The 251144-nt window shown below is 36.3% G+C and overlaps 33 protein-coding genes and 2 pseudogenes across 55 annotated transcripts in view; 21 read left to right on the top strand and 14 right to left on the bottom strand.

Moving 5' to 3' along the window:
* The first annotated feature begins 3692 nt into the window (after positions 1 to 3692).
* On the top strand, positions 3693 to 6101 carry LOC125186087 (putative late blight resistance protein homolog R1A-10). The gene is made up of 2 exons (XM_048082402.1): positions 3693 to 5678; positions 5863 to 6101. The coding sequence occupies exons 1-2, from the start codon at positions 3833 to 3835 to the stop codon at positions 5889 to 5891; spliced, it is 1875 nt and encodes a 624-aa protein (XP_047938359.1). The 5' UTR covers positions 3693 to 3832; the 3' UTR covers positions 5892 to 6101.
* Positions 6102 to 6803: 702 nt separating this feature from the next.
* Positions 6804 to 10066, bottom strand: LOC125188573 (WD repeat-containing protein LWD1-like). Of its 9 annotated transcripts, XR_007170756.1 has the most exons (4): positions 8840 to 10066; positions 7271 to 8148; positions 7043 to 7093; positions 6804 to 6945 (listed from the first exon to the last, which is right to left on the bottom strand). XR_007170756.1 is itself a non-coding variant. In XM_048085507.1 (2 exons), the coding sequence occupies exons 1-2, from the start codon at positions 9884 to 9886 to the stop codon at positions 8315 to 8317; spliced, it is 1053 nt and encodes a 350-aa protein (XP_047941464.1). In that variant the 5' UTR covers positions 9887 to 10065; the 3' UTR covers positions 6804 to 8314. The 9 variants fall into 9 exon arrangements, 1 of the variants encoding a protein (XP_047941464.1); XR_007170750.1 differs by having other exon boundaries at positions 7043 to 8148; XR_007170752.1 differs by having other exon boundaries at positions 6804 to 7093; positions 7242 to 8148.
* A 5901-nt stretch (positions 10067 to 15967) lies between these two features.
* Positions 15968 to 19347, top strand: LOC125189081 (CSC1-like protein ERD4). The gene is made up of 6 exons (XM_048086274.1): positions 15968 to 16487; positions 16700 to 16848; positions 16941 to 17216; positions 17321 to 18165; positions 18352 to 18607; positions 18716 to 19347. Exons 1-6 carry the CDS (start codon positions 16217 to 16219, stop codon positions 19094 to 19096), a joined length of 2178 nt encoding a protein of 725 aa, XP_047942231.1. The 5' UTR covers positions 15968 to 16216; the 3' UTR covers positions 19097 to 19347.
* A 2436-nt stretch (positions 19348 to 21783) lies between these two features.
* LOC125186573 (phospholipase A1-Igamma1, chloroplastic) lies at positions 21784 to 23408 on the top strand. Its single transcript, XM_048082955.1, has one exon. It carries the CDS (start codon positions 21803 to 21805, stop codon positions 23321 to 23323), a length of 1521 nt encoding a protein of 506 aa, XP_047938912.1. The 5' UTR covers positions 21784 to 21802; the 3' UTR covers positions 23324 to 23408.
* A 9116-nt stretch (positions 23409 to 32524) lies between these two features.
* Positions 32525 to 34313, top strand: LOC125187762 (tyrosine decarboxylase-like). Its single transcript, XM_048084393.1, has one exon. The coding sequence runs from the start codon at positions 32630 to 32632 to the stop codon at positions 34151 to 34153; it is 1524 nt and encodes a 507-aa protein (XP_047940350.1). The 5' UTR covers positions 32525 to 32629; the 3' UTR covers positions 34154 to 34313.
* Positions 34314 to 45377: 11064 nt separating this feature from the next.
* Positions 45378 to 47065, top strand: LOC125186894 (tyrosine decarboxylase-like). Its single transcript, XM_048083380.1, has one exon. The coding sequence runs from the start codon at positions 45476 to 45478 to the stop codon at positions 46997 to 46999; it is 1524 nt and encodes a 507-aa protein (XP_047939337.1). The 5' UTR covers positions 45378 to 45475; the 3' UTR covers positions 47000 to 47065.
* Positions 47066 to 57995: 10930 nt separating this feature from the next.
* LOC125189214 (pentatricopeptide repeat-containing protein At4g01570-like) lies at positions 57996 to 62474 on the bottom strand. Of its 3 annotated transcripts, XM_048086494.1 has the most exons (3): positions 62244 to 62474; positions 61549 to 61715; positions 57996 to 60750 (listed from the first exon to the last, which is right to left on the bottom strand). In XM_048086494.1, the coding sequence occupies exon 3, from the start codon at positions 60646 to 60648 to the stop codon at positions 58174 to 58176; it is 2475 nt and encodes an 824-aa protein (XP_047942451.1). In that variant the 5' UTR covers positions 60649 to 60750; positions 61549 to 61715; positions 62244 to 62474; the 3' UTR covers positions 57996 to 58173. The 3 variants fall into 3 exon arrangements, with proteins under 3 accessions (XP_047942451.1, XP_047942449.1, XP_047942452.1); XM_048086492.1 differs by lacking the exon at positions 61549 to 61715; XM_048086495.1 differs by lacking the exons at positions 61549 to 61715; positions 62244 to 62474 and adding an exon at positions 62107 to 62164.
* Positions 62475 to 62544: 70 nt separating this feature from the next.
* Positions 62545 to 67174, top strand: LOC125189213 (annotated as a pseudogene).
* A 13-nt stretch (positions 67175 to 67187) lies between these two features.
* Positions 67188 to 68544, bottom strand: LOC125189215. Its single transcript, XM_048086496.1, has 2 exons — positions 68291 to 68544; positions 67188 to 68220 (listed from the first exon to the last, which is right to left on the bottom strand). The coding sequence occupies exons 1-2, from the start codon at positions 68373 to 68375 to the stop codon at positions 67415 to 67417; spliced, it is 891 nt and encodes a 296-aa protein (XP_047942453.1). The 5' UTR covers positions 68376 to 68544; the 3' UTR covers positions 67188 to 67414.
* A 920-nt stretch (positions 68545 to 69464) lies between these two features.
* On the top strand, positions 69465 to 71705 carry LOC125190730 (putative F-box/LRR-repeat protein 23). Its single transcript, XM_048088106.1, has 2 exons — positions 69465 to 69855; positions 70955 to 71705. The coding sequence occupies exons 1-2, from the start codon at positions 69497 to 69499 to the stop codon at positions 71586 to 71588; spliced, it is 993 nt and encodes a 330-aa protein (XP_047944063.1). The 5' UTR covers positions 69465 to 69496; the 3' UTR covers positions 71589 to 71705.
* A 2212-nt stretch (positions 71706 to 73917) lies between these two features.
* On the top strand, positions 73918 to 76154 carry LOC125186474 (putative F-box/LRR-repeat protein 23). Its single transcript, XM_048082845.1, has 2 exons — positions 73918 to 74332; positions 75484 to 76154. The coding sequence occupies exons 1-2, from the start codon at positions 73989 to 73991 to the stop codon at positions 75995 to 75997; spliced, it is 858 nt and encodes a 285-aa protein (XP_047938802.1). The 5' UTR covers positions 73918 to 73988; the 3' UTR covers positions 75998 to 76154.
* Positions 76155 to 84393: 8239 nt separating this feature from the next.
* LOC125187381 (putative F-box/LRR-repeat protein 23) lies at positions 84394 to 86399 on the top strand. Its single transcript, XM_048083964.1, has 3 exons — positions 84394 to 84487; positions 84568 to 84956; positions 85687 to 86399. Exons 2-3 carry the CDS (start codon positions 84601 to 84603, stop codon positions 86303 to 86305), a joined length of 975 nt encoding a protein of 324 aa, XP_047939921.1. The 5' UTR covers positions 84394 to 84487; positions 84568 to 84600; the 3' UTR covers positions 86306 to 86399.
* Positions 86400 to 87915: 1516 nt separating this feature from the next.
* Positions 87916 to 88434, top strand: LOC125187382 (putative lipid-binding protein AIR1). The gene has a single exon (XM_048083965.1). The coding sequence runs from the start codon at positions 87955 to 87957 to the stop codon at positions 88312 to 88314; it is 360 nt and encodes a 119-aa protein (XP_047939922.1). The 5' UTR covers positions 87916 to 87954; the 3' UTR covers positions 88315 to 88434.
* A 4153-nt stretch (positions 88435 to 92587) lies between these two features.
* Positions 92588 to 92947, top strand: LOC125187383 (putative lipid-binding protein AIR1B). The gene has a single exon (XM_048083967.1). The coding sequence runs from the start codon at positions 92588 to 92590 to the stop codon at positions 92945 to 92947; it is 360 nt and encodes a 119-aa protein (XP_047939924.1).
* A 7836-nt stretch (positions 92948 to 100783) lies between these two features.
* Positions 100784 to 101146, top strand: LOC125186226 (putative lipid-binding protein AIR1B). Its single transcript, XM_048082578.1, has one exon. It carries the CDS (start codon positions 100784 to 100786, stop codon positions 101144 to 101146), a length of 363 nt encoding a protein of 120 aa, XP_047938535.1.
* Positions 101147 to 102227: 1081 nt separating this feature from the next.
* Positions 102228 to 104108, top strand: LOC125188258 (putative F-box/LRR-repeat protein 21). The gene is made up of 2 exons (XM_048085026.1): positions 102228 to 102910; positions 103216 to 104108. The coding sequence occupies exons 1-2, from the start codon at positions 102228 to 102230 to the stop codon at positions 103817 to 103819; spliced, it is 1287 nt and encodes a 428-aa protein (XP_047940983.1). The 3' UTR covers positions 103820 to 104108.
* Positions 104109 to 104323: 215 nt separating this feature from the next.
* LOC125186817 (two-component response regulator 24-like) lies at positions 104324 to 105216 on the bottom strand. Its single transcript, XM_048083269.1, has 2 exons — positions 104746 to 105216; positions 104324 to 104615 (listed from the first exon to the last, which is right to left on the bottom strand). Exons 1-2 carry the CDS (start codon positions 104950 to 104952, stop codon positions 104436 to 104438), a joined length of 387 nt encoding a protein of 128 aa, XP_047939226.1. The 5' UTR covers positions 104953 to 105216; the 3' UTR covers positions 104324 to 104435.
* Positions 105217 to 108283: 3067 nt separating this feature from the next.
* On the bottom strand, positions 108284 to 109912 carry LOC125187146 (putative F-box/LRR-repeat protein 23). Its single transcript, XM_048083676.1, has 3 exons — positions 109646 to 109912; positions 108672 to 109298; positions 108284 to 108403 (listed from the first exon to the last, which is right to left on the bottom strand). The coding sequence occupies exons 1-2, from the start codon at positions 109864 to 109866 to the stop codon at positions 108695 to 108697; spliced, it is 825 nt and encodes a 274-aa protein (XP_047939633.1). The 5' UTR covers positions 109867 to 109912; the 3' UTR covers positions 108284 to 108403; positions 108672 to 108694.
* Positions 109913 to 111022: 1110 nt separating this feature from the next.
* LOC125187229 (F-box protein SKIP19-like) lies at positions 111023 to 113298 on the top strand. The gene is made up of 3 exons (XM_048083779.1): positions 111023 to 111482; positions 112335 to 113046; positions 113128 to 113298. The coding sequence occupies exons 1-2, from the start codon at positions 111109 to 111111 to the stop codon at positions 113032 to 113034; spliced, it is 1074 nt and encodes a 357-aa protein (XP_047939736.1). The 5' UTR covers positions 111023 to 111108; the 3' UTR covers positions 113035 to 113046; positions 113128 to 113298.
* A 7016-nt stretch (positions 113299 to 120314) lies between these two features.
* LOC125188609 (DNA damage-binding protein 1) lies at positions 120315 to 128434 on the top strand. Its single transcript, XM_048085554.1, has 19 exons — positions 120315 to 120575; positions 120667 to 120715; positions 121073 to 121132; positions 121257 to 121348; positions 121561 to 121612; positions 121698 to 121760; positions 121880 to 121929; positions 122723 to 122798; positions 123613 to 123822; positions 123899 to 124005; positions 124134 to 124242; positions 124797 to 124997; positions 125078 to 125293; positions 125745 to 125855; positions 125982 to 126257; positions 126356 to 126630; positions 126770 to 127121; positions 127297 to 127581; positions 127653 to 128434. The coding sequence occupies exons 1-19, from the start codon at positions 120472 to 120474 to the stop codon at positions 128232 to 128234; spliced, it is 3270 nt and encodes a 1089-aa protein (XP_047941511.1). The 5' UTR covers positions 120315 to 120471; the 3' UTR covers positions 128235 to 128434.
* A 597-nt stretch (positions 128435 to 129031) lies between these two features.
* LOC125186043 (cytosolic Fe-S cluster assembly factor NBP35-like) lies at positions 129032 to 131081 on the bottom strand. The gene is made up of 3 exons (XM_048082349.1): positions 130885 to 131081; positions 130712 to 130813; positions 129032 to 130102 (listed from the first exon to the last, which is right to left on the bottom strand). Exons 1-3 carry the CDS (start codon positions 130925 to 130927, stop codon positions 129168 to 129170), a joined length of 1080 nt encoding a protein of 359 aa, XP_047938306.1. The 5' UTR covers positions 130928 to 131081; the 3' UTR covers positions 129032 to 129167.
* Positions 131082 to 134861: 3780 nt separating this feature from the next.
* LOC125188961 (ABC transporter C family member 2-like) lies at positions 134862 to 148707 on the top strand. Of its 3 annotated transcripts, none has more exons than XM_048086090.1 (28): positions 134862 to 135081; positions 135587 to 136033; positions 136729 to 136907; positions 137574 to 137613; positions 138037 to 138193; positions 138285 to 138399; positions 138500 to 138580; positions 138714 to 138738; positions 139422 to 139478; positions 139629 to 139694; positions 140191 to 140265; positions 140805 to 140912; positions 141505 to 141639; positions 142225 to 142331; positions 142421 to 142514; positions 142735 to 142902; positions 143328 to 143468; positions 143739 to 143939; positions 144085 to 144183; positions 144290 to 144442; positions 144708 to 145090; positions 145474 to 145657; positions 145827 to 146150; positions 146348 to 147104; positions 147221 to 147342; positions 147444 to 147689; positions 147777 to 148191; positions 148267 to 148707. In XM_048086090.1, the coding sequence occupies exons 2-28, from the start codon at positions 135701 to 135703 to the stop codon at positions 148362 to 148364; spliced, it is 4863 nt and encodes a 1620-aa protein (XP_047942047.1). In that variant the 5' UTR covers positions 134862 to 135081; positions 135587 to 135700; the 3' UTR covers positions 148365 to 148707. The 3 variants fall into 3 exon arrangements, with proteins under 3 accessions (XP_047942047.1, XP_047942049.1, XP_047942048.1); XM_048086092.1 differs by lacking the exon at positions 134862 to 135081 and adding an exon at positions 135194 to 135211; XM_048086091.1 differs by lacking the exon at positions 134862 to 135081 and adding an exon at positions 135272 to 135388.
* Positions 148708 to 149611: 904 nt separating this feature from the next.
* Positions 149612 to 157995, top strand: LOC125187948 (ABC transporter C family member 12-like). The gene is made up of 28 exons (XM_048084630.1): positions 149612 to 149765; positions 150215 to 150582; positions 150699 to 150877; positions 150961 to 151000; positions 151100 to 151250; positions 151348 to 151462; positions 151552 to 151632; positions 151748 to 151772; positions 151866 to 151922; positions 152026 to 152091; positions 152163 to 152237; positions 152342 to 152449; positions 152622 to 152756; positions 152897 to 153003; positions 153102 to 153195; positions 153340 to 153507; positions 153637 to 153777; positions 153869 to 154069; positions 154148 to 154246; positions 154333 to 154485; positions 154572 to 154960; positions 155040 to 155220; positions 155307 to 155630; positions 155710 to 156466; positions 156555 to 156676; positions 156771 to 157016; positions 157100 to 157508; positions 157613 to 157995. Exons 2-28 carry the CDS (start codon positions 150247 to 150249, stop codon positions 157702 to 157704), a joined length of 4851 nt encoding a protein of 1616 aa, XP_047940587.1. The 5' UTR covers positions 149612 to 149765; positions 150215 to 150246; the 3' UTR covers positions 157705 to 157995.
* A 1037-nt stretch (positions 157996 to 159032) lies between these two features.
* Positions 159033 to 167773, top strand: LOC125187949 (ABC transporter C family member 12-like). Its single transcript, XM_048084631.1, has 28 exons — positions 159033 to 159198; positions 159806 to 160174; positions 160280 to 160458; positions 160583 to 160622; positions 160786 to 160936; positions 161040 to 161154; positions 161243 to 161323; positions 161473 to 161497; positions 161590 to 161646; positions 161787 to 161852; positions 161931 to 162005; positions 162102 to 162209; positions 162321 to 162455; positions 162571 to 162677; positions 162778 to 162871; positions 163140 to 163307; positions 163439 to 163579; positions 163680 to 163880; positions 163959 to 164057; positions 164137 to 164289; positions 164368 to 164756; positions 164828 to 165008; positions 165121 to 165444; positions 165511 to 166267; positions 166345 to 166466; positions 166556 to 166801; positions 166874 to 167282; positions 167390 to 167773. Exons 2-28 carry the CDS (start codon positions 159839 to 159841, stop codon positions 167479 to 167481), a joined length of 4851 nt encoding a protein of 1616 aa, XP_047940588.1. The 5' UTR covers positions 159033 to 159198; positions 159806 to 159838; the 3' UTR covers positions 167482 to 167773.
* LOC125187950 (protein ALTERED PHOSPHATE STARVATION RESPONSE 1-like) lies at positions 167684 to 171019 on the bottom strand. Of its 2 annotated transcripts, XM_048084633.1 has the most exons (6): positions 170766 to 171019; positions 169401 to 170281; positions 169122 to 169306; positions 168761 to 168981; positions 168345 to 168675; positions 167684 to 168243 (listed from the first exon to the last, which is right to left on the bottom strand). In XM_048084633.1, the coding sequence occupies exons 2-6, from the start codon at positions 170212 to 170214 to the stop codon at positions 167803 to 167805; spliced, it is 1992 nt and encodes a 663-aa protein (XP_047940590.1). In that variant the 5' UTR covers positions 170215 to 170281; positions 170766 to 171019; the 3' UTR covers positions 167684 to 167802. The 2 variants fall into 2 exon arrangements, with proteins under 2 accessions (XP_047940590.1, XP_047940589.1); XM_048084632.1 differs by lacking the exon at positions 170766 to 171019 and having other exon boundaries at positions 169401 to 170745.
* Positions 171020 to 175420: 4401 nt separating this feature from the next.
* Positions 175421 to 179141, top strand: LOC125186397 (BTB/POZ domain-containing protein At1g30440-like). Of its 2 annotated transcripts, XM_048082752.1 has the most exons (5): positions 175421 to 175526; positions 175827 to 176152; positions 176786 to 176855; positions 177069 to 178295; positions 178453 to 179141. In XM_048082752.1, exons 2-5 carry the CDS (start codon positions 176094 to 176096, stop codon positions 178984 to 178986), a joined length of 1890 nt encoding a protein of 629 aa, XP_047938709.1. In that variant the 5' UTR covers positions 175421 to 175526; positions 175827 to 176093; the 3' UTR covers positions 178987 to 179141. The 2 variants fall into 2 exon arrangements, with proteins under 2 accessions (XP_047938709.1, XP_047938708.1); XM_048082751.1 differs by lacking the exon at positions 175421 to 175526 and having other exon boundaries at positions 175562 to 176152.
* Positions 179142 to 180596: 1455 nt separating this feature from the next.
* LOC125188467 (187-kDa microtubule-associated protein AIR9) lies at positions 180597 to 193173 on the bottom strand. 4 transcript variants are annotated; one of them, XM_048085316.1, is made up of 40 exons: positions 193033 to 193173; positions 192868 to 192963; positions 192267 to 192354; positions 191147 to 192040; positions 190348 to 190419; positions 189880 to 189945; positions 189681 to 189752; positions 189534 to 189599; positions 189382 to 189444; positions 189243 to 189308; positions 188994 to 189093; positions 188619 to 188720; positions 188233 to 188465; positions 188042 to 188156; positions 187786 to 187906; positions 187501 to 187676; positions 187214 to 187349; positions 186877 to 186977; positions 186726 to 186773; positions 186138 to 186322; positions 185945 to 186062; positions 185719 to 185846; positions 185478 to 185646; positions 185105 to 185223; positions 184830 to 184998; positions 184430 to 184514; positions 184273 to 184346; positions 184076 to 184195; positions 183813 to 184008; positions 183607 to 183728; positions 183093 to 183300; positions 182913 to 182986; positions 182666 to 182804; positions 182303 to 182484; positions 182055 to 182210; positions 181753 to 181884; positions 181523 to 181581; positions 181348 to 181380; positions 181122 to 181253; positions 180597 to 180987 (listed from the first exon to the last, which is right to left on the bottom strand). In XM_048085316.1, the coding sequence occupies exons 4-40, from the start codon at positions 192011 to 192013 to the stop codon at positions 180811 to 180813; spliced, it is 5181 nt and encodes a 1726-aa protein (XP_047941273.1). In that variant the 5' UTR covers positions 192014 to 192040; positions 192267 to 192354; positions 192868 to 192963; positions 193033 to 193173; the 3' UTR covers positions 180597 to 180810. The 4 variants fall into 4 exon arrangements, with proteins under 4 accessions (XP_047941273.1, XP_047941274.1, XP_047941275.1 ...); XM_048085317.1 differs by having other exon boundaries at positions 191147 to 192030; XM_048085318.1 differs by having other exon boundaries at positions 192267 to 192349.
* Positions 193174 to 196341: 3168 nt separating this feature from the next.
* Positions 196342 to 203915, top strand: LOC125191409 (glutamine-dependent NAD(+) synthetase-like). Of its 3 annotated transcripts, XM_048088962.1 has the most exons (14): positions 196342 to 196449; positions 196631 to 196838; positions 197218 to 197523; positions 198035 to 198258; positions 198948 to 199051; positions 199236 to 199370; positions 200077 to 200245; positions 200947 to 201082; positions 201753 to 201891; positions 202058 to 202234; positions 202394 to 202561; positions 202829 to 202924; positions 203325 to 203453; positions 203544 to 203915. In XM_048088962.1, exons 2-14 carry the CDS (start codon positions 196645 to 196647, stop codon positions 203736 to 203738), a joined length of 2172 nt encoding a protein of 723 aa, XP_047944919.1. In that variant the 5' UTR covers positions 196342 to 196449; positions 196631 to 196644; the 3' UTR covers positions 203739 to 203915. The 3 variants fall into 3 exon arrangements, with proteins under 3 accessions (XP_047944919.1, XP_047944920.1, XP_047944918.1); XM_048088963.1 differs by lacking the exon at positions 196342 to 196449 and having other exon boundaries at positions 196492 to 196838; positions 199236 to 199295; XM_048088961.1 differs by lacking the exon at positions 196342 to 196449 and having other exon boundaries at positions 196492 to 196838.
* Positions 203916 to 205224: 1309 nt separating this feature from the next.
* Positions 205225 to 209988, bottom strand: LOC125191397 (outer envelope protein 80, chloroplastic). The gene is made up of 16 exons (XM_048088950.1): positions 209258 to 209988; positions 209073 to 209166; positions 208884 to 208966; positions 208659 to 208753; positions 208499 to 208568; positions 208107 to 208200; positions 207924 to 208008; positions 207795 to 207830; positions 207415 to 207568; positions 207206 to 207346; positions 206832 to 206902; positions 206463 to 206541; positions 206262 to 206377; positions 206013 to 206160; positions 205686 to 205755; positions 205225 to 205598 (listed from the first exon to the last, which is right to left on the bottom strand). Exons 1-16 carry the CDS (start codon positions 209861 to 209863, stop codon positions 205444 to 205446), a joined length of 2097 nt encoding a protein of 698 aa, XP_047944907.1. The 5' UTR covers positions 209864 to 209988; the 3' UTR covers positions 205225 to 205443.
* Positions 209989 to 211524: 1536 nt separating this feature from the next.
* LOC125188429 (serine/threonine-protein phosphatase 6 regulatory subunit 1-like) lies at positions 211525 to 219276 on the bottom strand. Its single transcript, XM_048085263.1, has 19 exons — positions 219000 to 219276; positions 218151 to 218254; positions 217557 to 217643; positions 217345 to 217420; positions 217153 to 217227; positions 216988 to 217041; positions 216358 to 216417; positions 216145 to 216261; positions 215605 to 215699; positions 215317 to 215519; positions 214983 to 215080; positions 214642 to 214745; positions 214397 to 214562; positions 214132 to 214254; positions 213713 to 213795; positions 213292 to 213433; positions 213129 to 213158; positions 212782 to 212852; positions 211525 to 212601 (listed from the first exon to the last, which is right to left on the bottom strand). The coding sequence occupies exons 1-19, from the start codon at positions 219036 to 219038 to the stop codon at positions 211995 to 211997; spliced, it is 2334 nt and encodes a 777-aa protein (XP_047941220.1). The 5' UTR covers positions 219039 to 219276; the 3' UTR covers positions 211525 to 211994.
* Positions 219277 to 220462: 1186 nt separating this feature from the next.
* On the bottom strand, positions 220463 to 221103 carry LOC125188257 (protein BZR1 homolog 4-like). The gene is made up of 2 exons (XM_048085025.1): positions 220945 to 221103; positions 220463 to 220783 (listed from the first exon to the last, which is right to left on the bottom strand). The coding sequence occupies exons 1-2, from the start codon at positions 221101 to 221103 to the stop codon at positions 220463 to 220465; spliced, it is 480 nt and encodes a 159-aa protein (XP_047940982.1).
* Positions 221104 to 221256: 153 nt separating this feature from the next.
* Positions 221257 to 223301, bottom strand: LOC125186980 (annotated as a pseudogene).
* Positions 223302 to 230151: 6850 nt separating this feature from the next.
* LOC125188869 (homeobox-leucine zipper protein ATHB-14) lies at positions 230152 to 236386 on the bottom strand. Its single transcript, XM_048085936.1, has 18 exons — positions 235336 to 236386; positions 234188 to 234347; positions 233966 to 234075; positions 233740 to 233830; positions 233562 to 233657; positions 233359 to 233472; positions 233162 to 233245; positions 232867 to 233022; positions 232670 to 232744; positions 232468 to 232574; positions 232155 to 232344; positions 231810 to 231998; positions 231644 to 231724; positions 231415 to 231549; positions 230991 to 231316; positions 230792 to 230903; positions 230554 to 230703; positions 230152 to 230475 (listed from the first exon to the last, which is right to left on the bottom strand). Exons 1-18 carry the CDS (start codon positions 235569 to 235571, stop codon positions 230329 to 230331), a joined length of 2559 nt encoding a protein of 852 aa, XP_047941893.1. The 5' UTR covers positions 235572 to 236386; the 3' UTR covers positions 230152 to 230328.
* Positions 236387 to 242138: 5752 nt separating this feature from the next.
* On the bottom strand, positions 242139 to 244317 carry LOC125186546 (nuclear transcription factor Y subunit A-7-like). 3 transcript variants are annotated; one of them, XM_048082928.1, is made up of 7 exons: positions 244166 to 244310; positions 243887 to 243975; positions 243721 to 243771; positions 243278 to 243423; positions 242847 to 242948; positions 242613 to 242777; positions 242139 to 242498 (listed from the first exon to the last, which is right to left on the bottom strand). In XM_048082928.1, exons 3-7 carry the CDS (start codon positions 243746 to 243748, stop codon positions 242310 to 242312), a joined length of 630 nt encoding a protein of 209 aa, XP_047938885.1. In that variant the 5' UTR covers positions 243749 to 243771; positions 243887 to 243975; positions 244166 to 244310; the 3' UTR covers positions 242139 to 242309. The 3 variants fall into 3 exon arrangements, with proteins under 3 accessions (XP_047938885.1, XP_047938884.1, XP_047938886.1); XM_048082927.1 differs by lacking the exon at positions 243887 to 243975 and having other exon boundaries at positions 244166 to 244317; XM_048082929.1 differs by lacking the exon at positions 243887 to 243975 and having other exon boundaries at positions 243284 to 243423; positions 244166 to 244316.
* Positions 244318 to 248778: 4461 nt separating this feature from the next.
* Positions 248779 to 251144, top strand: part of LOC125190288 (ADP-ribosylation factor GTPase-activating protein AGD12-like) — a 7573-nt gene continuing 5207 nt past the window's right edge. Inside the window, exons 1-8 of one of the 2 annotated variants that reach the window (XM_048087555.1) lie at positions 248779 to 249013; positions 249448 to 249497; positions 249811 to 249892; positions 250081 to 250156; positions 250245 to 250408; positions 250541 to 250676; positions 250787 to 250903; positions 251006 to 251101. In XM_048087555.1, the coding sequence (XP_047943512.1) occupies positions 249464 to 249497; positions 249811 to 249892; positions 250081 to 250156; positions 250245 to 250408; positions 250541 to 250676; positions 250787 to 250903; positions 251006 to 251101 (705 nt within the window). In that variant the 5' untranslated portion in view covers positions 248779 to 249013; positions 249448 to 249463. Of the gene's footprint in view, positions 249014 to 249078; positions 249276 to 249447; positions 249498 to 249810; positions 249893 to 250080; positions 250157 to 250244; positions 250409 to 250540; positions 250677 to 250786; positions 250904 to 251005; positions 251102 to 251144 lie in introns of those variants that run through there. The other variant, XM_048087556.1, reaches the window with a different exon arrangement.

The raw sequence follows: 251144 nt of genomic DNA, 5'->3' as shown, positions 1-251144 counted from the left end.
GCCGTTTGGCTCTTGCCAAGACTTTGCTATTTCTGGTGAAAAAACAAATGACAACAGTGGAGCAGTGGAGTTACATAGCTGCACATGAGGAACATCCAATTTTCAAAGTGGAGGATGAAGTTTCAGAGGTACAAATTAAAAAGCTTTTTACTCGTACCCATTTGAATGATTAATTTATCACACCACAATTGCGTTACTGGTTTTATTTCCCCCTAATTTTACTTATTTGCGTGATTTTAAAAATGAATCATTATTTTTTCTATTTACAAAATGTAAACCTTTTAATCATATATATATATAGACTTACAAAATGATCATATAGACTTAATTCAATATTTGGTTTGCATCATTATGCCAGATAACTCGACCTTATCAATCACACAGCTGAATGAGTGATAATACTAACGGCATGCTTGGTATGATGGAATGCAATGAAGGTGGAATGGAATGGAGGTTGGAATGAAATGTCAATTTCCTTGGATTTCCTTTCCATGTTCATTCATTCACTCATTCATTCCATCACATCAAGCAAATGAATAGAATGGAAGTAGGAATCACATTCCGTTCCACTATTCCATTCCATCATACCAAGAAGCCCCTAATATAGTAAGTATTTTTCTAGGAGGTGTTTGGTATAAGTGATAATAATCCAACTTAATAGATTATTTGGCTCACATGATTAGGCTAGTAATAGATATCTCGACCTCATTAAATCACCCAGTTGAATGATTATTTTATCACGTATTGATTGTTTAACCATCAATTAACTAAAATTAAAAATAAAAATACTCTCACAAAAAGTATTAGCTCAATTTTGTTCATTTTTGCATGATTGTAAAAATGAATAATTATTTAACTGGGTAAAATAGTTGAAAAGCGGGTCATTTTTGTAACTTGACTGAAAAATTCAAAGTCATAATTTATAATTAATCCCTTTTACATTACAAAGATTTTATAGCATGCTTTACGTTATATATGTGCTGCCTTTTCTAAACAATTCATAGCTAGCGTTTTCAATGCGCTTCTTATATCCTAGAATTTCCTGGAGTATATGATTGTGTACATGTTTATTAGAGTTATTTGCAATTTAATCCCTAATCTTTAATTGAGGCCATAGCAATTTAGACTTATTCCGTTTTTAGGAATATAAAAGCCAAAATTTAAAATTTGTGATATTGGACTCGAAATTGATCGAGGTCTTTTGAATCCCATAGTTAGAGTTGCCATTTTGTGTCATCAAATCCATCGTTGAATGTCCAAAAATAACCACTTTCGTTGTCCTTAAATCTGAACTATGTCGTCTCAAATCCTAGATCAGTTAACATCAAACACCCAATGTTTAAATTAATGACATCAAATACTTATTAAACTTCAGAAGCCCCAATCAATTTTAGATTTCAACATAATTACATGAATGACTAATTCTCAAATCCAATAACATGCAAAATTTAGATAAATCTAAATTGTAAAAAAAAAATATACTCCCTCTATCCCTAGAAAGTTGAATCGTTTATTTTTTTCACTCGTTTTGCAAAAATCATAATAAATATTTGAAGTGGATAAATAGTAGAATAAAAACGAGAATAATGTATAGATACTCCAATAATTTATTACGTAGAGAATATTCTTGGGACAAGGATTTGAAGAACTCTTGAAGAATATATTTTAATTGATTTTAATTGTTTTTGACATACATTCTACATATGTATTTATAGGACTCTAGATATAAATATACCAAGGAACTATACTCATTGAAACTCTACATTATAAATGTTATTCTCTTCTTAACATACTTGGGACTCACATGTTTTCCTCCCAACATACTTGAGACTCACATGTTCTCTTTCCAATACTCCCCCTCAAGTTAAGTATCGAGTTTTTCGACACTTAACTTGCACGATCTTCACTTTGATAAATAGTTTATACTCGTATTCAGGAGTTCTTCACTTTTCATTGATAGTTTATACTCGTATCATAGAGTTTCTTCAATTTATCATTGATAGTTTTTGCTCGTATCAAGGAGCCTTTTTTTTGTCATTGAAAGTTTAGACTCATTTCAAGGAGCTTTTTCAATTTTATGTTGACAGTTTTAACTCTTATCATAGAGCTCTTCAAATTTTGGTTGACAGATTTAACTCGTGTCAAGGAGCCATCTTATACAGTTTTAGCTCGTATCTGGGAGCCATCTTCATTCTTTTTTTTCTGACCAACAGTTTTTACTCATGTCGAGGAGTCCATTTCTTTTTTGAACTGAATTTAACTAGCAGTCTAAAAACATTCAATTTGGAAGGCCATTTTGACAGTTTTTGTGATTCCATGGATTATACCTATTTACACAAATACCTCGACGATTCCCGCTCGTTAATACATAGAGTCCAATAAGCATATCTTGGGTTGGTACGGAAATGAGATCTCCAATAGCTGGAGACAAAAGATTCATATGAGAAAACATATGTAAACGGGCCTCCGCTTGAGCCTCCAAAGATAAGGGTACATGAACAGCCATTTGATCCCCATCAAAATCTGCATTCTAACCCCATTTCAGCTCAAATACAACGAGCCCATTTCTTTCCAGCTCACCACTGACGACACTACCGGAAAGAAGCATCTCAAAATCGACAATCGGTGAACTGACCATGTCCTCTGCCGCTGAGACTCCTTTTCCTCCGTCTTCTTCTTGCTTTGTCGAAGAGACTCCTTTTTCTCTTGCTTCTTCTCGGCAACGGCGAGACTCCATCACGAGCTCCTAAACCACGCTTTCTCCTTCTTCGGCTGTGGGTGGAACTATCCGGCAGTAGTAGTCCTCTCCCCCTGAGCCAGATTCCACCTAATTCATCCATTTCACTGCCGTCTCTCTTCAGCCATATATTTCCACCGCCGCATCTAGGCCAGCCGGCGCAGCTGTTCGAAGACCCGAAGCTAAGCCCTCTCTCTTTGATGAGAGTTTGATTGGGGCTCTTAACTTTATTTTTTCAATCCTTTCATTCTCTCCTACTCTCTTGCCCTCGGTTTGAATGTGTCAATGTGAAACGATAGGTGGGAATGTAATACAGTAGAAAGATATATATATATTTTTTAATCTATAGAGACAGATTGATCCTAGGGATCGAACCTGCTCTGATACCATGTCGAAAAGTAAAATGCGAAAAATTAAAATTGAAGAACTCTTGAGACTACATTTTGATTGATTTTAATTGTTTTTGACATACATTTTACATAGGTAATTATAGGACTGTAGATATAAATATACCTAGGAACTATACTCATTGATACTCGACATTATAAATGTTATTCTCTTCCCAATATACGTGGGACTCGTATGTTTTCTTCCCAATATACTTGAGATTCACGTGTTCCCTTTCCAACACTTTTTTCATTGAGGTCCAAATTGCAAGTCATGTCAAAGATTGAACTTAATTTATAGATACTCCATTTTTATAATTGTAATAGTAATTGTTTTTGCTTGCATTCATTGTGTTGCTAGATGCATAAAATCAAAACTGAAATGGAGTCCTACAATTGGAATATGGATAACCAAAGAAGAAGTCTTGTCGTAACATTGATTTCACGATGGATGAATCTTTCTGCTGACGTGGCACTAATCAAGAAGGGAATTCATCCAAGAAGGTTTTTTTCTAAAATGGAAATCATATCACTTTGGGGGATGGCAGGCATTGGCAAAACTACTTATGCCAAAAAAATTATCCAAGATGAGGAAATATTTTCCAATTTTGATCATAGTGTTTGGATCGCTCTAGGACCAAATTATGAAGCAAAAGATATCTTAATAGATATTTTAGCACAAATATATCCTAGTGAAGATAAAATACAAATGAAAGAAGATGATGAGTTAGTCACAAAGTTATGTGAAGAATTATCTAGTAAGAGAATCTTGATTGTGATAGATGATTTATGGAGCAAAGAGCCCTTGCATCATTTGCAAACATTATTCCCTAACATCAAAGGAAAAGCTTTGGTGACTACTAGGTTGAGAGAAGTAACTCAATGGGGAGAAGATGATAATGCTTATAAAATTCGGTTACTAGATAAAGAAGAGAGTTGGTGTCTTCTTCGTCAAAATGTGTTTCTTGAGGGAGTGTGCCCGCCTGAGTTAGAGAAAGCCGGGCGAAAAATTGCAGAGGATTGTGATGGACTTCCACTCCTAATCCTCAAAGTAGCCAATCAATTACTCAAAGTGGATAAGGACACAAAGTTTTGGAACCTTGTAGCCTCAGGGAAAGAAACTTCTGTGTTTGCGATTGCACATGATGAAATATCCGAGGCATTACTTCCGAGCTACAAGAGATTGCCACAACATCTAAAAGCGTGCTTTCTCTACATGGGAGTTTTTCGTAAATCTTGTGACATCAGCGTATTCAAGGTCAATGATAAGTTGATTGCTGAGGATTTTCTTGAACATATTGTTTTCGAATGTTTAATCGAACTAGAGAGTGAGAGCTTGATTATGATCCAATCGAATGCCCTCGGTTCCCTCATAAAGAGTTGTCGCCTCCATTCTGTGTTTTGGCATCTATGCAACAGTGAAGCCGCGAAGAATGGGTTTTTTCACGCCATCAATAGTTATGGCGATTGTTTCGTGAAAAACATGGAGAGTCAACGCAGGTTATGCATTCGCAATAGTGCTTTGTTGGGCTTCAAGGATGTGCACGTCTCAATGGCGTCCGTTGCAAGTGCGCGTTCTTTTTTGTGTGTGAGTCCACCTCATCAATATCCGGTCCCTGTAAGTTTTGGCTTGAGGTTGCTTAGGGTTTTGGATGCCCTAGCAATCCGCCAATACCAGTTCCCAGTTGAAGTGGTTTCGCTACTTCAACTGAGATACCTTTCCCTGACCTATTACGGTAGCCTGCCTACATCAATATCCAGACTGTGGAAGCTTCAATACTTGATTGTGAACCGGTACATGAGCACCAACACATCTTCGCTTTTGCCGATGGAAATTTGGGATATGAAGGAATTGAGGCATCTTGAGATCATGAGTGGGCATATGCCTAACCCTCATTCTGGTGATGGTTTGCCAAAGCTCACAACACTTTGGGATGTGAGTGCTCGAAGCTGCACACGAGAGGTTCTTGAAATGATCCCAAATTTGAAAAGGTTAGGAATTCGAATTGAACTAGCCCCTGATGATGAAGGTGATTATGTCTTTGATCTCATGAATAATACTTCTCACCTTTCCGGACTAGAAACACTTAAATGTGTCATTGTAAATCCTCAATTCAGATCCAATGGGATTTCTCCTCCTCCACCAATGTTCCCATCAAGCCTCACAAACTTAACCTTGAGTGGTTTTGGATATCCTTGGGAATACATGAGTATCATTGGTAAATTGCCAATTGAAGTGCTCAAATTGAAAAGTTATGCATTTCGAGGTCCAGTATGGGAGATTAATGGACTTTATTTCAAGAACCTCAAATTTCTTTTAATTGAAGATACAGATTTGGTGCATTGGAAGATCAAAGTACCTAGTTTCACGAAATTTGAGTGTCTTAGCATTAGACATTGCTACAAACTGAAAGAGCTCCCTATTTTCTTAAATTTGAATAATAAAGTGGAGATAATAGATTGCAGCCCTTTCACTGTGAATTGGGCAGAGCAGATGAGGCTAAAAGTAGTGCCATACCAGTTGACAACCCAACTTTCTTGGATTGGTCCAAAAGGTTAGCAATTTGTTTTTTTTTTTTTGTTTGTATATATTTTAATCTTTTTAAAGTTATGTTAAATACCTTATTTTCACACTATTCGTGAGCATCTTTCTCATTTAGTCCATGTCAGCATAGTTTTTTTTGTTTTTTTTCCATTTAATTTGACTATACTATCCACTAAAATTTTCTCTTGTTCTAGTTAATGTTGCAGCTGCTCTGGAAGAATGAGAATTGAAGTGCTTGTTCAAAGTATAAGAAGTTTGCTTGATTTCAGTTGTTTGCATCAGGGGTACTAGGTTGTGTTTAGTTCATATAGTATGAAAGTTCTTGTATTCAACGGTCCTCATTGAGAAATTGAGTTTGTTTTGGCTTGTATAAATATTAACAACAGTTGTTCGAACAAAACTTGATTTTGTGTGCTTTTATGATATCTTGTGATACGAGTACTCCATTCGACCCATCACGACCGTAGAGCCACCCATTCCACCAGTCCTGATGGTTACCTCTCAACCACGCCGCCAAGTCTAATCCTTTTATTAGCATTATTATATGTTATTTCATTAGTTGTCCTGTATTGAGTCGAGCAAAACTATAAGTTCCATTTCGGCAGTCGAACCGCATAGAGTCTAGATCTTATAAATAGGGCAATTGTATTTGTATATCATTCAAGAAATACAATTTTAGTTGTCTATTTCTTCTTTATTCTCTAAAATTCTCTATATACCCAACTAGGGTTTCGAAACACCACAATTTTGTGACACACCTTGTGCAATGTCCTCACCCTCACCATCCCGTTATTGACATTGTTCTCCTACCCAATACGCGTTAGCATGTTAGGTATATGCTAGTAAAATGCATGCTTTAAGCTGCTTTGTATTTTGTAAAACTTTATTTCCCAAAGTTATTTTTGTCATATGGTTAGCTTTTTTTGTTGTTATTGACTATTTCAAGTAAATAATACAAACTCTAATTCACATATTTCTAGTATTCACCCCATTATCACTCTGCTTGTCTCATAGGTTCACTTAATCACTTGTCAGGGTAATAAATCAAGATCCGAATCCAAACACATTTCTAATGATATAATTATAATTTTGTTCGTGTTTGAAATCCAAGTATAGATACCAAACTCATAGTAGGTCGGTTCAAGTCATGCAACATTGATAAGGAATGGAAACAAAAAAGTCCCCAGCCCGTCATTGTATAAGTGTCTAACGGGTATATCTAGACTAGGGAATTTTTTCTCCGCTAAATGGGTAAATCTTGTGAGTAGTCCTTACAACTGGAACATCAACATATAAGTCAAACACAAAGAAATCAATCATAATTTTCTCAATTTCATGTAACAAGCTTCCACCAAACCAAACATCATCTTTTACCAAAGCTTATAGATGAATCTTCAGACATGAAGTATGAAGCTATTGCCAAGGCTGCATGTCAGGAACTAACAAGTAAAAACTAAAAATGGACCCAAATGTAGTTACAGATTTAAATTTGCAGATTCAATGGTAAGAGAACTGGTAAAGATAAAATGAAGAAATTGAAATAAAGATTCTCCTCCTTATAATAGACACATACCATGGCCATTATTCAAGGTAAAAACTAACCCGGTTGCTCGGATACACGATCCTTTGGCCATCAAATTGATCTCCCAACCATATGTAAATTGGAAAATCATTGCATATCACAGAATTATAACTGTATTAGACAAACTGGTATTCATCAGAATGATCTAAAGAATCAAATCAAACACAGCCCTCCAATTGATTTAAACATAGTGCTCTCCCTCTCTCTCTGGGTTGGGGGCAGACAAGAGGCTAGAGCATCTTAACATAACCTAAGAACATAACACAGAAAGATAGATAGGAAATACGTAAAATTTGTTAACAAGAATGGTTGTCTTTATATAGTTTTGGGCCTTTAGGTACTAGTAGAGCATAACCTGCCCATCTATGTTAAGAGTATCATGTAGGATTTCAAACCAACATTCCGGGGTCATCAGCCATTATAAGACAGGGAAGAGGCATAAGCATAAAAGACATCAGATGCAGAGAGAATTTTCAAGTCATCATATCTGTCTCAGGTATATTGTTTATTCAGATAAGAGTCCTTACGATTAAGGTCAAAATGACTAATTACGTTCACAAGTCACAACTAGCTAAAATACACACATAAGTAATAACACAGTGTGGACTTGCATACAAAGTTAAAGTAGAGAGCAGAGAGCAGCACGTAAGTCGGCGCTGTAGCTGCAGCACACAAATGAATTAATATGCTTACTCCCGCAAGGCAAAGTTCATTTGGAAACTAAACTAATTTTAATAAAATAAACAGTAGAGGCAGCAAGTGACTTACAACCCTGTTAATCCACCATCGTTTAACCGCAGACCACTGTTGCACTGCTTAATCTACAACACACTTTCTTCAACCTGCTGGACTCTTAAACGCCAAGCACTTTGAGTCGTTGAGCAAAACGTCATGACTCCTGACATAAACCGTCTGTCATCTTAGGCCCACAACAGGGGCTTGACTGGTGGAAGAACTGATGTTGTTACCACAAGCCAGTAGGTTCTAACTTAACGTCAGCTTTTGAGATTCTGTGAGGAAGTTCCTTAACTCACAGCTCTGATTGTCTCCTAATTTTTCGTCATTTATAGCTAACAAGAAATTCAAAAGGTTTTATCAAGCAAAATACCAAATAGTTGGAGTTGCTGAGAGCTTAACTGTGTAAAGCTGAGAGCTTTATAGTCATATTATGCAATAACACTATGTATTTATATATGGTGGGAGTTGATCAAGCGTGTAAAAATATAATAACGATGGGTAAATTAGGAGTTAATCCAGTAGAAAAACCATCATCATCATAACAAATCCGTTCAGGACAAGTAAATCATCAAGTGTTCTTTGAATTGAGGCGAAAATACAATCTTTCTAGTAAAGTAGGCAAAAAAACAAGCAAAGGAAGTAAATCATCATGAGTAACAAAGACCAAAAACAATAGAATTAAGCAGCTTCTCTTTTGTCAAATTAAACAATCAAGGAGTTGAAAGACTAAACAAAACTGAACAATGTTTGTATAAAATAAACCTTGTTCAAAACACTAGGTCAAGCTACCAACAATGGTCAGTAAAGCACCACTAATTCACAAACAGAATCATCATCTACTCTACTCATACCCTCAGAATCTGTAGCTTGTTCGAAAACGCAATCGCCACCCAATCCGGCTGCGAGGACGACCACTGCAGCTGCTCAATCTCCGCCCCGGCAGTGTACGCCAGAATCGGGTCCAATCCGCCCTCCACCGGCTGCCCCATCGACGAGAGGTCCCAAATCAACGCCTGCGAATCATCCCCCGCCGTGCAAATGTGGCAGGAGCTGTGCGGCGCCCACGCAATCGCATTCACACCGGCCTGATGCCGCTGCAGCTCCACCACCGGCAGCGTCGGGAAGCGAATATCCAGCACCACGACCTTGCTACTGTCCATTATGATCGTCGCCATGTATCTCGGATCCTGCTTGTTCCAGCCGAGCCGCACCAGCGGCGTGTCCGGCTCGGAGCTCTCGTAGATTATAGTCGAGTGCTCCTTGTCGCGGAGATCGAAAACCCTAACCGAGCCGTCGGCGGAGACGGAGGCGAAAACGCCAACGCCGCCCCAGGCGATGTCGTAGACCTCCTTATCGTGCGCGATCAGCTGCGTATCGACGACCTCCTTCTCGATGTCCCAGATCGTGCAGGTGGTGTCGATGCTGGAGGTCCCGATCCGGCGCGGCTCGGCCTCGTTCCAGTCGAAGGAGGTGAGCGGGCCGGAGAATTCGCTGTTGCGGTTGTTGTTGAGGAGGCTCTTGAGCTCGACGCGGCGGGCGGCGGAGGAGTCGGAGTCGGAGATCTGCCAGAGGCGGAGGAAATCGGAGGAGGAGGCGAGGAGATCGGGGCGGTGGCAGTCCTTGTCGGGGACGAAGATGAGCTTGGTAGGGGGGTAGGGGTGGTCGAAGGAGAGGGCGGAGTCGGAGCGGATCTCGCCGGTGGAGTCGTCGAGCTGGACGATTTCGACGCGGTTAGGGTACTGCTCGAGGAGGCTGGCGATGGCGAGGCGGTACTTCTTGTCCTTGCGGACGCTCCAGTTCATGGCGTAGATGTGCCAGGGGGCTTCGTAGGTGTAGATTTCGGAGCGGCGCTGCTGCTCGTCCGATCCGTCTTGGTTCGGATCGCTGCTCGCACCCATTTTCGGCGCGGATTTGGATATCTCTATCTATTTCTAGCTCTTCACTCTCTCTGACTGTGGATGGATGTTTCAGAAACGAATCCCACTGGAGAAGAAATGCCGCACGCGGGGGTTGTACCTTGACGTACTACTCCATTCCAGTCCACAGATAAATAATCCCGGCAGAAAAACCCAATTCGATTTTCATGTACCCATTTTTAGGTCAAGCCATTTTACAGTAACACCCTTATTTTCCTTATTTCGAAATATCCCGACCCTATCCTATGGTTAAATTAAACTAATATGAGATGGAAATGAGTAATCCTTCCGTCTCTCAAAATTCGTCACTTATTTTCATGTCCGTTCGTCTCAAAAAAATTGTTACTTTTTATTTTTACCATTTTTAGTAGTTGATCATATATTCCAGTAACTCATTCACACTCACGTGTTATTACTGTAAAACTAGTACTTCCTCCGTTCCATAGTAAAGGAGGCAAAACTTTTCGGCACGGAGATTAAGAAAAATTGTGTTAGTTGAGTTAAGTAAAGAGAGAATAAAGTGGAAAATAAAAAAGGTAGAGAGATAGAGATAGAAAAAAGTAAGAGAGAGTAAAGTAGGTGTAGAAAAATGTGTTGACTTTTACTAAAGAGAGAAATGACTCTATTACTATGGAACGGACGGAAATGGAAAAACGCCCCTATTACTATGGAATGGTGGGAGTATATAAAAAAGGAAGACCTACTTTTTCAAACCACTTTCTATTACATTTCTTAAAACTCGTGCCGAGTCAAAATGGTATGGTGACGAATTATTAGGAGCAGAGGGAGTATTAGATTACAATCAGATAAAATGTTTGTAGTTTACTCTCTTGAAAAATTTATTTAATAGAGTGATTCCACCTATAACTGCGCCGGAACCCTCCCAGAGTGGATCTCCTACACCACTTTCCCTACACTATTCCTAGTCCACATTCACAACTTAATAAAATAATCCAATCATCACTTAACCATCACTTATATGTTTTATGATTATTTTATTAAATTGTGAGAGTGTGGATTAGGAATGAAGTAGGGAAAGTGGAGTAGGAGATCCCTTCCGGAACCCTCCGGCCCACACCCCCGCAAGCGGCCGCTGCTGAAAATGAATTGAATATTGAGTTGTGGGCTTCTGGACTAATTTTAATGATCCTTTGGGCCACTAATAATATACTCACTTGGCCCAATTTACATTTAATTTGGAAGCCCAAATTTTACTTCCAATTTCACATCCTAAATCCTAGATGAGAATAGAATTGAGATTACCATTTCCGCCTTCTCCTATTTGATTCTACTTGAGGGCTTGTGAGATTTGAGTTTCCTATTTGATACCTGAATGGAGTACTTCTTGATAGCATAATTTCTACAGCTTGATTAATGGTTGATGGAGTATTTGATAGTAATAAAATTATTAAATGAGAGTATGAACAACAAGTAAGTCATTGTATAATTTCTTATTAGTTTGACTTGGCATAGTTTGATAGAATCACTTATATATACGTGTTGAATTTAATTCGGAAAGTTTAAATTGTGACCCGAGGCTATGGACCTATTGCTGATTATGATGTCCAAGTTAGGGATCATATTCAAAAATTAAAATATCTATCAAGGACCTTGCCAATCAAATGTCATGTTTTTTATGAAAACGGTAAGGATATTTTATGTAAACTTGTTTTTTATTAGTAGTGTGTTCTTAAATTTTTGTTGCAGCAACTCTGCGGTCCAAGATTTTGTCAATGAAGGATGACATTATGTTTAATGATAACACACTTTTCACCGATGCTCGATTGAGCAGTATAGGATGTTTTACCGTGTCGCGATAGTCATCTAGTGTTTGTAGTTGTACTAATGTCATGACTGTGTTCGCTCAATGCTTAAATTTTGTGGGAACACAATTGACTACATGTTGTCGTTTGTTTTAGGACACATTGCCTTGCGCCAGCAAAACTTAGGGCAATAGTAGTTGTGTGCACGCTTAGCTAGCACAAGGTCGTGCTTACGATTTAAGTGCTTCTAATGCATATGATTATGGTTAGTGTAAAACATGTGATTATTGTAGGTATTTACTGTATGATTTAAATGCTATTTTATGTAAGGTGACAAAACATGGACACTGCCAGCAATTTGACATTACTGGTCCGGACAAAACAGTTTTGTTCATGTTCCTGTTTTAACAAGAATTGCTGGGCCTATAGTTGGAGCCTTAATTTCTTGTTTATTAATTTATTTTATTTTTGGAAGTGGTCCAAAAAATTTTGATGGATGGCAAAGACACGTGGCAGGCTATTTGGTTGTCAGTAACTGCCGACAAGTTTGCAAATACCGGATGGATAAAATCGATAATTTATCGAGCTTTGTGGGGTCCACGATTATGTGTCGCTTTTCGCCAGCGCATATGAGCGGATTCATTTCTTAGGTGTCGGCAAAGTGGAATAGCTGTAAGTATTTTTATAAGCACTTTTTTTTTTCATTTCTTTGTGTTTATGGCCTTCACTTCATCAAGATATCATTTCTGGCGTATCAAGCATAAATATTGTATGATGGAGCATTGTTGGCAATTGAAACTAAAAAGTTATATTGGAATTATCTCACATGGTGTATAAAGAGAACTGAAATCAATATATAAGTCTTATGAGCCTCTCCTTTTATCACCAATTGGTTTTAGGATAGAATCTCTGGATTTCTTCCATGGTATCAGAGCGGGTCGCCAATTATGGGTCAAATTTAACTGACCCAGCAGTATATCTGGGCTGAAACCGGAAAAATAACAAACCCATCAGTATATCTGGGCTTAAAATTTGGGTCAGTGGTCCAACCGATCGGAAAAAAAATTGAGCCAATTGTCCAATCGATTAGAAAAAAATCCAACCCCTCCAAGGTGAACCTTGAAGGGTTTGAGGGAGGGTGTTGGCAATTGAAACTAAAAAAATATATTAGAACTATCCCACATCGGTGTACAAAGAGAACTGAAAATCACTATATAAGTCTCATGGGTCTCTCCTCCTATCACCAATTGATTTTTGGATGGAACTCATAGATTTCTATCAAGCATAAAATTAGATGTCGGTTTTAAAAATTGGATTGGTAACTGAATGAGCGAAGTTATTGGTTGATGGTTCATCTTCAAAGATATGTGATTATTGATCGAGTCAAAATAACATATATTTCCAATATACTTCCTCTCTTCCAAAAGTTTGTAATTTATTTTCATTTTTATTCTATCGGACGAAATTTTTTGTTTCACTTTTATTATTTGTGAAATATTATTTTTAGGAGTGTATTTTCCATTTTAATAATTCATTCTTACTCGCATTTTATTTATATAAAATTATTTAAAAATAGTAATAGTACTAACGTTTTACTAATTTTTCCACCTCACTCTATTTTTAAAAACTTGCGTCGGATTAAAACATAACAAATTTTATAAAATGGATGAAGTATCATACAGTATTATGGACCACTTAATAAAATTTAGTAAATAATAAACTGAAAAAACATTTTAAAACATAACTCTTTAGTCTTAGTAACATTATTTGTCTACGAGTTTATAGGTACAACTAAGTTCAAATACTACTAAATTATTTTATCAAAATGTCTTAGACATGAACAATAGTTAATAATCACAAAAGATGATATATAAGTTACTCCCTCCGTCCGCGAATAGGAGTTCCGTTTTTCCATTTGGGTCCGTCCACGAATAGGAGTTCCGGTTCATAATTACCATAAATGGTAAAGAGGCCCCACATTCCACCAACCCATTCCACTCACATATCATTTAAAACTAATATATACAAGTGGGACTCCTATTCTACTAACTTTCTTCCACTTACTTTTCTTAACATTTCTTAAAACCCGCACCAATAAGAAATGAGACTCCTATTGTTGGACGGAGGGAGTATTTGTTTGGTATTGTTATTATGATGGGATGATGGTTTGCGAAATGAATTCAAAATGTTGCGCAATAAAGAACAAGTAATAAGAACTTGTTCAATCGTTGGTCGATTTATGGTTGAATTGATCAATTTTTTCGTTTCACAGATGCTCATATATTTTGACAATTTGAATTTACAGATGTAAGACCGATTATTCAAACCTTGCTTGTACTTGTAGGTTTATACTTTATAGTTTATAGTTATACTATTATCAGATATCAAGTGGGACCCATATATGCAAATATTGGCATATGAGAATCATAGATATTTCTGATCAATGTGTGGACAATTAGGTTCCACGCATTATTGATTGTGGTGGAGTCTCACGACAGTTAGCTTAATCAATAAAAGGGGAAAATATCTATAGCTTATTAATATAATAATATGTTTACATAATGAATGCATGGTGTGAAATTAAATATGTTGTGCTAAATCAATAAAAGCATAAAGCAAGGCGACTTTGTGAAAAGCGAGGGCTACCAGCAATTTTAAAATAAAGAAAATCAATTTGATAGTAGTATATTAATAAAAAGAGTAAAAGTAACTTTGAATGCTTCGCAATTAAAAAAAAGATACTCCTAAAAAAACAAGTTGCGAGACATATTGATGGCGCATTTTAAATTAATCTACTTTATAATTACTTTTAGTAATCTAGTTTATTGCAAGATTAAAGCTAATCTTTTCTTTAATTAGACAACAAACTAGTACTAGGAGTAATATACTTGAAATTTTTTTAACGGGATTTTAGAAATTGATATTTAATAAAATAGACAAGCATATAGTAGAAAAATAGAATAAAAAATAAAAATGATTTTTTTTTTGTCAATAAAAGAGACTCCATTATTCAAGTAAAATGAAATAATCTAAAATGAATTGTGATTCAAGTCGTTTGAGACAGAGTATACTACTATGTTATTGGGTTATCCACTATAATTGCATGATTGCTAATTTAATAGGAGTATGCTTTATTACTTTACACCCAATAAAATTTTCATAATTTAGGTATCCCATTAAAATGCATAAAATAGTTAAACAACACACCGATAGAGTACTACACACGGTATGATATACTAATACACACACATGGGACACGTAATAATCAATTCCACGTACCTATCAATTTGGTGACCTCACTGAATAATGATTTGTCCACACTATTTCAAGATGTATCACATATAATAGTTGACATGGATTTTACATTTGAAGTCACTAGAGCATGATTATTTACATATACTCAATTTTCTTGCAACTCAATTTTCCTAATCTCTACCTTCATTAATTCTCATTCACACAATACTTACTAGTGCTACAGCCTACAGTGCTACTTTGGTAGTTATATATTCCATTGAGTTAGAACTCCATTAAATACTACTCTCTCCGTCCCACTTTAGGAGTCCTGGACTGGTTTACTACTTTTGGGTGTCCCATTTTAGGAGTCCCGATTGGAATATTCCATAATTGGTAATAGACCCCACATTCCATTCACATTTTATTATAAAACTAATATATAAAAGTAGGACCTACATTCTATTATCTTTTTTCACCAACTTTCCTTTATATTTCTTAAAATTCGTACCGAACTCAACCTGGACTCCTAAAGTGGGACAGAGGAAGTAATACTTAATACAGAGCGAGTCGTGTAGCTACAAAATATTCTATATCTACAAATTTTATGTTAGTACAGTATAAAATAATATCGAATTAATGCACCAATCTCAAATTATCATTTTATTCATTATATTGCTTTACATCACCATGGTCCAAGGAGGGATGTATGGTTAAATCGTAAACATCGACTCGATATAACATCGTAAATGATGATTAACAATCGATATTGGCCCAAAATCACTAGCAAAACCTTAGAAAATCGATGAAAATTCAACCGAAACCGTAAAAGGCCACCTATTCCGATTGAAACCGATCCGTAAAATTTACTTGTAGGGGCGATTATAATCTCACTCCCATGTAAAAATCTAGCAAAAAGGGTAGTTTAGTAAACTTAAGCATGAAGCTCTCAAAATATCCTCCTCACTTTGCTCCCTTTAAATCCGGCTTACCTTCACTAATCTCGCACACGCACTACACACAGTTTCCTTGTGTCGGAGAAAACCAGATAATAATAAAATAATAAAAAAGTAAAATCTCGAAAACGACAAAATATCATTCATCTGAAGCTCGTTCAAACCCTCGAATCCAGATTTCAGGAGCCTATTTCTTTACATGGCGGTAAAGAGAAAAAGAGAAATTGACAGAAACGCAATCAATTTGCAGATGAGATATTTTCCGCTTTGTTTCTTCTGCTATAAATAAAGCACCCACTATTGCCAACTGCCTCTCCCAACGGTTACTTCCTCTCAACGGCTTCTTCTTCAACTGAGCTGCCATGGATTTCAGCTCGTTCCTGACGTCGCTGGGGACGTCGTTTGTCATTTTCGTGGTGTTGATGCTCATCTTCACCTGGCTCTCCAGGAAACCGGGCAACCACGTCGTCTACTATCCGAATCGGATCATCAGAGGGCTGGAGCCCTACGACGGAATCCGCCTCTCCCGCAGCCCGTTCACTTGGATCAAGGAGGCTGTCTCCTCCACTGAGGCTGATGTCATCCGGCATTCCGGCGTCGATGCCGCCGTCTATTTCGTCTACCTCTCCACCGGTATCTCTCTCTCTCTCTCTCTCTACTGTATAAGCTGCATTAGTGTGGATTTGATCGAATTTTAGGTTTTTTTTTTCGTTTGAGCTAAATGTAGATTCAAATTAGGCTTATTGTTTGGTAGTTGGGGATGTAATTGCAGACTAGATCTATTTAATTTTGCAATTCTTTGTGAATTAGACTGATTGTGTTGAGTTTTATTGGATCTGGTGTAGCACTGGGAATACTGGTTTTGTCTGGTGTTATCCTTCTACCTGTGCTTCTTCCTGTTGCTTATACTGCTGAGATGACAATTTCTGCAAATGAAACCACTAGTGAAGGATCTTTCAATGAACTTGACAAGCTTTCCATGGCGCATATTGCAGTTAGTACTCTCCCTTTCCATTTACTGATGATCAATGTGTTGTGGAATGATGTGTGTGCTTAATAGCCTCTGAATTATGTTTGTGGCTGCAGCAAAAGAGCCACCGGCTATGGGCATTCGTTGCAGCTACATATTGGGTTTCTTTCGTCACGTATTACCTCTTGTGGCGCGCATACAAGCATGTTTCCAGTATGAGGGCCGAAGCCCTTATGTCGTCTGAAGTCAAGAACGAGCAGTTTGCTGTTCTTGTTCGGGACATTCCCCCTCTCCAAAACAGTCAAACCAGGAACGAACAGGTGGACTCGTATTTTAAGGCAATCTATCCAGATTCGTATTACAAGTCAATGGTGATCACGGACAACAAAGTGGTACTTACTTTGACTCTCTTTTGCATCTCTCCATCAATGTTTTGATTCATTTGCGTAGGTGTGTGTTCATATCACATATTGTAACTTGTCATCTTTTTGTTCAGCCCAACAAAATATTTGCGGAGTTGGAAGGATACAGAAAGAAGCTTGCGCGTTCAGAAGCCATATATGCCGGGTCTAAAGGGACTGCTACCCCTGAAGGAACGAGGCCGACTACAAAAACTGGCTTTATGGGGCTTGTAGGTGACAAGGTTGATGCAATAGAGTACTATAATGAGAAGATAAGGGAGTTGGTTCCGAAGTTAGAATCCGAGCAAAAGATTGCCATGAAAGACAAACAGCAACCTGCAGCTGTGATTTTCTTCAATAACAGGGTATCTGCAGCATCCGCTGCACAATGTCTGCATGATACAATGGTGGATAAATGGACCGCCATGGAAGCTCCTGAGGCCCGCCAGTTACTATGGGACAATCTTTCCAAGAATTTCTACGAGAGACTGATTCGGCAATACCTTGTCTATTTCATAGTGTTTCTCACCATCTTCTTTTACATGATACCAATTGGATTGATTTCAGCACTGACTACTTTAGATAACTTGAAGAAGTTGCTCCCTTTCTTAAAACCAGTGTTGGATCAGGCTACAGTCAGGACAGTCCTTGGGGCGTACTTGCCTCAGCTTGCTCTTATAATATTCTTGGCACTGTTGCCAAGTTTCTTGTTGTTCCTTTCCAAGGCCGAGGGCATACCTTCTCTGAGTCATGCAGAAAGGGCCGCCTCCGGGAAGTACTTCTATTTCTCGGTGCTGAACGTATTTATTGGTGTCACAGTTGGCCACACGCTTTTCGATTCGTTGAAAACTATTCAGGATGATCCAAACTCTATATTCGATGTACTAGCAGCAAGTCTTCCTGGAAGTGCTACATTCTTCTTGACTTTTGTAGCTTTGAAGTAAGAATCCTTTTCCTTTCTCAACTACTTGTGGTTTTGTTACTTGATTGTCATTACCTTAGTGACATAATCTCTTCTATGAGTTGGGCTGTTGTGTTGTAATCGAATTTCTACACCATGACAACATATCTTCATCTCGATTATTTGTAGACTGACTCCAATGTTCGACTGACTTTGTTCTTTCAGGTTCTTTGTCGGCTATGGGCTTGAGTTATCACGCATCATTCCTTTAATAATATATCATCTAAAGAAGAAGTATCTCTGCAAGACTGAAGATGAAGTGAAAGAAGCTTGGGCTCCGGGAGATCTTAAGTATGGGACTAGATTTCCTAATGACATGCTCATTCTTACAATCGTTCTCTGCTACGCTTGCATAGCTCCGATAATCCTTATATTCGGAGTGTTGTACTTTGGTTTGGGATGGCTCATTCTACGGAATCAGGTGATTCTCCTCATTCCTCATCCTGCATTTGCTTCTCGTTCTGGTTATATATATTTTCATGTTTACCCGACCCCTGACCCTGCATTTGCCTCTGGTTTCCATCAACAGGTGCTCAAAGTTTACGTGCCTGCATACGAGACCTACGGCCGGATGTGGCCCCACATGTACAACCGCATCGCAGCATCGTTGCTCTTGTATCAAGCCACAATGATCGGTTACTTCAGCGCAAAGCAGTTCATCTACAGCCCGGTTCTGATCCCACTTCCTATTTTGACCCTCCTCTTCATCTACTTATGCACGATGAAGTACTACCGCTTCTTCCAGGTGACAGCGCTGGACGTTGCCTGCCGGGAACTGAAGGACACTCCCAATTTGGAAGGTGTGCTCAGGTCGTACCTCGCACGTAGCCTGAGCGCGGAGAAGGGGACCGATGATGTTCAGTTCGTAAATGATTTGGTTCACGTTTCAAGACCGGGTTCTGTGGTTTGATGTTTTTATCATTTTGTGAATTTGTTTGATGTATGTTACATTTCTTAGGTTTTGTATTATGCTCCTTAGAGTTGTTCTAGCCTTTTGTTCATTGTTTCCACTAGGTTTGTTGTTGAGAAGCTGTGTAAAATGTAGTGCTAGAAAATTTGTTATTTATCGATTTCAGTCATTTCTCTGCCAGAATTTGGTGTGTATTTGTGATTGTGATTGTGGAATTTAGTGAAAAAAAATGTTCCCCTTTCTCCTGATTATTATGGTCTCAATTCTGAAATAACCTCTCTTTTTCTGTTTTGCAGAAATTAGCTATCCACATATTCCTTTATGAAAGTCTTTAAGGCTTAAGCCCGACATAAAAAGATTAAATTTTTAATTAGTTATTCAAAGGAATTATAATTAATAATAATTTTAAATAAAGTGCTTGAGTTGTATACAAGCTGTAGTTTGTTGCTCATCCAAAATTTGTGGGACACTGAACACCCATCTTTGAAAATTGAGCATCTTAACGTGTGTGGGGTTCGATTATTTTTCTCTTTTTCTTTTGAGTTGGCGAATTACTTTATTTATATAGGTGACAAATATTGATTTTCATTGTCTAAGACCCAATCTGTTTTTCAAAGTCCTTCAAACTAGAGCACCACTAGACTAATATGATTGACTAAAATTATACAGTAGTAATTTAATCCGTATAAATTCAAAATAATGTTTTAAATAAAATAAAATGGATTTGAGTTGCCTGAAGTGGAATAATGCATGCTTTTTCCCTAGGCCTGCCTAATTCGGTTCTCTGATTCTAGGGTACTTGAAATCGGAACCGGAACGGACCGAGTAATTGAGGAACGGGAACCGGTTTTTCAGTTCCAGTTCCGGTACCGGTTCTAATGTTCTTAAAAATTCCGGTTCTAGACCTGCTTAATTCGGTTCTCCGATTCTTGGGTACCCGGGATCGAAACAGGAACCGACCGAGTAATTGAGGAACTGGGAAACGGTTTTTCGGTTCCAGTTCCGGTACCGGTTCTAATGTTCTAAAAAATTTTGGTTCCGGTGTCACCCGGAATCGAATAATAAATCAATTTTAGAATTTATAAGATAATAATTAGTATCCCATTATCTTATAGGGGCTGTGTGCGCGCGTGTAACTTGATGTGTGTGTGTGTGTTTAATTTAAGGTGTTGTGTGTATGTGTTTAAGATGATGATGTGTGTGTAGTATTGATTTTAATTTTTAGGTGTTATACTTTTTTATTGAAATATTGTTTTTAGGTTATTGATTTGTATTTTTGTGTTTCTCTCAATTTTTAGGTACAAATTGAGATGTTGAATTATTCAAAAAAATTAAAATTAAAACTACAAATTAGATCCGGTTCGTAATCGGAATTGGCCGTGTAAGTACCTGTCAATTCCGATTCCAGAATTCGTGAAAATTTGTAACCGAATACTCGGTCAAACCGGACCAGATAGAACTGAAACTGGCCGGTTAAGCATGTCTACCTTTCCCTGTTTATTAGTTTGTCCTTGATTTAGCAGCTGAACTATTTGACTTTTGGCAGCAGAGGTTAGAAAGAGACGTATGACCGTTAAATATACATTTTCATTTTGGATTATTTATTTTACTATCAAAGTCGGAAATTTTTATGGATAGTGAGGAAAACGTTTATATTACGTAGTAAAAAAGTACAACACTCGACATGTATATTTATTTTAAGATTTTTTATTACGTTACGGGAGTTGGTCTACTTGCTTTCAGTATTCTATTATTGCTATATATGGTTTAATTATTTTATTGATGGCACCTAAAAATTTTAATTCAGCCAATCATAAGCATTTAACTTTAATTTTTACTTTATGCAGTAATTTAATTTCACACGATAAATTCAATAAGTTATCGATTTGGCCTAAAATCTTATCGGATTGGAAAAAAGGACTTCTATTTGAACGAATTGATCAATTTATATATACTCTCTCTGTCTGCGAATAAGAGTTTCGTTTTTCCATTTTGATCCATCTGTGAATAGGAGTCTCGGTTCATAATTACTATAAATGGTAAAGAGGCCTCACATTCCACTAACTCACCCCACTCACATACTCCCTCTGTCCGCGAATACGAGTTCCGTTTTTCCATTTTGGTCCGTCCGCGAATAGGAGTCCCGGTTCATAATTACCATAAATGGTAAAGAGACCCCACATTCCACTAACTCATTCCACTCACATATCATTTAAAACTAATATATATAAGTGGGACCCATATTCCACTAACTTTCTTCCATCCACTTTTCTTAAAACCCGTGCCGGAAACAAATAAGACTCCTATTCGCGGACAGAGGGAGTATCATTTAAAACTAATATATACGAGTGAGACTCATATTCCACTAACTTTCTTCAACCCATTTTTCTTAACATTTCTTAAAATCCGTGTCGGATAGAAATGAAACTCTTATTCGCGGACGGAGGGGGAGTATTCAACTGTTTTATTGAGTTCCTCATTTTTGGTCAGTTTCGTAGACGGAGCCCACGAGGGAGGAGGTGGGACCCAACCGCGTTGATTGGTCAAACCATCAAACGTTTAATGCATTATGGAATAGTACAGATTAGTTTATTTCAAATATTTTTCACAAGTCAAAAAAAAAAACCAATTAACAAATCCCACTCCTTATATATATACACAATCCCCATTTCTTCACTCTCAAAACCTCAAATTAGAAGAAAAAAGATGGCTACCACCAATTCATTTCTTCCCCACCACAACCACCTCCGCACCGCCCAAAATTCCCACCGCCCATCCCCCGCCGCCTTCGCCTCCTTCCAGGATTTCAAAATCGGCAAGGATCCGGCCTCAAAACGCGCCGTCAAGCTAGCGGAATCGATCTCGCACATGCTGAATCACCAGATCGAGAAGACGATCCAGAAATCGATCGAGACCTCGAACGCAAACGTCTCCAGCTTCAAGGAGAAGCACGACACCCCCACCACCTCCCCCAAGGAGAACATCTCCTCGATCTGGCGCGAGATCCACGGCTCCGGCGACTGGGACGGCCTCCTCGATCCCCTCCACCCCTGGCTCCGCCGCGAGATCGTCAAGTACGGCGAGTTCGCCCAGGCCAACTACGACGCCTTCGACTTCGATTTCTACTCCGAATACTACGGCAGCTGCCGCTACAGCCCCAGCCGCCTCTTCGACAAGCTCGGCCTCACCTCCCGCGGCTACTCCGTCACCAAATACATCTACGCCATGTCTCAGATCGATCTCCCCCAATGGCTCGAGACATCGCGATTGGTCAATTCGTGGAGCTCCGATTCCAATTGGATCGGATTCGTCGCCGTCAGCGACGACGCCGAATCGGATCGGATCGGCCGCCGCGACATCGTCGTGTCGTGGCGCGGCACGGTGGCGCCGGCGGAGTGGTACGACAATATGCAGCAGGACCTCGAGCCGATCGGCCAGGCCGACGCCAAGGTCGAGCATGGCTTCCTCAGCATCTACGCTTCAAAGTGTGATACCTCGAGGTACAACAAGTCAAGCGCCTCGGAACAAGTCATGACCGAAGTGAAAAGACTAATTAACCACTACAATAAATTAGGGCAAAAAGTAAGCCTAACCATCACGGGCCACAGCCTAGGCGGCGCATTGGGCCTACTAAACGCGTACGAGGCCGCGAAGAATTTCCCCACGCTGCCCATCAGCGTGGTCTCCTTCGCGGCCCCGCGCGTCGGGAACATCGCGTTCCGCGACGAGCTGTACCAAATGGGGGTAAAGACCCTCCGCGTGACACTAAAGCAGGACGTGGTGCCACGGATGCCCGGGATCGTGTTCAACGAGGGCTTGCAGCGGTTCGACGACATCACGGGCACGTTGGAGTGGGTGTACACGCACGTAGGGGTCGAGCTGAAGGTCGACGCCCGGTCGTCGCCGTACCTTAAGAAGGGATTGAATTTGATAGGGTTTCATATGTTAGAGACGTATCTGCATTTAGTGGACGGATACCACAGTAGTAATTCGGATTTTCGGGTCGATTCGAAGAGAGACGTGGCGTTGGTGAACAAGGATTGTGACATGCTAGTGGATGAATTGAGAATCCCACCTAATTGGTATCAATTGGCCAATAAAGGGTTGGTCCAAAACCAACATGGGAGATGGGTCAAACCCGAGAGAGATCCGGAAGATATACCATCACCGACCAACGAATCATATGCAAATAATATTAGTGTTGAATATAGTTCTAAATTGTTATGAGTTTGATTTAGTATTTGATTAGAAGTAGTATGATTTAGATAACTGAGTTTTGTATATGATGAAGGAATATATCTCAGTTGGTTTATGGAGTGGCTTAAACTTTTCACATTTATGTTTTTATACATATATATAGATGTTTTGATAAAAAAATAAGAGTAACTTGGTATATGAACCTTGAAAATTTAAAAGACTATTTGATGAATAGATAATATACTGTTTTGACATGTCCAAATGTAACATTCTATCGATCGACTAATTCGATCTGGTCCAAGTTACGTAAAATATCTTAAAATTTGATCAAATTTCGTTTCGTTCCGTGAATTTATAAATCATCTAGAAAAACTATGAGTTGAAGTTCAGATTTATTCTCCCTTGACAAAACAATGCAATTAACTACATGCAATATATTATTGATGTTTTTGGACCAAACAATAACTTTTTTTTTTCATGAATTTGATGGCATTATTTAACTCATTGACAGTGACATCAATTATGATCTTAATATGATTACTAAATAGATACTTGTGTGATAGCAGAATTAAACTTTGTGATTTTTTAGACGATTAGACTTTTAATCCATAACAATCAACATATATACACAAGTTATTCAAATTTATAGGGAGAAAAGCGAAGTTCTTTCTTGATGGCGAAATACTTGTTGAGCTACAAATTTAATCTCGGATACAATCATGCAAACCGAACATCCCCTTAATGTTTTGATGATTTTGGTAATATATTTGAACCTATTAATTACTAAATTGAAATCTATGAATTTGGACGGAAACTAATTTTTTTTGACTCACACCCTATTAGTAATTTTTTTGACTCTGATTTAGATTTATATTCACACGAAATAATATAAAACCGTACAAAATTTGAACAAAAAATCACATTGCTATATTTTTAGCGTTGTCCTTAATCCTATTTTTCCTGCGAATTTTTCGACTTTTTGTCTCTCTCTTGTGGGGTTTTTGACAAATATTTTGACAAATTTGGACGGAAATTGCATGCGACATCACACATTTATTAAGCCAACTAAGTTGTTGACTCTAAATTATATTGGGGCCCAAAACATGCAGTGTGTAGACTGTTTTCCTGATTTACTTTATTATTTCATTTAGCTTAAACTTTTATTTCCCAAAAATAGGTTTAAGTAATCAATAGTATGTTGCACAATGTGCCCATAAATTAATATTCATTTCACTTTACTTTGTCACTACCTCTTGTTAGAAATTCTTATCACCATTTTATGGTACATGCTTAAAATTATATACTACTCCCTCCGTACACCAAAATTTATCCCATTTTTTCATTTCCGTCCATCCTCCAAAATTTGTCCCATTTCACTCTTAGCATTTTTGATAGTGGACCTCATATTCCACTAACTCATTCCTATTCACATTTTACTATAAAACTAATATATATAAGTAGGACCCACAATCCACTAACTTTTTCAACTCACTTTCCATTACATTTCTTAAAACCCGTACCCGGTCAAACCGGGACGAATTTTCGTGGACGGAGGGAGTACGTCATATCAAACACTGATTCATAATTAAGTTACCTGTTGAACAATAAAGGGAAATTGGTCTCTAAAACCATGAACTTTGCTTAAAATTTGGTATTTCCCATGAACTTTGAAATTGGTATATAATATCACGAACTTTGCATTTTGTTTGGTATTTCCCACGGCATGTTTATTGCTATATTTGACTAACTTACGAGGCTTTTTTATCATACTTGACACAATTAAATCAACGTAGTTTTCAACGTAACTTTTTATGCTACATGTTATGAACTTAAAAAGTGGTTTCAAATATTATAAAACATATCAAGGTTGCCTATATTAAATAAGATTTTGATGAAAATATCTTATTTGAGTGAGTTTGGGAAATACCAAACAAAATGCAAAGTTCGTGATATTATATACCAATTTCAAAGTTCATGGGAAATACCAAATTTTAGGCAAAGTTCATAATTTTAGAGACCAATTTCCCAACAATAAATTACATGACAGCAGAAATACTTGTTACATAATCCATTTTATTAGTTTGATCGAATTCTACACGTGAATCCCTATTTTTGGTATTTTTGTGTGTCAGTTTAATGCACAAACAATTCTAGTTACAACTCTTCCATAGAGAAAGCTAATAAATCATTATAGAATTGTGTATATATATTTTTTACAAGAGTAAAAGTCAATTTTAGTCCTAAATATATGGTCAAAATATGAATTTAGTCTAAAATATTCACTTTTTGAAAAACAGGTCCATAACAAATGAAATCCTTGTCAGAGTGGTTTTTTTTTTTACGGTTCCGTCAAAAAACTAACGGTCATGCCACTGTGCAATTCGCTTTGGCCGTTAGTTTTTTGACGGAACCGTTAAAAAAAGGACTACTTCGTCAACATTTTCATTTGTTATGTACTTATGGATCTGTTTTTCAAAAAGTGAATATTTTTTTATCAAATTCATATTTTGGTTATATGTTTAGAATCAAAATTGACCTTTACTCTTATACCGTAACAAAAGAGTTCAGTTTTTACACTCTTTTTACTTTATAAAATTTGTGTAAATTATGGAAAACTGTTTTTTTCCAAGTTCATATTTTTGAAAATAAAAAAATTCGAGAGTTAGGATGATGAGTAGGTGGTATATTTTTTATGAAAACAAACAAAAATAATGGCTATTGTTGATGACGAAATACTTAGTTTTTTATATCCTTCCGACTCATCACAAGATTCACGTATATATATGATTTATATGTTTGATTTCGTGTACCCAATCTTCATCTTCATATAAATAATCCACGACAATGAACAATTATTATGTCTTCTGATTTAGTTATCTATCTAATAATAATTTCTTCACGTTCCCCTTCTCATAGTAAGGAAATACTATTAAAATGTCATTTTTAGTAATGACAACCCTATAAAACCCGATATCTATATATTCAAGAAATCCCATTTTTGTGATGATGAGAAATCGGTTGTAGTCTTGTAGATATGTCATGAACAAAGGTACAAAAGAACCAAATAACAAGTATTTCATTTACGTGATGATAATATTAAAAACTCATACATGTATTTCATTTACGTGCACACCAACTCCACAAGGACCACAATTCTCTAACTTTTAGTCCTTGTGACAGGAGTTAATTATAAATCTGGATTTGCTGAGGAATTTAAAGGAGAGAAGATTTGCAAGCTGAAGTGAACACTGTATGGGCTAAAACAGTCGTCTAGAGCTTGGTTTGGAAGGTTTACAGAGGTGATGAAGAAGTGTGGGTACAAGCAAAACAATTCTGATCACACACTGTTTCTAAAGAAGAGAGAAGGAAAAATCACATGTCTAATCATCTATGTAGATGATATGATCCTCACTGGTGATGACGAAGAGGAGATGGATCGACTAAAGAAGAGTTTATTCACAGAATTTGAAATGAAGGACTTAGGACTGGTGAAGTACTTTCTAGGTATAGAAGTGCTGAGATCGAAAAAATGGATCTTTATCAGTCAGAAGAAGTATGTTCTTGATTTACAGGCTGAAACGGGGCTACTGGAATGCAAGCCAGCTGACACTCCTATGGTTCAGAATCACGGTCTGCAGATAGTAGAAGGAGCTGAAGCTACTCACCGCACTCGATATCAGCGTCTGGTTGGGAAACTGATATACCTATCCCACACGGGACCTGTCATAGCTTATGCAGTTGGAGTAGTCAGTCAGTTCATGCATGCGCCTCAAGTAACTCAATGGGAAGCACCACTGAGGATCGTTCGATACTAAAGGGGACTGCGGGCCATGGAATTTTGTTCGAGAATTATGGACATTTGGAGATTCATGGGTTTACAGATGCTGACTGGGCAGGAAATTCAAATGACAGAAAATCAACTGCTGGTTATTTCACCTTTGTAGGAGGAAATCTTGTCACAGCGCGGAGCAAGAAACAAAAGGTGGTAACACTATCGAGCGCTGAAGTAGAGTTCCGAGGAATCAAGAGTGGATTGACAGAGATTTTATGGTTGAAGAAGTTGATGATAGAGCTGGATTTGAACTCACATAAATCGTGTAAGTTGTTTTGTGATAATAAGGCGGCAATTAACATATCTGAGAATCCAATCCAGCATGATCGTACTAAGCATGTCGAGGTGGATCGACATTTCATCAAGGACAACATAGAATCCAAGACGGTAGAACTTCCTTTTGTGAGGTCTGAAGACCTGAAGACCAGTTGGCGGGTATTCTTACAAAAGCCGTTGATGCTAGGAGCTTCCGTGAAGTATTGGGCAAGTTAAGAATGAGTGATCCCATTACTTAACTTGAGGGGAGCGTTGGAATGAATCAATTAAAAGAGAACAAGATTGATTGAGATCGCATAATTAAGGGAATTGATATATTTTCCTATTGTGTAATTAGAGCAAATCTTAACATGTATTATCCTTCTCTAAGCCTATTAAAAGGCGTGAATATTGTAATGACCAGTGAACAATTTTGAATGAATACCAAATCTTCTCAACAGGACGTTTTCTGAAGCCCAGCACCTTATTAGAGGGGTCGGCGGAAGGTGTTTGGTACCTGTGCGCGAGATAGTCTTCCCGTCGAGCAGCTTGGGGGTAGGGTTTCTTCATGCGCAGCCCACGGGAATCTTCCCGTCGGACTTTGTGTGAAAAGGTTTTATGGTTTGAGAAATCTATAACACAAACTTGTTATTCATTGATCGACAACCTATTTATAATACTAGAATATTACTATCATAATTTATCTAATAAGAAAACAATCTATGGGAAAAATATGATGAATCAAAAAATAAATAAATCCTGTGATGTAGGATCATATCAACACGCCAATCTTTTTATATTTTTGAATTTATAAGTGCGACTTTTATTTCATTTATAGTACTACATTGTATGCACACTATCACAATAAGGTTTCTTAATTTACAGACTATCATAATAAGGTTTATTATTGTTTCCGATTGTTGACTTGGCACCCCAAAACCTTCTGCGTAACTTAACTTCGTAAGATAAATTGTGTCGCAAATATAATTCATTATAAAAGTAGCAAAATACAATCATTATATTACTAGGTTTGAATTTTTCTCTGTCGATGAACTCCTATGGCCGCATAGGCCACATCAAAAAAAATAAAATTAGATAATAAAATATGATAACTTGGACTGAGTAATGAGAGCTAGAGACGAGTTCAATTCAAATTTACGTGACATACTAACAAATTAAATCGGCTAATTAATACTAAATTATCTCAAATTCAATAAAGTTTCTAAATATATTTTTAAAAAATAAGATCTCTTAAAGTTAACAAGTGATTAAGCAATACTACTATTTTAAAAATAAGATAATCTTTTACTTATTATTAGAGAAAGGTTATCAAATTTTAGATCATTTGAAGTTTAAGTCTATTAAAGAGCCTAAACAATATATGTATTACTTGTAAATAGGAGTATAATAATAAGAATAAAAGTAGATAACAAGTTAAAAGTTAAACCATAAACAATTTTAATTTTTATTATATTTTTAATTAATAATAGAAGAAATTGTAATTTACTTTTAAACTTTGACACAATAGAAGAATCTGTAATTTACTTCTAAATTTTGTCAAAGTCTCATATTACAAATTTGCAATGTCAAAAAAGTCTATTTTAATTTGTGTACTATCAATTACTTATACTTATAATATCTCAAATTCAATAAAGTTTCTAAATATATTTTTAAAAATAAGATCTGTCAAAGTTAACAAGTGCTTAAGCAATAGTACTAGTATACTTTATTCTCTCTACCTTTTTTCTTTTTCTTACTTTTTTATCTATTTATTTAACACACTCAACATTTATTTCTTAAACTCCGTGCCGAAAAGTTCCGCCTCAACTATGAGGGAACAGAGGGAGTAGATTATTAGTCTAATAATGAAACTTAGCTAATAATGTAATATTTTAGTAAAATAATGTAGCATAAAAGTGTAATAATGTAACTTGACTAATAATGTAGAATTTTAGTCTAATATGTAGTTTATCACAACCATCCAATCCAATGATCCATGAGTTGTGATCTGTTTGATGCTTAATTCTAAGGAGGTAGTAGGACCTTAACGTTCCCCATATATATATTTATGTTATTTATACTAAAATTTAAAAAGAATGATTGTATGAACAAGATTTGATTGTGGTGAAGTTTAATTGTTTTGGACTTTTTGAAGTAGTTGAACACTAGAATTATTTTTTTGAATATTTTGGATATAATAGATTTTTTTTCCGGTGTAACGGTATGTCATAACCTCCTTTTGGTTATTGTTAGTTGTGAGTCTTTAGTGTAGCTCAATAGTTTGTTGAACGCAGTTACTTGTATTCACTTCTCTACATATACTTCTTCTACTTGAATTAGTTAAAAATTCACGAGTGTATTCGTTCTGTCCAATTCACTGTTACTCCATTCTACTTTACTGTTACATTTTCTTTGCTTCACTGCAATTGTATTTCGTTCTTGCTACTCTTTGCTGATTTTGTAACACCATAACTTTTAGTCTTTGTTACAGGAGTTTGTTACAGGAGTTAATTACGTAAATGATTATTCTTAAATTGTAGTTCTAATAAAATTTGATTTCATGATTACCCTTTTGTCTAAGTTTAAAAATATTATAAATTTATAGCATCTATTTTTCTTTCTTCACTCAATAAATAATCAGTCATAACTTTTGATCTACTTAAATTGACGTATCTTCAATAAAGACGCAAAACACAAATTATATTGAACAAATAATGATTTTGGTATAAAATTATTCGGAAAATTGTGAGTCGGACTATTGTCTGAATAACGGAAACAGGTATCGACCGTATTATTAGTAGGGGAGTGATCAATTGCTAACTCATTATTTAATTGCTAACTATAACTAATTTAAGGCCACATGATTTTAAAAAACGTGTGGTCTATAATTTGCCACGTGTAATTTTCGTTTTTATTAATTAAATCGAAAAAAATTAAAAAAAAAAACGCCAAATTAGGGTTTTGGATGAAAATGTCAATATAGTGTTTCGAAAATATTAACACAATGCTTTGAGAATGTCAACACAAATTTAGGATTGACATTGTATATGCTTTATATTGACATATTATCTTAGCTGTATTGACATTAGCCTGTGTACGAAAAATATGAAAATTCTAGATTTTTTTTTCAAATTTTAACGTCGGAACACATGCATGTAGTATATCATTGGAATCCTTATAAAATTATCTTTAATTTGATACATGTTATATGAATTTAAAGTTTTGGGATTTCTTTTAAAAGTTAGTTATAACTAACTTGACATTAATACCCCAATTGATTTTTATTGGAATTAATCATATAGCCTTATTGATGTTTTTTGTTGATCGTATTGACGTTTTGTGGTTAATGATCTAGGCCTTTAATTTAAATATCTAATGACTATTATTGAGTTGTAGTTAGCAATTAAGCATTGAGTTAACAATATAACACTCTCCATTATTAGTATATTCAGATTTGGGCTTAAAAGTTAGCATAACAAAATTTGGGCTATAATTTTTAATAAGCACGTTTTAAACTTTAAGTCCAACTCAATTGCAAGACCCATCTCATTTCATGAAGTGATTTATTCTTGTTGTTTTGTACTCCCTCTGTCCCAAGAAAAAGTTGAGTCGTATTCCTTTTTAGTCCGTCCCAATAAAATTGAATCATTTCATTTTTAAAAAAAGACAAAACATCTAATCACTCTTACTTTATTTCATCATTTACTTTACTCTAAAATATTTCCTACTTTTTTCATCTCTCTTATTAATTTAATATAAATTCTTAATTTTCATGCCCAAAAATTTTGTATCAACTTTTATGGGATGGAGGTAGTTCTATGTCTTTACATAGTAGAATTAATATCAGAACCCTAAAGCTCATGTATTTGTGTTGGCTTAGTGATAATATCGTTAATACCAAGGCTAAAGGCTCATATATAAATCCACTATAATGCGACTTTTAACTTTTTTTTTATAAACAAAAACGTTTAAATTTCAATACTAAATAAACACAACTCAGAGGACAAATTGCAAGTTCTGTTTTAAAAATTTTTTGCCTCAAACATATACTTCCTCTGTCTTGCCGAAAACTTCTCTTGGACATGAAATTTAAAAAATAATATTAAAAAGTTAGGTGAATAGAGAATAAAATAAGAGAAAATATACAACAAATGAAATTATTAAAAGAGATATGCATGTGTATTTTAAAATTTAAAATTACTAAAGCAAATAATATAAACATGCATCATATTCTCTCCAGAAATCTCTAGCTCTTTCACGATATATTTTTATTTATCATGTGCCCGACTCAATGAATAATCAACACTCCCCTGCATTTATATATTTTAAATTTATTTTAAATTCTCGTATATAAAATATATATGCACGTTATTATTTCAAAATTTCAAACTCAAAATTTATAGCAATAAATACCTACTGAAGTAAATTATAATATTGACCCATGTATGCACTATTTGTCTATTTCCAATTCCAATGGCGACCTTCTTCACCAATCGCGTGTAAATTAAGCTAGTAGATTCAGGCTTAGTTGGTAAAATTTCACCATGTTTGGATTTAAGTATATCTAAAACTTATTGTCATATTTATTATACTACATTTTATTAATATTTTTGAATTTTAAAGTGCGACTTCGTTCCATTTATAGTTTGTTTACACACTACCACAATTAATGTTTCCGATTGTTGACTTGGCAGTTGTGAGTTGACACCCCAAAACCTTCTGTGTAACTTAACTTCCTAAGATAAAAAAAATTGTGTCGCAAATATAATTCATTATAAAAGTAGCAAAACACAATCATTATATTACTAGGTTTGATTTTTTCTCTGTCGATGAAATCCTATGGCCGCATAGGCCACATCAAAAAAATAAAACTAGATTAAAACATGATAACTTGGACTGAGTAAAGAGAGCTAGAGACGAGTTCAATTCAAATTTACGTGACATACTAACAAATTAACTCGGTTAATTAATTAAAATACAATGCAAAAAATTATATAATGCCGTCCAGCAACACACTCTATTATTAAAAAAAGTGAAATTTCAAATTAAATTAGATATCTCAACTTCCCCATCTACTACCATAACACGTCCACGACCTTTTCTTCACTCACTATGTATATATATGCATTAGCCATATTCCTTCCTTCATATACACAAACCATAAAAAAACACAATCCTCATTCATCTACCACTCCCAAATTATTCTTTCAATTTCTCAAGTTTGTAATTCAATTCCAAATTCTTATCTAATGACTAACATGTACAATCGGAAATCGAAAACCAGTGATATCGCCACAATGAAACCCCTAGACCCAGAGGAGTTCAGGAGACAAGGTCATCTAGTCGTTGACTTTCTCGCAGATTACTACAAGAACGTCGATAAGTACTCAGTCCGCAGCCAAGTTGAGCCGGGATACCTGAAGGACCGGCTACCTAACTCGGCCCCAAACGAACCGGAACCGATCGAACAAATCCTCCACGACGTTCAGAACGACATCGTCCCCGGTCTAACACACTGGCAGAGCCCTAACTACTTCGCCTACTTCCCCTCGAGCGGAAGCATCGCTGGATTCCTCGGGGAAATGCTGAGCACGGGATTCAACGTGGTCGGATTCAACTGGATGTCGTCTCCGGCCGCCACCGAGCTCGAGAGCATCGTGATGGACTGGCTCGGGAAGATGCTCCAGCTTCCGTCGGAGTTTCTCTTCTCCGGCGGCGGCGGCGGCGTGTTGCAGGGGACCACCTGCGAGGCCATACTCTGCACAATGGTCGCCGCCAGGGATCGAGTCCTGAAGAAGATTGGGAGAGAGAACATCAACAAATTGGTTGTGTACGGATCGGATCAGACGCACTCTGCTTTGCAGAAAGCAGCTCAGATTGCCGGAATCAACCCTAGCAATTTCCGCGCCGTGGCGACGTCGAGAGCCACCGAATTCGGGCTCACAGCAGAGGCATTTCGGGCTCAAGTCGAATCTGACGTGGAATCAGGCCTGGTTCCTCTGTTTCTGTGCGCAACGATCGGAACGACGTCGTCTACCGCAGTAGATCCGCTCGGCCCGCTCTGCTCTGTGGCGAAGGAGTTCAAAATTTGGGTGCACGTCGACGCCGCCTACGCCGGAAGTGCCTGCATCTGCCCGGAATACCGCCATTTCCTCGACGGCGTTGAAAACGCCGATTCCTTCAGCTTCAACGCGCACAAATGGTTTCTCACAACGCTCGATTGCTGCTGTCTGTGGGTGAAGGATCCAAGCGCGCTGGTGAAAGCGCTCTCGACATATCCGGAATATCTAAGAAACAAAGCTTCTGATGAGAAATCGGTGATCGATTACAAGGATTGGCAGATCACTCTGAGCCGTCGATTCAGATCTCTGAAACTATGGCTCGTGATCCGGAGCTACGGCGTCGCGAATCTGAGGAAATTTCTGCGGAGCCACATCAAAATGGCGAAGAATTTCGAAGGATTGATCGGAATGGACAAGCGATTCGAGGTGGTGGTGCCGAGAAACTTCGCCACCGTGTGCTTCCGCATTTCGCCGATCGAGATCAGCGGAAATCACCAGATCGTGTCAAAGGAGTTGGCGGCGAACAATATAAACGCGAAATTACTGGAAACGATAAACGAATCGGGGAAGATTTACATGACGCATGCGGTGATCGGAGGAGTTTATGTGATGCGGTTTGCCGTCGGAGCCACCTTGACGGAGAACAGACACGTCATCTTGGCTTGGAAAGTTGTTCAAGAACATGCAAACGCCCTCTTAAATTCCTCTTAAATTTTAGCATATTGGTTTATTTAATTTAATGTGCATTTTAATTTGTAGAAATGTAAGTCCTATTCATAATAAATTTTGGAAGGAAAATAATATTTTTGTTTTAAGATTCGTATTCAAAGAACTAGTGGGCTCAATCTTAGTTGGTATATTTGGTGGACCATTAACTTTGGGGTTTTCGATGGGCTTGAGAAAACTAGACATTTCTAAAGAAATCAATACTCAATAATTTAGAGATAAGAGTACTTTCAGAAATCAATACTCAATAATTTTTGATAGGTGCAGAAGAACATGTGACTTGAATTAGTTAAAGTTACATGCTTTATTTAATTATTAGTCCATTATTTTTGTAATTGTTTGGTGACTTGAATCACTGAATGTATCAATGTCGATCTAATATTCCTTACAAATTTCAGTAGTGGGAGAGAACAAATCTATGGGCTCACACTTCGAATTCTTGTTGTATATTATTCGTCACTGGTATCTACTCTCGCGTGATGCACGGTCCAATTAATTTTACGAAAACTAATTTAATATATCACTTTATCACTCGTATTTGAAAACTTAAAAAAAACTAAACTTGCGAAACTTAACATCTACAAAATATTTACAATAGGCATATATAGACTACATATGTATTTGTTCTAAAGTTTTCATCCTATTTTTTTCTCTTCTAGAATTCTCTACTTTTTCTCATATATTCTATTTATTCCTAAATATTTCTATTATAAATTATCTTCAAATTTTAATTTTAATTTTCAAAGGATTGATCGGAATGAACAAGCGATTCGAGGTGGTGGTGCCGAGAAACTTCGCCACCGTGTGCTTCCGCATTTCACCGATCGAGATCAGCGGAAATCACCAGATCGTGTCAAAGGAGGAGGCGGGGAACAATATAAACGCGAAATTACTGGAAACGATAAACGAATCGGGGAAGATTTACATGACGCATGCAGTGATCAGAGGGGTTATGTGATGCGGTTTGCCGTCGGAGCTACCTTGATGGAGAACAGACACGTCATCTTGGCTTGGAAAATTCTTCTTAAATTTTACTCCATATTGGTTTATTTAATTTAATGTGCATTTTAATTTGTAGAAATGTAAGTCCTATTCATAATTAATTTTGGAAGGAAAATAATATTTTTGTTTTAAGATTCTTATTCGAATAATAGTGGGCTCAATCTTAATTGGTATATTTGGTGGACCATTAACTTTGGGCTTTTCGGTGGGCTTGGCGAAACTAGACATTTTAAAACAAATCATTACTCAATGATTTAGAGATAAGTATAATGGAGTATTTCAAATATCAATACTCAATGATTGTTGATAGTGCAGGAGAACATGTGACTTGAACTAGTTAAAGTTACATACTGTATTTAATTATTAGTCCATTATTTTCATAATTGTTTGTAGTGACTTGAATCATTGAATGTATCAATGTCGATACAATATTCCTTACAAATTTCAGTAGTGGGAGAGAACAAATCTATGTGCTGATACTTCAAATTCTTCTTGTATATTATTTATCTTTCTATAGTACTAGCTTGCATGATCTTTTAATTAAAAAGTATTTTATGCATCATTAAGGGCTATTTATTTCAAATGGGATTTATATAGTCGAGACTGAATGACTGATATACATGTAATATTCGAAATAAAATCTAATACTCATAATATAAACATACGCGCAACATATATATAGTTGACTAATGCCGCACGTTCGTTTTCTAGAAAGGCTATAGATGTAATCGCAATAAATATTTTTAATATACATTAAAGAAATTATTTAATAGCAACCAGCTTCCAAAATGCTCACTTGGTTTGGGTGGCTCATTTATTTATAAAAATAACTAACTTGTTTTATAAACTACTGCATTATTGTTTTTGATGGATAGTTAATAGATGCGGAAAATAGTTTATAGAAAAATAGAATTTAATTTGTACAAAGAAATTTACTCATCTAACAGTAAATTTTGGTGGAAATGCTGTTCACCTTAAAATAACGCGTGGAAGCCTCCCAAGTCAAAATTAATTTGGCGTTGAATAAGCATTTCATATTAATTTAACTTGACCTAATCGAATTTACTCAAATGAAATAATTAAATAAGGTGAAATTACTTTTGACTGAGCCAAATTAAACGCGTTTGACTGTGTCATAGGTTGGAATGTTGATGCCGGTGCATTGCCTAGGCACGGACACGATTAGTTGGGTCTCGAACTTTTCCTTTTCAACGGAATCGGAAAAATTGACAAATACTAGGGTATCGAATAAACTTGAGAGTCGAGACCAGGTTTATTACTACACATAAACAACTCCGTACACCAACGTTGATGTATCGCACATCCCTCCCTTCTGTCCGGCTCCAATTATTGTGTATTTTGGAGTAGGAATATTTTCACAATATTAAGATACATATATATCACATATACATATATATAGACTATAGTACAGTGGAGTGTTATATTGCTAACTACAACTAAATATTAGCCATTAGATATTCAAATTAATGGCTTAGATCATTAATCCCTAAATGTCAATACTATCAACGGAAAACGTCAATAAGGCCATATGATTAATTCCAAAAAAAATCAATAGGAGTATTAATGTCAATTAACTACATGTTTATTTATAACTAACTTTTAAAAGAAATCCCAAAACTTTAAATTCATATAACGTATATCAAATTAAAGATGATTTCATAAGGATTCCAACAATATCATACATGCATATGTTCCGACGTTAAAATTTGAAAAAAAATTCAAATTTTTTTAATTTTTTCGTACAAGCAGAATTGTCAATATACTATATAAAATATGTCAATATAAAACATGTAGAATGTCAATATAAGCAATGGGTAACATTCTTAAAGCATTGTGTTGACATTCTCAAAGCATTGTGTTGATATTTTCGGAACACTATATTGACATTTTCATCCAAAACCATAATTTAGAGTTTTTTTTTTTATCTTTTTCGATTTAATTAATAAAAATGAAAATTACACGTGGCAAATTATAGACCACACGTTTTCTAAAATCCTATGGTCTTAAATTACTTGTAGTTAGCAATTAAATGATAAGTTAACAATTGATCACTCCCCCTATAGTACAACACTGAACACTTATATCATAATATCACGAATCATAAAATGTCTAATATGATTAATAAAAAACAATATCCATATGTACAGATTGATTGAATACATGAGGACTAATATATGTCTTCACAAAGACAACAATATTGACTCTAGGATAAAGGTCTTGCACAATTAATACATATAGGTCGTCGGAAACCTTTCAATATCAACTGTCTTAAAAGCGAAAAAGAAACATTTCCGTGCCCACATATGAGAAACAACTAAGGAGACCTCATAATCAATGGTTACATTTTATGTGGTACATATAGTAACAAATGGGACCTCGTAAACAATGACCATATTTAATATGGTATACATACCCATTGTATATTTGCAGCTATAGTTCATAATTTCACTCGTTTTCCTTTCCTTTCTTTCGTACAAAAATATCGAAATTGTTACACTTCTTTAGTAGTACTATTAAAATTTGACAATTAGTTATATATGCATTTACTATGATAATTAACAAGTGTCCTCAATCATCAATTACACTGTCTTACTACAAGAGATTGATATTCCTTTTTTATTGTCCCATTACAAGAATCAATTACATTTTCTAGTGAAAACAACACTTTCATTATCACTTTTCTTATTTTCTTTATTCTATTTTTACTTCTCTACTTAACTCGATAATTATTTTTTTTTTAATTTTGTGCAAAAAAAGAAAGAAGTTGATCACTTGTTGAGATAAATAGAATGTTTATTTTATACTACTAATAAAATATCAATGGTGAATTAATTGAATGTAGAACAAACTTATCAAATAATAAAAATTAAAAAGATAAATAATGATGGATAAACCGAACTGACAAAATGAGGGACTTGGATCCCCTGCTGTGGCAAAATGCATAGGAGGGGATGCTGTGCAAATCATATCGCTCCACTGATTTTTATTAAGTTAGATTATTTTCTTTTATGCATAAATGAGTGGCTTTGATCTACACAGCATCCCTGCTGTGCATTTTGCCACAGCAAGGGATCCAAGTCCCAAAATGAGACTGAAAATGGCAGATAGAGAGGTAGGTAGTTCATAAAACTTATGAAAACAGTTAATATTATGAAATAGATAAGTCTTAATCTTGATAAACATTAAATAAATACTTATATTAAAATAAATTGAATATGTATACATACATATATTAATTAGAAGTTGTATAATGAATAGCACTTCTTATTTTCTTGAGCACGTATCCTAAGATTCAAAAATAGCATACCATACAAGTGGACAAATATATTGGACAATTATGCTGCCCTAAATTTGTGTGAAGGAGACTGGATCCATTCTGCAATACTCCCCATCTCATTCTATCATTAATTTATATCTATTATTATCTCTGTGCCAAATCCAAATAAAATGCCGCAAACACCCTGAACAATTCAAGTTCCACCCCCTTGGGCCAAATTAAACGTGTTTGACCATGTTATGGAATGGAATGGATACATTTATATTGGAGTACATTTTATTATATAAGTTCCAAATACACCACGAAATGACATACAACATTGTGATCAAAATTTTCTTATCAATGCCTTTGGGCGAACTATCGAGCCATGTGAGAAGACATTAATTTAGTTGTTTCTGAAGCAAAAATGATATTTCATCTGTCTCACGATACTTGAGTTAGTTCTTTCTTGCACTCGCTTTGAAAAAATGATGTAATAAATAGTTAAAGTGGAGATAGAGTAAAGTAAAGACAAAATAAAGTGGAGTATTATTTTTCGAAAACGAGTGCAAAAAAGAAGTAACTCAAGTGACGTGGAATGAAGGGAGCAAATTTTTTCTAAGCAAATTTTCTATTTGGGACTGAAAACAGTGAAGTTTGAGTTCAAAATCTCTTGTTAACTACTCTCTATATTCCATAGTAGTAGAGTCATTTCATTTTTAACACTCATTTTGAAAAAATAAAGTGGTGAGTAATATAAGAGAGAGAATAATGTAGAAAATAATTAAAGTGGAGAATCATTTCATTTTCTTCTCTACATTATTCTCTCTCTTACTTTACTCTTTCTCCACTTTAAGTACTCTCTCTGTCCCTTTGTAGTTGAGTCGTATTCCTTTTTTGGTTGTCCTACTGTAGCCGAGTCATTTCTTATTTTGGTAAAAAACACTAACTTTTTCTTCTCTCTTACTTTATAATCTCTCTTATTTTATTCTCTCATCATCTATCTACTTTTTTCCTTCCCTACTTTATTCTTTCTTCACTTAAATAACTTTTAACACAATTTCTTAAATTCCATGCCGAAAAGAAACGCATCTACTACAGAGGAACAAAGGGAGTACCATTTTTTTAAAAAGTGCTACAAATGAAATGACTCTGCTATTGTGGAACAGAGAGAGCATGTTGTTTACAAGACAAAAGGAGCACTTTTTTTCTTCTTTCATGAAAATTAGCGATGTTACTCCCTTTGTCTTTCAAGATGTCCACCTTTCATTTCTCACTCTAGATGTCCATTTTCTACACTTTAAAATAAATATTTTTCTCCTCTTTTTTCATTAAAATATTAATTCATATTTTTACTCAAGTTAATCATATTCAATTATTCCATTTAAAATTCTGTGTTATTCAAGAACCATATTGAATTAAACTGAGTTTTGAGATAATGGCATCAGAAGACAATTTCTAAGCGGCTAAGTTTCGGTTGAAAATAATTAACCCTAAAGAATTTGTCGTACTTGTGTCACATCACGCACATTTAATTCATTTGCACATGCACACAAATAATTACTGCCTCCGTCTCCCATTAGGAGTCACAGTCACACTTTGACTGAGAACGAGTTTTAAGAAATGTAAAGAGAAGTTGGTTGAAAAAGTTAGTGGAATATGAGACCCAATTTTTTTATATTGTTTTATAATAAAATATGAGTGAATTGGGTTAGTGGAATGTGAGACCTACTTACTATTTATGGTAAAAATGAAGTGTGACTCTTAATTGAGAACGAACCAAAATGGAAAAGTGTGTCTTTTAATCGGGGACGGATGGAGTAATATCTAAACTCAAGTATATACTTCTGCTACCGGGACAAAAAGCATTAATTAACGTAATTTCTTTTCAAAAGAACATATACTGCACACACACCCAACTACAACTATCCCATGAGCAGGTTTATTGGTTATTAGAATCAAATTATTTAATTAGTTAACGCAAAATTGTGGGAAATAAAATATCAAGATTCCATCTGCTAAGACATTGTTATGCTCAATTATTCATCAAATCAAGAAGAAGATCTAGAGTATTAGTATTTTTACTGCCACGAGAGAGCCTCGATATTAATAGTCGTTAATCATGATATAGTTCTATCTTTCGCCAGTTGCTTGTTTCTATGCCAGCTATAAAATAATTTGTTCGCTTTTTAATTATATAAAGAAAAGTACGCCACAAAATGACATACGTACAACATTGTGATCAAGATTTTCTTATCAATGCCTTTGGGCGAACTTTCGAGCCATGTGAGAAAGACACTAATTTAGTTGTTTTTGAAGAAAAAAATTGATATTCTATCTGTCCTCTGTTACTTGAGTCATTTTTTTTTCACTCGTTTCAAAAAAATAATATAATAAATAGTTAAAATAGTATAGAGTAAACTAAAAATAGAATAAAGTGGAGTATTATTTTTCTAAAACGAGTGCAAAAAAAAAATAACTCAAGTGACGTGGGATGAAGGCAGCAAATTTTCTATTTGGGACCGAAAACAGTGAAGTTTGAATTCAAAATCTCTTGTTAACTACTCACTCCATTCCACAATAGTAGAGTCATTTCTTTTTCAGCACTCATTTTGAAAAAATAATTAAAGTGGAGAGTAAGACAAGAGAGAATAATGTAGAGAATAATTAAAGTGGAGAGTCATTTCATTTTGAGCACTCATTTCATTTTCTTCTCTACATTATTATATTCTCTCTCTTACTTTACATTTTCTCCAATTTAAATATCATTTTTCTAAAAAGTGCTACAAATGAAATGACTCTGCTACTGTGGAATGAAAGGAGTATGTAGTTTACAAGAAAAAAGGTGCACTTTTTTTCGTCTTTCATGAAAATTAGCGATGTACTCCAAGACAAAGATATCCACCTTTCATTTTTAGTTTGTCTCGGTCTAGATGTCCACTTTCTATACTTTAAAATAAATATTTCTCTCTTCTCTATCTATTAAAATATTCATTCACAACCTTTACTCTACCTAATCATATTCAACTATCCCACTTGGGTTCGATTGGTTGCCTTGAAACTATAGGTTAGTGGAATGTTTTCACCCATTTTCCTCTGTTTGGTTCACCTTTGGGAAAGGGTTGTTGACCCGGAAGATAAACCTGACCCGTCTCAATTTTTGGGATAGTAAACCAATTTTTTGAGCTATCTCTACCTCCCCTCCACCCCTGCGATTAGTTGTATCTATGGTTGCAATAATTAATGCTAAATTAGATTTTACCAACTTCTCCCTCATCCACTTCAGCAAAATTGCTTCAAACTGCTTCAATTGAGAGGGAGCCTAAATCTCACGCCCAATTAGGGCGAACAGAAATTGGGGCAAATACAGATTTGGGAAAGAAGAAACCACTCGCTGCTCGTTGTGCTCCCTTGACGAGGACGACGCGATAGGCTTCAAGCGTGTCTGATGCGGACTTGATTCGGAAGGTATCGATTTCTTCACAATCCTAATTACTTTTCGAACTAGGTTTGTTTTGGTGGAGGAATGAATACAATGTCTCAGATTTATGATGGGTTATCTCCATCCACAAAATTAGAGTATGATTTTGTTCTCCATTCACAAAATTCTTGTTATATGCTTTCGACCCATTAACAAATTAGAGCAAATGATTGATTTATTTTTTTATTAGTAGGTGTTTACGAAAATCACTATTTTTTAACTTTTGTGTTGAACTACAGATTTGTGACATCGATGAATGCATATGCTATTTACTCCATTTTTGCTATTTTTTTATGTTTTGCTTTGCATTGTTGAAGTGTCTTTGTGTATCTTTTGGAAGGAATTGTTGAGATGTTGATTTGTGGCAGTGATGAATGAATATGCTAATTACTTCATTTCTGCGTTGTTTTACTTATTGCGTTGCATTGTTGAATTGCAGGTTTGTGACATTGACACTGATTATGCAAATTACTTCATTCCAAATCATAGGATGCTTCGTCCCGGAAGAAAATGGCTGAATACATGTTAGTGTTAGAGGAAATTGTTCGTAATTACAAAATAAACTTGCTTCTTCTTCGCATCGTGGTTCCTTAATTAGAGGCAAATCCAAAAGGAAGGACGTGCTCGGGCCAATGTCAGTTATAGTTTGATAAACAAAAGGCCTAAACAAGTATGCCATATCAACATAATGGTTAGGCTTACAGACAGGGCATGCATTGATAATCTCAGAATGGACAGGAACACTTTTGGAAGGCTATGTCACCTATTTTTACCGCTAAATTAGGAATCTGAAATTTTGCCCCTATTTTACCGCTAAATTAGAGTTTAAAGGTAACATGGGGTTTACAAATTAATTCAAGGGACATAGTGGTCTTTTTGGTTGCATATTCTATTATTTTGTTATTTTAATAAAATCTAAGAAAATGTGGCTGCAGAATTCCTAAACTGCAACCAAACAATGAAAAGAGTTACTTATCTCTATCATGAAAAGTAGGAACGTATTATAAACTAGTGATAGTATTTGCTTTCTTACATTTTTCATAGTAGGCAACCAATCGAACCCTTAAAAATACAGAGTGTAATTCAAGAACGTGGCCAATTTAAATGAAACTGAATATGTAGTTTTGAGGTAACAATATCAGAAAACAATTTCTAAGCGGCTAATTAGTTTCGGTTGAAAATAATTAACACTAAAGAATTTGTCGTACTTGTGTCACATCACGCACATTTAATTCATTTGCACATGCACACTCCCTATGTTGATGTTGATGAAATAATTGATATCTAAACTAAAGTATATACTTCTGCTATCGGGACAAAAAGCATGAATTAACGAAATTTCTTTTCAAATTTCAAAAGAATATATACTGCACACACAGCAGCCAACTACATCTAGTCAACTACCATAAACAGGTTTATTGGTTATTAGAATCAAATTATTTAATTAGTTAATGCAAAATAGTGAGAAATAAAATACTATCAAGATTCCATCTACTGAGACATTGTTATGCTCAATTATTCATCAAATCAAGAAGTAGATCTAGAGCATTATTATTATTATTATTGTATTATTATTATTATTATTATTATTTTTACTGCCACGAGAGAGCCTCAATATTAGTAGTCGTTAAACATGTTTCTTGTTTCTATGCCAGCTATAAAATAATTTGTTTACTCTTTAATTATATAAAGAAAAGTACAGCTATACGAGATGCCCGCTGCTGCAAGTATCGGCCTCTTCTATTTGTTTCCTATCCTTCACGTTTTATTTTATAGTTCTGTTTCACTTCATTTCTTTCATAGTATTAATAATACTGGTTACATTAGTGGGCATGGTTTGGAAAAATATGAAGAATTATACCAAAAATTAGTATAATAGCGACTCCCAATTTTATAATATTTGTAGACTATTAATGGAATATATAATTTTATTTATTTACTATACTTATAGCATAAAATAAGATAAATAATGATGGGCGCATTAAAAATAGTGAGACAAATACTAGCGACAGAGAGGGTACATAAGACTTATAATGAGTACAATTAATATACAAAATACTAGATTTTAATCTTTACAAACATTAAAAAATCATACATATATCTAAGTGAATAGAAAATTAATTTTTCATTAATAAAAAGCATACATAGGGGTTAATTAATGATTCTTATCCCCTAGTTGAGGTTGCTCCCGGAAGTGCAACGAATTATGGTTAAGTTTTTGTTCTTACCCCAATTCGTCATGTATTTTTTTCTCTTAAATTTTTCCATGTTAAAATTTTGGTATGATTTTGCATTGTTTATTCTTTTTATTGTGTAGATTTGTATGCGCCATTTATAGCAATATGTACATCAAACTTTGTGCCCAATTGCCAATATAATACAGTATATAGCCATTTATAGCCGACTCTTGAACACTTACTATATGATAAGAAAAAATGTACTCCCTCCATCCCGAAATATACGAAGCATTTTTTTTGCACGAGATTTAAGAAATTGATATTTAAAGAGTCAAAATACAGTAAAGTATGAGAGAGAGAAAAATAGAGAAGTAAAAAAATACTCCCCCGTCCCATAAAGATTGTTCCATTTTTCCATTTATGTCTGTCCCACAAAATTTGTCTCATTTCACTTTTTATCATTTTTGGTAGTGGACCTCATATTCCACTAACTCATTTTTTTTTATAAAACTAGTACTCCCTCCGTCCCATAATAGATGTCGCACTTTTCATTTTAGTTTGTCCCACAAAAGATGTCACTTTTCATTTTTTGGAAAAAATATCTCTCACATTAATATAAATATACTATTTTCTCTCATCGCTCAACACACAAAACAACATCTCCTAAAATCTTGTGTCATTACCCAAGTGTGTCATCTATTATCAGACGGAGGGAGTATATAAAAGTAGGACTCACATTCATTAACCTTTTCGACTCATTTTTTATTACATTTCTTAAAACTCGTGTCCGGTCAAAATGAGACAATATTTGTGGGATGGAGGAAATAATAAAATATGTAGAGAATAAAGTAAAAGAGATGATTTTCATACTAAAAAGAGAAATGACTTACTTATAGCAGAACGTCCCAAAGAAAAATATGACTCACTTTGTCTCAGCACAACTAGCCATATACCCTTAAATCGTGTGAAGGAGAATGGATCCTTCCTACAATAACCCCACTACTCATTTTATCATTACATCCACTATTATTTTCTGAGCAAAATCCAAATTGAATACCAAATACCCTGACCCTGTGTGAACCTTGAACAGTTCTAAGTTCTACTCACAATTAAACATGCAAAAGAAATAAAAAAGAAAAAAGAAAAATAATTTATAAGACTAGTAATGCTGTCCAACAACCCCACTCGATTTTACGACCAAAAAGAAATCCTCAACTTGCCCTTCCCTCCTCTCTCTATTTCTATATATACCTACCATATTGTCTCTCATTCAATTCAGGAAACCCCCCAAATTTAATTTTTGGCTCGCGTTTCCAACTCCAAATTAGCTCACAAGGTGAAACTCTCATTTCCACAAAAATATCAAATTCATGGGCAGTTTACCCAATCAAAAACTTGACACCGGATTCTCCGGTGTCATCAAGCCCCTAGACCCTGAAGAATTCAGGAGACAGGGGCATCTAGTCATCGACTTTCTTGCGGATTACTACAAGAACGTCGATAAATACCCGGTTCGCAGCCAGGTCGAGCCGGGCTACCTGAAGAAGCGGTTACCCGAATCGGCTCCCTACGATGCGGAGCCGATCGAGAAAATCCTCGGGGACGTCCAGAACGACATCGTCCCCGGCATCACACACTGGCAGAGCCCTAACTACTTCGCCTACTTCCCCTCGAGCGGGAGCATTGCCGGATTCCTCGGGGAAATGCTGAGCACGGGATTCAACGTCGTCGGTTTCAACTGGATGTCGTCTCCGGCCGCCACCGAGCTCGAGAGCATCGTCATGGACTGGCTCGGGAAGATGCTCAAGCTTCCGTCGGAGTTTTTATTCTCCGGCGGCGGCGGCGGCGTGTTGCAGGGGACCACCTGCGAGGCCATACTCTGCACAATGGTCGCCGCCAGGGATCGAGTCCTGAAGAGGATTGGGAGGGAAAACATCAACAAATTGGTGGTTTACGGATCGGATCAGACGCATTCCGCGATCCAGAAAGCAGCTCAGATTGCCGGAATCAATCCGAGTAATTTTCGCGCCATAGCGACGTCTAAATCGAACGCATTCGGCCTCACAGCAGAGGCATTTCGGGCTCAAGTCGAATCTGACGTGGAATCGGGCCTGGTTCCTCTGTTTCTGTGCGCAACGATTGGAACGACGTCGTCTACCGCAGTAGATCCGCTCGGCCCGCTCTGCTCTGTGGCGAAGGAGTTCAACATTTGGGTGCACGTCGACGCCGCCTACGCCGGAAGCGCCTGCATCTGCCCGGAATACCGCCATTTCCTCGACGGCGTCGAAAACGCCGACTCATTCAGCTTCAACGCGCACAAATGGTTCCTCACAACGCTCGATTGCTGCTGTATGTGGGTGAAGGATCCGAGCGCGTTGGTAAAAGCTCTCTCGACTTATCCGGAATATCTAAGAAACAAAGCTTCCGATGAGAAATCGGTGATCGATTACAAGGATTGGCAGATCACTCTGAGCCGTCGATTCAGATCTCTGAAACTCTGGCTCGTGATCCGGAGCTACGGCGTGGCGAATCTGAGGAAATTTCTGCGGAGCCACATCAAAATGGCGAAGAATTTCGAAGGATTGATCGGAATGGATAAGCGATTCGAGGTGGTGGTGCCGAGAAACTTCGCCACCGTGTGCTTCCGCATTTCGCCGATCGAGATCAGCGGAAATCACCAAATCGTGTCGAAGGAGGAGGCGGCGAACAATATAAACGCGAAATTACTAGAAACGATAAACGAATCGGGGAAGATTTACATGACGCATGCGGTGATCGGAGGAGTTTATGTGATGCGGTTTGCCGTCGGAGCTACCTTGACGGAGAACAGACACGTCATCTTGGCTTGGAAAATCGTTCAAGAACATGCAAACGCGCTCTTGAACAGTTCCTGATTTTTGCTCATTTTTTTTTTCATTTTTATTTTTATTTCTTAACAATGAAATGTGCAATTCCGGTCATCTGTTTTTTTTTTTTTTTTTTTTTTTTTTTTTTTTTTTTTTTTTTTTTTTTTTTTTTGAATTTGAATAATATATATAATTAAAATTATATATTATCTTGTGTACATATATGTATTAATGGAGTATATGAAGTTAATATTTTTCAACTAAAAGTTGAAAAATAGTGGTTTTCTTACGAATTAACACTTGTGACGATGTTACAGTGAGTGATAATTTACATATGATTGGAATTAATTATAGATGAAGTGAGGCATACTACTCTATTAATTAATTACACTTTTAAATTTACGTGAATTAGGTGAGACATTGCAACACTGCTAGGCGTCATCCTGCTTAGAATTAGTCGTTACTTGTTCTCTTAAAAGGTCATGTTTATATTTTTTAAATGATGTTTAGGAGCTAAATCACTATCTGAACTATCAAATTACAGGAAATCCTTTGACTGGGTCCATCTAGGATAATTTATATATTTATTTATTATTGTTGGTTGCCAGAGAAGAACTGCTGTGCATGTTCTTGGTGTCAATGATATGATGGATTGTGTGAGATTTAATAAATATGGTGATGAGAATTCAACAAATAAATTTATGAGGGTAGCTAGCTATGAATGATTAATTCATGTATAATCGAGTGAGAGTTATACATACTACTTAATTAGATATAAATTTTAATGCTTATTTCCAAATTCCAACCATATATAGTCGTTATTTAATCCAGGAGTAGTTGATAGAGATATTATTTGAAGAATTGAACTGCACCACCAATAACACATAAATAGTTTGCAAATTCTTTCTTATTTTTGTTGTTTTTGGTGAGTGTCGTATTGTGGGTGGCAGCTGCCTCAGATGTATGCTTTCATCATGGTCGACAAAATAATATATACTTCCTCCGTACTAATAAATATAAAATATTTGATTTTAGTGTAAGATTTTATATAGTGTACTGTTTTGTAAATTAATAGAGAGAGAGAGAGTCAAAAATAGGCATAGTGTTGTTTCTATTTAACCCAAAAAAAAAAATGTTTCATTTTTAATAGGGCAGAGCCATTCAGAGAGTTATATACTACTACTATATAAGTATTTTTTAATAAAATAGGAGTATGTTTTAGGATAATCAAATTCTTACATCTGATCAGATTATATTATCCAGTTCTTTACTTATAATTTCTTATGAGCTTTTGTAGAATTTAGAAATGATTGTGTGTGTCTGTTTCCTAACCCGCATACAATATATGGATTAAGTGTAAGATGATAATATTATAACTTTTTCACGAAATTGTATTAGTTTAGAAACACTAATATATATGAGGTGGTCGAACCTACTTTCTATTTGGATTCTTTGTATTAATCAATTGAAAGAAAATCGAACTCGCTGGATCGAATATAATAAAAATTTATAACAAATATAATAAGTACTTACTAATTTTTTTTTGAAAATTAAGGTGAAAGTAACATCATTTTAAGCTTCATCGTGTAAATAATTAAGTTATACTCAACCCTTGAGACTATGGTGAAACTATTGACCATAGAGTCGACGACAACTTTAAATATCAAATTTAATATTATTTTTTTCATCCTATAAAGTTTGTTACATATTTTCATTTTCATCCATCTTATAAAATTTATCACGTTAATTTTATTTTTTTTATTTTTAATACTGGTCCTCATATTCTATTAACTCATTTAAAATTATATTTTTATTTTTATATAAAAGTAATATATAAAAATAAGACTTCTATAATTAATTTTTTTAAAAATGTAACAAACTTTGGAGAAATAAAAATAGTACGAATTTTTCTACTAAAATGAGTAACGATAACGAATCTTCATAGGGCAATGAAAAATGCACACGAGTCATGGAACATGTGCCCAAGTCCCCCCACGTATAGCAGTATATTTAATGAGAAGAAATCCAGATCGATCTTACTCTAAAATCGATTTATATTTCTATATAATCATTTACTCAATACTTGAATGTAAATTTTGTTAAAAAGTTGTTTTTTTGAGGATTTGTAATTGGCAATACATATAATATCAAATAATAATAAACTAAGTGCATAAAGCAAAAAAGTTGTACTATTTGGATTGGTTTTGGTATGATCAGCACACAATATTATCTATACATTCATCATGCTTAATTTTTTATTCAAATAAAATACTAATGCTTATATTTAGTGCGTAAATACGTAACGTTTGTGGATAAGTACGTCTAAAGGCTAAAACATGGATTAACGTTCCGTAGTTAACAAAGTTTATTGTAAATTCATATTATATCTGTAATTTCACATAAAAAAAGAAGTTAATGGAGTTGCCTAATGCAACATGGGATAAATACTACTACTCCGTATGATACATTTGATTGAGATATTTTTTATATATGATAATATTTCAATACTATGTTTGAATATATATTAAATACCTATAATTAATGTATATTCAATTATTTTGTAGGACGGAGTATTAAACTTAAATATACTTACTTAGTTAAAATTTATAATTCTATCTGTCCATAAAAAATAGCCCAATTTGTGAACGTCGCGAGTTTTAATGATACATTGGTAAAGTGTAAGAGAAGGAGAAAAGATAGGTAAAATAAGAGATATGAGAAAAAATGGATAAAGCACGAGAGACACAGAGGAGAAAAGATGAGTAAAGTATGAGAAATAAACTTTCATTTTAGAATTAGGACTACTTTTTGTAGACATCCCAAAATGATAAAACGAGACTATTTTTCGTGGATGGACAATGGAGTATTAATTATAGAGCACATGGCAAGGTCGCCTACAAAATTTCACAAATTATTACTCCCTCCGCCCCCTGAACAGTCTAACCATTTGGTTTAGTATAAGTTTTAATGTGTAATTGGTGAAGTAAGAGAGAGACAAAGAGTAGTGTAAGATTTAGTGGAGAGTGAGATCCACATCATTAGGAGTTTAGTGTAATGTATAAGTTGTAAATAAAATACTGTAGAGGTAATGTGTTGTTTAACTATTTTAAATTTAGAAATTTAGTAGCATTTTTTAAAAACAAACTAATAAAGAAATATCCCACAATAAGAGTCCTGTTTTGGCATTTCGCTCCGTCCCTCAATAAGAGTCATATTTCACCACATTCCACCAACTTATTCCACCCACATTTTGTTATAAAACTAATACTCCTTCTGTCCCACAAGAATATGCATTCTCTCCTTTTTAGTCCGTCCCACAAGAATATGCACTTTCTAATTTTAGAAAGTCTCTTCTCTCTAATGAGGTGGGACCCATTCTCCATAAACAATACTTTACTTACTTTTTCTCTCTACATCTCTCCTACTTTATCAATTTTACATTAAAATATGTGTCGTCCCGAAGTGCATATTCTTTGGGGACGGAGGGAGTATATTATAAGTGAGACCCAAATCCCACTAACTTATTCAACTCACTTTTCTTTGCATTTCTTAACCCGTGTTATAACTAAATAGGACTCTTATTTCGAGATGAAGAGAGTATAGTTCATACTTTTTAGAAGCGGAGTAATATTTGTGGACTCTCATTACTATAAATTAAATACCTAACTCCTTTTAAATTTTGAGGCGCAAATTAGTTTTGATGACGTCGTTAGTATATTTACGCGTGTGTGTGTAATTAATTAGACAAATAATCTTCAAAGTCAAATGTCACCAAACCCAAGCGTCCTATTTTATTAACGTTTTTTTTTGTTGCTTAGAGTGGTAATTTTATGTTACTATTTCGATAAGTTTTAAGTATCATTTGTTTTGAATAAATCCTTTTATTTGTATATTTCACATAACTAAATATTTTTTAACGAATTTACTAAATCAATTAACTATTCCGTTATTTAAATTTCACATATATCATCAATTATTTAGATGAAGTCCACGTCATGAATTGATCAGAAATTTGGAAAACAAATAAGCATTTTATTTCATTATCTCTCTTGCATTTTTTTCAAACTCATATTCATGTATGAGCTGATAATTAGAAAATTAAATTAAATAATACTATTATGAATTAATTTAATGGCGTCGAGAAGCTCAAGTGCATACAAAAAAAGGTGGTTGTTCAATTTGGAGAGAAATCTCGATGATATCAAGATTGACAATTTCGGAAAAAAGGAAAAACTAATAAAAGTAATACTAGTAAGTATTATGAATAACTTTTTCCATAACATACCTATAATATAAATTTAAAAGCCGTGTTACGATGAACTCGTACGCAAGATCTTTGACCTCAAGCATTTACCAATACCACTAGCTAGACTAACTCTCACACACACATTTCTCTTCTTGTCTTTGTAATTTCTTTCCAACCCTCTCACCCTTCAAATCTAGTGATTAGGACTCGAGCATTGTTATCGCGAAAAAGGCTGAAACGGCGTTGATTTGTTATCGCGAAAAAGGCTGAAACGGCGTTGATTTCAATCGTTTTTTTATAATTTAAAAATACATAATAGGAGTATAAAGTAGCTATTAAAACTAAAAAAATGTAAAATGACTTATCGAAACAAAAGGATTGTGTCTGCTCGTGTATTGATCACGAGGGCTTCTTTTAGTTGCTTAAGTTTAGGTAACTTTTCTCTTGTTGGTTTTGGGTTTGATGTTTCTAGGTTTACGTTCAGACTTGAGCATGTGTTTTCGCTAATAAAAAAACACGTGTTTTGCGGAAAGAAAATTTGTTTTCGTGGAAAGTTTCAATGGTTGTTCTTGACTCTAAAATTAAATAGTCAGCACAAAGATTTAACTCATAGACCAAGAGAAGTATGCAAATTCAGATAGTTAAAATAGTCAGCACAAAGATTTACCTCATACTCCGATATCGCTTGTCAATTTAGAGGACATCTAATCATCAGTATTTTTATATAATGAGGTTTATATGCTAACAACCTCACAAGAATATATTGTGGTATGAAAAGGACCACCAACTCGATGTTTGACTTTATCCTATAAATGTAATAAATGTCAGCATACTACGTGCCCATTACCTAATTTAAACCGAGAATATTCTTGATTTTCTTCACATAAATTATAAGTTACGAATGTTATAAATAACGTGTGATGTTCGCGTTGGAGTGCATTAAAATGCTAGCTTTTCTTAAATTTGCTAAACTTAAGTTTATATTGACATTTCAGTATCATTATGTTCATATTTTTAATACATTGCATTGATGAATTATCAAGTTAGCAACGGTCAAACCCCTGTTCGCATTTCACTCTGCTTTTATCTAAGTCAAGAGATGAAGATAAAGATAAAGGAAAGCCTAAATAAACAAAATTTCAATAACTAGCGTTAGTTGAGCTATATCCATACCCTTTTAGAAATCCATAGATATAAAAATTAAATTGTTTTGGAGTTTCGGTTGATAAAAAACAAGTGTTGAGAGTCGATAGTCTCAATCTTTTTTGGGGATGGCTCAACTAACTCGTGAATTAAAATGTAATTTTTGGAAAAAGTCGTGCTTGCCTAATCAAAATTCCAAACTAATTTTCGTCGAAGAAATATTCAAATTAATGTGTAATATACATATGGATATATTTGCATCGATGATGAGCGATGCAATACGTCTTAATACGTGGGCATAATTTCGATATTTAGCCACAAGAATAACTTGATTTTCAATTGTTAACCCTTTTTATATACGAATAGACTGAACCACTTTGTCACATTCTCATATTTACGATAAGATATTTAAAAAATATAAATGAAGATAAATCATGAATGGTGATGAAACGATATATTCGAGTTCAAAATCCACCAAAAATACTTTTTAAGTTGAGTGCACATATTTTTGTTAGTTAATTAGTGCCACTATGGCATATAAACTTGTATAGTCAATTACAAATTTAGGAAAGAGAGTACGTAGAGTCGGACATGGTGAATAAGGTTGTCGCAGATGTCTAGAAGATCTAGAGGTAATGCGGCGAAAAACTTTCATTTTATGATCTCTACAAATTTTTTTAGAGACGCGTGTGATCTCATTAATATTTAAAAGGTTAATAAAACCACAATAATATAGAAAGGTTTCTATAAAGAAAGATTTCTAAAAACTTGGGATTAAGAATTTTCATAGAGAAGAACTCGTAAACTCTCCTACATATTGTAACACTTTCAAAGATTTAAAGAAACTAAAATAATGATAAATACTTCGTCAATATTGCATTAAAAATAACATGCGTGACGCATTGCACTACGGTTGATAGGGAAATGACAAATCATTCACTTATTATTTATATATTGGAAAAGACTAATTCCTCTCGAATTAACCGAGCATAATTTCCAAGCAGTTGTACCCAATTATATTACTAGTAAACTACAATTTCGTTTAAATCTTTGTATACATAAATATATAAAATTAGCAACTGGGGATATAAATATATGAATTTTGTTATTGTTCTAAGTTTGGATTTACTTAAATATGAACGAGTAAACTCGATCCGTAGTACTTAATCAATCACCAACTCTTGGAAGTTTCTCTAGTCGTTGCCCCATTGATTTTGTTTTCATTATTTATTCTTTTTCATTTAGACTTTTGGCTCAATATTTGACTAAAGGATATGTAATGTTACAAAGATTTCGTCCCGATAGGGAATAGTATAAGCCAATTAAATGAAATTGTAGTTTTCATATGCCATATATCCGCAAAAATGAAACTTATAGGAGTATATGGGATTAGATACAGTGATGAAGGTTGTTGGCGGCAATGAGTTGCAGAAGAAGAATGAAGGGAAATCCAACCCCGGAGGATTAGAGTGGAATTGTCTCAATGTGGGATCTACGACAACTCAAGACTGAATTTAATGGAGTTTTTCAGTCCCATGTGGGCCAGCAATGTGGTCGGTTGAGCCCACAAAGTCCTCAACCCCAACTAGATTTTCAATTATGTAATCATGTTGTTGAGATGCGTTGAAAATCGATTAGTAAATGGACACGCACGTTCGCACCTATAGAGACAACATACAAGCAAAGACCGATAGTGTGGGGTCAAGCAAGTTTTACAGCCTCCGATTTCACATACACACCTACCTCCAAAGCACAATTTCGAAAACTTATGACCTAGCGTAGATGTTTGAGACGAAATGTAAAAAAAATGAGTCAAACATGCTTGTTTTATAAAGCAAGGTGTAAGTTGTCGTTCAATATCGTTATTTAATGTGCTAGCTGTTTAAAATATTGTCAAGATACATATCAATTTATCTTGAGTATATTTATAAGTTTGGACTTACGAGTTTCGATTTCTGAATCTGCAACTGAAAACAAGATTACTTGAATAAATATTTTATCCAAACCCCTGACTGTAAGTACACTACATGACCTTGTTAAAAATATGTTGTGGATTTGAATCTTATTAATATTCTTAATTTGGATATAAATTGCCAATAAAATAAAATGTCACGCGTGGAGTATTTACCCTAAGTCATGGCTACTCTACCAAACTCCCACAAAAATAATGACAATTAATTGCAGTGGAAACGTCACAATGCCTTTAGACTTTAAAGCTAATTCTATAGGGTAACAACTCTTTTGAGTAGGTTATTCATATACTCAACAATTACAAAAATAAACTATAGTCAATCAATTGGATTAAGAGACATAAAAAGTTCATCATCATTTGGGAGTTAAGATGTTCCTATTAATTTTGTTAGCACAACTACTAATTTCGAGGGACCATTTTCATTGACATGAATATATAACATTAAAATTTGGCAATATTCAATTAGCAGCTAAACTTGAAAGGTGACCTTATTTTCACATATACAAAACAATCACTGCGACGACAATGAAATCCTTTGGTAGAACCGTCGACAAATGTTGTCAAATCCAATTTCCATTAGAAATGTTTATAAGCAATTAGTCAATTCAATTTAAGTGATACACCAACTAGGTCAATATTAAGTTGGTGAATTGAATAAAATATGTAATTATTTTTGAAGTTGAAATATGGAATGATTCCCTTTCCAAGATGTTTCTGACTGAATATGTACCACTACCAACCTAAAATGCTTTGTATAATTTTTGACATTCTGTTTTAGTAATATAATCATAGCACCAAAATTCTCTCTTCAAGAAAGATAACAATGAATTTTTGTTCAATGATGGCATGATTTAAGCGTTCATATGTGTATGTTATATTCTTCATTACTCCATTATAAATTCTAATATATTATGTCTCTTAAATTCCGTTACAAATGCATACATATTCTAAAAATTAAAAATTGTGCTCTTACACTAGCTAGAATAACAAGATTTAATTATCATCATAGTAATCTTAAATAGTAGAGTACTACTTGGTTAGTTTCATAAGTCGATCTTCTTTTTCAATAGACAAATTAATATACTCATACAATAAATAATGGCGTACATGACAAGATGGATTATCGCGAAAAATACATTTTCATGAGAACAATGATATAGTATAAATTTAATGAAATTGTTATGAACTTCACTACATCCGAAAAGTATACTAATTTCTTGTTCCTAGTGGGATTTACCCTTCAATTCTTGCAGTTATTATAATCTTATAAAGCGGTGGAAATATATAATTATTAATTCTTTCTCACCCAATCTATGCTTAACACTTCATTTATATTAGCTCAGTTAATTAGTTCCACAAACCATCAACTCAAAAATTATGCACCATAATAATCTCAAATCTGAATAATCTAATATATCGACGTCGGCAAAATATCTTAGAAAAAGAACTCAATTAAATGAGTTGATTGTGTAATCATTAAAGAACCACCAGTAACAAGAAAAAGTTAATACATTGAAATCAACCCAAAAAGAAAAAATAAGTAATTAAGCACGTGATAACAGTTTCCATGTACACACGTGGCACGTGAGCAACTGGCATAACGAATAGTCAAACCACCACCAAACATTCTACTCCCTCCGTCCCACAAAAAAAAAAGTCACGCTTGTCGAACGACACGAGATTTTCAAAAGTTTTATTTTGTGTGTTAGGTGGAAAGAGAAAATAGAACATATATATTATTTTGAGAGAAAACTTTTTCTAAAATTTGAAATGTGACATCATTAATGGGATAAACTAAAAAAAAATGAGACATCTTTTATGGGAAGGATGAAGTATAATTCAGCTAAAACGGCTTAGTTCTGTAGTAGCTAGCGATAACTTTGCCCATCAGTACAACGAGGAAAAGAAAAACTACTTCCTCTATCCCATTAAAAATGAAACGTTTTCGTTTATAAGTTAATCCATTAAAAATGAAACATTTCCTAAAATTGAAAAAATACCATCTTTATCTTTTCTTCTCTCATACATTATTATCTTTTCAATAACTCACAAAACAACACTGCATAAAATCTCGTACCGAAAATCAAATGTTTCATATGATGAACAGAATATATATTTTGCGGATCCAGGCGGGCTCAGGGTCAACCAACCCCGTCACAGTTCTACAAGATCAGCTACAAAATTTCACCAAATACGGCCTTTGAAGCTCTCATCAATCCCACGTTGCACGTTTCCTAGTGGATTCAACAACCAGAGTATCGACCACAATACATATTTCTTAGCAATTCTCACTAGACTTGGGGTTCGATCGATTTTCAATGTTGGTATTAAGGACTGAGAAACTCCATTAAATTTAACCGTTGGAACTATCATCGGTCTCATAATGCAACCAACACCTTTACCTCAACTATTCAAGTTGGAATTTACTTCTTTATAGTTTCTAACATGTGTCTTAATATATTTACATAAATAGTTTTTCCTTTTTGGTACCAACCCACTTTGTAGTCATTCATCGTAATTTAAAGTACAATTCATGGAGAAGCAACCAAATGCATTTAACCACATTTATTCACTGATAACATTGTAACGTAATGACGTTTTATTAAAATAAAGAATCAAGATAATCGCATCTATGGAAGATAAAGTAAATAAAGCTAAAAAGTTATGTATTAGTACTATATAAGTTCAATTGTTTAATATAGTTTCTATTTGTTAGCATTATGCATGGGATAACCTAAATCACCTTTTCTCGTGCACTAGTTACAATCATCATGAAAAAGTGAGGATCGACTATTAAAATTACTTTGAAACATGTTTCAGTTGCTTCCTAAATCTATTTATTTATTCTCTATAAATAAAATTTATGATTAAATTTGCAAGTGCATTTGGTTTAGTGGACTAAGGCTGCTGAACTGGGATATGCTAAGTAAATATCCATTAGCGCACAATAATATATAAGTAGTATAAAATATTTTGAAAGGATAGTAATTAATTAGTATTTATCTATTGCAATTAGACCAAACTTCATTTTTTCCATTACCATTATGACTTTGCACATCATTGTCATACTTGAGTTCAAGTATGCACTTTGGTTGGATTAAACGCTAGATCCTTAACTATATAAACATGTTCACTGACTAATTACTTTAATTTCATCATATTTCTATATCCAATATTTTACCATAAAAGCACTTCTTTTAAGAATATAATCTAAAGAGTTTTTTTTTTTTTTTTTTTTTTTTTTCAGATTTGAACACATTTTCAAAATTAACATATAAGCACTGAATAGGAAAGGCCAAAAACAGGAATGTGTTCTAATCGTTGAAATGAAGTAAAACTTCGGGTGTAAAAATATAATTTTCCCTATGATTACATTATAATGATTTATTTTTGTTACAGTAAATCTCTAAATAGGTCCCAATCTAGTTGAGAAAAATTATAAAATGTGTTTGTGATAAAAGCGGGCCAATAGCCCATTAGTGGCACAATGGGTCACTAGATCAGCATATAATAATTAAAATTTTAATTAATTAATTAATCAGTGGTTAATTAGGGGTCTCTACAGTTTAATTATGATTATTAGAAATATTAACACTAAAATATACCAATAGTATTTCAACTTTGATTCCTGCATAATTATGTAGCTTGATTTATTAGGTTCGTTTCTGCAAAAAAAAAAAAAAAAAAAAAAAAAAGAGAATAACATCTCTCAACATGAACTCATTTGCCACTTTGATTCCTGCATACTTACATTTAACTCGTCTCGTTTCATGAATTTATGAGATAACTATAATCATTAAGGACTTGCATTGCATGAGCAAGCAACATTGACACTTTAAGGACTGAAAGAAGTTGAGATACTCAGCAAAGATCATCAGTTTCGGACCGTAGGATCGACGCCTTGTCGTACCTCCGTCTCTCTATTTCCTTTTCAAGAAAATCGAGACACGTATCTGTCACGTGATTAGGTGCACATCCAGCATCCAGCATCATCTTCAAGAACTCATACGCTTCCTTGAGCAGCCCGGCCTTGCTGTGCACCTCGATTAGGGTGTTGTAGGTGAACACATCCGGGTTTATCCCGCTGCTCTTCATCTGCTGGAACAGCTCGACCGCTTCACCAAACCGCCCAGCCTTCCCGAGGGCATTGATCAGGGTGTTGTACATGACAATGTCGAGGTACCCACCTTCATTGTTCAGCTTGTCAAGAACAGCCTTTGCAAGATCCGCCCTCCCCATCTTCCCGAGACCTTGGATCACCACGTTGTACGTTGCTATGTCCGATGGGGTGACCGCCTCCCCCATCGCGTGGAGGACTCCCCATGCTTCCTTGAAATACCCTTTCTTGACGAAGGAGCTCATGATGGAGTTGTAAGTGTAGCTACTTGGGTTCACGCGCATATTGGTCAGAATCTCGAACAATTTACACGCCAAACTCAGCTTCCCCTTGGCCAAGAAGATGGATAAGTAGGTATTCACCATGTCAACATCAAAAGAATCTTCACCCTTTGCCAAAACTCGAACTCCTCTCGACAGCGAGAAAGGTGGTGGACCACGGCTGCTGTCAGAGGCAAATTGATTTGCAAGTGAATCCATGTATGGAGAAGATGACCACTCATCCACTTCGTCACTGAACTGCTTGGCGTCGTCTGCACCTTCGCCATCCGGATTTGTCAGATGCAAAACTTCAGCTACATCACGTATGGAAGGAAACATTGGTGTATAGTCCCTCTTCTTGCTCTGTGGACTACTCATTGAAACTTCCATGGCTGATTTCCACTTGATAAGAGAAGGGACTAAATTCCCATCTCTAATATGCCTCAGGAGCCTCTCGATTGAATCCCACTGACCACGTCTGTAAAGCGCGATCACTAGTGAAGTTATAGTAACCAAATCAACTTTAAAGCCCCTCCCCTCCATCTCCTCAACCAGCTGCAATGCTTCCTCAACCCGGTTTTCCCGACATAGATGCAAAATGACAATGCTGTATGTAATTCCATCCACAAAACTATTACCCTTTCTTTTTAAGTCACAAAACATGGAATAAGCAGCTTCTTCTCTTCCGTTCTTGTACAAACCAGCTATAAGTATGTTATACGTCCAGCACGAGGCCCTCACACCATCATCATCTACCATTTTCTCAAACAGATTGCAGGCTTCCATCAACTTCCTTGACTTCATCAAACCATCAAGAAGGGAGTTGTAAACAACAGTACCTGCTCGTATGCCGTTGTACTGCATCTCACTAAAGATTCTCAACGCATCATTGATTCTATACGACTTGGCACAACCTTGGATCATAATCCGGTAAGTGAACTCGTCCGGCTCATGACCCGAGGAAGCCTTCAGCTCCTCCCACACAATAAGGGCATCCTTCACCTTCCCAAGCAAGCAAAGGACGTGTATGAGGCTGTTATACGTGCACAAATCAGGTTCAAATGGACCGTTCCTCTCCTTCATCTCTTTAAACAAACCCAACACAGAGCTCAACTCACCCCAACATCCTAATGCATGAATGCATATGTTGTAACCCCATATATCCATAGGATAAAGTTTCGTTTTTCGTAAATTACTATAAACTTGTCTGAATTCATCTCTCATGTCTGCCTTCTTGAGTCCCACAAGCACCTCATTACAAGCTATGGCATCGGGAATGACCACATTTTCACCATTTGCTGCGAGCAGTGCAGAATCCACAAGCTTCAATAATATCGATAATGCTATCGAAATCTGATTCTTCCTCATGAGTGCAACGAGAACAGGGCTATATACATCAGGGCTGAAACAGCTGGAACCAATCAATTCCCTCTCAACATAATCCAAAACTTCCAACGCGGAATCATACTTGCCAGCCCTGATGAACCCATCAAGAATCATCTTTAAAGTAACTGAATCCAGAGCCACCCCATCACGCCTCATTGTGGCCACAAGCTCAAGAATGTCATCATGATGATGGTGTGTCAAAAAACAGAGGACTTTGAAAACCTGTGAGTAGGTGCATGCCGAGTGTTTGTAGTTTTGCCTGTTGGAGCACCACCGGAAAAACTCCAACTTTCTTGACGAATCAAGAGAGCCGCGACGGAGCACTCGAAGCACACGCTCTTCTGATAAAGGGATGGCATCTCCTTTCTTCTCCAGCTCATGAATACCGCCAGGTTTCGAGAGAGTTTTGGCAATGGCAGCGTCGACCAGTAGGTCACCCAGTTCAGATACGCTTGCTGACTTAGCAGCTTTTTCTGCCACAGTCACGAATCTGACTCGTGGGGTGATTGGGAGGAGCGATGGAATAGAAGCGTGAAAATTTGTAATTGCTCTTGGTAACCCTCCAACGCGCATTATCCTTGGACAGTTAGCTTTTGTTAAATTGTAAATAGGGAGATGAGGCCAGAACAGTCCCTGATGTACCCATGCCCGAGGATTTCGCTGTTGGCATCAACACTGAAAAATCATGAATAAGAAGATCGTTAGAACATTCTAGTACTAAATTGCACATATATGCATCTAAATCTTCAATTTTGAGAAAAGCTTGAGGAAATATAAGTTTTGCGACAAAAAGCATTAAAAACATTATCATGGCAGCATAAGAATCACAATAACCAACACCATCCAAATCCAAGAGAGTTATACCCCTGCAACTGGAATCCGAACTTTTTGTCAATTAAGGAATGCAACAAAGATTCACACACTTATAATCCAAATCCCATGAACTTTCCAACTTTGAAAATAATGAATTTTGTGTCTACAGGACAGGAATGAAGCCTGAGGCAGTGTGCACTCAGTTGTCTTTCCTGTTAGTTACCTTGTGTACTAGTATCTTTTATGCCTATCTTTAAGATATTGCAGAAGAATTTTGATTTTTAAAACCAGAATGGGTTTATAGGCAACATTTTATCACTTAGAACAATGGGAGGAAATGCATTTCTGAAATTTTTGAGTCGATGTCTACATAAGACATTTTGTCAGCTGATCATTTCAAGATCAGCATCTTTTACGACTCCAGTATTTCTTTATCACTGGTTTAAACCCCACGAGAAATCCTAACCATCGTGACGCTCTGATAGACAGTGAATAATTTCAATAATTTATCAAAAATGTAAGTTAAGAAAGTCGAGATAACTAAACAAACATGATTGTAGTGAACAACATTCAACATCGAAACACACAGATAGAAACAATTAAGTTCCATACAATAAATGATGATTTGGAGAGGCATCTAGACTTTTGATGCTTAAATACCTAGTGATTCACTTCTTAATAAGCAGGGGAAGTTCGCTTGTGGAAAGAATGAAGAATAGAAAATGCATCGTGAATACCCAGCGAACCAGTTAAATACGCTGCCACCATCTTTGCCTTAGAGCGGCGTTGTATATAGGCATGAAAGGTTTAACTAGGGGTACCCGCACCTGAAAAATGCATTGATAACTACTCAGTTACCTGGCGCGGGTATCCGTAAGGCCGAACAGGCATTGACATTTTGACAAAAAGAGCAAACAACAAAAGAAGAATCCAACATCAACTGATAAACAAGCAAGTGAGGAACTTTATTCCGAAAAAAAGAGCGCAAAATGTGAACAAGATGCAAAACCTATCATCTGCTGTTAGCTTCTCATCATTCATATCATAGTTTTTGAATCAAATTTCAGACAAAGTCTCAACTTTAGCCATATTTGTTGATTCGATCATCACCAAGAACCACCCGCAAGCATACCATTCAAGTCTCATCAACATCTGTAATTTAATTTAGCCATTAGCAATTGTTTACTTTCTAATTCCCTATTTTGGAACCCTACTTACTCTTACATACACATGACATGAAGCAAATCATCTCTCGCAATTTGCAAATAAAGCATCATTGCAAGCAAAAGCAAATACCATAAAATCAGAAATGCTTCAATAGATAACAAATTCGAGAAATAAAGCAGGAGAGTTACCCAAAATCTGATTGGAAACAGCTACAGAAGCTGTTTTATTTCAGCGAATCAGCTTTCAATTCAGCTAAAACACCTAAAATTCTAAAATCAGAATACGAAATCAGAAAATGGAAGAGAGCCAGAGATGTATTGTGGCCCGAAAGAGAATGATAAAGAGAGAAGAGAGTCGGACTGTGTGAGTGTGAGAAGTCAAGAGAGCTGAAGGGTGAGAATGGCGAATTAGGTCATTATCAATGGCAGTATTTCATCTTAAATAAATTAAAGTTTAGTAAAATCACATTTTATTTATGGAATTTAGCGGCAGCGGGAAACTCCAATTATTCGAAATATTTAATTTCGCGCGGCTCAGCAAATCTCCAATTCGAAAACAAGCACAACTCACACAGAGAATCAGAAGAGCTTCGTGAAGAGGGAGAGTAATGGCGGATGCATCACATCTGGAGAGAATGGGAAGGGAGCTCAAGTGTCCTATATGGTAATGATTCTGTTCTCAAATGCAATTGTATTCCTTTCCCCTTTTTTTCAATTGCTGGAATTTCATATCATTAATTGATTAATTTGTCTGTCAAACAGTTTGAGTCTATTTAATTCAGCCGTTTCGCTCACCTGCAATCATGTCTTTTGCAAGTAAGCATTTTAGTGAAATGATTCGTATACGGTTTGTGTATTTAGGGCTGATTTCAACCCGTTTTTGCTGCCTATTATTTTGATGCAGTTTGTGTATCGAGAAATCCATGAAAGCAGCATCGAATTGTCCTGTTTGTAAAGTTCCATACAGGCGAAGAGGTATATATGTTTTTGCTATACACATAGATTACGAACTTGTGGAATTCATGACTTGTATATCGATTGCTTTCATTTTGTAATTTTTTTCATTTTCATTTCGCAGAAATTCGGCCTGCGCCTCATATGGATAATTTGGTTAGTGTTTACAAAAGCATGGAAGTAGCATCTGGAGTCAATATTTTTGTCACTCAAACTGAAGCATCAACTGGCCCTTCTGGTAATGATTGCTTTGTTGTGTGGTGTTTGACAATCCTCCATATTTTTCATTAGGCAAACAAACATGCTTTATAATTTATATGTTGTCTTGCCACAAACTCATTGTTTGCCACAATTATAATGTGTGTGCAGTCCAAAATAATGGCCAAATGAAACTAGAAGCTTCAGACATTGGGAATCAGAGACAGCATCGTAGGAGAGGATCAAAAAGTGCATCAGTTTTTCCCTCAAAGAAGAGGATTCAGATACAACCATATACAAGGACTGAAATGGAGCGAGAAAAGCTGAAGGATGGAGCTGCTGAAATCAACAGAAATGAAACTAAAAGCAGTCCTACTTTGCAAAATGACATGCCTTCTACATCTGAAAAGGGGGGAGCCAAGTTACCTCCTTTTTTCTGGTTGAGAGATGAAGAGGACATGGAGAAATCAACTCAGCAGACGGCTGACAGTCTGGTCATGTATACACCGCCAGAAGCTCCTTGCTTCAGCGACATCAAAGACTCGGATGATGGGGTTTGTTCTCCCCCAGATAAAGCTTCTAATGTCATTGATTATGAACTAATGCTACAGAATTTAGGATTATAGAGTTCATTAATTATTTCCTGAGTGATAATTGATGCAATTACTTTTCTTGGCAACACAATAATTTTAAATTTCATTTGTTTTTTTTATGCAGATAGGAGCTGGTAACTTATCGAACAATGCAAATTTCATTGATAGTGAAATGTTTGAATGGACTCAAAGGCCTTGCTCTCCTGAACTCTGTTCAAGTCCAACAATACAGGTGCATAACATTTTTTAATATTTCAACAATCCATTATTTACCATGTTTGATCTAATTATGTTGGTGTAGATTGAAGATCATACTGCTGAAGAGGATGTGGCCTTAAAAAGTGTAGAAGCGAACTCAACAGAAGCTGCTGTTCCAAAGAACGGATCTACTAGCACAGGAGGCAAGCGTACGAGGGAAGAAACCTCTGAAGGCAAATGCAGAATGAGAAATTCTAATAAGAAAGTCAACACAAATGAGCCTGAAAAAGACAAGAAAGCTAGAAGGATTTCTACGGTAACCACAGGCCGTGCAGAATTTGGCAATGTAATCTATCAAGATTTGCAAGAGGGCAATAAAGACACTCCATTGGTTATAAAAGGAAAATCCAGAAAAGGCAGAAAGGTCCTGGCCAGTGTTCTAGAGAAAAATGTTTTAACTTTATCTGATGAGGTAAAGCCTCCAGCAGACGACAAGGGTGAGGAGTTCACTCAAGTTTCAGCATCAGAAAATTGTGGAAAAAGCAATGAAGGGCGTACAAAGTTAAGGAAACATGGTGATGGTGATAAACACTCTAAGAAACCAACTCAGCTACCAAAATCTGGCAGTAAAGAAGAAACTGAAAAATCTGAAATTGGAAAAAAGTTCTTAGATACTGAACAAAACAAAGGGGGGTCAGTTTCCCAGATGCTTACTAATCTGCATTCACCAGGAATGCATGAAGAAATTTCGGATAGATGTGTCAAAAGAAAGTATGTAAATGTATGTAGAAAGGCACCAAGTTCTGGAAATACAGTTAAATTATCTGTTAAGAGCATGTGCAAGGACAACTATGATTCTAAAGCTTTAGGTGCTAATGAAAAGGATGCAACCAGAGATCAGTCTTTTGAAAGGGATCGATCAGACATAAAAACTCCATCAAAAGTTGATAAACTACCTTCCTCCCTTGGCGGGCATGCTTTGCTAAAATGTAATACATCTCCCAGTACAATTCATTGTGCTTTCTGCCAATCATCTGAAGAGTCTGAGGTACATCCCTTTTAAAATATAGCTTATGTTTTTTATTATTTATGCTACATATTAGTTGATTGTCCAAGAAAGGAATGATTTTGTGTATGTGGTTTATTACTGAAATTCAAAAGTTCAGGCTTCAGGGATCATGGTTCACTACGTCAGTGGGAAGTTGGTGATAGATGACGCAAGAAAGGATGCTATACATGTTCACAAGAAATGTGCAGAATGGTATGACATTTGCAACAATATCTGCACATTTTTCTAGCATGCCGACTTCGCTGGTGGTAGATTAATCAAATTTATCTAGTTTGCTTCATTATGTTGCTGTCACATGCTACTATCTACCTTTTTGTGCTTTATTAGGGTGGTCATCAAACAAATAGTATCAATTTTGTAATTTTCATTGTAATCTATAGCAAAATAAGTCTGTTCATCTTTTGTAGGGCACCTAATGTGTATTTTGAAGATGATACCGTTGTCAACCTTGACAATGAATTGTACAGAAGTCGAAGAATTAGGTGCAGTTGTTGTGGCATCAAGGGAGCGGCTCTCGGGTGTTATGATAAGAGTTGTCGCAAAAGCTTTCATGTTCCTTGTGCTACGTTGACTCCAGAATGTCGATGGGATTCTGTAAGTATAAACTAGCAGTTATTTCTGAACATGGAGAAAACACTGAGATTAATATTGTGGTTTTCAACACGTGACAGGAAAACTTTGTTATGCTATGTCCAATTCATAAATCATCTCAACTGCCAACTGATTTTCCTCAATCTCAATCAAGGAAGAAAAGTAAACTTTCTGCTGAAAGGTTTGTTGCACTTTCCAGCAATATTTACATGGACATTGTGCAGCTTCCAGATTGACAATTCATATTTTAGCATGGTTTATATCACGACTTTCTTTTCCATTTTTACTTCCTCCAGAAAGTCTTGCCTCCATCCACATAAAGTGAAAACGAATGAAGAATGCAAAGACAGATCACCCTTACAGTGGAAGTCCCAGAAGAGGTTCAAGAATTTGGTGTTCTGCTGTTCAGCTCTCACCAATACCGAGAAAGTAAATAAACCAGTAATTACTTTATTTAATATGCCGTGTGAAATAAGGAGATAATAATTTTATAAATCACCACTATGGTGTAAATTCAGGAAACTGTTGCTGAATTTGAGAACTTGTTTGGAGTAACAATTCTGAAGAACTAGGATCCGACTGTCACCCATGTAATAGCTTCGACAGATGAGAATGGCGTGTGCCGACGTACACTCAAATTTTTAATGGCTGTCTTGGAAGGAAAATGGGTTTTGAATGTTCAGTGTGAGTAATTTTCTATGTACAAATGAATTTGAATTGACTCCAAATTCTTTGTATGAAGTTATTTCAAATATTTCTATGTTCAAGCTTCAATCTATTTGTTTATATATTTCATGCCATTAATATGTTTCTACTGATTCAGGGATTAAAGCTTGCATTGAAGCTGGAGATATAGCTGATGAGGAACAGTTTGAGATCTCAGTCGACATTCATGGAATCAGGGATGGACCAAAGCTTGGAAGATTAAGACTTTTAAACAAGGTTAATCTTTGCTTCTGATGTAGATTCTTCACTGTTTCTTCTTTCGTAGTTATTCACATGATTTGATTCCCACTTCCTGTGATTTTGCAGCAACCAAAACTATTTGATGGTTACACATTCTTTTTCATGGGAGATTTTGCTCCTTCATACAGAGGATATCTTCACGATCTTGTGATTGCTGCTGGGGGAAAAGTTCTGAACAGGAAGCCCGTTGCAGGAGACCAGACAACTGCATCTAATGGAAGCTCCAAGACAACCTTCATCATTTACAGTGTCGAGCTTCCTCAACAGTGCAAGCCATCCAATGAAAGTTCAGTCATGGGCCAGAGACGTGCATGTGCAGAAGCTTTAGCCTCTTCTGCCGGAGCCATGGTAGCGAGCAATTCATGGATTATGAATTCTATTGCAGGTTGCAAACTGCAAACGGTTAGTAAATATAGTAAATAGTTGTGTCTCATCGCCTTTCCCACTTGTGATTGTGACAAAAATAGGTTTATTTATGCACCATCGTTGCCTCCATATTCCGTTGTGAACTTTGGTACACGATCATTATACATAAGAAAAAGTTGCAAAAACAGAATACAATCCTTGCCAAAAATGCAGTATCATATTCACATTGGTTACAGGTTCTTAGCCATGTATCTCTCTAGTTGCGAAAGCTACGTTCAAGAAGTCTCCTCTAAGGTAACCTTTTTCCACCTGTTTTACATCTCATAATGACACTGCTATTTATAGCAAAATCAAACAAAGCCAGTCCAAGTTCTGAGAGAACTGAAGAGAAACATCATAGTATTCCATCCCATCCTCTCCTTGTCCTAACTCGTTCCTTCTTCATCTTCTTCTTGTGCCACTTGAACTGTAGAGAACCCTTGTTGCATCTTATCATGCTTTTCAAGCATTGTCTGGAAACGCTCAAACATATTCTCCAAACTCTCCATATCTTCATCAACATCAACAGTGCGTTCCTGTAATCTCCTTACATTGCCACAGCTCGACTCAATCTTCTCCCTCATCTCATCTATCGTGCTACACAGCACCATGTTCTTCCCCCGTTCCTCATTGAGCCTCTCCTTCATTGTCTGGTACCCATCGTGCGACCTCACGAGCATCTCCCTAAGGAGCTTGTTCTGCTCTTCGAACTCCCTTCCCTGCGATTCTCCTCCCACACATTCCTGCACTTTCCTCACCAGCTTCTCATTCTGCGCCTTGAGGCCGTGCATGAGATCCTCCATCTCGGACAACTCATGCGCCTTCCTAGAGAGCTCAGCAGCCATGATCTCCTTCTCCTTCCCCAGGCTCGAGCACATGAGCTCGAGCCGCTTCCTGGCAGCAGTGCACGCGGTGAGCTCTCTCCTCAGCTTCTCCTTCTCATCCCCCGCAGCCTCGACCCTGCCCTTCTTGTCCTTAGGCGGCTGGCTGAGGCCGGTGTTGCAGCGGCGCAGGGTGGCTTTGGTGGTCTTATTGCCAAAGGACTGGCATTTTTGGATTCTTGTCTTGACAGTGTCCAAGATTGTGACCATGGTAGCCACCCTGAGCATCCTCCTGCTGTCGTGGCCTTTCCCGCAGGCGTCTTTGTGATCTTGGATAAGCTTTAGCAACAGCTTTATAGGCGCTGCTGCTCCTGCACCACACAAATACATCTCCATCAAATCAATCTAATTTATAGCGAGACAATATGTAAATTTTCTTACCATCTAAACTAGAATCATCGTGTTGCTGTTCGTCTATCATTTGGGGGATATCAGGTACTGAATTTGACCGATCCTGGTTTCTCATTTTCTCTATTTGAATACGAAAACGCGATAGGGTGATGAAGGAGAATGTGGTTTGACAAAAGAGATTATTTTTTGATTTTATCTTTTAGTGAAATGCAGTTAAAGAGCGCTTGGCATGCCAAGCCCTCTCGTTCTGTCCCTCTCCCTCTCTGTGACTCTCTTTCTTCTCTCTTCTTGTTTGTTATTTAATTGTCGGAAGGGAAGGGAGGAAGAGCGGTTGAATTGTTGGGTGGTTACTATTCCACGAAATTGTTGGGAGTGTGTATGTGGGAGGCTCTAATGGGTTGCACTTTTGCGTGGTTTTCATTTTTTTCAAATGAAATACAAAAATTATTGGCAAAACACATTCTTAGGTCATTATATTTTAGTCAAAATGTTCATTAGTTATTTATACAATTGTTTCGTTTTAATAGGTCCTTATACTTTTCACAATATTTTCATCAGGTCTTCGTACAATTTTTCGTCTTGGTAGGTCCTTATACTTTTATCATAACTTTCATTAGGTTCTAACCATATAATGTTTGTGCGTAGAATCAACACCTCTGTATATGCTTGATTAATGAAAAGTAAGCATGATTAGTCCAAGTTTTATCGATGCGATCATTTTTGGACCGAGTTTGGATCGGATTAATTGGATATCATATTAATATCAATTGACATCTAATATCATGGAACTTTCAAATAATATCACGAACTTTACCCGAGTTTATTATTTCTCGCCAATGAAAAAATTCCGACAAAATAAAATAATTTTTTTCGTAATTTCTCTATAACAACTTCGAGAGTTTCAAGATTTTCAATATTTGAGAATAGTTTTTCTTGAAGCACACCCTCCAAATTTGTTCTTCAATCTATTAATACAGCCAAAAAATTTTCATTGGTGAGAAATAACAAACTCGGGGTAAAGTTTGTGATATTATAATATTATTTGTCAATTTCAAAGTTCGTGGGTGTCAATATCCATATTATTATTATTATTATTATTATTATTATTATTATTATTATTATTATATACTAGATTATATTTTCAGTCGATATTAAAGTATAGATAAATCAAGCCTTTTGAATTCCATCCAATTCGCGCCTCATTTCATTTCACAACGGAACCCTAGAAAATCGAAAATGGAAGCAAAAGCCAAATCCAGCGAGCCGATAAGCGAAACTGAACCTCCGATTTCCACGGCCGCGCCGACGCCTCCGCCATGGATCGAGCTCCCCGATGAATTGACAGCGAATATCCTGCAAAGGCTGAGCGCCGAAGAGATACTGGAGACTGCGCAGGAAGTGTGTACTACATGGTGGAGAATCTCCAAGACTCTCCCCACGTGGCGCGTGCTTGAGTTGGATATTGATCGTTACGGCGGCAACGATTTTGAAATGTTTTACACCTGCGCAATTAATCGCAGCCAGGGAGAATTGACCGACCTGAACAGGACATATTGTACCAAATATGAGGATATGCTAGACTACGTAGTCGAGCGGTATAATTCCTTCCTTTGCTGGCATGATTCTCTGTTCTATGTGCTTTGATTTGTTCTAGCCCCAAATTGGATTACTTCTGCTTTATGTGAAAGTAATTTATCTGGTTTTTATTGAGGCTGGTGATTGATTTTTATTAATTTTGTTGATGCTGAGTTTTGTAGAGCTTCCGGAGATTGATTAATTTTAAATTTAATGTTGTAAGTGAAGTGATTTTAGAGGGATGATTAATGAGACTGCGAATGACTGAAAACTCAGTAATTACTTTTCCTTGATTGGAAAGAACTTGCAAGTATGTGAATGAAACTTTACTAATTAGTTGTGTATGATTTGAAATCCTTTGAGTGGGAAGAACTTGCAAGTATGTGCAAAATTAGCTTTGAGAAGTAGTGTTTGAACTAATTTTGGCTCGATTGATGACTAGTAAGGATTGTGTTTTCAATTTTTGAAGTAGTGACACGTGTACCAGACAGCCTTTGTAGAAAGTCATATCGATGGAGTACTAGAGTGTTGTGCTGCTAAACATTGGAAATTTGGTGGTGGAATTTTTATTTTCATCTTGTGAGGCAATGGATCTAGTTATAGGATGTGTTGTCCTATAATGAGAAAGGGCTATACTTGATCAATGATTTTCTTATTCATAGCACTTGTGTTTTTATGTTGTTTGATGAATATGTGAATAGTTTATGTGGCTAGTACAAATCTGTGATTGGTGCAGTTATGGGTTCTTATCCATAGCACTACTGTTTTGTTATGGTTTCTGCTTCCTCTATGCTCATATTCCTGGTTATTCATACAAAATGGCAGAGGTGAAGATTAGCCTTACAAAAAGCTCACCACTGTTTATGAGAAAATCCCAGATTGTGTACGATAGTATTATGCTCATTTTAGGATAAGTATTTAGTGTGTATCATGTGGTTATTCTGTAACAATACCGAATTTTGATATTCAGTTTATCATCTTGATCATTTGCTCTCAATGTGAACGCGTACAACCTTGATATAAGTTCTTTCTTGTAGAAGTTTCCTCTACTTTTTGAGTAGATATTCTTTCCCACTCTTTTCCCAGAATCACTTACCTGGTCTTATGCTCTTTTGACAGATCGAGCAAGCTTCTACGCCTTAAAATTGCGGAGTTTCCGGGAACTGATTTGCCTAAGGTAATAAAAAAACTTCAACTGTTGGAAGAGTTGCACCTTATCATGTCAATACTCACTCCCAAAGGATTTGCAACCATTGGCATCTCTTGCCCTGCGCTGAAATCGTTTACATATAAAGTATGTTGGGACTATCGTCTAGAATTTGAGGAATTTGAGGACACCGACGAGGACTCTTATGAGGACTCTGATGAGGACGCTTATGAGGCCTCCGAAGAAGAATTTGCTAATGAGCGCAATGATTATGGTGTAGCAATTGGAAAAAGCATGCCTAATTTACGCCATCTCCAACTTTGGGCAGTTAAGCTGACGAATGAGGGACTGGAAGCAATCCTCAATGGCTGCCCCCACCTCGAATCACTTGATCTCCGGCTATGCTTTGGTCTTGATCTGGAAGGGGCTTTGGGTAAAAGATGTTCTGAGCGTATAAAAGATCTGAGGCTCCCTTCTGATTGTACCCGTGATATCGGCCGCTCGTTCAAACCACCTGATGCTGATATTACATGGGAGGACTTGAAAGCAGACTACTTCAGTTATCCTGATTCTGATTCTGATCGTTTCAACTATTTCTGGCCTTGAAAATTTTGTGAGGCCTAAGATTTCAAGACAAGGGTCTTAATTTCTTTTGTATAAGTGTTGTGTTAGATTGGTGAACTTTGTTTTTACTAATGGAGCATGATGATTTTGCTGGTTCCAGAATTTTATGGCATTATATATTTGTCAACGTTTGCATTAAATTTATTATTCCCTCCGTCCTGGATAATTCGGGTCACTTTGACGGAGCATGGATTTTAAGAATTGTAATGAAAAGTGGGTTGAAAATGTGAGTAGGAATGAGTTAGTGAAATATAGGGTCCACTACCAAAAATAGTAAAAGTGAAATGGGACAAATTATGTGGGACGGACCGAAATAAAAAACTGGGACGAATTATCTGAGACGGAGGGAGTACTACTTATCATAGATTTTCAAGACATCTTAATAATTTGTGTTGATATACAAATCCAAGACATCTCGCAACACAACCACAATCACATCTACATTATGTAATCTAGTCATATTGCATCTATAACATGTCTGTGTTGATTCGTATTGTTAGGGCATCCGCAATGGTGCGGACGATGGGTTAACTACCGTCCGCGTATCGTCCGCGGACGATGCGCGGAGGATACCCATCGTCCGTCGCATCGTCCGCCACTGTGGACGACGCGGACGATGCGACACGTTTCCGTTTTTTTTTTAATTTTATTAAATTTTCAAAACCTATATATACCTCTCATTTTTCACTTCATTTTTCACTCTCTTCACTCTCAAATTCACACTACATTTTCTACATTTCAAGCAAAATGGATTCCGGAGATTACCCAAATCTGAATAGTCCGATGTTTGGTGGTGCACGATGGCCGGATACAGAACCCGACAAATACCGGCCATTCGACACCAACGCCGAGTACGATCCCGACTTCAGCACCGGCTCGTACGGGCTGTCCGACATGGAGCCTTTTCCCCACCGCCCCTCCGCCGCCGCCGCACCTCGCGGCCGGCCCGCCGCCGCCGCCGCGTCTGGGTCCGCTACTCCGCCACCAAGAAGAAGCGGACCAAGGCACGAGCCCAAAAGTTGTCTACAACGGAGGTGTGTGAAGAGTTCGCTCTAGGAAGGACGAACTACTCCGACCCCGAATCCATCGTCTTGACGAGATGTTGGATTGATGTTTCGAGGATCCGGTGTACGCCAACAACCAGAAGGTGATTGCGCATTGGGAGCGCATCGCTAAGAAATACAACGCGGCCAAGCCCGCGTACACGTACAAGCGCCGCAGAGAACAGCTCCGCAAGCACTGGGATAAAAAAAAGAAGTAGGTAAATTTGTTCGCGGGGGAGTACGAGAAGTCCGAGAGGGAGCAGGGCAGTGGCGAGAGTCTCGCGGATGTGCGGGACAAAGCGATGCAGTCGTACATTTCATTGTACGACGATTTCAAGCACTACCAGTCCTGGGCGCTCTTGAGGGACAAGCAGAAGTTCGTTGGTGGTGTGATTCCCCAATCGACGGCGGCGAGGAGGAGGGCGTCGAAGCGCACCTTCGCTGATTATACAAGTAGCGATAGCGGCGCGTCTCCAATGGACCTCAACAGTCCGGTGTTCGAGGATGAGAGTTCCGGCACACCGATGTCCTCCCGGCGTCCCCTTGGCGTCAAGGCTGCCAAGGGCAAGGGCAAGGCCACATCCACCTCCGCCACGCCGCCTGACTAGGCCCCGTCGCCGACCCCAAGTTCGACCTCGTCCGCGACTTTGACTGCGGCCCATACCTACGCGGATTTGGCGGTCTCCTCCGACTACAGGACGTTGTTGGATGCGCATACCGCCCTCATGCAGACGACCAACCCGGCTCAAATCGAAGGCATCCAGCGGATGATCGATGGCCTCATCTGCAAGTTGGGACTACTCTAGACTAGCCTCCTTTTTTTTGTATTTAGTGCTTTTTTTATTTCTCATTTTGTAACCTTTTCTTTTAGTTAAGTAAATTTAGAATTTCCCTTTAATTGTGTCGTTTTTATTTGTTTATTTTTATTTACATTTGTAAACATAAAAATATAAATACAAAATAGAAGTAAAATGTTTAGGGCGGGCTATAATCCGTCCCACTTTATGTGGAAAAGGGCGAAGGATAAAATGCTGATGTGACTGTGCCTAGGACAGATCTTAGGGCGTCGCATAGGACGCCCCATTATGGACGCTCAATTCTTTATAATTGAACATTATTGCATTTTTAAATAGCAAAGAATTGATTGCGCAACAAAGTATTTTAAACCACCATCACTTCGACATCTATCACCACCTTCAAGAATCAACAAATAACAACTGTTTAAATTTTAACACTAAACTAATGTATTTCTATTGACTAGACTATATTATCACCACCTTTAGAATTCCACCCAAATCGCGTCTCATTTCATTTCACAACGGAGCCCTAGAAATCGAACATGGAAGGAAAAGCAAAATTCAGCGAAATTGAACCTCCAATTTCCACTGCCGCGCCGACGCCTCCGCCATGGATCGACCTCCCCGATGCATTGACGGCGAATATCCTGCAAAGGCTGAGCGCTGAAGATATACTGGAGAGAGTGCAGGAAGTGTGCACTACATGGTGGAGAGTCTCCAAGAATCTTCCCACGTGGCGCGTGCTTGAGTTGGATATTCATCGTTACGGCGGCAGCCATTTTAAAAGGTTTTACACTCGCGCAGTTGATCGTAGTCAGGGAGAACTGACCGACCTAAAGGTATATTGTTATAGAAAGAAGGATTTGCTAGACTACGTAGTCAAGAGGTATAATTCCTTCCTTTGCTGCCATAATCCTCTGTTCTCTGTGTTTTAATTTGTCCTAGCACCAAATTCGATTGCTTCTGCTTTATGTGGCAGTAATTTAACTTTTTTTTATGGAGGCTGGTGATTGGTTTTTGTTAATTTTGTTGATGCTGAGTTTTGTAGAGCTTGCGGGAGATTGATTGATTTTTTTAGAGGGATGATTGATGAGATTGAGAATGACTGAAAACTCAGTAATTACTTTTCCTTGAATGGAAATAACTTGCAAGTATGTGAATGAAACTTTAGTATTTAGTTGTGTGTGATTTAAATATCCCTTGAATGGGAGAACTTGCGCAAAATTAGCTTTGAGAAGTAGTGTTTGAACTAATTTTGGGTCGATTAATGACTGTTTTCAATATTTGAAGTTGTGGTACGTGTAAGTGTAACAGACAGCCTTGGTAGAAAGTCGTATCGCTATACAAATCTGTGGCCAGTGCAGTTACGAGCTCATATGTGTAGCACTACTGTTTTGTTATGTTTTCTGCTTACTCTATGCTCATATTCATCTTGGTTATTGGTACAAAAACCTCACAACTGTTTCTGTGATAGTACTATGCTCATTTTAGGATAAGTGCTTGTGTGTATCATGTAGTTATTTGATAGAGTAAAGGCCGGCGGAAGTGAGGAGCACAAGAGGTGCTCTGGAAATTACTTAGGATAGATTACTCAATTGCTGAAAATTAAGAACACAATGGATATGGTAAATAAGAGGAAAATGGCTCGGCTTTATTTGATCGATATAAACGAACAGGTGAATGAAAAATAAATCCTCACCAGGAGGCCTGCGCTAGAACGCCCAAAAGATCGAGTTCCCAAGATGATTTCTCGTCTCTGGAGATCTCAATATTTATAGGCTTGACTCCTTCCTCTATTCAACTTCCCTGCTTTCGCGGTTGTACACCTTCCAACGCGTATCATTATTCTTTAACAATACTGAATTTTGATATTCTGTTTATCATCCTGATCATGTGCTCTCAATGTGAATGCTCTTTGTACAACCTTAATACACTTGGTGAATTAGTTCTTTCTTTTAGAAGTAACCTCTACTTTTTGGGTAGATATTTTTTCCCAGAATCACTTAACTGGTCTATTTCATTCTACTCTTTTGACAGATCGAGCAAGCTTCTACGCCTTACACTTGTGGATTGTAATTATAAGGCAACTGATTTGGCTAAGGCTATAAAAAAACTCCCACAGTTAGAAGAGCTGCACCTTATCATGTGGTCAGCGGTCAGTCCCGAAGAGGTTGCGAACATTGGCATCTCTTGCCCCACGTTGAAATCATTTCAATATATTAAATATTGGGATGAGGCTCGTCTACATGCAGAAAATCAATATTGGAATGAGGATCGTTCAGAATTTGAGGACGCTGATGAAGAGTATGGTGTAGCCATTGGAAAAAGCATGCCTAATTTACGCCATCTCCAACCTTGGGGACTTAAGATGACGAATGAGGGTCTGGAAGCAATCCTCAATGGCTGCCCCCACCTCGAATCACTTAATCTCCGGCAATGCCGCGGTCTTGTTCTGCAATGGGATTTAGTTAAAAGATGTAAGCGTATAAAAGATCTGAAGCTCCCTATTTACTGTACCAGTGATTTCAGTCGCCAAGTTCAAACCACCTGAATATGTTATTACATGGGAGGACTTGAAATCAGACTACTTCTGTGATTATGATTCTGATGGTTTCAACTATTTCTGATTTTGAAATTTTTTTTTGTGTTAAGTATTGTGTTAGATTCGGGAACTTTGTTTTTACTAATGGATCATGATGATTTTGCTAGTTCCAGTATATTTTTATGGCATTATATGTTTGTCAAGACATCTTAATAATTTGTGTACATTTTCGCAAATTTTTTATACCAAGGGTAACTGATGATTATGGTTTGGAGAATTACCAGAAATTTTATACAGCACCATTTCACTTTTCATCATGCCTATACACAATATCATGTTTCTAGCTATATAATTAAATAAATAATGACCAACAAAATAACAATCACAAAAGATAAACTTCGGGATTCTTTGCCAAAACATAACCAATATTGTACGAATCAAAAGGAAGCATAGTGTATCAAGTTTAGAAGTTACTTTGTGAGACATCAATTCTAATAACTAGCAGCAGCAGCAGCAGCATCATCATAAATTCTAGCTAGTAGCATCATCATCATCGTCATCATTAACATCAGGAGTGACTTGATTGTTGGGGTAGATTCTTTAGTTACTATGACTCCTGCAAAATTAATACACACAATAAACTTTCAAACGGCAATATACTTTGATATCCCCAAATCTCCACGGTTAATCCTACAAGTAAACAGTTGAAATTTGCAGCAAGTAGATGCAATCTTTCAAGAGATGCAATCTGGAAAACTAGTTACTCATTATGATTATTAAGATGCAATAAACAATTGTTTAGTACCATAGCACATAAGTTTCTTGGTAGATTAAAGCTTCAATCATCAGACCTTTAGCCTCGGGCATTACCGCACTACCACTAGGTCAACTCACACACAAGAAATTATCTCTTTATAGCTCATGACAAGTTGCTATTTAAGACCATACTAAGTTTCGTTTGCTCTGAAAATTTGGGGAAAAGCTTTGCAACATTTGCATCCTGTGTTCAAGAAACTCTATGCTTCAAATGACAAGACGAAACAAAACATATCGTGATGAGATCAGATAAGGGAGTGGTAAATCAAGTAATGGAGTAGCCTGAATATAGATATGGAGCAAACGAGGAGCAGAATATGTACCGTGGATATTCCAATCTGTTCATCCCTCAGTTTGATAATGAGGATGTGGAGCTGTCCCTGAAAGCTAGAACCCGCCAAGGGAAAACACCAGTTTCAAACCAGTACAACTTGTTCACTACGACAAAGCAAATAAAATACAATATAAACAGATCAGTTCATGACAAAAGCAACATAACCTAGAAAATATAGGTCGCTAATACATCGGCATGATTAAGTTTGAAAAGCTAAGCAAAATAAGTCACCAATTCTAGATCACTTATATTTTATTAGAAAATCAATATAAAAAGTGAGTCTCGCACTCCACTAACTTTTTCAACCAATTTTTCCTTACATTTCTTAAAACCTGTGTCCGATCAAATAGTGACAATTAAACAGAGACGGAAGGAGTATTTTGTGTGTTACATCCAATCCAGTCCAATCCATCCGTCGAATTAAATTTGCTTTTGTCCCATCCAATCCTCCGGGCATTTCTAAAAGAGTTAATTTTACCATAAAAAATATATTGCCATATAATATGAGTTATAACTTATATGTTCAAATGATAATTACATATTATATGTTAATTAATTGACAACTAAGACCATCTTATATGCCAATTAAAATCAAATTTGGACGGCTAAATTTTAAGATCTAACGCCTTCAAAATGCATATGTGACATTCCGTGTTTTTAAAAGCAAATCTATAATATACTAGCAAATTGAATATGTATTTATTGAACAGAAAGAATTTGCATATAGTATTATAAAAGGAGTCTGTATTTTATTTAAATGGATCTATAGATCTATTCCTCAATAATATAAATTAGTAGTATTACTATACACTACAAAAAAAAATGTCCAATAGCAAGCACATATTTCCAAAATGTCCAATAGCAAGCACATATTTCCAAGCATTACAAGTGCTCGGACATTTGCAACCATCCGAGCACCGATTATAAGTGAAATCCTTATTATACGTAGAATTAATTGCAAACTTTTTTATGCAATTGTTGACATGATATGTATTAATATTTAGATCTTAAAATAATTTATTATTGCGTATGTTCTATTTTATGATAATTAATCATGTTACTTATGTACTGCTCTATATTACTGAGTTATAAATATAAAGATTTTGTATATATTTAATTTATATACAGCTCTATATTAGACATAATTATGTCTAATTATTTCATGTAGTATCTGGGTAAATGGATGTAATCAATTGCTAACTAATTACCAAGTGTATATAATGTCAAGTATAATATATTTTAAATTTAAATAATTATTAATTAAATTAAAAGGGTATTAATGTCAAAATCCTATATGTAGTAATTATAACTAACTACTTTCTCTCTCCTCAAAATCATCTCAAATCTTTAAATTTACGTAACTCTCTCAATTTAAATTATTTTTTCGCAAAAAATATATCAAATTAAAGATAATTTAATAAGGATTTCAACGAGATCTCAATTGCATATGTTCCGACGATGTTCGGATGATGAAATTTGATAAATTATATTTCAATTTTACATGTTGATAAGCAGCTTTTATCAACAAATGCAACAAAAAATCTCAATATATTGTAGGCAAAATCTCAATATTATGCATGTCCAATCTCAATAAAAATGTGTTGATATTTTCGTGTCCTTGTATTGATATTCTAATGTCATATTGTTGATATTTGTAATACACAATGTTGATATAAAAAAACACTCACGAAAATTATTATATGATAACATAATGACGATATTACCCTTTTGTTGATATTTTGTCTACTATTTATTGAGCTTTGTGAGCTTTAATCTTATCCACTCATTTTAAAATCCAAGAGTAGAGATTTAGTCTTAATTTTATTTTAGGGTGTTATAATCATCAGAATAGGACCCTCTGGGTAAAAATATAAAATATAGAGTATTTATCATAGCACGACCCTATTTGCGCCTAGTGTCAATGACTTATGATGCTTTTTTAATAATTGCAATAAAAATATTCTAATCATGATAAACACGAGACTCAAATAAAATAATATACTTAATCGGTGTCAAGTTAATTAATTGGTATATTTTAGTTTTGGGTCATTTCAAGCTAGTTGAATTTGGCAAAATAATTGATTCTCTTTTCTCGTGTCCTTTTATATTTCAACTACTTCATTCTATCATTTTTCTTATTTTATTTTTTCTAAATTTAACTGACCTAACTTAACATCTTTTTTCGTGCTAAAATGAGTTGCCGAAGTTCACCCAGGACAGTAATAGTGATGTGATCAAATAAAAAATTCTAAATATTGTACAAACTTAAAATTATGATCTAGATCATTGAAAAATGTCAACAGATTACAAAAAAACATTAACAGTAAATGAAACTGTGTTGATACTGTGTTGACATTAAATCTTGAAATTTTACACTGTGTTGATATTGTATTGAAACTGTGTTGATGAGTTTTGAGCTTGTACAATATATAAATTTGCATTTTATCACTACCCGCTAGTAATATATATTGAAAAATGACCCACATTGTGATTTAATGTTTTTTTTCCTAATGTAGTTCTATAACAAATAAGAACTATATATAGATGAAGTTTATACTAGTGGTAGTCGTTCTTCTTCATCACATTCCGAATTTGTATCCGTCACTGCACCAACCGTTAGACATAGCAACATTACAATGTATTACTCCATCCATTCTGCAAAGTGGAGATGTTTTTTCGGCATACGATTTTAAAAATTATTAAGTGAATTAATTAAAGAAAGAATAAAATAGAAAATGAAAAAGATAGAGAGATGAAGAGGGAATAAAGTAAAACAATATATTCCACCTTACACAAATTTTGCCAATCGACTATTATTCTATTTTGTTTATACTGAATTTTCTATCATAATACTACAAGTCTACAACTTCATTTTTCATTGATCCTTTACAATAAAAACACACTGCCACCTTCCGTGTGTTAATATTGAAGTATTATCAAATTATAAAGATTCAACTACAAGCAATACGTGCCTGTATCACCAGCTAGGCAATGACAATTAAGCACCTATTTTTTGGCTATAAAATCTCCATTTCTTGCATCAAATTCACACACCCAAAATTCACCAACTAACTTCTTCTGCCAAATATTTTCACTTAAGAGGTATAATGGGTTCCAAAACCACAATACCTTTTGCTCTTTTCATAGTGCTAAACCTTTTATTTTTCACTCTGTCTAGTGCTTCTTTACCACTTGCTTGCATTGGTGATACCGAAAACCTTGGTCTTTGTATTAATTTGCTTGATGGATTACTTAATACCACAGTCGGAACTCCCCCAGTAACTCCATGTTGCTCCCTATTCGAACAGCTGGACGATCTTGAAGTGACCATATGCCTCTGCACCGCCCTCAAGACCAGCGTTTGGCGCAATCACCCCAATTTTCACACTTTTCTTAATATGCTTCTCGATGCTTGCTCCAGGAAGATTACATCTCACACCCTGCTGTGTGGCTAAATGATCAAATCAATGGCTTCCATTGATTTCTTGTTATTTAAGTTTCAATAATGTTTTGTAGGATTGTCATTTGTACCCCAATTATGGAAGTTGCATAGCACAATGCTCACTTGCAAAGCTGTGTGATAACTGCCTTTCTTGGGTTGGGGCAAGTTGTGTCAATTTCTATATTGTCTAAGGGATTGTGCATTTATTTCTCATGTATTTTATAACTGCCTTTTTTGAGGTGGTGCAAGTTGTGTCAATTTCTATATATGGAGTGCTATTGTCTAAGGGATTGTGCATTTATTTCTATGTACTTTATACACCGATATCGTGACTTAATTAGGATACAATGCAATCGATCTAAAATATAACACATCCGACCTTTTAAAAATAGCAACTTCTGAAAAAACATAGCTTTAATGTATAATTGGTAAAGCAAAAGATAAAAAAAAGAATAAAAAACAGATATAGTATTAGTGGATTGTGAGATTCACATCATTAGTGGTGTTTATGTTGATTAAAAGTTTCCTAAAGTAGAAATTGCATAATTTTAAAAGACCGGGTGGTTATTTTTAAAGGATGGTACTTATAGACCTTCAAACAAAGGTGGGCATGCAAACAACAAGATAAAAAACAAAATAAGTTTGAACAAACGAAATACTGTCGATTTATTGAGGGGGGCATTTTTATTTATTTAAATATTTACATTTTCTCACATATACCTTATGAAGTGCAAGTAGGTGTCGGGAGCCACGATTTTTCTCCCAGGAAGTTAGTTCAATGTATAAAACTAGGGTGTAACTCGTTTAAATTCAATGATAACTTTATATTTGACTAATTTATAAATATTTTTAAATTACACAAATTTGAGCACTTAAAATTAGTACTAGAAAAGTTCAACAGATATTAATCTTATTAATCATTTCAGCAGTATAAGCTTTAGATTTTAGATAAATAAGAAAAAAAAAAGTTGTATAAATTCGACATAGATTGTGGTATGAGGGTCTAGGCGAACGATGTCCTGAGCAATGCTCTTCTTCGACTCTATCACTTGTCTGGATCGAATTATCAATCCATTTGAATCTAATGATCATTGGGATTACCATGAATTGCAATTAAATTCTGGATATTTAATTTCGACATCTTTGATTTCTCATTTGATAGATAAGAAGTGTTAATTTGATACTCCTTTTGTACCACTTTAAGAATTCCGGTCACGTTTATCCACTCGTTTTATAAAAAAGATAATAAATAGTTAAAATAGAGAAAATGATAAAGTTAGCGAGATACTCTCTCTTACTTTACCAATTCTCTACTTTAACTGTTTATTACTCCTATCATTTAGTATTGTTGATAGAGCTACTATGCTTAAGGTTTAATATTCAGTTTGGGTTCGATTTTTTACTAAATTGAACTGGAAAAATTGAAATTCAAACCATAAAAATCGAATCGGGGAAGATATACATGCAAACAGACACGTCATCTTGGTTTGGAAAATCGTTTAAGAACATGCAGACGCGCTCTTGAACAGTTCCTGATTTTTGCTCCTTTTTTTCATTTTTTTTTTATTTTCTAAACAATGAAATGTGCAATTTCGTCATCTGTTTTTCTTTTTGTGAATTTCAATAATATATGTATAATTTTAATTATATATATCTTGTGTACATATAAGAGTATATGAAATTCATAACTTTCAACTAAAAGTTGAAAACATGAAATTGTGGTTTTCTTACGAATTAACACTTGTGACGATGTTACAGTGAGTTATAAATTTACATATGATTGGAATTAATTATAGATGAGGTGAAGCTTACTACTCCATTAGTTAATTAATTACACTTTCAAATTAATTACACTTGCAACACTGCTCGGCGTCATCATACATCATGCTTAGAATTAGTCGTTACTTGTTCTCTTAAAAGGTCATGTTTATATATTTTTTAAATGATGTTTAGGAGCTAAATCACTATCTGAATCAAATTACAGGAAATCCTTTGACTGGGTCCATCTACGTACGATAATTTATATATTTATTTATTATTATTAAAGGAAGAACTGTTGTGCACGTTCTTGGTGTGAATGATAATTGATAGAATGAAGTGTGAGATTTAATAAATATGGTGATGAGAAATCAACAAATAAATTTATGAGGCCGTAGCTAGCAAAAAAGTTTGAAGAGAATATTCGGGGGAGGGATGGAGTAAACAGCAGTGTGATACGATTGGATATATATTCTTAATTAAAAATAGCTAGGATAGAGAATGGTAGAAGAAAAGAAAATTAAAGAAAAAATCTGGATAAGATTTTGATGTGAGGGGCGCATTTCAACTCTTTAGATATGGAATATAATTTGATGAGATATTTAATGACTACAGTTAAAGTTTTTTTAAGATTTAAAATATATTAAAGGGTAATTTAGTAATTAAACAATATAATTAATAATAAAACCGGTTCGGTCCAATTAAAAAATAAAGGGTATTATGTACGTAGAATTGATGTACGTTTATATTTTCTCGTAGCTTTAAAAATACAACATCTACCCATATGTCATCATCTACTAATAAAACAAAACTAACAATGTTGTTTATTCCTTTAGTTATACACTAACTTTAAAATAGAATAAAGAACATGAAAAATATTGTTGACTTAAAGTCAATAGATGAACTTACACATTATTAAATTTAGATTTAGTTAATGTGATATAAAAATACAAGTTATATGTTTTATTTTTGCATATAATACATTTAGGATATCTTTAAAATACTTAAACAAAAATTTAAACAAAGCCCATCCTAGTCCGGGCCCATGTGGCAAGTGGGCCTGGGCCGTGCCGAGCTTAGCAAAATTAGAAAAAGCCCGGCCCAACCCGGACCGCCTCAGACATGGGCCTGGGCCGGGCCGGGCCGGGCCTCAATATAGGCTGGCCTCGACGGGCCCAGGCCGGGCAGGGCCGGCCCGGCCCACTTGACATATGTAACTATACTTACATTGCATTAAATATGTAAGAATCCTAAAATTTTGAAAAAGAATACCTAAGAAAAATTGGGATTTAGAATTCTGGAAAGTACTAACTTTCTTTGACTCTGGATTCTGATTAGTTTGATTAAAAACCAAAACAAACATAATATTTTACTACCTCCGTCCCTGAAAGTTTGACACAGTTTACCATTTCGGTTCGTCCCTCAAAGTTTGACACACTTCACTTTTTACCATTTTTGGTAGTGGACCCCATATTCCACTAACTCATTTCTACTCACATTTTATCATAAAACTAATACTTTAAAAGTAGGACCCACATCCCACCAGCTTTTTCAATTCACTTTTCATTACATTTCTTAAAACCGGTGTCGGATCAAAGTGTGTCAATATTTAAGGGACGGGAGGTAGTAAAATTTAAGAAATCAAAGTACTTTCCCATATAGAATCCTGACAACCAAAGATAACCTAAACTATATTTCTATGGACTAGACTATATTTTCAGTAGAGCTTTGATTTTTATGAATTTTGTGAAATTAAAAATTTCAATAACATTTTTTAATGTAATAGAATTAAACTAAATAGATAAATTGAAACGAACAATGCTAAAAGTATGTCAAACGAGAGTAGTGTTCACATAAAGAGCCCATATAAGATATGTAGCATATAATTCCTCAACTAAAATAAAAATTAAAAAAAGATACAATGACCAAATAAAAATAGCAGTCGATTAATGAGGACAGGAGTGAGTAAATTCTTTTGATTATCAAATTAAATGGACGTGCAATTCAAAAATGTAAAAAAATAAATTAAAAAAATACAACGGACACATGCAGATATCTCTCTGTATTCTCGAAGATAAATGATTAACCCTTCATAAGTTTTTTCTTCCGCGTCCCGATTACGGCGTCGTTTGGGAACCCTATTCGTGTGGTATTATGAAACTCTTTGATGGTTACATTTTTTTATTTATTGTTGTGTTCAAATTATTTGAATCAACATTATATATACAGTCATACGCACTTCTCCTCGATAGTAAAGTCGGCATGGGACGAAGAAAAAGGAGAAAGCTTCCGGCGCCGGCGGTGGTTACTTCATCCCCGGTCCCTCCGCCGGCGCCGTGGATCGATTTGCCCGATGATTTGACGGCGAATATCCTCCAACGGCTGGATCCTAAAGAGATATTCGAGAGTGCGCAGATAGTGTGCACCACGTGGCGGAGAGTCTGCAAGGATCCCGCCACGTGGCGCGTGCTTGATTTGAATTATCGATATTATGATTCCGCGCACCGCAAATTTGAGACCATTTGCCGTTGCGCGGTAGATCGCAGCCAGGGACAATTGGTCGAGTTAACGGTTACCGCTTTTGGAGAGGATAGGCTGCTAAACTACGTAGCCGACCGGTATATTCTTTCCTTTGCATTTGATAGTACTATTTATTTTGTTCTGTTACGAAATCTGGGTTGTGGGTTGTGGATGAAAAATTGGTATAGTAAGAAAGAGAATGAAAAAAAAATTGAATAAAGTTAGAGAGAGGAAGAGAAAAATTAGTGAAAGTAGTGGATTGTGGGTTTACATATATAAATAGAAAGATTCTAAAGTTTATATTTTTAAGAGACGTATGAAAATGGAAAGAGTTGTTATTTTTAAAATACGGAGGTAGTATATACTCTCTCCATCCACCACCGAAAATGTCTCGTTTTTCTTTTTAGTTTGTCCTGGTAACTCATTATTAAAAATAGAAATTTTTTTAATCTCTTTTAAGTTATTCTCTCCCCTTAACATACAAAATAAAACTGAATAAAATCTCGTTCTGCGCGCAAGGAAGCAGAGTACTTATTTTCTTGAATTGATGTGGTTGTATAGTTAATCTTGTATATCCTCTGGAATAAATATTGATCAATCTTTTCCTATGGTTATAGATCTATATATAAATTCGTTTATTGAGTTTGTTTATTCGAACATGCCTATCACAAGAAAAGGCTATATACTTGATCCGATATTTTCTTATTAATAGCACTTGTGTTTTTATCTTGTTGAATATGTTAACAAAGAATTTCATGTGGCTAAAGGAAATGGCTATTTCTGGTTTTTGTTATGTCTTCTACTTATTTTCTTCTACTCTTTTGATAGATCGAGTAAGCTTCGACGCCTTACACTTGTGGACTATGCTATATTCGGAGAATCTTTTGTCGAGGTGATGAAAAAACTGCCACAATTGGAAGAGTTGCACCTTATCGGGACTATATTCATTGGCCCCGAAGATATTGAAATAATTGGCATCTCTTGCCCCATGTTGAAATCGTTTACGTATAATGAACCCCGGCGTGTGACTCCAGATATCTTCGAAGATTTGTGGGATTATGATAACACTATCCCCAATGAGCTTGGTGTAGTAATTGGAAAAACCATGCCTAATTTGCGTTGTCTCCGAATTTTGGATCAGCGGATGAACAATAAGGGACTAGAAGCGATCCTCGATGGCTGCCCCCATCTTAAATCACTCGATCTTCGGCAATGCTCTGGCCTTGAACTGCAAGAATGGGATTGTCTAGGCAAAAGATGTTCTAAGCAAATGAAAGATTTGAGGCTCCCTTCTGACTCTACCATTGATTTGGATTGGCTTACCACCAATCCATTTGAATGTGATGATGTGGATTGGGATGAATTATTATCAAATTCTAGGATGGTCGACGTCTTTGATTTCAGCTATTGGAAGCAGAATAGTGATAGTGATAGTGATTATGATTAATTTTTTGAAGATTATAATGGTTAAAGTGCTAGGTCCTGAGATGTTAGGTTGATTAACAATGGTGCTACTTTACTTTTATGTTACTCATTTAAATTATGCAATTTGGTTAATTTCTAGCCATTGAGTTGAGATTTGAAAATGAAACATTAAATGTTGACATTTAATTTTTTGTACTCGCTCATTTGTGTATAAAACAATATAGGGGAGCACTAGAGTGCCCCCTTATTTAGAGTCACAACGTACATCCAATCTGGTGCTGCCATGTGGCACAAAACATGCAATATTTTAAACACAAAAATGCAATCTAGTTGTATATGCATTTTCGCAGATTGCATTTTAGTTGTATGTAAATTGCATTTTATAGTGTTGAGTTTTGCATTTTCACATAAATTGCATTTTTTATTGTTAAGTTTTGCATTTTCACATATAAAAATGCAATTCGTCTATATATAAAATGCAAATTAAACAGTCAATATAAAAAATGCAAAACTCAATGATAAAAAATGCAATATGCATATAACAAAAATGCAATCCGCCGAAATTCATTTATAGCTTCTACAAATGCGTATTGCATTTTTCTGTATACAATATTGCATTTTTCGTGCCATGTGGCAGCACGTGGTTGGATGTACGTTGTAACTTTAAAATTAGTTGTTATACTAGTACACCCCTATAAAACAATATATCATTTAGTTAATTATGTCCAAAATTACGTTGCTTTGTAAAATAGTAATGAAAAGAAAAGAAAGGAAAATAAAAATATTAATTCTTGTGAAATGGCTTCAAACATCACCAAAATATCTTATCAGACTTTGAATAAAATTTTGTCATTTAAATTAGACTAAAATCCATATTTGGTCATTTATAATTGTCTTAAAAAAAAATTGGTTTTACACCTTAGGTGTACCCTTCTATTGATGTTGCAGATCATTTCGGGATAACCGTTGGTCCTTCGTGCATATATATCAATAATTGAGCGTCGTGTATGGTCGGTTTTTTGACTTTTCTCAAATTTAGACTATATAGAAATTAAAGATCTAATAGATAAAACGATGTCATTGTTAATTCAGAAATAATACTACATCCGTCCCATATTATGAGTCACTCTAACTATAGAACGTATCAAAATAACAAAATGACACGACTACTATGGGACGGAGGAAGTACTCCATTTTATTTTCATTGAATTTACTATCAAAATACCAATGTGATTTAGCTCCAATTAATATCATTGACTTTTGGTGTTCTCTTCTAATGTAGTTTTATGATAGATGAAGTCTTTACTAGTAGTGGTCATGCTCCTCCATTTTTCCAATATGTATCTACCACTGCACTAACCACCTTACATAAATTTTGCCAACCGACTATTATTCTACTTTGTTTTTATTGAATTTACTATCATAATACTAATATGATTCAACTTCGTCCTTTTGTTTTTTTTCATTGACTTTACTATAAAAAATACTCGTGATAACTCCACCTTCCGTTTGTTTCAACTACAAGCACTACGTACTTATATCACCAGCTATGCAATGACAATTAAACATTTTTTTTTTTCGCTATAAAATCTCCATTTCTTGCATCAAATTCACACACCCAAAATTCACCAAGTACCTTCTTCTTCCAAAAAATATCACTTAAGAGGTATAATGGGTTCCAAAACCACAACACCTTTAGCCCTTTTCATGTTGCTAAACCTTTTATTTTTCACTCTGTCTAGTGCATCTACACCACTTACTCTGCACACGGACACTTGCCCTATTGATACCCTAAAACTTGGTATTTGTGCTAATTTGCTTGGTGGATTGATTGGTGCCATAATCGGAACTCCCCCGGTAAAACCATGTTGCTCCCTCATCGACGGGCTGGTCGATCTTGAGGCGGCCGTGTGCCTCTGCACCGCCCTCAAGGCCGACATTTTAGGCATCCACCTCGATGTTCCCATTTCTCTTAGTTTGCTGCTCAATGCTTGCTCCAAGAAGGTTCCATCGGGCTTCCAATGTGCCTAAATGATCAAATCAATGGCTTCCATTGATTTCTTGTTATTTAAGTTTCTACAATGTTTTGTTAGATTGTGATTTGTACCCTGATTATGGAAGTTGCACAATGTTAACTGCCTTTTTTTTTGAGTTGGTGCAAGTTGTGTCAATTTCTATATATGGAGTGCTATTGTCTAAGGGATTGTGCATTTATTTCTCAGGTACTTAATTAGCATACAATGCAATTGGTCTAAAATATAACACATCCGACCTTTAAAACTAGCAACTTTTGAAAAAAACCATAGGTTTTAATAGGGATGTCAATCGGACTAACCCGTTCGGGTTTTGATCAGCCCACTCGGGTTGCTGGGCTATTTGGGTGCGGGTTATTCGGGTTATGGATTTTTCAGGTCATAAATTTTCAATCCTAACCCTAACCCATTGGGTTTTGGGCTAACCCATAGGGCTATTCTTGCCTAAAAGCTTTCGAAAATAATCTCTCGTATCAAAATTTTCTTCTATAAAATGATTTTAAATTTTAGATACTTTTTTCTTTTTAGTATATAATCATATAAAATCTTCAAATTTTCATAGTTTTCTTCAATAATACTTCAAAAAAAGCCTTTCATCTCGATCAACTACAATATAAATTAAAGCATGTGTTCGTGTCGTTATTATGGCATTGCTTGTAACTAATTCTTTATGGAAATTAAAAATCATATCTTACATGAATCATTATTAAAATGATAAATATATTAAGATTTTGATGAGTTAGTTCTTAATTTTGTCTTGATTGGCTTTGGTGGTGGTAAGACACTAGTGGCAGATGATGGGACGATGCAATAATGAGTTGAGATAGAACTTGAAAGCTGATATTGTGGGATCGAGTGGAAAAGTGTAGAATAAAGATTGAATAAGACCAATGATTGTGTAGAATGAAGATTGGGGATTCAAAAATATGAAAAACTCCTAAAACTTAATATTTTATAATTAAAACTCACAACCCATCGGGCTGACCGCAACCCGTTCGGGCCAACCCATTTAACCCACCAACCCATTCGGGCCAACCCGTTTAGCCCGTTTTGTATTCGGGTAAAAAAATTATAGCCCTAACCCGCTCATATTATCGGGTTGTTCGGGCCGGCCCACGGGTTTCGGGTTGAATTGACATCCCTAGGTTTTAATGTACAATTGGTAAATAAAAGATTAGAAAGAGAAAAAATAGTAATAGTAAGTTTTAGTGGATTGTGAGACTCACATCATTAGTAGTGTTTATGTTGTTTAAAAGTTTAATAAAGTAGAAATTGCATAATTTTAAAAGACGGATGGTCATTTCTAAAGGACGGTACTTGTAAACGTTTAAACAAAAGATGGAACGCAAACAACAAGATATAAAAAACATAATAAGTTTGAACAAACGACATACTGTCGATTTCTTGGGGGATGCGTTTTATTTATTTAAATATTTACATTTTCTCAAATATAATGCACTCCTTATGAAGTGCAAATAGGTGTCGGGAGCCACGGTTTTTCTCTTAGGGAGTTCGATGTATAAAACAAGGGTGTGAGTCGTTTAAATTCGGTGATAATTTTATATTGGACTAATTTATAATTATTTTTATAATTACACAAATTCAAGCACTTAAATTAGTAGAAAAGTTCAAAAGATATTAATCTTATTAACCACTTTAACAGTATAAGCTTTAGATTTTAGATAAATAAGAAGAAAAAAAAAGTTGTATAAATTCGACATAGATTGTGGTATGAGGGTCTAGGCGAACGATGTTCTGAGCAATGCTCTTCTTCGACTCTATCACTTGTATGGATTGAATTATCAATCCATTTGAATCTGATGATGGTTGGGATTACCATGAATTACAATTAAATTCTGGATATTTCGACATCTTTGATTTCTCATTTGATAGATAAGAAGTGTTAATTTGATATATAGTAGTAATAATTTATCTTGATTTAGTATGCATGGTTGATAGAGCTATTATATATACTTAAGGGTCATGAATATTCAGTTTTTATTCGATTTTTTTCTAAATTGAACTGGAAAAATTGAAATTCAAACCATAAAATTCGATTCGAACCAAATAATCAAAATTATATAAATATACCTGAAAAAGCAAAATTCAACTACAAAATCCTAACCCGGAATTGCAAATATATCCAAAAAATCAAAAGTCCAAAAATTAATTTTCTATAAATAACACAACTAATATACTAGTATAATCTAAATATTAATACATTTATGGATATAAATCAACACATAGAGTTTCTTTAGGCATATGTAATATTACTAATATTAAGAAAAATTCAGTTTTTTCAATTTTTTTGTTTTCATAAATACAAACCGAACAAATGTCAAATTTCGGTTTGGTTCGAATTGAATATTCGATTTTTGGGTATTTTTTCTCACCCCAAAGAAAGGGATTGATTTTGGGTATTTTTCTCACCCCAAAGGAAGGGATTGATCCTAACCATTTGGTTAAGGTTAGACGAGTCCCATAACACTCGACCACACCCCCTGAATTGATTTTTGTGAAATATTTTGATAGTTAAGAGTATGACTAATTGATACGATCATAAGATCATTCTTTAGTTTAGATAAATAAGGAATTTACATATCTTTTTCCATATATTTATTAGTATTATAAATATGAGCTATTGTTATATTTTGGAATCAATCAATAAAATAATATATTTTAGCTTTTATCCTTATTTAGTTTTCTGTCAAGAATCCTATCTCCTATCTTCCTATAAAAGCATCAATTGATAAGGCAAGTAGAAAGATAGGAGAAAGTCGTGAGGAAAATGAGCATCGTCAATCAATCTATGACTAGAGTTGAGTTTGCAGAAAGAAAATAAACGATAAAAAAAGTAGGGCAAAATATGTTATATCATTGATTGATTCAAAATATAACAATTGACCCATATATATAATACTAATAACTAACTTAACAATAAAGAAAACAAAGATACGGAAAAGATATACAAATCCCTAATCTAAACTAAGTAATGTTCGTATCACTAATCCTTTTCTTGTAAATGATAAGGCCTAAGAGACCAGAGATTATACGCTTCCGTATAAGACTAGGTGGAACCGTGGAAATATTATGTTCCAAGAAAATCTCGCTTGCATGTTTGATATCTAAGGCTTAGAAAGATAGATAGATTGGAACGTAAATAGGTTGGGAGAGAGATAATTAAATTGCAGATATTTGTTGAGAAATTAAAGCCTTAAATAGGTTGGGAGAGAGATAATTAAATAGATAACGATAATTCATTGCAAATATTTGTTGGGAAATTAAAGATATAGAAATAATTAGAGATAGAGATAATTAAATGCTAGTATTATTATTGCAAATAATTAATTACAAATATTTCAATTCACAATATCTATCATAAAATTTATTCCATTTGTCCATAAAAATAGATATTTTGAAAAAATATATTAATTTAATGCAAAATTGGTAAAGCATGAAAGACAGAAATAAAAAAGTGATCGTAATATTATTTATGGAAAATGGGCTTCACTTCATAAGAAAAATTGATTAAAAAATAGAAGTGGACTAATTTTGTAAATGGGTGAGAATTAAAAAAGAAGATTATTTTATAGGACATATGAAGTAGGAGTACTAATTTTTCAACACATTAAACATAGTTTAATATAATTAAGAAAATGTAGTATAGTCTAAAATTAAAAAAATTTAGAACAAAAATAAAAAAAGGTAAAAAATTCGTATATTTGCGGGCTAATAACATGTCATACGAATTTGCCACTTTTCGCCATGTAGATTGCAATATGCCAAGTGGCAAGTGTACAAGATCAACTTTAATTTGGTCGGAATTGGTTATTAGGTCAAAAAAATAAGAATCAAAAATTCATTTTCATGGAATTTATTATCAAAATATTGGTAATATGATTCATTAAATTCATTCGTTTTCATTAAATTTACTATGTATTAAAATACAGGTAATAACTTCATATTCCGTTTGCTTTCATGGAATTTACTATTAAAATGTAGGTAATAACTCCACCTTCTGTTTGATTTCATTAAATTTACTAGTATTAAAATACTGGTAATAACTCCTACGTTTATTTACATTGAATTACTATCAAAATACTAGTAACAAGATTTTATTAAAACCAATAAATATTTATATCACCAGCAACTGACAATTAAGCATCTAAGTTTTTTGCCTATAAAAAACTTCATTTCCTGCATCAAACTTACACATCCAAAATTCACCAATTAACTTCTTTCAACCAAAACTTTTTATCCTAAGAGTGAAAATGGGTTCCAAGAGCACAACACCCTTTGCCCTTTTCCTAGTGCTAAACCTTTTATTTTTCACTCTTTCTAGTGCCTCTACACCACCTAAGCTAACTAAGGACACTTGCCCTATTGATACCCTAAAGCTTGGTGTTTGTGCTAATTTGCTCAGTGGATTACTTGGTCTCGTAATCGGAACACCCCCAGTAACTCCATGTTGCTCCCTCATCGATGGGCTGGTCGATCTTGAGGCGGCCACGTGCCTCTGCACCGCCCTCAAGGTCGACATTTTGGGCATCCACATCAATCTTCCCATTTCTCTTAGTTTGCTTCTCAATGCTTGCTCTAAGAAGGTTCCATCAGGCTTCCAATGTGCCTAAATGATCACACCATTGGCTTCCATTGATTTCTTGTGATTTAAATTTCTACAATGTTTTGCTAGATTGTGATTTGTACCCCCAATATGGAAGTTGAATGCTCACCTATGTGATAGAGAGTGAGATGCTAATTGTGACCCTTTTTGAGTTATAATACTAAATAATTTACTTTAATTTCAAGTTGTGACAATTTCTATATATTACTAGTCTAAGGCATTTGCATTAAGCATTTACTATATCTCATGTAGTACTTTGTATGACGATATCTTGACTTAATTATATAGGATAATACAACGTAATTGGTCTAAAATATATATACTACATCCTTTCTTTGAATTTGAAATGACACATTTATTTCTTGCATCAATTTTCGAATAAAGTAAGAGAGTGAAAGTGAAAAATATCAGAAATAGTGTTACCCACTTACACTAATTCCACATTAGTAGTGTTATGTTGTTCAAAAGTTTCTTAATGTAGAAATTGTATAATTTTAAAAAATTGAAAAAAAAAATGAAAATGGTTAGTACTACTATGATTTTATTAAAGGACGGAATTAGTATTCCATGACTTGATAATTCGTTGTTAAATATTTAAACAAAGGGTGGGCTCGCAAACAAACCAGATAAAATATAAAATAAGTTTGATCTAACTACTATATACTGTCTATTTATTAAAAAGGGGAGGTGTTTTTATTTATTTAAATAGATTTGTGTTAAAATGACAACAACTCTTAAAGTGACACCATGACACCACATATACAATAATATTATTAACGCTACACAACAATATTATAAACGCTACACAACAATCTATAGATTGTTGTATAGGTGTATTGGATATTGTTGGCCTTGCTTTATAAGGTGTTGCATATTGCTGGCCGTGTTTCTTACCTTTTTTTTTTGCCACATGACAGCTTATTATTTATCCACGTATACAAATGATTGGCTAGGAATGATGGTATGGTGTTATTTTAAGATGTGGTGGCACCATAACACTATCCTAAATATATACATTTCCTCAAATATAATGAACCCTTATGAAATCAAGTAGGTTCGGGAGCCACGATTTTCTTCCAGTGAGTTAATATAACTAGATTATCGTTTCTGAAAAATAATACTACTATGAGAATATTTCTCGTCACAAATATTTCATATTTTTGGTTCTCTCATTTTTCTAATTAAGGTACCGTCGTCAGATGGAAACAAATTAATTACAAAAAATGAGTAGATAGCAAAACTAATTTTACCGTTAAATTTCTCAATGTTGAACTTCGTCGACAACATTAAAACAAATCTTGGTTGAATTATTGTGCCTCTTGGTTCCTATTTGTAAGGATATAGAGTACAGAAGTGTAAGAGGAAATTCGTTTCATCGAAGAAGACGAAGTGCGGGTTTCGCTCATGGGTGATCAGCATGGGCGGACCCAAGTAAGAGGAGGGAGGGGCTAAAGCCCTCATTGATATTGTTTTTTTTTTTTAAATTTAATCAAGTTTAGTGTAAATTATAATGGAAAAGTCCCTACAAATAATCTAAATTATATAAAAGTACACTAAAATAAAATTTAAAAATTTCAGTCTCTATCGATAAATATTTCTGCGTCCACCACTGGTGATCAGTGACATATATATATTTTAGTAAAAATAATAAAAATAGAATGAAATATTTTATGATAAAGAATAAAAAATTAAAATATTTAATGATTGTCATCCCTTCATTTATCATTTATGTGCCAGAATAGAGAGAGTAAGTCCACTTAGGTTAGGGGGAATTGCCCCTCAGTTCTTACCAACCTCCAGTGTGTAATCGACATCTTGCTAGCTATAACTCGTTCGAATAAGAATCATTGATTCCCTCTGCTGTCAATTTTTTATTCATTCATGGCGCTCGGCCGGTGCTCCTTTCTCATCTCAAACCAGAACAACTCTGAACATTAGGGAAGATTAGGGAAGACCTGGATTGGTGATTTTATAAAAACATTTAATGATGGATGAATGGAGTTAAAAATTGCAGTACTTTAGAGAGAGATTATAATAGTATTCAGCATAACTCGATGGTTATTGATGGAGGAGATATGGGAATATAATTAAAATGAATGTATGCGTCCATTTCTAGAGAGACGGAGAGATTGGAATGAAATTAACGAGATGGAGATAGTAAGATTGGAATGTACATTAAATAGATTGAGAGTTAATTAAATTGGAGATAGACATAGAGATAGAGATAGTAAGATTGGAATGTAGTAAATAGATTGAGAGTAAATTAAATTGCAGATAGAGATAGTAAGATAGAAATGCAGTAAATAGATTGAGAGATAATTAAATTGCAGATATTTATTGAGAAATTAAAGTAAAACCTTAAGGTATAGATAGATTGGAATGAAAATAGATCGAGACCGAGATAGTAATTAATTGGTAGAGATAGATATAGGCATAGTTAGAGACTAGAGATAGTAATTCATTAGTGATATTAATTGAGAAAGTAAAGTCAAAGAAAAAAATCACAAATATTTTAATTCATAATATATCCTAAACTTTATTAAATTTTCAAAATATTTGACATTGTTTAATATAAATAAAAAGTTATTTATCGTCTAAACAACCTAAATCAAATTTTAGAAAATGGTAAAACTAGAGCAATTCAAAAAAACAAAAATTATTTTGATTGAAAATTTTCATTGAGAAAAAAATTAGAAATTCTCAATCATTTAAATGAGAAAACGAAACATTTAGGGAAATTTTGAAAATGTCGAAAGTTTGTATATTTACGTGCTAATAACATGTCATACAGATTTGTCACCTTTTGTCATGCACATTATAATATGTCAAGTATACTCCACATTAGTTTTAATTTGACTGAAAGTATTTATTGGAATTTTTTTTAACAAAATTCCAAAATAAGTTATTTGCATTCTTAAAATAAAAGTTTAGGGGAAAAACCAAAAAATGTTGAAAGTTTGTGTATTTACAGAAAAATTATCCTTAAAAATATATAGTAGTTTGTAAAATTATGTTGATTTTGTTGATGTGATTTTTTTGTGAAAATCCGTCTTATACATAGAATAAATTGATAACATTTTAAGCAAATGCCGATATAATGTGAATTTTTTGGGACTAAGTCTAATACTCCCTTTGTCTTAACTAAGTTGGGTCATATTCTTTTTTGGGATTAAGTATAGTCATTTACTCTTTTCATAAAAACAAAATATTTAATCATTCATGCTTATCTTTCTCACTTTATTTTCTTCTCCTACTTTTCATTACAATTTTTTAATCTGCGTGCCTAAAATTTTTTATTCAACTTAGTTATAAGGGAATGAGTACTCCCTCCATAGTTGAGATAAATCTTTTGACATGAAGATTAAGAAATTGTGTTAAAAAGTATGAGAGATGTACAAAGTAAGAAAAATAAAGAGAGAGTAAAGTAGATGGTGGAATAAAGTAAGTGTGATTGGATTTTTTATTTTTTGTTAAAAAAGGAAATGACTCAACTTAGTTCGGAAATCCCAAAAAGGAATATGACTCAATTTAGTTGGGATGTAGGGAGTATTATTTATGATAATTAATCATGTAAATGTACGGGCTTATACTATTCCTAAGTGGAATTTATTTAAAATAACTTATTTTTTTATATTTAAGAATTTCGTGTAGTTTGTGACTATAATATAAGTATAAAAATGAGGGTAATCAGTTGCTAGTTAGCGATATCAATCTAAGGTCAATTATTAGCTATTAAATTAGAAAATTTAATGATTGAAATAATGTCAATTAGATTATATTTTAAATTTTAAAAATTATTAAATAACGATTTTCTCTTTCCTCAAAATCCTCTTAAAAATCATCTTAAAAATTATATTTATATTTTAAATTATTAAAGGGTTTATGTATGGTATTTAAAACTAACGACTTTCTCTTTCCTCAAAATCATCTTAAAAATTTTAAATTTATGTAGTTGTCTCGATTTGGATTATTTTTTCGTTAAAAAATATAGTATCAAATTAAAGGTAATTATTCTAACAAAATCTCAATTGCATATATTCCGACGATGATCGGCTTCGCCCCACTCTAAGTGAACCATTTTCCTTTTTGGATGTCTCATTCTAAATGGCACATTTCTAAAAATAGAAACATCACTCTCTCTATTTTTTCACTCTCTCTTACTTTATTCTCTTCATTTAACTCACAAAACAACACAACATAAAATCATGTGCTAGAATAGAAATGTTTCACTTAGAGTGGGACGGATAGAGTAGTTTTTATTTAAATTTTCGTATAGGTTAATAAATGCATCAAAAAGTTTCAATAAGTACAATTCATGTACAATATCAATAACATTGTGTTGAAATTTTCGTTTTCATAATCATTGTGTCGATATTTGTAATACACTATGTTGATATTAGAAAAATCATGAAAATTATCATATTATGATATATTGACGATTTTACCTTTTTATTGACCTTTTATCTATTATTTATTGAAATCCATGAATTTTGATTTCATTCACTCATTTTAAGATCTAGTGGTGCAAGATTGATCTTAATTTTGAATTAGATCACTATATCCATTTTTAACATGACCTTATAAAAATTAGTGTAGCTATCTTAGCGCGACATATTTGCGATTAATGTTATTAACATACGATATTTTCGATAGTTGCAATAATAATATTCTAATTATGATAAACACGAGAGTCAAATAAGCAAACATATTCCATCTATTTTAAACTAATTGATTCGTATTTCTTTTTGAGGCATTTAAACTTAATTGACTGATTTCAGTTTTTGTCAAAATAAAATCAATTCTCTATTTTTATTTGCCGTACTACTTTATTCTTTCTTTCTTTTTTTTTCTCCAAATTTAACACACTTAGCATATTTTTCTTGCTAAAAAATTGCGTTACTTAACCGGGATGGAGCGAGTAATATATTAGAAATGACGCATCTTATTTTTTGGTGGTTTTTACAAATGGTCGTAGAAAGTGATAGTCATTCTATTTCCATACGCCAATCGCATGATATACATTTTGGCAAGCAATATATTGGAATGTATTATGATAGGGCCCTCGAGAATCCAAATCACGCCCAAGATCGCGTCCAAATCTCTCTCAATCTCCAAAGTATCTTTTAATAGTATTTGATTTGATTTTGCATATCTTTTTGTAATCTTTTTAAAATATTTTGCTTGCTTAGCAAGATAGGCTTTAGGGTTTAGAATTCTATAAATTATAGAAACTTCTATCATTTTGATCCATTGAGAATTAAGAAATAAAATACTTCTTTTCTCATTCTTGTTCCAAAACCCTAGAACTTCAACTAGGTATGTTTATCATATTTTCTGATCAATCTCTGTCGTACGCGTGCTCTTTTTGCCTCGATAGAACCTCACGTTCTATCAATTGGTGCTTCCATTGATTTACTCTTCCTCCATCCCTCAACCTCACTCACGGTTGTTTTCCATCTTCCTCAACCTCTCTAAAACCTCAAATCTCCAAGACCAAAAACTCACGCTCCACAATCCAATAGCCGAGCCTTACACCACAGTCCATACCAGCCAGGTCCCACCGCCATCGCTGTGGAGTCAGCGTCAGCCGGTCTCGCCGCCGTACATCAGTCACCACCCACGTTTCTCTGCATTGCACTCGCTGCTCAAGCATCTCCTCCGTTGCTGAGTCGTCGTCCAGATCTGGCAGCCCCGCCACAACAACTCTCTCAAATCTGGTACTCCTTCCATGGCTGCGACCACCGCCAAGCGCACAATGTCACCGCAACCACAAACATATTTCCTCAACGACATCGGTCGGATGTTGTTCGATATGAACATCCGATTCGCCAAGCAAGACGAGGAATTGTTGACACAAGAGCTTGAGTTGGAGGCCTTCGCACGACAACAAAATGTGTTCAACAAAAGAATTGAGGAAAACCTGGCCAAATTGGCTGCCATCTTTACGACGCAAAAGGAGCCGCCTGACCCACCAGCAGCTGCGACCACGACACGGGGATGGAAAATTCCGCCATCGCTCACGCAGGCACCTCTTGGCGTTGCACCTGAGGTCTTACCGCACCTTCGCTTCGATCCCCCTCGCTTTGACGGTGACAATGCTCGAGATTGGATTCATAAAATCCAAACCTACTACAATCATCAGTACATGCCGCTCCATGATCGTTTGTACCTGACGCAATACTTGTTTGATCATCCGGCATCAGAGTGGATGACGTATTGGGAGGAAAACAATAAAGGCAAAGGTTGGGACGATTTTTTAGTTGCTGTCAAACAGCGATTCGAGCCCGATTCACATAATGAGTACGTAGAATGTCTTCCAGCCCTACAGCAGACCTGCCAAACCTTGGTTGGCGTGCAAGGAGCCTCCCCTCGACCAACATATACATCCCGTGATGACCGCCAGCACGTCCACAACACGATGTCGCCGGTGCAGGTGCAGGATATTATCAGCACGGAGCCACCACCGCCGCTCATGGATCGAGAAAGTTTTGATGCAAATAGCAGGGACTCACCTCATGAAGCGAGAGCTTTTGTTCCTAATATTGTATTGGAGTCAGAAAATATTGTTGTGAAGGTTGGAGATGTTATTTTCAATGGCCCGGTTGATTCTGTACAACCAACTGAGATCATTGCTATGGAGAAAAATAATGACGTCGATTCCAGCAACGACGGTGGATTGAAGTGTGTGCCACGAACTAAACGAGGGTTTTCCGGTGATGCAGCGGGTCTTCTTGATCCATACTACACCGTTGCTTTTGCTTCTAATTATTATCAATTCTGTTCAATTATTGTTTGTGCACCTTGGTACTATTCAAGCAACAAATATGGGCACTTGGTTGAGTTTTTACTTGATGGCGTCGATAGCCGTGATACTCTTCAATTTAGTGGAGAAGAAGGAGTTCGCATATTTGATCCAGGAATATTTGAGTCGGATGAGATTGATGTTGTTATGAGCCCGAGAAGCCTTCATCGCGATAATTTACGGTTCTCATTTAGGGCAGATGCTGATTGGAGCTTACGAAGGCTTCGGCAGCGGCTTGGTGATTTCCGTGGACATACTATTGCAATTCAGATTTTCCACCTTGAGGACAAGGTGGATTTCAACCGGGGGAGAGTTGATAGGGCCCTCGAGAATCCAAATCACGCCCAAGATCGCGTCCAAATCTCTCTCAATCTCCAAAGTATCTTTTAATAGTATTTGATTTGATTTTGCATATCTTTTTGTAATCTTTTTAAAATATTTTGCTTGCTTAGCAAGATAGGCTTTAGGGTTTAGAATTCTATAAATTATAGAAACTTCTATCATTTTGATCCATTGAGAATTAAGAAATAAAATACTTCTTTTCTCATTCTTGTTCCAAAACCCTAGAACTTCAACTAGGTGTGTTTATCATATTTTCTGATCAATCTCTGTCGTACGCGTGCTCTTTTTGCCTCGATAGAACCTCACGTTCTATCATATTATTACTCTATTTGTTTTCATGGAATTTATCATCAAAATATTGGTAATAGGATTTAACTCAGCCATCCATTCGTTTTCATTGAGTTTAATAACTTCATATTCCGTTTGCTTTCATGGAAATTACTAATAACTCCACCCTTCTGTTTAATTTCATTAAATTTACTGGTATTAAAATACTGGTAATAACTCCTACGTACATTGAATTACTATCAAAATACTAGAAATATGATTTTATTACAAGCAATAAATATTTATATCACCAGCATGCAATGACAATTAAGCAATTTTTTTTTTTGCCTATAAAAACTTCATTTGCTGCATCAAATTTGCACATCCCAAAATTAACTTCTTCTACCAAAACTTTTTATCCTAAGAGTGAAAATGGCTTCCAAGAGCACTACACCCTTTGCTCTTTTCCTAGTGCTAAACCTTTTATTTTTCACTCTTTCTAGTGCCTCTACACCACCTAAGGTGACCAATGATACTTGCCCTATCGATATCCGTAAACTTGGTGTTTGCTCTGATTTGCTTGGTGCATTGATTGGTGTCATAATCGGGACTGATCCCCCGTTAACTCCGTGTTGCTCCCTCATCGACGGGCTGGTCGATCTTGAGGCGGCCGTGTGCCTCTGCGCCGCCCTCAAGGCCGACATTTTGGACAACCACCTCAGTCTTCCCATTTCTGTTAGTTTGCTTCTCAATGCTTGCTCCATGAAGGATCCATCAGGCTTCCAATGTGCCTAAATGATCAATTTCTAGTGATTTAAGTTTCTACAATGTTTTGTTGGATTGTGATTTGTACCCCAATTATGGATGTTGTGTACTGCTCACTTGCAAATCTTATAATAGTAACCCTTGTTGAGTTATACTAGTACTAAATAATTTGCTTTAAGTTCAACTTGTGATAATTTCTATATTTTATTTGTCTATGGCGCATTCATCATTTATTTCTCGTGTACGTTGTGTGACGATATCTTTAGTTAATTAGGATACAATGTAATTGGTCTGTAATGTAGTACTCCATGATAATTTCGTTGTAAATATTTAAACAAAAGGTGGGCTCGCAAACAACAAGATAATAAATATAGTGCAAAATTGCTAATAAGTTTGACTAAAATGAATATTAACGATCGATTTATTAAGAAGGGGGAGGTTTTTTTATTAACGATCGATTTATTAAGTTTGACTAAAATGACTAAAATTGCTAATAAGTTTGACTAAAATAAATATATAAATATTTACACTTCCTTAAAAATGCACTACTTATATAAAGGGCAAGTTAGTGTGGGGGTGCCACTACACTATTTTTCTTGGTGAGTCCAATTTACTAAAACTAGTGAATGAAAATTAGTAAATGAAATATTAGAATACCCACGTCGCTAATTCAAAGGGTGTGGTCGAGTGACATGAGACTCGTCCATTATTAATTAAATAGTCAGGGAATTGATCTCTGAGCAGCTTTAAATCGGAAAATAGTCACTAAGTTCGCCGATAGATATCTTTGATAATTTCCAATAAAAATATAAAAAAAATACACCCATCACTCCCCTTTTATGTTTACAATAAAATAGGAGCAAAAATGAATTACTAGTAAATAGTCTATTTATTAAAAATAGTAAATTGAAACCGGTTCCGCTATTCTACGCCCTCCAAACTCTCAACTTCCATATCTTATAGTATGATAGTATCTCTATAAATCAGGTAACCATTTAATCCGATTCTCTTGAATATTCTTATTTTCAGATATGATAGGATTTGTTCTATATAAATATAAATAGAGGCTTTGTATTTGCTATATCCAATTGCTACTCCCTTCCCTTCCACCATGTCCAATCTATTTCTTTCACCAATATTCATCCCACAACTAAGCAATGAACCCAATTTCCCAGTCACTATTCAGCAATATTTAGGTCCATACCCCCTCCCAATTGACCCTTTTATTATACCCCCTCTTTTTCCCCTTCAAACTAACCCCCCTTATAGTTACATCCCTCCTCATCCTTCTCTCCGCACCCATGCCTTCATCCACGCCTACATCAACCCTTCCCATTTCGACGGCAACCGCATCAACGAATACTTCGACTTCTCCGCCACTCCTCCCGACCAGCGCCTCGGCCTCCTCAGCCTCTTCATGCAGGGCCACCTCTCCCCGTGGATGTGGGCCGGCCCTCCCCGCTTCCGGATCCAAAACCTCGAGCCCTATGTGGTTGCTGCATCCTCGCCCCCATGGACTCAGCTTCCGGGAGATGTAACGGCCGATATTCTGCGGAGGCTGGGGGCTTCTGGGATGCTATTCACCGCGCAGCGCGTGTGCACCACGTGGTGGAAGGCTTGCAAGGATCCTGCATTGTGGCGAGTCATTGATTTCTCTGACCCTATTCAAGGGAAGTGGACCCACAAGTACACTGCCATGTGTCGCCACGCGGTGGATCGTAGCCGGGGACAATTGGTTGACCTCACCGTTCAGTATTTCGGCGACGACGCACTCATGGACTACATCGTTGATCGGTAAATATTTAAATCTGGTTTCATTCTACATCGTTGATCGATACATATTTAAATACTCAAGAATATGCAATTTGGGTTTGGCACAGGTTTTAATGTAAAATTGGTAAAATAAGAGAGATGTATAGAGAGAAAATGTAATTAAAAAATTATTAGTGAATTATTAGTGAAGAATGAGTCACACCTTCCCAAATTAGAAAGTGCATATTCTTGTGGAACGAATGGAATATAGTTTTATTTTTCTATTTATTTATTTTAAGATATTTCTCTCCGTGTAAAAACTAGTTTAATTTTTAATTGATTGACAGATCACCAAATCTCAAGCGGCTTAAACTTGGAGCTTGCTTTTCCATATCAAAATATTGTGTGACTAGAATAGCTCCAAAACTTGGCCATTTGGAAGAATTGCACCTTACTCTTAGACCGTGCATTGGCGTTGCCGACATTGAAGCTATTGGCTTTTCTTGCCCAATGTTGAAATCATTCTCGTGCAACGGATCTAAATACGAAGTTCCTACGTCGTTAAAAGGTGCTTCTGATGAGGCATACTATCGGAATATGTATGCTATCGCAATCAGCAGAAGCATGCCTGGTTTGCAGCATCTTCAGCTCTTTGCGCATTGGATTGGAAACGAAGGACTTGAAATGATCCTTGCCAGCTGTCCGCACCTCGAATCTCTTGACATCAGGCAATGTTTTGATCTCAATCTTGGAGGGTATTTGGGGGGAAGATGCCATCAGCGAATCAAACATCTTAAACTCCCTAACGACTCTGTTAGTGATGTACCGTGGCCTAATTGCGATGGTGGCGATCCGTTTAGTCCTTCTGCGCTCATGTTTGAATATTACGTGTATGACCATTATAAAGACAATGAAGATTATTTTGGACGTTACGAGGGAAACTTCAATTGATTTTGCACATTGGATTTTGGAAGTCGTTTGGTGGAGCGAAAATGTTAGTATTTTATTTTTAAGTTGATTTTATTTTATTGTTATTTTAATTTTTGATTTTAGTACTATATCTTTTTTTTTTTTTTTGTAAATTTCCTTCGCGTTTTGATACTCCTTTGAATAAGAAGTTAGGTACCAAGGTTTTTTTTCAATTCTGCGAATTCAATCTTGTAAGTCCATAGCTACCAATATACATAACGTAATTTGGTACTAAAGATTTCAAAGAAAAATTTACAATTTCATGTCACAAGTTGTGATTATATATAACGCATTTGATGATAAAATTTATATAGCTCGATGTTAAACGAGTATTCAAATCTTAAAACTAGTTTCGCGTGAAAGAATTAAATGAAAAAATAACACTTCCATTTGTCCCAATAAAAATAGTTTTAAAAATGATTAATTAATTTATTTTGATTAAATAAAATGAGTAATATGTACTACCAAATATAGATAATTTAGTTATAACCACGGCCCACAGGCAACAATTTCGTTGATTCTCATTTGTTCATTTTTGGGAAGTACAACTGTTTTAAGCACAAAAAGTTTAGTACAACAACAATAAAATTTTGGTTGTTCAAGATAGTTTCATTTCCAACTCGTCGAGGATTGTCCTGACTATCTTAGCGTTCAACGGCTTCTCCCAACAGCAATTCAACCCGGCGGCCTCGAACTCCACCTTCTCGGGTCCGTCACCACGGGAAGTCACCCCAACGATCATGCAGTCCACCCCCATTGCTCGCAACTCGCGAGTGGCCTGCACGTGCCACCATACCACTATATAAATACACTCCATAAAATAAACATATGTTTATGACCAATTTTGGCATTTACTCTATAAAAAAAAATTGAAAGATGGTAACATTAATTAAATTGACAATATCTACCTCGGGCCCATTCTTGACGGGCATCTCCATGTCCATGACAACAACATCAAAAGTATACCCCTCAAGGAACAACTTCAAAGCTTCCTCCCCATTGTTCACTACTTTTGTCTCGAGTCCGAAACTCGCCAACAACTTCTCCTCAACTTTACGGATCATTTGGTCGTCGTCCACCACAAGCGCGCTAAATTTTCGCTCTACCTTTTTCATTTTCTTTCAGAGTAAGCACAACATATGCATGTTTAATGTATATATAGAGAGAGAAAAGAGAGAGAAGAAGAAGAAGAAGAGATACTAATAGAACAACTTTTTGGAGAGTGATATGAAAGGTTACTTTATTGCCTTTGTTAGAATTTTTGCATGATGGATTTGGTTTAGGTGATATTTCTTCCATGGTAGATATATTTTGGTCGATCCAAGATTTTTTGGTGTGTAATTAGGAGATTTTGAATTCGTATGTAATGAATGGGGATTGGCATTCATCATGTTCAAGTGTCGAATGAATATCTGTGGAGTGGATTTGCAGTGTTTATTTGTGAAATCTGCCATTAATGGTTTAAACATTTTGTAGCTTTATGAAATCATGTGGTGTGATCCATTTTTCATATTGGGATTTTGCACGTTTTTCGAACAAATTCTTGTTATAGGTGAAATCACATCAATTTTGTTTCCTTTTTTCCTAACTGAGATAATGAAATTGTAAGTGATGATATTGGCCAAGAGTTTGGCAATGGGTTCAATTTAGGTGGATTTGTTTTGGGTCTTCATAAATAATACTCCATCCATTCACTATCAATAGTCTTAATAGTGGACACTATTAAATTTTAATATAGAATAAATAGTTGAAATATTATTAATCGTAAAATGGTGTCACCTTATTAGAGAAACTTAAAAAAAAATAGAAAGAGACTAACTTTTAGACATGCCAAAATGGAAAACCAATAGTGTTGATTGTGGATGCATGAAATATATAACTACAATTAGATAGCAATTTTTTAATTGCAATAAAACAAATTTCAATCATGAAAAATATATTGCTTATGAAGTTAAAAAAATACAAATAATATTTTATGATGCTATCTCAAATTTATTGTATTTCAATTAAAATCTACGCCAAGCCATATATGATCTCTGTGATGGATTTCGATACACTCCGTATTTCATATTTTGGTAAGATTAATATTTTGAGTATTTAATTATCCATATCACATAATTCGGGACATTTTTGTTCTAAGTTAAATAATTTGTAATACCAAATGTTAACGTGCAATTCCCATCTTAAATCACACGATAATGAAACACTCTAATTTTTAAGAGATTGTAAAGGTACCCTACTCAAGATTTCATTTATAGTAGTTCATCTCGTTCCCTGTAAATATGCTTATTGAAGTACTCTAATAAAAATAATCACATCATGTTTTATCCCTTAAAAATATATGTCTAATGAAATGCAACACGGATTCTACAAAACTCGTTGATTCATTGCTCGGTCGAACGCTTTGATCCTTTAACGGATCGAGGGCTGTTTCTGACTCGCAACTCGCTTCCTAAGCCTCTGCAAGTACCCCCTCATTCGTTCCTCCATTTTCGCTAAATTAAATTGTGACACCTCGTATATTTTCGTCGTCGTTTCCTTCATCCAATAGGCTTCCCAATCTTCACCGGGAGGCGCCTCTTCAAAAAGCCTGCCAGCTCTCTCCATATCTTCCTCGGCCTCAATGCATCTTTCCTTCAACAATTTACGCTGCGAGGAGAGAGCTTCTATCTCAGCTCTCGCAATCTCCTTCGTCAATCCATCGCTCATGTGGAGGTGTTCATTCATCAACTCTTCCAACTCTTCAATGCTAGTAGGGTTTTCTTTCACCTCCCCCTCCGTTTTTTCCTCCACCGTTGCTTCAGCTTCGACTTGATTATTTTTCATTACGTCCTCATTCATCATTCTCTCGTATTTCAGCAGTGTAGCCTCTGCATACTCCTCCGCGTCAGCCAGTTCGATTTGAGCCAGCATGTAGTCATCCTCGGCGAGCCTTTTCTGACGCTCAGCGTGTTGTGTCTTCTCCTTAGCCAGGCGATGGTTCGTCTGGAGGATTTTCATGGCGGCTACTATGTTTTCCTTCAATGGTCCGGCGGCTCGTTGGAGTTGTCTGTCCACCAACTCCATTAGTTCTTCAACTTGAAGTTTGGTTTTGTCCTTGTTACCTTTGTTGTGTTGTTGAGCATGGATTTCTACGGTTCCCTTTGATGATCCCGTTGGCTCCGTCATCAGCTTCTTCTCGTGACGAGGATCAGTCGTTGGTGATTTCGCCGGCTGGTTGTGGATGGAAGCTTGAGAGGTGATGGTTCTTTTTATGGACTTGGTAGACATGATGTTGGCTTTGGGAGTTAGAAAATTTGGAGTGAATTTTCTCTGTTTGGCTTTACTTTGCAGTGGATGGCTTTCCCCACTAAATTTTATAGACATGTCAAACTGAAAAAACAATGGTAGTGATTGAGGACGCATGAAATATAAATGTCAAATTTCATACGCAACTATTGAATTGCAAAAATCCAATTTTAAATCATGGAAAAAATTATATTGATTGTGACATTACAAACAAGGTGGTGCTATATGTTGTGATGCTATCGAGTATTTATTATATTTAGATTAAAATCCACGTCAACTCATATGTAATATTTGTGTGATCAGCTATTGGATTTTGATCTAGTATTTCACTTTTTGTTATTTTTAATGGTAAAATCAATATTTTGAATATTTATATGATGCATATATATTGAATGTTTTTGTTTAAATTAAAGTTGTATAGTTAATTTAGAATACAAGTGTCAACGTGCAATTCCCTTGTGTAATAATAATAATAATAATAATAATAATAATAATAATAATAATAATAATAATAATAATAATAATAATAATAATAATAATAATAATAATAATAATAATAATAATAAAAGTAGGACCCACAAAATCGTGGGTGTTTCCTTGGCAAAGATGCACCTGACTCGACCTCTCCCCTGTCCAGTACACCTTCCACCTCCGAGCCATGACCGACGACAAGCTCCACTTCAACGTCCCCGTGGTGTTCACCATCGGCCCCAACACTGACGACCGCGACAGCCTCCACAAGTACACCAAGCTCATGCTCTCCTCCAACGACGTGACCAAGCTGGTGGAGGGCGTGATCGAGGGCGAGACTAAGGCTGTCGCCGCCTACATGACCATGGTGATGGAGTACATCTTCAAGGGCACCAAGCAGCTCAAGCAAAAGCTCAACCAATCTCCACAACTAAACACTTGATATGCCTGCCTTATATATTTACCTTTTAATCTTATTAACACTTGTATGGAATTGTAATTGAAATCTTTAACACGAAATTAGGTATACATATATTGGTGTCTATGGACCTACAAGATTGAATTAGCAGAATCCAAAACAACCCAAATTTCTTGGCACCTTGCTTCTATTCAATATCAAAAACTACATTTATAAAAAGTTTTTCCCACTACATCTAAACCTCAAAAAAATAAGGAAATAAAATCTGCATAACATTAAAATAAAATTTTCGCTGCATCAACTCTAATGCACTCCCATATCAAACAACTTTCGATAGCCAAATTCATCATGCCCAAACTCTCTAATGACTCTGAATTCGATTCTTCTTTCTGTTTCACAGTTCAAATTCATCAACTGTCGATATTGCATAACGCAATCGTTATTATGGAAAAATGGCTAATTAGTAAAATTACTTTATTGTTATGCATTAAAAATATGTACTATATACTATATTGTTGTGCATTAAAAATATGTAGCTACAAAATCATGCTAATAGAGCCTATTAAATAAAGACATAAAGATGTATTGATAAAATATAAAATAGAATCAAAGCATAACCACGACTATATAAGCTAGAAATATATAGAAGAAAGATACCTTTACGTCTACCATGCTAAGAATCAATTGAAGTTGTTGGGGTAACGTCCATGATAATCTCCATATTCTTTATGATAGTCATACACGTAATATTCAACCATGGGGGTAGAAGGATCAAACGGATCGCCACCATAGCAATTAGGCCACGGTACATCACTGACGGAGTCGTTAGGGAGTTTAAGCTCTTTCATTCGCTGATGGCATCTTTCCCCCAAATCCCCTCGAAGATCGAGTTCAAAACATTGCCTGATGTCAAGAGATTCGAGGCGCGGACATCCGCCAAGGATCAATTCTAGTCCTTCATTTTCGATCCAATGTGCAAAGAGTTGAAGATGCTGCAGATTAGGCATGCTTTTACTGATTGCAAAAGCATACAGATTCCGATAGTATACGGGTAAATAAACACCTGTTAACAATGGCGGAAACCTGTACTTCAATCCGTTGCATGAGAATGATTTCAACATTGGGCAAGAATAGCCAATAGCTTCAATGTCGGCAGCACCAATGCCTGGTCTAAGAGTAAGGTGCAATTCTTCCAAATGGCCAAGTTTTGCAGCCATTCTAGTTGCACAATATCCTGATATGTAAAAGCAAGATCCAAGTTTAAGGCGTTTTAGATTTGGTGATCTGTCAATCAACAAAAGATTAGACATGGAGTGAGATAAAAAAGGTTATGTGATATAATCTGAGAGAAAATGGTTTTTCACCAAATATTCCCTCCTCCCACAATAAAAGTCACACTTTGCCATTATGGTCCGTCCCACAAGCAGAGTCACTTTAAATACTAAGTAGGTCTCACATTCCACTATCTCACTTCACTCACATTTCTTAAAACTCGTGCGACTCCTATTGTAGGACGGAGGGAGTACAATATACCATATAAACCAATCTCGAATTTAAAATCATAAAACAAAAAATGCCTCAAATTAAATAAACAGAAATGCCTTAAAATGAAACTAGGTTAAAATTTATACCGATCAACGATGTAGTTCATGAGTGCGTCGTCGCCGAAATACTGAATGGTGAGGTCGAGCAACCGTCCCTGGCTACGATCCACTGCGTGGCGGCACATGGCAATGTACTTGCGGGTGCATTTCCTTTCATTAGGGTCGGAGAAATTGATGACTCGCCACAAGGCGGGATCCTTGCAAGCCTTCCACCACGTGGTACACACGCGCTGCGCGATAAGCAGCATCCCCGCGGCCCCCAGCCGCCGCAGAATATCGGCCGTTACATCTCCCGGAAGCTCAGTCCATGGTGGTGAGGATGCGGCAACCGGAATATCGATGGGAATGCGGCGAGCTTGCATGAATAGGCTCAATGAGGAGTGGTGATGGAGGCGTGGATGGATATATAATTAAGGTTAATTTGAAGGGAATTGAACAAGTCATTTCGTGACTGTGATATTGGATTGATCGGTTACTTGTTGAATGAATGGTGATAGAGGTAACGTGGCGCAATGGAAGGGAGAACTTGTTCAACGGTTACCTGATTTATAGCTATATCAGAATATATGTCAAATGGATTTTCAAAAATCAAATAATTTAATCTAAAGGGATATACTATATACTCCACGTTTTGTTAAAAAAAAAAAGATAAAAATAAGAAAAATATTTCATTAAATAATTAAAAACATACTGAAAAATTAAATAACTAAAAACATACAAATATATATAAATAAAAAGAAAGAAAAATGCAAAAATCTCTCATTCACATCCCAAAATCTAAAAGCTCCGAATTTAATCATCCTTTTTCTGAAATTTCTTTTGTAGTAATTAGATTTTATAAATCTCAATTTTTCCACAATATTTACAAATAATATGACACTATGATCCATTGATATCACAACGATACAATACTATATGATCGAACATAGACATTGTTTATTAGCCTTCTGTCCAACACTCATAATATAATTTATTTTAAATGTGATCACAATACTATATCATCGAACATAGATATTAGTCTCTTGTCCCACACTAGAGAAATTCCTTTTAGATATTGAAGTTCAAAATAGAAAATAAATTGAGTTGTAATCACAATAATATGAATGGTGATTATCCTGTAATACAAAGAAATGTTTTTAAATAAAAAATTCCTAAGTATTCAGTCCACGTTGCCATGAATATGTGTAATTTTAACGTGGCCTACGAGGATATTTATTTCTTACTTTTAATTTATAGTCATGAAATTGGAAGTTATGTGTAAAATTAAAGCAATTGAAAGATTGTGTGATTGTAAATAGTAGAATTCTTATTTTATGTGCAAAATCAAAATTAAGTGTTTTTCTATGCATAATTATTCTCTGAAAATCTCCCCAAATTTAAATGAATTTTTCCCCTCTGCAATCCAAACACGGCCTTAAATCTCCTCCGCCTAAAACCTCAATCAAATAAAAACCTTTTCCTATTCATTTCCTCTCCCGTTTTCAATCGCCATGGGACGTAGAAAAGGCAGAAACCGGAGGCCTAGGGTTAAGAGCAAAATTCCGGCGCCGGCGGTGGTCGCTTCATCCTCAGCCCCTCCGCCGCCATGGATCGAACTTCCGAGAGATATAACCGCCAATATTTTGCAGAGGCTGGGGCCAGACGCGATACTTAGCAGCGCGCAGCAAGTGTGTAGTACGTGGTGGAAGGTTTGCAAGGATCCCGCCTTGTGGCGAGTGATCGATTTCTCAAAAACTATGCTGATCGATTGGTACACCGTGTACAATATGTGCCGCCGGGCAGTGGATCGTAGCCAGGGACAATTGGTCGACCTCACAATTCAGAACTACTGCGACGACGAACTCATTGAGTATATTGCTGATCGGTAAATATTCCGCGCTCGTTACTTGAAGAATTATGATTTATCGTTATCGAATTTTATGTTCATTGTGTTCTATGAGGCTGCTAGTGTGATTGTTGAACTCGTTACTTGAAGAATTGTGATTTATCGTTATCGAATTTTATGTTCATTGTGTTCTATGAGGCTGCTAGTGCTAGTGGGATTGTTGAAATAAGAAAATGATTGTGTTTTGGTTCATGTATGGCATTGGCGTGTTGTACTTGCATTGTGAAAAGCCTTTGCATTTTGGTTGTATTTTGAAGTTGCAGTTGTGTGTGTTAAGAAATTGTATTTGAAATTGTATTTTCCTGTGTTTAGAAATTAGAACACCTCCTGCAGAAATTCAGATATAAAAACATGTTCGAGGAGGTTTGATTTTCATTTTAATATCGCTGAGGCAGGAAATCTTGTTAGTTTTGGTCACTTAATGATGATGTGAGGTTGCATTATGAAAAGAAGAGGATACTGTACTTGGTTGAACATATGCACAACTTCCTTCGTAATAACGATGGATGAAAGATTAGATTTGGCGAGTATAGGATTTACTCGAGGTTCGTACTCAATGCTCTGCACTTCTAGGCTAAAAAATCATGCATTTTGTATTATTTTACGCGAATATATTGCTTGTGTTTTCTCCTTGCTTACTATTTTCCCTAAAGGTTTTCAGTTATTTTATTTATGCACTGGATTTTAAAAGATATTTGAGTTGTTTTGGACATTTTCTGAAACCAGTGTAGTAGTCTTTGCTTTCAAGAGATTCCTTTATCTTGCTTCATGTTTATTCTGTACAACAAAAAAAAATACGCTTATGTGGTCTGATATTTTGCTATTTGACAGGTCACAAAATCTCAAACGCCTTAAACTTGGATCTTTTCATGAGATCTCAATAGATGCTGTGATTAAAGCGGTAGCAAAACTTCAACAGTTAGAAGAATTGCACCTTACTGGTAAACCATGGATTGTTCCTGCCCACATTGAAGCTATAGGAAATTCTTGCCCAAAGTTGATATCATTCTCATACAATGGGCATGGAACAGAGCATCCTTTTCCACTAGGATTGGAAGATGATGGTGATGATGATGATTATGATGATGATGATGAATTTAGTAAAGGATTCGGTCGGAATGATTATGCTCTCGCAATCGTCAAAAGCATGCCTAATCTTAAGCATCTTCAACTTTGTGCACATTGTATGCAAAATGAAGGACTTGAAGCCATCCTTAATGGCTTTCCACGCCTCGAATCACTTGACATCAGGCGATGCCTTGGTCTCGAGCTTGGAGGGGATTTGGGGGAAAGATGCCGTCAGCAGATAAAAGATCTTAGACTCCCAAATGACTCCGTCAGTACTATGTCGTGGCTTGAATGGGATGGCAGAGACTCGTTTGGTAACGGCATAGTTGTTAGCGATTATGACTATGACGAAGATTATGAAGATTATGGAGATTATGAGTATTACGACGACTACTTCTCTCCTCTTGGTTATGGTTTCTTCAATGACGACGGGCTTGGGTTTTTCGAACTCGACCATTTCTGAGTATGGCAGATGGTAAAGTTTTCTTTCTTGTAACAGTTTATGGCTTAAGATATCTGGACAAATATTACTCACCTTCTTTTTCCCCATGTGTAGGTTTGCTGGATAAGTTGATTTCAAGTGATTATATCAGCATGTTAGAGCTTTCATTTTATCAATAGACCCTTTTATCTTTTATTAGCAAGCTTATGACTCTGCCTTCATTTTGACTATTCTTGCTTTTGTTGTTCATTTTAGATGGCTTTGTATCAACCTCTTTCTACTACCTATCAGGTTGTCTTCTTTGTCTGCTATAAGTGGTAATGACACATCAATCATTATTCATAAATAAAAACATATTGTTATTCAAATTCGTTAAATACTAGCTACAAAGTCTTTCTAACTAAGGGCAGAGTCTACTAATAGAAGGGATAAGCTAAGGATAAAACTAAACCTCCAAAATAATAGCACAACCACAACTAAACCAGAGCTGAAACCTCCAGGCCTAGGATTGCTGCTAGAACAATAGACAGAACCAAACGGATTGTTGCCTTGCCATAATGTCCGACTCATAAGTATTGGACAAGAGAGTTTGTTCGGATGTCAAGTGATTTGAGGCGCGGACAGGCGTTAAGGATGGTGGCTTCAAATTCTTCATTATTAGTCGTCCAATCTAGCATTCTTCTAGCATGCGTTTGCCGATTCAATGCTAATTCAAATTGATGCCGGAAATAATCACTCTCATGGAATCTTGTAGTACATGTTCTGTTATGATGTGGTGCATATCCGTTGTATGAGAATGATTTCAACGTTGGGCGCGAATTGCCCCTTACTATAATGTCGCCGCCAACCAGGCACGGCCTCATAGTAATAGTAAGGTGCAATTCTTCCAAATCTCCAAATTTTGCCACCGCTTTCTCTATAGAATCTTTAGACGTGAGATGACAAGATTCAAGATGAAGGCGTTTGAGACATGGTGATCTGTTAAAAAAAAATCAAAGGATTAGCCACATTTCACCCAAAATATAAAATCATGCCAATTTACCTCTTAGAAGACATCACATATAGGGATGTCAATAGAGCCGGCCCATCGGGTTGCGGGTTAATCGGAGTGGGTTAATCGGGTTGTGATTTTTTTTCGGGTTATAAAAGTTCGACCCTTGCCCTAAAAGCTTGGGTTTCGGGTTAGCCCAACGGGTTAATCGGGTTACTACCGATAAGATTAACATGCGATCAAACAAATAAATAATGATGAAAATTAGTTATATTCATAAAGAGTAAAATATTTAATTATGATAAATTTGAGATATATGACCAAACTCAATCATAAACATGATCAAATACTAATTTTTGATATATTTCGTGAAATTTTAATGCATATTTAATCGGGTTACTACCAATAAGATTAACATGCGATCAAACCAATAAATAATGATGAAAATTAGATATATTCATAAAGAGTAAAATATTTAATTATAATAAATTTGAGATATATGCTCAAACTCAATCATAAACATGATCAAATACTAATTTTTGAGATATTTCGTGAAATTTTAATGCATATTTTAGGAATTTAAATATTTTTTAAAGTGAATTTGAAGTTTTTAATTATTTATTAACTATTATATTAATAAAAATTCAATATATAATTTTTATATTTAATATAAAATTGAAAGTAATTTTTTTAGTTATCTACTCTAAAATTAATCAATGAAGTGTCGAATTAGAAGTAAAAAAATAGAATAATATAAACTTTATCGGGTTTTCGGGTCTGGCCCTAACGGGTCGCGGGTTAATTAGGTGCGGGCTAATCTGGTTTTAATTTTATCGCGCTAGAAATTTTCAGCCCCAACCCTACAAATTTGACAGGCTATTCGGGGCAGCCCACGGGTTGCGGGCTACATTGACATCCCTAATCACATATTCATATCATATCACATCATATCATATATTATGATTGTATCGTAATATACCGATGGGCGATGTACTCCATGAGTGTGTCGTCGCCCAAGTAGTGAATGGTGAGTTCGACCAATTGTCCCTGGCTACGATCCACTGCTCTGCGGTACATGGCAGCGTACTTGTCGGTCGAATTCTCTTGATAAGGGTTTGAGAAGTCGACGATTCGCCACAAGGAGGGATCCTTGCATACCTTCCACCACGTACTACACACTTGCTGCGCGCTGCACAATAAATCTTCCGCCCCCAGCCTATGCATAATATTGAAAGTTACATCTTCCGGCAGTTCGATCCACGGCGGCGACGGAGATGAATCAACCACCGTAATATCGCTCACTCTCTGCCTTTTGCATTCCCTTTGTCCCATGGCAATTGGAAAAGAAACTAATTTGGGGATTGGGGAATATTTAGGTGGAGTAATGTGTTTTTATAAGATTTCCTCGTAAATATACATACAGAATACGATGTATTAATGATTTTATAAGATTTCCTAGGATTATATATATTTCGATAATATTATAAATAATTTATTATAAATAATTTATAATTTTATTTACAAAAATAATTTTGATTATTAAATAATTAAAAATTATTTAAGTTGGTCAAAATTGTGATTAAAATCGCTGAATGTTAAATATTAACGGAATTGCTAACGGAGGACCAATTGTGATCCGATTTGAGATGTATAGGACTAAAAAATTCAAAAAGATAAAATTTAGGTGTACATATGATGGGGACCAATTTTTGTCTTTAATGATTTTTTATTAAATATTTCCTTCAACGTTTTTTGTTTCTTTTTATACAAGTTTTCTTCGAACATGGTTTTTTTCCTATAATACTTCCGTCCTTAATTTATTTTCACAAGTTTTCTTCAAATTAATGATGCTATAGGAAAAGAAAACTTTTTCAATCTCTCTATACATATGTTTTGTATCCTATATTTTGCCGTTCGATTCAATCTTTATTTCTCATCACTAATAAATCGTAAAAAATCAATAATAACACCATCATCATATTCAGCATTCCCATTTTTTTTCCATAAAATTTGTTTAACAATCTGCGTTGTTCCTCTATGAAAACCTTCGAAAAGTATAAAAAATACTTTTGAACTTTAATTTTATCAATAATTATATAATTAGAAACCTATGGGAGTAAAAAATCTAAAAAACAGAACCAATTTACTGATATCATATTACTACCATAAAAAAGATGTTCATATAAAATTGAATTATATTAAAATAATAATGTCACTAAACATAAAAGAGAAAAGCAGCAAAATGACAAATTTCATGTTTGCTGCATTTGTTTTCTTAAATTTCCAAGGGGTCCATGAGCTTTCTCCTCAGCCTTCTGCTGCTTACATGAGCACTTGCTGTTGTCGAGATTGGCTCCACATTTCAGACATAAACCTCTGTAATTATAAAGAATGATTTTAAAATTTAAGTATAGAAACAAAATCAATTTTAACGTGATGTTCTTTATAAAAAATTCTAAAATAGAAAATAATTTTTTGATCTAATAAATATTTAAATCTATCATGTAATATTAGTAAAATCTATGTTATACTTTATAAAATCTATTCACTAATTAATTTTCTCTATCATTTATTTTTTCACCTGTGGGCTTGTTCTTCAACCCCGCCGACTGCCGGGACACCTTGCCGCCGTCCTCTCCCGTCGCGACACCTCACCGCCCTCCTCTCCCGTCACCACCGTAGCTATTGTCACAGCTGCGTTTTAGGCTTACGGGTTGTTATCGTCCGGGTTGGAGTGGTGGTGCTGCTGGAATGATTGGACTGGTGGTGGAGCTGGAGATCTCAGGCGTGGAACGACGGTGGAAGATTTCTAAATTGCTTCAAGCAAGGAGATGAGTCTGGCCGAATTTGTTTCACTTTAATTGAATAAATTATACTCCTTTCGTTCCAACTAAATTGAGGCATAATTTTTGGGCACGAATATTAAGAAATTGTATTAAAAAATAAGAGAGAGGAATAAAGTAGTATGAATGATAAAGAGAGAGTAAAGTAGATAGTAGAATAAAGTAAGAGTGATTGGATGTTTTGTTTTTTGTTAAAAAAAGTAAATTATTTAACTTAGTTGGGACCTCCCAAAAAGTAATACGATTCAACTTAGTTGGGACGGGGGTGTAATATTTAATATTTTAAAAATAATTAGTTTGACTACTTATAATATTTTTTTATATTTGGAATAATAAAATATATATAATGAAAATGCTTAATTTGGTCAAAATTCAATTTAAAGATGTTGACTATTATAATTTAACAGAACCGTTACTTTTGGACCAATTGTAATTCGAGTTGAAATGTTTGGGATGCAAAAATTCAAACAAAAATAGTTATGACTAAAATTATAAAATAGACATATGTTCAAGATCAGTTTTAGCATCTACCCTATAATTATTCACCCCACTTATGACATCTTGATTTATGAAAGATACCTTATTTTTATATTTGGATATTTAATTAGAAATCTGCACGATGGAATGTTGCTAAATTTTCTTGGAATTATCAATTTTTTTGGGTCTTTATTTAGAAAACTGAACGATGAAATCTAATATTTAATTCGTCAAAATATTTGTTACAAACTATCAATATTTACTTCACTTGGAATCGAACAAAATATTAGTTATGGAGCATTAATTAGATAATTGGACGATGAAATTTGATACTCCTATTGAATTTGTTATAATATCTGTCACAAATTAAATGAATTATTGATCATTACGAGCAGACAATCGAATAATTAAGTTATTTTGACCTATGGCGATAACTTATTTTTATAATTGAATCTTAAATCAGAAATCTGCACGATTAAATGTTGATAATTCTTTCTGGAGTTATAGTTTATGGAGTTAATCGATCAAGTTCTAGTATTTTAAAGCATTTTCTAGGTACAGGTCTCAATTTAAGTGATTTCTCTAGAAAATTTTCGTCCAATACAATGGTTGCAGGTCAATCATGAGCCATTCTACAGCAAATTATCATCTAATGCAATAGTTGCAAGTCATCTTTTTCCCCCTATATCTTTCTTGCTATGAACCTTGCTTTGTACTACATCTCCATTAGACCATCCTTGACCCATGACACATTTGTCTGTGGTTTTATGAACCTTTGCTTTGTACCTCTTAATTGAACCATCATGACCCATGACCCATGATGACCCATTAGTACTATCTTTTTTAAATATGGTAATTGATTAAAAATAGTAATAGTAACCATTTAAAAATAGTACTTTTAAATCTCTATTTAAACTCATTTGCGTGTGTTGTGATGAATTCCTTCACTTTTGCTTACATTGGTTAATTTAGGGTTTAGGGTAACTAATTAGTTACCACTTTTAATAATTAAAAATAGTAGTAGTAACTACTTAAAAATAGTGCTTTTTACAAAAAAATTTAATTTAAATAAATAAGTGTAGTAATCTCTATTTAAACTGTACATTTCTTATTCTTATATATACCAACCCTGTTTGACATACAACACACTACACTCACTACACACTCACTACACACCTAGTTACTGCAGTGGATTTCCCTAGCGTTAATCATCTCTCTTTCTTATGCAAGTCACTTGAGGAGTACACCCTCTTCTACACAAGTGTGCTCAGTTTTGAGCGAGTGGCTAGGTCCTTCTCCTTCACTTTCCCGGTAGTTTGGTAAACTTTTTTATTCTCTTCTTTTTCTGTTTTTCTTTTTAATTTCTAGTTTTTTTCTTTGTTCAGGCTCCACGGGCATGAGATAGGTATCCACATTCTCCTGACCGAAGATGTGGACAAGCTGCCGAAGAAGACACCGCTCGGCCCCAGAAAAAACCATGTCTCATTCCATGTCTAACCCGAACTGCTTTTTTCTGGGATAATTATATTCTATATACAAAATGTTTCACTAATGTTTCATGTTAACTTAAAACATTTTGTATCAATTTTAAACATTGGTGCAATTACACCGATTTTTCTTCTTCTCATTTTGTACTCCCTATTTAATAGTTGTGTTTTTTTATGCACCAGTGTGAGGACTTGGAGGCAGCCGGTCAGAGGTTGGTCGCACTAGGCATCGATACAGTGCGACAAACCGAAGCCGGAGTGGTGGTGCAGCAGATCTTCTTCCATGAGCCGAATGGTACATGGTTGAGATCTGTAGCTACACCAACCTCCCGGTGGTGCCGATCTAGCCATTCTTGTTTCCCGATGGTGCTGATTCTAGTTGTCCCTAATAGTATATCGCTTTCTCAATATCTTTAATTACAATATCAAGATTTGTGGTCTTTCTGTAACTGCCCCTATTATATTATTTTAAGGATCTAATTGATTTGAAAGATGTTTTCTCAATATCTTTAGTTACAAACTTTAATTATAATATCAAGATTTGTGGCCTTTCTGGAATCGCCCCTATTATATTATTTTAAGGATCTAATTGATTTGAAAATTTTGGGTTAAAAAATTACGAAGCAAAAAGATCAAATCAATACACTTATTTTGAGTCATTCTCATGGAGATTCACATGAACGATTTCTTCTCACAATTAGAGCATCCACAATAGGTAGGGCCAATGTTTTAAACTGCGAACTGGTAGACAATTCGGTCCGATTAAGTCCTAAAAGCCGCCAACAAGTTAAGCCAGTGTGAACCAGTGAAACCGACTGGTCTAACCAGTTGGACCGGGAACCGATTTTTTCATTTTCAAAATATTTTATAAAACCTCTTCATGCAAGGATTTGAACTCATAATCTCTCCTCTAGATATCAGCACCTCCTCCATTCCACAACAAGGCCTTGATGGAATATAATGAACATTAACTAGTATTTTAATACATACATGAAATTCTATACACCCAATTACTCAAACTAATAAAATAATTCATTTTAATTATATATTCTATAAATAATTGTTAATTATATAATATATCTTAAATTTTAATCATTATATATCTTAAATTTTAATCATACGTACTAGTAACTAATTTTAATGTTACTTTTATAAGATATAGTATCATTCATATTTTTTTACATATTATTAGTTATAGTTTACTAATTACTAAATATTACTATTTTTTTAGAGTACATTTTTATTTAAACTACCTAAAAATTCTTCTTAATATTATAATATGAACTTTATCTACTTTTCTACATATAATATTATATTTCATCTACTCTAATTAATAATTTATGTATTTAATTATATTTACTAATAAAAAAATTATTCAATTTTAAAATAGTGAAACACAATCACCAAGAAATAGAAATTGTAATTACACATTTTTATTAAAATAAATATGGGCCGACCACAGCGGCCCATTTAGAAGCCCACGTTATGCTCTCTCTCCTCGGTGTCTCTCTCTGCACAAATCGACACTGCAAATAAGCTCAGTTTCCCTCTCTACAATCGGAGCTGTTTCCGGCCGCGGAACCTCCCCCCTACTCCAAATATCAGAGGAATTGGAGTGTTGAAGGCTTTTTAGTAGGAAGCTGCACACACACGCACTCAGATGAGTATATGGAATTACGTGGTGACAGCGCACAAGCCTACCAACGTCACGCATTCGTGCGTCGGCAATTTCACCAGCCCGCAGGAGCTCAATCTTATAATTGCGTAAGTTTGAGGGGAATGTGAAGTTCGATTGTTTATCTACGGGAATTTGTGGCAGAAGTTTGAAATGCTGGTGATTGAATTCTGTTTGCAGGAAATGCACTCGGATAGAGATTCATTTGCTCTCGCCTCAAGGCTTACAGGTATAGCGGTCAAGTTAGATTAGGCGTTTAGTGTGAGAATGAGTGATGTTTTTCTTCATAATTTGATTAGATAAGAAGTTTCAATTGCACGAGACCTTGAATTAGAAGTACATGTTACGTTTCCCTTTCTGATTTTTAGTGAAAATTCCAAATGATGGGGAATGAGGAGTCACAGTGAGTTAGGGATGATGGAGAGGGAATCAAGCTTTGACCTTATCTATATTTAGTCTTTAGTTTGGGGTGAGACTTTAGGAAGTCTTAGAAGTGCAGGTCGTTCCAACCTATTGAAAATTGAAATGATTTCTACTTGGACTTTGTGAAGCATGTCTTTAGAGGTATTTTGCTCATGTTTCGCAGCCTATGTTGGATGTGCCGATATATGGGAGAATTGCCACGCTCGAGCTTTTTCGCCCACATGTGAGTACCCCTTCACTGGTTACTGCTCCATCTGAGAAAAACTCATGCAATTTTGTTACATCCTTTCATATACTTTATCATGAAATTAAGAGAAGTGCCATCTTAAGACTTTTAAAATCAACAGGGAGAAACACAAGATCTCCTTTTCATAGCTACAGAAAGATATAAATTCTGCGTTTTGCAATGGGACGCAGAGACTGGCGAGGTTATCACAAGGTATGATCTTGTTAGTTTAATAAACCTTATTTTTATGTGGTCATATGCTGTATACACTTCTCAGTTAGGTATGATCCTGTTAGTTTAATAAACCTTATTTTTCTTGTTTTACATGATCTCATTTCAATCATTATATTTTCTGGCTTGGCTAGCTTGCACACATGATTCCAAACTTACTCTTTTTGTTGGGTTGGCTTCCATTTCTAAAACAGGGCCATGGGTGATGTTTCTGATCGGATTGGTCGACCCACAGATAATGGACAGGTACTTTCTTCTATGGTCTTGATCTCACATTGTTTGGTTCAGAATATATAGCCAGTCCATGACTTATTTATTGCGTTTCTTGTAGATTGGAATAGTTGATCCAGATTGCAGGTTGATTGGTCTTCATCTATATGATGGGTTGTTCAAGGTATTGATCATCCTGCTGTATAAATCTTATTTCTCTTTTTGTAACTTTTGGAGTGTTCAAAACTGAAACTTTTAATAGTATTCCAGTTGATTTGAACCTCTGTTTTATTTTGTTTTTAGGTCATCCCATTTGATACTAAAGGCCAACTCAAAGAGGCATTTAATATCAGGTGCATTTTTTTCCATTAGTTGAATTTAGTAACCTACCTATTTGGAACGTGAGGTGGAGCCTTTTTTGGTAAGGGTAAAGGCTGTAGTTACCACAAACTCATACAACTGACAATGCACAATACGAATGCAATATCAAACACAGCAAATTAAATGTTCACTACGTTTTTAAAGAACCAACTCATTACTCACTGACATTGCAATAGGAAATGAGAACCCACCCACCAGATGTTCTACACAATAACTGAAAGACAAACTCAAAGAGAAACAATCCCCACGCAAGGACCACGGTGCGCACACTGTCCCAACTAATTTCTCCAAAAGATATCCTCCTTCTAACTATCGGATGTTATAAATAAGAGTACACAGAAGACTTTACTACCAACAGTACTCTCAACAAATAACAATAAACAATTCAATTCAAACAATACGAATGACTCCACTTCACACTTGCATCTTCAAGACTCCACCCTAAGACAATCTTGGCAATTCTTTGACAATCCTATCCTCACAGTTGAAGATGAGATATCTCACTGCACTCACTCAGCTCGGTCGTCATCGACCTCGTCATCTCTCAGACTATCCCCAAACACCTTAAGATGGCCACATTTGTACACCTTCCACAAGCCACATGTATCATTTTGTGTTTCATATATTGTTTTGCTTAAATTTCATTTTTGTCATTTGAAGATAGCCCATTAATTAGGATCATCTTTTTATTGTGATATTTTAATATTTAGGTGGCTTTTGATTAACATGTCTAATGTACATGTAATTTATATGTTGATTCTTCAGGCTCGAGGAGCTTCAGGTTTTAGATATCAAGTTTCTGTATGGTTGCCCTAAGCCGACCATTGTTGTACTTTACCAGGTATATTTTTATTTTTGACTAAGTAGTAAGTAATACTCCCTCCGTCCCAGATTAAGAGTCACTTTTTGCTATAAAAGTCCGTCCCAGTTTAAGAGTCACTTTTAGAATTTTCCATATTTGGTCATACAATTTTACCCCATTCTTCTTCAAATTTACATAAAAATGCCATTATTTACATTAAAATAAATCAAAACAAAAATCAAAAGTCAAAAGGGACCCACCTTCAACCAACTCCACTATCTCACTTCATTTATTACACACTCTACCATCTCACTTCATTTATTACACACTCCACCATCTCACTTCATTTATTACACACTTCAACTCTTTCTTAAAATCCGAGCCATAACAATAAGTGACTCCAAATGTGGGACGGAGGGAGTAATAGCTAGTGTTTTATCATGTCTTGGTGTTTTCCTCACATCAAGGTATATGGAGTATGCCTAAACCATGGTAGCTGCCATAATATGTGGTGTATCTTACACATTTGATCAATCCTTTCTTATAGATTTTATATGTGGTCTACTCTAGTGTATGTTATCTACATCTATCAGCAATTAAGCATTTTATGATTTTTTTTATGGGAGGTGCTTCATGGCAGCACTAAGATATTTCCAACTAATGTACCCTTTACATTGTCAATCTCTTGCTTATATATGTGTCTGAGTAAGAATTTGACATAGAGCCTTTATGGATTATGTGGTTAATCTTTTCTTTGTTATCTTTTGTAAATTTGTTTGTACTTGGTGATGGTGTAGACTTTTGACCTAACACACATGATCTTGGCCTTCAATAACTGTTGCATGACGAGCAGGATAACAAGGATGCTCGTCACATTAAAACATATGAAGTTAATTTGAAGGATAAAGATTTTGTTGAAGGTCCATGGTCTCAAAACAATCTCGACAATGGGGCAGATTTGTTAATCCCAGTGCCACCTCCTCTCTGTGGTGTCCTCATTATCGGTGAAGAAACAATCGTGTATAGCAGTGCCCAGGCTTTCAAAGCTATCCCAATTAGACCTGTAAGCTGTATTTATCACATGCTAGTTCTATACAAGCGCATTTATGTCTTTTACTGACTTTTGTTTATCCTAAAAGTCTATTACAAGAGCCTATGGAAGGGTTGATGCAGACGGTTCACGCTATTTATTGGGAGATCATAATGGGCTTTTGCATCTACTTGTTATAACTCATGAAAAGGAGAAGTAAGTTTCTTCTACCATTTTATTCTCAGATAAGCATGTCATCTTTTACTTCGGGCTTTGTGTTTATATACAACTCTTTGACAGCCTCTGATATTTTGTCTGTTTTTTTTTTTTTTGTGACTTACTAGAGTAACCGGACTCAAAATTGAGCTCTTGGGGGAAACATCTATTGCATCGTCCATATCATATCTTGATAATGCCGTTGTTTTTGTTGGCTCAAGTTATGGAGATTCACAGGTTTAAATATGCTTCTCATTTTATCTATCTAATGGCGTATATTTTCTTGGAACTGAATATGTGGAGACTTGTTATTAGCTACTGAGATTGTGGATATCATTGTCCATGCTACATGTTTAAATTTCAGTATCATTGGCTTTAAATTTTGTCTATGTAAACCACTCCTACTTTTGGCCAATCCAAGTATGTTTTTCTGATCCATCCTTTTCTAGAAGATATCAAGTGTAGCCTTGCTATTGTTCATCAGATAGCCCTTTTTATACTTTTGTTTGGTTTTGCTTATCTCAAGAAAGTTCTCTTCTCCCAATTTATTAGAGGTGTGTTGGCAAACTGGGATTTCCTTGAGAAATCACATTTGATTTTATAGCATCTTAATAAAATGGTATCTTGATTCTTGCATTACTTGATTTCTAGTGAAGATTACCAAGTTCTGGACTTGGCTTGAATAATCTGACTAAATAATTATGGCTACTGCTCTCACTGTGAGTCTGGCGCCTTCTATGTCATATTCCTATTATGCTGGAGTTTTAATATATATATTTTTCATATTCCAGCTCATAAAGCTTAATCTTCAACCGGATGCAAAAGGTTCTTATGTGGAAGTTCTTGAAAGATATGTCAATTTGGGGCCAATTGTTGATTTCTGCGTGGTTGACTTGGAAAGGCAAGGCCAAGGTCAAGTTGTAACTTGCTCAGGTGCCTATAAGGATGGTTCTTTGCGCATTGTGCGAAATGGTATCGGAATAAATGAACAGGTAACTGTGGCAAAGTTCTCTTGCAAAAAATATATTTTCCGCCACGTTCTCATGTATTTTAAATTCAATATCATGCATAGGCATCTGTAGAGCTTCAAGGCATCAAAGGCATGTGGTCGCTGCGATCAGCTACTGATGATCCATATGATACTTTCTTAGTTGTCAGCTTTATCAATGAGACACGTATTTTGGCAATGAATATTGAGGATGAATTGGAGGAAACTGAGATTGAAGGTTTTTGTTCCAATGTACAGACACTGTTTTGTCATGATGCTGCATATGATCAACTTGTTCAGGTATGGTTAGTTCAGCATTCGTAATACTTCCATGGGCTTTCTATAATTTCATTAACAGAGTGCTTGGTGACCGTGCAGTATCTAAATCCTTAATATCATGATCATATCAAAGTATGGAATCTTGGTTTTATTTCAACAGCTCAAAGTTTTCTTCTTGCTTTTAAATAAACTTGGTTTAAGATTTGTGTTTAATTGCCTTAATTTGTTGCCACTTAATCCTAGGTGAGACTCAAGTACAATAAAGCAATTGCTGTTGTTGGTTTGTGCTTTTTTTAAGTGGGTGATTTTTATTTACAAAATCCTGGCATACACTTTATCCGAAACCTGCAACTTTCTCTTAAGAATTAGAACTCAAGGTTTAAGGATAGTACTTTCAGCTTTCGGTTTCTCCATAAAGCAGTTCAACATTGATTCATTAGCAAAGATTTACACTAGAAAGTGTATCACACAGGTTACTTCAAGTACAGTGAGACTAGTCAGTTCTACCACCAGAGAGCTTCGTAACGAATGGTTTGCTCCGGAAGGTTATTCAATCAATGTTGCCACAGCCAATGTCACTCAGGTATATTATTAATCACTAGCTATGTGACTAAATTTGATTTATCTGACAAGCTTACCACTGAGCCTTAGCATCGAATTAAGTTATCATTCATCAAAGTTACATGAGTGTATGTTTTTGCTTTGACAGGTTCTATTGGCTACTGGTGGTGGGCATTTGATTTATCTAGAAATTGGTGATGGTGTTCTAAGAGAAGTGAAACATATCCAGTTGGAGTACGACATCTCATGCCTGGACATCAATCCAATTGGTGATAACAAAAACTGCAGTCAACTAGCTGCAGTTGGAATGTGGACAGATATTAGTGTTAGGATATTTTCACTTCCAGACTTGAACCTTGTAACAAAGGAGCTTTTGGGAGGGGAGATCATTCCTCGTTCTGTACTTTTGTGTGCTTTTGAAGGGGTTAGTTGCATCTTAATTCTGTTAATTTCATAAATCATAATTAACATCACTTTAATTATGTGGGACTGATGGGCAGATTTGCCGCTTTCCAATTTCAGATATCTTATCTGTTATGTGCTCTTGGGGATGGACACCTGTTGAATTTTGTGTTGAATACCAGCAATGGCGAGCTGACAGACAGGAAGAAAGTTTCTTTAGGGACCCAACCAATTACACTGCGAACTTTCTCATCAAAGAATGCCACACATGTATTTGCTGCTTCTGATAGACCGACTGTCATCTATAGCAGTAACAAGAAATTGCTTTACAGCAATGTAAATCTGAAAGAAGTAAGTTATATGTGCCCCTTCAACACAGCTGCTTTCCCCGACAGGTACAATATCTGATCTTATATAATACTGTTTTCATAAAGGGTGTGAGTTGCAATTGAGAGACCTATGACTTCTTTCTTCTTGCTAGGGTATCATATTAGTTACAATTAGTGCTCTGAGAACAAAGTTTTTCTGTAACAGCCTTGCTATTGCTAAAGAGGGCGAACTAACAATTGGAACCATAGATGATATTCAAAAGCTTCACATACGCTCGATCCCACTTGGGGAGCATGCACGGCGTATATGTCATCAGGAACAAACACGGACATTTGCCATTTGTAGTTTAAAATATAACCAGTCAGCTGCAGATGACTCTGAAATGCACTTCGTCCGCCTGTTAGATGACCAGACATTCGACTTCATATCTACCTATCCACTGGATCAATTTGAATGTGGTTGTTCTGTCCTTAGCTGCTCATTCTCTGATGACCCTAATGTCTACTACTGCGTGGGGACTGCATATGTAATGCCGGAAGAAAATGAACCTACTAAGGTTATCTTTTACTCTTTTCAGCTGTGTCTGCCCAGAAGAATGTGCACTTGTATGTTTTTGGTGCATGTGCTTTCTCTCATTTTATTTTATTTTTCCTATCCCAAATCTTTCCCTGTGATTCATGAAAGTCACTTTGGATATGTTATGGTTGCTAACTTTTGTTTTGTTTTGTCAGGGTCGGGTTTTAGTTTTCACTGTAGAAGATGGAAAACTTCAACTAATTGCTGAGAAGGAAACCAAAGGCGCTGTTTATTCTCTTAATGCCTTCAACGGGAAACTGCTTGCGGCCATTAATCAAAAGATCCAGCTGTATAAGTGGATGCGGCGGGATGATGGCACTCATGAATTGCAATCTGAATGCGGACATCATGGCCACATACTTGCCCTTTATGTACAAACTAGAGGGGATTTCATTGTAGTTGGTGATCTGATGAAATCAATGTCGTTGCTGATTTACAAGGTCACTATTTTTAAATTCTAGATATTCACTTTACAGTTTTGTCTGACTTTCTGGGGTGCTGTTATACTCAGCATGAGGAGGGTGCTATCGAGGAGCGAGCTCGTGACTACAACGCCAATTGGATGTCAGCTGTCGAGATTCTGGACGATGACATTTACCTTGGAGCAGAGAATAATTTCAATCTCTTCACTGTCCGTAAAAACAGTGAAGGAGCAACTGACGAGGAGCGTGGGCGCCTCGAGGTTGTTGGCGAATACCATCTTGGCGAATTCGTCAACCGCTTCCGACACGGTTCACTAGTCATGCGTCTGCCAGATTCCGATGTTGGCCAAATCCCAACAGTCATATTCGGCACTGTCAATGGAGTGATCGGGGTCATTGCCTCTCTCCCCCATGATCAGTACGTCCTCTTGGAGAAGCTGCAGATGAATCTGCGGAAAGTGATCAAGGGCGTGGGGGGCCTCAGCCACGAGCAGTGGAGATCCTTCTACAACGAGAAGAAGACCGTTGAAGCTAAAAGCTACTTAGACGGAGATTTGATCGAATCATTCCTTGATCTCAACAGGAGTAAGATGGAGGAGATTTCAAAGTCGATGAATGTTCCCGTGGAAGAACTTATGAAGAGAGTGGAAGAGCTGACTAGGTTACATTAAACTCCATTCCTCCTTTCTGAAATCGCTTTATGTTCTATTTTGTGAGCTTGATATTGTATGAGTCTGTGTTCCTCGTGTATGCAGTTTAATACTTTTGCATTTTAGAGTTGTGTATATTTTTTTTATCTTTTTATTTTGCATGAAAACTGAAAAACGATTGTAACTGACTGTATCACTGTATGCATTCGTTTGTTCTTGAACTTTTTCTTGCACAAGCTCCTCATAATGTTAATTACCTATGAATTAAACACAAAATATTATTCTATTACCCGATGTCACTTCAATTATGTGTACATTAATAATGATATTAATATGCTATGAATAGGTGTGGCCTAAATACTCAGTTTTCTTTGATTGCCAAAGTCTGAAGATTAAATAAGTTTTTATTAGCATTATTAGAATATTCTGGCGGCTATCTTATGCTATATGGGCTTCAATGTTTAAAGTTTCAACTCTTTGATGGCCAGATTTTAATATAGGGGTAATATTTTAATAGACTAGTAGTAGTAGTTTATTATGTATATATAGTATTAGTATTAGATTATTCTGGATCTATATTTATTGACACTAGTAGATTATTGACTGCGGGTTATTGTAATCTTACTTCGGCTATTAGATTATTGAGCTATGTTTATTGACACTAATAATAGATTATTGAATGTGGGGTTATTTTCATCTTTCCTCCAATATAAGCAAAATTGCATAATACATCTCTTACTATAAGGTAATAAAACACTATACAATCACCGATTTCAATTTTTCTTCAAAATAGCTGCATAAATATTTCGAGTAACAAATAAAAAAAATATAGATATGTGTCATATGATAGGACTATGCTTGTTGTAATGAATCTGTAAAACTCAGAGGCCTCAACGCAAAAATATGGAGGTGTGGAGATGAGTTATGAACAATAACTTTAACTAGAGATTACAACTAAGCACCATCCTCCATTATTTCGGGTCTTGATACCTTTAGTTCCGACAGCAACTTCTCTATGATGGTCTTCAACGCAGGGGCGCTCACGCTGCATTTACCGTCATCAAAGCAAGACCTTCCTTCTTCAGCGGCTTTACATAGCTGGGGATCCAGAGGAACTTTCCCGAGGAAAGGAACACCCATGTCCATACACATTTTAGCTCCACCCCCAGCACTGGTATCAAACACTTCACTAAAAGCAACCAAATTTAACATTTCTGGAACGTTCTCTCTCATGTATTGAAGAACCCACTCCGTCATGTCTTTTTGTTCACCAGTTTCGGTTACATTAAGGAATTTGAGACCTGACAAGGGTTGGCATAGACCACTCATATTCTCAACAACTCCAAGAACCGGCAACCCCACCTTCTTGCAGAAACTCACTTCTTTCCTTACGTCAATAAGAGAAACCTGCTGAGGAGTAGTAACTATTACTGCCCCATCTATTCCAGTTGCTTGGAGAAACTGAACGATAGAAATATGCTCATCCGAGGTCCCAGGTGGTGCATCAACTACAAGAAAATCAAGATCCCCCCAGTAGACATCCTTTAGAAATTGCTTGATGATTCCATTCTTTCGAGGGCCTCTCCATATTACAGCCTCATCAGGATGAGGAAGCATGAACCCGATTGACATGACCCCAAGGTTGGACTCTACATAAACAGGGGACCATCCAAGGTTACTTTGGTGGATCTCTTGCCCTTCAAGACCGAGCATCTTTGGGATGCTTGGACCACATATATCGATATCGAGAAGGCCCACCTGGAAACCCATAGCTGCCAGGGAAAAAGATAACTGAGCTGAAACTGTGCTCTTACCAACACCACCCTTTCCAGACAAGACTAGTATTTTGTGTTTAACTGTTGCCATCCTTTCAATGATAGTGACCAAGTCTGCCAAGAAATGTAGTCAGATGTAACAGCACTAGCATAATTGCATGAAATTGTAAACGATCCAATGCAAGTATGCAACCACAAATTAATGAGCACTTATTCCATCAACAAAAACAGGGATGACTCTAAATGACTTCAGAGATAATTTACATCAATTGTATCCAAGATGCCATGAATTCGTCCCCGATAACCAAAGAAATTGTACTTTTACTCAAAGTCAGTGCTTCCCAGTAATACAGCAGCCGATCAAGTACAACATTCAGTGAGTATCCAATCCAAAGAGTACCAAATACATCAATTGCTCAATCATTAGAATGAATGCCAACACATACACCACCGGAACTCAAAAATTAATCTGATAGACATGAAAATATAGCAATCATTTCATTATCAGCAAAACGATTCAGAGAACTAAGTTACAAACTGAGTTTTAAACATTCCTATTAAAATGTTCACTCACGCAAACGAGGCAATTTCACAAGGGAAGCTTCAAGATTACAAATTTATCACATTCAAATTGATTGCAAAACACATATAAATAATTATCCTCAAATACGAGCAAACCACATCGAATAATTCGAGACCACAACAGTAATAATTGAAACCGACCTGGATCAGGTCCTTTGGGAGCAGTAGCACAAGCTTCCTGATTAGGGCACCCAGCGCAAGCGTCGGATTTTCCAGCCGATTCAGACTGTGTTCCTGGGCAATCTGTAATTCAAGGGGGAAATATAAGAATTTCAGCAGCTCAAAAATTTCACAATACTTTACGTTATACATACGTTCGTTGGCGTTTTCAGGTACTTCGTAGTCCCCGTTTTCCATGGTCGCGAGCTGCCGGAGAAGAGTTGTTGCCAAGTTGGAGTAGTATTTCGGTGCAAAGATTTGGTAGAGAGAGAAAGTGAATAAACTATTAAAACCCTAGAGAGAGAAGATGGCTGCCAAAGTCCAACTTTTCTTTTTCTCTTCTTTTGGGAAAGAAAGTGGATTTGTGTTCTTTTGTCAGTTTTTCAACTCTTAAAGATTTAATAAAGTTATGATTGAGAATTATTTCAAAAACTTTTTGATGAAATTACTATGACATGTGATAGTCAAAATCATACTCCTACATAGATAAATTAAATAATATACACTATGTATGAATAATATGACGTCGATTGATTTTTAAACAATATACGTATTTTTCTAACTTGTATAATTGCAAAATAAAATCAAATTTTTTATAGCTTTTTACTAATTGATTTTTAAAGAATTTAATCAAATTTTAAATATTTATTAGCGATTTTCCTTCTTAAAAAAAAATAATGAGTAAAGTGAAAAAATATACTCCTACTCATATGAGTAATATTTGTAGCTTTCCCAAAAATAACAAACTTCAAGTATCCAAAGAGTAGTGAGGCGGATTATAAATTCATTTTCTAGCCAAGTGTTTTATTTGGACATATTTAGACTATATGAATAATGAGTCGCACGGTGAATTCGACACGATCATATCAACAACACAAGAAGAGGACGAGATGAGTTGTTGATGGACATTGGGTTATCGTGGTTTATTTCAGGACATGAGATCTTATCCATCATAAAGGCTATCCGCATCCTTGTCTCTTATCCGTCTCTTAATCGTCTTATCCCTTAATTATTCATTGGCCCATTGTACTTTTCAGCCCTTCTCTTAACTAAGAGACAACACTTGCATCCCTCCATTTCTTAACCATCTCATTCCTTAACTATTTATTCAATTTCATTTTTTTTATTTCCAACAAATTCAATTAATATTTCATTGAAATATTAAATTAAGACTAATAATTCATTAAATCATTAAAAACCACAAAAATTACAACATCCAAAAATACGAAAAATACATAATTGAAATCCTATGGAGTATTTTTAATTTTTTAATTTTCAAATTTTATTACAATATTGAAAAATACAAAAATAAAAAATTACAATATTTTTATTTATTTAATTTTCGAATTTTCCTGATTTTTTAAAAAAAAAAAAAACAAAAAAAAATATTTTAAACGGATATAAACGACGCTCACTCGCAGGCCGGCGAGTAGGCGTCACGCACGAACCGGAGCACGCTATGTCGCCAAGGCGCGTGGCGAGCTGTCTCGTGCCCAGCCCCTTCCGCGTGAGACACGGGACGAGATGGAGGTTGCAACGCGGTCTCGTTGCCGTCTCGTCTCGGCGGGACGAGATAGGGACGACGACGAGCCGCGCTGCTGATGCTCTAATTAGTGAAAGCGTGAGGAGTTGCTTCACAAAAATAGAAAAAATCAATTTTAACGCCTAATTAACTAGGCTTTTTTAGGACAATGACATGAAGTCAGGCGGAATGCAGAGTCGGGCGATGCCAACAATAAAGTGAAGTGACAAAAATGCCCTTATAGGCCTGACGGCGTTTTATTCTAAAAAACATCATTCGTGGTGCAAGAATCTCAAATGTTAGAGACTAATGGTGCAGTTCACTCAAATTTTAAATTACAAAATACTTCTTCGGTTCCAACTAAGTTGAATCAAAACTTTTGGACACGAGAAATTAAGAAATTGTGTAAAAGTAAAATAAATGAGTAAAGTAAAAATAGAAAAGATAAAAAGAAAGTAAAATAAGAAATGAAAAATAAATTAATATTTTATTTTCTATAAAAAAATGACTCAATTTAGTCGCGACAGAACTATCTTAGTGTATTATATTCTAATTTGACCAAAACCTATTTTCCTTAAGAGTGTCCACTATAGGCGAGCCGTAATGGCTGCCAAGGAGACGGCGGCACCTCAGCTCCCTATAGCGCTGGACAAGTCCAGACGCAGCAGTGGCTAGAACGGGGGCGGGCCGAGCACTCGGTGGTGGTGGGAGAAGGGCTTGTCCACTATTGCACTCTAACAAACTAAAAAAGTCATAGCCTCTTAGAATGGGGGTTGCCACGCCAGTTGACCAACCAACACGTTGAAGCCTATGTTTGTGTAACACAATCTTAAATTTTTAGCAAATATGTAAGTAGGAGTCACATCTGAGCAAATGTGTAAGTAGGAATAGTAGTACTATTATTATTATCTATAGTCAACAAATCTGACATCAAAATCATTGATATCAATTTTCCTTGACTTCAGTTGTCTCCATCAAAATAACTCCTTATTAGAAGTGAAAATAACTTTATTTTTATTTTAATTCTCTGTTTACATAACATGCCAAATAAGAGTATTACATAAAAATTTTATGCGGCTCATGGAAAAGATCATATTCATTGTTCATTGAAACAGAAAGAATATAGTAAGTATTTTATATTTGAGTGATTGTGGGCATGCATTACTATTAGCCTTTACATATATTATTAACAAGGTAATTGCAGTGTAATTACATGATACTTTATATATATAAGTGATAAAGACAATTTAAATCAAGATATAGGATCTTGGATAGTTAGCTTAAAATTATGATATGTACTGGTAATTAAATTCATATAATTTGTAGGAGTACTATATATTTTTGAAGTTGAGATAATGAGATTTATTTGCATGTCCAAATCTTGTACTCCTAGTAATTGAAATAACACACGTGTATCTATGAAGATCCTCAAAACATCCCTTTTCTTCACTTTCCACCGAAAGTAGAAAAATAATGTGAAGCCAAAATAGGTTCGTTCTCCTTCAGCTTCATTTAAAAAAAGACTAATCATGAAGAAGTTAAAATAAATGTTACTACTAGTAAACTCCCTCCGTCTCAGTTTAAGAGTCACATTTTGCTATAAAAGTCCGTCTCAATTTAAGAGTCACATTTAGAATCTTCCATATTTGAACATAAAATTTTACTCATTATTCATCAAAATCCCAAACGTTATTATCTACGTAAAAATAAACCAAAAAAAATAAAAAACCAAAAAGTCAAACCATCTCACTTTCCATCAACTCACTTCATTTATTACACACTCTATCATCCCACTTTATTTATTACACACTTCACCAATTTTTAAAAATCCATGGCATAACTAATTCTAACTCCTAAAGTGGAACGGAGGGAGTATTTCCCAACTTTTGGAAACCAATCAGAAAAAATATATTCGTTCGTTTCCATTATTTACCGACGGATTTTGTTAGCGAAATGATAACTGATAGCCGATAGGAGTATAAGATAAAATAAATAATAGTATACCCCTTATAGAGATATCAACACTGATGCGTTGAATAATTTCGTCTATTAATTAAAAAATGTATTATTTGGAATAAAAACATCGACAATGCGTACTACTTCCTCCATCACCGATTAAGAGTCGCACTTTTCCATTTCGGTCCATCCCGAATTAAGAGTCACACTTCATTTTTACCATAAATAGTAAGTAGATCCCACATTCCAGTAACTCAATTCACTCACTTTATTATAAAACCAATATAAAAAAAATGGATCTCACGTTCCACTAACTTTTTCAAATTCTTTACCTTTTTAAAACTCGTGTCCGATTAAAGTGTGACTCTTAATCGGGGACGGAAGGAGTAGTATGCAAATCAGATTTTTCCTTTCTATAGAATAATTACCAATAAATCTAAGTCTGCCTAGTTTTTTTCTATACAAGTTATTGGAGTTATAATATTTGATAAAGACTCAATTTTTTCAGTAAAAAATTTGGCTTTTCAAAATCACTATGCTGCACAACAACCAAAATTGAGATTCGCCATGAATAATGTAACTATGTAAGCGGTGACGCCTGCCTTTGTTTTTGTCGACTATAAATATTTAAATTCAGCTCTGCATAGAGGAAAGGAAACATAAAGAAATAGAGAGAGATTTGGCAATGGTGGTGGCGATGAATTGATTGGGGAAAAAGGCAGATTTCATATCTTCAACTCCTCTCTCAGTCGCTCACTCTGCCCCACCCACTACTACTCTACGACAATTGACAGCCGCTCACTGCCTCTCTCTCAACCCTATCGCTAAAGGAACCTTTTCTCCTTTTTCAAGTGTGCCCCGGAATCATTGCCGAGTACTGACACAATCACCAACTTTTTTGCTACTTTTTTCGTGGATTCGTTTGTGCTAATTATTAATCGCGCTTTTATTGTTTGTTTGTTTGTGTTTCGGCGCACTTTGCAACCTATCCTGTTTTCGCGGGTGTCAGATTCTTTTCCTGATCTTGTTTTTTGTTTTATGTTGTGGTTTCACGTTATTGGAGTTTTATGTGCTCATTGAAGTTTCGATTCGTTGCTGGTTTTCTGGTGTGTCCGACGTTGTATTTTCCAGTTCCAGTAGTTGAATTTCCCGCAGTGATTATGAGGAAGGCCTAATTTAATGTATTTCCAGATTGTGTAAATATTCATGTAGAATAGTAACCTTTTCTAGCTGACTAAAATCTGTTTTGTTTTTTTCTTTATTTGGATGAAATAGATTTTTACTACTGGTCTGACTTTAATAGGAGTGAGAGTAATATAGTATGATATGCTGAGTTTCCAGATTACATATTCTGATAATCTTGACTTGAATATCTGCAGGAGGACTAGTCGATTTCGTTCTGAACGGCGTCTTCAGAAAACAGGGGAGAGCTGAGGCAAGGGGATATATATACGTGCAGAATTGAAGAAGAATAGGAGTCATAGTTGATTGAAATGGCTTTCGAGCCATTTGAGTGGTACTGCCAACCTGTCAAGAACGGGGTCTGGGCAAGAGCAGTGGAAAATGCATTTGGAGCTTACACCCCGTGTGCAACTGACTCTTTGGTTATCTGCATTTCCCATCTGGTTCTTCTGGGGTTGTGCATAAATCGGCTATGGCGGATGAAAAGAGACTTCTCAGTTCAGAGATTTCTCCTAAAATCAAATTATTACAACTATTTGTTGGGTCTGGTGGCTCTTTATTGTACTGGAGAACCTTTGTTTAGATTGATGATGGGAATTTCAGCATTCAACGTGGACGGCCAGCCTGGTCTTGCCCCATATGAGGTGCATTGCTTTCTTTCTCTTATGATATTGTGTGCAAGGATTCACTTAGTCTACCTAAAGAAATGGTAATTTTAAACAAATAGCAGGTTATTTATGAAGCTCGTTACTAGGATTACTTTGCATTTATAATATTTCACAGCATTCATCAATATTTTGTGCAAAGTAATTTGAACTCCTTCTGTTTACATTTTTATGAAAATTGGTATGATATTCAGACATTCATGCTCATTTATGTTGTTATAATTATAAGGAGACTAATCTCCTCGCCACAACAGAACACCTATATTTTGTGCAAAGTTATTTGAACTTTCGTAGATTTTTGAAGCTTGGCTTGTCTGATTTCTATAAGGTAATCTGCATCCATAATTAATTTTACTTTTTAGGTGGTGGTTTCAATTTTCCATATACCACTGGATGTGTGTTTCCATATATATTGGAATACATATATTTTATTAAAACTCAGTGTTTGAATAGCCCATGACTTTATGCAACTAAAAATGCTCGATGACTTTTTAAGAAATAAAACATAAGAAAACTACTGACTATAACTCAGAGTGGGTGAATATCTAATTCAAAATATATACTATAAGTGCGTCTCTTGCATGTATTGCTTATTGCAATCTGTCATGTTATTCAGAACAAGCTCAACAAATTGCTCTTGTTTGGGCATGAAACTTATATTTTTATGCTTGCAGATGGCTTCTTTAGTCATTGAGGCTGTAACATGGTGCACTATGCTTTTGATGATTGGACTGGAGACAAAGGTGTACATCCGTGAATCACGTTGGTCTGTGAGGTTTGGGGTCATTTATGCTCTTGTAGGAGATGCTGTAATGCTGAACCTTGTTCTTTCTGTCAAGGAGTATTATGATTGGTTAGTCTTCTTTTTAGCAATTTTAGAGAAAGCTAATATCTGTATGCACTGATGCTAAAATTTATAGTTTTATGGCATCTTAATTTCCCTTAAACTCGTACAAAAGACTGTACTGTCTCTTTATTGGCTTTGCATTGGTTATTGTTTGTCTATTGCAGTTGGGCATTGCATGTCAAGTATAACTGTCCTCATCTGGTTTAAATTTTCATGCAAGGCACTGTCAAGTTGTTTATTTCAACCTTTGGACTATGTTTTACATCTATGTTTCTTATTCTAAAAATATAACTTTATTTTATTATGCTGAAGCCCATGGCATGCGAATGTATTGCCAAGATCTTCTGTGCGATTACATGAAATCTAATAGACTACTTAAAGTTCATTGCTGCACCAATCACAGAAGTTTCTTGACCAAACTGTTTATATAAATAATTTTACTTGGTTTGTATCCCTTCACTCCTGGATCTGTGACAAATTACATGACACAGTCTTAGGATGGAGAATGCAAAATAGTGTAATGTATGTCCTGGGGTTTCATCCGCTTAATTCCTCTCTTTTTTTCCTCTTTCTTCCATCTTAGAAGAGTTTGTTGCTTTGGAGCTATATCATGCACAGGTATTGTGTTTCAACTTAGGGATTCTCAATTTAGTTTGTATTTTGTCTTTGCAGGTCAGTTCTCGCTTTGTATGCTAGTGAAGTGGCTGTCCAGGTTTGTTTCACCCTACTTCTCATATCTCAAATATAAATTTTCAGCCGGAAATTCATGACACTTTTGTGAGATGAGGCTTGCCAGCAACACCCTTCTTTCAGATGTATTCACTGTCAATTTCATTTGGATCCAAATGCTACAACTTGAAGATTACATAAGGCAATCATTGTGAATCCTGTAAAAATTTGGTGGACATTTGAACTAAAAAACTAAAAGGAAGCAAATATAAATTGATTTTGCCCTTGTTAAAGTGGGCCATCATCAATGAGTAGGTTCCATCTCACATAATGACTAATTAGGTGATGGTGGATTTGATAGAATAATAGGTTATCATGTCTTAATATTGTCCTAGGAAGTCTTTCTTTGATTTCTTAATCTGCTTGTCCGTGCAGAGCTCCAGTTTATTCTTTGTTACTTGTGCAGGTTTTATTTGGTGTCCTCTTGGCTGTTTATATCCCTGATTTGGATCCCTATCCGGGATATACCCCAATGCAAACTGAATCTGAGGACAATACTGCTTATGAAGAACTTCCTGGAGGGGAGCAAATTTGTCCTGAGAGACGAGCCAACTTAATTTCTCGTACGTTATTACAGTGTCCTCATCAAAAGATGCTATTACTTTTACCCTCATATTTCTCTCAATTAATTATTGGTTATTGCTTCTGCTTCAGAAATTACGTACTCATGGATGAGCCAGATCATGAAACTTGGTTATAGAAGGCCTCTCACGGAGAAGGATGTTTGGCAACTTGATTCTTGGGATAAAACAGAAACACTTAATGACTCGTATGTTATAAATGCTCATCTACAGTACCTTTCTTTTACTGCCCCCCCCTCCCCCTCTCTTTTGCTTAGTAGCTAATCATTATCTTTATAAATTGTTTAGGTTCCAAAAATCTTGGGCTAAGGAGATTCGGAAACCCAAACCTTGGCTGTTAAGAGCTTTAAATCGTAGCCTTGGTGGAAGGTTAGTCTTGTAAACCAATACTTGCAAATTATATCTTCATGACATGATATGCTCATACAATTTTTATACTGCTATCTATTGTTCAATATCGTGACTCTTTGCTTTTTTTTTATTTTTTCCTAATTTTTCTCAGATTTTGGTGGGGAGGCTTCTGGAAGGTAGTAAACTGATATTGGCTTCTCTTATTGACATTTTTATCATTTAGTGATGCTCAATGCTTTTTCATTTTATTAAAGTGTTATTACACAATCAGAACTGGGATTGTTTCAGTCATTCTCTACATGCACTTTATGACCTGTTGCAGACCAGGAGTAATATGTGGATTCAGCCATGAAACAACATGAGTATATAATCAATATACATGAGCATACAAATGCATATATGTTTGTGTGTGCCTGTGTTTGTCTCTCTCTATGGATGTGTTAGTGTAAAACCGCATTTCCCAAGAATATCTTTCAGCGACTAACTAATCCATTGTCTATATTGATGAAGTCACCGAGCATCATATTACATTGGTCAAATGTTGGTTATGGGCACTACTCCTTATGTTGTTACTTGTTAATATAATGCTAATGCCATGTGGTTTGGCTAGTTGATCTACCCAGGTCAGTTATGTGCTTACATGATTTAGATTAGCCGATTAGCACACCATCTTTAAATTTTGTTACTGCTTGAATCTCTTTTATCAGTTTTTGATCTCTTGAATGTAGATTGAAATGATTTTCCACAGAATTCTATGTGCTAAGAAGATTCACACTAACATTTTATCCTTTGAGTTTGGTGGGGCTATTTGAATGGCATTCCCTTGCATAACATGAGAACTTTTTTCTCCACCATGCAGATAGGGAATGATCTTTCTCAGTTTGTTGGTCCCCTTATACTCAACCTTCTCTTAGAGGTTAGTTTATTTGCATTTACCTTTTAGAAGCTGCATGCACACTTTTGTTGTCATCCCCAAGCTAGCTCACTTATAAAGAAAAAGAAGTCCAAGCCCCCTTGAGCATGCAGGAGGATGTTAGCTTATTATTGTTATTGGTGGCATCTACAGTCAATGCAACGAGGAGACCCAGCTTGGATTGGTTACATCTATGCATTCTCAATTTTTGTTGGAGTGGTACGTAATGAATTTACCATTTCCCTTGTCATACTTTAGATTTTAGAATAATTACTGCACTTGTATTCTACTTTGGTAATGATGTTGCATTCTACTTTGCATTTCATTTTAAGAAAGTCCACTTATTTTGCTTGTGGGTTTAAGAACTCAGGTTCATGTTTTATATCCTTTACCTTCTATGTTAATGGTGGTATTGGGCAGCTACACTGGATTGTGAGTAACTAGTGAAGGGAATCCAGGAACTCACCGCTTATTTAGGAATATTTGATTAAAAACAGTCCTTTGTATTCAGTTAGAGCTTACTTAGTTTATGATTCTGTTGCGGTAGACTTGATACCTTTGCTGCACTATACTTTTTAGCCTTCTAAACAATCATGCATCTTGATGATCATGTGACAGTGCTTGAAACAATGTTTTGGTTGCTATATCCCACTTATGAAGATCGTAGTCTGTAATTGATGGATTTCACACCTTCATTTTCATTCATAAATTTCAGGTAGTTGGTGTGTTATGCGAAGCTCAGTATTTTCAGAATGTCATGCGTGTTGGCTATCGTCTAAAATCAACTTTGGTAAGCTAGCTTTCTGGAGTCTCCTATTGTCTTGTGATCCTCATTGTGGAAACTAATTCTTGATCTATCTAAGCTTGAGTCCTTGATATATATGCTCCACCAGTCCACGAAAAGTATACAGAAATTTTTGTTTTGGGTGTCCGCAAAGAGTATACAACTTCCCTTTTTAGTGCATGATTTCACACTCTTATTATATATCTCAACCTTACAAACACCTCTTTTTAACAAAAAAATACACTTTTTCTACATAGTGGGACCTTTAGTAATACCCTTTATCCACTGAAAACACACCCACCAGTATCCACCAACTAGTTTCTTAAAACGTGTGCTGGTCATACGTTGTATACTTTTCATAGATGGAGGAAGTATTTGGTATGAATATCCTTTAGTTTGTGAGTTATCCTTTCAGTTTCCATATTAAGTTTGGTTTGGGTGGGAGGAGACTGGAGAGTGTTTCAATTTAAAAAGGGCCACTGTATGTACTTTGAGTAGCATTTTCGTTCTGCAAGATTCTTATTAATCTTAAAAATTATTTATAGGTTGCTGCAGTTTTCCGCAAATCTTTAAGGTTGACTCATGAGAGCCGCAAAATGTTTGCATCTGGTAAAATTACTAATTTGATGACTACAGATGCTGAAGCTCTTCAGGTATATTTCATTTCCTGCTGAGAAGCATGAGCTGTGGTTCTTCATTATTGCATGCATGAAAATTTGAGGACTGGTTTTATCTGACATAATATAAATAATACCTTCAAAGTGTGTGTAAGGCTGAGGCAAGACGATTATATAACTTACAAAGGTAGGACTTTCCATGTGCACCAACTTATCTTTGTTGAAAATTGTTTGCACAATATCTCAGCATGAGGTGAGCCAAGCTGAATTTCTTCTTGATGGCCCAACACTTCTTTTTTATGCCCAAAAACTCTATGGAAGACATTTATGTTTTTTTTATTCCTTTTCCAAACTGGACATTGCTGAGGTGATCAGTGAATGAAACTGTCTTTTCTATTGGTCGCATTGCCATTCTTTTCTTCTTATGCTTGCCACGTTTTAGTTCTTTTCAATGTTTACCTGTTTATTAAAGGGATAATAAGTGAGAAACTCAAAAGGAGAGCATGATGTTTATACACGGGTTCTTGTTTGAACACATACTAAAATGATTTAACTACTCCTATTACTTTGTAACTTGATCGTATAAATCATTGCTTAATATTACTCTACGTTCTTTTTTTTTTTGCAGCAAATATGTCAATCACTCCACACTTTGTGGTCAGCCCCTTTCCGAATTATTGTTTCCCTGATTCTTCTTTACCAGCAGCTGGGTATTGCTGCTCTTCTCGGGGCACTTTTGCTTGTTCTTCTATTTCCTATACAGGTATAGGGTCCTGACCTAAAGATTTCTTTGGCTAATTCATCTATCCTCAAGGTAGTGTGGACGCGTAGAAGAGATTAAAGATATAATGACTAATACGTTGAACTGATCAACTTATATGAGTGTGCCATCCATTTTTTGAAGCTTATTACATGAGAAATAGTGCTGTTTTTTCGCTCTTTGGTCTGGACTCTTGAGGTGATTTGGTGTGGCAGATGTCCAAAGTCCGGCAGCCAACCATCTTATGAATGGATAATTAACAATTTAATAAGATTAAGAAGGCTATGACCTATCACATTGAAGCCTAGATGACTTTACATAAATGGGATGAACGAAATACCAAGTATATATCTGACTATAACTAAAGACATGTTTATTGTCTACGTTAAATCTGGAGTCATTTACATGTTGCTTTATGCTTTTAATCTCAGTAGAATCTAGAACGAAATATCACCAAAAGTTACCTGTTCTACATGCATAGTTCTTAATATTGACTCTTTGGTTTGGGGGCCCTTGTTACTGGAGTCTATCAAGCCCTTCCATGTTGCTTGGTAGTAACTTCTGTCTGCAATTGACTTAATCGAACAGACATTTGTTATAAGCAAGATGCAAAAGCTGACAAAAGAAGGATTACAACGTACAGACAAGAGAATTGGGCTCATGAATGAAATATTGGCTGCTATGGATACTGTCAAGTAAGGTCTATGTACTATACAATTTCTTAATCCGTGTTTCACATTATGCATCTCTTTTATGAGCTTCTGTATTGCCATAATGGATGCAGATGTTATGCATGGGAGAATAGTTTCCAGACTAAGGTTCAAATTGTCAGGAATGATGAGTTATCATGGTACCGGAAAGCTCAGCTGCTTGGAGCTGTATGATTTCCTCACTAGCCAAGTTTTTTCCAGTCTTTTATTTTTCCTCGTAAAATCTGTGTTATTTGTTTCCATATTCACTGCTTTATCTTCACGACATCATCTATTTAGTAACTGTTCAATTAATTTTAAATTTCACCTACGCTTTTCCCCCCAATTATTCTTTTTGTTGTGCCAATTCTTGAAGTTTGTTTTATGACATTACTTTTCTGATTTGCAGTTGAACAGTTTCATGCTTAACAGCGTACCTGTTGTGGTGATTGTAATTTCATTTGGTATATTCACTTTACTTGGAGGAGATTTGACACCTGCAAGGGCCTTCACATCTCTGTCATTATTTGCTGTCTTACGTTTCCCACTTTTCATGCTTCCAAATATTATAACACAGGTATCCTTTTACATCTGTCATATGGACTGCAACCTTTTTTTTTTTTGCAGTTCTGATCTTCTTTATATTTATATATCTTTAAGGTATGCTTGTGATCTAACTTCTTTCAGGATCCCAATTACATTTTAAATGTATAAGCAAATCTCTGTAAGGATCCTTAATTAGATTGTATAGTTATTACTCATACACTCTTGATATGCCGTTGCTTTGGTTGATATATCAACTACATGTGATTCCATTAGCATTCCTTGAACCATGATTGACCATCTTTTATGAATTCCATTGGTTCTAACTAGTCTAGTGTAGCACTATCTGACTCATAATTATTTGAACATTGGCATGATCTCAACTGAGACTCTATTTTCATGTTTTGGATCTAAGATGTTGAACCATATATACATATTTTTACTATGGTGATTTCACAGGTTGTTAACGCAAATGTCTCACTGAAACGTCTGGAGGACCTTCTTCTAGCCGATGAACAAGCTCTCTTTCCTAATCCACCCATTGAACCAGGATTACCAGCTATCTCAATCAGGAATGGATACTTTTCTTGGGAGGCAAAGGTTTGTTAAGTTTACACTTGTTTGTATGATTGTATTTCTTGTGTAGTTTGAACCTCAGTGGTGTACTATGTACTCATTTGATCTGTCCTGTGGTCCTGTGAGTGGAACATGCCTTACCATCTTTCTACTTTATCATGTGCCGTGACACAATTAGAGTTATTTTTCTTCGATTTCTCCTCACTTTCTTCCTTTATCAGATAGCTGGTTAACATATACTAATGGAGTACTTTTTTTCTGAACCTCTGCGACTTAATTAAATATCTATTACAGGCAGAAAGGCCAACTTTGTCAGATATCAACTTGGATATACCAATCGGTAGCTTAGTTGCTATTGTTGGCAGCACTGGGGAAGGAAAGACATCCCTTGTGTCAGCAATGCTTGGAGAGCTTCCTCCAGTGGCAGATGCAAATGTGGTCATCAGAGGGAATGTTGCTTATGTACCACAAGTTTCATGGATTTTTAATGCTACAGTGAGTTCCTTAGTGCTTTCTTTACTAGTCTTGTGCTTGTTCATGTGACAAGTCTATGTCAAGTTAGTGACATTGTAACTTTGCAAAATGTACCATTTTAACTTTAGTTGATTTGACCTTATCAAATGAAAATTTCTGTTCTTAGGTCCGTGACAACATACTGTTTGGTTCCCCATTTGAACCTGCAAGGTATGAGAAGTCGATAGATATAACCTGCCTGCAGCATGATCTTGAAGTACTGCCAGTAAGAATCTTATAAACATCATTGCATGGTCAACTATATCTATTGTTACTGAGTTGGAGAAATTTATATTCTGACTTATTTGCAACCACGAATATTCCTATGATAGGGTGGTGATCTTACTGAAATAGGAGAACGTGGGGTCAATATCAGTGGAGGGCAAAAACAGAGGGTATCCTTGGCTCGGGCTGTTTATTCTAATTCAGATGTTTACATATTTGATGATCCTCTAAGTGCTCTGGATGCACACGTGGGACGTCAGGTAAGTCTTCCAATATGCAAATGTCATTCAAAATCACCCAACTGCAACTATGCCATGAGAGAACCATCATTCTTTTGGTTGTCTGCTTTTAATATTACGGCAGCCATCTCTGTTTTTCAATATGTAGTCTGATAATGAGTATTTTGTAAGCTGAAAAACGGTATAATTGATGGTTATGTCTAAAGATTAACTGTGGCCATAATTTCCGTTCAAAATGCTGATGCATGGAATAGTATTAGTAATGTTCTTCCACTTGCTTCTCTAGGTTTTTGAGAAATGCATCAAAACAGAATTAAGAGGGAAAACAAGAGTTCTAGTCACGAATCAGCTACATTTTCTGTCAGAAGTGGATAGAATTCTCTTGGTGCATGAAGGTACAGTGAAAGAGGAGGGAACATATGAAGAGCTCTCAAACAATGGCATTCTATTCCAGAAATTGATGGAAAATGCTGGAAAAATGGAAGAGTATGTAGAAGAACCAGAAGATGTTGGAAAAGTTGATGATAAAGACTCTAAGCCCACCGTTAATGGTACGAACAATGAGATGTCCAGAGATGAAAACCACACACACAAAAAAGAAGGGAAGTCTATCCTTATAAAGCAGGAAGAACGAGAAACTGGTGTTGTGAGCTGGAGTGTTTTGATGAGGTAGATAATACAGTTCTCCTTCTAATAAGAATGAGTTTGAAATGCTGGTCAGAGCTTACTTTCATGCTTTAGAGGAAATATGCTTCCCATTTATTGGAAATATACTTTCCAATTTTGTCTTCGTCGTGTCTTTCTATGCTCCTGCTAGTTATGACGTTAGGTTGATCTGTAGGTCACACCTTGAATGCATGATAATCTGCTGATGAGTTTTAAGGAAAAGACCGACTGAAAAATTTAATGTCACTATGGTTTACTTATTTGATATGGCTTGTGTCTTGTGTGATGTTATAGATATGCGATAAAATTGTAGAAACTGCATCTACTAAGTAATACTCCATTTTGTATACTGATTTGTGGATTACATTCCTTTTTTAATGTCGCAGATACAAAAATGCTTTAGGAGGTGCTTGGGTTGTTATGATTATGTTTTCATGCTATGTTTCAACGGAAGTCCTGCGAATTTCAAGCAGTACATGGCTAAGTTATTGGACAGATGAAGGGAGCCACCAGGATACACATGGGCCATTATACTACAACTCGATTTATTCACTCCTCTCATTTGGTCAAGTAAGTATTCTGTTAGTCATTCCGATTATATTTCAAAGGAACTTCATTATCTTGGCATACCTTCTTCGAATAGTTAGTACTACTAGCTTTGTTCACTTTTGCCTTTTGTTTTAACATTCTATTTGCTATATGATACAAATTAATCATTCCCTAAATCTTCAAATCTCAGGTTCTGGTTACTTTAATAAATTCATTTTGGTTGATCACTTCAAGCCTTTATGCTGCCCGAAGATTGCACAATGCCATGCTAGATTCTATTCTTAGAGCTCCAATGGTGTTCTTTCACACGAATCCACTTGGACGAATCATCAATAGATTCGCCAAGGATCTAGGTGACATTGATCGAACTGTCGCTCCTTTTGCGAACATGTTTCTAGGTCAAGTGTCACAGCTTATTTCAACATTTGTACTCATTGGAATAGTCAGTACAATGTCTTTGTGGGCCATTATGCCTCTTCTGGTCTTGTTTTATGTAGCCTATCTATACTACCAGGTATGCACTTTCCATATTAAATTAGACTACTGCTGATAGATATGTCGTTCAATGTTTAGGAAATGCTATCTATTTCAAATTTTGTGCTATACATATTGCATATTACCTCTTTAATGACATTATGGGTTGCTTCTGATTTATTTACTTATGATACTGGAGGGGCTCGAGATTTAGGATGGTGTATTGTATGTTTGCAGAGCACAGCCAGAGAAGTAAAGCGCTTGGACTCCATCAGTCGGTCTCCTGTGTATGCCCAGTTTGGAGAAGCACTTAATGGTGTTTCAACTATTCGTGCATATAAAGCACATGATCGGATGTCCACCATCAATGGGAATTCAATGGACAACAATATCAGATTTACTCTTGTTAGCATGAGTGGGAACCGCTGGCTTGCCATTCGTTTAGAGACAGTAGGAGGCCTTATGATTTGGTTTACAGCAGCCTTTGCTGTTTTACAGAACGGAAGAGCAGAGAACCAAGAAGCGTTTGCCTCTACAATGGGGTTGCTTCTCAGTTATGCGTTGAACATTACAAGCTTATTGACTGCTGTTCTACGACTTGCTAGTCTGGCAGAAAATAGTTTGAATGCTGTTGAGCGCGTTGGCACTTATATAGATCTGCCGTCAGAAGGTCCAGCCATAATTGAGGATAGCCGCCCACCTCCCGGCTGGCCTTCCGCTGGATCCATTCGATTTGAAGATGTTGTTCTACGATATAGGCCAGAACTCCCTCCTGTTCTACATGGAATATCCTTCAGCATTTCTCCAAGTGATAAGGTTGGAATAGTTGGAAGGACAGGGGCTGGGAAATCGAGCATGCTAAATGCTTTGTTCCGAATGGTTGAGCTGGAAAAGGGAAGAATACTGATTGATGATTGTGACGTTTCAAAGTTTGGATTAATGGACCTCCGAAAGGTTCTTGGCATCATTCCACAGTCGCCTGTCCTTTTCTCAGGTTTGGGCAATCTTAAAACCTTAATTTTAATTAAGACGCACCATATGATTTCCTTTCTGAACCGTCCATGTTGTATTAATTTTTAGCCTGACAATTCCTTCTTATATTTTGGAAAGGAACCGTTAGGTTTAATCTTGACCCATTCAACGAACACAATGATGCTGACCTGTGGGAGTCTTTAGAAAGGGCACACCTAAAAGATGTCATCAGGCGGAATCCTTTGGGCCTTGAAGCTGAGGTAGATAAATCTTTTTCTCTGCCTCTGATGCATTTTGGTTTTTTCTTGTTGGGATGCATTTTTGAACTTCCAATTTTCTCATTTTTACTTTGTATTTTAAGGTCTCTGAAGCAGGGGATAATTTCAGTGTCGGGCAGCGACAGTTATTGTCTCTTTCTAGAGCATTACTTCGGAGATCAAAGATTCTAGTTCTTGATGAAGCAACAGCTGCTGTGGATGTCAGAACTGATGCGCTCATCCAGAAGACTATCCGCGAAGAGTTCAAATCCTGCACAATGTTGATCATTGCTCACCGCTTGAATACCATCATTGACTGCGACAATATCCTTCTACTCGATGCTGGCAAGGTGTGTAACCGTCGAATAGCTCCCCCGTTCGGTTACTTTGTGTCGTTTTCCTTGCATAACGTGACTTGTCTTTTCCTCGTTTGCCAGGTTCTCGAATTCGACACTCCTGAAGCACTGCTGCGGAAAGAAGGCAGTGCATTCTCTAAGATGGTGCAGAGCACAGGGACTGCAAACGCCGAATATCTGCGTGGCCTCGTGCTTAGAGAGGGCGAAAAGCGCGCAAAAGAGAAACAGCTGGATGGGCAACGGAGATGGCTCGCCTCGTCTCGCTGGGCTGCAGCCGCGCAGTACGCGCTCGCGGTCAGCCTCACTTCGTCGCAGAACGACCTCGTGCAGCTGGAGATCGATGAGGACAACAGCGTCCTCAGGAAAACAAGGGACGCCGTGATCACGCTCCAAGGAGTGCTGGAGGGGAAGCACGACAAAGAAATCGAAGAGAATCTCGAAAAGCACAACGTTTCTAAGGACGGTTGGTGGTCGTCTCTCTACAAAATGATTGAAGGTAAACTCCTTTTGAAACCCAATATTTTCAACAAATCTGTGAATACTTTTCAACATTTTTGAGCTCCTTGTACAGGACTTGCCACGATGAGCCGACTCACTCGCAACAAGTTCCATCAAGGGGATGATTTTGATGACCGAACCACAATCGACTGGGACCAAGCCGGCATGTAGGCCGGATCTCAGCCCGTTGCCATCTGCAGGAATGATTTAGGTCGAATAAAATCTTGGACCTGCCGGAGAATCAGCCATTCTTGCAGGGAATTATTGAACATGAAATGAGTCTGTTGTTGAGACTTTCCACAGCTGTAACATCCTAGTTTTTGTTAGTAAATTTTGAGGCCCTTTGATTATTTTACCACTTACTAAATTCATGTCATTTTCCACAAAAAGATGTACTCCTATTTGAATATATACTTTTTAGATACTGTCAGAAAAACTTGGAGGGAAAACTGTACTTCAAGAATTCCTCCATTTTTTCTATTGGGATTCATTTAACCTTTAGTTTCGGTTAAAACCTGTGTTTATTTTTAGTTTCCATACTACTCCCTCCGTCCCGGCTAAGATGACACATTGCTTAGTCGGCACGGGATTTTAGGAGTTATTGGTAAAAGTGTTTAATTGGAAAGAGAAAATGTGGGTGTAAGTATTAAAGTAGAAAGATAAAGAAAGATGGATATTTTAATAGGAGTGAGAAAAAATGGTTAAGTGTATTAATTGGAGAGAGAAAGTTTCCAAAAAAGGAAATGTGTCATCTTAGTTGGGACAAACTAAAAGGGAAAACGTGTCATCTTAAGCGGGACGGAGGGAGTACTATAGTATTTAATTAATTAATTAATTAAGATTTGAATTTAAAGCGGTTAATGAATTGAAATTATCGAAATGGATTAGATTATATCATTAGTATTTAATTAATTTTTTCTATTGGGATACATGTTATTACCGATATTAAAATGAAATAAATTTATTAATTTGCATATATCTGTCATTACTAAATTTACCGCAAATTATGAAAAAAATATCACACGAGCAAGATAGATTTGTCTGATGATTAGATGAGATCTATAGTTTCCAATCAACAACGTCACTGTCATAACTGATTTGAGGTGTAGAATTTGCCACCTGTACCGCACTTATATAATTGAAATAACATCATCGTTTTATCAATCATCGAAGCCAACAACGAAATCATGATTCGGCCCCCGATTATGTGAAAAGAAACACCATTTTCTCAATCAATCCAAAGTAGAAATACAACTGAATTGTCTTTGACTACAGTCTCTCTCTCTCTCTCTCTAAAACCCAAAAAACCTCTATACTTCCAGATTAGGAGACTAGGAGTTCGTAAGCAATGACGCTCGCCACTTTTTGTCTCTTTGTCCTTTTTTATAGCCTTCCAGCCTATGTCTTTATCTTAATTTATCCTATTTTAGTATTGGAGCTATCTTTTGTTTATAAGTGTGTTCCATCACTCCATGTGATCGATGTCTTGGAAGAAGTGAGACTGTTGTTTGCACCGTTTCACTTCTCATGCAAAGACATTTGGCATTGGCAAAGAACTTCCTAACACTAGTGGTACGAGATTTATGTTTGATTTCTCTTCTTGTCTCTACTAATTCTTGTTTCTTTTGGATGTTATTTTATTATTATTTTTAAATCTTTAGCACTCAGTGTTTGATTTCTTGATATTTGGAGGGAAATTTGAATGTGGGGTGTTTCAAGTTACTCTTTTGTTTTGAGTTTAGTATTGGTTCCATTTTCCTGTTTGGAATTGAGTGATCAAGTGGATTAAATTTGTTGAAATTAGAGCAATTCTTGATTTCAAGAAGTTGTTGTCTTGTGATTACTGGGATGATTCAATTAATACAAACTAAATCCTACATTGTGCTCTGTGTCAAACATAAGAAGAGATTGTAGGCTAGAATTAAGTTTGAGAAATTGTTGTTGATTGTATGCTTTGGTGTTGCCTTTGTATTCGATTCTCTGCACATTGATAAGGCACCCCTTGTCATCTTGATTTGCAGGAGCACGTGGCACACGGTTTCTGACCCGAAGCATGGGCTCAGACGATCCCTTAGTCTGGTTTTGCCGGCCAGTGGCAAATGGCATTTGGGCTCAAGAAACCGACAGCGCCTTTGGCGCTTACACGCCTTGTGCCATTGATTCTGTGGTTGGAAATGTTTCTCACCTAGTTCTTCTTGGCATGTGCCTATATAGAGTGTGGCTCATCAACTTTCGCTCGAAAGTCCAACGCTACTGCTTGAGATCAAATTTCTACAACTATGCATTGGCCTTGCTGTTCAGTTGTTGCGCTGCTGAGCCACTGTACAGACTGGTTATGGGCGTATCGATCTTCAATTTTGATAAAGAGTCGGGTCTTGCACCTTATGAGGTCTGCAGCTTCTCACCATCGATCTATTTCTGAACACGTTAATGTGGTATTGTTTCTTTTATGAATATGCAATGTAGTTACGATCTTCGTCTAATTGCTGCCTGTTTGCTCTGCAGATGGTGCATTTGGGCATTGAGATTCTCTCGTGGTGCTCTATGGTTGTAATGCTGCTTGTCGAAACCAGAACCTACGTCAAAGAGTTCAGATGGTACATCAGATTTGGACTAATGTATGTTTTAGTGGGAGATGCAGTGATCTTTAACTTCATCTTCCCACTTAGAGAATTCTATGCCAAGTAAGTTTCTAAATTTCCCCCCAAACCTTCACTTGTATCTGATGTTTCCGAGCTTCACACACGAATTATTTGTCCATCTGCAGGTCGATACTGTACTTGTTCATTAGTTCAGTCTTATTCCAGGTAATTAAAATGTCAATCAAATCTTATGTTCATTTATGTTTATCAATGAGCTTTCCAAAATTTATAATTTCAATGTTTGAATAACTATCTTCTATGCAGGTATTGCTAGGGATACTTCTTCTTGCATATGTGCCAAAATTGGAATCATATCCAGGCTACGTTCCACTACCCGACTCTGTGGATGACACCAAGAATGAAAAGCCTCTCGGAGAGCAAGTATGTCCCGAGAGATCTGCAAATATTTTTTCTGGTGAGTGTAAAGATACTAGCTGTAACACACAGCTCATTTTTTTGATTTTACTCATATCAGTTACCTTCTCACTGATATTGTTCTCTTCCGCATGTAGCGATCTACTTCAACTGGATGACTCCCCTAATGCAGCAAGGGTATAAAAGACCCATCACCGAGAAAGATGTCTGGAAGTTGGACTCTTGGGATCAGACCGAGACATTGAGCAGAAAGTTCGTATCAAGATTTTTTTTTCTGTTATCCATCTATGCAAGCATGGGATGAACTTATTTGTAACCTCAAAAAATTTCGAATTTTGCAGATTCCACAAATCTTGGGAGGAAGAAGTTCAGAGATCAAAACCATGGCTTTTGCGTGCTTTGAATCGTTGCCTTGGTGGCAGGTATAAGACCGATTCTTCAGTTTATCTTAGTTTAATCAATTTAATATATTCTATAGCCATCTGAAACATGGTTAGCCCATTCGAACTAACTTTTTCTACGTAAATTTCAATGCAGATTCTGGTATGGAGGCATCTTCAAAGTAAACACCAGTTTCATTGCTTGCCAAATATATTCATATTAATTTATGTCTTTTCGTATCTTTAAAGACGAGCCATTTTCTGGAATCTTGCAGATTGGTAGTGATCTTTCCCAGCTTGCCGGACCTGTTATACTGAACCATCTTCTACAGGTACTGCAGAAAATGCAATCTAGATAAAGATAGCCTTTTTTACAAGAACTACATTAAGCCAACATGGGGTCGGTTTTTACAACTCATTTTACGCTTCTCGCAGTCTCTTGAGAATGGTGATCCAGCTTGGGTCGGTTACATCTATGCACTGTCGATATTTTTCAGCGTGGTATGGTTCTCCTTCCTTTCCCTTCAATCTAGTCAATTGTTTATTTGCTAATGTCAACTCTCGCTGTTCAGTCAATCGGAGTACTTTGTGAGGCTCGTTATTTTCAGAATGTCATGCGTGTTGGCTTCAGGCTAAGATCCACTCTGGTAATCTCTATGACTACACAGATGTTGGTATTTATCTTCAAAAAGATGAGAACTCGGACATTCTAAAAATATTGTGCTTGAACAATATATACTGTTACATATAGGTGGCTGCTATATTCCGCAAATCCTTAAGGCTAACCCATGAAGCTCGTAAGAACTTTCCATCCGGAAGAATTACAAACATGATCACAACGGATGCTAATGCACTTCAGGTATTTCACACAGTGCTAAGATGCATTTTATTTTGGAATGGTCTTTAAATTTGTACTCAAATACTCAATCTGCTTTAGTATTAGAAGTTGGTTTATGGCATAAAGTATTTGCAATTTTACATGATTCTGTCTCATATGGTTTTTTTCCTAATCCGATTCTTGTATCTTTCAGCAAATAACCCAACAACTTCATGGTTTGTGGTCGTCCCCGTTTCGAATTATCATGGCCATGATTCTTCTATACCAGCAGCTAGGAGTAGCTTCGCTTCTTGGTTCGCTTATGTTGGTCCTGATGTTCCCAATCCAGGTAACTTAGTTTCTCGTTTACCATTGATGGAAAGTTTTCCTCCTCAACACCGTGTTGCTTTCTTCTATAGTAACAATCTGTTCATCCCAATCCTTTTTAGCTAAGCTGTTTTTAATTTTGTATTTGCTTGTGGCAAGCAGACTTTTATCGTCAGTAGGATGCGAAAGCTATCCAGGGAAGGATTGCTACGAACAGACAAGAGAGTCGGCTTAATGAACGAGATTTTGGCAGCTATGGATACTGTCAAGTATGTATAAAAACTGTACCATTTTTATTCACTTGAACCTCAGCATTGCTGCCATAACCTAGTTAATCTAACTCCCTTTTCGTCTCAATGCATAACAGGTATTACGCGTGGGAAAAGAGCTTTAAATCCAAAATTCATGTTCTGAGGGATGATGAGCTGTCATGGCTCAGGAAAGCACAGATGCTCCAAGCGGTATGATGTGATTCATATTAAAGAAAATGAAAAACAGCTAAATACACTCATCTCAGTCGATATATGATTTTGGTGAAAATGACTTTTCTACCTAAACTTAAACCAAAATTTACATTGTATCCATGTCTTATCATGGTTTTGCAGTGGAATACTTTCATACTAAACAGCATACCAGTCCTTGTGACTGTGATTTCATTTGGAACGTTCACATTGCTCGGTGGGGATCTCACACCTTCCAGAGCTTTTACGTCTCTTGCTTTATTTGGTGTTCTGCGGTTCCCCCTAAATATGCTCCCTAATTTGATCACTCAGGTTTGTCTTTGTTCGCCTTAATGGTGTAATTGGTGAATTTTCGCACATGTCACAGTGTAGCCAAAGTCTACTGTAATGTTTAACTCAATGGTGAAGTGATCTCTCATGTTCACTGTGCTGTATTTGCAGGTTGTTAATGCAAATGTATCTCTCCAACGTCTCGAAGAACTATTGCTTGCAGAAGAGAGAATTTTGTTGCCTAATCCACCTCTCGCACCGGAGCTTCCTGCCATCTCGATCAAGGGTGGAAACTTTTCGTGGGATTCTAAGGTCAAAATCTTATCTGTTACTAGACTTTGCTTTTGTACCAATTTTCCATGTTTTCACGCACAATAAATGCCAAGTTTTTGACAAATAACAGGCGGAACGACCCACATTGTCTAATGTGAATCTGGATATACCAGTTGGCAGCCTAACTGCAATTGTTGGTGGCACCGGAGAAGGAAAAACATCGCTAATATCAGCAATGCTGAGAGAGCTTCCTCCACTTGGAGATGCAAACGTTGAAATCAGAGGATCTGTGGCTTATGTGCCTCAGATCTCTTGGATTTTCAATGCAACAGTAAGTAACAAACTTCAAATCCTTTTCCTTTTCAAGCTACTCGTTTCATTAATGTCAATAATATTTGATCTGATTTAGGTACGCGACAATATATTATTTGGATCTGCGTTTGAACCAGCAAGATATTGGAAGGCCATAGATGTCACTTCAATGCGCCATGACCTTGAGTTGCTTCCTGTTAAGTTTCTGACCGTTGTGGTTCAAACTTCATTTCTGTTGCTCTGCAGCATCCGTTACAGAACTCATTGCTTTTTTTTCTTCAGGGCCGTGATCTCACCGAGATTGGTGAAAGAGGAGTGAACATCAGTGGAGGCCAAAAGCAGAGAGTTTCAATGGCCAGGGCTGTGTATTCCGACTCAGATATTTACATCTTTGATGACCCGTTGAGCGCCCTGGACGCCAATGTTGCTCGACAGGTATCCTAGATCAAAATCCAATTTCAACACTGTGTGTAGCTTTCAAATGTTTTTCATGACTCGAGACTATCACTTCTCCAATCCAGGTGTTCAATAATTGCATCAAGGAAGCGTTGGGAGGGAAAACAAGGGTCCTTGTCACAAATCAGTTGCATTTTCTTCCTCAGGTTGACCGCATAATCTTAGTTTCCGAAGGTATGGTGAAAGAGGAGGGCACCTTCGAGGAGCTATCTGAGAATGGTGTGCTGTTCAAGAAGCTAATGGAAAATGCAGGCAAAATGGAGGAGCATATGCATTATAACGGTGAAGAGATGGATCTTTGTGACGAATCATCGCCTTCTCTTTCTTCTGATCCTAATACGAATGAGGTGCCAAAAGATGCAATCTCGACTAGAAAGATGAGAGAAGGCAGATCAGTTCTTATAAAGCAAGAGGAAAGGGAGATGGGGATTGTCAGCTGGCATGTTTTGATGAGGTGACGACTCGAAAACACACCTTAGATCTTTTGCAGTACCTAATAAGCTTACTGACTCTTGTTCTTGTCACTATATCAGGTACAAAAATGCATTAGGCGGCTTGTTAGCTGTATCAGTGCTGCTCACATGCTACACACTGACTGAAACTCTTCGAGTTTCAAGTAGCACGTGGCTTAGCGTGTGGACGAAGCAGAGTACTTCGGAGAGTTATGGTGCTGGTTTCTATATCATAGTTTATGCAGTCTTGTCTTTTGGTCAGGTACGAGTCACAAATCTGGTTTCTTGTATTTTTCCGAGATGTTTGTCTTTGAAGAAGAAACTAAGACACTACATCACTAAATGCAGGTGTTAGTGACATTGACAAACTCATTTTGGCTGATTACATCAAGCCTCAAGGCGGCTAGACGCCTTCATGATTCGATGCTGAATGCTATACTCAGAGCTCCGATGGTGTTCTTCCACACGAATCCCATAGGCCGTGTGATCAACAGATTTGCCAAGGATCTTGGTGATATTGACCGCAATGTGGCTGGCCTGGTCAATGGCTTCCTTACTCAGCTATGGCAGTTGTTTTCGACTTTTGTGCTCATAGGCATTGTGAGCACTGTGTCTCTGTGGGCCATCATGCCACTGCTCATCTTGTTCTATGCAGCATATCTCTATTATCAGGTTGGTTCTCTCTCTCCGTTTCACCCTCTCTCTCTTGAAATCGTACTTGCTTGATATTGATCCATTCAATCAATGGCAGAGCACCTCAAGGGAAGTGAAGCGTCTCGACTCAATCACAAGGTCACCCGTGTATGCACAGTTTGGGGAGGCGCTGAACGGGCTGTCCTCAATCCGAGCATACAAGGCTTATGACCGGATGGCCACCATCAACGGGAAGTCCATGGACAACAACATCAGATTCACTCTCGTTAACTTTAGCTCGAATCGTTGGCTGACCATAAGATTGGAGACTCTCGGAGGCATCATGATCTGGTTGACAGCAACATTTGCAGTTATGCAGAATCAGAGAGCTGAAAACCAAGTGGCATTTGCATCTACCATGGGATTGCTCCTCAGTTACTCCTTGAACATCACCAACTTGCTGAGCAACGTGCTGAGGCAAGCAAGCCGCGCAGAAAACAGCTTGAATTCAGTCGAACGCGTTGGAACATACATAGATTTGCCAGCTGAGGCTCCAGATGTGATTGAGGGAAGCCGTCCCCCACCTGGATGGCCGTCCTCGGGATTGGTCAGGTTTGAAGATGTGTCCCTCCGGTACAGGCCCGGGCTACCTCCCGTCCTCAAGGGACTGTCCTTCACCATCAATCCACACCAAAAAGTTGGTATAGTTGGAAGAACGGGTGCTGGTAAATCGAGCATGATCAATGCATTGTTCCGGATTGTGGAGCTTGAGAGAGGGAGGATCTTAATTGATGAATGTGATGTTGCGAAATTCGGATTGACTGATCTACGAAAAGTTCTCAGCATCATCCCACAGTCCCCTGTGCTTTTCTCAGGTGCACTTCATCTTCTTCTTCTTCTACCCTTTTACTGACATTGTTGATCTATGGTGTCTGTTTCTCACCTTTGTATTACTTTGCATAGGTAACGTTCGGTTCAATCTCGACCCGTTTGGAGAACACAACGACCCGGACCTCTGGGAAGCTCTAGAGAGGGCACACTTGAAGGATGTCATCAGGAGAAATCCTTTGGGTTTGGATGCTGAGGTAAAAAAAAAAGATAGGCCTCATTTTGATTGAAACTGAAAATATTGTTTTTGAAACTTCTAACTTGATTGATGTTTTTTGGGGATTCCTCAAGGTTTTGGAAGGTGGCGAGAACTTCAGCGTTGGGCAGAGGCAGCTGCTAAGTCTTGCTCGAGCATTGCTTCGTAGGTCGAAGATCCTGGTGCTCGATGAAGCAACAGCTGCAGTTGATGTCACTACCGATGTGCTTATACAGAAAACCATCCGGGAAGAGTTCAAATCGTGCACGATGCTCACAATCGCTCATCGCCTCAACACCATCATCGACAGCGATCAGATCCTCGTTCTTGATGCTGGCCAGGTATGCCTCGTCTTCACATGAGTCTGAGTTCGAGTTCTTGATCAGTGCAGTTTTAGCATCACTATACCAATTTTCGTTTTCAGGTGGTCGAGTATGACACTCCTGCAAAGCTCCTTGAAAACGAAACAAGTGCCTTCTCCAAGATGGTGCAGAGCACGGGGCAGGCCAATGCTGAGTACCTCCGAGGCTTGGTTGTTGCGAGGAAGGACAGAGGAGGCCGCTTTGATGGGGAGACGGCGTCATGGCTTCTATCTTCGCGTTGGAACGCTGCTGTGCAGCACGCCCTCGCTGCCAACCTCAGCTCCGCGGTGAGGGACCTGCAGGTGCTCGGGTTCGAGGAGAACAGCAATGTGATCAGCAAAACCAAGGATGCAGTAGTGCTTCTGCAGGATGTATTGTTGGGGAAGCACGACGAGGAGATCGAGCAGACGCTAGAACAGTTTGAGGTGTCGAGACACACATGGTGGTCGGCTTTCTACAGAGTGATTGAAGGTGTGTTGAATGTTGAAACCTTCTTAAGTATGCAAACAGAAGCCAAGTTTTTTGTTACATTGTTTGACTTGGTTTGATTTTTACTGTTTCTTTCTGCATTTTAGGTCTTGCTGAGATAAGCAGGTTGGCAAGAAATGGACTGCAGCAACCTACAATTGGATTGGAAGATGTCTCAGACAATTGGGATGGTCTTTAACTGTAATCAACTAACTTGGTTCCAAAAACTCGTCCGAACAGATAGTTCGTTCGACGTCTTCCCAACGCATACTTGGGAAGAGGAGGTGGAAGGGAGTTTCAACTTCAAGAGCATGAAATTGGGGATATGGGAGAAACAGAGGTGACAACACTGCAATTTTTATTACATTGAAATGAATTTGAGTAGTAGGATGTCTCTTATAATGTAAGAACAAATCAACTGTAACATTAAATTTCACACTGAATCTGGATAAGCAAATCCATATATTAATAAAAGCTCATGTTACATAAAGGTCTGGTAATTTGTATGTACAATGTGAACTGCATCTTCCCGGGGCGCTCCCACCATTGGTTCGTCCGAGACCATGACCAATGACTATTCCAAAAGACCAACTGTCGCACGTGTGGGCTTCACGACCCATCATAGTTCCATCTCATTCTTTCATATTTAAGTGACAAACTTTAAATCATTATTTTTCACTCACCGGAAATCGAATTATAAGCAATGAATAAACTACGATCATCTAATTCATATATATATATCGATTCTAGACGATTTAATTCCATAAAAATGAAATCTTTTGTCACTCATATGAACATATCAAACTGCGTTGCCGGACTAGATTCCAACATTTGATTAAAAAATTAAGCTAATATGATTACTTTAGTGAAATATCCAAAAGAATAATCGTTGACTTCACAGCCAGGGTACCACACAACTTGGGTTCTTAATAATTTTACTATTTTAATAATATAATAATAATCCATAACGTTGTTGTAACAGTTCAATTGATTTTAAATATTAGATCCGCCGGAGAACTGGCCATTCTAGGGACATATTAAATTGAAATTATTTAAATGAATTAGATTAGTTTCTTTATACAATATGAATGTATAAATTTTGTTATATGCGTTTACTTTGTGTGTGAGTCTTGTTAATGACCATATTAATGTGTCATTGGTGATATTCAATAAAATGGATTAAAATATTAGAAATTTCTTTTTTCTTATGAGGTGGAATCTATTAACACACTTTTTCTTTTCATTTCTTTTTTATTTTATTAATTTTATAAAAAAATAGTATTATTTTAAAAGGTTTTATTTTTATAAAACAAAGGAAATATTAATAAAATATGACACATTATTGCTTTTGGTTCGATTTATTCTGCTGTGTGGTGCTGATTCAGAATATTCTATTTGGGAGAGTGGACTTATTTTTAATTTATGGATATAAGTCAAATAATACTACACCATTCATCTAATACTATGAAGCAAACCAAATTATTTTTTGGCTTTCGATTCTGTGAAAAAGACAGTATTTTCTCAATCAATCTCAAATAGAAATACTACTCCTGAACAGTCTTTGACTCTAAACACAAAAACTTATAGTAATTATTTTGTCGACTTGGAGACTAGGAGTTTGTTGTTCTTTGTCCCTTGTTCCTTTTCACGTCTCATGCAAAGAGTCTTGGGAAAGAACTTCCTAAGACTAGTGGTAGGAGATTTATGTTTGATTTATATTCTTGTTTCTTTTGGATGTTATTTTGTTTAATTTTTTGAAATCTCTAGCACTCAGTGTTGATTTTTGATATTTGGAGGGAATTTTGAATGTGGGGTTGTTCAAGCTATTCTTTGTGTTGACTTTTAGTTTTGTGGTGTGAATTACCTAGGGAAGCTATGTCATACCTTATTAGTGCATTTTGCAGTTAAGAATTGTGAATCTTGGTAATTTTTCAAAAATAGTATCATTTGCTTAGGTTAAATTGGTTGAAAATTACAGCAATTCTTGATTTTAAGAAGTTGGTATCTTGTGATTACTGGTATGATTCAATTAGTATAAACTAAATCCTGCACTGTGCTCTGTGTCAAACATGGATCGAGAGGACGTTGTAGGCTAGAATTGAGCTTGAGAAAATGTTGTTGATTGTGTTATGGTGTATGTTTTCAAAGCATTGCAGACAGTCTTCCTATATATTGGAGAACACATATTGTAATCTTCATATTCTAAGAAGGGAAAGTTGACATATTCCTAATCTTTGATTTTATCTTCATATTCGATCCTCTGCACATTGATTAGGCAGCCCTATCATCTTGATTTGCAGGAGCAGGTGGCACACGGTTACTGACCCTGAAGCATGGGCTCAGACGACCCCTTAGTCTGGTTTTGCCGGCCAGTGGCAAATGGCATTTGGGCTCAAGAAACCGACAGCGCCTTTGGTGCTTATACGCCTTGTGCCATTGATTCTGTGGTGGGAAATGTTTCTCACCTAGTTCTTCTTGGCATGTGCCTATATAGAATATGGCTCATCAACTTTAACCCCAAAGTCCAACGCTACTGCTTGAGATCAAATTTCTACAACTATGCATTGGCCTTGCTGTTCAGTTGTTGCGCTGCTGAGCCTCTGTACAGACTGGTTATGGGCGTATCGATCTTCAACTTTGATAAAGAGTCAGGTCTTGCACCTTACGAGGTCTGCAGCTTCTCACCATCGATCTTTTTTTGCACACATTAACGTGGTTTTGTTTTTTCAGTGTAGTTATGATCTTCGTCTAACTGCTGCCGGTTTGCTCTGCAGATGGTGCATTTGGGCATTGAGATTATCTCGTGGTGTTCTATGGTTGTAATGCTGCTTGTTGAAACAAGAATCTACATAAAAGAGTTCAGATGGTACATCAGATTTGGATTTATGTATGTTTTAGTGGGAGATGCAGTGATCTTTAACTTCATCTTCCCACTTAGAGAATTCTACACCAAGTAAGTCTAAAGTTTTCTTCAAATATGCTATAACATCAACAAAGTCACAACCTTGATTGCTACATTAAACCTTCACTTATATCTGATGTTTCCATTCACCCGCGAATGATTTGTTCCTCTGCAGGTCGATACTGTACTTGTTCATTAGTTCAGTCTTCTTCCAGGTAAAACTTTGTTCATTTTTGTAAACCAGGTGAAAATGTCAATCAAAGCTTATATTACTTTATGTTTATCAATTAGCTTTCTAAAATTCATAATTTCAACCAAGAAAACAACTCATTATGTGGAATATTTGCAGCCATGTTTGAATAACTATCTTCCATACAGGTTTTGCTTGGGATACTTCTTCTTGCTTACGTACCGAAATTGGACTCATATCCAGGCTACGTACCACTGCCGGACACTGTGGATGACACTGAGAACGAAAAGTCTCTCGGAGAGCAAGTATGTCCCGAGAGATCTGCAAATATTTTTTCTGGTGGGTGTGAAGATACTAGCTGTAATACACTGATACGCAGCTCGTTTCTTTATTTATTCTCACTAGTTACATTCTCACCGACATTGTTCTCTCCCGCATGTAGCGACCTACTTCAACTGGATGACTCCCCTTATGCAGCAAGGGTACAAAAGACCCATCACCGAGAAGGATGTCTGGAAGTTGGACTCTTGGGATCAGACAGAGACATTGAGCAGAGAGTTTGGATCTAGATTTTTTTTCTGTTATTCATCGATGCAAGCATGAGATGAACTTTTTTGTAACTTCACAAATATTCGAGTTTTATAGATTCCACAAATCTTGGGAGGAAGAAGTTCAGAGATCCAAACCATGGCTTTTGCGTGCTTTGAATCGTAGCCTTGGTGGCAGGTATAAGATTGATTCTTAAGTTTATCCAAGTTTAGTCAAAGCTACTAAGCTTCTGAATGGCCATTGATGTCAAGTTAATATATTCTATACCTGTCTGAAACGTGGTTAGCCCGTTCGATCTAACTTTTGCTCCTTGTATTTCTGCACAGGTTCTGGTATGGAGGCATCTTCAAAGTAAACATCAGTTCCATTTCCTTGCCAAAAATATTCAAATTATATATGTCTTCTTTATCGTTAAAGACGTGCCATTTTCTTGAAACTTGCAGATTGGTAATGATCTTTCCCAGCTTGCAGGCCCTGTTATACTAAACCATCTTTTACAGGTACTACATAAAAAGCAATCTAGATAAATATAGCCTTTTTACAAGAACTACAATAAGCCAACATGCTTTAAATTATTCTCTCTGAATATTATTCAATGTGAAGGATTCTGGATTTTACAACTTATTTATGCTTCTGGCAGTCTCTTGAGAAAGGCGATCCAGCTTGGGTCGGTTACATCTACGCACTGTCGATATTTTTCAGTGTGGTAGGGCTCTTCTTCCTTTCCCTTCAATCTAGTCAATTTGAACTTGTTTATTTGCTGATGTGAACTTTTTCTGTTCAGTCAATCGGAGTGCTCTGTGAGGCTCGTTACTTTCAGAATGTCATGCGTGTTGGCTTCAGGCTAAGATCCACTCTGGTAAGCTCTTTGACCGCATAGATGTTGGTATTTATCTCCAAGAAGATGAGAACTCAGACATTCTAAAAATATTATACCTGAACAATCTATATGTAGGTGGCTGCTATATTCCGCAAATCCTTAAGGCTAACCCATGAAGCTCGTAAGAACTTTCCATCCGGAAGAATTACAAACATGATCACGACAGATGCTAATGCACTTCAGGTATTCACAGAGTTGGTTTATTTCATAAAGTATTTGCACAGTCTATATCTCATATGGTCTTTTATCAGCCAAGAAAGTAATTCTCTAATATCTAATTCTTGTATCTTTCAGCAAATAACCCAACAGCTTCATGGTTTATGGTCGTTCCCGTTTAGAATTACCATGGCCATGATTCTTCTATACCAGCAGCTAGGAGTAGCTTCACTTCTTGGTTCGCTTATGTTGGTCCTGATGTTCCCAATACAGGTAACTAAGTTCCTCCTTACCGTTGATGGACAATTTTCCTCCTCAACACCATCCTTTTTTAACTAAGCTGTTCATGATTTTGTATTTGCTTACTGCTACTTGTACTGGCAAGCAGACTTTTATCGTCAGCAGGATGCGAAAGCTATCCAGGGAAGGATTGCTACGTACAGACAAGAGAGTCGGCTTAATGAACGAGATTTTGGCAGCTATGGATACTGTCAAGTACGTTGAAAATATAGCGTTTTTATTTTCCTGTAAACTCCAGGGTTGGTGCCAAAACCTGGCTCCAATCTAACGCCCTTTTCATCTCAATGCACATCAGGTACTACGCGTGGGAAAAGAGCTTTAAATCCAAAATTCAGGTTCTGAGGGATGATGAGCTGTCATGGGTCAGGAAAGCACAGACGCTCCAAGCGGTATGATGTGATTCATGTTACTACAAACAACTCTAGTAAAGAACTTTTCCTCTCCATTATATTTTGAAAGAAGATGAAAAACGGGAAATATACTCGTTTCGGTCGAGCATACCAATAATATGGTACACTTACAAATGTCCGTAGAGTGTATAATGTCTATCATGCTTGGTAGTTGTTTATTGATATATGATATTGGAAAAAAAATGACTATTCTACATTAAACTCAACCAAAATTGACTGTGTCCATGACTTTCTCATGGTTTTGCAGTGGAATACTTTCATCCTAAACAGCATACCAGTCCTTGTGACAGTGATTTCATTTGGAACATTCACATTGCTCGGTGGGGATCTCACGCCTTCCAGAGCTTTTACGTCTCTTGCTTTATTTGGCGTTCTGCGATTCCCCCTAAATATGCTCCCTAATTTAATCACTCAGGTTTGTCTTTATTCGCCTTAATGGTGTAATTGGTGAATTTTTGCAGGTGTCACAGTGTAGCCAAAGTCTACCGTAAAGTATTAAACTCAATGGTTAAGTGATCTCTCATGTTCACTGTGCTGTATTTGCAGGTTGTGAACGCAAATGTATCTCTCCAACGTCTCGAAGAACTATTGCTTGCAGAAGAGAGAATTTTGTTGCCTAATCCACCTCTTGCACCGGAGCTTCCTGCCATCTCGATCAAGGGTGGAAACTTTTCGTGGGATTCTAAGGTCCTTGTTTCTTATAGTGAAAAATCTTATCTGTTACTATAGTGTGCTTTTGTACCAATTTCCATGTTTTCACGCGCAATAAATACCAAGTTAAAAACAGGCGGAACGACCCACATTGTCCAATGTGAATCTGGATATACCAGTTGGCAGCCTAACTGCAATTGTTGGTGGCACCGGAGAAGGAAAAACATCGCTAATATCAGCAATGCTGAGAGAGCTTCCTCCACTTGGAGATGCAAACGTTGAAATCAGAGGATCTGTGGCTTATGTGCCTCAGATCTCTTGGATTTTCAATGCAACAGTAAGCTTCAAACCTCAAATACTTTTCTTTTTCATGCTACTGGTTGCATCAATCTTGATAATCTTCGATTTTAATTAGGTGCGCAACAATATATTATTTGGATCTTCGTTTGAACCAGCAAGATATTGGAAGGCCATAGATATCACTTCATTGCGCCATGACCTTGAGTTGCTTCCCGTTAAGTTTCTGAGCATTGTTGCGAACTACATTTCTGTTGCTCTTCAGCATCTGTGACATATTGCTTTGTTTTCTTCAGGGCCATGATCTCACCGAGATTGGTGAAAGAGGAGTGAACATCAGTGGAGGCCAAAAGCAGAGAGTTTCAATGGCTAGGGCTGTGTATTCCGACTCAGATATTTACATCTTTGACGACCCGTTGAGCGCTCTGGATGCCAATGTTGCTCGACAGGTATCCTAGATCAATCCAATTTCAACATTGTGTGTAACTTTATATCCATGATTTGAGACTATCTCTTCTCCAATCCAGGTGTTCAATAATTGCATAAAGGAAGCATTGGGAGGGAAAACGAGGGTCCTTGTCACGAATCAGTTGCATTTCCTTCCTCAGGTTGACCGGATAATCTTGGTTTCCGAAGGTATGGTGAAAGAGGAGGGCACCTTCGAGGAGCTCTCCGAGAATAGTGTTTTGTTCAAGAAGCTAATGGAAAATGCAGGCAAAATGGAGGAGCATATCCACGATAATGGTGAAGAGATGGATCTTTGTGACGAATCATCGCCTACACTTTCTTCTGATCCTAATACGAATGAGGTGCCAAAAGATGCAATCTCAACTAGAAACACGAGAGAAGGTAAATCAGTTCTTATCAAGCAGGAGGAAAGGGAGATGGGAATTGTCAGCTGGCATGTTTTGATGAGGTAATGAATCGAAAACACACCTTAGATCTTTTGCAGAAAGATTACTGATCTTGTTCTTTCCACAATACAAGGTACAAAAACGCATTAGGCGGCTTGTTTGCTGTATCAGTGCTGCTCACATGCTACACATTGACTGAAACTCTTCGAGTTTCAAGTAGCACGTGGCTTAGCGTTTGGACGAAGCAGAGCACTTCAGAGAGTTATAGTGTCGGTTTTTATATCATAGTTTATGCTGTCTTGTCTTTTGGTCAGGTACAAATAAATGGCTTGAAGAATGAAGATTCTTCAAGTCACAAATCTGGTTTCTCTTTACATGATGTTTGTCTTTGGATAAGTAATGAATAGACTGCATCACAAAATGCAGGTGTTAGTTACATTGACAAACTCATTTTGGCTGATTAAATCGAGCCTCAAGGCGGCTAAACACCTTCATGATTCGATGCTAAATGCTATACTCAGAGCTCCGATGGTGTTCTTCCACACGAATCCCATAGGCCGCGTGATCAACAGATTCGCCAAGGATCTTGGTGATATTGACCGCACTGTAGCAGGCATTGTCAATGGCTTCTTTGCTCAGCTATGGCAGTTGCTTTCGACTTTCATGCTCATCGGCATTGTGAGCACTGTGTCTCTATGGGCCATCATGCCCCTGCTCATCTTGTTCTATGCAGCATATCTCTACTATCAGGTTGGTTTCTCCCTCTCTCTCTTGAAACTCATGATTCTTGATTTTGATCCATTAAGTCATTGGCAGAGCACATCAAGGGAAGTGAAGCGTCTTGACTCAATCACAAGGTCACCCGTGTATGCACAGTTTGGGGAGGCGCTGAACGGGCTGTCCTCAATCCGTGCATACAAGGCTTATGATCGGATGGCCGCCATCAATGGGAAGTCAATGGACAACAACATCAGATTCACTCTCATTAACTTTAGCTCGAATCGTTGGCTGACCATAAGATTGGAGAGTTTAGGAGGCATCATGATCTGGTTGACAGCAACATTTGCAGTTATGCAAAATCAGAGAGCTGAAAACCAAGTGGCATTTGCATCTACCATGGGATTGCTCCTCAGTTACTCCTTAAACATCACCAACTTGCTGAGCAACGTGCTGAGGGTCGCAAGCCGCGCAGAAAACAGCTTGAATTCAGTCGAGCGCGTTGGAACATACATAGATTTGCCATCTGAGGCTCCGGATGTGATTGAGGGAAGCCAACCCCCGCCTGGATGGCCGGCCTCAGGATTGGTCAGGTTTGAAGATGTGTGCCTCCGGTACAGACCCGGGCTTCCACCCGTCCTCAAGGGACTTTCCTTCACCATCCAATCACACCAGAAGGTCGGTATAGTTGGAAGAACGGGTGCTGGTAAATCGAGCATGATCAATGCATTGTTCCGGATTGTGGAGCTTGAGAGAGGGAGGATCTTAATTGATGAATGTGATGTTGCCAAATTCGGATTGACTGATCTACGAAAAGTTCTCAGCATTATCCCACAGTCTCCTGTCCTTTTCTCAGGTGCACTTCTTCTTCACCTTTTTGCTGAGATGTTGATTTGTAGTGTTTGTTTCTCACCTTGGTATTACTCGACATAGGTAATGTTCGGTTCAATCTCGACCCGTTTGGTGAACACAACGACACTAACCTCTGGGAAGCTCTAGAGAGGGCACACTTGAAGGATGTCATCAGGAGAAATCCTTTGGGTTTGGATGCTGAGGTAAAAAAGATGGGCCGCATTTTGATTGAAACTGCAACTATTGTTTTTTAAACTATTAACTTGATTAATGTTTTTTGGGGTGCCTCAAGGTTTTGGAAGGTGGCGAGAACTTCAGCGTTGGGCAGAGGCAGCTGCTAAGTCTTGCTCGAGCATTGCTTCGTAGGTCGAAGATCCTGGTGCTTGATGAAGCAACAGCTGCAGTTGATGTTACTACCGATGTGCTTATACAGAAAACCATTCGAGAAGAGTTCAAATCGTGTACGATGCTCACAGTCGCTCATCGCCTCAACACCATCATCGACAGTGATCAGATCCTCGTGCTTGATGTTGGCCAGGTACGCCTCATGTTTACATGAGTTTGAGTTCCATTGAAGTTTTAGCATCACTATACCAATTTTCTTTTTCAGGTGGTCGAGTATGACACTCCTGCAAAGCTCCTTGAAAACGAAACAAGTGCCTTCTCCAAGATGGTGCAGAGCACGGGGCAGGCCAATGCTGAGTACCTCCGAGGCTTGGTTGTTGCGAGGAAGGATAAAGGAGGCCGCTTTGATGGGGAGACGGCGTCATGGCTTCTATCTTCGCGTTGGAACGCTGCTGTGCAGCATGCCCTCGCTGCCAACCTCAGCTCCGCGGTGAGGGACCTGCAGGTGCTCGGGTTCGAGGAGAGCAGCAATGTGATCAGCAAAACCAAGGATGCAGTAGTGCTTCTGCAGGATGTATTGTTGGGGAAGCACGACGAGGAGATCGTGGAGACGCTACAACAGTTTGAGGTGTCAAGACACACATGGTGGTCGGCTTTCTACAGAGTGATTGAAGGTGTGTTGAATGTTGAAACCAGGATTAAGTAATGCAAACAGAAGCCAAGTTTTTTGTTACATTGTTTGACTTGGGTTTGATTTTTACCTTTTCTTTCTGCATTTTAGGTCATGCAGAGATAAGCAGGTTGGCAAGAAATGGACTGCAGCAACCTAGAATTGGATTGGAAGATGCTTCAGACAATTGGGATGATCTTTAACTGTAATCAATCAACTTAGTTACAACTGTTCAAAAAAACTTGGCCCGAACATATAGCTCGTTCGATGTATTCCCAATGCATTCATGGGAAGAGGAGGTGGAAGGGAGCTTCAACTTCAAGAGCATGAAATTGGGGACATGGGAGAAACGGAGGTGAATTTGAGTAGTAGGATGTCTCTTATAATGTAAGAACTCACTGCAAATCAACTGTAACATTAAATTTCACGCTGAATCTGGATAAGCAAATCCAGTTAGATATTAATAAAAGCTCATGTTACAGAAAGGTTTGCCAATTCCTAAGTACAATGTGAACTGCATCTTCCTAAGTTAAAAGTTCAGAAGTTGTAGTCTGCATGTCTTCGGATTCTGACATTGTTGTGTAGCTGAGGATCGCCTCGAAGCTATGGCAGTAAGCACTCGAATACACGACGAGTGCTTGAAACAACTTGGGCAAGCTTGTCTGTAGGTTTTTCAGGATCATTGCTCTGGTCCTTCTAACAGAATTCGAGTACTTAACTTTCTCGTCTTCAGATAAGCTCCTAAGAGCTTGGACCTTAGCTCGCCTAGCAATTAACGGATGCTTGGAATCTTCAACGGAGACGCTCCCTTCAAACCTCATCTCCATTTCTGCAAGAAAAGCGAGTTCCCTCTCCAATTTCCTCACAAGCTTCTCAGATCTCTTGCGCAAGTCGCATTCGTGTTGCTGCTGCAAGATGATGGAGTGAACAGCAGACTGTAAACACTTGATCGCATCAGACACTATCTGCAAGAAAGATAGGAAAATATTGTGACAAATTATATACTCCATAACACATACATACATACATCCACATTTTATTTCACTTAATTTTTCGAGAACTATACCTTATCAGGCAATTTATCAAGTGCTTGCTGCCATTTGTCCAAAAGGGCGTGCAGCGTTGGTGATTCGCTGTGACGGGTATTAGCACCTTCAATATAGTTAGTGAGCTCAATCCACTTGAAGAGCGTTCTCACATACTCACGCTGGTACTTCACGAGCTTGCAGAAGCTGTGGTGCCATAACTTTACTTCCGTCTGCAGCTGACCTGCAGCCTGCCGCTGGGATTCAGTAGTCGGCTCCACAGTTTGCTGATCCATGAGCTGATTCAGCTTCTGAGATATATGGCTCTGGACTTGATGAGAGTTGTACATCGTTTTCCACATGTGCATCAGCCTGAGATACACGAGATCACATCAGTTTACAAGCGAGAATCATAGAACGCGTTACATGCCATGATCATAATCAATTGGGGTCCTACCCTGAAGCCAGCGTGATCAGCTGAGGGTGCAATTCCTTGTTCACGAGCGTTAGTATTGTCGAAGAAGACCTGCCAATCGATTCTTGGAGAGATGAGATGTGAGATTGCAGACTTTCAAACGCGGAGCGTGTCTTCTCGGCCTTGGTCCAGTCGTGCTCTTCGTCTTGTTTCTGTAGTAGTAAAGATTTCCTCCCATACTCCACCTTAGAAATCTCTTCCTCCTAGGAAAATAGGAAACATCACAAGAAACATAAATGAAATTTCACTACATATTTCTTCTTTCAATCAGTTTATTCAGCATATCAAAGTTCTGAGTGATAACTGAGAACCACATAAGCATATGTTTACTTAGGGAAATTACCTTCACATCCTTGTAGAGTTTCTGTTCCTCTGAATAAAGTTTCTCGAGTGTGACACAGTGAGCTCCGGGCTTGCAGGGCTCACCGGATCCAAACATATATCCCGTTTCTCTAGTGGATTGAAGTGATTTAGACGACCACGACCAATTCAAGGCACTGAAAACCTTTGCTGAATTGCTTCTCTTCCCTGCTCAATCGATGCACAGACACGAAATCAGATGGTGCATAAGACATACGACATCTACTTATCTACTTAACTAAATAAGGACTAAAACAATTACTTTTGTCCTCGTTGGCACTCTGGTAAAGGAAGGTGCCTCCTTCGTTGATATCTATGAAAACAGCGATATCCTTCACCACAGCGGATGCTTTCAGGAAATACTCATCCAAGTCTTTGACAACACTCGGCAAGATCTTCCTGCCCCTCCAAACCACCATAGCCATATCTTCCGTGTCCTTCGTGTGCCCGCTCATCATAGACGAGCTATCATCAACAAACTCGGTGTCCTGTTGCTCAAGAGGAGGTGGCATATCAATGTCATCATCATCATCATCGTCAACAGTAAAAACACCCTCTTCCTCGTCTTCTTCTATGAACTCAGTATTCGTATCCTTCCAATTCTCCTCCTCCTCGCCCAGCTCCATCATCTCACTTCTCTTCTCACAATGCACCGGGGCAGAGCCAAAAACATCCCAATATTCCCAAGACGAGCTAGGAACTGGTGGGGGTGGCGTATGGCCACTCTCCTCATCGACCTCAATGATTTCCTCCACAGCAGACTGAGTCTCTCTCGATTTACCCTCAGACTTCCTTAGGTCGGGGCTAAAAGTGGGGGGAGGCGGAGGTGATGGTGGCAACGGAAGAGGAGGGGACGGAGGGAATCCAGCAGCAGAACTCATTTCCTCGAATTCCAAGGACTCGGGCTCAGTAAACTGCCTAAGTGTCACTCCACTATTCCTCAATGACCTCAAATAAGCTATCTGAGCATCAGAGAACTCTTTCCTATATCTCAAGAGCTGTTTCATCAGCCTCTTCCTCTCCTTACACATTCTCACCCTCTCTGGTTTATCAATTCTTGATGCAACACAGCCCATTTCCCCCAAATCTTGTTACAATAACGATTTTTCGCACAAATCTACCCCTTTAGGCCTTTAACATACACTATAATAGCAAAGCTCAATCAGTATTAGTCAAAGATGGTGAAAGTGAAACAATCAGAAACCATAGACCTCCAAAGCTCCATGGAAGCAAAATACAAAGAATACACAACCTAAGCTCAAATCAAAGAATTGCAACTACACAACCAAACATGTTGTCCACATAACATACATACATGCTCACAAAAATGCTTGAAAATGCCATTAAATTCAACCCTTTTCATTACTTATTTCCCACAGAATCAAGACAACATTGAACATGACAAAATAGCATAGTACATTGCTACCAACTCAAAATTTCTGCTGAGATCACAAAAAGACATCTATCTACACTACAATCTAGAAAAATGAGTGAAAAATCCTCAGATTGCAGACTAATAATTCAGAACAGATATTACATTTCCTGAGCTAAAAATTGTAACTTGCAATGTGTCTGGTAGAGTTTAAATAAATACAAGAAGGGCAGTCAAAAAAGAAGTGCAGTTCACCTTCTTTTTGGAATATTAAACCTCAAAAAAATCCAAATGTTTGTTGTCAAAGATCAAACATTTTCGCCATATGGACCACTAAAGTTATCCAGATAGTAATTCTTTTTCTTATAATATGTTTACTTTCAAGAAAACAAAGAAAAGAATGCTTCTGACACAGAACCGTCAGAGGCAACAATGCCACAACAAATGAACAAATAAAATATCAAGAAAGAAAATGGGAGGTAAATGAAGTCTTGCAAATGTGTAGTGAGTTTTTGATACAGAGAGAGGAGCTCGAGACCCGAGAAGACAAGGCATCCAAAGCAATATCAAGAAGACGACAGCACTTTATCCATTTTTTTCTTTTAGGATTAAAAAAACTGTCTTTTTCGTTTGTCGAATGATAATAGTAGTAAATTTGATTTTTTTGATATAATAGTAAAATATTATAGTGTCATACAGATGGATTTTGTCGCTGAATTTTGTTAATTATATTGTAGAATTACATAACTCGAAAAATTATTAAGAAACAATAGATAATTGAAAAAGGAGTTTGGGGAATATCCTTTTCCACAATTTCGAGTAATACTTAAACATTCGTGAGGGTTTTCGTATGAATTTTCGTATGAATTTTCAACTATTTTTATTTCAATTTTCAAATATGATATTACTACCACAAACATCTCCATATGATCTTATGGTGATACCATATTTTATAGGTTAAATTGATATAAAAATAAAAAGAATCGTGAAGTTTGGTCCAACTTGAATTCGTCCTGCATTTATATAAAAAATTTTGGGCTCGAAAAGTTTTGGTCTAATTATATCTAATATGATAATCAAAATTATTTGTGAACGTAATTGGCGACGAGTTAACAGACATTGTTCATTTATACGTTTCACTGAAAAACATATAGCAATATGTCATGTGATTCATCACATCACAAACCTTTATCACTTTTCAGACTAATTTTTAAAATTTTATTAAAATTCATGATTTTTTATTCAATTAGCCTCACTTACCTATCCAATAATCTAGAATGGAATATACATGAATACTTCTTAAATTCTTAATTATTCACCATGTGAACTACCATCGTAAGGTTGAAATAATTACATGAAGGATAAAAGAACAAACATTTACAAAAAATTATATCAATGTATCAATATATACTTTTGGATCATGCACAACAAAAACATGCAAAAACTAGTCAACCGCCATCATATTTATTAGAGACAAGCTTAGTGGTGAAGGAAATAACACCTGTAGTATTAATTGGACTTAGAAAATTCCTTCTTTGAAACACTAAATATTGCAAGTTTTTTCTTTATAGAAGCCCTATTTTACCAATCAAAAGCGTATTTTGTTTATCACTGAATACCCCTAAAACGTGTGTCACCCAACACAAAAAACCATAGCTTTTGCCTGCCAAGCCAGTTGTATATTGTGATGATCTAAAACTTTATTGCCATTCTTAGCTTTTTTTTAACCTTTTTGGTATAAGAAAAAAGGAGAGATCATAGAAAACAAAAAAGATGATGAAAAGCGTGGTTATGAGTGTGTATGATGTGTCAAAAGTTCAATTTGTCAAAATATAAAGGTGGGAGAATTTTCAACGATACTTCATAAGTTTATATTTTTGTCAATGACAATAAAGTTTGTGAATCATGGAAGAATATCAAAGTCTATTTGATGCATTCAGAAAATATACTCCCTTCGTCCCTCATTAAATGTCTCATTTTTCCTTTTTTCATCCGTCCACCAATAAATGTCTCATTTCACTTAGACTATATTTGGTAAATGGATCATACATTCCATTCATATTTTATTATAAGTAGGTCTCATATTCCACTAACTTTTCTACTAATTTTATGTCAAACAATTTCTTAAAATCCGTATCAGATATGGAACATTTAATGGCGGACGGGGGAGTATGTATTCAAAATAAATTGACGATGTTGGGACGGCATGTGGTCATTGAATGCAATTTCAATAAATGTTCGGCCCATTGACGAATTGGGCCCGTTTCATGAATAATACGGCCCATGGTTGATGAATTGGGCCCCATCATGATAAAGAGGCCTCAAGAATAATTTCATACCATTATTTGTGTATTCTGAAAAATTAGAGTAGCTATTGAAATTTGGTTACCCTTTCGAAATTTGATAAGTGCTAGTACTATGTATCGTCTGAAAAAATTAATTCTATTTTTTTAGCATTTAAATTAAATGTTGTAATTTATCCTACACCCGTAACACCACAAAACTTTATTCAATCATTTTTATTTTGATGAGAATTCCATTATTATTATTCATCATAATAAATGAGTCCTAATAAGATTAGGGTGTTGCAGCATTTATCCAAAACTTTTGTGCTCAAAATTAGATTCCGGGCCTGGCTGGTCTAATAATTTCCTGGCCCAAGATGGCGTTTGATATGACTATACACTCCTATCGAAATCCTGACTAAGTAGATCAATAAAAATGAAAGAGAGAGGTTTAGATCTTACACCATGTTTGGTTGTCAGGATTCTATCGGGAAAAGTAATCTGATTCTTTAAATTTTAAATTCCAATATTTGTTTCAGTTTTTAATCAAATTGGGAAAGTAATCAGAATCCGAGAACAAGGAAAGTTAGTACAACCTTCCAGGATTGTGAATCCTAACTTTTCTTAGGTATTCTTTTTCCTAGTTTTAGGATTCTTCACGTTTAAGCAATATAATATAGTTTTATTATTAATAATAATAATAATAGTAATAATAATAATAATATAATAATAATAATAATAATAATAATTACAAAGTTTTAAAAGTAATTTAAAATTATAAATCATACTTAATTTCACTATAATAAATAACTATAATTAAAATTATCATAGTTATAACTATATTATATAATAATTCATAATAGTAATAATAATTTATTAACTAATTAAAATATAATTATATATTATAAATCGTATAATAAATAGTAACTATTATATTTTATAAATTAATAATTAATCAATAGAGTCATAGTGCAATTTTAATTTATAAAATTTATTTAATTATAATATCCGTAAATATTATATTTATAATATAATAATTATTAAATTTATATTATAATAAATGAGTATAATACTCCATGTAACTATAATTATAATTATATTATTATATATTATGATGGATAATCCATATTTAAACCATCCATCGTAATAATAAATACAATAATGTAATAATTATTATTTGTAGCTCATAATTTATTAAAAGTTTTACTATATTATTCTTTTTTATAAATAAAAAAATAATAAGTACTATATTTTTAGTTTGGTATTTAAATTAAATATAAATTTAAAATCTTGTTATTTTTTAAACACTGGAAAGTAAAGTTACTGGGAATCATATTGTCATGATTAATTTTCCTAGGAATCATTTTCCTTGGCAACTTTACTTTCTCGCTAACCAAACATGGCCTTAGTGTCAAACTTAGTAGAGCATTTATAAAAAATGGTTGGTTTTCATGTATAGTTATGGTTGGTTTCAAAATTCTAGCCAATGGCTATTTTAAGGAAATATCCAAAACCAAAAGATTAATCGAGTCACTTGTTGACTTCACAGCCGGCTTAGAGTAACAACTTGGGTACTTAATATTTGACTATATAATTAATGATGCATAACGTTGCATGTACGTAGCAATAATACTTATGAAATTCATAATTCTGTACGTCAATGAGTTTTCTAAAAGCAATTTGCGCTTGGAATCATTTGAGCAAAGGCACGTTTATTCTATTTTTGGCTTAAAATAGTATAGTTGTTTTGAATCTTTTGAAGAAGTATTACTAGAATCTTACATCAATTTAATAATATAATGCACGAACTCTTTCCTAGCTAGTTTAATTCCTACAAACAATTAATTCTTATGCGGCCATAATTTAATACTCATTCTATTTTCGATTAGGTAACTTTTTTTGGAGTTGAATTTTTATCTCAAACGAGTCTTATGTCATAATTCGGTGGCAAAATAATGCTAAGCTTCTCATTTTACCTTTTCATTTTTATTCAATATTTACAGAGAAACAAATTAATATCCATTTTTTCATACATGAATTTTCACTTATTTGGAGCTCAGTGGGAGAGATTAATTATGAACATATTTAGCACTTCTTAATTGTTTTTTCAACTTTTCATAATATTATGAATAGCTTAGTTGATACAAACTTTATTTCAAGCACTGCAAAAAATATTTTTTTCCTATTAGTACTACTTTACCAGCCTTATTATCCTTTTTCCAAAAAAAAAAATTATGAATTGGATAGTTATCCAACTAGCTAACAACTGCATCATCATTGCAAAGAAAGAAAAAAGATAAGTTGCCTCTATATTTGTACAACAACATATTCCATAATGTAAGTTAGTTGAGAGTTTAGGTTTAGTAAATAATCATAACACCATAAAGTTCATCCACCAACTAGTAATTGCAACACTAAGGTAGATAACTGCAATATTATGTTGTTGACTTCTATAACTTATTATTGCAGTAGCAATAACTTAGATCTCAACCAAAATCATTACAATTTTCACTAGTGATCTACACCACCACAATTAATTCCACCATAAATGTTTTTCCAGTCTATCAACCACCATTTACTACCAATCACATTCCCTATAAAAGAAAAGAAAAGGTGACAAGATCGAATTTTGAAGCTACGTTAAGTTCTATAATTTGAACAAAAATTACAAGAATTTGGAATCTCGATGTGATGAGTGTGTATGAAGGCAACGGACCCACCCACCCACATGGTAATTTATTTGTGTTTCAGTGCTGCCATTGATGACCCATATTGAGTTCCCTTCCCCCAAGGCGTTCAATCAGAAAAATATTTGATCTTGGCAGACACAGTAATAAATTAATTGGGTGTTCAACTGCATATAGATATGCACATTATGTGATTTGAATTTGGTGTCACAAAGGGCTGAGTTTGGAATCTTCTGGTGGTTAAAGAAGTGATTTTTTTTGTGTCAGAACAGCTCTGTTTTGCTTTCTATTTTTATGTGGAGGGGTTGACCTAAATTTGTTGTCTGATTCCTTAAATTTTGTAGTATATTTTGCTGTGGGACTGAGATTTGGGGTCGGTTTCATATGGGATGTGTGACCTGTTGAGAGAGAGAAGAAATCACCTCTCTGCATTTTGCTGCATTGAATGCAGCTTTGATGAAATCAACAACTGGGCTATTGCAGTTTTATGTTTTTCTTTAGTTTTTGGAGTTTAGCTTAGCTGTTCTTCTCGAAGATCTGTGCAAGAATTGGGGAGAAATTTGGATTTGGAGTTTTGAGGAATTAGCTGATAAGTTTTTGGAGTTGAAGAGATGGCTTGTATGAAGTTGGGATCCAAAACTGATGCATTCCGGCGGCAAGGCCAAGCCTGGTTTGTTTCTTCATTTACTCTTCATTTTAAGGTAGCATAATAATGATGATGATGATGATGAAGATTAATATTTTCAAAAGGTGTTATCTTTATGCTGAAATTACTATTCATCCATGAAATCTTGATTGCTCCTATGTCTGAATTAGGACAAAAGAAAATGAGCTGAAATTTGTGTTTTTGGCTTATCTGTTTGACTTTGTCTACTGCAAATAGGTGCATTTGAGGTTCATGCCCTCTTGTTTTCAGTTGTTGAGTTTTACTTACAAGTGTGATTCTTAAATGTTTGTGCACTTTAATATGTGTAATATTTAGGATTTGTAATGCATTACTTTGAGGGTGCTTGTGTTAAGAGCATAGACTGATTTTTAGTTTCTTAAGTTGTTGAATATGTGAGTTATTTTCGGTGACTTTCTGAATGAAACATCAAATTCTGAAAGGTTATTATAGTTAGTTTGCTTCTGTAACGTCTCTGTGCTATGGCATTAGCTTTTTGTGTAATCCTTTGAATGCTTCATCTGCTCCGAAATCAACGAGTGCAGAATTCGTGACAAAACTACTAGCAACTCTGATGCTTTTCTTTCGAGTAATATGGTGTTTCGCTTCCTGACCTTTTTCCTCTTCGTTTACTTGTAGGTTCTGCACCACCGGCCTCCCGAGTGATGTAGTTGTCGAAATCGAGGAAATGTCATTTCATCTTCACAAGGTATTGTTTCGGTTTTTCATCTATATTGGTCTTGGCTCTTGTTGATGGATAGTAGCAATTTACATTTTTTAGTTGCATATTACTTTGTTTCTTTCATCTATATGTTTGCTGTAGTAATCTAACTTAAGCAATTGTGCAAGAATTTGATTTGTTTCAAACTGGTTATTGCTGAGGTTGAGCATAACTTGATATGATGTTGGCTGTCTGTTGTAGTTTCCGTTGCTCTCGAGAAGCGGGGTCATGGAGCGGCTCATTGCAGAGGCATCCGAGGGCGAAGAAGGCTGTGTCATCAGACTCTCCGACGTTCCCGGTGGAGCAAGATCGTTCGAGCTAGTAGCTAAGTTCTGCTACGGGGTGAAACTCGAGCTCACTGCATCGAACGTGGTGCACGTTCGTTGCGCTGCAGAGCATCTCGAAATGACTGAAGAGTATGGGGAGGGCAATCTCGTTTCTCAGGCCGAAATCTTTCTCAATCAGACGATTTTTCGCAGCTGGAAAGACTCTTTGAAAGCACTGCAGACGTGTGGCGATGTGCTCTCCGAGGCCGAGCAGCTCCACGTCCCGAAAAGGTGCATCGACTCCTTGGCTGCAAAGGCGTGCACCGATCCTGCTCTGTTCGGGTGGCCTATGACGGAGCGTGGTGGCCCGATGCAGAGCCCCGGAGGGAGTGTATTGTGGAACGGGATAAGCACGGGCGCTCGGCCTAAGCATTCGTGCGCAGATTGGTGGTACGAGGATGCGTCAACTTTGCCCCTGCCTTTCTACAAAAGGCTGATTTCGGCCATGGAATCCCGGGGCGTAAAGCAGGAGATGATTGCCGGCTCTCTCGTTTGTTATGCGAGAAAATACCTACCCGGACTAAACCGGCGCCAGGGTGGTAGTGAAGAATCAACCAACCGTCTTGCAACGGTTGGCTCGGTTGCCTTGCTCTCGGAACAAGAACAGAAAACTCTCGTTGAAGAGATCGATCGCTTGCTTCCCCTGCAGACGGGTCTGGTTCCGACAAAACACTTGTTCGGTCTGCTGAGAACGGCCAGGATTCTTCGAGCCGATGCCTCGTGCATATCGAACCTAGAGAAACGGACTGGGATGCAGCTCGATAAGGCGACACTCGAGGATCTTCTTATGCCGAACGTCTCTTATTCGATGGAGACTCTGTACGACGTGGACTGCGTTCAGCGGATTCTCGAGCATTTCTTGACCATGGATCAGGTGGTTGGTGATGCGTCTCCTAGCTCGGTGGATGATGGAAAATCGACCGGACCGCCATCTCTAACACCCATCACCATGGTGGCCAAGTTACTCGACGGATATCTCGCGGAGGTCGCCCCCGACGTACACCTAAAACTCCCCAAATTTCACTCGCTCGCTGCGGCCGTACCAGAGTACGCCCGGCCCTTGGATGACGGCCTTTATCGCGCTATCGACATTTATCTCAAGGTGACTTTACCTACCTCTTATTGATTAGTTATGCTTTCTGGCTGTAGACTGCACGGGTTTTAATATAAAATTGGTAAAGTAGTTGTAGTGTTAATAGGCCTAGATTCTCTCATATTTATCATTCAATAAACTTAACTCTTCATATTCTCATATACAGTCTCACCCATGGTTGGCTGAGCCCGAGCGAGAGCAGCTCTGCAGGCTGATGGACTGCCAGAAGCTCTCGCTCGAAGCTTGCACCCACGCAGCCCAGAACGAGAGGCTGCCGTTGAGGATAATAGTTCAAGTCCTCTTCTTCGAGCAGCTGCAGCTTCGGACCTCCATTGCAGGCTGCTTCCTCGTCTCTGAAAACCTCGATGGCTCGAGACAGCTGAGAAGCGGGCTGATGGGGGCGAACGAGAACCAAGTCCTGAAAGTCGGGATGGATAGCATGAGGATGAGGGTGGCCGAGCTCGAGAAGGAATGCTCCAGCATGAAGGAAGAGATCGATAAGCTAGGCAAGGCGAAAGGGTCGTCGCCTTCGAGCGCGTGGGGAAACATGTCGAAGAAGTTCGGGTTCCGGTTGAAGTCCCAAATGTGCAGTGCGCAAGAGGGATCAGTGAGCAAGCAAAAGATTGACAAGGTTGGAGAGAAACAAGGGAAGGGAAAGAAAAGGGTACATTTGAATGAACAGAAAAAACTAATTTCTTGATTTTAATTGTTTGTTTTTTCTCCTCTCACTGGTGTGTGTGATATTTGATGATCATTGTTACCCTTATTTCTTTTGTGATCTATAACTTAGGTATAGTGAAAGTGTAATTGTGTGAACGGTTTTCTAATCTGTTGAGGAAATTTCTTTTTTTCTCATAGTAATTTTGAAAGTTGGTCCAAGTCCTTTATTTTTTATTGATCTAGGACTAAGCACTTAAAATGCTTTAATCCTTTATTTGTTGATTTTGTGAACAATTATAATTTGGAAAGTAAATATCCATTATTACACTAAACAAATAAAAGAACAAATAAAAGGAAATATTCTTCTTAGTTGGCGACTCACCGGAAGCTCTCTAGAATGGCCTTGCCATTGTTAGTGAGTCCTTGGGTTTGACATTGTGTCGAAGTCAGCGATCTAGATGCTTCTTGACTTCAGATTTTGTTTAGCTGAACGTTGTGTTCGACATAATGTCGAACTATATTGAGTACTCATTTTTGGTTGAGTACTCAATCCGGTAAAGATTCATATTATTATTTTATATTTCAATATATAATCTTTCCTCTTTATCAATTATTGATCAACTTTTGATTAAGAACTTAATTAGAATGGACACTTTTGATTAAGAACTTAATTAGAATGGACTATGCTTGAATGGATGCACAATTGAAAATCGAGGGTGAAATTTGTAATGCCCTATATTCTCGACAATGCCAATTTGTTACTATTTGTTCCCAATTAGAAATAAGATACTATACGCAAGATTAAGCCAAACTACACTCATATTTGAAAATAATATACTCCTTTGTTTCTACAGTAATATACCTTGTTTCTTCCATGAAATTCTTGTTATAGAGTAATGTTTTTTATTTATATTTATTATGCTAATTTTATTGGTATATAACATAGAAATATGTCAATTGCATTAAGAATTGTCAAATTAAATGAGGTGGGCCTAGCTTGGCCACATGCAAAATGAGATGGAGTTTTTTCTATAAATTTTAATCCGGCTCGAACCATTTATTTTAATGTGCATTTGAAGGATTTCTACTTTGTTATTCTACAAACGACACATATATATAGGTCTTCTATTCTTATTCTGGAATTTTATACTCTACTATTATTTTTTGTATTTTATACATAATTAGATCTTCTCTTCTTAAAAATCATATTTTTATTGCAAATCTAGACATTTTTACTAGATATACAATACAAAATATCTAGATATTTCTCTATAATATATTCTCACTTTCTCAACTTTATAGATATTCCTCTAGTCTATAATCTATATTATTATAGTAGTATACATTTATTTCAATTTAAAAAAATATAGTTAGCAATACTTTCTAATAAACTTTACTATTATACAGTCTATATGATACTCGTCAAATTCAATATTGTACTCTATATCAAATAAATTATTGCTACCATTTTTTATTATCAAGTAATCCAACTAATATTCACCATCAACGTTTATCTGAATTTATTATAAGTATTAGTATGATATTTTTATTTTTAAATAACTCTTATTTTGTTGTTTAGTTCTCTATCTACTTACACAAATTCTAGTTTTATTTTTTAAAAAAAACATTAAAAGAGAGTAATATCGAGTATTTTGTAGTAAATGAATCATTGCATTGCAGTAAGCCACGTTTCTGTACATTGAAATCACTGAAATAATTTTTTGAAAGTCTACCAACAAAAAGTGACAACAATGGCGCATAATGCACAAAAATCACACAACACCATATACCTTGTACACAGAAAAAAATCATTCCAGTCACATACAACCCTCCCACTCTATAAAAAGGAGAGGACCACGTCGCCTCACGCTTCGATCTTGAGGAGAGTATTCAACGACGTGCTGTTGAAACGCTGTGCGAGACCCCTGATCACGAGGACTATAACATCACGGAGGTGTCGGGTCTGCACCATCAAATCCACTTCATTCTCACTGTCTACAACGATTCTGAGACGGTGCTGGTCGTTTCTGAATAGGTCGACCTGAGAAAGCCGGATAAGATAGTGTCACGAGATAAGGAAAGTGCACCACACGACGAGCTATGATGGGATAGCCCCTTTTCTAGGACTACTAGCTATGGTAGAATAGGTATATCAGAAGATGTAAGGATAGTTACATGGAATGGGGGAGTGTAGGTTCCACGTATTTCTGTCGTAGGGAACGAGGTTTTTGAGCCAGGCTTCACAACCTTGACTCGTTTCCGGTTCACTTCAAGGATTCTTCTCTCGAGACTTCCCATTCCTGGAACCTGCAGTGTAGAAACAACCACCACGATGAGAGTGAGAATGAAATAATTCTTGATTTTAGGAATCTTGATAAGAATGTTGTGAACGCGTGATTACCCTTTTAGGAGATCGATCCTTGTCGCAGAGGGCCTGATCGGAACAACTTCAAATTGTCAGATTCATGAATATACATTTTCGATGCTATAGGCAATTGCATAATTGGATACTTATGCAATTAAAAAATAAAATACAATATGTATGATTGATGCAACTGTTTATCTAGTCACCATACCTCGAACTTCACGGTTCCGAGATCAAGCTTCTGCTTCACTTCTTTATGAACATCAGGCTCTGCAAGAACAAGTTATTAACTTATATGCAAAGTTCAGATTAAACTTGAGCACAAGCATTTGGACAGAATTCCAATGTTGTCAAGAAAGAAACGATTATGTCGATTCTTATACAGCATAGTGGTGAACAAATGATGTTGAAAATGTATAAGCAGGAGGAGAATGTACTTACCAACTGCGATAGGATCTGTTGATGCAGAAATGGGTTGTCCCTCGACTCCATCGTCTCTAACTGGTGTATAAATAGCAACTAGCCTGTAGCCGACATCATCCACGTTAGCCTCGTACATCCTTCCCGTCTCCTCTGCAGGACAAACCAAACACGTATATCGTGATTGGAATTGAGAATCCGAATTGTTCTATGTTGCTTGGTTAAATAAGCCTCATTTTGCACGATTTTGCAAGGCTTTTTCCTTATTATTGTGTACTTTTTCCGGAGTTATAACAACGGAAGAAACAGGAGAGATTGTATACCAGGAATAGAGATGAGGTCAGGACTTCCAACCATTGATCGAAGCCACTGAATCCGACTTTTGCCTTCCTTTCCTCCGCTGTAAGTTCCTTTCACAGCGTATAAATTGGTGTGGAAACCCCGGCCCTCTATTTCTAGCTTGTCTATTCTAGGAATTCCTGATACAAACAAACGGGAAATACGTGAGTGACAACTTCACCTCACAAGAAACTGTCACAGGCATCATGAAATTGCTGCACGGAGTAAAGACCTGGTATGATTGGTTCGGTTTCAGCATAAGCGGGTTCACTTGATCTTCCAAATGCATCAGTGACAACGCATTCACACTTCAGGCAGCGGCCTATGTCCTCAAACCGTGCCTTGTATGAGCAAGACCTCTGTGATGGTATTGGCTCGAAAGTCCTCTCGTCACCAGTCTCAGAAGAGAAGAACCTGCAACATTCAAGTCATTCTATGAGATGACCATACAAGCTCCTGTAAAATTCTAGTAGTAACAAGCTATATATGAAACCAGGAAATGATGATAAAGTGGTAAGCCTCTGGCCTATCATTTAGAGTGAACGGAAGTGGAGATTCGGACATATCGAGCAAGTTGCAGAAGGAGATTCATTACCATTGGTATCTAACTTCTTTCTTGTACTTCCCCCAAACAAGCTGTTGATTTTCATCCTTTGGGATAACTTCCAACGCAGTCAAGATTTGTCCTTCAACAGCTTTACCAGTGAGAGCTAGCACCTCGATTCTTGGCAATTCTGACACAGTAAGTGTAGACTTGAGGAGCAGATTTAAATAAAATTCATTTATTCCAAATGAAAATAACACATTAACTTCTTGGCTCAGTGGAAAGTTGAGATAAATACCTGGCAAGACTATATCACTTGGCTCAGATAGTCGAAGTTCTCCAATGACCGAATCTGAACGAACCGGTGTATATCTGCAAGGGACATAAAACGTTTTGGAAGGATAAATACACTCGCCAACAAATAACAGATTCAAGATTTTTGAAGCATTTGAAAAACTTCAGCAGATAATTTTATTACCCGAACAACAATCTGCAGTTGTAATCCTCCTCCGAAACTTCATACGTTCTAGAATTAGCTCCAGCGATTAGAACCATAGATTCACTATCAGATTCTCTATACCAACTAAAGAGACTCGTTCCTTCGTGCCCACCAAAATATTCTCCTTCCCCGACATAGGTGGTTGAAGTCAATTTCTTCACGAGAACATTGGAGACAACTGGAAGTGCTGCAACAATTAAAGGAATCTGTGATTAAGACATATACGGGTCCTATAGAGAGTCCATCTATTCCTAATCTCCAATGAAAATCCAAAAAAAGGATCCATTTATAATCCTTCGTTAGTTGGATTAATGGGTCGTCTGATTGAAAATGATAGCAAAATGCATAAGTCGTTAGAAGAAGCTCTAAGATGCATATACATATAGTATACCATCGGATTACTCTATTTCCCCTATGTGGAAGAAAAAAAATTAAGCAACCTGCAAATATTGGCAAAACCGGCCATCTTTATAGCACAGAAACAAAACCATACCTGGAATAACTGGGGATTCACTAATTGTTACCAAAGGCATTCCATATTTACCATCCGATCGCGTAGGCAGCCAATACAAGGCTAGGTAAGATCCCACGTCTTCCAGAGATGGAGTATATGTTCTGAAGAGAAGAATCGATTTTGTTATCAAACATGTCATTGATTTCATAAAAAAATGGGACATCTAACTTCAAAAAAGTTCTTACGATGCACGTGCACATATATCGACATTTTCAGAATCATCTGCCAGTTCCATCAGGGAAGACTCATTAAGCTTGTCCTTAGTTCTAAACCAAATATATTTCCCAACTCCTTCTTGTCCTCCGAAGTACTTGGTAGTAGTGACCACTTCTTGACCCTCATAGCACTCAGAAATTGCCAGTTCAACACCAAGTGGCTCACCTGCATATACAATTACATTCGTTAGCTAATAAGTGCCAAGAGCAAACAAAACATCCAAAGCACTCACCAGGTGAAACCGCTCTAGAAACCAAGGTTTTCGGGCTCCCCTTCAAGCCATCAGCACGGACAGGTGTATATACAAGCTCCACAGAGTCTCCCACTTCATCGATAGTTAAATCTAAAAACTCTGCAATTGCATGTTTCAATTTGTTAGATTTATGGAGGGAAAGGGAGTAGAACAAACACTTGCAAAAAAACACTTACCTCCATCATGAAGCTTCTCCTTATAACCATTATCTTTCACTCTGAACCATTCACACAAACAATCTCCTTTCACCCTGAAAAGAAAATCATTATAATTCATCCAATGAAAATAGAGTTTGCAAATAATAATAATGACAATGAGCTTCCATGAGATTACCCTCCACCATAAGAAGCAATGAAACTCAGGCACTCCCCTTCTATCAAGGATCCCTGGAATTCGAGCGACCGGCATGTTGGGAGGCCTGATATTGTGTCAGACAATGATGTTATTACTTTGAAGTTGTTGATATTTTCAGCATGCAATGGTATTCTAATAGATCGATGCATTTACTGAAAAAGCATTTCATGGAAAATTTCTGATTGCTTGATTGATTAACTATTACACTTTAAACTGTCTTGAACCTGGATCCATGTTAATGATATAATTTTCTATAAAGTTAGGGGAATAAAGAATTTTTGGGAAAATAAACCCCAACGGAAATGCAATCTACTTGTAGAGTGAAAAAAAATTCCTCGTGAGTTATTTAAAACTTTACAGGAAACCGAAATTTAGTTACCAGCTACAATTGGTCCAACTTGTTCAGAGAGGACAATAGGGCCACGGGCTCCATCATTTCGAATTGGCTCACAGGAAACTGAGATGAAGAAACCAATATCCTCTACAGAGAGCATGTACGATGAAGAAGTTGCACCTTTTATCTCATCATGGGTGCTATCAGAACGAGTCTGCAACATCAATTTCTATATTTTTAGCCTCACAAAAACTGCATTTATGGTTAAATTTCATTTATATTATTTGCAAACAAGGCTTTGGATGTAAACTTTCAAATACCCGAAACCAGCGGTAGACCGACTCTCCCTCTTCACCACCCCAATATTTCTTTTCAACACTTAGAGTAGTGCCTTCGACACCAGTTCCAGTCATTTGTAAAGAAAGCAATCTTGGAGTACCTAAAGGCAAATAATACATTATGTCAGCTTTGCAATGACTAATACAGCTTCCAGCAACTTGAAAGATGCTATGATATAAGAAAGCACAGAATTACATTATCCAAATTTTAAACTAACTTGGCATCCAACTAGTTCTACTGCTTGGGGGCTGAGCAGATGTTCACTCAACATAAATAGCAGAAATACTTCAATGTGGTTCTAAGAGAAGTGTAACAGGCCATGCAAAGTTAAACAAGAACCAAAAATCTAATTACCTGGGCGAACGCGTTCTTGTCCTGTGCAAGTTCTAGGCTCACCTGCAATACCATCATCGCGCACCGGAGTACAAGTAAAAGATATAAATTTACCAATGGCATCTTTTGGGACTCGATATTGAAGGAGACCTGCGACCTCAGGTATTGAAGTACCCAGGTCATTTTCCACCTGCAGGAAACTCAAGAATGTTAACTTGTGGAAAGGCTTAAAATGCAAAGTTATATACTACTAATATATCACCTCATGAAGATACCAATTATAGATACTCTTCCCCTCATGACCCCCAATATAACCATATGACGCTGTCAACACTCCACCTTCTAAGTAATCGCCGGTTATAGCCAAAAAATTAAGACTGGGAGGCAGAGCTGCAAAGTTCATAATATAGATCAGAAAATGTTTTCAAACAGATTACTTCCAGCATTTGCGTACAAATGAGTTTTTCGCGAGTATGGAAGATACTCACTCTCAATAGCTATTTCGGATATCACATAAACTGGTTTACCAGTTTCACCATCTGGGGTCATTGGTGTGAATTTAGCAACTATATATTTACCAACAGCTCCCAATGGTATGCGAAATGCCTGCATAAAGTAGAATGCCTTAATTCTTACATCCATAACAGAAGTCAAGAGTGGATATTTCTAAGAGCTTCTTACCTTAGCAATTTTCGATGTACTTAATGCTTCAATACCATTCTCACCCTCAAAAGTTGACGAACTAGTTTTGAACCACTGAACTCTACTAGAAGCTTCAGTTCCCCCGGTTACAATGCCAGTCACAGAAACCTTACTTCCTTCTTTTAGTTCGCCAATTATCTTTAGATTTGTAACTTTTGGTGGGGCTGTTATGTGCATAAAGGAAAAAGTGAGAACTTTGATGCAGAGTAGACTGAGAAGATACATAAAATTAAATAAAAAATAATCCAAATTCACAGCGAATGTAATACTCCCTCCGTCCCTAAGAAATAGGAAACATTTAAAACGGCACGGATTTTAATGCACAATTGGTAAAGTAAGAGAGATAGAAAGAAAAAGTGATTAGTTTAAGGGACATCCCAAAATGGCAAATGTGGTCTATTTTTAAGGGACGGAGGGAGTATTAAAAACCCTTGATCAGAACTCTTCTGTTATAATTTCAGAAGTATTGCCATTTTTATTCATAATAAGTATATTTGTTAGCTTGAACAATGCCCCTCGACATCTTATTTCTAGTAGCCACTCCAAAAACAAAATGTTTTAACATACCCGGCTTAACTATTTGGGAGACTACAGACATAGGTTTCCCTTCCTGCCCTGAAAAGTGACCATAGCCAAAACAATGGGGAAGTTATATTTTGGTACAACCAAGGATTCAAAATACAAGACATGAAAGATGTAAATGAAGTAATGAACTCACCTTCAAAGTTCACAGGCAGGTAAACAAATGCCAACCGTCGTCCAATATCTTCTTTTGTTAAAGAATACTCATTTGCCCCCATCACCACCAGCGTGCGTTCTCTGCATACAGATTTTTATTAAGTGAGCACATCAGCTTCATCCCAAAACAAATTTATTAACTTTGTCCTTCAAAAAATAAATCCAATAAACTGGCTTGCAGGTGCAATTAAGAAACTAACAATAAGATATTAACTGACATGCTAATTAATTAAACATGCTCACAACTAAATATGCCAAGAACTAAAGTTTCAAGAGAAAATGGCTAATGAATAACTTGAAGCAAAGGAAAAACTAACCCTGTATCCTTATCCTCACGCAACCACTCGAACCTGCTGGGCCCTTCTTTTCCTCCAAAATAATCCCCTAAGCCCTTGATTACACATCCTTCAATGACATCTCCACTAATTTGGACATTGCTTACAGATGGAGGAGCTGCCAAGAAAGGGCAATGAAATATATGAGTAACAAAAACAGAGATCAACTTTCTTCAACAGAAAGACAGGTCAACTTTTCAAGTATCGCATTTCACTTTAAAAGTAAAAGCAACTCCAGAAACATGCTAATGAATCCACCAAATTCACACCTGCTTTTACATAATCTGTGATGGCATATTGAGGTTCCCCTTTGGCACCTTCTTCAGTAACAGGAGTGTACATGAAAACCAAACATGAACCTACATCATCCAAGATCAGCCGGTAGTCTTCTTCTTCTGCACCTGCAATTACAACAGGGCTACTGTTCCATCGTCTCCTAAGCCAACTGTAGACCACGTGATAAATTTAACTAGCATAAAGTGAAACAGTATTTTCTCTTGGAATATTAAACATTTCAAAACCAAAATGCTTCATTGGGACATATATGATCTCACCTAGCAACACCTTTCCCTGGAGTTCCTCCACACCATGCAACCTCCACATGCCCTTTGATTGTGTTTCCTTCCACAAGCTCCCCAGACACATCAATCTTTATGACCTTAGGAATACCAGTTCCTGCAGAAAGATGCAATAAAATAATTAACACATGGAAAATGTATATACACCAAACAGATTTCTTTTAGACTATGCTATGTTACAAAGACTGTGAGGAAATTGCAATGAAATATCAATTAATTATTAAATGTGTACCCTTAGAAACTGGTGAAGATATGGCGAAAATTGTAGGATAATCTGTATCTCCCAGTATTGGAGTGCACTCCACTTTCAAGATTCTACCAATGTCATCCTTCTTAGGGAAGTATACCTGACATAGATTTAAAGGATATTATAACTTTTTAAAGAGGCTTGATAAACTTAATTTCTTGAGAACTATTTGACACCTCTCCACATGCACCAGGAATAGCTACAAAATTTGAAGGAGTTCGTCCTCCAATAAACCATTGGTACTTCAAGTCCAGTACGACATCACTATGTTCATTTGTGTCCCTCACAAACTCAAAGTGGCAACAGCAAGCATCTTCCTCAAATGGTTGGTCTACAAAAGCCTTTTTCAGCAAGTACCCAGAAGGAAGTTGATCTTTCCATTGTTCGAGCAAAAACTTGAAAGTTGAGTCTGTTGACAAAGACAAAGCATGCATATTCATAAACTTAGGTTTGAAAAAGGACAGACCATACTATGATTGCTGCCTGATACAGCAATTATAAAAGTAATGTCATCACGAATCTTTGGTTCAAAAACCTGTGACAAGCATGATTTATTACATACCAACAGCTTGTTCTGGACGGCATAGTTCCCAGCCACCTCGAATGCACAAGGCAGTGTGTGAAGGATAACGCTTGGCAATTGATATCTCCTCACGGGAAAGATCTGCATGAATTTTGAATGGTAAATAGTAGAGAATAAAGTACTAGTTAAGATTACTCACTGATAGATTTAAGAGCAGCAAGTAGGCCCTATAGTATTATACACAAAAATCTCCTACCAGGTGACCGTGAGAAAGAGATAAGGGGCATTTCCAATAAAAAAGTTTCCAAAATTTTTAAATTGTTGCAGATTGAACATCAACTGATAAAAAGAGTAAAAACAAGAATGAGTCAAGTGACCGCCAAATATGAATACAAACATAACTATTGGACATACCCCTATCATTGAATTTTTTTAAGGTTGGGCCTACAAGCAAAATTGCGGCAGCTTCCAGACGAGACATCTTTAGTATGGGGTTCTCCTCTACTCGCAGATGCTGCAAATCATCATGGTTAAAAGTGCACATGCATCAAATTTTGAATGTAAAGAAAAAAAAACGATGACTGGCACATCTACAATTGTGCAATAAGTTGACCTAGAAAGAAATGTTGGCAGCTATATGTGCAATGCATTTAATCAACCCACCTCAAGAGCTGGTAAGTGTGGGAAGCCTTTCAAAGTTGATATTTTATTTTTGCTGGCAGCAAGTACCTATGGAAACACAACAATGGTTTTATGAACTGAAATCGCAGAAAGAGCAAGGTTTTTAAAGCAAAAGATGTACCTGCAAACGAGGTTGACTCGCCATTGAAAGAGATTTTAACTTATTCTGAGCTACAGAGAGAAACTGAAAAAGCAAATGGGAATTAGTTTTGTCGTCAAACACAATCCTTACAAATATGTGACAGAAAGCACGATCCAAAATGATTTGTTCACCTCCAGGTTCGGAAGCTCAGGAAGGCTCCTCAAGGATGTGATCTGATTTCCAGCAAGATAAAGTTGCTGCAATGAAAGAAAACTGTGTGATTATAAAAAACATGCCATCCAATCTATAAACAGTTCAGCGTCAGCTACAGGAATCACCTGCAGAGCTTTGCAATTCTCAAGCGGCTCAAAACCAGGTCCTTTGAAGTCGTTAAAACTCAAATCCAGAACCTAAAAGTAAAACAAGGGCAATGCAGAAAAGTTTTAAGACAAAGACGAGATGCCACTAGCAATGCAAGAAAACATCCAACCCAAAGATATGGATTAAAATACTAATTTGTGATCAATCAGTATGTACCTTCACTCGTTTGAGGACTTCAACACCATCCAGTGTAGACAAGAGGTTGTCTCTTAGATAAACAAACTGCAAAAAAAAATTTACTTTATTGTCAAACATATATAAGTGCATGTATAGATGAACACAATGTTCCAGAAATATTAAGCTTAACATGTTCCCTCCAATTTCCATTGTCGCTTTTCAAAAACTGGTAATGCTTCAGATTGACTGTTTAAATTTATTAATATTGAAATAGGTAGCTCTTGTTGCACTAATATTTTGTCTCCAACAATTAATATTTCCAAGCATAAATGGAAAACAGAGCTATGTTCATTTTCAGTCAGTTATTCTAGTCTCTAGCAACATTGTGCAATATCAACGTGAGAATCATAAGTTACTCTAGCAACCTAGTACAATATAAAGTGTCATGCAGTAAAAGTAAAGCATCCCAAAAATACGGTAATGGAAAAGAAATACAATGAAAAGTACCTCTAGATTTGGTGATAAGTTCAGTCCACCACTGCTGAGTGTCCGTATCTTGTGGCCCCGGAGATCTAACCTCTATAATTGAAAAAATGACACAAATATCTAATTAACTAAAAAACTAAGAAAGAAATGATGAAGAGTAATAAATAATAGGAAAAACTACAACTGCCCACCGAACTTCACATTTTTTCTCATTATGCCGCATTTTACCTTTTACATTTCTTTTTCATTTTCCTCTTTCCATACATTCCAAAATGTTACATCTCACCTAAAGGACTTTGGGTTTATGTGCTTGTTTAAAGGCTAAAGTTGGTGAAAAAATTTGAGCAGAACATGTAGCATTATCCTTTTGCTATCAAATATGGAAATAAACTAATCCAACCTCTGAAACAAACACTAAAAATTTCGAATTACAGGCTGCTCCAGATGAGATAAAGATTTGAACAAAAAATGCTAATTTTGAATAACAAACAAAACAAAAAAAAAAACAAAAATAGTTCAAATAACTAACTGGGGAAAATGCAAAGGTTGGTGAGGTGATTGTACTTATAGCAAATGTTCATTCAAGCCCCTGCAATAGCAATAACTAAGACTCACATGGGTCTCTCCATGAGGTTTTACAATATGCATTATGCATGCCCATTTTCTATTATTTATGTTCATTATATCATGTGTAAAACAAGCCAAATCACATATTTGGTAATATCCGCACCGGATATAGTTAGTTGACAATTTGAGCAAGTCTGTTAAAGCCTAATATTAATGTGCCAGTTTTTTTGAAGCATTCTCATAGAATTCTTACCACATCATCGCTAGCTTTCACCTCTACATGAGGAAGCATTATCAGACGTGAGTCCCGACTTTCTGGAGTTCCGACTCTCTTACGGCCAGATAAAATAGAACTTCTGTCGAGAGACGTTGACAGACTACCAGATTTGGACCCACTGGAGACTGTGGGTGAGCGAGCAGAGTGAGGAGAAACTTTTGCAACTGACTTCCTAACGGCGCTACTACTCCCACTGCTATCTAATGACGGAGAGGAAATCGTCTTCATGGACGAAACAGACAATTGAGACGACCTCAAATAGCTTTTTTTCATAGAATCTTGTTTACTTGACTCGGAACTGGCTGGCGTCCTTGGACTTCTAGCAGCAGGGGAAATAGGAATCGACTTTCGCGTTTCAGAGATGCTATGCCTGATAGCAGGCTTAACACCAATGGATGATGTTGTGCTCCTCCGAAGTTCGGGAAGAGATTTTCTCAGCGGGTCTGAAGCTAAAGAGCTGCTTCTTTTACCACCTGCCAAACCATTGCCAGTAGTCTGACGTTTCGTGATTACCATTGGCTGTTTTTCAGGCAGACCACCAGTGCTGCTCCTTCTAACCACAGGGACTGATCCTGAAGTTCGCAGTGTGCTGCTCAAAGTTGGTCTAGCCAATGTCGATGTTGTCTGATTAACACTTGAGTCGGTACCACTCCTTGTTTTTCTAGAACTCCCACCTGTATCAGTGCCTTTATTTGAAGCAGTGCCATTGGCCTTTGGCACCTTAGAGCCTTTCTTCACACTCTCGGAGCAAGGTTCTTCCTGAAGCATTGGGGCTTGCAACTCAGGCCCCAAATGTTCAGCCTCTACCTCTACTGGAACCTCAGTTGATTGGGCAACCTCCATTGTAGAAACTATCCTAGCTTCAGTGGACTAAAAAAATTCAGTTACAATCACCACAAGGTGCAAGACAATCAACAGGCAATATTACAAGTTTAAGCAGCCTAATGCTAAGCTGCATTCTAGTTTTTACAACATGAGTTAGATGCAACTGAATGTGAGAATTAAATTTTCTTGAATCCCATTCAATCGAAGAACAAAATTAAATTAGCAGAACTTATAATTCCGAAACATCAACCATGTAACAGTTATGCAATACCTTATGCCTGAAAAATTGTCCCTTGCAGAGCCATATCTAATCCACCATTCCGATATTTGAACTCTCAGATTTTAGCTCCCAAACTATACTGAATAATTAAAATAGAACAGTAAAACACCAGAATACTAAACAACTGCAATTGAATAATATATTCCCGTAAAGGCATCAAAATTCGTGCTTTAAAATTGTTCTATAAACTAATTCAGAAAACAACTACAATAGAATCCAATTAATACCAAATAACCAGAAAACCATAAAAAATTGTTCTTTAAGGCTGTTCTATAGACTAATTCAATAAATGACCACAATTAAGACCAAATCAGCCATGGAAAAGCATAAAAATTTATTAAGGTTGGTCTACAAACTAATCCTTCAAAAAGTTCTATAACTAATAATAACTCATCCTACAAATATTAAGAACGAAAAGAAGCTTCTTTTTCGGCTCTCGACTACTTCAACCACCAACGTAAACAAACCCATCCACCAAAAAGCAATCATGAAAAAGCCAAGCTTCAAACTAGTGAAACTGAACCCAATTCAAGACAGCCAAGGAAAAAAAATCAGCAGCAGCAAATGGAACAAAAATGCAGTATGAATTTACCTCAAAATAGTTTAGATCTGCTGATGTAGAGTGAGGCCCAGCAAGAAAAAGGAGCAAGGCAGTTCAACTACACTGGGAAACTTAGGGTTCTGAAGTCTGAACTAAAGCAAATTGTTACTAGTGAGCATAGATAGATAACATAAAGAAAGAAAGACAGTATCTCACCTTTTTCCTCTTTTTCAAAGCGTGCTGATAAAAAATTAAAGAGTAGTGAAGAGAGTGAGAAAGCAAGAAATGTGGTGAAGAAGTTAAATTATGAGAGAGAAGAGGGGGAGAGAGAGAGGGCGTATATATTTGTTATTGGGCATTGGGGCCGAGGTGAGGTGGTTTACAGAGCATAATGCTCTATGTTTTTTGTCTGAAAGCATAACCACCCGTTGCGGTTCCCTTTTTTTGGGGTGCCTACGTAATTACGTGGTTTTATTGAGGCTTTTTTAGAATTTTTTAATTATTTTGGATGAGAGATTTGGCGGAAAATCGGGCTACCGGAGAAGCCGGTTTTCAAATCAAATTTAAATGGAAGCGTCTCACCTGAAAGTGGGGCCCATCTACAGGTAGGAACAATTTCTTTCTCCTAATTCCAATATACTCCATTATTATAATTTGCATTCTATATTTATATCACAATTGTCTAATAATTACTTTATTGATTCAGAGTTTAAAAGTTAATTGAGTCATTTTTATAAATATTAGAATGTTTTATTATAATAGAATTATTTATATTTTTAGCAAATACTTCCTCCGTCCCACATTTGGAGTCACTTATTGTCATGGCTCAGGTTTTAAGAAAGAGTTGAAATGTGTAATAAATAAAGTGAAATAGTAGAGTGTGTAATAAATGAAGTGAAATGGTAGAGTGTGTAATAAATGAAGTGAGATGGTGAAGTTGGTTGAAGGTGGGTCCCTTTTAATTTTTTATTTTTGTTTTGATTTATTTTAATGTAGATAATGACATTTTGATGTAATTTTGATGAATAATGAGATAAAATTGAATGACCAAATATGGATAAAACTAAATGTGACTCTTAAATTGGGACAGACTTTTATGATAAAAAGTGACTCTTAATATGGGACGGAGGGAGTAGCACATTCTATTTTAACTTTATTTCAATTTATTTAAGTATTACTAGTATTATATATTTATTCATCATATCGAACATATATCTTTTTTAGTTTTTAATCCATGCTCAAATTTGGACACCTAATGCGCACACTAAACAAAAGCACTGAGAGTGCACATATACGAAGTGCTTACACGTTGCGTCGTTTTTTATTTGAGAAAATTAATACAATATGTTTGTTAGATAAATGTAATTATAGTCATTGTACAAGGTGTATTATAAATAAATGTTATTATTCATGGAACACATAGTTGATTGTACATAAAAGATAATTGTATGAACTAAATTAATTTGACGACATTGAACTATAAGATGGTGGTTAAATCCGAACTTACATATATCGAATGATGACGTGCTAGATAAGAAATGACACGTATGTTGTTGTTGTTATATGTAAGTATTCTTATAGTAGTGATAGTTTCGTATGAATATCCTTTAAATTGAAAAAGAGAAGCTAGTCATTTGAGAAATACATTTGTTCGATTCGATAGATTAGACAGAATTGAATATTACTAATGTTTGTTTGAGTTAATAGAGTCGATAACATACTTCATGCAGGGGCAATAAAATGTAAGATTAATATTGGCTTATAGGTCATTGTCCACTTGTGACAATTTTGGTTATTTTATGTTAATTCTAACTCAAAAACAATCTAAGGTGAATTTAATCTTAAATAACGGAACATTCTTAAATGAATTTTACGCAATTGGCTAAATATATATTACGTATATATACACAAATCACAATGCATGCAGTTCCAAGATAAATCGATTCATGGTATAATGTTTAGAATTTTCCAAATTAAATTAAGAAGAGCACTGAAAAATTTAATGATCATCATATGGAAAACCACTTAAACCAAGACAGACTAGATTTCATTAATTAATTCAAAAAAACACTTAAACCAAGACAGCCTAGATTCATTAATTTATGGATGAATAATTAGGTAGTAGTACAAATTTATTGACATACTCTCACTTTGAAAATAAGGGACATTTATTTGTAATGTATTACTACTATTACCGATCAAAACTAATTCCATTATTGAATAATTGACTAAACACCTACCAATTGTGTCACAGTCACCATATTTTTAAAATTGTGGTTGTTTGTCATATAATGTTTAATATATCGAATTATCAATTGAATTATTTCTCACATGCTTACATGGAAATAGTAGGCATGGATTTGCTTTAGCTCATTTGTCAATATATAGATGCAAAATTCCTAAATAATGTAAAGTGTTGTCAAGAAAGGCAACACCTAACAAATGAAATAATATATCGTTAAGCATGAAATTTCAAATTTCATGATAGACCAAACATGAGCTGATGAGCCTACTATGATGGAGTGACTGTTGAACAAGAGACAAAGATTAATGGATCTTATGGCCCCATCATTAATTTGATTTTATTTAAATTTTCAGGGTGGGTTTGGTTGTCTTGGAAGTCTATAACAAGACTTTTATGAAAGTGGGCTTTTCAAGGATTTAGTAATAGAGTAGTTACCACTTGTATGATGTTTGGTTAATATTGTGGCCTATAGATATTGAACTAATGGTATTCATCTTTCTAGTACTCAATATAGAAAAAATTCACATTTAGGTATTTGTACGGCAAAAAATCACAATGTAGGGACATCTTTTGACCATTTTGTCCCTAAGATATCAATGAAATTGGTCTTCTAACCTGGATAGTAAAGACACTTAAACTGTGATTTTTTTTCTACTTTAGGTGTAAACCTCGTTTTATATTTACTAATTTGTAATTTAAATAATACATTTTTTTAATTTAATCATTTGCGTAGTTAATTGGGTCTAATTTTAGATTTATACCTTCCAATCTTCGTACCTATTAGAATTATTAAAACATGGATTGTTCTAATGTTAATTGTTGTATGTGATTTTCTTTGACACATTGTTAATTACATTATAAGTGGTTTACAATTGACAACAATAAAAAAAATATAAAAAAATAAAGGTCAAAACTGGTCCTGAACACATGTTCATTTTATAATTTTGGTCATATACTTTATCTTTTGAATTTTTGCATCATGAACATTTCAACTCGAACCATAATTGGTCCTACGCTAACAATTCCGTCAATTTTTAAACGGTTTTAACCTGATTTTGACAGATTTTGATGGTTTTAACAGTCTCATTCGGGTTAAAACCGTTTTAAAATTGATGGAATTGTTAGTGTAGGACCAATCGTGATCCAAATTGAAATGTTCGGGATGCAAAAATTTAAAAAATAAAATATAAATAAAAGAAAACAGTGTTATCCCCCTCCTGATGGGCCTAGTATAATTCAACATTCCAACAACCCAAATAGAAAAAAATAAAAGTAAAAAATTAACAAGCCCACACACACGGCGAAATGGGCCGTGATCATAACGAATCACGCCGCCGGCAACTGCCGTAGATTAGTGCCGCTAGCCCCGCCGGAATCATAATCTCTAGGTAGTTTTTTAACTTTTTTTTATAACTTCATGTTGAATGCAAATTGAAATACTGGATTTTCTGAAATTGGGAGTTATGGATGCATAATTCAAAGCATAAATTGCATAGGATTTATCTACGCCATATATTCTCCGTCCACTCCTTTTTCTCTAACTCTCTCTACTCATTCACTTTTTTCCAGCAAATTGGGGGGAAATGAGGCTTCTGAAGGTAGCCACCTGCAACCTGAATCAATGGGCAATGGATTTCGATTGCAATATGAAGAACATTAAGGAATCCATTTCTAGGGCCAAACAAGCCGGAGCCGTCATCCGCCTTGGCCCCGAGCTTGAGATCACCGGCTATGGCTGCGAAGACCATTTCCTCGAACTCGACACCGTCAACCATGCGTAAGCGCCTCTCCTCTATTCAATGCTTTTGCTGCCGATTTTTAATTTACTGCGAAAATTCAATTTCAAGTGATGCGATGCAAACTAGTGTAATGCAATTTTTTGAGTTTAAATCTGTTTTGCAGTAGATCGTTTGGTTGTTTCTGATTTGCTAGGCTGTTATGGAAGAGTTTATAGTAGATTATGCTAATGTAAACACGCAATTAGCTAACTTGGTTCCTGAAATGCAATCGATTGACTCTTGTAAATCTCAGATAGTTTTGGTGCATTGTGATTGATTTAGTATCAAGCAAAATGTTTAGTTTGTAATTCCTTACAACTTGATGAAACCAGCCCCCTTTAATTGAATTTGTTGTGACCTTGAACAATCATTTTTCAGGTGGGACTGCTTGAAAGAATTATTAGTGGATGACTGGACTGATGGCATATTATGTAGTTTCGGTATGCCTGTTATCAAAGGGTCAGAGCGCTACAATTGTCAAGTGCTATGCATGAATAGGAAAATAGTGATGATACGTCCAAAGATGTGGCTGGCAAATGATGGAAACTACAGGGAGCTCAGGTGGTTTACGGCATGGAAACGAAAAGGGTCTCTTGAAGACTTTCTGCTTCCAAGTGATATATCTGAGGCTCTATTGCAGACAACAGTGCCTTTTGGCTATGGATATATTCAGTTCCTAGATGTGTAAGTCATCATGTCGTCCTGCCTCATTTTTTTTCTCTCTCTTTTGACGTTGATCTCTTACCATTATTTTTAATCCTTTTAAACTAACGTTTTACTGGCTCATTACCTCATTATTTTCGGTGAAATACGCTCAAGAATATAGGTCTAAAGTCAACTTTTTGAATATTGGTAAACTGAAGATGCATTTTCTTTTTTAAGTAGGATTTTGTTACTGAACGGTAGGTGTAAAATAATATTTTAGATAAGGCATATTTGTTATGAGGCGCATTGCCTCTTATTAGTCATGGTATACAACAATTCTAGTTACACCAACCAGTTTCTGCAAGTATAATGAGTTTCATCTTTGGAATAACTGGAACTCCTGTTTTGATGAATTGATGTATTATGTAGCTATACAATCTGAATCAGGTTTATATGCATGCATATAAGCTATAGTTGAACACTTGAGCTTGATATCTGCAAAACTGTTTACAAATTCTACAGCTTAATTTATTTATTTTTTTTTGCTCAGAGCCATTGCTGCTGAAGTTTGTGAAGAACTTTTTAGTCCAATGCCCCCTCACGCTGAGCTCGCTCTGAATGGCGTTGAAGTATTTCTGAATGCTAGTGGAAGTCACCATCAATTGCGTAAACTTGATCTTCGCCTCCGTGCTTTTATTGGAGCTACAAATACCCGTGGAGGAGTTTACGTGTACAGTAATCAACAAGGATGTGACGGCAGCCGCCTTTATTATGGTGGGTGACCAAGCATGAGTTGCATTTCCACAGTCATATTATGGGTTGTTGTTACAGCATATCTGATCTTATATTCTTAAAACAATATGGAACAAGTAAGACATCTAGTTACAAGTAGGCTTTCACTATAATGTAAACGCAGCAAATCTTGGTCCTCCATTTTTCAATTCCAAGTTTCAACCTCACCGCTTAAACTTTGATCTTTGAAATAAAGGGAAAGCTTAAAACCTCAAAATTTTCTATAGCCATTTCTCTTATTGTCACAAAATTGTGGATATGAAACTTTGTTCTTTCTTACGTCATCCTCCACCTGACTGCTCAGAGTTTGAACGTGGAAAATAGGTGGAAATCTTTGTAATAATTGCATCACTAAGTTTAGTATGTGTTGTGATATTAAAGAATTGTTAACTTTTGTGACATGTGGTGTTCTCTGGGAACCTTTTGCTTGATGAAAGAAAGACTCTTGGAAGTTTACTAGCTTTCTCTCAATCCTAATATTACCATGACAATATATTAGGATGAATCATCTAGACTCACAAGAAGTATCACAGTTTGTGATGAACCAGTATATTGAACTACCTGTACCTCATTACTTAATTGAAATGCTCAAATTATGGTCCATTCCCTTTCCTTGAGATGCAAATAATTTATATTTTGAGGAGTCTTTGTTTTTAACTTCTTACATTCAGATGGTTGTTCCTGCATTGTGGTGAACGGTGATGTGGTTGCCCAAGGCTCACAATTCTCCTTGAAGGATGTGGAAATGGTGGTTGCTCAAGTAGATCTAGATGCAGTATGTTCTACTGCAATTATTTGTTAGGGCCTTGGAGGAACTTATTTAGTAGCACTTAATTTTCAATCGAGAACTATATAAAATAAAACAAGATTTTATTTTTCAGAATTTGGACATTTTTAACGGTCCTCAGTCCTCATCACATCATCTGTATCATTTGATTTACTGAAACTTCTCATTGCAGGTTGCCAGCCTTAGGGGGTCTATTAGTAGCTTTCAGGAACAAGCCAGTTGCAAACCAAAGGTTTCCTCCATTGAAGTACCTTATAGACTTTGCAAGTCTTTTACTCTCCAAATGTTGCTTTCAAGTCCTCTAGAGGTGAGGCAATAACGGGTTGACAAGAAAACGTTCCAATACTAATGCTATCACATGTGATAAATTCCTGTATGATAGTTCATGGAGGTAATATAGAGCAAACATCCATGTTTCCTGTGATGGATGACTTCAGTTCCTAAGAATCTCTTTGATAACACATTAATTTATGCATCAACCTCAGTCATTGGTTACCTCTTGCATTATAACTCTTACATATCTAATCTAGTTTTACTCATTGCTTTGAAGCTTCTTGCATGCTCTATTTTCTTCAAAAGAAAGTTTGAGTACCTAGATCACTTCAGCCCCTTCTCGTCACTTATTATTTTCTTGCACATTAAGAAAACATGGGATCATATCATATATGGGCTCTTTTATTCGTTTCTTTATTTATTTGCTATTTGTCTATAAATATAAATGCCTCTGTATGACTAGTCACCATAAAACCATTGCAGTGGCAATACACATCTTACATTTATCTCATGTGTTTGTATCAATGAAAGTAATTTACTTGGCATTCTTTATATGCCACCATTATACTTTCATTTATCAATTATTTACTTTCTACTTGATGTTCTGCTTTTAGAATTCTATGATCAAAGCTTTTTACCCCCTCTTTTAAAATAATAATAACAGTGTGTCCAACTGAAACCTCCAGAACAATAGTAGCTTCATTTGTTAAAGTTTGCTGAGTTAATTCTCATTCTTTCAGATTCAATATCATTCTCCTGAAGAAGAAATAGCTTTTGGGCCAGGCTGTTGGCTGTGGGATTATTTGAGACGAAGTGGTGCATCTGGTTTTTTACTTCCACTCTCGGGTGGAGCAGATAGCTCATCTGTTGCTGCTATAGTTGGTTGCATGTGCCAGCTAGTAGTGAAAGGTAAATTTCTATTATTGAACTCCATCCCCATTAATTTGTCGACCTGTATTCATTGTATGAATGCTGCAGTTGTTACCCATCTAATTTGTTAAGCGAATAGAGAGGATTATCATTTTAAACTTTTACATACATCTTCAACATGCCCCCTTGAGCATATAAAATATCTGCAGCATGATGCTCTCTTCCAGGTGCCAGCCCTTTGTTTGGGTTCTGATTACAGTGTTAATGATATTTTTGTGATAATGAGGGGTTTAGCACTCATCCGCCCTCCTAAATTAATTCTCTGAAAGTAAATGTTTATGTGGTCAAAATGACTTCAGTTTTCATTTATTTCTGTGTTTGAAGTAAGCAGGGATCTAATCATCACTTGCTTGATAAGGGGGGATTGCAATTTGTTTGTTTGTTTTCTGATGATACGAATATTCTGTACATTTTTAACCATCCATTGCTCACTTTTATGAGCCAGCATATAATTTATTTTTTGTACCGTTTTCCTCTTGAATTCAACAGAATGATGATCCCTCTTTCATTTATTTGTCTGATTGGCCTAAAACTTATTTAATTGCCTTAAACTACATTATTTTGAAAAGATAACATTGCATGTGAATGTATGAGGCCTTTATTCAATCCTCATGTGTAGGAACGGCCTAACATCATGCCTTTTTTTGTATCGGTATTGATTATGAGGCTTGTTACTTCAGCAATATCAGAGGGGGATGAACAGGTCAAAGCTGATGCCATAAGGATTGGCCATTATACTGATGGACAATTTCCAACAGACAGCAAAGAATTTGCCAAACGTATATTCTACACTGTTTTCATGGGGTCTGAAAATAGGTGAGAATATATGTGCAGCTTTATGTACTTTTTGAGTGACTTATTAGTCTTTAGCATTTTCTGTATCATATCCCCACAAGGAGAGATATGATTTCTGCTATTGGTTGGTTCATTTGCAGTACTTCGTCTATTTTCTTTAGTTGCTGTGGGTAGGTCCATTTTTCATTCTCTGTTTAAGTTTCCAGTTATTTAGCTTATCTTTATTCTTTGGGTGGGATGAATCACTCCTTCTTGAACTATTACATGGTGTAATATTCTTGTGGAAGCTTATGTGCAGCCTCTGCAGTGTGCACAGTTCGAGATAGCTATAAAACTAATGGTATGCAAAAGGCAATCAACATCCCCAGTCTGACCTTAGTTGCAGTTTGAAAAGTTTCTTTTGGGGTGTCTTTGTTGGGTAGTTTGCACCCAACAGTCTTCAGCTATGAATCATGAAGCATTTCTTGTGAAACAAATTTTGTTATTGTATCTGAGTAGGATGATACTGAATTAATTGTTGATAAGCTTTTAACCTAAAGTAAAGTTGTGTAGAATTTTGACTTTTCAACACTACATCTACATGTCTACAAGACTACGTTCCTTCTATAGCACTGGCAGAATGTGTCATTTAACTCTTACTTTCTTTTTGAGATATTTTCTTGTACCATTAACTTACTTTCATTTATTGTAGCTCTAATGCCACAAGAACGAGGGCGAAGGTGCTTGCAGAAGAAATTGGGTCATGGCATCTTGATGTCTCAATAGATGGAGTGGTTTCTGCTCTGCTCTCTTTGTTTCAGACACTTACGGGAAAACTACCACGTTACAAGGTAAAATCTGAACACTTATGTTTACAACATTTTTGCTTGTATCATAAATGCATCAAGATGTTCATTAATTTCATCTAGGAGTAAGTATATGGCGCAATATTTATGCTGTAGTATATGCAGGATTCCCATAATTGAAGTCGCTTGTTGTTTTACTGTTTTATTACAGGTAGATGGGGGCTCTAATATTGAAAATTTGGGACTCCAAAATATTCAAGCTCGAATCAGAATGGTCTTAGCATTTATGCTAGCTTCACTCTTGCCGTGGGTTCATAACAAGCCTGGTTTTTATTTGGTCTTAGGGAGCTCCAATGTTGATGAAGGATTGCGTGGTTACTTGACAAAGGTACTACATATTTCTAATGTTATTATGGTCCTTGGCAAGGTCATCCTTACTTTTGATGCACACAAACCGGTTGACTTCACTCTTGGCTCTTGTGCATAACTGAATTCAACTTTGCCATTCATTATAGCGTGAGAGTTGGTGGGTGTTCATTTTATGCAGTATGATTGTAGTTCTGCTGATATAAATCCCATTGGAAGCATCAGCAAGCAAGATTTGAGAAGATTTTTAAAATGGGCTGCTGTCCATCTGGGTTTCTCTTCATTGGAAGAAATTGAATCTGCCCCACCCACTGCTGAATTGGAGCCGATACGATCCAACTACAGCCAGGTAGGGTATCTGATCACATAGATGCAAACATGTCAAACTAAGCTAATTTCTTTCCTTCCAATCTTCACCCCCTTGTTTTAACTTTCTCTACTTCTGTATTCTCTTTTCTAGTCATTCTGTGTTTTTGCATGTAGCAATTGTCCTTCAACACAGAGATAGTTTTCTCTTTGATGTGCAAGCGGGACAGTTTTTGTGTTTTAAGTTGTTTGTATGCTACTGTTAAATGCTGATATTGTGCATGACTAATATTATTTTCTGAAAACACAGCTGGACGAAGTGGATATGGGAATGACATATGAAGAACTCTCGGTATATGGCAGGCTGCGAAAGATCTTTCGCTGTGGACCCGTATCCATGTTTAAGGTTTATTTTTCTTTTTGTTTATGTAATAGCCTTTCGACTTTGCTCTCGACAATTGCTCAGCCATCTTCATACGTCCAATTATCTCTCTTGTGCAATTAACAAGGTTGATAGTGAGTATAAGGAAGCATAGTTACCAACAACCGAGAAATGGAATAATTTTCTGCAAACTGCTCATTGTTAATTGTAATTGCTAGGGAAAATCAAACTTAAAACAAATGATCCGAAAAATTTATAAGTACATAGTTTGGTGGAAGCTAGGATTTATATGCATGCATAGGGATGCTGTATTATACTATTTTATGTGTATTCCATGAGGATCCTAAATATACTTTGCACGTGTTTCTTCGAACTATGTTTGAATCATTTCTCGCGTTGATTTATTTTCTGGTATCTATGGAAGAATCTGTGCTACAAATGGGGAACAATGTTAACTCCAGGCGAGGTTGGTGAGAAAGTGAAATATTTCTTCAAGTACTATTCTATCAATAGACACAAGATGACAGTTCTAACTCCATCGTACCACGCAGAGGTACTACTTTTTTGAGCAAGTGAAACTTTTTGTATGTTCATTGCTCTCTCCTTTACCATTTTTTTGCTTGACATAAAATGCCTTGTGCAGAGTTACTCACCAGAGGATAATAGGTTTGATCTACGGCAATTCCTATATAATGCAAGATGGCCATATCAATTCCGGAAGATAGATGAACTTGTGACGCAGTTGGATGGTGATAGGGTGGCTATTGCGAATGAAGCGTCGGATGGTGGCATGGGTGTTGTAGCTGCAGGTTCTGGCAACCCAAGTGTTGGTTTATAAATTTTGACATAACCTTATGGTAATTTCAGTACACTCTCCCACCATGATGCATGGTGTAATTTATGTGTTTTGTCTTTGTATATTGATGTTAATTTTAAGTTGAGGTAGATGTTAATTTTAAGTTGAGGTAGATGTCGCCATTGAAGTAAAATCAAATCTTTCCCATGTGTTCATGACTGACTGTTTGAAGGTATAGGAACGATGGCATGATTTTAAATTTCAAATTGTTAAAATAAGAGATATTGAAAGACAAAATGATTGGAGTGTTGTTAGTGAAGAATGAAGTCCACTTCATAAGAGAGAAAAACTTAATGGAAGGAAAAAAGCATGATTAAAAATAAAGTAGAAATTTAAAAATATAATGGGAAAAAGAGAAATAATAATTTAATTTAGAGTAAAGGTCAAAATCGGTCCTAAACATATAGTCAGAATACCAATTTGGTCCAAAACATTCACTTTTTGAAAATCGGGTCCAAAACATTTGAAACCGTTAACGAAGTGATCCTAAACATTTGACATCGTTGTCGAAGTGGTCCTTTTCCGTAAAAAAACTAACGGTCAACGCCTAATTAGTGGTTTTTTAACTTAATTAATATACTAATGCATAATTAATTAAACAAAATTAAACATAAAATTAATAAAATTCCCAAATCGGCTATTTCTCCCTCTTTTTCCTTTTCTTCCAGCAATGGACGGCGACAACAATGGTGGACGGCGACGATTTTGATCTCGGGTAGCAGCAATGCGGAGAAACACACGATGACGGCGATTTGTGGAAGAGCGAGCAGAGAGAGAAAGACGGGACGACGTTGAGCGCCGGAGAGAAGAAGAGAGAGATGGAAGAGAAGGAAAAAGAGGGAGAAATAGTCAATTTTGGAATTTCTTAGCATTTTATTAATTTTATATTTAATTAATTAATTATGCATTAGTATATTAATTAAGTTAAAAAAAATCATTAATTAGGCGTTGACCGTTAGTTTTTTTACGGAAAATGACCACTTTGACAACGATTTCAAATGTTTAGGACCACTTCGATAACGATTACAAATGTTTTGAACTCGATTTTCAAAAAGTGAATATTTTGGACTAAATTGATATTCTGGCTATATATATAGAACCAATTTTGACCTTTACTCTTTAATTTAATTAATTGTGGATCAAGATCCTTGGAAAATACACACTACGTTTGGTTTATTATAAGGTGCATTTTATAAAATAATTCAATTTGATTAAATGTTTAATTTATACTATGATTTATTTATCAATAATTCCATCTTCACCTAACCACCCAATTGGATTATTTTTTTTCACATCAATGTGACTGTTTAATCATTCTTCAATACGATATAGTAGAATTTTCAAAATAGTCTTGTAACAATTATTTGAGTTTCTTGTTCTCAATTTTTACATTTTTGCATGATCATTTTTCTTCTAAAAATTCATTTTTGTTACAAGTTACAACCCTTCAATTTATCTTACACCCATGTAACAAGACTCCAAAACTAATGCCATTTTCAGCAATAAGAAAAATATCAACAATACAATCAAAAAGGTGGAAAAAAATCAAAACAAAATCTCAATACTAGAAGGTGGAAAAAGAAGCTCCCAAATTCTAAAACTAATGTAAATATACTACTTGATGGATGAAGGTGGTATAAGAATAAGAGATTGCCAAGGCATGAGAAGAAGCAAAGATGAAGGACCTTTAGTTCCGGAGCCCGATACCAAAATGAAACCGCCCCGTTTTCTGATCATTGAAGGCATACTCGAGCCTCAACGGACCCAAGGGAGAGTCCACACGAATGCCAACACCGTACCCATATCCACTTCCGGGCTTATTTCTTGCCCCAGCAGGATCACCTGATAGCAAGACACAAATTGTGGTGATTGCACAAAATGAGAGATGCAATTACAATAAACAAGAAACCTAGTAAAATATAGCCAAACCTGGAACAGTCGGTCCTGAACCAAGATCAGTTCCATAGTCAGCGAATATGGCCGCTTCTAGAGGCCCCGTCTGCAAAGAGCAACCATAAATTACTGCACAAATACTCATTGGATGGTAAGGAAGGGACTCAATGGAAGCGTTTCTGGTAGGACTAAAATTAATAGACGAAGAAATTCCAAGCAGATTCAATTGCAGAGCTAATAACATGGTTGATGATGTTGTATTGTACAGCAATTCAGCAGCAAACACTAAGTAGTTTCAAAATCAAAGTTCTAGGCTAGGTCAGAGTGCCTATATGTAAAACATGGATGATGGCCAAAACATACCACTGGCAATGATATTTCTCCACTTCCAACCACATACGAGCGACCTGATCCAACAGCTCCTTCTTCGTAGCCTCTAACGCTGTTAGTTCCACCAATCGGAAATGCTTCATGAGGGGGGAATTTACCCACAACATGGCCACCGGACAAGCTATTAAAAACATAAAAAGTGAGTCACATATGACAGATATCCAAAATCAGCAGCCCCTGGAAAATTTCCATAACGAAGATTAACTAAAACAACCGTCTTACCAAAACAGAAATCTAGCAGGTCCCACAGAAAAACCCTGCCTAGAGCGAGCATTTACTCTGTTAAAAACTAGCCACTCTGGAGACAAAGGGATTCCCTGGTCCATGTTCACGACACACTGCATTTTGCCAACATAGCAAGAGTTACTTTGATTACTAATATTTGCAAGAGGAAAGTCTCACTGCGAATGGGAAGCAACTGACCATAGTAGAACCTGGATCACCAGAGCCAGTATATACAGTCTCGAGTTTAGCAAGTAGCATATTATCATGAGAGTTTCCGCTGCAGCAAAGACCAAAAGTGTGCAGTATGAATGGATTGGACTGCAGTATAACGTGTACACTTTGAGGGCATTTACTTTGAATGACATGATGAATTGATAAAAATAACACAAGTTAATCCACTGTTTTTTAATGGACTTTGATGGATTGATTAATTTTTAGCTTCTTTGACTAATCTTATCCTTCAAATGCTCAATCCAATGTTTTATCACTCTATCCTATCACTCAAATTAAATGCCCGCTTACTTAATTTTGGAAAACCTAGAAACTATTAGCCAACAAAATACATACCTTGCTGTAAGTGGACTGCCAAAGAAGTCCCTTATAATAGGATTTCCCTTTTCATCATGAGCACCCGCACGCTGTGACAATGAATTGGTCAATCTAATGAAATCCCCTTATTATAGTTTTATCATTAACTGTGAGACATCTATAACGACGTGTGTTTGAGAAAGAATTGCAAAACTATTCATTTACTACCTACTCCCATACACAGGGAACCTTAAGGCACAAAATTACTAAACCATAGACATGAAGCAAGATAAAATTAGAATTAATGGAATCTTGAAATAAATTATCAATATGAGCCCAAAAGACAAAACAGGAAAAGGGAACAAGGGAATGGGATGTAAATTGTAATCCACACACAAATTCTCATATGTTACCTGAAAAACAAGTCCAGCTGTTCCATTCCACTTTGGTCTGAATGGCCTACTATACTCAATTCCAGCTGTGACACGCCCAATTGTAAGGCCAGTGTTATTGGGTTGGTTTCCGTGGACTAGTGTTCCTGGGGTTCTTGAATTCTGAAAGTGTTTCAGAATAAATTCATTTGGTACAAAATTACTAATAGGGCATTATAAGTGAAAGTTACCTGTATCATGATTGCTCTTGACGTCCTCTTATCATCTCCTTCAATCCAAGGATCGGTGTAGTTCATCCTAAAAATGGAATCAATTTGCCCCCTCTCTAATGATAGATTAATTTTCTGGTTCCGTCCAAAGAGGTTCTTGTGGTATATTGCTATGCTGCAAACAAACAAATGTAGCAAGTTCCTTTGATGAGTAATCAATGTTGTAATAAGGCTACAGTGTAAAATTATTAGTAAAGAAGCATTTCCAGATCGAATTTCAAATAGCATAATATGTTAGTGGAGCAAACAATCTACTGTGGATCCAATCATCAGAATATCCTTAAAACCCTGTACATGGAAGAGATTTTTTTATAACAAGCTGCTAAGTGCTAATTGATTACCTTCCTATCAGTCCAGCTAGAGGCCCACTTGTTATTCTGCAGAGTAAATCAATGTGGATGATTTAGCAACAAGAGAAAAGAAACCGTAACAGAATTCTGCCAACTGCATACATTGAATATTTGACTTACCCACTTGATATTCCACCACCTCCAGAAATTCCTCCTCCGCTTTTACGCTCAACAACATTCATTGCTAAATCAACCTTGCCAATTTCTGAAGCATTCCATATATTAAACATGGAACCAATTATGCACCTTAACACATAGAAGCTGACTCACTAATCACTAAAACAAAGCCTCGAATGCATTTACCACTAGATGGCTGAGGAATAATACTAACATCATCCATGACACCCATTGCCAGCACTGTATCGACATCTCTTTTCCCCTGAATCATACTGTAGACCTACATGACCCAAAAGTGCAAGATTCCATTCCCGATCAACAATAATAACAAAAAAATAGATAGAAATCTCATCTTTAAGAGTCTCAGTTAATTTTCAACTCCAATTTTTGGAAGGGGTTCTGATATTTGCCACTATTCTAAGAACTAAAGCTTCTTTGAAAATTAATAGATTGGTCAGGGACTCGGACAAACATTAAAAGTTGGTGGGTGTTTCTCTAAGAACAGCTATAGAGCAGTTAGTTTAGCCTCTGGACTATGGTAGAATAAAGCATACCGCAAGAAACTAAACCCTACATACCTGTCCCTTCTTGGTAGTAAGTTGTCTGAGTATTGTTTCTGGCCTTGTTTTTCCAACAGTTGGCTCACCACTAACCAAAAATAATGGAAGTCAAGAGATCATAAAATAACATATATCTTCACTTAATATGCAAAAATACTGAAAAAAACGAGTTACATACGTCTTATCAAGGAAACGTATGGAGATATCATTGACCTCCGCTTCTGAGGCTTGTAACTTTATAATACCTCCAGAAAGAATCTCTACTCCTGAAACCTGATAAGAGTGATACATATCAGGAAGTCGTAGTTCAAACTATACCATAGCAAACAAAGCAAGATTACTGCCCACGGAGAGGCATTACAATCTAGCCTCCGAGATATAAAGAACAAACAACATAACTAACCATGCCAAAAAGACCTCTTTCCATGTACCAATTGTCGATGGAGTTTATCACTTCGTCCAGACGCCTGACATTAACAACTTTTCCTGCATAACTTGACACACCAATGGGAGCAGGTCCAACATCAGAAACATTGAGAAATGGAGGGGCATCCATTTTCGAGTAAAAAGTAAAAGCACAAGAAAAACGCACCATATGCATCACGAAATGCATCCTCTATAAACTTTGCCGGAAGAACATTAGCTCCTTCACACACCAACCCTTGAAACTCTTGGTTTTGTTCTACCTTATAAAAGATATACAAACTACAATATCCATCAACAAGCACACATATATACAATCGAAACGAAAAACAGCAATCCAAAGTGACTAAATACCTGAAAAATCAACCGAATTCCATCGCGGGTGTCGACGGCGACGGGCATACAAGACATGAAATAGCCACTGGCGATAATCCGGTGCACATCTTCCTGCACCTCACGAACCGTGAGGGCCGAATTCGCGCGGGAAGCTTTCAAAGCGTTGAGAGCTTCGGCTTCCAAGTCCTTCCTCTCGAGCTCCTCCCCATCCTTGTTCCTCACCAGCACCTCGCTGATTAGAACCCTCTCTTCCTCAGTGGCGCGAGTGCTGCTCACGTTCTTCGACTGAGTCACGGACCCCGCCTCCTCGCCGCCTTTCGACTGCGCCGGCGCCGGCGCAGAGTCAGACAAGGCTAATGCGGCGAAGCAGAAGAGTGGGGGTTTGTTAAAGGCCGCGTTGACAATGTGATTCTTCTTGACAAAAGGTTGGTTTTTTAGGAATTGGGAGATGAAATTGATCGGCTGGGAATCGGCATTGAAATTAAAATTGAAGTTGAAATTGAAGGGCAACTTGGCAAAATTGCTGCGCGCGGAAGAAAAGAGGGAGTGGCGGCGGGGAGGCGGGGAGAACGGCGGCAGTTTGACGGCGGAGGAGACGAAGCGAACCTCGTCGGTATTGGTCATATTCGGCGGCGAAATCGCAGACCCCTCTTTGGTTTTGGAGGGTTTAGAGGGTTTTACCGATTCTGATTAAGCTACGGAAGGAATTTCTACATGTAATCCGTCATTTTCACTCTCAACTGGAGTAGGATTTTGAGCTATCACTACGTTATAGAAGCCCAATGAGGAGTATAAAAGTCTATTCATGTAGACCTGCCTAAGGTTTACTGAACTAGCGGTTAAAACCGAAACCGTAACCGCCGATTATGGTTTCGGACCGAAACCATGAGAATTTATCCGAACTGAAACCGTCGATTTTTGAACCGTGGTTCGGTTCAGGTTCAAAAAATTTCAAACCGAAACCATGCCGGAACAGCCGGTTCCGGACGGTTCCAAACCGGAACTGCGAAAAAGCATCGGAAAACCGTGAAACCAAGCCGGAACCGCAAAAAACTGGTGGTTCGAAACCGTGAATAACCATAAAAAACCATCGGAAAACCGCCGGTTCCGAACCAAAACCGAAACCGGCGGTTTTGGAACCATAACCGTAACCGCGAAACATCATCGCGGTTCGGTTCCGGTTCAACAATTTCCAAAACCGGAGCTGGCGGTTCCGAACCGTAACCGCTGGTTCCTGAACCGTGGGCACCTCTAATTCATGTATTTATTTTGGTTTGACCACTGGTGTTCCTAATCCACCTTCAGTGGAATCGGATTAATCCTGCTCGACCAGACTTGCTCTACTGGACTTGCGGATTAGGCCGAAAGTCTCTCGGCAGAATCGGGCTTGCAGATTAAGGCTGACTTGCTCGACCGGACTTGCGGATTAGGCCGAAAGTCTCCCAGCGGAATCGGGCTTGCAGATTAAGGCTGAAAGTCTCCCGGGCTTGCGGGTTTAGGCCGAAAGTCTCTTAGCGGGTGGTGGGGTTTGAACCCTGATCCGGATTAGGCCGAAAGTCTCCCGACAGAATCGGGCTTGCAGATTAAGGCTGAAAGTCTCCCGGGCTTGCGGATTTAGGCCGAAAGTCTCCTAGCGGGTGGTGGGGTTTGAACTCTAATTCTACTCGACCGAACTTGCGGATTAAGGCCGTGGGGTTTGAACTCATGATCTCAAGGTCATCACAGCTCCGCGCTGCCAACTGCGCTACAATCCGTTGGTAATTTTTAAATACTAATCCATGTGCTTAAAAGATTCATTTTCAAACTTTTCAAAATTGATCTTAATTTATCCAAATTTCATGATTAATTAGTTCTTATTCAGGCATAGACAATTTATCACAATGCCGACTAAGAGAATATTAATTAGTTCAAAACTCATTTTAGCGTAAATTTCACACTAAATATTGATTTCACTCAACCATTCACACTAAACTCAAACTTAAAAGAATATTCTCTGTATTATGCCTTTTTACTCACAAAATTTGAAAAACTTTTAGGTATTGGTTTAGTGTAATTTTTTCTCAAAAACCAAAAATAGGATTGGTTTTTGAGTACTTGGAGCTAAATACTTATCCCATTTTATATTTTAGTGTACCTTTTAAGATGGTCTAAGTATGCCGCTAACAACCAAATCATTAAAAATGACCATTAATAATTATTTAGTTGGAAAGCTAATCTTTTCAAATCCATAATAATCTAATCTGCAAAAAGAAGTGGCAAAGAAAAATTCAATCAAATAAAAACAGTTAATAACGTCTCATCTATATAACGAAATCAAAGAAAACAAGGTTATTCAGAATTTATAGCAAGATTTCAATGCCCTAATTTCAGCCTTAAGAAAAGCTGCCACCTTAAACAACAAGAACAAAATATAAACAAGATCTTTGCCAACATACACATCCAACACATTTCCACTGCAAGTCAGATTTAACCTACAATTACATCAACCTTGAATCAGTCGAAATAATGACAAACTCTACATGTTTTTTCAGTAGCTGTTAGGCCTTGGCTGAGCTAAAGCACTTTATTGCACATCAGACGGACAACAAACGTTCAGCTTTTCTTTAGTTTATCCCCGTAAAAGACAAGTGTGGGGCTGTGGTTCTACCTGTGACGAGCAGCAGCATCGATCCTAGAGTCATCCGCTCTCCATCAATACCAGTGCCAGGTTCATCTTGACACGAAATATCATAAGAATTGTAGTTTGTTCCATGTATTAGTCATCCTTTTTTTGTTCTGCGGGTACAGAAGAGTTGGCGTCCTCTTCAACAGAAAGGTTCACCTCCGTCGCTTGTGTGGATCGCGAAGGATTGGCAGCAGAGTCTTTTGCATCATCAGGGGATTCTCCACTTTCAGTCTTGCAAGTATCAGCAGGCTCATCGGTGGAGGCTGGGGAAGCAGCTGGTTTGTCGGGTTGATCCACTAATTCCACCTGCAGTTCGCCATTGGGTAAAGATGGGAGTTGGTCTGCATCTGATGAGTTTGCGGTATTTGACAGCGGAGGGTTTTCAAAGGAATCGGAACTCTCCCTCCACTCAACCCACTCGGTTGGTTTGTCAGATGAACTTGTCTCACTTTCTCCGGGACCATCCAACAATTCAGTAGGCATGTCATCACCAGCATTTGATTTCTGTTCAGAAGGTTCAGATACAGCAGTATCTGCCAAGTCCTCATCTTCCTCGACAATGACATTATCAGCTCCTCCAACATCATCATGACCTTCAGTGTTGGGGGATGAAGAAGCAACAGGAGCAGTGTCACGCTCACCAGCAGTTCTCCCATCTTCAAACGCAAACCAATTGGAGTTTGTAAACAGAGATCCACTGCAAACAAGATCAAAAATCAACATGAGCTCTAACTAGTTTGTTAAAGAAAATATTTAAATTAATATCGGAAGAGCATTCTGATATATTACTTTAATGGAGACAAAAATGTGACAATCAACTTTCATCAATCTTTCAACTCGTGGAATAAAATTCAACTGTGCAAGTTCAACTACTTACTTTTCCTGGTTATCGCCCAACCTAAGTGAAGAAATAACAACTTCCGCAGATTCATCGTCAAAGTAAACATCCTGAAAAAGTTATTATATGAACATAATTCAATTAAGATTAAATTTGACGATGTTGATATGATAAAATAAAAGGACAGAAATGTGCTACTGATGGTTGTGCATAAGAACTTGGCACAGATATAAGTCCAAGATAGAGAGAGAAGAATACAGCAGAAATTAAATTCTCAAGGTATTCAATGCCGATAAATTTCCTTATATGACACCCAATGAGGACCCTATCTACAAGTCACTAAATACGACTAATAATCAAGACATAATTCTCAGTCATATGAATACCTCATCATCCCGCTCGATAGAACCCTGAGCCTGCAAAAAGCAAACAATTAAACTATTCAGCCAATGGTACATTTTAGCCTTTTAGAGCATCTATTTACTTCTAATCTTCTGGAAAGAACCAATGATAAAATAGAACAGTAGCAGATAAATAACTAAAACAAACCTCATCAATGCCATCATTACTGTAGATTCCATATTGGAAGGCCTGGCTCAAATTATTCGCCAAAGCTGCAACATCATAATCTCTATCTTGGTAATCATCTTCATCACTATCTCTATTCCTATCCTGAAGTGCAGTGGGCCGCCTGCATAATCAGAACAATGAGCCCGCATCCATTACATGAGTTTGAGATTTAGCTAAATAGACTATGCAATTTCAAAATGCTGTAGTCCAAAAGAATAATGCTGAAACAAGACAACCATATCCAAAAGAACTAGAGTCAACATGGGCATAGATGCAACTATGAGCAAAGCCACTTAGGGTAGTACCAATGCAATAACTCAGTTTCTCATGCATAGTCCATTTAGCTAATAACTATATCTCTCCATGCAAAGATGCAGAGACCCAAATTAGTAACACTAACCCGCACGCCCACTGGAGGACATTTTCCACAGCGTTGCGCTTAACCAGGACATTTGTTTGCCAATCAACCCAATCAATATTCTCCTGCCAATGAAAAGGTAACAAATAACTTTTTTTTAAAATGTATCAGAAACTCAACAACATTGATGCCAAGCAAGATTCAAAATATACTGAAAGATTACCATTAAAAGTCTCCCTATACGGGTCCACACAAGGATAAACGCAATGCTACAATGTTAAGATATATGGGTGACAGAAAAAAAAAAAAAAAAAAAAAAAAAAAAAAAAAAAAGTCAACAGACAACTATGCCACCTTCCAGTTGAAGATTGCCATTGGCCAGGAGACAGAGGTGTTTGAAAGCAGCTGTGAAAATTAACAGAAAAATGCAATAACAGACAATCAATAAAGATTGGACAAACCTGCAGAAATGTCTTTATGTCACTGTTGCTATTCCCCAATTGGACAAGTTTATTAGCAATTCGGGTTAGGTGACCAATATTCCCTATCCTGGGTGGTTCTCTTCCCTCCGCAGATACAGTAGGCTGCAAATACATTAATAAAGTTCAATTTTAAGGATGATTGTATTCTTTACCCCATATATAGAAGCCCAAACAATAAAAAAAAAAGGCAAGGAAGCAAATTGATAGACACCCTACAAGTTTTAACTGAGTATCAAATAATTACCTTGCTCGTATCAACAGTCAAAGTGAAGTTTTTTTCGGCTTCGAGAATCCTCCCAACGAGATCACAATCACGAAGCAGATGATCCACAAACTGAGGGTTCTTACTCTCGAGGCAAGATAGTACAATGAGTTCCACGTGATGATGCAAGAAATTATTGAATGGATACCTAAAAATAGAGAGTGATCAGATTTCTCTATTCTCAATAGAAGTTATTAGCATAAGATGGAATTAGGTAAATGACGTACTCGAAAAACAATTCCAGAATACGCTTCACAGCACCCAGCCGGATTAATTCCGTTTCTGCAACTTCATTGCTAACAGAGACCAAGACTGAAATGAACTCTATAATCTACAAGATCCATCATTGTTCAAAATGAGATTTTGGTTAATCAGCATTGGTTAATTATCTTATTAAGACATAATGTAATATGACAGATATACAAGAACGAATTAATATAGAGATGTAGCCAAGTGAAGTATATACAGAATGCACATGAGATTTGCAGTTATTTATTTATTGGACAGAGAAAATTATCAAAGAATCAACATCTGACACCAAACACTCCTTGAACAACAAAAGATGTACCTTCAAACGGCACTTTCCTAGAGGGGGTTGCAATTTGCCATAAGTAGTTAGCAAGATGTGATCCTCTGTTGAAATATCCAAAAGCTTGAGCAAATCACCTGCCAAACAAACCAGTAGAGTTATCAAGCCAATCCCTAATAAACATTTGATAGCGACTAATACCACGCTTTTCACAGAATCTACCCATATAAGCATATTTGAATGGAGACAATAAACAAATGAACCACACATTTTTATTGTAACTTAGTAATGAATCCATAATGGTCTACAGAAAGAAATGACTGAATTGGAAGTTTTCACTTGTTAGTACAACCAATGAAATCTGAGAGCTAACCTAGTCCATCTAGCATGCCTCTGACAGTCTCAGGGCTGGCAGCAGTTTCTGATCCATGTGTCATTTGACGGGTATACATGTAATACGTTCCTGAAGTTAGCCTCTTGGGATCTAGCAATGATATACAGACGGACAGCAAGTTAACCAAAACAGATTTCGGCCGCGAGTCCTCCAGAGCGTGTCGGAACAGTCTTTCGATGAAACTGTGTCAACAATTGGTTCCAACCAAGATAAGAAAACAATGTGACGTGGGAAACCAAGAACCAAAACATGTATAGACAAATAGACCTTGGGCTGGAGATTTTTGAAGCTAGTCCGGACGGAGCATATCGACTGATTGCACAAAGTGTTTCTGCAGCATTAGCATGTACTTCAGGGCAGTCCTGCAAATATAAAATAGAATACAAATCAATACCTCTGTGAAACAAATCAGTCGTATTCATGGGGAATTTGGCATTAAAATAGGCATTGAAAGGTTTCATACGTCAAAGTGCATTCACTTAACACCCCCACCTACAATATGAAAACAAAACTAAACTAGAAAATAAGGTAAAATAAAATTTAACCAAACATAAACAGATAAATATAGTATCATACGAATTAATTAACATATACAAACTGCAAGTAAATCTGTGACTGAATAACTTTTGCTCCACAATAATGAAGGATAATAAGTAAAAGAGGCACAACTATTAACAAACTATAACCCTCAACAATCAGAAAAGAAAATCAATCTCCAGTCATTGCAACACACTCTAAATTAACTAGACCCTAGGGTAAAGAAGACAATGCTGTCAAGTCAGGTTATACATGCTTACTGCAACTTACAGATGAACTATATTTGTCAACAATCATTTCCAGCACATTCATATCTTCCAACCACTGCATAGAGTCCGCGCAGTTGGTATAAATATGTTCATCAGCGCCAATTAGACGAATTAAAACCTGTTCAGCAAGAAACGTATTAGTATTTTAAACAAGTACCCCTGGTAAGCCTGGGTGAGGATGGAGTTTTCGAGGAAGGATTGTACAACAGCATACCTCCATTATAGATGTAATTCCAATTAGATCAACTAGCCTTTTAATGATATCCTGATGATCCTAAAAAAACATGAAAGAAGCTCCTTGGTAAATGCAATTAGGTAGTGTAGGGCAGTAAGTAGGACGATGAAAGAGGAAATTAAATTCCTACATACTTACATTAAACAATTTAGACAAAAGAGTAATGAATTTTACATTTATTTAGAACAATATCTAAGAAATGGAATTATAGAAATCATGAATATAAACCCTGGAATGACTGAAACAAGTTAGTGTGCTGAAACAGGAAAAAAGTTATGCATTTAGGAATTAAGGTCTCTAAAAACATGAAAATAGACTGTAAAGTAAGAGAGAACATGCTCCTTCTTTGTTTGGAATGATACTTCCAGCAACTTCTCAGTTTAGAAGGACGCAACAATGTAGAATAAGAGAGAATAGGTAAACAGACTGTAAAATAGAGAATTATTTCCATCCCCATTACTATGCATAATGTTGAAACATTAACAAAAGGCTTAAATTATGTGTCTTTATGTTCATATAAACTATATTTGTCATTCAGATGATAAACATAATGAGTACTGCTTTATCAGCACGCAAAAATAGCAGATTTATAAATACAATTGAACTCACTCGTATGTAATTTGTTAAAGGAGTTGTCTTCCGCAGCAAGAGGCACACAACAACCTGGAATATTTTGATATCAAGGCATCAAAAAAACCAGCAAGAAATTCAAAATAACCAAAACAACGATAAGCAACATAATTTGTCATTGATTCATTTGTTGATAAACCGTACCTTGCTGAAATAACCAGCCAACAAAGTGCTATGGGGACGCTCGGGTTCCAGGAAAGAAAACAGCATGTCCATTAACTGTGAACCAAAATAAGGAGGTAACTGGTGTAGTTTCATAAAAAAAATGCCTAAATTTGAGAGAGACGAAACGAGATGACCGAAAAGAAAGAAGAAGACAGCATTGCAAATTCCAACCTCCTCATCCTCTATCAAGGCTTTGAGAATTATATCAACCTCACAAGTGAAAATCTCACAAGCAACGAAAGGTAACCTGTTGAGAGAAAGAGAAAAATACATAAGTCGTATTTATTTGAATGCAATGCACTGTAGAATTTTTATTGAGAGGATATTGGTATGAAGATGATTGGAAACAAAATACAGGTAGAACATATATGATGTGTGCTTACTTGAAAGTTCGTTCTTTTTCAGCTCCTACTGGAGGCTCTTCCACTATGTATTGAACTAGTTGTTTTACATTAGCTCTTTCCCGCAAACTGCAAGAAAGCGAGGCTATTAGCTGAAAGTACGCCAGCAAAGAAAAGGGTGTTATATCCAATTATTACCAAAAAATTATGACTGGACTTTAGCAATAAAATATAGTTCCCATGATTGCAGCAGAGAAAGAAAACAGTTCATTTTTAGAGATCAATCAATAACCCATGAAGAATCAGTTACTACACAAACTACTTAGCTAGAATCAAATCAATTATAATGTTCTCCCCCTCTCGTCTTAACCTATATAACAGAGTCTTTTTTACTTATAGCATGAGCTGGTGAGCATTTGTGCCCATTACTGCGTAAAACATTACATAAGAATACTCAGAGATGCTATACTATTCTATACTATATATAGAACAAACATTTGATATACTCAATTACGAACACCTAGATCTCCCACCCCAAATGGTCAATACAGTGATTAGAAATCATAAAAAATGTTTAAATACAGAGAAAATAGACTATCACAACAAATTTTTGGGGCAAGTGAAATTGGATCTCACAAATTAATGAGGCGGCCATTGAGAGCTTTGCATTCCTGGATGATTTCATCCTCATCCAATAGCTCCTCCAGCGTAAAATCATCTTTATCCAATATGGTCTCCACCTGATATTAACACGGTAAGAAAGCAATAAACATTGCATACTCAATCATCCCAAAGAGTAATCATACTTAAATAGTATTAGCATGGCATCATAAAATAAAACAAATACCATTCCCAATTCTGAGCATAAAGTGCAGTCCGCTATAAATTTGTAAAACTATACCAATATAAATTGTAGGTTCACAGTCGAAGTCAGAGAAGGGTAAATAAAAGATAAATGTCTTCCCAGATCATCCTTCCACCAATAAAAGGTTCTACGGTTATGTTCAAAGAAAGACTACGAATCTCACTCAACTCACTCCATTGTACTGATTTCCTACTTCCAGCTTTTTGTAGTTATTTTTTCTCAATCAAATAAGGTATAAATCTCACTAACATGGAATCTCCTGCCTAGCCTATTCAAAATAGAGAATCCATCCTACAAATACCACCGGAACGAGTTTAGGAACACGACAACAGGAAAGTCCGCATCGATCTGTAAAACCTACACATGGCAACCACGTGTGACACTCTACTAGGCCAATGTTACATCTCCAATCAAGAGAGCTCCGCCACTGCACATGGCTAACAGACACCACTAAATAACGCAAGACTCCACCGGTAGAGTCTCCCCAATGAAAAAAGCCCCATTTCTACCCAACAAATCTCAACAGCAATCCAGAAAACGAAACCCAACGTCCAACAAACAGCATGCCAACAAGATTCGATCCAACAAACTATCGAATAAACAAGATCGCAGGCACTCACTGGGGATGCAGTGGAGAGACCAGCCATGCGCCAGAACATGTTGAGTTCCGATCGAATTGCAGAATTGTACTCAGATCTGTCCACTCAAAAACCCTAGCTCACACACCCCGCTAAAACTCCGAATCACAATCTCTGATTCAATAAAATCCCTACAATTTCAACCCAAATCAATCACAACTCGCAAACCTTTTGGATAATCCAAGACACAAGCACCCGCGGATTCTTGTGTTGGATTCAATTTCACAGAAATATTTCACTCAATAGATAATGAGATGAATATGTGAAACTATATTACCTGCGGATGTGTGTGGGAGAAATTTTGAGATTTTTTCGGAATTTACAGAAAAAAATATCAATAAACCGGAAATAAATATCCGTTATTCAATTAACCATAGTTTTGAATCTTTTAATTTATGTATGTGTGTATAATTACCACGTGTGTATTTTTTTGACTTATTTTGTGTCATCTATCATCTACTATACTTTTAACTAATAGTAGTATAATACCATGACCTGACGTCATAAGAAAATTATTGGAGATTAGTTTCAACCTGAATTAGTAGTTAAGTTAAACTCATTAATTTAAGAGTGACAAAGGAATAATAGTTTTTCTAAGAAATGTAATTCATGGGGTATTGGTTTAAGTCTCTTTCACAATAACTTTTGTAGGTCAATTATAGGATAATGATGATTTGAATTGAATTTTAAATTATGTGGTTTTGGTTCGTGCTTCTTGTTAAAAATAACAAAGTCGCTTTTACTGCATGTCCAATAAGTATATGTTAAATCTGAAATGAATCTTGATTTTAACTCGAGATAACAAAAAATGTGTCAAAGGGGAGGAGGGATGATACGAAAGAGGATGAAATGATAGTGCTGAAGGCAGCAAGAAGACATATTGGTGATGGTGAGGAGGACAAGGTGCAGACGGCGGGCTTTGGGCACGTGATGGGTGGAGGAGGCAGCAACGATGGAAAGAATGATATGCGCACATTATGAGTATACGTAATTGGATCAAAATTTAGAAAAAAAAATGACTATGAATAAAGAATCTCGCGTGTACAATATATCATACTTATCTTTGTGCTAATAATATCAACAAGTTATTTATTTTACTCCAATATAAGTAATTCGTAGTATTATTTTTATGATCATCCCATTATTAGTAGCCATTTTAAAAAATGAATTATATACTTGTAGATAAGAAAATAATGAGATTTAGAAATAGGTAGTATGGAGTATCATAACTCTAGAAGCTTTAAATACAAAATACAAATTTCATAATTTGCATATTCAAATGAAACAATCCAACACCATATTAGTGTTTCGAATAAAAATGATAGCCATATCCAGACAGAAGTAGTCTTTTTTTAGTAATCTTGGTTTAAAAGTTTGAGCAATCAAAAAAAAGGGCAGTTTAGTAATTAGACCGCAAAGGGCACCCGAGTAAATTCCCTCCAGATTTAAGGCGAACCAGTTGGCGTGTTCTGATTGGCCACACGACTCTCACGCACCAAGTACAACTGCTGCCCTTCTCCAAACACGGCGGCGCCGCCACCGCCGCCGACGTTTTGCGCCGCCCCTCCGCTCATGTAAATGGAAAGAAGGCTGTCGTCCGTGGCCCCAGCTCCACTCGACGAGAGATTGTTCCCGCCGGACTCCCCAACTCGCCGCGGAGAAGCCGTGGTGGAGCACTCTCCTCCGCCGCCGCCCAAGAAGCTGCAGCTCGGCGTCGCCGCCACACTCCTCCCCCCGCCGCCGCAGAGCGGACACGAAGTCGCCCCCTATCAACCGCAGCCACCGATTATTTACACTAGCAAAAAAAAACTAATGCAAAAAAAAAAAAAAAAATTACGGCGGAGGTGGCGGCGGCGGCGGCGGAGCGGTAGGTGGTGCCGTCGTTGTCGACGGTCCATCCGGCCTCCTGAGCGAGGTGGCGGAGGACCTCGTTGATGTCGGCGCGGGGGGAGAGGCGGTAGCCGCCGTGCTTGCGGAGGCCGTGGAAGATGTTGGTGGTGATGGAGCGGCGCTGCCTCTCCCTCATCTTGGTCCGCTCTCTCTCGAGAGCGCTCCGGCCATTGGCGCTTCGGCCGCCCTCCTTCATCATCAATCTCTCGTTTTCTTCAGTGTGTGTTGTGTTGTGTGATAATGATTTATTTGTGGCATGAAAAGCTTGTTTTGGTTGCATGAAAGGGTCGTGGCTTGAGGAGTTAAGACAGTCAAAATGCATGTACTTTTGCTCAACGTACACATGGCAGTAGAGGGACCAAAATTTTATTCTCTTTTCATGGAACTTTTGTTTTATATGGGTCGGGTTAGAATACAAATTTTTGAATCGAGACGGTCCATTGATCGAATGAAAACTTGGCATGAACTTGCCCGAATGATCTGTGCTGGATAGCTCGTCGCCCTCATTTTTACCATGGCACGATTTACATGATGTACAAAGAGAATTTGTGTGAAACGAATTCAGAATAGAAGAAAATGGCTATCCTTACTTGGTTACTCCTTAGGCAACTCAAGGTCCGGTCTTTGATCAAGAGCTTCGATTGCTGAGTTATCAGGAAATGCATCTGGAATTCTGGATAGGTTGCTGCAATCTTGTTCTTCAGGCTCCTACAAACTAAATTAGAAGAAACGTGCATCGGCTTTCATAAAAATGTGGCGAATAAGACTTTCACGCAACGAAATTGTATTACAATGACAGGGTCATGGAGTATTATTTTTTGCAAATTTCCTTTAGGCAGACCTTGTATGCTCTAATCTTATGTTATACTATGAAGTTCACTACTCCCTCCGTCCCATAAAAGTTGAGTCGTATTCCTTTTTAGTCCGTCCAAATAAAGTTGAGTCATTTCCTTTTTTAACAAAAGATAAAACATCTAATCACTCTTACTTTATTCCATCATTTACTTTACTCTCTCTTATCTTTCCTACTTTTTTCATCTCTCCTATTTATTTAATATAAATTCTTAATCTCCGTGCCCAAAAGTTTTGTCTCAACTTTTATGGGACGGAGGGAGTACAAAACTTGTTCCACTCCTTTTTAGAACACACCATCTTAGCTTACTTGGTATAGGTGTTATTGAAGAGGACTATTATGTGCAAAGCAAATTAAAAGCTTCCCTCATGTTGTTTCTCTCTCCACATGAATCACGCATCCACTTCGACATACAAGATCCTCTGCTTCAAATTAAGTGCTTAGGGAAAATCATTGATATGATAACCAAAATTTTCAAACAAACTCCTCTGTAATTTTTGACAGCAGCAAGCACATTCTGTCAAACTATGAATCTTATCTAATCCATATTGCTAAAGAAGCTTCTAAATTCATCATAAAATATCCCATAAACAGATTTCCAAGCCGAGATGTTCAATATCCTTCTTCGAAGAATGTAAAGCTGATCTGCCCTATCTCAGTTTGAACTTTGATCCTTCTATTTGAAATCTATGTTTGTGAACAGAAACCTCTCAAATAAAATGGTGGAAGATTACTCACATGAAGCTGAATGTCATCAAATTCATCCCTTGATTACGAATTTACGAGACAACGATGAACCGACAAAATTATACAATTAAACAGACTAGGTATTGTGATGGGGAGACCTAATCATGGCACCAACAATTTATTTACAGCCGAACAGGATAAAGTTCAATCTGCCATTGTCATCATCAAACATACCCACACATTTCACAGGCTCTATCATCACCATCAATCATAAAACATTATCACTAATCCAAAAGGCAAGGAACACAAGTTAACTCTGCAAACATCTAAATAAGGCAAGTACTGTAGATAACAACGAATCAACCTACAAACCATCATTTTTAGCATCATAAACTGTGGGGAATCGAAAGTGGAAAGCCAAAAACGGAGAATTCGGCATACCTCAGCTTCAGAAAGATGTGATCCAGATCCGATTTCATGGATCGCAGAGGCGCGTGTTCTTCGCAAAATCAGCATGCACTTCCATGAAGCAATTCTCCGAATACTCGTTAAAGTGGGACAACACTGCATTGCTGTCTGGCAATCTCCCCAATCTGCGAATTCAACTCTTAGAGCTACAAATTTCTGCAAATTTATGGCTGAAAAAAAACAATTGAGAAGAAGATATTTAATCGAGTATAACGCCCGAAAATTGTTGGCGTCAATCAATACATACACATACATACATGAGATTTTGTGATTGTTTGATCGAATCTAAATCATGAGAATCAACTAGAGTTCTAAATTCCCTCGAAATTTCGCTGGATGCCGATTCTATCGACTCCTTTTCTGAATCCGCCATTTTCATCACTCTTTCTTCTTCCTCGTTTTGGAGTAAATATCCGAAACTGGGCCTAAATTTGGGATATATTTAGCGGGCTTGAAATTGGGCCTCAATCATGGATATGTAAATAGAATATTTGGGCTTTTAATATTTGGATTTTCATAAAGTCCAATTAAGTAATTTCCATTGATATTGTGCAAAATGGTTTTGAATGTGTTATTCACCGAAATGAGAGTGGTGGTTGATTTGTAGGTGTCAATGAGTGAGTTAGTGGAGCCCGGCATGGCCCGGGTTCGATATGGGTTGGGCTAAGATTGTTCGACGAAAAAATAGGATGCGCACTTGGGATGGGCCTAGCCCTTGGCCGGCCCACTTCAAAATTCTAAATTTTGTTTTATACTACTATATGTATGTAGTGAAATGGTTAGTGTTGTTTGGTCTAATGAATTAGATCCTTGGAGCTAGGATGAGGCAATGCATAACAAGGATATCTCTTGTAAGAAAAGAATGTTATCCAAGTTACAATTCATATTTGATAAGGAGGTTTATGATCTTGTAATCCATCTAGAAGGCTACATGTAGCTGGATATATCTAAGTTTGTGAAAAAACTTAGTTCGATCATGCCCGCTTTTATCTTTGGGCCTAGGTCGAGCCAAGCATCACCGAGCCTTAACCAAAGTTGGGAAAATTAACCCATTTGGTACCTCTATGTTTGTGTCTGATAATGAAGCGTGACTCAGTTGGTAAGACGTTTCCCTTTAATCAATAGGTTAGGGGTTCGAGTCACCACATAGATAAATAGAGAATCATTATTGATAATTTTTGAAAAAAAAAATACCTTTACGTCCGTGCCTTACCCAAACTTCATGTTACTAATCATTTCCATTTGTTGACTCAAATTATGGAATTAACCAAATAGCTAATATTCTTTTATATCTGAAACTAATCAAATAATAAAACGACGACATGATCGACATCCAATAGTACTTGCCATTTGCCGCATGCGATATTAACCTATAACACTTTCACTAATGACACATTAATCTTCATTCATGCATGTTGTTAAAAAAATCATTTACGGCATGAATTTATAATAATGAATCATGAATGTCAACAAAAATTCGCAATGATACAAACATTTAGTTGTTCATAGTAAAGATAGTGCACTCATCTTCAATTTAAAACTAATAATTTGTTCAATATGAAGTTTGTTTATGAAGTAAGATAGTAATAATATTAAGTTACTTTAATATTCGGTTTGGATATAAGATAACAATGAGATACGATATTGAATAAGTCGAGTTTATCTAAGATTAAATTAGTTGTATGGAGTTAGATTGTTAATTATGAGATCTAATGTAATCTTAGGCTCTTAGCATTGTGGAGATGTTCCAAAATACATGTCACGGATTGAATTTGTGCAAAATTGGCAACCGAACAGAAGATAAGATTAAACATAATGCTATTTGGTTACAAGTAAATATGACAACACAACGAACCATTATTGTTATACACCAGTATCCACTAGTAACCCAAGGGGTGTGCTCGAGTGGCATGGGACTCGTCCATCCTTAACCAAATGGTCAGAGGATCGATCATTGCCTTTGGGTATGGAGCAGCTTTAAATCCTTGGGCCAACTGTCCCACCCATTGAGGTGTCTACAAATCAGCGAGGGGAATATTCACCGGGCCCGCCGATGGATACCCTTGGTAATTAAAATATATATATATATATAGGGGTGCATTAAAGTCCTTACACCCTCTTAGTCTTAAACATAACACTAATATCAATTCTTGGATTATAGATTTGGATGGTGGTGATTGAAAGTATCCGCGCTACATTAATTCATTTGTAAGCTACATTACGAGGGTGAAATGGGAATGAGAGAATTTGAAGGATCAGTTTTAAACTGCATATCCATGATTTCCGCCATTCTAATTACAACTGACGATACACATTTCCTCTTTCTCACCACCAATTCACAATTTCACCACCAATTTACCATTTCGCCTCCTCAGTTTCTCTCTCTCGTCAAAACCCAAACCTCCCCAATTTGTGAAAAATAAACCCTAGCTTCACTTTTTTGTTCCGATTTGACGATGCCGCCGGACACTGCAGTAGAAATCGACGTTGTATTGTGTCGATTGAATACATCAGATCCACTGGTTGTCCCGATTTGAAGACGTCGTCGAATAGGGTAGGCGAAATCGACGACCTTTGCCTCGTTATTTCTAGAAATTTAAATCGTGGCTGACGATCAGGGTAGGAAAACGACGATTGGACTTATATTAATCAGTGATTTTATGTGTTTTTAATCATCATTGCATTGAATCTTGTTGGTTACGGTGCACTGGTATATATTTTTGTTTAGTTATTCATTAATTAGATCAAATGGTTGTCAAATCTACATGGGTATTTACTCAGTTTTGTGGAATTGTAAATCGTTGTTAGTTTTTGTTAATTCTTTCATTACTCTAGTGACTTATGATTTGAATCAGTAACATTACCATTTTTGTCAATTGAATCTTGATAGAGTTACTTTGGTCATTTGCAGTAACATCGTGTAGCAAAATAAAACTGACAACATGGTGAAGAGAGGATTACGTTACAAGAGCTAACCAATTCAAAACATAGGTGATCGAATAGCTATATTATTTACTACTTAAATGTTACATTGTTTCTGCAAAAATGTACATTAAGTGCTACTTACATTATTTAACCCAATTTTTACATTACTTCATACTAATGTGCTACATTATTTTGTATTATAGTATGATCTTTTACTTTTTAAAATTTTTCTATACATTATTTACTCAAATCTGTCCATTATTCATACTGATGTGCTACATTATTGTGTGTTACATTATTTACCAATATTCACACATTGTTGCATCAAATATTTACATTATTTTACACTAATATGTTACATTATTATTTCTTATTGGTGGTAATGTAAATCTGTATTATCCAGTAATGTAACATTTTGGCTAATCAATGATCTGTTTGTGAATAGGTAGAAAGAGGGCGCGAGTCAAATTCGATGACAATGAGGAGTTTGCTTGTGTTGGATTTCCTTTTATTTTTGAATTTGTTGTAATATGATGGAAACAAAAAACAATGAATGAGTTGTAACTTAGTTTTTGAAAATAATGAATGCTTTTGAAACTGTTAACTATTAACTAAGAGTTTTGGGATGTAAAAAGAGTTGTGATGTACATTCGCATCTTAATAGTATAACATTTATATCAAATAATGTACATTTACGATCTAATAATGTTGACATAGAGGATTCCAATATTAAATTACTTGATGTAAAACATATACATTATTATTGAACATACATATGTTGATGCCCCAATATTTTGGTAATGTAATTATACTTCACAATAATGTAGATCTTTAGCAATTAAGAATGTAGTAGAATTATAACAATATCATATGCTAATATTATAATGTAGACAACACATGAAATCATGTAAGAGACATATACATTAAACGAATATATTTGTACATTGCGATCAGTATGAATTCAAAGAACACTAAGTTAAACACGAGCTTTGATATCTGGGTTGGTACTATGTCCAAGCCCCATGGATAGCTTAACCCTAGGGGATGAGAATTATGTTTCGACCACTTGGCTTACCTATAGGAAGTTGTAGGTGTTATACCCTAGCCCAATGGATAAGCTAACCCTAGGGAAATGGTTCTAACTCCCTCCCTTTGTGAACGTTGTGTTACTGAGATGGTACTATACCCTAGCCCCATGGACTGCTAAACACTTGGGGAATGGATTTAAGTTTTGGCCTTTAGCGAACAAATAAAAATCTACATTACTCAGTAAGAGACAGATACATTAAACGACTATATTCGTACATTAAAATAAGGTAAAGGTACATTATACAACGAAATTCGTACATTAGACTCTGCGAACTTATCGTGTTTCCATGACTGATGATATCTACGTACATTAAACAAAAACAAATTATACATTATAAAAAATAACAAATACTACTGTTTAAACAATGAAGAAACCATAAATTCATACAATACAAACTGCAAAATTCTAATTTCTCAAAAAACTGACATGAATCAAAAAACGTTAACCACACAGATATTTGCATAATAAAAAATATAATTTTAAGAAGAATAACTGTAAACATGAAAGAGAATGCCGATTTAGTTAAGTAAAAGAAACCATATAATATATTTTCCATCCATGATGGAGAAAATCAAGGAATGAAATAACTGCTACAAAATACGAGTACCATGTATGCCCTTTTTGATTTTTTTAATTAATTAAATCAGTTACATGTGGCATATATTTCGGCCATTAGATGAACAAGATCTTATGGTTCTAATTAGTTTTCTGTTTTACAAATATTTAGTTTAATGACCTGAATACATCCCTATATATATATATATATATATATATCCACTAGTATACTGTATTATCCCAAATTTCAATTTTCATTTATCTACAATCATATCTAGACTCATATTGAAAGTTTGTAAAATTAATGGTACACCAATTTTAGTCTTTTACCAATAAAAGTTTGTAAAATTAATCAACCAACATCAATTAAATAGAATGTAAAGTGTGAATGGGTAAAAGTAAATAATGATTGTATTTCTGCAATACATGCTGAGAAAAGCAAAGTAGCCAAAAATTCAACTTATCCCACATCCAAAAATTTATTTCATAGTTTGCTTCCACAAGAAACCACAGAAAAATAATTGCATCAATAGTTGGTCAACAAGGATCTTCAACAGTACCAATTCATTCATTTGAGGGACTCTGGTTTTTTATTGAAAAACTATTTAGTCCCAATTTATCATACATATGGCTAATATATTCCTAATTTAAAAGTGATATATAAATAAAATAATAAGCCTGACTTAGTGCATTAATCGAATTTACAAGTATAATCTTCTCCACATCCTCAGGAATCTATAAAAAAAATTATGATCAATCATAATATAATCAAATAACATTGGTCAATAGATGTTTGCCTATCTTTTATGTACACAGCCTCAATTTAAATCTTAGGTAGTAGTATCATTTTTTATCAACTACCCGTTTCATATTTTATTATTTTTGGATTAAATTTGTGTCATATACTATTAAATCTAGTAGTATTATTAATAGAAACTACAATTTAATCACAATATGGTCAATTTCAAATACTACAGAGAGAAATACTAGGAGGAAAAAAATATTATTAGAAGTGGATATTTTTAGATAAATTGTACTCCTATGTAATTTGTAATATTCATAAATGCTTATTGCATATTCAAAGCAACCGTACCATGAAAAGAGGATTGAATTGCACGCTTGTCTGAGCAAAATTCAAAAGACTGAGAAATATTTGTGAAATGGACAAAACAAAATTAAAGTGGAGAGGGATGGGCATTTTATTTTTTGCTTTTCTATTAATTCTTGCCTTAGAAAAGCTTACATTTTTTGTCGTCTATTGTAAATGAAATTTATGTCGTTGATATTTCAAATATAAAAAATCATATGGGTTCATAATTCTCATACCAAACCTAATTCATCAAGCTTTTGAGAGAAATGATAAGCTTCCATTAAAGTAAAAAAAATAAATAAAGCGCCACTTTAGAAGAGTATATTTAATTCATGAGATGGACCTTATTTTAAAACGTACGCAAGGAGTGGACATTTAAAATATTGTCACTTAATTAATTGATACTCCCCCCGTCCCGCTTTAGCAGTCCCATTGACTTTTCTGCTCCTTTTTGTAAAAATGATAAAAAATAGTTAAAGTGGAGAAATTAGTAAAGTAAGAGAGACAATAATGTAGATAAGACCCTTCTCTATATTATTCTCTTTCTTAATTTACCATTTCTCATCTTTAACTATTTCTTTTATCATTTTTACAAAAAGAGAGGAGAACAGTCAATTGGACTGCTAAAGCGGGACGAAGGGAGTATTTTTTTGTCATAGAATTCCATATAGATGAGCATATACAATGACGAATTCAAATATAGTCGACTCACCTCACTTTTCGCCAAAAAAATTCATTATATCCGGGCATTAAAGTTGTAACTGATCACACGATACGGTAACTCCAGCCCAACCCCTGGGACTGGGGTTTATTTCACTTTTTCTCTTGCGATACATTTCTCTTTCAAGTTCACGATTACATTTTTCATTGTATTTGATCCCACGAGTTGTGTTTTCTGAGTCCGACACAGAAGTGCGGGGGACCAATTTAAAGATATTGGGTTGGTGGTTCATACACACACAGGCAAATGAGTTCACGAGACATTGTTTAGTTCTTTGGAGCCATGCAATTGACCTTGACTCCCTATCGCTTTTTCACTAAATGTTGCTTTCAAAACCTTACCTTTTTCATATTTCAACGTCCAACATTTCAATTTGCAACCAACCAAATCATCACATAATAGTAGTAGTAGTACCCACCGATATCATTTTGCAGATTTTGCGTCACATCCTTCAAATTTATTCCATTATTATAATTGTAATCATTATTTATCATTTAGGACAGGGTCTCTCTCTTTGTCTCTGTTCAACCCTCTTCTAAAATTAGAGATTTTGATAACAATAGTAAAAAAAATACTTGAAATAATAATAGTAGAAGAAGTGAGAATTTTTTCTTCATTCAACATTTTACAACACAAATTATAAGAAATACGATGAATATGACAGAAAGAGTTAATAAAACATCGATCATCCTTTATATATATTTATAACTAAATACGAATAAATGAATTAATATATTATACATTTACTAAAATGCATACATATAAGATATAAATTGACTGATATTCTAAAATAGTAAAATAAGATTCTATCATATTATTTACTACCAAAAAATAATAGTAGTAATTAGAAGATGATAAAGAAAGTACATTGCTTCCATATATAACATAATAGTAATAGACATCTCAAAAGTTAATAATCTCTCTCAACATTATGTCATGCATAAGTTCTGGCAAAATCAAAGGTACAAATAACTTAAGCAGCTGCTGCAAACCAGTGCAATTGTCATATAGTTAGGAGTTTGATCTGTTTCTTTACACAAAAGACCAGTTCATGAACATGAAAGCTAGGCAGTGATTGGCGTCGTCGTCGTTCAGGACCTTCCACGCGACGGCCTGCTCATACGCGACGGGCCTGCCCATGCTCGACACACAAACTCCCGCTGGCAGATAGGCAAAACCCTAACAGAAATGCAACGGTAGATATTGAATACACTCATCACAAGGGGAGGAAAACTAGTCGGTGAGTGGTAGCCGTACCTGCTGCATGATCTTGGAGAACTCCGAGAGGAGAATCTTACGACCGGCTTCATCTAGAATCTTCTCCAGCATTATGTCCTGAAGGGCGACCAGGGTCGTCTCCAGCATGTCGAGCCCTGCCTGGTTTGCGAATGTGAAAACTGCAGATGCCTGTCATTTTTATGAACAAAACATAGATGAACATAGAGAAATAATAGAAGAGGTTTTAAAAGTTAAACTAAAAGATAAGATGACTAACATTCATCTTAACAGTGCAGCACATGATTGCGTCGCTGTGGTGCCAAAGTTGTTTAAGAACAGCATCGCCTGCTTGTGAGTCGGCCTGAAGGAGTTCCCCACCGGTGTGCACACTGGGATATAATCATAAAAGTTAGCAAGTTCAAATAAAAAAGCTCGTTCCTTGCGGCTCTTCTAAATATCCAGAGATAAAAAGATACCTATAGCTCCTGCATATCCACTGTGCCAATGTCACAGCCTCGGGTGAGCCTGGGAGAGGCTTTGGTACCATATGTGAGCTGAGTTGAGACGGGGCTATGGCCATGGCGACTCTTTGAACTGAGGCAACAATGCTTCGTACATATTGACGGGCCATAGCAGCAACGCTCTCTTGATAGTGATTTTCAAAAGTGAACTGGAACGCAATGGTTAGGACGGACCTAAGGTTGTGGTTGCTCGTATCAGCTTCACCAGCTGAGCGAGGTCCACCATGTCCTACATCGAGGGCTGAAGCCAAGTCCAGTGTTCGATTTGCTGCAGGACCATCCTGTATCATAAAGAATAGAATAATTTATAAGAATAACGAGTATGCACGACTTTAACATGCAATTGACCAAGAGAAGCTAGCAAGGAGTAGCACCCAACTGATTTAGGTTCCAATGGAATGACACGGAAACCAGATGGAAGCAAAGGAGCATCATCACCAAATGATTCATCTATCGGTGCAAAAATAAGCTGAGCGCAAGCCCCAGTGGTTGTCTCATCAATACCACTGCATAGCTGCATGGACAGAGGGATACATTCACGATATGAACACCATAGTCAACACAATTTAGTAAATGACATCTACAAATCTGTTTTCCTATTGTCAGACCTGTAATAAGTACATATCTCTCGACAAAGCTATGTCTTCGGGGGAGAATGCATGGCCCTCCAAACGAACCACCTCCAGAAACTACATTTTGAAACCAATTATTCCACGAATTGCCATTGAGAGACAAAACAGATAGGCGAAGGAAAAAATGTGTTCATAAAAGTACCTCTTCATGCTCCACTGTCTGCGCCAGAGGTAAAATGACTTGGCTACTAGGAAATCCACCAGGCTTTGAACATGGAACTGCGTAAGGGCTAGCTTTAAGAGAAGCAGCCGAGTAAACATCAACGCCATAATCAGCCCACTCCGAACGATGCTCCCTTAGGAAGCGAACAAGCAAAGCAGGGGGCACATTCTGCATCGAATATATATTAGGGATGTTATCGAAACTATCCATCTGGAGTGTAATAATAAGCTAGAGTGTAGATAAGAGATCATGATGGCATTGGAAATGAAAAGCTGATGTAGATTACATCATTTCTTTGTCAAGAAAACGATAAACAAAACTGACCTGGAGAAGCATTGATGCCCGTGCACATAGGACTCCCCCAAATGTTGGGAGCATTGACAAATTGTTATATTGAGAACCAAGAAATTTGCTCGGGGAAGGGTTAATAGCAATGGTTACATCTTCCACTCCATCGCTGCTCATTATGGACCAACCATCATCAACAAATCCATTGACAGCATCATTGAATCCCCTAATGGTCATTCACCATAAGCAGGCAGCATCAGAAGAATAATTGGAAGAAAATGGGCATGAGATCATGGAAACGCATGACCGAGTTAAGCATTTTATAATAATAGCGGAAGTCATTACTCACCTACACAACCTTTGACTAAATGCCCTGAGAACGGCAGGTTGGCGACCACCTGAGTACTGGACCTCCCCACTGGTTTCTTGAGCTATTTGTCTTATGTGACGCAAAGCCTAAACAATACAGAATGAGTAATTTGTTACATACATAATCAAAGACATGAACCATTAAAGACACTAAAATGAAATGCGAGGCAGCTAACACCTACAGCCATAGTCATCTTCTGTGCAAGAATTTTGGAAGATTCGTAGAGAGGCCTCAAAACTTCAGGAACACTGGAAGCCTGTTACAAACAATCCCATGATATATGACACCAGTGAATGATGATGGACAAACATGTAACAAGTCAAAATGCATTGGAAGAGCAGAATGAAAGCCTCCTAAACATAGTTGGTGAGTTTTTACATCAAAGTCAATGTGATCGACAATGTGGATAATTGATCCGCCACCCTCACAAGGTCGGATCAGGTATCCACTTGGTAGCATTTCAGATCTGACAAAGCAAGTGGCAGGGGGCCCAGCTGGACCGCCAGTGGAGGATGTTAATGACCTCTCACAAATCTGCCAAAAAAGGTTATGCTGTCATTAAAGGCAACACCTGCTGACGGCATACAGATGCTTGAGACTCGCCTCCTTTGATGTTTAATAAGAGAAAATTAATATGAAATTACAGAAAATAGGTAAGTGCCAGGATAGATACCACTAGACTGCCATCCTCCAAGCTAGTAATATATCTTAACGTCCAAAAGTCACGAGCAGATGCCAATGTTGTTGGTGCATATACCTATGGATCAGAGTGGATTTATTTAACATTTTATGAAGCTGTTATTCTATATAAGTTGCCTGAGGCCAAAGCTGCACAGAACAACATACAGACTTCCATCACAACAATTGTACCTGCATATATACAAGCTCTATAGTCCCTCCGTTTCCTGTGGGAATTGCACTTGCTATATCAAGGCAACGGCAGTCACGGAACCAAGAGAGACGATCTTTAAGAATTTCAGCAACCTACAAAGGAAAGTTAGTCTGAGTAGAATTTCAAATGGGAAAAGACACGCCACAGATGATGGGCAACATAAAGAAAGTTCGATTACTACCTTCGTGGGTTCAAGACTCACGAGGCCACAGGCTCGTGCTGCAACCCCACTACAATTGCGGGAAACAGCGACGATGCCAATAGAATCCGGACCAGGCTGCACACGTCATATAAGAGATGTTACCATGTAAAGCTGAGAAAAAAATAGAAGACAAACCAAAGCATTACGAATCATTTACCTTCATCCCAATCATCTGTACCCAGTCGACAGCAGTTCCGGTAGCCTTACCAAGAAACTCTGCCAGGGTCTCCTCAGCAATTGCGAGAAGACTACAAAGCCACAATTCAAACATAAAAAAAGATTAAACGAAATGATAAAGAAGCAAAATCAGTTCAAACTTCTCAAACCGCCAACACATGAAACCTAAAAACATCCAAAATAGTAGGCAGCAGTAAGATAGTTACCCAGCTGGGCTATTAGCATCCCTCTGAGGATGCTGAGGAGTTGGGTTTTGCTGTTGTTGCTGACCACTCATAACCACCGAGTCACAGCTAGTATCAGTGGTCGAGTTAACCTGTTAAACACTAGTAGAATCAGTTTGAAGTAACATAATGACAAGACACAAAAGCCAACTGGTTAGATTATTAAATTAAAACAATGTAACATACTGTACAAATAATACTTACGGTGTGCAGCTGCTGACGCATGTAACCATTTTCATAAACCAGATGCGAGACCTGGTTCTGAAGGCGGTCATTCTCTTCCATAAGCAGCTTATTCATGGCAGTCAGCTTCCTATTAACAGTCTGGAGGCGAGATGATTCTTTCCTCTGTTTCTCCCGGCATCTACAAAAGATAAACAAGGAAGTTATTCATTGCTTAATGCAATGCATACAGGATATTTTTTTAAATCCCACGCATAAGAGAGGATAATAATGCAAAAAGCAAAATACCAACAATCTGACAGGTAGAGTTTATTAATAAATGTATCATGAATAATCAACCGAGCAGTCAGACTTCTTTAAAACAACTCTGTGACTCCATATACTGAAAATTCAATAAAGAACGAGCATTTACAGTTTAACAATACTAATTGCATCCAGAACAAGTGAGCTCGAAAACTAAAAATTAATGTTTAAAAGTCGTATAAAAAAGCAAAACCTGAAAAGTAAACTTCTTAATGATGACTACCAACTGGAAAACTCAGTAGTGTTCAAACCCGGAGAGAGATCTGATGGATATTTATTGTATTCATTGAATTAAGATCTATAAAGAAAGGGACTGGAAGTGAAGATAAAGCAACTAATAACATGACTCTTATGATGATGAAGGCCCATCTGAAACATATTGACTGGGCACTAAGATATCAAATGGCACAAATTTCAGACGCAGATTTCATGAAAAATCAGAGATTTATCCGCCGTGTAAATGTTCTTAAGCGAAAAAGCAATCCAATTTTACCTCCCAATTCGATTAGCTAAAAGAATATGAGCCCTCAAATTTTTCCTAATGGACCATGTACAGAATACTAAGTTATTTTGTGTCATTCTTCCATTTCAGGTGTTCAAAAATAAATTGAAAACCGCCATTTTTTGAAGAAGAGCTGAGAAAAACGTTTAAGGTTTGGAACCAGAAGAAAAAAAATATAGTAACTCTTGTTTAACAATTTTTTTTCTTTCCAAAATACTAAATCTAATTGAGGAGGATGGATAAGCAAACAATAACTACATCATTCCAAAAGAACCCCAACGATGAAAAAAACACAAAGAACTTTTCCAAATCCTTCAAAAAACTCCACATCCCAGCTCCCAACAGCCTTGAGAAACATGTGTACCTGCGGTTCTGAAACCAGACTTTGATTTGTTTAGGTTCAATGTTAGAGAGAATGGGGCACTCCCTAATGAGCTGCTGCCTCCTCAAAGAGCTAGGCTTGGGGCATTCAGCATAAACCCTCTCGAGCGCATCAACCTGCTCCGGCGTGTACCTCACATACTTGCTCGCATCCAATTGCTGCTGATGCTTGCTACTGCCGCTGCTGTTACTACTGTCCCTGTGCATAGAAAGCGCCATCCGAAACACCTCCTCAGAAAGACTGAATCTTTGGTCGTGGGAAGAAAAGTAATGGCGGTTTAGATGGTTGCATGAACAGGCAGGCTCTCTTCACACAGAGAGCCTACTCTCTCACTCATCAAGATTGTGGCTTTTGCGTCTTGGTTATCTTCTCTTTCCTAGACTAAAGAAGAGAGAGAGATATAGAGGAGAGCAAGGCAGGAGAAGGACTGCTGGTGCTGTTTATTGGAACAGAGGTCCCTTGGTTTTTATCCAAGACCCCAATCTCGAGAATTTCAGAGAAAGTGAAATTTGGAGAGAGAGAGTATACAGTGAGATAAGAGGGTAGATAATAAAGTCAGTCACAAAACCAACCCACAGGACACAGGAAAAAGAAAAAGAGGGAATTTCAGAAGGAAGGAAACAAGAAACAAAAAACAAGAAACAAAAAACAAAAAAAAGAAAACAGGATAGACTAATTCCGATTCAAAAAACGCCAATAATTTTGACCACTTGATCAAAAAACGAGTTGCAGAGGCAAAAGGGGTTAAAATCGTTGAGGAAAGGCCAGATTTTTTTGGGTCTGAAATGGAAAAGCTGGGTGAGTAATATCATCAAACACGTTCAATGCAATCAGTGAGGCGCATATAATGATTTATTAAGAAAGGGTATTCGGATTTACTGGAAATTGGGAAGTAAAAAAAGTGCACAAACATGGAAATATTAAAGAAACACTGAACAGTGAAAAGATGGAAGATAGTAAATAGAAGGCAGAAGGGATGACTTTATGGGAAGCAGACTGGCAGCCCCATTTTTGGACAAGTAGAGCTTCTAGCTGGTAAATCTGTAGCTTCTCTTCATGAGGAAAAAATATTAATTCAAATCAAGTAAACAGATCTTCCCTCCCTCTACAATCTCTCTCCATTTGTATGGTGAGGATGATTATGAGGTGTACTTACTGTCCACTGGCTAGTTCAGTAGGCTCAAAAGGTGGAGATTTGTAACAATGAGCGGGTGTTCGAATTCCACTATCACCGTGAGGAGACTGGCACCTCTCGGGCATAAGCGTGAGGCCTCTGTGGATGTGGGTCTCCGGTGTGACAGTGGGTTGAACTCTCTCCTCTAGTGGGCTGTTGATTACCGTGATTTAACTCCCCTCACTGATGTCGGGGGGCGTCTGGGGTTGGCGTTACAACCTTTTTTTAACAATAACAATGATTATGAGGTGTACTGTATTTGATCAAATTGGTAGAAGTATAAATGTAGTTGTACATATAAATTAGAGTCCTATACTCGTCGGAACGTAGAAACGGTCGTAGTTGGTATTTAATGCGATCCTTGTGGGCGTTCATATACCAAATTTAATTGAATTTTTCGACTTACCGTGACCCAGTCATGAGATAGGCTACCGACTCGACTCTATTCGCAATAACGGTGAAGTTTGATAAAATTTTAGTTCGTCCGTTACCTTTAAAAACTAGATAAAGAAAATCCTGAACTTTAAATTTATTCGTAATTATCACTGACAATAAAAATTAAGTGAAATTATATCTGAATGTCATGCGGGAAAATACATGGACGTCATCGTCAGTGAATTAAATGATGTCGTCTATCCATAAACAAGCTCACGTTGTTCGATTGGAAAATATCATTCAATATATTACACATAGACGATCTTTTTTGGTCTTCGGATTTTTTTGACCAAGTTTTCAAATTATGAGACAATCCATAATATGACCATATTCATGATTTTCGACAATTTAGTCTAATTAATAAACTAGTTTTTGGTAGATCATCACACAAATTGTATATAAAGGTGGGCCAGTCCAAGGATATTACAATAACTTCATGGGCCTACAGGCCCACATGCTTCGATCCACAAAGAATGCTGCAAAAGCCTTTAAAAATATTTCTAATTCTATTTGTATTATGATTAATAAATAAACGTAGTCATTTTATGATTATTATTTCAAATTCAATTATATAAGAAAATAAATAAATAAAATATCCAATATAATTATAAAAAATAAATCTCTAACTCAGCTTTTCTAGTTTTAGAAAGTTACTCCATCCTCTCATAAATAGTAGAGTAATGTTTTCCACGCTTATATTTAAATTATTTAATACATACTCCATATATTGAATAATGGAAATACCTTGGAATTAATTATTGATGTCCCAGCATGCTTCCACAAACATGATATCATTATTACGCTTTCATGCACTAAATTTTTTGTTGGGAATAGGACCCACGAGACACTAACATATGTATAAAATTTTGAATTATCACATTAATTCTCCTAATTATATAAGTATTCCCATTGGTAGATTCCTCGTATAAGATCCATGTCAATTGCTCTCCACATCCCCTGCAACATTGGAGCATCATAGTTGTTAGCATTATATATGAGTGTGTTTGATTCAAGTATACTCTAGTTATATAAATAAATACTATAAAAGTTAAAATAAAATATGAAGTTATGATATATACAATAAATACTCTATAATTATATATGTAGCTTGTTATATGTATGTGTTTTGAAATTATTTATTTTAATATGGCGACACGTTGACAGTTTGTTCATTATGGAGATGAAGTGCCACGGGGCTTTTCACAAAAGTTAGAAGGCAAATGTTTTAAATATTTTAGAGAAAAAAAAAAGTATAGGGGTCATATTATAGGGAAAAAAAAACTATAGTTTAGTGGGAAAATCGAGATTAAATAAGGCAAACTTTAAGTGAAATCAATTTGAAAATAAGGGAAGATAAAGAAGCATGTGACTGCTATAAACAGTGGAATAAATAGGCATTTTTCATGGTTAGTTGGTTACTTAGCAATGATTATACTATGAAGGCTATGTCAATAGCTTCGGTATATATTCGACTAAATTTCGATTAATAATAAGGTAAGAAATTAAAAAGTAATGTATTATTTAATGGATAAACTTATTGCAAAAAATGAAAATTGAAAATGACTTAGAATCGTGTGAAATGATGTGATTTTGGAGGCTTGAAGATTACACTCCTTTTTACTTGTACGTATGATAAAGCTTGATTAACACTTTTATAAAAATTAATACTTATTCCGTTCATATAAAATAATCTCATTTTAGGATGTCAATACAAAATAGTATCATTTCTATAAATAGAAAGTTTATTTATCATACTTTAACTATTTTTTTCTTTAACTCTATTACTTTATCTATTTTTTCTTATTTTATCAATTTCTCATTGAAAACTCGTATCATCCACAAATAAGACTATTTTTAGTGAATGGAGTAAGAGAATAATTACTCCCTCCGTCCCGCTTTAGCAGTCTCATTGACTTTTCTGTCCTCTTTTTATAAAAATGATAAAAAATAGTTAAAAAGGAGAAATGATAAATTAAGAGAGAGAATAATATAGAGAAGAATCTTATCTAAATTATTGTCTCTCTTACTTTACCATTTCTCCACTTTAACTATCTTTTATCATTATTACGAAAAGAGGGCAGAAAAGTCAATGGAACTGGTAAAGCGGGACGAAGGGAGTATTAATTAAAATCAACACGCAAGATATAATACATTAAAATGTGCCTTCCCTCAAAAGAATCCTAAGAGGTATGAAAAAGCAATTGATCTTTAGATTTCTCACTAGGTTGACATTTTGAATAAAGTGTTTCACATTTGCAAAAGCATCCAAAGAAGTGTGCGAGAGAGTTGTCAATAAACTTTATTAGCAATGTTTATATTATGTTTTATAAAGTATTAGATTGTGGGTGATTAGTGGATGCTTTGATGAATAATATTGATGAAACGATGTAAACAAATTGGAACAATGAGGAATTAGTTACTATGTAACTGAAACTTATCGGTAATAAATAATATAAACGAGACACATAATTGACTTTTATGGTTTAATTAGTTCTTCAATGATACTTAAATCATAAATCTATTAGTACCCATTTATTATCATGTACTGTACTAATCACTATCCAAGTTAATAACACAATGCAAAAAATGGTGTGTGACCCTGATATCCAGATCATTTACAATTATTATCATTTCAGAGTATCTTTTTATATAATCTAGGGAAACTATAAAATTCACATTATATTTAATTTAATATAATTTAAAGAAGGAAAAATATTGGGTGTGGGCCACAATATGGGTCAGGCCCACTTGTTAATGTCTCCATATCGCAATCTGATTGCGTGATTTAGCAAAATTAAAGAGACAAAAGTGCTAGTCGCTTGCAGCCGAAAAGCGCTGGGGCTCTCCTTTCCCTCATGCACCAAAAGCGTGTTTTCTCAATAGAGAGAGTGTTGTGCTATTCGAAACCCCACCATCCACCTGTCTCCCTCTTTCTTAAATTTTCCATGACTTTGCTTCCATTTTACATCTCCAATTCTCTCTCATGCACATATATGATAAGAAACACAAATTGTAATTCATACATATTTCAATGAATTAATAGACAGAGGAGAGAGTGGGCCATGTTTTTAAAATTAATAATAGTTAGTTGTAAAGGTGAAGAAGAGCCAAGAGGGATGGTAGAGAACAAGAAAAGAAAAACTTTATGGTAGTAATAATAATAGCATAAAATCATGGTATAATACTTCATTACTTTGCCTGCCATTATTATGAGTGATACCAAAGATTATGAATTTTATTTGTCAACCCTTGGCATAAATGGAACAAAAAGTAACCCAATATTATGGTTGAGAGTGACTCTTCAAGTTCTCAACCCCTCCAACATTCTAGCTCCCAACCCCCTAACCTAATTGCATTTTTATTCGGTACTACCTTCATCCCGCATTAACGGTCACATTTACTTTTCTGCTCTCATTTTGTAAAAATGATAATAAATAGTTAAAGTGGAGAAATAGTAAAATAAGAGGGAAAATAAGATAGAGAAGAGTCTTCTTTGCATAATTCTCTCTCTTATTTTATTATTTATCCACTTTAACTATTTATTATCATTTTTACAAAATGAGTGAAGAAAAGTAAACACGACAGTTAATGCGCGACGGAGGTAGTACTTACTATACATTTTTTCCCATAAAAGATTAATAAGATATTTGATCATTATACTATCTTTTTGTTACAAGATAAGATACTGTATCATTTGTTGTTTCCAAATAGAGTTATTGAACCTAAGATTGGTAAAACATGTTTGGTATGACACTAGATTTTCATTATACTATTATTTATTCACAGCTACCAATAAAATATTTCAAACACATGGGGGACCTCTAATGTCACTATTCACTACATAAATAGCAATAGAATAAAATATGAAAAATAAACGAAAATTTGAGAAGGAAAAATATCCCAACAAACAAATATTGAGGTCAAGGAGAATCACACGTAGCAACAAATAGATTGTTTTTTATGATTATTCAATGAACCATAGGTTGAATGAAGAAGACAAGAGAACGCATGTTTCAATGAGACAAAATCCAAGGAGCAACTTGAAATGATTCAAGAGAAGAAAACATAAGGAATATTTATAGATAACATATTACTACTATAATAAATAGCAAAAGTGAAGTAATTGTTGCTGTGTTGAAAAATTTGAAAGAGGTATCCTATCTATACCCTTTGAATTTGGTTTGATTGAGAGATAATTGGCATATCATGTTTGTTTGAATAAGACACACAACACACTATCATTATCTTTCACACTTTGGTCAACATCTCAAAACTAATCATACAATAATAAATCACACCCCAAAATTACGACGCAAAAATTAGTAGTATTTGTCGTTTAATGAAGTTGACACTTTTCTTCACGAGTTTCAGTTAATAAATAGGAAATTAAATATGGATATTTCGATATAAGTTTGATTTTTCACCTTATTGGGCTTAGCTAGGCCTATTTGAGGAAAATATATGTAAATTAATTCGGCCTAAATAGGAACTTTGTTACTTGCTGAGGCCCATTTATATGAAATCGACGCGGCTCTTGCTGAGGTCCATTTATTTGAGCAAAGTCTTGTGACGTTCAATCATACCAAGCTTATTTTAAGCTTTATCAAGGCATTGTTTAAGCAATATCTTGTGGTGTTCAATTTTACCGAACCTATTTTACAATTTACTATGATATTCGAACAAAGTCTTGTTGCGTTCAATCATGCCAAGCTTATTTAAAAGTTATCAAGACATTATTTAAGCAATGTCTCTAGGAGTGATCAAATTGGATTCTCAATTCAGAGAGACCGATGCCTAACTCATATACACGGGTTTCGATCAAACAGATTCTCGATTTAAATAGACCAATGCCTAACTCATATACGTGGGGTTTCGATCAAACTGGATTCTCGATTTAGGGAGACCTATACCTAACTCATATGTGTGGGATTTTTGGATCCTTATATCCAACTGGTCCTTCATCCATATTCAATTTATATCATTTTGACCAACCTATTAAACTTCATGATTTTGGCATGTTGCAATGGTTTTTTAAGCCCACTATAAGTGACATGTTGCCCATATCTAGTTATGTAATTTTATGTTCAACCTAAGAAGGGAATTTTAGCAAGAGTGACACATCTAGAGAGAGAAAAGCTTGAGTTGCATCAATGCTAGAATAAAAAAAACATGAAACTGGCACAGCAACCTGAAATTCACATTCTGCTGAAACGCTCCCTACAAAAAACCTATAAACTGAATGTACACACACGAAACTATGACTTAAATATCTATGAACCATCATCTTAATGAATCTGCCAAATTCACACGAGATAGTTTCGACTGAGCTACTTTCGTTTCGACCTGTTTAAGCTACATCTTCTGAGGGCGCTCTTTGGGGGGCATCTTTTTCGCCGTTGAGGTTGATACTGTCGCGATACTTCTCGCTAGATTCAACATCTTTCTTCTTCAGGTTGTCGTTTTTTTTCTGGAATCGACCCCCGTTTCCTCGAGCTCGCCTCAGTGCATGCAAGTGCCGAGATTCATGCAAATATGGCTGCAAGAATAATCAGTTAGTATGAGAAATGCCTTATTGCTAAAGGGAAAAAAGGGTTATACATCAAACTACTACTACGAGAATTTATGCAATGATGGCATAACTCATTCATACCTTTCGAGGCTTGGATAGTTTATTTTCTGATTCAGCCTTAGCACGAGACTGGCGACGACGCAAGATGCCATGATATTGCTTTGCGTTAACAAAGACAGGCTCCTCAACTGCTTCTGTGGGCAATGGCACACCAGCTTGCTGAATTCCCATCAATTGCAAATGTACCTGAATTAAGTGGGGAGTTAGAACACTTGGGAACTTCTGTTAGGAAGAGGAGACGAGCATAGTAAATACCATAGGCTGCGCAGGATAAGGTTGCGCTGGATAAGGCTGGGTTTCGTAAGGAGCAAATATGCTCCTGTAGTACGGGTCAGGATATGGGTAAGCTGTTTGCGCCTGCAAGTATCAAGAAAGTAGAGTTAAATACTTAACTAGCCTTTATCAACCATCAAGCAACATGGCTGTTTGAACCAAATATGACATCTACGGATATTATACAGTTATATTCTACAAAGGGATCTCCTTAGATTCGAGAGAAACATGAAAAGTATTGTCCGGGAATACTATGACGATAGTGATGCAGCAGAGACTAACGTATTATGTAAGAGCATATAACAAAAAACAGATGCTGCTGCAATTCTTACTCAGATGGTGATACTTTTACAATCAGTAATATATCCAAACTAATAAAAACCAATTAGCACAACTAACACCGTATGTAATACCATTACATTTCCAACTCCAACTTGAGCAGGTGGTGCATAGGGCATTCCTGGTGATGCAATACCAGTAGCACACATCCCTTTTGCTGGAGACAAGGGCTGGAGGTAAGACTCTGTGTGGTTTTGTTGTTCATCAGCCTCACTATTATCTGACAATTATTCACATCACAAAAACTAGTAAGGAAGTCTAGACAGCCAATATCAAAACAGAGGGCATTGCGAAGTAAGAAAGTAATAGCAATGGCAACATTGAGTACAATCCTGCTTAGAAAAACTCCAATTGAAGATCTGTAAATATAAAGCAGGTAGCTGCTGAGTGCTTACTCTGCCTAGCTAGATAAGGTTTTCCAAATAAATGTCCTCTATGCTCTAAATTTTGATGAATCAAAACACATAAACCACCAAAACATACTAGCAAAGAAAGTAATTTCTTCACATAAATTAACCTGAAAGGCTGTGAACGGAAGATGTCATAATGCTGAATGATGCACGCAGACCTGCAATGCAGAAACCAGAATCCAATCAATCACAATTAGGCGACTAAGAAGGAAATCAACATCCAAAACGCATAAAATTTTAGATGAACTCAACGAAAGCTCAGCACAAACATACAGGCAATCTTCACGAATTTCCAATCAATAATCAGCCCCGTCACGATTTCAATCACATTGAATCGGCTCAATTGAGACCAGAACAATCCACTAAGATTCAGAAAATTCAAAATCAAATCCAATTAAAATCAAGCCCCTCCAATTCCAGTAACGCACCAAAGTCCAAACGGATAAAATCGAGAAATCGAAACTCAAACAAAAAAATTGAAACGAAGGGGATTTTAGATTTGATAGAATTGGAGAAGTGATAGTTAGGGTTTGAGATTACAAAAAGTTTTACCTGAGTGAAGGGAGCTCGAATTCACGGAGGTTGCTGCACGACCAATAATTCTCTCTTCTCTCTCTCTCCCTCCTTACTTTCTCTCTCTAGCGATATATATTGCTGGAGCTCTTATTCTCTGCAGTTGAATGCAGATGGAAACTGTTGTCTCTATCCGAAGAGAGAGAAACTAATGAGGCGTCGAATTTTCCGTTTTTACCACGGCATGCACTTTTGACTGCCACGCTGTAACTCTCCAATGCCATTTATATCCGGCGGTAATTTCGATATAAATTAAATTTTACTATTGGCCACAAATCTTTTTCTTTTAATTTAAACAGAAAACAGATATAAGTGGAAAAAAATATGAACAATCATCAATTAATTTAGTATTTTTAACTTGAATTTTTTTATTGGATTTATAACTTTTGAATTTAGATTATAAAATCTTAAATTTTCACTTGCAATATCCCACGATAGAAATAAAAAATAATATGACAAAATTAAACATGATTGGAAAATAAAATCATAATTTTAATTTAAGAATGTCCGAAATTTAGGGTGTTACAGTGACAATATTTGATAAAATGACGTCATTCTATTATGATTTTAGATTATGACACTGGTTCAATCAAAACTAAAATTAAAAAATACTATTTTCTCCGTCTCATTTAAGATGACCATCTTTCCTTTTTTTATTTTATCCCACTCAAGATGTCCACTTTTCAATTTTAGAAATGACATCCTCTTTCCTCTTCCCTCATTAGAATATTCAACTATCTTTTTCTTCTCTACTTTATTCCACCTAATAACATTCCCTAAAATCTCGTGTCACTCAAGAATGTGGTCAAATCTTGAGTGGGACGGAGGAAGTATGAGACAAGTTAAAAATCAAATATGAATATCTTGAAGTAGAGAGGTATTAAATTAAATTTATCATTTTGTCCAACATATTGTTCTTCAAATATAAATACTACTAATTGACTATATTACACAATCATATAGGAGTATAGTTTTTCGGTTTTTCCTATACATAAAATGGGATACATTCGCTTCACCAAATCTATGCAATAAAAGAAATTGTTATAAATTTTTTATTCCTCTTTCAAAAGCAAGAATATTACTTTAAACCTTTTTTAACTACAGTTTAAAAGATAAGTAGCCCCACTAATTTGAAACCTAATCATAATTAATTCCGACTTATCTCCGAACAATGGGGAAATGCATCGCGGAATATGCGCCTACAAATCGAGCCTAGGGAATATCCAATCAGATTACGCCACAACGTTAGCGCCCTCGAATTGATTGATGGAGGTGACGGAAGGCGATAGCGGTGTATTGGACCGCGACCGCAGGATATAAAAGCCGGAATAAAAATTTGAATAAAAAATGGGCGAAATTGAATATGTGGCGGAGAGGTGCGTGGTCCAGTGGTACTCCTTGATTTGGGCAGACAAATCTGAGCTAATCTCAGCCACTACCTTTCGCGGGGCCCGCATTCGGAGAAGATGACCTCACACGTATGTTTTTCAACATATTTTGTGGCTGTGTTTTGATTGAGTGAGGTAAGTCTATGTCGAGTTTGGAGTCGCTTAGGCTCGACACGTACATTCGAATAATTATCTTTTTATATTTTATTAAATACTCCATTCGTACGATAGTAATAGTGTCATTTTGCCATTTTTGTACATTGCATAGTAATAGTAGAGTCATTTTCATTTTTAGTAAAAGTCTACACATTTTTCCACACTTAAGACCCTATGAATTGATTAAAACCTAGATTCATATTCGAACCACGGAGATTTAATACAAAATCCTAAGCTAACCTGAGGACGCCGAGTAAGAACTCTCGGTTGATCACGTATATCATGAATTAGATAAAATGACTATAAAAAAGATATTTTTCTTTTTTCAAACAGGTTGTATATTTTTCGCCGCCGGATACGAGATCAAACATCCAGTATGAATCATAGTTCAAATATTTATTAATCTAGTTCATATAGTTCGTGTTCCAGATACTTGAATAAATATCCGACGAAGTAGAACCATCTTTATTTTTTTTAAAAGAAGGTTGAAATAACTAACTTGTTAATTGTAAAAAAAATACTAACGTATTTGTAATTTTCTCTATCTTCTTCGAACTGTTTAACTAAATTCTGGCGCAAGGCAATGTCGATTAAAAATCTCAATGTTATTTATGCCTTTTGCAATACACGAATAATAATTTCGTTCGGCCCTTTTGTTGAAATTATTTTTAAGCTATCTTTGTAATCCACACACTTGTTTTACAACTACCCAATGGTTAGTACTATATGTTTTTATTAAAATGCTAACATTAGGAATCCAATAGAACAATAGGATCCAATATGTTTTATCTTTATGTACCTTATTATATAAATCAAGCTAGGAATTTAACATTAGGAGATAAATTACTTAATTGTGGTGTATTTCTAGGTGTCGGCATAGCAATTGTAGCAATGGCATCGAGGGCTATGGTAAAGAAATTCTACCCCAATTCTTGATTTTTTTTTAATCTATGAGACTATGATTCAACCCCAATTCTTGAGTTTTTAATCTATAGACTATGACAGGAGTAGTATCTTTGAAACTCATATGTAAACTTTATATAAATAAAGAAAGTAAGGTTTTGGGCCCTATGCATACGTAAGTTTGGGCCAGAGGTTTTTTCTAAATGGGTTTTGTTGAGTCCAGCGTAAATAGACCATCAGTTGAATTGGGCCGTGAATATCTAACTTTTAAACATTTTTTTATTTTTCTAAATTTTATGTTTTTCCTAAATCAAAAATAAAAATTGACTCGTCAAATAAAACCTTATCTAACAATATTAATTAATTAAATAAATAAAATTAAAATTCCACATTATCATACGTTCATCCAAAGTTCTCTTTAGTCTCTCATTCTTTCGGTCATTCAAAATTCTCTGGTTCCTTTAGTTCGAATATGTTGTGTATTCTTATCTTTATGCCACAACAAGATTTGTTTGTGTTTTTTTGCCAATACGAGGTTGAGAAATTTGGGCAAACCATTGTGAAATAAAAGGAGTGAGAAAAGAGATAGAAGTAGGCCACATGGATAGTGGTGATGTGATTTTTTAGTATTAAAATTAAGTTTGGGATAAAATAAAAAACAATATGGAACATTTGTATTTTACCGAAAAATAATTAATTAGCAATTGATCGTAATCGTATATGTAATTATTAATAATTTATTTTGAGTTATTATTAAAACTCCATTTATTAGGATGAGATCGATCCCCTGCCGTTCCAACAAACACAGAAAATGGTGCTGTTCTCAAAACGCATAAAATAGAGAATGAGACGGCAGACTCTATTCTGCTCCTATTAGTACTATATTGAATATTCTTCTTATATGCTATTAATATTATATTATATAATTTTCACTTTAAACAATACTCCCTTCATCTGTGAATAGCAGTTCCATTTTTCCATTTTAATCCATCCGTGAATAGAAGTCCCGGTTCACTTTTATCATAAATGGTACTCCCTCCGTCCCATTGAAGATGATCCACTTTTCTTTTTGGTTTGTCCCAACTAAGATGACCCATTACTTAAAAAGGAAACACCTCTATCTCTACTTTATTCCCTCTCTCTTACTTTACTCTCTCCTCTTAACACACAAAATATAACTGCATAAAATCCCGTGCCGCCCAAGAAAGGGGTCATCTTCCTTGGGACGGAGGGAGTAATATATAGGTCTCACCTTCCACTAACTCATTTCACTCACATTTCATTTAAAATTAATATATACAAGTGGGACCCCTATTCCACTAACTTTTTTCCATCCACTTTTCTTAACATTTCTTAAAACCCGTACCGCCCATGAATGAGACTCCTAATGGCGGACTGAGAGAGTATAATTTACTCTAAATATCAATTAAATTCATAAATTAGCACACCACAAATGGTAAGTAACATATTTAATATTATGCGTATGTTTTTTCAGTATTTTTATTGTATTTTACATTTTCTTTTTTTGTGTTTTTTATCAGCAATGTATTTTTTATAATAGAATAAAAATATTAAACAAAAAATAAAATATATATCTAATATTCGATATGAGTGTGCTAATATAAAAATTTAATTGATTTATTGTTGCGTTGGAAAAGTATAACCATAATAATATACATATAAAGTACTCCATATAATAGGAAAAGAGAAGAATTTGATATGTCGTTTCACTCGATGTTTTATGCGTTTTGAGAACAGCACCATTTGTGTGTTTGTTGAAATAGCAGAGGATCGCATCCGGAGAGGATGACCTAATTCTTTTTCTAATATTTTTTCTAATTCATTTCTCACAAACATAAAATATAATAGTGGGGTCCATTACCATATACGCGAGGATGGATTAGGAAATGCAGTAGGAGAAGAGGATAGCATCCGGAGAGGATCACCTAATTCTTTTTCTAATATTTTTTCTAATTCATTTCTCACAAACATAAAATATAATGGTGGGGTCCATTATCACACGCCGCAAGGATGGATTAGGAAATACAGTAGGAGAAGAATCAGGTGATTTTTACCGTTATTTATATGTCCGTAATACTATTATCTAGTCACATTTATCATTATTTCGAAAATGAAGGAAAGTCAAAACATATAAATTGAAAGAAAGAGAATATGAAAACGATGAAAACGACGAATACAGGACGAAATCAAGGCTGTAATACCAGAAGGTGGACAAGTACAACTAATGAACACGGAAGAAACAGTTGTTTTTTCGTCGATTTGAAATCAAATAAAACGGCCCATTTTCGCTGGAGTAAGGATTACCAAAGAAAGTTCAAGTCTTGACAATAAAAGCTCTTCTGATTGCATTCAAGACAAGGTAATGAAAAGCTCTTTTTTTTCACAATCATTTTCAGATCTTTCTTTTTTCAGCTATGCAAGAGTGCAGTTGTGTTTATGCAAAGTAGATTTCAAGTTTTTAGTTTATTGGGGGTTTAAGATTGAGATCAAAAGAAGAATTTGGGTTTCTCCATAGTTTCAAGATCAGTTTTTTAATTTTCCTTTTTCTGAGTTTATGAATAGAATCTTTAGTTTCTGGAATTGGGTTGTGTGGATTTATGTTTTTCTTTCGGTTTTTGAAGGTGGGTTGGGAAATTTTGATTCATTCATTTCACTTTTGTTTAGATTGGCTTTATTGATAAAAATAGCATAATTGAGTTTGACTGTGGAAAGAAAGTGCTATTTATGATTGATTCTGTTTTATTGGTTGTGAATTTTGATGGGCTTATAAATGGGGCTCTTATTACTCTGCAGGTTTTGATAAGAAAGCATGAACCGCCATCCATCTGGAAGACTAACATCAGGTTTTCATTTTATGCATTTTGCAATTTTTGAATGAATTCTTTCTATTAATTGGTTAAATTGGAAGTATTTGTTTGTGTGTATTCACTAAGATAAAGGGAAAAGGTGAGAATAGTTTCAGAAGTTTGGGATTGTAACACAAAATCTTGCACAAAGAAAATAATCACCTGTACTAATATACGAAAAAAGTGTCGTGGACTGCTCTTGTATGGACGACTTTCTCGATTTTAGTACTGTTTACATTGATGAGTTATGGTGTTTTATCGTAGACTCTGTATTTCCCATCTTTATGCTGGTTCTTGAAAATGTGTTCAGGTAAAAGGGCACTGAAAGATCTTCTGGCTCGACCTGACAATCGTGTGTGTGCGGATTGTGGTGCTCCGGACCCAAAATGGGCGTAAGTCCCTCATTGAGTCTCTGTCTTTCCTTGCTTTTATCTTTACAAATGTAGACACTAATTTTAGTAAGATGGACTTCGAAGAAATTACAAATTTTTTTTTACGTATATTGTGTATTTGAGGCTCGGATAGTAAGTATTAGAGCTTACTAGTTTGTGGTTTATATATGGTTCGTTTTTCATTTCAGGTCATCAAATATAGGAGTCTTTATATGCTTAAAGTGCTCTAGTGTCCATAGAGGCCTCAGCATGCATATTTCAAAGGTGACTTCTCCTTACTGTTTTCTGCTCCGTGGCATGCTTTCCCCAATATGAAGTATTTTCCCTTCATCGATGCTTCTCTATTCTGCAGGTTCTGTCTGTGACGTTAGATGACTGGTCTGACGATCAAATAGATTCGATGGTTGAAGTAGGTGGAAATGCATCTGCAAATTCCATTTACGAGGCTTATATTCCTCAAGGGGTGTCAAAGCCTAGGCCCGATGCTGGCCCTGAAGCACGCTCTCAGTTTATCAGGTAAAGTTCGTGTTTAAAGTCTTGACGATTAATCAGCACATAACGAAATATTAGCTTGAGATTTTACTGCTCATTTTCAGCTAGTTGTTTGTATATTTGTTTGTTTTATTCTTCTTAATTTGCACCTTTTAGATCGAAGTACGAGCTTCAGGAATTCTTGAAACCTAGCCTGCGTATTCTGTCGACTGCTTCAAAGAACTCTTTTCGATCTAGTATGTCCACGAAAAGTTCAGAGAGCTTTCGAAGTTCAGCTTCATCACAGCAGCCAGTATGTCTCCTCCTTTCCACCTTTGGAAGGACTAAACGTTGTTTCTTGCATACGAAACTCACTGTCCCGATAACGTGATGCATAGGAAGCTAATGCAAATTCGATTGCAGGAAGGCATGGCCGAGTTTATTGGAACGTTGAAGGTTAAAGTACTAAAAGGCACAAATCTAGCTGTTCGAGATATGCTATCTAGTGATCCGTATGTTGTCTTGAAACTCGGAAAGCAGGTCTTTAAATCAAAACCTCCTTAATCTATACACCGTGTTTTTTTTCATTCACCGCGTTTCCCATGTTTCTTTGGGATGAACGATGTTTATTCTTGTTCGTAGAGAGTTCAAACAGCTGTGGTGAAGAGCAACTTGAATCCCGTGTGGAATGAGGAACTTATGCTCTCCATTCCACAAAAATATGGCCCTATCAAGCTGGTACGAACCCCTCATTTTCACGGCACTTGTTGCATGGTCTGAT

This window comes from Salvia hispanica, chromosome 5 (assembly GCF_023119035.1).
Source record: "Salvia hispanica cultivar TCC Black 2014 chromosome 5, UniMelb_Shisp_WGS_1.0, whole genome shotgun sequence".
Classification (NCBI taxonomy): Eukaryota; Viridiplantae; Streptophyta; class Magnoliopsida; order Lamiales; family Lamiaceae; genus Salvia; species Salvia hispanica.
Note: the sequence above shows the minus strand (reverse complement) of the source record. Positions and strands in the feature narration are given on the sequence as shown.

Excerpts from the sequence above, each read along its gene's own strand:
- LOC125188258 (XM_048085026.1), top strand. The coding sequence starts at position 102,228 with ATGTCCAATCTATTTCTTTCACCAATATTCATCCCACAACTAAGCAAT. Across the intron at positions 102,911-103,215 it reads ATGGACTACATCGTTGATCG|ATCACCAAATCTCAAGCGGC; the intron begins GTAAATATTTAA and ends ATTGATTGACAG.
- LOC125191397 (XM_048088950.1), bottom strand. The coding sequence starts at position 209,863 with ATGACCAATACCGACGAGGTTCGCTTCGTCTCCTCCGCCGTCAAACTG. Across the intron at positions 209,167-209,257 it reads GAATTCGGTTGATTTTTCAG|GTAGAACAAAACCAAGAGTT; the intron begins GTATTTAGTCAC and ends ATCTTTTATAAG. Across the intron at positions 205,599-205,685 it reads TTCAGGACCGACTGTTCCAG|GTGATCCTGCTGGGGCAAGA; the intron begins GTTTGGCTATAT and ends TCTTGCTATCAG.
- LOC125186546 (XM_048082927.1), bottom strand. The coding sequence starts at position 243,748 with ATGACATCTTCCGTTCACAGCCTTTCAG. Across the intron at positions 242,949-243,277 it reads TTGGAGTTGGAAATGTAATG|GCGCAAACAGCTTACCCATA; the intron begins GTATTACATACG and ends TGATACTTGCAG. Across the intron at positions 242,499-242,612 it reads AACTATCCAAGCCTCGAAAG|CCATATTTGCATGAATCTCG; the intron begins GTATGAATGAGT and ends TTATTCTTGCAG.
- LOC125189081 (XM_048086274.1), top strand. The coding sequence starts at position 16,217 with ATGGATTTCAGCTCGTTCCTGACGTCGCTGGGGACGTCGTTTGTCATT. Across the intron at positions 16,488-16,699 it reads TTTCGTCTACCTCTCCACCG|CACTGGGAATACTGGTTTTG; the intron begins GTATCTCTCTCT and ends GATCTGGTGTAG. Across the intron at positions 16,849-16,940 it reads TTTCCATGGCGCATATTGCA|CAAAAGAGCCACCGGCTATG; the intron begins GTTAGTACTCTC and ends TTGTGGCTGCAG.
- LOC125187948 (XM_048084630.1), top strand. The coding sequence starts at position 150,247 with ATGGGCTCAGACGATCCCTTAGTCTGGTTTTGCCGGCCAGTGGCAAAT. Across the intron at positions 150,583-150,698 it reads CGGGTCTTGCACCTTATGAG|ATGGTGCATTTGGGCATTGA; the intron begins GTCTGCAGCTTC and ends TTTGCTCTGCAG. Across the intron at positions 151,463-151,551 it reads ACCGAGACATTGAGCAGAAA|ATTCCACAAATCTTGGGAGG; the intron begins GTTCGTATCAAG and ends CGAATTTTGCAG.
- LOC125188429 (XM_048085263.1), bottom strand. The coding sequence starts at position 219,038 with ATGTTCTGGCGCATGGCTGGTCTCTCCACTGCATCCCCA. Across the intron at positions 217,042-217,152 it reads TGGCTGGTTATTTCAGCAAG|GTTGTTGTGTGCCTCTTGCT; the intron begins GTACGGTTTATC and ends AAAATATTCCAG. Across the intron at positions 213,434-213,712 it reads GTCCTCCAGTGGGCGTGCGG|GCGGCCCACTGCACTTCAGG; the intron begins GTTAGTGTTACT and ends CTGATTATGCAG.
- LOC125187950 (XM_048084633.1), bottom strand. The coding sequence starts at position 170,214 with ATGGGCTGTGTTGCATCAAGAATTGATAAACCAGAGAGGGTGAGAATG. Across the intron at positions 169,307-169,400 it reads GAGTGCCAACGAGGACAAAA|GGAAGAGAAGCAATTCAGCA; the intron begins GTAATTGTTTTA and ends TCGATTGAGCAG. Across the intron at positions 168,676-168,760 it reads CTGATCACGCTGGCTTCAGG|GCTGATGCACATGTGGAAAA; the intron begins GTAGGACCCCAA and ends CGTGTATCTCAG.
- LOC125187229 (XM_048083779.1), top strand. The coding sequence starts at position 111,109 with ATGGGACGTAGAAAAGGCAGAAACCGGAGGCCTAGGGTTAAGAGCAAA. Across the intron at positions 111,483-112,334 it reads ATTGAGTATATTGCTGATCG|GTCACAAAATCTCAAACGCC; the intron begins GTAAATATTCCG and ends GCTATTTGACAG.
- LOC125188869 (XM_048085936.1), bottom strand. The coding sequence starts at position 235,571 with ATGGCGCTTTCTATGCACAGGGACAGTAGTAACAGCAGCGGCAGTAGC. Across the intron at positions 233,658-233,739 it reads TACAGATGATTGGGATGAAG|CCTGGTCCGGATTCTATTGG; the intron begins GTAAATGATTCG and ends TGACGTGTGCAG. Across the intron at positions 230,476-230,553 it reads TCTCCAAGATCATGCAGCAG|GGTTTTGCCTATCTGCCAGC; the intron begins GTACGGCTACCA and ends CATTTCTGTTAG.
- LOC125186397 (XM_048082752.1), top strand. The coding sequence starts at position 176,094 with ATGGCTTGTATGAAGTTGGGATCCAAAACTGATGCATTCCGGCGGCAA. Across the intron at positions 176,153-176,785 it reads CGGCGGCAAGGCCAAGCCTG|GTTCTGCACCACCGGCCTCC; the intron begins GTTTGTTTCTTC and ends GTTTACTTGTAG. Across the intron at positions 176,856-177,068 it reads TGTCATTTCATCTTCACAAG|TTTCCGTTGCTCTCGAGAAG; the intron begins GTATTGTTTCGG and ends TGTCTGTTGTAG.
- LOC125186573 (XM_048082955.1), top strand. The coding sequence starts at position 21,803 with ATGGCTACCACCAATTCATTTCTTCCCCACCACAACCACCTCCGCACC.
- LOC125188257 (XM_048085025.1), bottom strand. The coding sequence starts at position 221,103 with ATGAAGGAGGGCGGCCGAAGCGCCAATGGCCGGAGCGCTCTCGAGAGA. Across the intron at positions 220,784-220,944 it reads CCCGCGCCGACATCAACGAG|GGGGCGACTTCGTGTCCGCT; the intron begins GTCCTCCGCCAC and ends TGCGGTTGATAG.
- LOC125189214 (XM_048086494.1), bottom strand. The coding sequence starts at position 60,648 with ATGCGCGTTGGAGGGTTACCAAGAGCAATTACAAATTTTCACGCTTCT.
- LOC125188609 (XM_048085554.1), top strand. The coding sequence starts at position 120,472 with ATGAGTATATGGAATTACGTGGTGACAGCGCACAAGCCTACCAACGTC. Across the intron at positions 120,576-120,666 it reads GAGCTCAATCTTATAATTGC|GAAATGCACTCGGATAGAGA; the intron begins GTAAGTTTGAGG and ends TTCTGTTTGCAG. Across the intron at positions 126,631-126,769 it reads ACAGCTGCTTTCCCCGACAG|CCTTGCTATTGCTAAAGAGG; the intron begins GTACAATATCTG and ends TTTCTGTAACAG.
- LOC125191409 (XM_048088962.1), top strand. The coding sequence starts at position 196,645 with ATGAGGCTTCTGAAGGTAGCCACCTGCAACCTGAATCAATGGGCAATG. Across the intron at positions 197,524-198,034 it reads TATATTCAGTTCCTAGATGT|AGCCATTGCTGCTGAAGTTT; the intron begins GTAAGTCATCAT and ends TTTTTTGCTCAG. Across the intron at positions 201,892-202,057 it reads GAAAACTACCACGTTACAAG|GTAGATGGGGGCTCTAATAT; the intron begins GTAAAATCTGAA and ends GTTTTATTACAG.
- LOC125186087 (XM_048082402.1), top strand. The coding sequence starts at position 3,833 with ATGAAAGAAGATGATGAGTTAGTCACAAAGTTATGTGAAGAATTATCT. Across the intron at positions 5,679-5,862 it reads TTCTTGGATTGGTCCAAAAG|TTAATGTTGCAGCTGCTCTG; the intron begins GTTAGCAATTTG and ends CTCTTGTTCTAG.
- LOC125186474 (XM_048082845.1), top strand. The coding sequence starts at position 73,989 with ATGGAAGGAAAAGCAAAATTCAGCGAAATTGAACCTCCAATTTCCACT. Across the intron at positions 74,333-75,483 it reads CTAGACTACGTAGTCAAGAG|ATCGAGCAAGCTTCTACGCC; the intron begins GTATAATTCCTT and ends CTCTTTTGACAG.
- LOC125186043 (XM_048082349.1), bottom strand. The coding sequence starts at position 130,927 with ATGGAAAACGGGGACTACGAAGTACCTGAAAACGCCAACGAAC. Across the intron at positions 130,814-130,884 it reads ACCTGAAAACGCCAACGAAC|ATTGCCCAGGAACACAGTCT; the intron begins GTATGTATAACG and ends CTTGAATTACAG. Across the intron at positions 130,103-130,711 it reads TCCCAAAGGACCTGATCCAG|ACTTGGTCACTATCATTGAA; the intron begins GTCGGTTTCAAT and ends ATTTCTTGGCAG.
- LOC125186894 (XM_048083380.1), top strand. The coding sequence starts at position 45,476 with ATGGGCAGTTTACCCAATCAAAAACTTGACACCGGATTCTCCGGTGTC.
- LOC125187762 (XM_048084393.1), top strand. The coding sequence starts at position 32,630 with ATGACTAACATGTACAATCGGAAATCGAAAACCAGTGATATCGCCACA.
- LOC125187146 (XM_048083676.1), bottom strand. The coding sequence starts at position 109,866 with ATGCTGCTTATCGCGCAGCGCGTGTGTACCACGTGGTGGAAGGCTTGC. Across the intron at positions 109,299-109,645 it reads ATGAACTACATCGTTGATCG|ATCACCAAATCTAAAACGCC; the intron begins GTATAAATTTTA and ends GTTGATTGACAG.
- LOC125187949 (XM_048084631.1), top strand. The coding sequence starts at position 159,839 with ATGGGCTCAGACGACCCCTTAGTCTGGTTTTGCCGGCCAGTGGCAAAT. Across the intron at positions 160,937-161,039 it reads ATCTGCAAATATTTTTTCTG|CGACCTACTTCAACTGGATG; the intron begins GTGGGTGTGAAG and ends TCCCGCATGTAG. Across the intron at positions 162,678-162,777 it reads GCAGCTATGGATACTGTCAA|GTACTACGCGTGGGAAAAGA; the intron begins GTACGTTGAAAA and ends AATGCACATCAG.
- LOC125188961 (XM_048086090.1), top strand. The coding sequence starts at position 135,701 with ATGGCTTTCGAGCCATTTGAGTGGTACTGCCAACCTGTCAAGAACGGG. Across the intron at positions 145,658-145,826 it reads CACTCCTCTCATTTGGTCAA|GTTCTGGTTACTTTAATAAA; the intron begins GTAAGTATTCTG and ends TTCAAATCTCAG. Across the intron at positions 147,105-147,220 it reads GTCGCCTGTCCTTTTCTCAG|GAACCGTTAGGTTTAATCTT; the intron begins GTTTGGGCAATC and ends TATTTTGGAAAG.
- LOC125187383 (XM_048083967.1), top strand. The coding sequence starts at position 92,588 with ATGGGTTCCAAGAGCACAACACCCTTTGCCCTTTTCCTAGTGCTAAAC.
- LOC125187381 (XM_048083964.1), top strand. The coding sequence starts at position 84,601 with ATGGGACGAAGAAAAAGGAGAAAGCTTCCGGCGCCGGCGGTGGTTACT. Across the intron at positions 84,957-85,686 it reads CTAAACTACGTAGCCGACCG|ATCGAGTAAGCTTCGACGCC; the intron begins GTATATTCTTTC and ends CTCTTTTGATAG.
- LOC125188573 (XM_048085507.1), bottom strand. The coding sequence starts at position 9,886 with ATGGGTGCGAGCAGCGATCCGAACCAAGACGGATCGGACGAGCAGCAG.
- LOC125189215 (XM_048086496.1), bottom strand. The coding sequence starts at position 68,375 with ATGAGAAACCAGGATCGGTCAAATTCAGTACCTGATATCCCCCAAATG. Across the intron at positions 68,221-68,290 it reads CGATGATTCTAGTTTAGATG|GAGCAGCAGCGCCTATAAAG; the intron begins GTAAGAAAATTT and ends TGTGTGGTGCAG.
- LOC125186817 (XM_048083269.1), bottom strand. The coding sequence starts at position 104,952 with ATGAAAAAGGTAGAGCGAAAATTTAGCGCGCTTGTGGTGGACGACGAC. Across the intron at positions 104,616-104,745 it reads CCGTCAAGAATGGGCCCGAG|GCCACTCGCGAGTTGCGAGC; the intron begins GTAGATATTGTC and ends TGGCACGTGCAG.
- LOC125186226 (XM_048082578.1), top strand. The coding sequence starts at position 100,784 with ATGGCTTCCAAGAGCACTACACCCTTTGCTCTTTTCCTAGTGCTAAAC.
- LOC125187382 (XM_048083965.1), top strand. The coding sequence starts at position 87,955 with ATGGGTTCCAAAACCACAACACCTTTAGCCCTTTTCATGTTGCTAAAC.
- LOC125190730 (XM_048088106.1), top strand. The coding sequence starts at position 69,497 with ATGGAAGCAAAAGCCAAATCCAGCGAGCCGATAAGCGAAACTGAACCT. Across the intron at positions 69,856-70,954 it reads CTAGACTACGTAGTCGAGCG|ATCGAGCAAGCTTCTACGCC; the intron begins GTATAATTCCTT and ends CTCTTTTGACAG.
- LOC125188467 (XM_048085316.1), bottom strand. The coding sequence starts at position 192,013 with ATGGAGGTTGCCCAATCAACTGAGGTTCCAGTAGAGGTAGAGGCTGAA. Across the intron at positions 189,946-190,347 it reads ACTTATCACCAAATCTAGAG|TTTGTTTATCTAAGAGACAA; the intron begins GTACTTTTCATT and ends TTTTTTTTGCAG. Across the intron at positions 180,988-181,121 it reads CCTACACTCCCCCATTCCAT|GTCGACCTATTCAGAAACGA; the intron begins GTAACTATCCTT and ends CGGCTTTCTCAG.